This window comes from Oryzias latipes, chromosome 5, assembly GCF_053564925.1.
Source record: "Oryzias latipes strain Hd-rR chromosome 5, Olatipes_Hd-rR_3.1".
Lineage (NCBI taxonomy): Eukaryota > Metazoa > Chordata > Actinopteri > Beloniformes > Adrianichthyidae > Oryzias > Oryzias latipes.
In genome coordinates this window covers 18,997,791-19,258,295 of record NC_136241.1, presented here as the reverse complement: position 1 = coordinate 19,258,295, position 260,505 = coordinate 18,997,791, and the positions used below count along the sequence as shown (strand labels likewise).

At 40.5% G+C, this 260,505-nt stretch overlaps 8 protein-coding genes and 1 long non-coding RNA gene across 14 annotated transcripts; 5 read left to right on the top strand and 4 right to left on the bottom strand.

Moving 5' to 3' along the window:
* Positions 1 to 6,691: 6,691 nt before the first annotated feature.
* LOC101163162 (interferon-induced GTP-binding protein Mx) lies at positions 6,692 to 20,078 on the top strand. The gene is made up of 12 exons (XM_023954997.2): positions 6,692 to 6,962; positions 11,096 to 11,233; positions 11,532 to 11,686; positions 12,499 to 12,637; positions 12,729 to 12,927; positions 13,002 to 13,080; positions 13,366 to 13,488; positions 13,621 to 13,762; positions 13,860 to 14,018; positions 14,896 to 14,972; positions 15,159 to 15,374; positions 18,669 to 20,078. Exons 1-12 carry the CDS (start codon positions 6,776 to 6,778, stop codon positions 18,927 to 18,929), a joined length of 1,875 nt encoding a protein of 624 aa, XP_023810765.1. The 5' UTR covers positions 6,692 to 6,775; the 3' UTR covers positions 18,930 to 20,078.
* A 4,317-nt stretch (positions 20,079 to 24,395) lies between these two features.
* LOC101164884 (interferon-induced GTP-binding protein Mx) lies at positions 24,396 to 29,919 on the top strand. Its single transcript, XM_004068857.4, has 12 exons — positions 24,396 to 24,671; positions 25,148 to 25,285; positions 25,356 to 25,510; positions 26,426 to 26,564; positions 26,636 to 26,834; positions 26,912 to 26,990; positions 27,064 to 27,186; positions 27,277 to 27,418; positions 27,493 to 27,651; positions 27,950 to 28,026; positions 29,032 to 29,283; positions 29,386 to 29,919. Exons 1-12 carry the CDS (start codon positions 24,485 to 24,487, stop codon positions 29,608 to 29,610), a joined length of 1,875 nt encoding a protein of 624 aa, XP_004068905.2. The 5' UTR covers positions 24,396 to 24,484; the 3' UTR covers positions 29,611 to 29,919.
* A 1-nt stretch (position 29,920) lies between these two features.
* Positions 29,921 to 31,859, bottom strand: thoc7 (THO complex 7). Its single transcript, XM_004068856.5, has 8 exons — positions 31,716 to 31,859; positions 31,371 to 31,491; positions 30,817 to 30,944; positions 30,637 to 30,723; positions 30,485 to 30,542; positions 30,329 to 30,395; positions 30,156 to 30,225; positions 29,921 to 30,078 (listed from the first exon to the last, which is right to left on the bottom strand). The coding sequence occupies exons 1-8, from the start codon at positions 31,801 to 31,803 to the stop codon at positions 30,017 to 30,019; spliced, it is 681 nt and encodes a 226-aa protein (XP_004068904.2). The 5' UTR covers positions 31,804 to 31,859; the 3' UTR covers positions 29,921 to 30,016.
* Positions 31,860 to 38,903: 7,044 nt separating this feature from the next.
* Positions 38,904 to 81,433, top strand: atxn7 (ataxin 7). 2 transcript variants are annotated; one of them, XM_020703287.3, is made up of 13 exons: positions 38,904 to 39,114; positions 41,156 to 41,264; positions 53,221 to 53,433; positions 53,626 to 53,694; positions 63,754 to 63,858; positions 73,908 to 74,202; positions 74,733 to 75,052; positions 75,268 to 75,350; positions 75,496 to 75,776; positions 75,854 to 76,043; positions 76,128 to 76,249; positions 76,351 to 77,485; positions 78,675 to 81,433. In XM_020703287.3, exons 3-13 carry the CDS (start codon positions 53,229 to 53,231, stop codon positions 78,690 to 78,692), a joined length of 2,823 nt encoding a protein of 940 aa, XP_020558946.1. In that variant the 5' UTR covers positions 38,904 to 39,114; positions 41,156 to 41,264; positions 53,221 to 53,228; the 3' UTR covers positions 78,693 to 81,433. The 2 variants fall into 2 exon arrangements, with proteins under 2 accessions (XP_020558946.1, XP_078804143.1); XM_078948017.1 differs by having other exon boundaries at positions 38,922 to 39,433.
* Positions 81,434 to 81,477: 44 nt separating this feature from the next.
* On the bottom strand, positions 81,478 to 84,070 carry psmd6 (proteasome 26S subunit, non-ATPase 6). The gene is made up of 8 exons (XM_011475085.3): positions 83,785 to 84,070; positions 83,127 to 83,332; positions 82,861 to 83,006; positions 82,517 to 82,736; positions 82,330 to 82,438; positions 82,085 to 82,253; positions 81,775 to 81,852; positions 81,478 to 81,689 (listed from the first exon to the last, which is right to left on the bottom strand). Exons 1-8 carry the CDS (start codon positions 83,927 to 83,929, stop codon positions 81,593 to 81,595), a joined length of 1,170 nt encoding a protein of 389 aa, XP_011473387.1. The 5' UTR covers positions 83,930 to 84,070; the 3' UTR covers positions 81,478 to 81,592.
* Positions 84,071 to 86,642: 2,572 nt separating this feature from the next.
* On the top strand, positions 86,643 to 94,057 carry slc2a9l1 (solute carrier family 2 member 9, like 1). The gene is made up of 12 exons (XM_011475084.3): positions 86,643 to 86,812; positions 88,087 to 88,182; positions 88,275 to 88,435; positions 90,158 to 90,282; positions 90,421 to 90,550; positions 90,636 to 90,784; positions 90,862 to 91,049; positions 92,754 to 92,864; positions 92,956 to 93,057; positions 93,330 to 93,405; positions 93,503 to 93,630; positions 93,739 to 94,057. The coding sequence occupies exons 1-12, from the start codon at positions 86,648 to 86,650 to the stop codon at positions 93,922 to 93,924; spliced, it is 1,617 nt and encodes a 538-aa protein (XP_011473386.3). The 5' UTR covers positions 86,643 to 86,647; the 3' UTR covers positions 93,925 to 94,057.
* Positions 94,058 to 98,507: 4,450 nt separating this feature from the next.
* Positions 98,508 to 195,237, bottom strand: prickle2b (prickle homolog 2b). Of its 3 annotated transcripts, XM_011475082.4 has the most exons (9): positions 194,946 to 195,237; positions 194,379 to 194,464; positions 111,519 to 111,702; positions 105,522 to 105,635; positions 104,855 to 104,992; positions 102,980 to 103,183; positions 101,572 to 101,758; positions 100,060 to 100,926; positions 98,508 to 99,964 (listed from the first exon to the last, which is right to left on the bottom strand). In XM_011475082.4, exons 1-9 carry the CDS (start codon positions 194,985 to 194,987, stop codon positions 99,042 to 99,044), a joined length of 2,745 nt encoding a protein of 914 aa, XP_011473384.1. In that variant the 5' UTR covers positions 194,988 to 195,237; the 3' UTR covers positions 98,508 to 99,041. The 3 variants fall into 3 exon arrangements, with proteins under 3 accessions (XP_011473384.1, XP_078803508.1, XP_011473385.1); XM_078947382.1 differs by lacking the exons at positions 194,379 to 194,464; positions 194,946 to 195,237 and adding an exon at positions 154,129 to 154,151; XM_011475083.4 differs by lacking the exons at positions 194,379 to 194,464; positions 194,946 to 195,237 and adding an exon at positions 116,710 to 117,151.
* Positions 195,238 to 197,308: 2,071 nt separating this feature from the next.
* Positions 197,309 to 248,607, bottom strand: adamts9 (ADAM metallopeptidase with thrombospondin type 1 motif, 9). 3 transcript variants are annotated; one of them, XR_013656051.1, is made up of 41 exons: positions 248,308 to 248,607; positions 247,616 to 248,022; positions 246,424 to 246,586; positions 243,896 to 244,227; positions 243,337 to 243,420; positions 243,135 to 243,259; positions 242,868 to 242,908; positions 242,673 to 242,778; positions 241,069 to 241,215; positions 240,514 to 240,655; positions 240,067 to 240,171; positions 238,792 to 238,937; positions 238,448 to 238,629; positions 238,180 to 238,316; positions 237,526 to 237,643; positions 237,279 to 237,374; positions 236,495 to 236,661; positions 236,254 to 236,383; positions 234,812 to 234,938; positions 234,511 to 234,715; positions 234,251 to 234,415; positions 233,450 to 233,611; positions 232,242 to 232,361; positions 225,923 to 226,030; positions 225,663 to 225,830; positions 219,980 to 220,222; positions 216,673 to 216,834; positions 216,371 to 216,547; positions 211,653 to 211,823; positions 210,297 to 210,473; positions 204,580 to 204,750; positions 204,432 to 204,485; positions 204,291 to 204,361; positions 203,949 to 204,078; positions 203,547 to 203,641; positions 203,161 to 203,255; positions 202,677 to 202,810; positions 202,316 to 202,407; positions 201,018 to 201,122; positions 199,732 to 199,840; positions 197,309 to 199,642 (listed from the first exon to the last, which is right to left on the bottom strand). XR_013656051.1 is itself a non-coding variant. In XM_011475080.4 (40 exons), exons 1-39 carry the CDS (start codon positions 248,402 to 248,404, stop codon positions 199,751 to 199,753), a joined length of 5,817 nt encoding a protein of 1,938 aa, XP_011473382.1. In that variant the 5' UTR covers positions 248,405 to 248,607; the 3' UTR covers positions 197,309 to 199,642; positions 199,732 to 199,750. The 3 variants fall into 3 exon arrangements, 2 of the variants coding, with proteins under 2 accessions (XP_011473382.1, XP_078803507.1); XM_011475080.4 differs by having other exon boundaries at positions 204,291 to 204,485; XM_078947381.1 differs by lacking the exons at positions 197,309 to 199,642; positions 199,732 to 199,840; positions 201,018 to 201,122; ... (8 more) ...; positions 210,297 to 210,473; positions 211,653 to 211,823 and having other exon boundaries at positions 216,344 to 216,547.
* On the top strand, positions 210,348 to 211,777 carry LOC105354100 (uncharacterized). The gene is made up of 4 exons (XR_013656052.1): positions 210,348 to 210,488; positions 211,105 to 211,220; positions 211,314 to 211,552; positions 211,637 to 211,777. It is a non-coding gene; the product is annotated as an uncharacterized LOC105354100 (long non-coding RNA).
* Positions 248,608 to 260,505: the final 11,898 nt, after the last annotated feature.

The window sequence follows — 260,505 nt, the reverse complement described above, 5'->3', positions numbered from 1 at the left end:
ACTCATTTCACTTCTCACTTATAGTATCCCACCTGGTGATGCCACAAAATAGGTTTCAGAGGGATCTGATGTGGAATTTCAAAATAAAACCCAATTGAAATCTGTTATTTCAGCGTTATCGCCATATGTTTACAGAGCTGTAAAATGAAAACTCCTAGTTTCCACAAAGTCATTTCACTTCTCACTGATAAATAACCACCTGGTGAGGCCACAAAAAACGTTTCAGCAGGATCTGATGTGGAATTTCAAAATAAAACCCAATTGAAATCTGTTATTTCAGCATTATCGCCATTTGTTTACAGAGCTGTAAAATGAAAACTCCTAGTTTCCACAAAGTCATTTCACTTCTCACTGATAAATAACCACCTGGTGAGGCCACAAAAAACGTTTCAGCAGGATCTGATGTGGAATTTCAAAATAAAACCCAATTGAAATCTGTTATTTCAGCATTATCGCCATTTGTTTACAGAGCTGTAAAATGAAAACTTTTAGTTTCCACAGAGTCATTTCACTTCTCACTGTAAGATACCCACCTGTTGATGCCACAAAATAAGTTTCAGATAGATCTGATGTGGAATTTCAAAATAAAACCCAATAGAAATCTGTTATTACAGCATTATTGCCACATGTTGACAAAGCTGTAAATTGAAAATTCCTAGTTTCCACAGACTTATTTCACTTCTCACTTATAGTATCCCACCTGGTGAGTTCACAAAAAAGGTTTCAGCAGGATCTGATGTGGAAATTCAAAATAAAACCCAAGTGAAATCTTTATTAGAGCATTATTGCCACATGTTGACAAAGCTGTAAAATAAAAACTCCTAGTTTCCACCGACTCATTTCACTTCTCACTTGTAGTATCCCACCTGGTGATGCCACAAAATAAGTTTCAGAGGGATCTGATGTGGAATTTCAAAATAAAACCCAATTGAAATCTGTCATTACAGCATTAACGCCACATGTTGACAATGGTGTAAATTGAAAACTCCTAGTTTCCACAGACTCATTTCACTTCTCGCTGATAGAAACTCACCTGGTGATGCCACAAAAAAAGTTTCAGAGGGATCTGATGTGGAATTTCAAAATAAAACCCAATTGAAATCTGTCATTACAGCATTAACGCCACATGTTGACAATGGTGTAAATTGAAAACTCCTAGTTTCCACAGACTCATTTCACTTCTCACTTATAGCATCCCACCTGGTGAGTTCACAAAAAAGGTTTCAGCAGGATCTGATGTGGAAATTCAAAATAAAACCCAACTGAAATCTTTATTAGAGCATTATTGCCACATGTTGACAAAGCTGTAAAATAAAAACTCCTAGTTTCCACAGAGTCATTTGACTTCTCACTGTTAGTATCCCACCTAGTGAGGCCACAAAATAAGTTTCAGCAGTATCTGATGTGGAATTTCAAAATAAAACCCAATTGAAATCTGTTATTACAGCATTATCGCCACATGTTGACAAAGCTGTAAAATGAAAACTCCTAGTTTCCACAGACTCATTTCACTTCTCAATGATATATATCCACCTGGTGATGTCACAAAAAAAGTTTCAGATAGATCTGATGTGGAATTTCAAAATAAACCCAATTGAAATCTGTGATTACAGCGCTATTGTCACATGTTGACAGAGCTGTAAAATGAAAACCCCTAGTTTCCACAGACTCATTTCACTTCTCACTGATAAATAACCACCTGGTGATGTCACAAAAAAAGTTTCAGATGGATCTGATGTGGAATTTCAAAATAAAACCCAATTGAAATCTGTTATTACAGCATTTTCGCCACATGTTGACAAAGCTGTAAATTGAAAACTCCTAGTTTCCACAGACTCATTTCACTTCTCACTTATAGTATTCCACCTGGTGATGCCACAAAATAAGTTTCAGAGGGATCTGATGTGGAATTTCAAAATAAAACCCAATTGAAATCTGTTATTACAGCATTTTCGCCACATGTTGACAAAGCTGTAAATTGAAAACTCCTAGTTTCCACAAAGTCATTTCACTTCTCACTTATAGTATTCTACCTGGTGATGCCACAAAATAAGTTTCAGAGGGATCTGATGTGGAATTTCAAAATAAAACCCAATTGAAATCTGTTATTTCAGCATTATCGCCATTTGTTTACAGAGCTGTAAAATGAAAACTTTTAGTTTCCACAGAGTCATTTCACTTCTCACTTATAGTATCTTTTTTTTTTTTTTCATTAGACCAGTCCTTCTCGGGCGCGATGCGATGCCAGAGGCGCACAGTAGTATCGAATTACATAAATGCCAAAAATTGAAAGGGCGTAAAGACAACTAAGCGGGCGTATTTAGAAACTGAGTGAGTGAAACTTACAACTGTGATGGCGTAATTCTAACTAAGCGACCCCGCATTTTACAACTGAACGGCTGAAATCCTAACTGAGCAGTGATCCTGCTCGGTCAGTTCTCTTTTGCGCCCTCACCTGGATTTACGCTCAGTGTTAAGGGGCGTTTTTGTCACTTGGGGGCGGTATTCAGGGGTGTGTTTGTCACTTAGGGGCAGGAACATTTCTGGTTGATCTGATTGGCTGAAATTTGCATGCCAAGCAGCGGGGCGGGACTTTCATTTTGGGGCTTTAATAGAAAAGAAACGGCGGCTGTAACGTGGATTAAAAGCATTAAAACTGTAACAAATGCTGTGAATTTCACATGAGAAAAACTTCCCACCACACCACAAAAAACCCGCTGCACTTTCTTACCTTAGTTTTGGGTCGTTGGTTAATGTTTTAATCCACGTTACATCCGCGTTTTTTTTCTATGATTGCCTCTAACAGGGGGGGGGGCAAACAAGTTTGACACAAAGAGCCGACATCTCTAACTGTGATAGTCAAAGAGCCACAACACACACTGACCTGCCAGACAGACACACAATTACAGCCATGTTATTTCTCGTAACCCCCTCCTCTCCTCTCCTTACAACAGCACTGGATTAAACGGCGCCGTTTCAGTTTTGAGTGTTTTTTTCTGTATTTAACGTTAACACATACCAGTGAAACGTGCACGCTGGTGTGTGTTTAAAAAAGGCAGCGAGCGCAAAACTGAGTTGGTTGTGATTTATTTTTTCAGTCATCATTCAGCATTTAAAATCCATCAAAGTCTTCATCTTCTGTATCTGGAACAGCTGGACTACATTTCTATCAAACACGCCGGCTTCCCTTTCCTCATCATCAGAGTCCGTCTCTTTGCTATGCAGCTCCAAAGAACAGTGACAGCAGACACCTCAGGCCAAGTTTAAGTCCTGCAGTCCCAAAGTGTGGCGTAACTCGCCCGTTGCTGCGTCCCGGTAAGGGGGGAGGAGGATGGCTCTTTTCACGGTCATCTGCTGGAAGTAGCAGCGCTCAGCCTCGAGTCGATCTTCCAACACAGGCCTTTCCTTTTTCGCGGAAACTCAGCTGCTGCTGCATCTTCTTGTCTTGTCGGAGTTGGTTTTCCAGCGTTCTCACTTCCGAACCATGGATTCATTATTTTAAATTCTCTGGCAGCTGAGGTTCGATAAGTTAGAAAGATCTTCACAGATTCAGACTTCCTGCTTCAATAACTCTTCTGATCAACGTTCAAATGTGTCAGCAAGTATCTCAATCCTTTTGTTTTAACACAGAGAGTGAACCACAAATGCATTTCTGAAGAAAAAAGATCGTTTTTTTGCCTTTTAATCAGAATTGTTCGCTTTAAGCTGTCAATGCAGACATGCAGCAGCCGGCTGCCAAGGGACCGTCAACAAAGTGCAACCTCTGTGAAACACCACTGTGTAAAAATCAATCCGCGTAGCTGGTAGCTGCAGTTTAAACTATGCCTCATAATCGTGTCTCTTTGCATTTCCAGGGTTTCCAAAACGAAGTTGTTCTGCATTATTCACATATCTGCTCCTTTGTACTATGGGGGGGGGGGGTGTCTTCTTTCACGTCCTCTCCTCTCTCCGTACCGTCATCATGCTGTTCTCTCCTAGATCCTCTTTACCGAAGTCACACAATAACACATTAGGGCCGCTCTGTACATTTTGGAGAAAATGTAAGACTTTCACCTTATGGTTGTGAAAGTAGTGAATATAGAAAATATGATAAAAGGCAGAGAGCGACATGCAGCTCAAGAGCCGCCTGTTAACCCCCCCGCCCTGAAAAATGAAGGTCCCGCCCCTCTGCCTCGCCGATAGGCCATGCAAATTTCAGCCAATCAGATCAACCAGAAAGGTTCCTGCCCCAAAAGTGACAAAAACGCCCCCTTAACACTGAGCGTAAATCCACATGAGCGCGCAAAAAGGAATTGACCGTGCAAGATCACTTCTCAGTTAGAATTGCGCCTGCGCGGTTTTAAGGTTCACTCACTCAGTTCCTAAATACGCCCGCTTAGTTGTCTTTACGCCCTTTCAGTTAATGGCAGAAACGTAATTCCATACTTAGTTAGAATTACGCCATCACAGTTGTAAGTTTCACTCACTCAGTTTCTAAATACGCCCGCTTAGTTGTCTTTACGCCCTTTCAATTTTTGGCATTTATGTAATTCGATACCTAAGATCACTCTTAAAGTCTCAACGCCTGTATGAAGCAGAAACTCACCACGTATACCAGACTAGACAATCAGCAAAACCACCACGAGAAATACTCATCATTTATTAGCAACAGCATAACAATGTTATTAAAAAGAATCCACAAACTTATTGTACTTTAAAAATGTTGAAATTACATCAAATACACACATTTATTTGTATATTTAGTTTTAAACATATTGTTGCGGACTGAGTTGGGCTGGGTGGCTGTTGGGCCGCGTTATAAGTTCTGGAGTTCATTGAAGCAAAGATCTGATTGGCCCTCAGTTCTGTCGCTCAGCCTGTTGTTAGGTAATTTGGACCAATGGGGTTCAGCTTTGGGCCAAATAAGGGAAATGGGAGGGCAGGAGCAGGGGAATATAAAGTTGGGAGAAGCGCTCTCGTCTCACTCTCAGCGGGAGAGATTGAGGAGTTGCTGAATTAATTGTACGGAGTTTGTTGTGGTCTACAGTAACCAGAATAAAGAACCTTAAGAGAGGTTAAGTCTCCGTGCCTCAGTGTGTGAAAGGGACACTACATTATTGTATGGCTCTTTCGAAATTACATTTAAAAATATGTGGCGTTTATGGCTCTCTTGGCCAAAAAGGTTCCCGACCCCTGCTCTAGACAGTGCTCTGAACCTATTTTCTTCAATGATTTGTTATCTTCACTGGTGTCCATGGATAACATGAAACCTTTCCACCTTTATCCACCTTTGTCATGGTAGGAAGAACACGTCAATGTAAGGGTGGGGTCATTTAAGATAGCACAAGGGTATGATTATGTGCTCCATCTTTGTTAGAAATGAAAACCCTACTCACCTTATTTGTACAAGTCAAAACTTTTAACATGTGAGTTAAAGAAATACTTGAGAAAAAATAAATAAAAGTTAAAAGTCTTGTATGAAATTATTAAATTATGAAATTCTCTAAATTTGACTTTATCCTCATTTCATAACACATCCCAATCAAAAATCAGGGACAACTTGGGGAAATGCAAACTAGAACAAATACTTCACTTGTAAGCAGATAAGGGACTAACTCAAGCAAATTAGATGATTCAAAGCGCCAGAACAACAGTTTTGGGATGTTCTCTGCGTTCTCGACCAGCCTTTTTCCTTTCAGTTTTAATTCATGCTAAACGTCGGGTCTTCATGTTGTCTCACTTTTGGAAACGAAACTTAACTCAACCGAAATTTGCGAATTAGAAACCTATCCGCTGGATTCCCATCTGCACCTTGGTTTGACTGCAACGCTTTCTGGAGTTCTTCTGTGTTATTTGTTTTTCAGCGACTGAATAATTCGACTCCATAATTCCACCGGAAATGAATTTTGAAAGGCATTATTTGCAGATGATGAAGCCTTGTTGAAGACGGGACCGTATATTCGTTATGTGGAGAGAAAGGTGCAACACGCAATTTCGGAGGTGGAAAACTGGTCCTATGATAGGCTTCACATTTTCAGTGGCTCAAACAAGATGCATGGTTTTTACTGGTAAAAGGAAAACTGTTGTACACTTAAATTATAGGGAGAAGCATTGGATCAAGCGCGTAGCTTTAGGTATCTTGGAGTTATATTTAATAAGAAATTGAAATGGAGAGAATATCGATAGTATAACAGGGAGATGTAAGAAAGTCATAAATATAATGAGATGCTTAAAAGGCACTGGATGGAGAGCTAGTGTATGGTCTTTGAAACAAATATATATTACAATGATTAGGTAAGTTATTGATTATGGAATTTTTGTTTTGACTGGTTTAAACATGGCAGCCAGTCACATAAAAGACTCAGCCAATGACTGGTCCACCTTTAAACAACTGAGAAAGTAATAAATCCATTTGGGTCAACCCTTATTTATATGTCTATGGTGAGACCAAGCTTGACCAGAAATGTTTTTGGTCGGTTTCGGTTTTAGTGAACATCAATAGAAAGTAATGAAACCTATGATCAGTTTCTCTTTCCCCTTTTCGGCACATTTCCTCTACAGGAAGTGGGGAAGTTCAGGTAAAATGCTCTAGCATGATGGTGGATACAGAAACGCATGTCTTAAAAAAAAAAAAAAAACTCAATTCCTGAGAAATGAAACCTAAGAGCGTGAAAGTGGAGCCCCCCCCCCCCCCCCCCCCCCCCCCCCAATCCCATCACTGCCTCTGCAGCTCACAGTCCGCACGGTGGATTCTCTCAGACGGCAGCACTGAAGTTTAGAGACAAAAAAAGCGACCATGAACTCTCTGAACCAGCAATACGAGGAGAAGGTTCGTCCCTGCATCGACCTGATCGACTCTCTCCGCTCTCTGGGTGTGGAGAAGGACCTGGCGCTGCCGGCCATCGCCGTGATTGGGGACCAGAGCTCGGGGAAGAGCTCGGTGCTGGAGGCGCTGTCAGGGGTGGCGCTGCCCAGAGGGAGCGGTGAGTTCTGGAAAGCTTTAGAAGAAAAAGTGTTTTAAATACGCTTGTTAAAACTTTTGGTTTGTGTTTTTTCTTTAATTACGCCTGTAACCATCCAAAAAGACAAGACTTGATGCAAATCTACAGCGACAACAGTGCCCTCTGCTGTTGAAAAACCAACGGGGAAAACAGAACATCTCAGCTATGCGGGAATCAGAAATGTATGGAGTCCTATACTGTTCATAACTAAATAAATAAATATTTAATTCAATAAATAAATATGGCGTCATGCAAATACACAATCAACCAATAAATATCTCATAAATATATAAAAAGATCATGAAATTGTGAAAAACCTGCACACAGATTTTAAATTAGCCATTATATTATTCAATATATTTCATTTTGCTTTAAAAACCTGTTCATTATTTTAAAACAGCATTTTAAAATATTCATTTTATTCATGTGGAATATTATTATAATTCTACTTCTTTTTTCAGAACCTTGGATTTCAAAATCAATATTTTCCAAAGTAGCTTTGTTTTTATTTCATGTTGCTGTTTTTCACAATGGCGTATTTATTTCATGAAGAGCTTTTTCAGGAGAATGGGTCTATCTGTCAATCAAACCAGACAAGGCGGAGACACTTTTGTGATTGGCTACTTCTTTACTCAGACATGAGCAGCAGCACCCTGACTACATCGGTCGAGGATGTTTCAGCGAACGTGACGGCGCGATGCCCACTCCTCAACACTAGGGGGAGTATGCACCTCAACACATCCACAGTGTTACCAGAAATTGGGCAGTTTTGGTTCTAAATTTGCGGATAAAAGTGGCTTTGGGCGAGTGTGCATAATTCAGGTAATTTTGTGGTCGGTTCTGCAATTTTCATCTTCTCGTGAACATCTAGTAGTGGTCTAAGTTAGGCTGAGTGGTCGTTGGAGTTCCACAAAACTTCTATGAACTTGAGTTCATTAAACACACCATGCCGCGTGTGGGAGGAGCTAGCAGCCAACGCTTTAGCCTGATAGCCACTTGGAGCTGTACCTGTGTTTATCTCACTTAAAATGCATGGATGCACAGTCAATGCACATGGAGAATGTTAAGAGATCAGGTTTATTTATTTTGAATAGTTCTACATGATAACAATGTTTCCATGTTTGAGTTCATCCCAGAGAGTCTTTGCTTCAGGTCCTGCAGTCAAACTACGTCTTACGTGTAAATCAGAGCGCCCAGCGCATAGTGTGTTTGTGTGTGTGTGTGTGTGTGTGTGCGCAAGTTAAGGGTCTGTTGTTCAGTTCGCCAGAAAAGTAATAATAAAAAAGTATATCCAAAGTATAGAGACTGAATCTTTTAATAACCCGCTCTGGAAGCATCTGAACGGGGAAGTGAACCCCAAATCAAACCCCGGATCTCCGCTGCGTTTTACAACCAGAAAGAGAAACTTTCGCAGGAAAAGTTCAACCTTTTTCCCGAGAGGGGAAAAAAGCAGAGGACCTGATTCATAATCATTGTCTCAATGAAAATAGAAAAAATATCATAAGGTTCAGGAGGCCCGAGCAGGCTTGTTCCGCTATCCGCTGCTGCCTGCTCTGACTCTCTGTCGGTCCGCCAGCTCGCCTCCTATGGCATGGCTTGCCATCGAGCTGTTACCTGCAGAGCAAAGGAGTGCTGAGTGAATGACGTGACAGTCAGGAGTGTTTCACGGGGAACTTGGACACGTGGACAACCGGAGCTCCTTTGGTCCACACAAACCCTCAAACTACAAAAACAGAGTCGTCCATGTTTGCACATTTTGCTGCAGACAGATAGTTTGTATCAAATGTCAGCAAAGCCGCGTGGATATCGCCGAAATTTGTCATCTCTCTGACTGGCACACCGCTGAGCGGGTATCGAGGAATAAGAGTCGATTTCCATGGATGAGCCAATGAGCGTTTAGATCCCGCCCACTTTCACTGATTGACAGATAGACCCATTCTCCTGAAAAAGCTCTTCATGAAATAAATAAGCCATTATGAAAAACAGTAACATGAAATAAAAACAAAGCTACTTTGGAAAATATTGATTTTGAAATCCAAGGTTCTGAAAAAAGAAGTAGAATTATAATAATATTCCACATGATAAAAAATGAATATTTTAAAATGCTGTTTTAAAATAATGAAAAGGTTTTTAAAGCAACATGAAATATATTGAATAATATAATGGCTAATTTAAAATCTGTGTGCAGGTTTTTCACAATTTCATGATCTTTTTATATATTTATGAGATATTTATTGGTTGATTGTGTATTTGCATGAGGTCATATTTATTTATTTAATTAAATATTTATTTATTTAATTATGAACAGTATAGGACTCCATAGTAATGAAACCCTCTCTAATGAAAATTGTGTTTTTAATATGTTCATGTGGCATGTTTCTGATTATGCAAGCTATATTTAAAGAAAATAAAGCTTAGAACTGAGTTCTGAGTACTTCTTCATTCAAATTGTTGTGAATCAGTAGCAGACAAAAAAAATGCTGTTGGAAAAAGCTTTTTGGAGTGACGTAGAAGCTACTATCGGCAGGCCACGACCTCCCTGCTCCGCTCCATTCTGATGCATCTCCCTTGCAGATAAATGGATCCATGTACGTCTTTGCTTTCCTCATCTGAGTTGGTATTTGGCTCAAAACTGTACGTAGCTATAGCTCCAATATTGCTCACAATTTTGCACCAGTAATTTTGTCTTAGCTGGAGAAAGTGTAAACAAAGAGATAGGAAGTCAGGGTAGGCTTACTCCACGCAAATCAAAGACTATAAATGTGAACTGGACTGAGTAACTTCCCCACTCACATTCCAAACAGGAAGTACCTGCTGGTCCCAGAAAGCGAAGTCCCATACTCTTCTATTGGAAAATAAACACCTATTACTCAGTCCTTCTATCTATCAGAATGACTGTTCTTGCTCTGGGACTTTTTTTTAACATGTTCTTGCTAATCCTAATTTTTTTCTCATACTTTTTTTTATCTCAAGTTATAAACTTGCCAATCAGATGCCCAAATAAAAGCATTTGGTGCCCACTGGCCCCCACCTTGAAACATCTGAAATCTTTGATATACATATCCTCTTGAGCCCACTTTCAGTGGAAAGGGTGTGGCTTTCCAACAAGCTCAATCCTGATTAGGGAGAGTGATTGCCTTAGAAATGAACTCAGACCAATCACTGCTTTGTCTTCCGGTTCTAACATGGCGAAGTCCGTATTGCAGAAAAATGGAGACTGAATTGACTTCATTTTGTTGAAAACTGGAAGTAAAGCATTTTCTATGGGTGATGTTTCACTCACTATGTCCAGTTCTCTCTTATACAGTCAGTGGCGCCAACAGTTCAGCCCAGAGTACAGAGTACTTCTAATGAACTGCTGCCACTCTGCAGAAATGATGTCCTAGAAAAAAAAATTGATTTTTTTATTTTGGCTAAAGTACCATTGGGAATGCTTTTACAATGATCAAAATATGATCAGAGTGGGACTTTTATATAAAGGCATCAAACTTTTACTATTAAGTTTTTTAGTGCATCAAAATGAACCATTTATACCATAATTATTGAGGCATATCTGTTTAAGAAAATCAGAAAATGTCAAGTTTTTACTGGAAATTATTCACAATCAGTTCAGATTGGCTTATCAAAAAAAGGCTTGCCAGTAAATTTACTCCAATGCTACCATGAAATAGAAAAAGCTGAAAGCAAAGATGAACAACCCTGGAAGAATTTCAGGCAGTCAGCTCAACAGTGCATTAACACCTCGCCGTGGGCGGTTCAGCCCAATTAACTCACATGTTCCGCGTCCTACTTGAGAACCAGGTGTGCGCTCCATGCCCTCTTTATCCATGTCCGCGAACGCTGCACTTGTCGCCCCACCCTCCTCCTCAGCTTCCGCCTGCGAGCTCTGTTAGGGTCATTTTATACCTGAAGTTTTCTATGGAGATTCTGTTTTATTGTATCTGAACGGAGCCTTATGCCAAACTAAAGGGAAATATGGAAAATAAAGCATTCTCTACTGCATATATACTTTGCCTAATCCAACTAACCATTGTTTGACGATAACGTTAATTTTTAAGTAGTTTTTAATCAGATTCTTTTTCCTTTTTTTATTTTTTACATTATTTGGACAACAGGTATTGTGACAAGATGTCCTTTGGAACTGAAAATGAAGAAAATTACTAAAGGCCAGAAGTGGAATGGAAAGATTCATTACCGTGACTTTGCAGAAGAAATTCAAGAACCTGCAAATGTGGAGCAAAATATCTGTCAAGGTGCAGTATTCCTGGATTTTTATCAAATTCTAATCATTTGTAAAAGCGAACAATGAAGGCTAACTTACCCAGGGAACATGATAACACATAACTAGCACTGAAGGATGGTCAAAGAATAAAAAAACGATGGATGGATTTTTCTCCTGTGTAAAATAGCAAAAATTAAATGTGCTTGGTTGACTCTGACCTAAAGAGCTTTGCATACGTTTGAAGAGAATACAAAAGTATTTCAGCTTGTAAAATCTGAAAGGTAAATGCATTCATCTGTAGCCATAACATGCTTATGCTGTCTTTGCAGCTCAAGACAAAATGGCTGGAGTTGGGGTAGGGATCAGCGATGAGCTCATCAGTCTAGAAATCGCATCCCCCAACGTTCCAGACCTGACCCTTATTGACCTGCCCGGCATCACCAGAGTGGCTGTGAAGGGACAGCCAGCAAACATTGGTGAACAAGTATGTTGGTGTCGGACTTAAAGATTTCATTCAGAGTAAAATGCTTTGATTTCAATCCCTAAATTGCTACTGTAGTAAGTCAAAAAACAGCACAAGAGTAGGAGCTTAAAGTATAAAAAACCCAGAATACGATAAGTTAAATTGCAAAATGGAATACAAACTGAAGTGCAATAAGTAAACAGTAAACTGTTATTTTAAACTGTAATGTGCATTGTGTGTAATAAGAATGATTGTGCAATTTTATGAAAACTATGACCAAATGACTTTAATGGCTTGAGTCGTGAAATCTGGACTTAAGTCTTCTTTCTTGAAATGTTCTCATCCAGTCTCAGTGGTACTTGCATAGATCCTCCAGGTGAGTCACACACATTCATGCAACTGGATAGCTTCATTAAGGGAAGCAGAGAAGAGAACCAGAGAGTGGTGAAAGGTAAAGGTCTCTTCCTTTTGAACTCTTTCCATGCCCCGTCATACTGTCGCTACGTGTGGTCGGGTGGAGTTCTGAGACATATAACGTCTTAATGAAGGAGGGGTAAGAAATAGTTGCTCCATTTAGAATCTGTAAATTGTCGTCTTCAAATGATTGTCCTTTGTTCCATTTGAATGTGCAAAAAAAACTACAAATTGGTCCTTAGACTAGCCACAAACAGCGGCAGCGTGATTGGCTGATTTACGTTATATGCTCCTGAAAAGATATTCATTTGTGTAAGATGGGTGTGCTCATGTGTGAAATGATTGTTTGCCATTCTTGTATGTTATGCCAAAACAATTTCATTAAAACAATTTTTTTTGCAATTAATGCTTACGTACAGATAAAGAAACTGATCTGGAAATTTATTGGAAAACAAGAAACCATTAACTTGGTGGTGGTTCCATGCAATGTGGACATAGCAACAACAGAAGCTTTGAAAATGGCACAAGAGGTTGATCCAGAAGGAGAAAGGACTCTTGGTAAATGACAGAACCCTGAAAGAAGTGACTTTAGTTACCATCACTCAATACTTTTAGGAGAGTTCATCAGCTACTCTTTTTTTTCTCCTAGGTATTCTGACCAAACCTGATCTAGTGGACAAAGGCACAGAGGAGACTGTTGTTGACATTATCAACAACAAGGCTATCCCCCTTAAAAAGGGCTACATGATAGTGAGGTGCAGGGGTCAGAAAGAGATCACAAAGAAGGTTTCTCTCACCACAGCTCTGGAAAAAGAAAGAAACTTCTTTCAGGAGCATTCACATTTCCAGTGAGTCTATTGTTCAAACAAATACAAATCCTAGCTTGGGATGTATTGTTCATAACTATACATTTCTGTTGCAGGACTTTGTACTATGATGGCCACGCCTCTGTTCCCAAACTTGCAGAAAAGCTGACCTTGGAACTGGTTCATCACATCCAGGTGATTTTCTTTTCCTAGCTCCACCCATTAGAGTGGTTATTTTTAGAAAAATAAAAACCTTTTCAGAACTTTTAGCTTAAACTACCAACTCAAAAAATGGAAATATTGTAACCCTGTTGCTATGTTTGGAAGGCTATGTGGAGAAGTCGATGTGACAAAGTTGTGTAAGATTAAATAACTCTGTCATGGACCGCCTTTTTTAATTCTCTTAAAAATATGTTTTTATTTGTCTCTCTTTCGAGTTGACAGATTTCAGTTGGTATTAAGTCTTAATGTTTTCTGTAGAAATCACTGCCTCATCTGGAGGAGCAGATAGAGACGAAACTCAAACAGACTCAGTCAAAGTTAGACAACCTAGGTTGCGGGCCCCCATCTGAGCCCTCAGAGAAACTCGGCTTTCTCATCGATGTGAGTAAAAACAGCTGTTACTTTTTCATATCCTTTCTGTGGGTGTAAAAAAATAAAAGAAATGATGTTTCATTATATACAGGAATAAAATTGTAATCATTCACTTTTTTTTCTGAACCTCTCGTGCTGTAGAAAGTGACTTCATTCACACAGGATGCAGTATATCTTTCCAAAGGGGAGGATTTAAGATGCGGATACAAGTCCAAGATCTTCTCTGTACTCAGACAAAGATTTGCCAGTTGGAACCTTCTCATCGAAGACTCAGGAACAACATGTAACTAAGTTCCCAACCTCACATATGGTGTACTGTACAGTCCGGTCTTACCTTTTCAAATACAAACTCAAATGAATTCCTTAAAAAATCTTTGCAGTTAGCTGGAATATTGAAAAAGAAGTGGCCCAGTATGACCGCAAGTACCGAGGTAAAGAACTGCCAGGCTTCATTAACTACAAGACCTTTGAGGCCATGGTGCAGGAGCAGGTCAAACAGCTGGAGGAGCCTGCTGTGCTGAAGCTCAAGGAGGTGTCCGGTATGTCTTTTTTTAAAGCGTTTTCAGAAAGTACTGGCCATCTTGTAGGGTTGTAATGGTACACGTAGTTGTACCGAACCGTTTCGGTACAGCAATTTCGGTTCACTTTTGTACCATTTCGGTTTTTCGTTTGTTTATTTTTCCCCCCAAATGTATTAACTTTGCGCCGAGGCGGAACTAATGTTACTCGTGGTAGTCCGCCAAGACTCTCGATGGTTTCTGCACTCGCGCACCTGTACGAAGGGGGGGGGGGCAGAGCGTGGGAGCGGGTAGCGCAATAATGTGTGTGAGTGCGCTTTCAGGGTGTGTTGCTCAGTTTTTTTTTTCAGGCCAGTGTTAATTATCCAAAATTTTTTGGTTCCTGGCAGCTAATAGTTTTTCTTATTTTATAAAGCAGATCACCAACATAGGTCAATTTTATTTATTGTTATATAAAACTAATAAATGCATTTTGCAAGTAATTTTTTTCTGCCTTTTTTGTACCGAAAAATACCGAAAATAGATAGATAGATAGATAGATAGATAAAAACTTTATTAATCTTCCAAGGGAGAAATTCAGGTGTCCTGCTGCAAAACACACACAGTAAATAACAATAAAATAATATTTAACAAAAAAGCAGTTCATAACAGGCAGATTTGCTAAACAGCCGTACCTAACCGAAACGTATCGCACCCTTTGAAATTCTGAATCAAACCGAATCAAGATTTTAGCGTATCGTTACACCCCTACCATCTTGGTCCATTATCAGGTTGTTGTAACACAAGTAGGACTAGGTTTTTAGTCAAAAAAACTGAAGCTTTATAATTAATAACCATTTTCATAGACATTTCTTTTGATAACTATAATTTTAATGTTGGTTCTATTGTTGTCTTACAGAACTTGCAAAGAAAGAATTCTTTGCCTTGATTCAGAGGAGTTTAGTTGGACTACCTAATCTTATGAGGGCAGCTAAGGTATGTCATTTTGAACTCATATAATTATTGCCCCTTTTTTCTAAACATATCTACTGAAATAGACTTTAAAGAGCTGAATACAACCATTTCAGTCCAAGTTTTGTATACTGTATATGCCAGTGGCTTATACACGCAGCTAACTGTCAATAAGCAGAATATTTAACAGAATGTTTTGCTTACCTTTAGTTGAAGACTGAAGCCATCACAAATGAGAAGGAAGCGCTTGCTGAGTCCATGCTGAGGACACAGTTCAAGATGGAAATGATTGTTTATACCCAAGACTGCAGATACAGCAAGAAGCTAGGGAAGAGAAAGAAGAGTGAAGTCAACTTTCCCAACAACACCAGTGACATTGGGGCCAGCCTAAAAGAGATGGCTAAACATCTGAAATCCTATTATCAAGTGAGTACACAAACATTGAAACTTGCAAAAGTCATGTCAGCATTTAAAGATGTTTGTGACAAATCTGAATTATGGAGATAAGGAGTACTAATCAAAATACCAGATTCACAATTATGAGTTCAAAGTACATAGGCTTCCTTTTTGTATCTTTATAGTTTCTGTGAATAAGTTGGTACAAACGGCCACAGATATTTCAGTGATCTAAAGTGGGATTTAGTTTTTTTATCCAAATCTTATATTGTTTTAGTATTTGACTGTTGAGAGTTACATACATACAGACATACATTTTATTAACACAGGATCATTATTTGCAGTACAATACCATACTGATTACACCACAGCAAACGTGCAGAAAAGTAAATCAAAATCGATGCAAAACCAATAATAAAAAAATTCAAACATGCAAGCACTTATAAAAAATAATGTCCAGTATAAATTAGGGGAAGTGACTTTAACAAAGGAATGACAAACAAAATAGAAAAGAAGTAGTCCGCTCCTGCACTTGATTAGTTAGTCATGCCGTGTGAGCCCGTGAGGAGTGGACAAACAAAACACATAACCAAAAAACTTAAACAGGACAGCAGGGCACAGTATTCCGACACTAAAAACAGAAGATGCACCATATTAAAACATTTGATAAATAATTTATCCATTGTTTAAAACATACATCCGCTGTGATAAAAGTGTAAATACCTGGTGCATCGCAAAACCTCACGCCCAGTCCGTAAAACCTGTCATGACTAGCGGAACTAAACAGACCAAGACGCTGGAACCCGGAAGGAGACGCAGGTGAGTTCTGGAATGGTTTAAAAGGGTTTAATATTCGGATCTTGGTTCAGAGGTAAGTTAGTGAAGCGGCAGACTGCGAGGAGGACCCACGACGAGGATGGAGGATTTTCGTCGGCTCGTGACGTCACTGGTAGCTTTGTCCATGGCTCGTGGTGAACTCAAGGATCGGCAGAGGCTCGTGGAGAATTGGAGGATCGGCAGAGGCTCGTGGCTTGACAGGTAATGACGAGGCTGTGTTCCGGAATAGCAGCAGACTCAGGCGACCACTCGTGGTAATGGATTCCTGGAGACAAGGTAAGACCAAGATTTAGGCAAAGGCTTGAAAGGCAAAGAACCTGACGACCATGTTATGCACCATCAGGGGCAATGAACTTGCGATGAATACTGGTCCTGGAGCTCTTTAAGAAAGGCAGGAAGGTGATGAGGTGAGCGGTTGCAGCTGTGTCGCATCAGGAGCCAAGCAGAGAGGGGAGGGGGAGAAGACTGACAGAGGCACCATGAAAAACCCCTGATAAAACAGGATCTACATTTGGCGTGATCCTGTCATAAAATAAAAATAAAAACATCAAGCACAACTAATGCTGCTCCGTGAGCTAACCAGCTTTTTCACAGGAAACTAGCACCATAGCAACCATACGTCAACTTCCTTTAAGTACCCTCTGTACCATATATATATATATATATATATATATATATATATATATATATATATATATATATATATATATATATATATATATATATATATATATATATATATATATATATATATATATATGTATATATATATATATATATATATAAAAGCCTGGAGAAATGCCAGGGACTCAGAGAAGAACTGGAGAAAGCATGGAAAGTGAAGGTGACAGTGGTGCCTCTGGTAATTAGAGCACTCGGGGCAGTAACCCCCAAGCTGGAGGAGTGGCTACAACAGATCCCTGGAAAGCCCTCAGACCTCTCAGTCCAGAAAAGCACAGTGCTAGGAACAGCTGAAATACTGCGCAGGACTCTCAAGCTCCCAGGCTTCTGGTAAAGGACCCGAGCTTGGAGGAGAAACCACCCGCGGGGGGTGAGAGGGGCATTTTATATATATATATATATATATATATATATATATATATATATATATACACACACACACACACACACACACACACACACACACACACACACACACACACTTGGCTTTAAAAAAAACGTCCGTGATTCCGCTCTTCAGCTACAGACACACTCCATTCATCAGAGAGACCGGATAGCAGCCTTCGAATAGGCGAAGGGGGTCTGCGTTTCTGTGCTGTGTCTATCAACAACACGTGGTGTGAGGATGTACAGACTGTTCACCAGCACTGTTCGCCTGATGTGGAGTTTTTGATGCTGAAGTGCCATCCCCATTTCCTGCCAAGATGGTTTACAGACGTGTTTTTGGCCGCCGTCTATATTCCCCCACGAGCCAACTCTACAGCGGCACTCTGCAAGCTCCATGACATCATCGCATTAGAGACTGCATATGATGATGCTGTTTTTATTGCTACGGGCGACTTAAACAATCTTTGGACTGTATTTCTTAAATATCACCAGCATGTAGACATTCCCACTCATGACAAGAACATCTTGGATCATGTTAACACTAACATAAAGGGAGCGTACAGGGCCGCACCCTGCCCCCGCTTTGGATACTCGGACCACATCTCTTAGTTTCTGTACCCAGCCTACAGGCAAAGACTCAAACAATCTAATCCAGTCACCAAACAGGTTCAGCTCGGGACACCTGGGACTAAGAGTGCATTGCAGGACTGTTTCATGACTTACAGAAGCAGCACCAGTACCATCAGTGCCGCAGAGAGCCTGCCCGATGACCTCAATGCATTCTACACCCGCTTTGAAACGTCCACCCCCCATACAGAGGGACCAATACACTCTTGGACCATTACACCCCTCTCACCCCCACCAGTCATCTCTTCAGCCCAGGTAAACAAAGCTCTGAGGAGGATTAACACCACAAGGCGGCAGGACCGGACAACATTTCTGGGTGAGCCCTCAGAGCAAGTTCTAACGAGCTGATAGACGTTCTCACTGCCATATTCAACCTCTCTGTCAGCCAGAGAACCGTCCCCTACTACTTCAAGACCACTACCATTGTTCCCAGGGAGAGCTCTCCCACCGGCCTGAACGACTACAGACCAGTAGAAAAAATCAGCTGCTACAAGGAAAATATGATCAAGATCAACATGTAAAAATACCTGACTGTGTTAAGTCAAAGCTCCCGCCAGCTGGTTGCAGTCATTATGAAGTGAATATGCAAAAAAATTGCTGTTTAAGTCAATAACTGTACCTCCATAAGTACTGCTCTTAACACGTACAAATGAAATTTGTTTTTTGAGCATGCATCTTTGTCACATGAAAGTTCACAAGTATTTAAGGAAAAGCCATTTTACTCTTTTTTTTTAAAGCAGAATTTACAAAATTAATGTGTGACTTCTCAACTGTTCTGTCATTAAACCACAGATTGCCGGCCAGCGTCTGGCTGACCAAGTCCCTTTGGTGATCCACTACCAGATGCTGCAGGAGTTTGCCATCCAGCTGCAGAGAGAAATGCTGCAGATGCTTCAAGACAAGAAGAAAATGGAGTCCCTGCTTCAAGAGGACCATACCATAAAAGAGAACCGGGTCCACCTTCACAACTGCATTAAACGCCTGTCAAAGGCACGCATGCTACTGAGTGAATTCAGTATGAGCATGTATGACTTCACCCCAATGCAAGTTTAAAACTAGAAATCTACTAAGAAATCTTTTTTTTTCAATAGTTATATTATCTTGAGGACTCTATGTTGCTTCTCTTGAAGTTTGTTCAAAAGTCTGTTGTAACTGAAAAAAATTAAATCCAAGATGGCTGCAAGACAGTCACAAAATTTGAAATAAATCCTTTTACTTCTGAAAATCCTCAGATCTTAAAAAATATAGATGATATATTTTGTAGACTCTCAAGTGGGGTAAAGAACAGAGAAGCCTGTGGAGGAAATTCCATCAAGGCTTTGCCTTTTTAAGCTGAGAGGAGAATCACCTAAAAGTGAATATTTGGGGATGACATTCTATAATTTGTTTACATGTCAGTTCCGTGTAGATCTCATTTCACAAATTACAGGAAAGCTGAAAGTTATTTTTCCTTTCTTTAGATGTCGGTGAAGGTTCTCATTCATCCAGGTTACGTTGTCTTGCTCCACAGCATTTTGACTTCTTGCTTGAAGAGTATTTTTAAGATGATTAAAACAGTGAAAAGAAAGACAGAGGCTTTCATATTTCCATGTCATATATCAGAGGGTTCATTAGGAAAATGAAAATATTTAGAGACCACAGGGAAGAAGAGTTGGCTGTTGTGGAGCCAGATGTAGCAAGATCATTGAGGATGAAGTGAGGAAGACATTGAAGAGGAAGAAGATGGAAAGGCAGATGGGCCTCACAACGTACCTGTGGAGGTGTTTATATGAGAGGTGGCATTAGAGTGAAAAAAAATATATAAACATATCTGAGAGGTTTAAAGGTTATGTAAATAGGCATGAAAAATAATACAAATGTATGCATCTCAGTTTGAATAAATTTTGCGAATAAAAAATATCCTCTAATTTCCTGATATTTTTTAAAACAAGTCCTGCAAATATGTATGGAATTAAACTAGGATGCACAATATTTGATTTTTGCTGGTGTCTTTATGTTGGCTAATTCTAATAAACCTCTTTCTATTAACTATTTAAAACTATTTTGTCCAAGTACAAAGATAAAAAAAAAATAGACAGAGCGGTGTGGCAAAACAACTTTGAGAAGAACAGATCTCAGAAGTCAGTCAAGATAATCATGATTAATCGTGTTAACATAACTTTTTGTTGTATCGAAATTATTAAAATATCTTGTCTGGAAAAAGTACTGGTGTATTATTCTGATATAGATTTGAATGTCATGTTAACTCCTTTCGATTGTTATAACTTAATTATTTTATCTCATCTCTTTTAAAAATTAAGTTGTGTTAAGCTATGGGTTTCAATCAAATTAACTTGCAAATTTTAGTCAAAAGAACTGACATATTTATTTGACTAGAACAAAAGTGGACTATAAAAGAATTTGAAATGCTCTGAAGTAGAACTACTATATTTGAACACCAAGATTTTTTTCATCTTTCCATTTTTGACTGTAAAAACATTCACTGATGGAAGACTCATGGCGTCCGTTGTGGCTTCCTGACTGGCTGGCAAGTTTGCGGCAGAGAGTGAGCTGGATTTGACTTGAATTAAATCCTTCTTTTTCTGTGAAGAATCTGGAAAATTTTCTAAACTAAAAACTGAAGGCAAGATTAAAAGAAATTGGCAACGGGACATGAAAAAATCGAGGTTGGACGCAAAAGCAGCGGCGGGTAGGCACAGCTGTGTTGTGACTGGGAAGGAGTAGGGAGACGATGGGGAGTGTGAGAGTGAGAATAGCATGGAGATTGAAACAGGGAGTGAAAACAGGGGTAATAGTTTTGATGTAGCTGATGTTAGAAAACAGGTGATGTCAAATTACATTGATGAAGAGGGAGGGGACAAGTATAAAGTCATTCTGAGATTTTCTAAAGGAAATGGGGTGGGTTATTTGAACGTGATAAAGCTGACGACTATTCTTAAGAATCTTAATTCTTAAAAATTCTTAAGAATCCCATCTCTCAAGACTCGCTAGAATCTTGAGAGATGGGAACCTGTTGAGGAGTGAAGAGAAAAGGGTCAAGGCCTGTAAAATGTGAGAAGTGGGGGGAAACATAGGCTACGTTCACACTGCAGGGCTTAATGCTCAATTCGGATTTTTTGAAAAAATCTGAATTGTTTGCTAGACCGTTCACATTTCCAAGTAAATCCGAACTTTTGTGATCTCCAGTGTGACCGTGACACGACCCAAACGAGACCCGCATGCGCAGAAGCCAGAAGAATACTCAACGGTGAACGACGTCACTCGTTGTTTGCGGAGCAAACGTTAACAATGGATGTCAACAACAGTGTTGTCTAAAGCGGAGCTCTTTTTGTAATATTAAATTTATTTTCACGAAGGAGCAGCACAATTACAATCTTCTCATTTTAAGAAGGCAATGGAATGGATCGTCTGTACCCACTGTAGTGGAAGAGGAATGTGTATGTGTTGGGCCTGCGCGCCCCGTGTGTGTGTGTGCAAGCGCGTGCCGCGATAGAGAATAGGGGGGGGGGCAGTGTGGGCGCGCATTCATGTTGTGTGTTACGGAGGAAGGAGGGCGGTAATAAAAGAAGGTTTCCCCCAGAATAAATGCTATGGACTCTTTATTAACCCATTCTGGAGAATCTAAGGATCAGAACAGGGAGGAGGGGGAGGATCGCCTCGGGTCCCCCGCGCTTGAGCACGGTCAAAGGGGAGAAAGGAAAAAAGTTATCGCGGGAAAGGTTCAACACCATGCTCTGCCATTTAGCTGGAATTTTTTTCAAAAACCGCCCAGTTGCGATTAGAGCCCTGGAGTTTGGCTTGAAAAGAGTGATCACCCCAAATATTAATCCAATCCGTGACCTCCCTTCCCTTCCACTGACTGATCTCAGCAGCATAGTCCACCATGGTTGATGTTTACGTTCTCGTTCCCGCCTACTTCAACGCAAAATGATGACGTTTGTTGCGTGTCGATGACGTACAGTTCGGAATCAAGTCGGCTGGCCGGTCAGACGGCGGTCGCAATTGAAAAGAACGGCTACAATTCGGAATCAGGACGGCAAACCCACGGGGCCTGGGTCGCAATTGAAAAGATCGGATCTGTGTCATTCAGACTGTCATGAAAAGATCGGAATTGGGCCACTTAGGGGCAAAAAATTCGGAATTGGGTCGTTTCAGCCTGCAGTGTGAACGTAGCCATAAAGTTGTCAGTATGAGTAAGGTAGGACTGGGAGGTCAGAGGTCGAGAGGAGTGATTTGGGGCATACCAGTGGAGATGTCCATTGCAGAACTCAAAGCTAACTTAGGAGGGGCAGAAATAAGAGAAGCAAGGAGATTAAGTGTTTTTTGTGATGGTGTGAGGAGGGACTCAGAGAGTATAATGCTGTGATTTATGGGAAGGCTGCCATACAGGGTATACCTGGGATGCCTGAACCCATTTGATGTATTCACTGCCAGAGGTTTGGACACATTGCCGCTGTTTGTGAAGGCAAGCAGAGGTGTCCCAGGTGTGGAGAGGATCACAGCTATGAATTCATTAATGATCTGAAAAACCTTAGTGTTGTAACTGTGTGTGTGTGTGTGGGGGGGGTCATAGTGCAGTGTATAGAGGCTATCAAGTTCTGAGAAGAGAAGTCCATATTCAAAAAACCAGAGTACGACATAGAATTGCAGATGCAGTCAAAATGGTTGGTAAAGATTCTGAGAGACAAACAGGGGTCACATGCGAGGTATCAAATTGTATAAAGGAAAGAGACGCTGAAGGGAGAGTTTAGTTAGAGCTGAAAAAATCTGATCACATTTGTTGCTGAAGTTATTAACGCGACTTTGGAAACCAAGTCGAAAATGGAAAGAATACAACTTATTGTGAAAGAGATGGCAAACCATCTTGACATTAATGAGTTGACTTGGGAGAAGGTCTGGAACAACCTCATGTGGGATGTGGGATGTGTGGGATAGTAAATGGTTCTTATATTACAAGGCAATGCAAGGAACTTATTGGCGAATGGACAGGAATTTAAAATGTGTACAGATGACTTGGAACAAAAACCAGATATTATATGTATTCAAGAGATGTGGTTGAGATAATTTAGATTATAAAATGTCTAAATACAAAGGAATCCGGATTGATAGCGCAGAGAGGGTGGGAGGTGGTTGTGCCACCTTCATTAATAGCCATTTAAATTATAGGATAAATAAAATAGGGGCACAAGAGGAATTTATTGGCATGGAAAGCTACTGTATATTGGTCTGGGGAGACTCTATTTTGTTGATTATTATAATTCATCCAAAAAGTTGGATCTTAATCTTCTTAAATCAATTACCCTTTGGACAAGGGGCATGACTTCTTACGTGGGGATTTTAAGCACGTTATGGGGAGGGAAGGCGACAGATGCTAATGGTGAGGTACTGGAGGACTTGATGGATGAATTACACTTGGTGCTTCTCAATAATGGGAAAGAAACAAGAATAGATGTCCGAACAGGGAAAATGTCAACACTAGATCTCACTTTTGTTTCAAAAGTCTTGGCAGGATGTTGTGAGTGGGATATACAAACAAATAGCACTCACATCACATGTCGGCAAAATTATAGAGAGAATTATTACTGAGAGACATAGGAAAGAATAGGAAAGTCTGTTTCTAATAGATACTTAGTGGATAATGGAACCCTGCAAGGAAGTGTGATTGGCCCTGTGCTGTTTTCAATTGTGATTAATGATGTCCATAATTCCATCGGAAATGAATTTGGAAAGGCATTATTTGCAGATGATGAAGCCTTGTGGAAGACGGGACCGTATATTCGTTATGTGGAGAGAAAGGTGCAACACGCAATTTCGGAGGTGGAAAACTGGTCCTATGATAGAGGCTTCACATTTTCAGTGGCTCAAACAAGATGCATGGTTTTTACTGGTAAAAGGAAAACTGTTGTACACTTAAATTATAGGGAGAAGCATTGGATCAAGCGCGTAGCTTTAGGTATCTTGGAGTTATATTTAATAAGAAATTGAAATGGAGAGAATATCGATAGTATAACAGGGAGATGTAAGAAAGTCATAAATATAATGAGATGCTTAAAAGGCACTGGATGGAGAGCTAGTGTATGGTCTTTGAAACAAATATATATTACAATGATTAGGTAAGTTATTGATTATGGAATTTTTGTTTTGACTGGTTTAAACATGGCAGCCAGTCACATAAAAGACTCAGCCAGTGACTGGTCCACCTTTAAACAACTGAGAAAGTAATAAATCCATTTGGGTCAACCCTTATTTATATGTCTATGGTGAGACCAAGCTTGACCAGAAATGTTTTTGGTCGGTTTCGGTTCTAGTGAACATCAATAGAAAGTAATGAAACCTATGATCAGTTTCTCTTTCCCCCTTTCGGCACATTTCCTCTACAGGAAGTGGGGAAGTTCAGGTAAAATGCTCTAGCATGATGGTGGATACAGAAACGAATGTCTTAAAAAAAAAAAACAACTCAATTCCTGAGAAATGAAACCTAAGAGCGTGAAAGTGGAGCCCCCCCCCCCCCCCCCCCCCCAATCCCATCACTGCCTCTGCAGCTCACAGTCCGCACAGTGGATTCTCTCAGACGGCAGCACTGAAGTTTACAGACAAAAAAAGCGACCATGAACTCTCTGAACCAGCAATACGAGGAGAAGGTTCGTCCCTGCATCGACCTGATCGACTCTCTCCGCTCTCTGGGTGTGGAGAAGGACCTGGCGCTGCCGGCCATCGCCGTGATTGGGGACCAGAGCTCGGGGAAGAGCTCGGTGCTGGAGGCGCTGTCAGGGGTGGCGCTGCCCAGAGGGAGCGGTGAGAACAGAAATGATAAATGACAATGCCACTAATTATAATACTGTTTGAAACAAAACGCTGTATATCAATGTCATTTTTATGCACGTGCAGCTGTTTTGAAAAGAATAATGTCCATAAGGAAATAATAATAATAATAACGATACATTTTATTTAAGGCGCTTCTCTGGGCACTCAAGGTCGCCGAAGTTGTGATCAGTCATAAGAGGGATATTTTTACTGCGGTGAAGTTAGTTTTAATACCAAAGTCTCAGACATATTTGAACTTGTTAATAACACAGAGTTAATATTTATTGCATGACTTTATCAAGTAAAATGTAAAAATAAAAAAGAAAGGAGATCACCTGTTGTCAAAGACATCCATGAAGATATGCCTTTTAAGAGGAAAAGGAAACCACTCCCCATTGAGCCAATTCATAAAATTCTCTCTGGATCCCTTAATAAAGTCCCTTTCTCTTGTCTTGATTTCCATTCAGGCATTGTGACAAGATGTCCTCTGGAACTGAAGATGAAGAGAAAAAAAGAAGGGGAGGAATGGTATGGAAAGATAAGCTACCAGGACCGTGAGGAAGAAATAGATGACCCCACAACTGTGGAGAAAAAAATTCGAGAAGGTAAATGCTTTTTTTTTTTTAAGTTACGTGGTCCATGTGCTCTGATACTGCATGTTTTGGTTCTATGCAGCTCAGGATGACATGGCTGGAGTTGGATTGGGGATCAGTGATGAGCTCATCAGTCTGGAAATTGCTTCCCCTGACGTTCCTGACCTGACACTCATCGACCTGCCTGGCATTGCCAGGGTGGCTGTGAAGGGCCAGCCAGAGAACATCGGAGATCAGGTTGGCTGGATCACTTTTTTTTGTTAGATTCAGCTGTACAGAAAAGTGTGAGGTGTTGGAATATTTCACATAAACAGCAATTATCGCATTGTTTTCAAGCCCCTTCAACCAAAAAAATATAAACATAGTGGAAAACTACAAGCAACTTTTAGACACAGATATGTAACTCGTGCATATTCACCATGACAAAGATTTAACGAGTTGCACAATTGGTATTTCTCCAGATAGTTCTTCATTAAAGCTGTAGCAGTAGAGACATTCAGCATTGACCCCCCAAAAATTAATTTAAATGCTAAAAATAAATTACAAACAAGTTTAAACCATTTTGTATTTTCCATAGCAGCCAGCAGCTTGTTGGCTTTGTTTTTTTTTCAGTATAGCTGACAAATGTTTGATTGTCTTTTCACCTACTAAAAATGGATTTCTGGTCCTTGGCAACCACAAAGGAACCAGAGTTATGGTGTTTTTTTTTTGTTGTTACCCGAAACTTCACCAGACATCCTAAGATCAAGGTCAAGAGCACATTAACTTCTAAAACGTGAAATGATGGGCTAAAAAATGACTCAAACTTGTTACTAATCAACATTTAATTAAGGATGTAACAGGGAAAATCCTAATCTATCAACTAGCTCAAACACTGAAACTAGATTTGGTGATTATACAGAAATAGTCATAGGTTTTCTTCCCAATAGAGAATTTATAAAGATCAAGAAGCAGAAAAAAACAGAGTGAACCAATTAGTTGCAAACAATCGGAAAATTTTTCAGAGAGATCACAGTTTTGTCTCTCTGACTGCAGCTGAACCTTCATGACACAAAAACTGGAAGTGCCATCAAGTTGGCTCAATCCATAAGAAGTGGAAGTGGAGTATGATGGTTCAAGCTTCATTAACATAGACTGGTATCTCAATTTCAGATAAAGAGACTTATCCAAAAGTTCATTACAAAACAAGAAACAATCAGTTTGGTGGTGGTTCCAAGCAACGTGGACATAGCAACCACTGAGGCTTTGAAGATGGCTCAGCAGGTGGATCCGGAGGGAGAGAGGACACTGGGTAAATATTTAAGCACCTGCCTTCCTCACAGGTGACTCCTCTCTAAGGGGAATCCATTGTCTCCCTTTCAGGCATTTTAACCAAACCTGACCTGGTGGACAAAGGCACAGAAGAAACGGTGGTGGAAATAGTCCACAATGAGATCATCCAGCTAAAGAAGGGCTACATGATCGTCAAGTGCAGGGGTCAGAAGGAGATTACAGAGAAGGTGTCCCTAACTGAAGCTATAGAGCGAGAGAAGGCCTTCTTCCAAGATCACGCATATTTCCAGTAAGATAACTCTTCTCTTGGAACCTGTGCAAAACAATGTATGGACATGATTTAGAGATTTTTCCGTTCCACTGCAGTACCCTCTACAATGATGGCCATGCGACTGTTCCAAAGCTGGCTGAAAAGCTCACTCTTGAACTGGTGCATCACATTGAGGTGAATCATGACTCAGCTGAACATTTAAAAAAGGAAAAAGTCAGATTTGTGACTCCTGCTTTGCCATCTGCAGAAATCTTTGCCTCGACTGGAAGAACAGATAGAGGAAAAGCTAAAACAGACTCAGATGGAGCTGGATCGATATGGAAGTGGGCCTCCGACTGATCCAGTGGAGAGACAGGTTTTCCTTATCGACGTGAGCTCAATCTCTTTCTACAACCTCTATATGTGCAGTGTTATATGATTTACATGGATATAAAAATTCTCCTTCATCTGTGTTCTACAGAAAGTGACAGAGTTCTGTCAGGATGTTGTCAGTTTGACCAAAGGAGAGGAACTCAAGTGTGGAGAGAGGCTCAACGTCTTCTCTGCGTTGAGGAAAGATTTTGGAAAATGGAAAGCTCTCCTGGAAAACTCAGGAGAAAACTGTGAGCAGTGTGTTTTTGACCCTCATGCATAGCTTTTCTTTGTTTTTTTTATACACAAATTCTTTGGAATCCAGTTAACAGGAAAGTTGAAAGAGAGGTGGGCGACTATGAGGACAGGTACCGGGGGAGGGAACTGCCAGGCTTTATCAACTACAAGACCTTTGAGGTGATGGTCAAGGAGCAGATCAGGCAGCTGGAAGATCCAGCTATCATGAAACTGAAGGACATTGGAGGTAATTCTGACTGGAAATAAGTTACCAGAACTTATTTTTAAATGCATTTAAACCCTAAAAGATTGTCCATGAAAACTAAGCCTAAATATGTCTAATTTTAGAAAACAAGTTGTTCTTTCATTACATGGAGGTTTTCAGGTCATGTCATTACTTGCATGACCTGAGTGAAACTCAGTAATTCATTGAAAGTAAATCAAAATGTCATAAGGGGATGTAAATACAAGGAATGTGTTCCTACTGTTATACTACAAAAACAAAGTAATAAAGTTACTATTACCTTTATTTCTGTGTCCTTTAGATGCTGTGAAAAAGGTGTTTATACTACTGGCCCAAGCAAGCTTTGCTGGATTTCCTAATCTATTGAAAACAACTAAGGTAGAGTGATTTTTTTTCCGCTTTTCAGTTCTCCCTATCTCAGGGTTTTATAAGTAAAAAAAAAGATTTCCTTGTATCCTTGAGTCAGATGTCAAGACACTGTTCAATGGTCCAGTTCTTTGAACACAAAGGGGTTAATTTTACCATCTCAAAACTTTCTTGCAGAGTTTTGTTTCCAATACTGTCACAGGCACGATGTTGGATTTACAAAATAGGAAAAGACGTCCAAAGAAAGAAAAGTTCACATTTTTAAGGGGGTTTCAAAACTGGGTGTTGTTGAAGGTCCATGTGTCTGTTATGCTAGTAACTGTCGTATTGATCGGATCTCGTTTGTCCCCATGTTATGCCTCTGAAGTGATTCTGAAGTTTCTGAAGGGACTTTGACCAGAACTTTCTGTTCTGAGCTGGGCTGCATGCCAACTATATCAGCAGCTATCTCAAACGATTTATCTTATGACCTATTGTTTTTTCCAATAATCGCATTGTGCATTTTCTGGAAATGTTATGATATCTAAAAGTAAACTGAAATAATTTTGTGCTGATGATGTTAAAATATTGAACAAAAGGCTCATATCCATTTTTTCCTCCTGCTGTTTAAAAATGTCGTCTGGCTTGTTATACAGCGTCCTTTCCTTCATTGGTCGTCGTCAGCTTAACATTTCTCATTCTGTTGGTTGTACAAAGAGCACAATTGTATTTAATTTTGTTCATCGTTAATTTGGAAGACATAATAGAAATTCCATCCATCCATTTTCTTAACCCGCTATATCCCTGTCAGGGTCATAGAGCTCCTGGGGATCCAGTCTGTCGCAGGGCACACAATTACTCATACATGCACATCTAGGGACACTTTAGACTAACCAACTAAAAAAACTAGCATGTTTTGGACGGTTGGAGGAAGCCAAAGTGCCTGGAGAAAAAACCCCACACACGCACGATATGTTTATGTTAAGTTTATATTGAGTTCATTTGAAATGAAATGGTTTTTTTTTGTTTTTACAACAGGCAAAAATTGAAGCCATAAAGCAAGAAAGAGAGTCCTCTGCTGAAACCATGCTGAGAACTCAGTTTAAGATGGAGCTGCTAGTTTACTCCCAAGACAAGACCTACAGCAATAGTCTAAGTGAGAGCAAAAAAGAAGACCAGGACTCAGAGAACGTACCGCTAGCTCCTTACTCAGAAAGAAGCATCGTCTTCAGCCTCGACAACTACGCTACTCTTCAGGAGCTGATGGTGCATCTAAAATCTTATTACAAGGTACTTTTTTTTGAAGAAGTTTAATCTGAATTTTCGTTGATTTTAGCTAAATGTATGCATAGCTGCTATGGCTTCTATCTTTTATTCCACATTATCCTGCAGATTGCTGGCATGCGTCTAGCTGATCAAATCCCCCTGGTGATCCGTTATGAAATGCTGCAACAATCAGCCAGCCAGCTCCAGAGAGAGATGCTGCAGATGATTCAGGACAAGGAGAACTTGGATTTCCTGCTGAAGGAGGACTTTGACATCGGCAGTAAGAGGGCTACTTTGCAGAATCGCCTTAAGCGCCTTTTGCAGGCCCGTGCATACCTAGTAGAGTTCTAAAAACTTTGAAGGATCTGTTTTCTGCATCTCCAAATTACATGTTAGTGTAAATGTTCAGTTGTTGTGTTTGGGTAGTCCAGTAGAATCTGCTGTTTCTAACAGGAATGATTATCTTACAGCAGCAAAAGTCATTATATGGGCACACAGATGTTTTCCTTTTATATATTGTTATAATCACCTCGAGTGTGGAGCATGTTTTTATGTTCATTGTTTTATTTGGGCATATATATAGAGGGAAATTATTATCAGTCTGTGAACTTTGATTTTTTTATTTTTATTTGAAACAATAAAAGGGAAAACCAGACAGAGCGACAGAATCAAGAGAATTTTATTCAAAAATACATACGAAAAGCATTCTGTCTCACAAACCCAAACTCATTTAAGAACATTTCATTCTGTTCCACTGTTATTCACTGTTCCCTGCAGGGCTCTCTTGACTGGCATCTTCAATATCTGACTTCTCATCATCTAAAAGAAGACAAATTTTGAGTTTAACTTTTTGAAACAATTTTAAAATCAGTTGGCATTAAGAATAAAGTGCTCACTCTCAAGTGTCTGTTGTAGCTCCTGAATGGTGGTAAGAAGAACGTGGAACTGCTTCTTCCTCAACTCCAACTATGGTGGAACAGTAAATTTGATAGAAAAAAACAACAACTTTAAAATAAATCAAATCATCAGCGAAATACACAGAAGCTGCATAAATTCTGTTTGGATATACCTTTGCATCCACATTCTCTTTGATGTGGGACAGTTGTTGGAGCTCTTTGTCAAGCGCCTCTAGCTGCCTGAAAGAAAATAAATAAATAAAAATGAAGCAAAACTGTTGTACGCTGTTTACAAGCAATCGAAAATCTGAATTAACGGAGCCACTTACTTGAGTGTTTCATGCCTATCTGGATGCTGCTGGATTACCTTGGCTAATGCATCATATTCTGGAAAAAATACAAACATATTTATAATACTCCAAGGATGTTATTGAAAAAGGACAATAAATAAAATATGCAATCCATATCAAAATATCCTTGCCTTGGCGATTTTTTCGTATCCTCTTTGCCCTCTGAATATCTTTTTTGCATTCTGCAATCTTCTCATGTGCAGATGTGATGTTTTGTTCTGCAATGGGGGGAGGGTGGGGGGGGGGGGTATATAGATGAAATCTAATATTGTAAACAGAAATGCTTCCAGACGAGAGCAATAAAACCTCACCTATATTTGAATAGATCTTCTCATAGTTTTCCATTTCTCTAAGATTCATGTCATAAACCATCAACGTCTTTCCCATGGAAAACTCACACTGAGCCAGAGTGCCCAACATCCGCTGGTACTGTGTGAATCTACACGCAAACACAAGACCACAAGGAATTAAAGTGAGATTTTTTGTTGCATATTTAACAAGGAAGACACCATTCTACTCTTCGGGTATATAAAAACACATCATGGAAATGTATAGAAACAGCCTTTTGAAATGCATGGTCAGAGTTGAAACATTGTGCTGTGTGTCACACTCTGCTTGCCATAGATTGTAGAGAAGACAGTTACTCTTCTCCTTGGGTAAGTATAACTGCATGCAACTGAGACCCGTTAACCTTCTATGGAGTTTGATAAACTAGCTTGGAATTGCCTGTACACACAACGTAAGAACTAACTAATGTGACTTTTCTTTCGCAAGAAGAGTTGTTCGTAAATGCTAAATCACATTAAAATCTGGAAAGTAAATCTTCTGATGCGTCAGCTCAGACTCAGATTCATTCAGCACTGACCCTTCCTCCGGAGTCCCGGGCGAGTTGCACCATTTAGTGAAGCTTTTAAGCAGCAGGTTGATCCGGCGGTCATCTCCGGCTCCGTCGCCATCAATAAGAAGACGTTTCCGAATGACTTCATCTTTAACAGAAACGAAAGAGACAAGATAAACTATAGGCTAGATTGCAACCTGCTAATCTGAGCTAGCACTGCAGGGCAATAAATTAGCTGCACAGTTCTCCCAACTGATTGCGTAAACACTGCTACATTCTAGAAATAAGCTATTGTATACAATAACTTAACACATAAACACTTTATTTATTTTTAATAAAACTTTATATTAAACGAAGTAACCACCAAATTACCATCTGTTACGGCCCCCATGTTTGCAATGAGCAATACTATTTCCGGTAGAGCAAGATTCTTTTTCCAGGTTAAAATCAGCGGTTTCATTTTCTACTGCCCCCTATTGGTGGACATTCAATGTGGCAATTTTTTTCCCACATTTTTGTGCTTTTTAGACTCAACAGCAAAATTGAACTTTTATTATATTGCAGAATATTATTGGACTAAAAACCAATGACAGTTTAGAATACAATTGATTTTGTTTTATTTAACATTTTGCTTTTAAAAATGTCAGCTTACATTGTAGCATTACACATTGAATTTTAAATTCTAAAATGCATTTTTTAGATTGAATGCTTAAATTGCAAGCTGAATTATCAATCGAGAATGGCACATTACATATTTTGTTTTACCATTAAACCATTCATTTTTACCATGTAGCATTTAGATATTAAAATAATTGAATTATGAAAGTTTTATCATTTTCTTTCTATTAAAATATTAACTTCCTTTACTTTTGACAGCAGCATATATAGGTTCCTTTCAAACGAAATAAACCTCATGTCAAATTAAATCCTCCAACAGACTCACTTGAATAAAACATGTAAGAAAGTCAGGTCAAACATAGACTTTTCTATCAGTCAGACTTTGCTGCATATTCGTTCTTTTCTACTTTTATAGTCATATATTAACATGACAACATTGGAGCAGAATCCAAATAAAAGAAAGTTTAATAAATAAATTAAAAAAAAAAAAAAACAACCCCAAAACATTATTAGTAACTCAAATCGTTAGCGTTTTTTTTTCAAAACCAAAGAGCCACAATGGAATCATAAAGGAGCTGCATGTAACTCCGGAGCCTCAGGTTGCAGACCTCTGTTCTATAAGAACCTTTAGCTACTAAGTGGCTATTGAGGACAAAGATTTCTATCTAGCTTTAATTTCACCATTTATAATAATTCATAAATAGTAATGTTACTGGTACGGTTATAGGTACAATACCTGCTTCAACTATAGATTTAAACAGGTTTTCATTTGGCCAACATATTTTCTTGGTCACCACTTCCTCGTTTTTTTTCTGACAGATCAATTCAGGTCTGATTTCATGTTTGTTCCTACACCTTAGAAAATTACAATGAAACTTGTTTGAAACTTAATGTGCTCTATTTCTCACCAGAACACCAGCCGTGTGGGCAAATAGAGTTTTGTTATTTAACAAAGGTTCACGCGTATATTAGATTTACAGGAAAACAGTACAAACTTTCAGCAGTTTGCCAATTAGAAATCAGAGGTTAACATATTCATGCCTAGATTTAACCAAACATTTTAAGTGGGAGTGTGTTATGGTTTTGAAAATACAAGCAAAGCACCTTTTTTAACAATCTCAAAAAGGATTTGGATACAGTCATTATGTGCAGATTCAGCACTTAGAACACCCTCATGGCTAGTGTCCACAGTTTAAAATAATTAAAATTTTGATTGCTTCAACCTCTTTTAAAATCTCACCAGAAATCTTCTAAAAAGCTTACATCAAATGATTGTGAAAGTCACTTTATAACTTTTCAGTTTTATCTGAAGGCAATCCTTTGCAGATGTTGAGCTTTGCCAAGAACTTCAAAGTTGACCCACTGATGCCACCCAATCCCGAGTGTTCTCACAGAAGATAAGATGTTCTCGCCTAGAATTTCTAGATAAACCTGGAATAAATCTGTTTTTCTTGCATCTGTTGTTGGTTCAAAAGAGAAAACAAAAAGCAACCTCAAAAATATTTATAAGGTTCTAAATTAATTAATTTAGACAAATCTCTTCACAAAATTAAAATGTGTTTTTGAAGTCCACAGTAAAAATATAAAATGATAGTAGACTGTAGGAATAAAATACCTTTTGATACCAGTCGACAGAACTAACCTGATTCTGTTAATCTTCAATTCAAAAGCAATGTCTTGTTTTCATTAGTTAATGTTTAGTCATTTTTGTAATTGCTTGTGTTGGGTAAAATTATTTAGTGGCCTTTGAGTTTTCTTTCGAGTTAACTTTTTTTCCTGTGCAACATCACTGAATCAGCTGGTTGCTTCAATGTTTCTGCTTGCTTCATTCTAACGCTGCCGCTTGTTAAATGAAATAGCACTCCCCACCAGAAACCTGCAACATTTTTAATGTAAACACTGAAAGATGCAACATTTACTAAGGAGAACTGTCTCCATAGACCTTTTGGCATAAGGCCTAGCTGTTGTATCTTTTGTTCCTTGTTCCCAAGTACGCAAATATCTCTAAATCCCCACCTGGATGGAAACACATCTTTTTTCTCTCCAGTCACCTCAGAATGTAATCCAGTTTTACATCTTGTAAATAAGACAACATGATCATTCATACATCATAAAAAACATTTCATCCAATCCAGTTTAGTTGGTTTTGGCCACCTTTTAAGATCAGGTGAGAATCAATCAGATTGAGGACAGCCTTCACCAGATATCTGGATACTAACGTAGGGAGTGGCAGACAGGTACAAGCGAACAGGTAGGTGTAGTATTAATTTTTTATAAAAGTAATAGTGGAGGTTGAAGAACTGTCCCAAGCAAGCTTAGTCTACAGGGAGTTGATGCATGTTTGTCCTTCCTCCTCCTCCTCAAGCCGTAAACTCAGAGTTCATTTGGTTTCGCCAAAATATTCATGTTTATTTTATAAACAATTGGTGCTCAGAGCTGTTGTAAAACTGTTTAGTTCCCTCACCATTACCCTTTAAAATAACTTATGAACCGTAAATAACAACATGAACTCATTCAAATTAAGCTATTATATCAGCAGTCTTGTATTATTACAATGCTTATTTCTAAAGTAATAAAAAAATGTTTCTTTCAGTCTTCTTTAAGCTTTTTCTATTCATTTCTCTTTTATTTTTGTTTGTTTTTGTGTATGTAATTAGGTGCTATAGATATAAAATTAATTTTAATTTAAGATTAAATTAATGCAAAAACACAGAGACATATTACACCCCCTTACATTTCACTCCAAAAAACTTGATCCTGTAGCCCAAGCTACCATGTGTACAAGCAGTTTGTGCTGCATCGATGGCCGTTACCTCCTCACCGGATGTAATATTATTTAATTCTTTAAAACTTAAATCCCTCATGCAGTTGACGGTTCACTCCTACAAAGCAAAATAAACTTGCTTTCACCCATTAGCAGACTTTATCATAAGAATGCTAAAGCAGAAGAAGGTTTCCAGTGCAAATTTACTGCCATCTGACTCTTTATCTCCACAGGAAAGCTCACCAGTGAAACCAGGCGACTGGGTGTTCATCAAGGTCCTAAAGAGGAAGAACTGGACCAGCCCACGATGGGAAGGACCAAACCAAGTCCTCCTAACAACACCCACGGCAATAACAATAGCTGAATGCCCCAGGTGGATACATCTCAGTCAATGTAAGTTGCAGAGTGCACCAGATGGCTAAAGAAGGCTGTTGTGGTGAAGTCTGACTACAAAGGGGTTCCGCCTTTTAGTGGCGGTTCGTCACAATCGTCAGCGAAGAAACCACCCGAATTTAACATCCATTAGAACCTGGATCCTTGAAGTGACTCTGCAACCTAGCAGCATGGAAGGCCCACTGCTGGGAGACGGCAGTAGGTGGGTGCGGAGCTGCGCTGTGACTGTAGCATGTCTTCCTGTTGCCCTGACTTTCCTAGCGATAGAGAAACCAGGAGAAGGTGGTACCAACCTAGCCTGCAGATCATGAGATCTGTATGAAAAGACAACACACCTCAATGTTGCCACACACAATTATTCCTACAGTACCAATCTCTGGTGGCAACTAATGAACAGAACTGCACACGACAGCAACATCACCAGCTGTTATGTGTGTTTCATACCGTATGCTTCCCACAATACAGGCCTCCACCCAGGCAACATCACCAGGAGACAACAAGATTGCCTGTATGACCTCAGCACACATCCTGGCTACAACCGATCTAACGGAGACGCATCTTCATGAACATAACTGTCCCTAACCCTCACCCCGCACGACGGAAAAATTCTGCATCGGGGTTCCACATGAACGCCCTACAAATCACTACCAATACTGGAGTCCCATGGGAGTTCCGCATCTGGAGTGGAGGACCAAAATTCGGACAATCACTCTTTCCATGGATCGGAGTGGCAGAAGTAAGGGACCACATCGAGATCAACAGGTACGCATTGCTGAGACTCCTTAACACCACCTACAAGTTTTCCAATGCATCAGCAGCAGAGATGTCGGCCATAAGAACTATGGTTCTGCAAAACCAACTCGTGCTGGACCCCCTAACTGCATCATTGGGAGGCGTGTGCAAAATGGTTGGAGACACCTGCTGCACTTTCATCCCGGACGGAACCAGTGATGGACAGGACATTTCTACTGCACTGCACGACTTAAGGGAGCTGCAAGTTTATGTTAAGTCTGCGACTCCTGGTGCCAGTCCCACCTGTGACATCTGGTCCTGACTAAAACCAAGTCCATGGTGGCACCTCCTGCTGAAATTATTGACCCCTATGCTCATCGTTTTGTGCCTGTTTTTGTTTTTTTACAACATGTGCTCTGCCTTGTGTCTTGTCCATGATCACAAAGGCCACTACGCAGGCTTTCATCCGTTACAAGCTTGTCCAACAAGCTGAAGAGGACCCCTCCCCATGTGAATTCTCCTGCTTCAAAGGCATCGTTTGAATCTTTCACTGAAAATGTCACAAGCAGGTGGTGAAATTATGTTTTGATGCCCTGTTCTTATGATTCTATAACCATGTTTCACGTTTGTACCTTCCATTTATCTGTGTTTAATTATGACGTGTTTAAAATGATAAAAAGGGAGGGATGTTAGTTACGTAATTATCATTTGCTTACACGCTATTATCACCATGATATGTTCGTCTCAGTTCTATCTTTCAGTAAGAAAACAATGACCTGGAAAGTTCTGATTATACAAGAATATGATGTTCCTGTACTGCTTGATTGAATGACCCACTTTTATGTTATCAACCCCTGCCAGCAATAAAACCAGACTGGATACACTGGGAAGGCAGAACTCCTCTGTGACAGTTCGCGCTGTCACAGACCGATTCTCCTGCTGCAGAAGTCTAGCAAAAGTTCTCATCTCCTGTGTGGTTCTTCTCTTTATTAAGGAAAAAGTCAGAACCCTGACAGGTACAGATGCTATGACTGGTGCAAAACCTATTAAGCTTCTGTCACTTTTACAATGATTTTAAAAGTGTGATGACATGTTACATGGTGCAATCTTTTTTACCACCATTCTCCACTGAAAACGTCCCTGTATTTAAGAAGTTATATATTTTAGGTACAATTGATTGCAGTTGCATGTATACTGGAAAACATGGAGTAGTGTACAGGGTCTGAACTATGATGTGTACAGAATATTTCAGTTTTTTCTTTTTTTTAAATTGGGAAATGCTTTAAAAATGGCATTTGATGTTGGAGTGAGGTGAAGTGTGAGTGTGAAGTTATAGGCTGTAACATCAATGCAATGAGAAGTATGTATAAAAAAGGCATGAATAAAAAATACAAAACAACTAAAAAAAATGTCTCCTACATGATTGGTAAAAAAAACCATAAAACTCTTCTATGATTTTTAGAAATCCTCTTAGTGAATCTTTAACTGGATAAATTTGATGTAAATGTTTAAATGTAACTTATTAAACAATGCCTATGTATGTTTTTTTCCCCTATTGAATAACTGAAGGAACTGACAGGAAATGGCTTAACATGCGGTAAATAAACAAAGAAAATAAATAAAAAACAACCATTAGTGATTGCAGGCAGAAGGAACAAATATAGAACAACTAAACAACATGAACACAACTTTAATAATCCAAGGCTTTTTTTAGGTTTATTGTTTGTAGGATCCCCAGTAGCTGTGCTTAGCGGTCCTTCATAAGAAATTAATTTAAAAACATCAATGTCATTTTATGGTTATCCCGAATATAAATAATGTAAACATAGAAAGTCACATTTTAAATATCATAAAAATGAGTTCCTGCTTTAAATCAGTGACACAATTAAATGTGAATCTCATTGAACATTTACTCAGACAAACACCTCATTTAAAATGTGCTCCAAAATGTGGCCTCAGTTGCTTTGTAAAAACACATTTTGAATGTTTTTCCATTCAAATGAGTGTTAAAGAGTTCCAAGCTGTTATCGCTCTAAAAATGTCTTTTTTTAAAAGACTTTTCCTTTAGCTCTTGGAATCTGAAAACATCTGTTAGTTGCATTTCTGGTGGCATAACTAGATTCTGCAATTTTAATGCTTTCCAAGTGGAATTGACTAATGTTAATGATGCTCTGTCCTGAACTTTAAACCATCTGAGATCAGCATGCATCTCGTTTATGCTGGTGTCGTATGTACATCTGGGTGACAGACGGGCTGCTTTACAGTATTTTGCTTTAACTGGACTTTATCTACATCTGTTTTTCTGAATGAAAAAAACATTCAAGAAAAACAAAACAAAACAAATGTCTTTATGATATGCCTAAAAGTCTATCTACAATATGTGAATATACATTCCCCATATATTTTAATTCATATGAATTGGAATTTCTGGTAACAAATTGTGTATTTTTCTCACACACATGCACACACACGCACACACACACGCGCGCGCGCACACACACACACACACACCCCCACACCCACACACACACAAGATTTTAAGTTCTTCAATGTTGTTTGTTAGAAGAATTCCAAATCTCTCCAGATTAAGCTTGGGAGCATATTTGGGGGTTTTATGCCCGTGTGTGGTTGATAGAATGAAAAACTATTTTGAGATTTTTTTTTTTTTACTTTACTGAACAAATACAAGTATACAACAAGAGAATCAACGTAGATGTAAAATAAAAGAATAATGACAAGCAGCCAGGAAGGTTGATTATAAAAATACATGTAAAGAGTTACAGATATCAAACGTTTCGGGAAGTTTTTTGTTGGTGGAACATGATACTGACTTATGTCAAAAAATTGCATCATTAAAATATAGTGTTTTATCTTTTACATTATACTATAAAGAATTTCGCCAGAAAATGTTACAAATTATTTAAAAAAATCTTGCTCTTTTTTGAGGTTCTGAAAAAAACAATAACACATAAAAATAACAAACAAATGTACTTTTTTTTTGTTGTTAATCTTGAGATGGCGTGCGTGTGTTCCGTACGTCCTCGTGCGATGACGTCTGTGTCCCAGAATGCAGTCTGGTAAACAGTCATGGAAGCACCAGGTGAAAACCTCCTCAGAGGCTGAAGACTGAACTTAAATCTTTCCTACCGCCTTCCGTCTCTTTCATTCAGCGCCTCCGTTTGTTATACAAGACAGTGGTGTCTCGTGTCGGTTTCCACCACCCACGCTGAGAGACTCGCAGTTGTCAGTCCGTGACAGCAGTTGGTGAGTTGTGTTGGGCTGTCAGGCTTACTCGCTAACGCTAATTATGGCTGGCTTTAGCTAGCAGGCTAAAACTAACAGTTAGCCAGCAGTGCTGTGCTTTCAGTTCTGTTTCAACTAAAAACATGCTCTGAACAGGACCAGTTCTGTGACACTAGTCCTCGTATATTTTTCATCAACCGAAGTGTTGATATATTATGTGTGTAGTTTACCTGGTAAAATTAGTTAGATACCGATGGTGGTGTTGTGGGGACTGAAGGTTTCACAGTCAGAAGTGAAGCAGTTGGAGATCTAACAGCGAATTTTCATTGGCTGACATGGAGTAAGTATTGCTCTTGACAGATTCTCGTATTTTTAAACATATTACTGTTTTAGGTCACATTTTCCCATCTGATATGACTACTAGTTTTGGAAAGTCCCAATCACTTTTCATATACATATTTCAAGTTATCTTACATTTTAACAACAGGAGTTCTAATTAGCTAATAATGTTAATTATTTCTCTTTTTCTTCTTCTAGCGTTAATCCCATTTTCTGAGAATCAAAATAGTCTGTTAGTTTGATCTCTCACATACAAAGAAATACTGAAATATTGTCTATTCTTTCCCAACGCAGGGAAATGTTATGAGGTTATGCCAAAAACTGTGTTGTTGTTACTCCAGTCATCTATTCTAAAAGCCATCCTAGATATCTTTCAATTATGATTTTGCTATTTTTATCCCAAATCAAAAACCTTTTCTAGGAAATATTTTCTGCAGAGCACCAGGAGTTCATTATTGGACACATACAAATACTCTATTTTTTAAAGTCGGGTTTATTGAAACTATGGGATCTAGTGAAACTGAAGACGGCTCTTAGCATGTATAAAGCCAGATACGACTTACTTCCAATAAACTTACAGCAAATGTTCAAAGAAAGAGACGGGAGTTACAATCCAAGAAAACAGCTGAATTTCAAAAAGAAGTGCATTCAAACAACAAAAAAGAAAATGTGTTTATCAAATTGTGGTGTGGATTTATGGAATGGATTGGATGAAGGTTTAAAACAAACCAAAAGTTTACATGTATTCAAAAAACCTACAAGAAGTCACTAATAGTACTGTATAAGGCCAGAAACGATTAATTAAACAAAAAATGTAACTTTTGCAGAGTTGCCTTGCAGAATTGTACCGTGAATGTTTTGTACTTATCTGTAAATAGCAATACGCGTATTGAATACGCACATCATCATGTTTTGTAAAAAGGGGTGTGAGCAGACAAGATTTCTCTTCAACCCACTCCTTTTTTTTAAGCACACTGTATTATTTTGTGTCTTTTTTAAACCACTGTGTTGATTTTTCATTTGTGTTTGAAATAAACTGAAACTCAACAGAAAAAAACAACCTGAAATTCACCTTCCTATCATCCCTGTATTTACTCTCTCTCCCACTAACTTATACCACCTCACAAGCCCAACCTAACATTACCGGTGCGACAAAAATAGTGGTCAATATTGGAGCCATCCGGTCGGACTGTTTGCAGCCAGATGCCAGCTCAGACCAGGAAAATGAAGACGTACATGGATCTATTTGTGGATTCATCAAAATGGTGCGGAGCAGGGCATTTCTGGCCTGCTGATTTTAGATTTTATGCAACAACTACAGTCTTTTTCCAACAGCATTTCTTTATCAGCTTCTCACAATGATTTGAATAAAGAAATACTCAGAAATACAGATCTAATGTTATTTCACTTTATAAAAGTCCTCCATCATGAGAACAAGGCTGCAAGAACTTGTTAAAAACATCAAAAACACAATTTTCTTTGGAGTGAGTCTTTAATGAGCATGTTTGTTAGCTTATTCAATCAATGTGTTCAAGGATGTAGTATTCAAAATGTTGTCATCTGTTAGAAATTCTGTGAAACATCATCAGAGTTTCGTATAAAATATCCACTCTAAATTTCTTTGACTGATGCTTCATCTTGTTAATTGTGTTGATTAGCATAAAAAAGTGCTACCCGGGATTCAATAATCGTGTTTGTGTGTGCTTTCTGTTTTTGTCTTCAGGCATTGTCTCCAGTGTTGGTGTGTGTGTGGAAATCATATTTAACTGATGAGGAGTGACTGATCCAGTTAAGAAAAAAACAAAACAATTTTGGTTTCCTACTTTACCAAGGTAAGATCTCACATCTGGTGCTTAAGATCACACTCAAACACACTTCTGGTTTACCATATAAAAGTTGCTGTAGAGTGCATGGCGATATTTATGACTCTGCTCTAATGGGATCTTAACATACTTTATCATTTCACAAATATACATCCATAGCTTTCTTTGTTTTTATTGTTCATCAAGCAAAAAGAAAGGGGCACATAATGAATATTTGTGACCATAAATCATATTACACATAAGTTTAACAGATGTATTCTTAGTTATTTGTTTTTAGTCTGTTAGAGCTTACAGACTGCATCTGCCTTGTCAAATGGTTTGTTTACATTTGCAACATGCGGCATAGCTGTTGTTACCAACATAAAGGTGCATAAAGAAACTAATGCTGAAGCTCAGCATTTAGATTCTGTGAATGTTATTGTGATGTTGCCTAGCTAAAAGTAGACAAGGTTGCGTTTTAAACAAAACTGAAGGTTACTCAAAATTGAAATATATTATTAGTGTTTGTAATTTAAAAGAAAAACAGTGAGTTACCTATTAGTGCCAAAGACATTAATAGACACCCGTGTTGATATACGATATTTATGAAAACATTTACTCAGATAATTATTTTGGAAAAAATGTTCCTCTCTGTGACAAGGCTTAGGTCTAACGTGTGACAAGGAAAAGTGAAAGAGTGGTTAAATATTATTTTGAGGAGTGTTTAGCCCTGCTTTCTTATTCTGAGTATTTCTAATTTTGAAAGTAACATTTATTACCATTTATATGGTCTAAAATGATCTAGCACATCTTACTTTGTTAAGCTAGACATTTAATTTTTTTTTAATATTTAAAATGTTATGCAACAAGAACTGAAAGTGATTAAGTGGCTGGATGGCTCAGTTGGCTGAGTGTAGGACTGGTACGCAGGAAACCAGTACTTGAATCCCAGAGGACGCAATGAGCCGTGGCCTCAGCCTAGGTCTCCCCGTGCCCGGACAAAACACAGGGCTGTGTTAGACCGGCCATCCGGCATAAAAATTTCTGCCACACCAACAATTCTGACATCTATTCAGATGAATCTTCTGTGTTCATGTAGATGTTTGTAGATACGTACATGTTGGAAATAATTATCATTTATATTACTATTATTAAGAAACCAGTCACTTTAAGTTTATAATGCAACAGATCTGCATTTGTCAGGGCAAAATAATAATAATTTAATTCAATTTTATTTATAAAGCCCAATATTTACTACAATAGTCGTCTCAATGGGCTTCATGCTGGTTATTGTGTTGTAAACATGAATCATAAAGAACATAAAGTCATAGAATTCAATTGCTAAACTAAACAGACTAAACTAAACTGGGCATCCCTGCTCTTAGAGCCTCCTTCGCGGTTAATAAAGAACTTTGTTGTACTAAAGTTAGCACACTTTGACTGTGTATGCTATTTAATCAGTTATAAATGTACTTATTTTTAACCCTTGTGCTATCCTATGACCTCACCCTTGCATTGACGTGTTACCCCTACCTTGACAAAGGTGGATAAAGGTGGAAAGATTTCATGTAATCCAGGGACACCAGTGAAGATCACAAATCATTGAAGAAAAAAGGTTCAGAGCACTGTCTTGTGGGTCTAGATGATCCAACTCCCAATGTTAAAGTGCCTAGGATAGCACAAGGGTTACATGACACAATGCTTTTGTGGTGTTGGATAAGTATTACTTAGTTACTTGGTGCAAATGCAACACGTTTTGTAAAAGAAAGTCTAGCTACCACAGTTAAATTTGATATTATAATCCACAAATCCAATGTCTTGGACTTGAGAGAGTATATCTGCGTCTGTGTGAAAATGTGTAGTTTCATTAGATTGTCAAAATTTGGACTTCGTGTCATTGACACCCAACTTCAGATTAGGTAACATTTCCCTTTCATTCTTTTCGAGAGGTGGTCCATACAAAATGTGTGGGTTAATAAAGCAAATGTAGAAAGGGGTCAATAATTAAGTAGCTTCTATGTGGGAAAATTAGGTTTTGTCCTTAACTTGTATTATTTTTGCCACAAAGTTTCCCACAAAGTCTCAGAAAAGACTCAACAAACCAACAGTTTTCGGTGAAATTTTTTTTAACACCTCTTTTATACCTTCAGCTGATCTCATTAAAAAGAAAAACTAGTCCACCTGTTGCATATGGATGCAGCCGCCTTGACAGTCCTTGTATCCTCTCGGATTGTGTGTAGCCAAAACAGCTCAGAAAGGGCTTGGAGATGTGACAAAAAGACGGAAACAAAACCTCCAACCTCCCCAGATGCCACTCTGATGAGATCTGATCACATGAGCCCAACCCATTAAATCCCAAAGATCATGTTGTTGATCTACTGGTAGCAGACACTTCAGGTCAGCCTCACACATTCTCGTATTTTCCTCTTCTGCTGTGCTTATTCACATAATTCCTGTATGGTATAGACGTTTACATGTATACCACTGGTTTCATAAAGGGTAATTGGACAAACACAAAGCTTTTCAATCTAACCTGTTTTAACAGGAGTCTTATTCATTTGATCTTCTCGCTGAGCTGCAAATATCAGTTTTAAGGATTAATTTCAAAATTACTTTTAAAGTGAAATAAATTCATTGTTCAGTCTCTGTTTACCTCGCTCCTGTGCAAAGCGGTACATGTACATGGCTGCAATAAATATCCATAATGAGTTAAATAGTTCCTCGTGAGTTCCTCAAACCAGTCCCAATAAAGCAGTCATTTAAAACATCTAGACACTATTTGGTTTCCTAGAACAGATGGGTATCTCATTTTTGTTCTTTTGCTGATGCTTTAATACGTAAGGGTTAATGGCCGACGAAGTATGCGTTATCACTTTTTAACGCACGACTTGGAAGCCTGAACCTTCGCGTCAGACGGTTGCTTCGGCGAAGTGCGTTAAAAAGTGATAATGCATACTTCGAAGGCCATTAACCCGCTTATACCATGGTCACTTACAAAAGAAAAAAATAGTAACCCGTTTTTAGTCCTTAATTCTTGTTTTTTTCCCAATTTGGATCGCTTTTCTCACAACAAGCGGACTATTTTTTATGTGGCGTCGCGCCGCACCACCGCTGCAGTCAAGACTTGGCGATATAAAGCGATATATATATGCCTATCTTTCCGATGGGTTTAATAAAGCATCAGTTCAGAGAGAAAGTTCACCTCTTACCGCTTTTTTTTTTTTTTTTTTGCCACATTCTTTTTATTGAATTTTCAAAGTCATAAAAAAAATACATAAACACAATTTACAATTATAAATTTCACTTGAGTCAGCCATTACAAAAATTACAACTTTATCAACAGTTTTTAGGTAATGCTTTCTCTTATTCACAGTCTTTTTTTAACCCCCCCCCCAATAACAAGAGTGCCTCTCCTTGGATATTGACAAAATGAAGAATATAACCTTAACACACTTAAAATTAAGAGAAGAAAAAATAATAAATAAAAATAAAAAAACAGAGGTCTGTGTACCATCCAAATTAACAATCAACATTCTATTCCAGAGGATCCATATTCTTTACAAAGTGTATGAAAGGTTGCCATATATTTTCAAATTCTTCTACTTTGTCTTTCAAAATATATGTAATTCTTTCTAAAGGGACCCCTGACAGCATTTGTTGGAACCATTGGTTTATGCTTGGACTGTGAGTGTTTTTCCAGCGTTTAGCAATACACATTTTAGCATGAATCAAGCTGAGATTTATAAACGCCCTCTCATCTTTGTTGTAGTGATGTATTTTAGGAAATATACCTAATAAGAAAAGCTTTGGTTCCAGTGGGATCTGTTTTAAAGTAATTTTCTCTATTGTGACTTTCACCTCTTCCCAAAAAGTTTGTATACATTTGCATTCCCAAGTACAGTGGAAGAATGTTCCTTTCATTTCCATACATTTGGAGCAAACATCTGGTATATTTCTGTTATATATATTTAAATCCGCTGGTGTTAAATATGTACGCATTAACCATTTGTATTGTGTTAATTTTAGTCTTGAGTTAATTGACACCTTTTGAGCTGCAGCACAAGCAGCCTCCCATTCCTCATTTGTAATTTGTTTTTGGAGATCTTCTTTCCAAGCATTTACTTTGTATTGTGAACTTTCATTTGAATTTGACAAAAACAGATTATAAAACTCAGAAATGGCACCTTTTTTGGAACTGTCTCTCACCATGAACTTTTCTAAAATTGAGCTTGGTGGTTTGTTGAGGGTCTTCTGTGCTTTCCTAACAAAGTTTCTGACCTGGAGAAATTTATAAAAATGTTTTTTGCTTAACTCATATTTATTTTTTAATTCTTCAAATGACATCATGATATCAGAATCTGGAGAATATAAGTCCCGGATGGCGGAAAGACCCTTTGCTGCCCATATTTTAAAGGTGGCATCCGCTCTACCTGGGGTGAAGAATTTGTTCCCCCAAATTGGGCTGTATTGTGATAGTGGTTGAGTTTGGTTCATGTAATTTAAGACTCTGAACCATATGTGTATCATGTGTTTAAGAATTGGGTTCTTTGTCTCTTTGCGCAGCTTTTTTGAGGTGTTTGAGTTAAGAAATAATGGGAGGGGCAGCTTTAGATCATGGGATTCCATTTCAACCCAATGAGGTGTATTTTTGACTGTAAAATGAAACATTATAGATCTAATCTGTGCAGCCCAGTGGTACCATTCAATGTTTGGACTTTTTAGTCCTCCTCTGTCAAAGGGAAGATATAGTAACGTCAGACGGAGTCTTGCTTTTTTGTTGTTCCATATAAACCTGGCGAAAAGTTTCTTTAGTTTTGAAAATAAGTCTAGAGGTGGTGGCAGGGGTATGTTTTGAAAAAGATAAATCAGTTTTGGGAGTACACTCATCTTTAATATATTTATTCTTCCCATTATTGAAATTGGTAGTGTCATCCATTTCTCTATGGAGCTGTTTATCTTTTCCATTAAAGGATCATAATTTGATTCCACTACCTGTTCTAGTCTTGGTCTGATGTTAATTCCCAGATATTTGGAATTGTCAACTACATTAAATTGGATAATTTCAGAAGTTGGATTTTTTCTTTCTTCTTCATTAAGTAATAAAATAGAGGATTTTGTTTGGTTAACCCTGTATCCAGAGACATCACCATATTTTCTGATTATTTCCATTAAAGAAGGTATTGATTTTCTTAATTGAGAGAGAAACACAATCACATCATCTGCATATAAAGCTATTTTGTGTTCAACTGAACCCACCGTGATTCCATGTAACCCAGTGTGGGATCGTATTGCTACTGCTAGTGGTTCGATTGCCATTGTGAATAGCAAAGGTGACAATGGACACCCCTGCCTGCAGCCTTTTGTTATGTTTATTGACTGTGAAGTGTTCCTGTTAGTCAAGATTTTTGCCTTGGCATTTTTATATATGATCTGGACCCAAATTTTAAAGTTGGTTCCACAGCCAAATTTGTCCATAACCTTAAAAAGAAAAGGCCAATGGACCTTATCAAAGGCCTTTTCAGCATCTAGTGCCAATAAACCTGTTTCTGCTTTATTTGTGTTATAATGAATAATATTTAAAACCCTTCTCACGTTGTGAAATCCTTGCCTTCCAGATATAAAGCCATTTTGGTCTCTATCAATAATGCTTGGCAACGTATTCTGTAGTCGTGTTGCCAAGAGTTTACAGATTATCTTAAGGTCAGCGTTTAACAAACTTATTGGTCTAAAATTTTCACATTTATTTGAGGGTTTTCCTGGTTTAGGTAATAGAATTATCAACGCACTGTTCATTGATGGGGGGAGATTGTTATTTCTAAATGCTTCTTGGAGCATTTCAAATATGGGTGTTATTAGTTTATTTTTAAATTCTTTATACAAATCAACTGGGACACCATCTGGACCTGCTTTTTTTCCTGATTTGAGACTATCAATAGCATGTCCAATCTCCTCTTTGCTGTTTTCCAGATTTAAAGCCTCTCTTTTGTCATCAGATATAGGTGGAATGGTTAACTGATCTAAGAAATTGTTTATGTTTTCAGTATTTGTTTTCTCTTCTGCATTGTATAACTCACTATAGTATTCTCTAAATGCTTCATTAATTTCAGTGGGATTTACAAGAGTTGTGTCATTTGATAGAATAGATGTTATTGGTGTTTTAAACTCCAATTGTTTTATCTGCCAAGCCAGCAGTTTGCCTGCCTTATCACCTTGATCATAGAAGGATTGTTTCAGCCTTAAGAGACTTGCTGCTGCTCGACCAGCTGATTGTTTATTATATTCTGCTCTTAAAGTTGCTAACTCGTTTATCAGTTGCAAATTATTTTCTTTGTTGACCTTTTCCTGAAGCGTTTTAATCTTGTGTTCCAACTGTTGTCTCTCCCCTCTCCACTTTTTTGATTTTGAACCTGTATAGCTGGTGAGACCAGTGGTGAGACCAGCTCTGCTCTATGGGTTAGAGACGGTAGCAGTGAGACAAAGACAAGAGGCTGAGATGGAGGTAGCAGAGATGAAGATGTTGAGGTTCTCCTTAGGAGTGACCAGGTTAGACAGGATAAGGAACGAGTACATCAGAGGGACGTCTCATGTTGCCTGTGTTAGCGACAAAGTCAGAGAAGCCAGACTGAGATGGTTTGGACATGTTCAGAGGAGGGATAGTGGATATATTGGTAGAAGGATGTTGGAGATGGAGCTGCCTGGCCGGAGGGCAAGAGGACGGCCAAAGAGGAGATATATGGATGTCTTAACAGAGGACATGAAGTTGGCTAACGTTAGGGTAGAAGATGTTCATGATAGAGTGAGGTGGAAAAGGATGATTCGCTGTGGCGACCCCTGATGGGAAAAGCCGAAAGAGAAAGAAGAAGAATAGCTAATGATGTGACCTCTAAGAACCGCTTTGAAAGCTTCCCATCTTATACATGCAGACGTCTGCGCCGTGTTTAATTTGAAATACTCATCAATATGTTTTCCTATATATTTGATAAATTCTTTGTCCTGTAACCATTTATGCTGGAAATGCCACCGGGGTGGGTCTTTAATAATATTTTTATCCATATATACTAAACAACATGGAGCATGGTCTGAGATCACAATGGACTCATAAAAACAACTGTTAATTTTATGACATAATTCTAAAGAGATTATTTCCTAATCAATCCTGGAAAATGTCTTATATTTACTAGAGTAGCAGGAGTAGCCCTTATCATTAAGATTTAATTCTCTCCATATGTCTAGTAAGTTCAACTCTTTAATATAACCTTGAATAACCGTTCTGCATTTATTGTGAGATTGATCTGTTCCTGTTGATCTGTCTATTTTAGGGTCTAGAGTACAGTTAAAGTCACCTGCTATGATATATTGTCCTGTGAGTGACGCTATTGTAAGAAAAACATCCTCAAAAAAATTAGCATCATCTATGTTAGGGCCATAAACATTTACAAAACATAAATCCTCTGAAAGTAATTGACCTTGAATGATTAGATATCTTCCCCATTTATCTTTTATTATATTTTTTACTTGAAAAGGAACTGTATTACGGATTGATATCATAACTCCTCTTGCATTAGAGGAAAATGGGGCTGTAAATACACTGCCTTGCCATCTTCTTTTAATACTTTTCAAATCTTTATCAAGAAGATGAGTTTCCTGCAGAAATACCACCTGACCATCCATATCTTTTATTCTGTTCATAACTTGTTTAACTTTGTTTGGATTTTGAAGACCTCTGCAGTTCCATGAAACAAACTTAATTTTTACTTCTTGTGTCATTTTCAACTACGACATACATATTAACTTGACACTTTTTTGTAGAGAGGCACAGAAAACCCTGGATGCTTGAACATGCATCAAAACAAATCCCCTTTCCCTTTGTTTAAATAAGAAAACCCTCCCCCTCCCCCCTGAAAGTCGTCTCCCGTTATCGCCTTGGACCGTTCCACGCCTGCGAGGATCGGTCCCTCCACTCACCATCGTCTTTGTTTGAACACTGGTGCTATCTCGTGTAGTAACACTCCATGATCTACCCTGAAATGTTCTCTAAAAGATTTATTCACTGATTATTTTCCACTTATCTTCATTATCTTCAACATGGTCTTTCCCTCCCCCGTTAACTGTTGCCACAAACTTTAAAGGTATCCCCGATATTACTTGCTTATTCACTAATAATACACATATATGACATCTCCGTGGGTATATATTTACGCTGTGTCCTCCTGGATATTCTCGACAAACTTCTGTGCTTCAGCTGGACTTTTAAAGGTGTGGGTGCGATCTTTGTAGGTCACCAGCAGTTTTGCAGGATGAATCAGCCCGTGCCGAATGCCCCGGTTACGCAGCTCCCGGCGCACCGGGTCAAACTGCTTCCTCAGCTGGTGAAGCCCCGTGGCTAAATCCGGGAAAAATCGAACCTGTTTTCCTTTATATTTTATGTCTTTGCTGTTTTTTGCTGCCACCGCGACCGCTTGCTTCTCCCTGTAATCTGCGAACTTCATTATTAATGTTCTCGGTGGCGCTCCAGGTTCCCTCAATGGTCCGACCCGGTGTGCTCGCTCGATCTTCACCGTCGCTCCTCGCGCCTGCATATTTAATGCCTCCGGGATCCACTTCTCCAGGAATGTGTACGGGTCTTCTCCTTCGGCCCCCTCCGGCAGCCCGACCAGCCTCAGATTATTTTGTCTGGATCTGGTTTCCAAGTCCAGGAGTTTGTCTTCCATCCCTCTTTGTTTGGACTCCAGCGCGCTCACTTTGGCCTGTAGGCTGGCAACATCCTCTTCTGCACGTGATGTGCGCATCTCCACTTGCGAGATTCGTTCCGTGAACTCACTCATTTCTTTTTTTATATCTCCGATTGCGGTCCCGATTCCATCAAAACGAGTTGTGAACTCATCCCGCATAGCTCCAATGGCAGCCAGGATCTCATCCGCTTTGGATCTCTCCAACTCCGGGTTCCGTTCTCCTTTACCTTCAGCCATGTTGCCAGCCTCAGTTCTTTGGGAACTGCTCCGAGTTTGAAAGTCTGTCAGCTTTGGCTGGTTGTTGGTATCCGGCCTTTGTTTGTTTCCCCTCGGCATTCCTTTTATGTTCTCAAACCCCTTTACCTAAGTTTTGGGGGAGATTGGAGTATTTTCGCAGGATTTAAGTGTCGGGATAGCAGAGCAGTGACTATTGCGTCTGCTCAGGTGGTCGCCATAACAGGAAGTCTCCTTACCGCTTGTTTTGTCCAAATGATGAAGTAAAAAGTTGTTTTAAAGACGCTGGCGCAGTGATACAAAACATTTAAGCTAGGTGACCAGAACTTATTTTTTCACCGTGCAGTTATCCTGTGGTATATCACTTTTTAATGCACACCCAGCAGCCAATCAGAATCGAGTATTCACCCGGACCATGGTATAAAGCAGATTAATCTGTGGTTTTAGTGTATGGTTGTACATGACAAAAGAGACCTATTCATAATTTTATTTAAATTATTTGATTCATGTCTTTGGGTGAATGATTGTATTTGGTATTCTACAGCGAAGGAAGGAGAAACGTCTTGGGTAAAATTTTTGTGGCGGCTTGGGTGTTCCTATTAAGAGACTTGATGTGTATTCAGACTGGACTTCAAGTGAACCAGAGTTTATTTCCTCCGATAATTCGAAACAAATTTTCTTTCTGAATACATCCGACCGGACCCTGCTTCCGGACCAGAAACTACTCTCAGACAGAATAGGTATGAAGACACAGATGAGCAGTGGACAAATGTAAAGCGACGATTATCGTGTTATCAAACAGAAAAAAAGAGTCAAGCTGTTTACTTGTTAGAATGTTTATTTTAACACCACTAAAAACACATCCTACATACTTTTCTGTGTCTCATTATGCGACACGCGCCCAGCACTGCAGTAATGTCAACCTAAAAGTTATCCTGTACTTTCCTTAACAGAATTCTCTTAAAATAATGTCATAAAACCACAACGACGAGACACAGCAACTAATGGAGATGTGCTTAGATGAATGCAGACACATTAGAGCTATTTTTAAGGTGACACACATTGCCTCTGACTGTTTTCCTGACAATCTGTATGTCATAAACACCTAGCAGCGTACCTTCATACCCGAAATCTCCTGCAGTTGCTAGCATCCTTTGAATTAAAGCACACTCGACACGTCCCCTAGCCAGTAACCACCTTGCAACATGCCTCCACCGTAAAAAAAGAACAAGAAAAAAGTTTTGTTCCTGACATTCAAAAGTGGTAATTGAAATATAAAGTTTTAATAAATTAACTGTCCCGATAAGAATTGAAAAGTGCAGCACGTCTGTCTTTCTCTAGTTGTTTTGACCCGCCCTCATAGTTCCTGGCCAATGACTGACGAGATCTTTGCTCACGTGGTTTTGTTTAGCTTTGGTTCATAACAGAATGGGCCACTTAATGACGGTCTGAAGACAAACCAAACGCAAGGTTCGGGACTCGATCTGGAACAAAGGATTTTTTGCAGTCTCAATACACCCTTAAAGTCTCTGTGCAGGGGGAGGCTGAAGTTGCCCTTCTTGTTTGACAAACTGACAGATGGTTGTCTCTTTAGATTTACAAAAAGGAAAAAAAGCCGTCATTTCACGTCATTCATCATAAACAACAAACTTCTAATTTTGAAATCGTCTTGTCATCAGTCAGGTCAATATGTATGACTGATTTTATCTACGTATAGGATGCTTCTGTAGAAAGAAATCTGAAAAAGAAAAAGTCTTCACGGTGAAAGTAGAATGAAGCTTTTTTAGCAGAAGGAAATGTGTTGTTTGTATCTCTGATGTAGCTTTACTCAAATGCCACAGGGGTTTTCTTGTATTTCTGAGTATTCCTTTTTTCAAATCATTCTGAATCTGTAGCAGATGAAAAAGTGCTATTTGAAAAAGCTTGTAGCGGTGACATAGGTGCTACTGTCGGCGTGCCTCAAGCTCCCTGATTTGCAGACAAATAGATCCATGAACGTCTTTTCCTCGTCTGAGCTGTAATCTGGCTCAAACTGTACGGCTCGATAGCTCTGATATTGCTCATGATGTTTTGTTGCATTGGTAATGTTAGGTCGGGGTTGAGAGGGGCTGTGAACTAGTAGGAGATAGTATTAACAAAGGAATGATGGGAAGTCAGGTAAATTTTGGCTTAAAATGGCAAAATTACAATTAAAAGAATGTTGGGAAAACTTTAAAATAGATCAAATTAGGATTGGAGTTTGACTTTAAGAGTCCATGTGTCATTTTTATAAAGTAGAAAGTGCATTTTAGTTTTGCAGTTATTCACAAGTAAGGATGGGAAGAATTCTGCCTCTTGTATACATGGACAGATAATATTATTTTAAAAAAAAAATCCGGTGTTTTCCCAGTATTTTTAATGTACACTTAATCAACGAATCCAATGTTTATTCTTCATAAAATCTTAAGCTTTGAAAATGACGTCAAAATCAAATATTTTTTGAGGATGGTCATATTAGCAATATAATTTTGCCGTCTTTACTTGTTTGTTTTTTGAATCATTAAATCAACTCATTTCAGTTCAATTTCATAACCCAAAACCACAACAGTCGTCTCAATGGGCTTCGTTCGTACGGTAAATTATTTGACTATTTTAAAAAAAAAAAACTGGTAAATAAATTATCTTATGCTTGAAAATAATTATTACGACTTTTTTTTTTATAAAAAAGAAGGAATTTGATTATGAGGAATACAATCTTTTATCAAACGGCACCGGAAATAAACAAACGTGAACTTAGAAAAAAATGTAAACGTGTTCCACCGTAACATTTAAGTTGCTTATACTATTAAAAAAAAATCGTCCGAATAAGTAATTGATGAAAGCTCATTTAGAAGTTTATCAACGTTTTCCTTATGTCATTTTATTTTTGAACGGAATTCACGTAACGAATCAGCGCTCTTTCGTCAATAGAAATGAATGAGAAAGTCAACGCTCCCATGCCGGGCGCAGGCAGAGCTGACTCCTCTGTTGTTACATTGTAGCGGAAAGAATGTCGGAAAGGGCCGAGGATGACGTCAGGGGGGAGCAGCGCCGAGCGGCCAGGCAGCAGCTGAAGCAGCAGCAGATCCAGCGGGGAGAAGGCTCCACAGCAATGGCGACTGTTGCGGAGCGGAGATCGTTGCCTAGTCCTGAAATAATGCTGGGACAGCCTTGGAGCAACTGGGTCGACGCCGCCAAACTCCACGGACACGACGGTGAGTTCACCAGCGTCCCGAATGTGCGCGAGAAAGCGCGGTGGAGCGCGACAGTTGCCAGTTCTGTCCTTTTTTGGCCGATTGCATGCAGTTTTAGGTTGAATATGAAGAAACGCTACTGGTAGCAACAGAACGGGCAGGCGAGCAAGTGCAAGTGTTTATGTGTCTGTGTGTCGGATCGCCTCATTTCAGGTGCTGAATCGGAAGAAAGTTTCAAAGAGTTGGGGAAAAATCGAGAAGCCATGCGTTTGTGCATAGAAGGTGAGTAGGTTTTTTTTTCTCTTATCCGCTCCAGGGCCAAAGGTGTATTTTGGTTCAAGAGGTTTGTACACAATATACACACACGGACTCAAAACACTTTGCACGCGCAGTTCAGTTTGTATTTAGTTCTTTCAAACACGCGCATCAAAAACTGGACGCATAACCGGATACTGTCAGTCGATGCTTTTATTTTGAATTGAGTTTTTGTACTTGTATGAGCTTAGCAGTATGTATATAACATCTGACTGCATCCTATACTCGTAGGTAATAATGAATCATGTGTTTAACAGTTAAACGTTCATGTTCTGTCATAGTAAACAGAAAACTTATTCTTAATTTAATTTGCACCTTTTACATTATATATATATATATGTGTATATATATATATATATATATATATATATATATATATATATATATATATATATATATATATATATATATATATATGTGTGTGTATATATATATATATATATATATATATATATATATATATACACACACACATATATATATATATATATATATATATATATATATGTGTGTGTGTGTGTTTTCTTTCTCTCTCACAGCATCGCAGCAAATACTGTATATAATCTAAACAAAGTCTAACACTTGATCTATAGTCTGTTCAGAAAGATTTCAACAAAGAACATTTACTCAAGTGTTGATCCATTTTAATACTCCTTTAACTTAATACTAAATTATGAAGGTTTAAAAATTAAAAATATTTGTACTGGGAAAAATTGAAAAGGTATTAAGAGGGTTTTGTGTGGGTTTTCAGAACAGACGTTACTAGAGATGCACGTCGATAGTCGAGTCTTAAAGTTACATTGGATGTATAGCAGTCATAAATGCGACAGCACATCCGTTTCTCGTTTGTCCAATTTGCAATATTGGGTTCAGAATATGGGCTGTAGCAAGTCATTTTGATGATTCGATTTATATTGTAATTTGTGCTTGCTGATCTGATTCATAGTCAGTATGGGTTCATTTTGAACGATGGGATTTACTTACCCAAAATCAGTTCAGGACATCTTTAGCCAAAAATTCAACCAGTGAGCCTCAGGCTTTGTCTAAATTCCCTCAATACTTTCTAACTATTAAAAAAAACTTTATATTGCGCTGAACAAACTAGGGCCCTGGATTTTAAAAGCAATTTGGACATCATACTCACTCTGTTTTATTTTGATGGCAAAAATTAAGTCAAGGATTTCACAAAGTGAAAACCTATATATGAGCTTTTTATGATAACTATTTATGAATCCACTGTGATGTAATGATGAAAATATTGATGGTTTGAAAAAAGCAAAACTAATTTAAATACATTTACAATTTTTCAAACAGAATGCATTGTGGTCTATGTTCCCCAATCTAGTGAGCGTTGATTCACAGTGGTTTTTTCACAGATACTTGTGGGAGATTTGTAGGGCACTCGATTTTGTATTTGTAGATGCGGGCAGCCCTACAAAATGGCGAAGGCATTATATAGTGCACTATGTAGTGAGTAGTGAAGGAATTCGGACACAACCTCAGAGATAAATATCTGGGTACAGAAGAACAGTGCAGGTGAAGTTTTCCCGATTCCTTGTATTTCTTGCAAGATAATCAAGTGTTAATTAAATATGTGTACAAACAAGTAAACATGAATTAATGGCAAATCCATTCACATTGTAGTTTCCTAAAATTCAGCCCACTGTTGTTTTTCCACATAAAATTAATCAAACAGAACATTATTAGAAGATTCTAACACACTGTATGGTCACATATTTTTGTAAGTTTCCACACATTGGACTGTAATGATGGACTGATCATTTTTTGCTGTGATGGCACTTTACTGTAACTCAATCCAAATGGTGTTTTCCAATATTAATACAATCGATTTATTTCATTTAGAAACAATTGTATAATTGTATAGTTTGATTCCTTTAACAACTTTTCTCAGACAGATCGCTCTGGTTGGATCGAAGGGATATATATTAATTTAAGTCAATTAATCGTTACACCCCTAATTCAGCCTAAAAGTCATTGCATGGGAACATCCCTACAACAGTAAAATGCATTTTTTCCCCACTATGTTTACATGGCTTTCTAAGTGTGTTGTAAGTGGATAGATATAGCATGTCTTTGGCAAATAAATAACTGTTACTCTTGAGGAATCACAATTTTCAGATAACCATAAAACAAGTTTACAGGCAATTAAGAAACCTAGTTATTAAAACGCAGTCTGTCTGGAGCAAGTGAGTCATTTTATTTTTCTCTCCATTTTATTCTTTTAAAAAAAAACATAGTTTGCACATTTTTACAGAACTAAAGCTGGAAAAAAAACATCTCCCGAAAAAGTAAAGGCAACTCCAAGCAGTAAATAAGTTTAATTAATGAATTTTGTTGTATTTTTCTTTTACCCTATTAATGCATTTGCATCAAAACAGCTTTTAGGACAATCTGCTTTAAACTGGCTGCTTTTGAGAGTTGTAAACTTTTTATTTTCCCATATTAAATGTCAGAACCATGCCCAAAGGTATTTTAAATAACTTAACTAACACAATTTTTATGTCTTTGTCAAGTAAACATAAGCCAGGCAAGTCACATGTGACTTTTGTGTAATAGGAAACCACTCCTGCCATTAAAACAGTAATATTAAGATGGACATTCATATTTGACATCTGCTTGAAAAATAAGAAAATTGGGGTGAAAAACCTTTTTTTTCTGTTGCCATATAGAAAAAGGACAATTTTAAGCACGGCATCACTCATTTTGTATCTGACTACACAATTGTCATAAATGTGTTAGTGTGTTTACCATATGGTTGAATATCCTGAAATATTTGGAGGACATGCATTTTTAAATTTCAAACAAAACATCAATTTGATAAAGTTCTCTGTATTAAGGAGTGTCATCCTATCGCACATAGAAAAACTGTCAGGAAAGGTGACATTATTTTGTCACACAATCATGCCATACAGAGTAGCAAAGCAAAGGCTTTTTGCCTGACGGTTGTGGCTTATCCAGAGTCGCTTTGGTCAAAAACTGCAAACATATCCTCGGATCTTCTTTCTCTTTCGGCTTTTCCCATCAGGGGTCGCCACAGCGAATCATCCTTTTCCACCTCACTCTATCATGAACATCTTCTACCCTAACGTTAGCCAACTTCATGTCCTCTGTTAAGACATCCATATATCTCCTCTTTGGCCGTCCTCTTGCCCTCCTGCCAGGCAGCTCCATCTCCAACATCCTTCTACCAATATATCCACTATCCCTCCTCTGAACATGTCCAAACCATCTCAGTCTGGCTTCTCTGACTTTGTCGCTAACACAGGCAACATGAGCCGTCCCTCTGATGTACTCGTTCCTTATCCTGTCTAACCTGGTCACTCCTAAGGAGAACCTCAACATCTTCATCTCCGCTACCTCCATCTCAGCCTCTTGTCTCTGTCTCACTGCTACCGTCTCTAACCCATAGAGCAGAGCTGGTCTCACCACTGTCTTGTACACCTTTCCTTTGAGTCTTGCTGGCACTCTTCTGTCACACAACACTCCTGACACTTTCCTCCAACCGCTCCAACCTGCCTGCACTCGCCTCTTCACCTCTTTTCCACAATCCCCATCACACTGAACTGTTGACCCCAAGTACTTAAACTCCTGCACCTTCTTCACCTCAGCCCCCTGTAACCTAACGCTTCTACCTTGATCCCTCTCGTTCAGACACATGTATTCTGTCTTACTACGACTGACCTTCATACCTCTTCTTTCCAGAGCAAACCTCCACCTCTCTAGCTGTTCCTCCACCTGCTCTCTACTCTCACTGCAAATTACAATGTCATCCGCAAACATCATTGTCCAGGGAGATTCCTGTCTTACCTCGTCTGTCAGCCTGTCCATCAGCATAGCAAACAAAAAAGGACTCAAAGCTGATCCTTGGTGTAGTCCCACCTCCACCTTGAACTCCTCTGTCTGACCTACAGCACATCTCACCACCGTCATACTTCTCTCATACATGTCCTGAACTACTCTGACATACTTCTCTGCCACTCCAGACGACCTCATACAGTACCACAGCTCCTCCCTCGGCACCCTGTCATACGCCTTCTCTAAATCTACGAACACACAATGCAGCTCCTTCTGACCTTCTCTGTACTTTTCCATCAACATTCTCAAAGCAAAAATGGCATCAGTGGTGCTCTTACGGGGCATGAAACCACACTGCTGCTCACAGATCTCCACCTTCTTCCTAAGCCTGGCTTCCACTACTCTTTCCCACAGCTTCATTGTGTGGCTCATCAACTTTATTCCTCTATAGTTGCTGCAGTTCTGCGTGTCACCCTTGTTCTTAAAGATCGGAACCAGAACGCTTCTCCTCCATTCCTCAGGCATCTTCTCACTCTCTAAAATCCTATTGAACAACCTTGTTAGAAATTCCACTGCTGTCTCTCCTAAGCACTTCCATACCTCCACAGGTACGTCATCAGGACCAACGGCCTTTCCGCTCTTCATCCTTTTCAGAGCCTTCCTAACCTCATCCTTTCCAATCTCTGCTACTTCCTGCTCCACAACAACCACATCCTCCTCCCTTCTTTCCCTGTCATTTTCCTCGTTCATCAGCTCCTCAAAATACTCCTTCCATCTTTTCTGTACACTCTCCTGGGTTGTTAGCACCTTTCCATCTCTGTCCTTAATCACCCTTATCTGTTGCACGTCCTTCCCATCTCTGTCTCTCTGTCTGGCTAGCCTGTACAAGTCCTTCTCTCCTTCCTTTGTGTCTAACCTGTCATATAGCTCATCGTAAGCTTTCTGTTTGGCCTTTGCCACCTCTCTCTTCACTCTACGCTGCGCTTCCTTGTACTCCTGTCTACCTTCCTCAGTCCTTTCTACATCCCACTTCCTTTTAGCCAACCTCTTCCTCTGGACGCATTCCTGTACTTCCTCATTCCACCACCAAGTCTCTTTACCGTCTTTCCTCTTTCCAGATGACACACCTAGCACCTTCCTACCTGTTTCCCTGATAATCTCTGCTGTAGTTTCCCAGTCCTCTGGAAGCTCATCCTGACCACCCAGGACCTGCCTCAACTTCTGCCTAAATTCCTCACAAGTTTCTTCATTCTGTAGCTTCCACCACTTGGTCTTCTTTTCTGTTTTCCCTCTCTTCTTCTTCCTGACCTCCAGAGTCATCTTACACACCACCATGCGGTGCTGTCTGGCTACACTCTCTCCTACCACCACTTTGCAGTCATTAACCTCTCTCAAATGACCTCGTCTACATAGGATGTAGTCCACCTGAGTACTCCTACCTCCACTTCTGTATGTCACTCTATGTTCCTCTCTCTTCTGGAAGTAAGTGTTGACTACAGCCATTTCCATCCTCTTCGCAAAGTCCACCACCATCTGTCCCTCCAGATTCCTTTCCTTCACACCAAACCTGCCCATCACCTCCTCATCACCTCTGTTGCCCTCACCAACATGCCCATTAAAGTCTGCTCCAATAACAACTCTCTCTCCTCTGGGGATACTCTCTATGACCTCATCCAACTCACTCCAGAATCTCTCCTTCACTTCTAACTCACAGCCAACCTGTGGCGCATACCCACTGACTACATTCACCATCACCCCTTCGATTTCTAACTTTAAGCTCATCATCCTGTCTGAGACTCTTTTCACCTCTAGAACACTGTTTACAAACTCCCCCTTCAGAATCACTCCTACCCCGTTTCTCTTCCTATCAACACCATGATAGAACAGTTTGTATCCTCCTCCAATACTACGTGCCTTGCTGCCCTTCCACCTTGTCTCCTGCACACACAGTACATCTACCTTCCTTCTCTCCATCATGTCTGCCAGCTCTCTGCCTTTCCCTGTCATTGTGCCAACGTTAAGAGTCCCTATTCTCAAACCTATGTTCCTGCCTTTTCCCTTCTCTCTCTGGCCACGGACCCTTCTGCCTCCCCTCTTTCTTCCACCAACAGTAGTCAAATTTACACCGACACCCTGTAGGTTAACAGCATCGGTGGCGGTCGTTGTTAACCCGGGCCTCGACCGATCCGGTATGTCTAAAGTGTTGTGGATGATTCGCATGGTTATTTTGGCAATTTTTTACGCCGGATGCCCTTCCTGACGCAACCCTCTCTATTTATCCGGGCTTGGGACCGGCACAGAAGTTACTGGCTTGCAACCCCTGTGGCTAGATTGCAAACATATCCTCGGATGGTTGCACCATTTTAGCAGCATCTGTCCAAGAGACTTCCTGTGGAAACTTGCATCTTTGATGTTTAGGGGTTTCCACAAGTTTTAGGATATGAGCAATAAACACAGCCGAAATCATTTCTAAAAATGAGCTAAAATTGATGTTATTGAATGTTCACGGAGTTTGAACCATAAATACACTTGTAGTCTAGTTGTTTGCCATTCCGTTTTTCCTGCTACTCCTAAGAGTATTGGAAGAGTGTGGTCACAAGGAGGTGGGCCAGAATACCTGTGGACAGGTGTGGAAGTCTCACTGACCGTTACAGAATCCTTTTTAGTGGATCAATTGTTGTTTGAAAACATAGTAAAGTAGGGAGATACATCATTTTTGTCCAGACCTTTCTTGTGAGTTTTTTGGTATCATTCTGTTAGACAACAGCAGAACTGTTAAGTTATTTTACTATGGAGAGAAATTAGACTCAGTCGGATTTGTGCGTGCATAATTCTTGATTTGTGCGTAAATTAGGATTTGTGTATGCATATTCTTGCTTTGTGCGTGCGTAAATTAGGATTTGTGCATAAATTTGGATTTGTGCGTGATTTGTTACTCACATAATACGTTTTGTGTATAAGTTAAAAAAATATAAAATGAAAAAAAATACAAAATGTAATTTACGTATGCACAAATTAAGATTACAACAGCTTGAAACTACTTACACACACACATCTTTAAAAAACACGCACGAATCCCTTGTTACGCACACACGAAGCCAAAGTTACGCACGGATCTACCGTGAGACTGTTTTCACGTCTCACAAATTCGTCCGTAAGTGCTGCGTTTAAATACCAGTGGAATGCTCGGTCATTAGAATTTTCCTATCAGCCCTCCATTCTAAACATATTTCCTTCAGTGGGTGTAGCAGGGCTTAAAAAAACTTTAAAGGAAAATAAAAATTATTATCTGAGAATATGACGTTCACTTTTAAACGCTAATATATATATTAAAAGTATATTATTCTCAGAGACACCGAATTGATACAAAATGCGTAACAGGGACGACCAGTAGGGGGCACTCTTTTTTTCTTCCGGAAAAATCAAAGGCAGTCACGCAGAGAGAGTCACGGGAAGAATGGCGGCCCATCTCGGTGGTCAGCGCCCCGAAGTAAGTAGCCTCTATGTTCAACACTAACATCTACTGTCTTCATGTATTGATTGAGTCATTGTCTGGATACGTTTAGAAGGGAAGGCTGATAGGAAAATTCTAATGACCGAGCATTCCACTGGTATTTAAACGCAGCACTTACGGACGAATTTGTGAGACGTGAAAACAGTCTCACGGTAGATCCGTGCGTAACTTTGGCTTCGTGTGTGCGTAACAAGGGATTCGTGCGTGTTTTTTAAAGATGTGTGTGTGTAAGTAGTTTCAAGCTGTTGTAATCTTAATTTGTGCATACGTAAATTGCATTTTGTATTTTTTTTCATTTTATATTTTTTTAACTTATACACAAAACGTATTATGTGAGTAACAAATCACGCACAAATCCAAATTTATGCACAAATCCTAATTTACGCATAAATCAAGAATTACGCACGCACAAATCCGACTGAGTCTAATTTCTCTCCATATTTTACTGATTTTATTTGTTGTTGTTGTTTTTTAGTGAATTTGTCCATTTGACATCATTCAATAGAAATTGCGTCTCTTTGTTTGTCTAGTCTGGGTGGCACAAGTGGATGACTACACCTCTCTGTCGTGACTCACCACCAGATTTCTCCCTGCAGTGTGATCGCCGATCCACCACACACTCAGACAATTAACACAAATCCTGTAACAAAGTATTAACCGCATTTGGTCAGCCAGAAGTCAGCCAGAGCCAGCACATGGGCGGTTCATAGGCAGCTAGAGCTGCTCCCATCTCACCCAGATCATTTATCACTGCCGTGGTTGTTGAGGATGCAGAAATGAACTTGAGTCTGGTTGTTTTCCCCTGCCTCGTTCTCTTAGATTCTCCTTCTCTTAGTCTTTTCCGTCTCCGTCCCCCCCCCCCGGCCCGCATTTGTCCATTTTTCTACAGTTACTGTGTTTTGTTATGTGTATTTTCTCTTCTGTCGCTCCCTTTTGCAGTGCCCTTTTCACCTTTTCTTAGGGATGAAATGGACACAGAAGAACAGGGCAGACACTTTTTAAGTTGACCCATTATATCTTGGAGAATAGCAGAGGTATAGTAGAAGCTGATAGCAGAGGGAAAGAAATATGACTGTGTTGTTTGACGGAACAGTTTTAAACAGGTGTTGATATGAGACGCCTGTGAAAATGGCTTTTAATGAACAGTCCTGGAGAAGCTACTGAATTAGCAAATTCACTTTCTCGTGATTTGAAAATGAGAAGAGATGTAAGAAGAGTTGGATTAAAACAGCTGGCTCTTTAATGGCCTTTACTTTTTGCAGCTGGCAACCAGTGAATGCTCCCGTTCAGATTGCATATTGGCTGTCGTTTGTTTCACACAGCAACCAGCTTTCCAGCATATGTTTGATGGAATTTACATGCCTTAGTTCATTAAGTGAAGACTTCTCTCTTTATCTGCAGCAGACAGTAGATGTTGCAAAACATGCCTTTTCACTCCAGGGCTGTTGGAGACACTTTACAACGTTCCTTCAGACAATTGACACGATAGAAAGCCCACAGCCTGCCAATTTACCAACCCTTCTCGAGAGAACTCAGCAGGTAGATCTTTTTTATATGGTCTTTGCTTAATGGCCCTCATCCCTTCTAGACTTGGGCAGTGATGCTTGGAGAACCCTTGACAACAGCCCTCGTGGAGCATTTTCTGGAGAGGGGCTCCTCTTCGATCCCTTTATGCCCTCTCCTCAGCTCCTCTTCTCATGACGCCCCAGGCAATCTCTTAATTAGCATTTTTAATTAGGTGGTTTCTGATTCTTTCTACCAGACTAAATTTTGATCACATTCTAGTGTGAAGCAGCCCTTCTGATCTTTCTGGTAGAAAGTGGTTTCTACGACAGTTATTGAATGAACAGACTTGAAGCTGTAGATTCTATTCCATCTTCCTAGTCATTGTGTATTTATTCCTGGTTATGACACTTTATAGGATTATTTTTAAATGTGATCTATTCCTTGAAGAAAACGGCTATAAAGTAATATTTGATTTAGTGGTAAAATTTAATTGTCAAATTTAATTATTGACACTTTCCCAAATTTATGAATCTGTTATGGTGGGCAAATCTTTTTTTCCTTGAAACAATTTTTGAGTTTAATCTATAATTTCAAAATGTTTAGATTTGTTGTGATTTCTGGAAAATCTGATGTTTTTGTTTTCTTAGACTCTATAGGGGTGTGATCAAAGATTTTGACTGTAAAGATGTCATGTACTTTAAATGCAAGACTTGTAAAGATGGTGTCTGAGTTGGGGTTCTTTTCCCCTTCAATTAATCATTTTTAGAAGCTGACGGGACTTTATAAAAATAAAATAAAATAAAATCCAGCACCTTGGCTACAAAATTGTCTATCAAATATTTAATAAATTCAAAACCCCAAAAAACTACATGGGTCCATCAAAAAAATTGTCAGTAAACCATTTGTGCAAGTAAAATAAAAATAAAAGCTGTTACTTTTAGACTGAGAACCATGTTTTACCTCCTGGAATGCTTTTATATCTGACTGTCCCTATTGAACAAAAATAGCTTTATGTCCTAAAATTATCCAGTTTTGAAATTGCACCATGTTGTACAAAACAAAAGATGAACAAAAAAGTTTTATATTCACTATCTGGTGCATCAAGTGAATCTAGGTTTTGTTTCTTTTTCTTTTATTGATCTCCTTAAGTGATGTTGTCTTTCTGTGTTTAACTCTTTCTTTGTTTGCAGACATGCCCATATTCGGCCAGTGTCCTGCACAGGATGACTTCTTTTTGGTGATGTGCAACCACTGTGGTCATGTGGTTAAGCCACAAGCTTTCCAAGCACACTACGGTAAATTACACACTCTGTTTTTACATGTGGTTGTATGCTTTGTTGGAAATGAAACAATCGAGCCTGAAATGATTCATACTAATTGTCACTTTTTGTGCAAATGTAAATAAAGGCAGACATTTTTTTTCCACAATAGCTGTGGTTACTCAGACAAAAGTAATCTGAATAAACGCCTGATCAAACAAAAAAAGCGTCATATAAACGCGCCGTTCAGAATACTCTGCCCCGATCAGACTCATTCGGATCAAAATTTCTTTTTGATCGAGATAGTTGGGTTATGCCGATTGTTTATCTGATCGTGGTGCATATAAACAGTTTACTCCGATCGCTGGTCACTACTGCGCTGGTTTAGGTCAATAGTAGATGGTGTGGTGCTCCAGAGGAGTCTTTGGAGCGCGAACAGGATCGGCCCGCTGCTTCGTGCGAGCGAACCTTGTCTCTGAGCAGAACACCCAGACTCGTAGCTTCCTGTTTGCGGGCAGGGGAGGGTGCTTTGTTACGGTGTGCACACCAGAGGAGGCTTTTGAGCTGGAGCTGTGAGCGAGCTGACGGATTCAGGGGAACCTTGTCTCCCGGGAGAGCTGTGTCTCCGAGCAGAGCAGCGGCTTTTACGGTGTCTGAGCTAACGGAGGTGGCTCTTCAAAGCAGAAAGGACACTTGGCGCAGTCCTGAGAAACCATTTAAACAATAATGTGAAATCATGTTTACAATTACGTCCGGACAAATTAAAGGCTGATGTTATTCAGCCAAGATGCACATTGTGGCATTGACCGCATGGATTTTAACTACATCCAAAGCTAAATGTTGTTGTTTGCATGTATTAGCCTAACCCTTCTATCGGCCCCATTCCGCCAAGAAAAAAGCACTGGCCGCACGGATAAAAAAAAAATTTGTGAGTGAACAAGCACCTAATAATAATCATAGCAATAATAAAAGCATGTTTAGAAGATCATCTCACTCTATGCTGCAGGTTTTCTTGTTTGTTCTTCTGCTGCAGTTTCCGGTATTTTAGAGAGTTCTGCACATGTCAAAAATGATTTATTGAGACTGAAAGTGTGGCATATGTAAATGTTTGTTATAATCAGGTAAAGTTTCTCTGGGCCCACCTATACACTTCAATTCTAATCCGATCTTTTGCACATGTAACCGCAGCTAGTGAAGCCTCTTGTATGTGCTCTTATTACCTTTTGGTAAATCTCCAAGTTACTTCCAAACAATAAGAAACTTGATGATTGTATTAAAGTATCATTAAATCCATAGTTGCCCTATTATGAAACATTTTTGGGTTTGACTCAAGGTTTTCTTTTTTTCCTCACCAATTCTACTTTTGATACTGTTGTGTGTTATCCTGGTGTGTAAACATCAGAACGACATAAATGCATGAACATCATTTTATTTGAATGGACCGATCTTTTGCAGTATTCTTACAGTGACATTACCTTCCCTTGTTAAAATTAGGGGCAGAGAGACTCCTTCGATCTTGAAGGATTAAGCTAATTGGCACTAATGGCACTCCAGATTTGATGTTGATATTTCATTAAGAGATATGTTTTTCTTTCCTTTTTTACTTTTTTCTGCTCCTTTTCCTCACCATGACATTGTTTCCTTGAGTCCTCGCTTCAAGGACTACGGTGTGTTTTCTCATGTTCTGCACAAGACTCGCCCCCACTTGCTCTAATGTCTTTTCTCAAGGCATGTGAATTTCTTGTCAGACCATATTTCTTTTGATTATCAGCCGTTTTGACACTTCTGTGCTAATTTAAGCCAGAACAAGTTTAAAGGTGAGGATGAAACTGCGGCCACTCTTACTTTTCAGCTGTGAGACGTGTGACATTGAAGTGATGTCCTGAAACCTACCCATCGCACCATGCATCATTGTACAGGTGTCAGACTTTAAAGTAGGGTCATTTGTGGGACCTTTTTGAGACTAGGTAGACATTTGGGAAATGCTTAGAATCTGTAAGCTGGTTTGGCAATACAGTGTCTCTAATGGAGTAAATGTTACAGTTAAAAACAGAGATGAAGACTGAAGAACCTCTGGCCCTGGTTGTTTGTTTGCCACACAAGTTTTAGTCAATGAGGAAACCAAGTAAAATTGTTTTGTAGTTTCATAATCGTACAAGCTGCTTACAGATAGAGACCACATGGCGAGTATATAGATAAAATTAGTAAATAGGTAAAAAAAATTACTATAATATTGACCCAGCTGATCTGTGCAGTTTTTGGATCTACAGCTTAATTAGTCCTGCATGAGTGAGCCTTAGTAACATTTTCTTGTGTTGTTTTATCCTGAAGGAGAAAGAAGACCTGTCCCCAAAGGCTTTCGGTCCTCGTTTATAAAACTGACTGTTGCTTTTCGCGTAGAACATGTGACCCATGGTTTCATTTATAAATACAGCACGTGTGTCCTCTAATTTATCCTTAGAAGTTTTAGGTCAATAAGAAATGAACATGCAAATATTCATTGGTCAGCCTATAAGGACAGTTGATGAAGACGGCAGCAGAGAAAAAACAGAATAGAAGCCCAATTATGACTTTCTCACTTTGTATCCTCGTGTACAGTGGCAACAAAAGTTGACACCATTGACTGTATATGAAAAGTGGACTGAGTGACTCCACCCACCTCGCGTTCCTCGCAGAAAGTACCGCTGGCTCCAAGAAGCCAAAATCCCACAGACTTTTTTAGAGATATAAACTGTTATTACACAGTTATTTTATTTGTCAGACTGACCATTTTTGTTCTAATACCTTCTTCTTAACATCTTCTTTCTAATCCTACTCTTTTTTTTTTAAGATATTTTTTTCTTAAATTATTAAAGTTTTTAAGTGACCAATAAGATGCCTCAGTAAAATCGTGTGTTTTTAAACCGGTTTGCATGAGTTCTGTTCCTTGCAGTTATGTACCTTTACATTCTTGACCATCAAATATCTCCATCACTGCTGTGGAAAACCTCTCATACAGGTTTCTGCGTTGTTTTGTAAATGTGTATATCTTTTTCTGCAGATGTATTCCCTATAATTACTAAGGATTGCATTGAGGTTTGCATGCACACACTTCCACCTGCTTTACGCAGGTTTTTTAGAAATGAGGCCCTTGTATCCCACCACCTCAACCTACTGTGAGATACCCGCCTCTCTCAACTGACAAATTTAGTCTCAAATACTTTCTGTTGTCTGCAGTTTGGCTATGGACAGTTGTAACTGATCCCTGGCCTGTGTTGTTAAAACACTGCTCAGCAGATAGGAATGCTGAGGTTACCCTGATATATGAGAGCTTGCTGGTAAAAGAGGAGCTAAAGAGTTTTGACATCTCACTTCCACAGTAAAGCATAAGGAGGATGTGCTGGATGCAGAGTCCCAAAGAAAAGGAAGCTAGAGCAAATTTAGAGCTTACATATCTTATGTGCTGTCTTTTGTCTTCGCTAGAAAAAAATGTGTTTCAGATTTTCTTTTTTTTACGTCTGTGTAAGTATGAAAAAGCATTTAGTTCCCAACATTTATTCATATTCAGATGTTGTAAATGATCATCATTTTACCATACATCTTAAAAATATTTTTTTTATCAGTCTAGTCAGATTAAAAATCCTGGGGTTGTGTGAAAGGTTGCTTGTACTATGTGCTAACTTGAAGTTTTTTGTTTATACATCAAAAGTAGTGATAGAATTAAACTCGCAGAGTAAAGTGAAAAGAGTTTACAGCTAGTTCACAAGCTCCCATAACTTCTGAATGAAAACTTAGTAAAATATAATGTAGCTAACTATGAAAGGCTTGTGTCGAATGTATTTTTTAGAATTGGTGTTTATCAGCAGGTATTTGTTAAAGCATTTTTATTCAGTTAGAAGCTCACCAGAATTCACAAATGTCAAGGTCAACCACAAGATGGAGCAAAAGTGGCTTTCAGAAGATGTGTGATGGACTTCCATGATGTCAGATAATAAATACTAATAAGGGTCCGATAACGAAATGACCTTTGTGCTAGTGTATAGATTTTTATTTAAAAGTATGAGGTGCACCTCCCAGAGAGTTTTAGAAGCTCAACTTTAGAGGGTTTTGTGTATTTAGTTTTTTTTTTTTCTTTGACTGGGTTAGGGTTAGTGTTGGTGTGTGGAAATGTGTAAAATAACATCAAAAGCCAAATAGGGTAAATTTGATAACTTCTGGCAAACTATAGCTGAGAGGAACAATAATTATTTTTAAAAAACTTGCAAATATTTTTTTCTTAATGAAACAAAAATGGGAAGGGAGACCTTTTCAGTTAAATGAAATAGCACCAACATCACTATAACTTATAATGTTGGCCGTTAATCCGTCTGGAACTGGAATATTGAGGTGTACTTATGGAAACCAGTTATAGATTTGGCCCATAACAAGCCAGTACTTGTCACTTCAAGCATGCTCCTTTTGTTGCATTGTTTCATTGCTAGAGTTAGTTGTAGTGTTTGGGTGTTACAACAGAGTATTTGGAAATTGATTTACGTTGTATGGAAGCCAGCATGCCAAGACTAACCATTTACAAAACCTGTTATGCTTTGTCTTTTATTATCACTACCTTATCACTTTAGAGGGAGGTTTAATATGTATAATGCAAACAGTTGGACTTAAAGGGCCTATATCATGCTATTCTTAAGCCTTTCTTAGTACAATATCCATATGTATGATAATATATTACCTTTGGCACACTAAAGAATGATTTCTTTGCTTATCTTCCTACCCGGAAGTAAGAATTGATCTCTGATGCACCGCCTTTTGCTTCTTGTGGGTACCGCCCATTTCATGACGCAAAACCTAGAGCCAGCCTTGGCAGCATGTCTGCATCTGACCCACGAAAACGAACATCATCCAAACTTTCGCAAAGAATGTAGATGTGCTTATTGTGCACATAAAAGGTTTAAAGTTTTTGCCTTACACCGCTAGCTCTGCGGAAAAGTGGGTGTGTGTTAGCCTGGGGGCAGTGTTGGCAGTGTTAATTCTTCCTGGAAGGGGCTGTTCCTCATTTATCTACCGATGTCACAATGTGAGGACCCACTCGTTATTGTGGATTGGGAGGGGCTGGTGCTCATAGAACCAGGTTTTAGAGAAATCCTGAGAAATGCATCACCATAAATGGATCAAAATTACCCGTTTGGGGTTGTTTTTTGTGAGGAATTAACATTAAGCTAAAAAAAAAGTTGATTTGGCTTGACATAGGCGCTTTAAACTTTGTTAAATCCTTGCTTGCCACTTTAACTACTGTTAAGTCGGGGTTGTGTTGCTATCTTACTGAAAAAGTTTTATTTTATTTTTAGTAGCCTTTAAATCAGGCTTTCTCTACACAAATGCCCCTGCCTTCCATGTTTTATTTTTCCCAGCCTCATCTAATCATCTCAGCTGAAAATTGATAGTATTGGCCTATGGTAAATGGTAAATTATGTATACTTGTCTAGTGCTTTTCTACCTTCTTTGAAGGCTCAAAGCGCTTTACAGTCACAGACCTATTCACCCATTCATACACTGGTGGTGGCTAGGTGGGGTTCAGTGTCTCTTGCCCAGGGACACTTCGACACATGGGCAGGCAAGGCGGGAATCGAACTCGCAAACTTCCGATCGAGGTCGACCCCACCATGGCCGCAATGATTTGAACCAACTGTGTAAAAGTAAAGAATGGGTCAAATAAATTGAACTTGTACAAATGATTTCAAATTCCTCTGCATGTGTCAAAAAAAATAGCCATGTCACACCACTGTTCAGATCTCTGCCCTCGCTTTTTCTTACTGCCCATGTCTGATTAAAACGTTTGACACTCTCAGTGGGGTCAACGCAACAGTACCTTCCTGCCTAAACAAACCTCATCCATGTCTACAAGTCTTCCCACTCAATGCACTATGCACAAACACAGCAAGAGATTGGCAAGCTCTGTGGTCTCATAATTTTAGAACAATCTCCCAGCTTGATGCAAAGTAGTGTGCCTTTACAGCTTTGCATGTACTTAAGATGAAGAGACCCAATCTACTCTGGACGTCTTTTGTGGCTGAGACATTTCTTTTGAAGTGCCTAACTTAAAATGGGATGACTTTGTTTTTATGGCTGACTTGGTTTGTTATGCACCTCATTTGAAAGTTACGATACGTTTAGTAATTTAGTAGACCCTTCAGCCTAATGGATGTTTAAGGACTAAAGTTTAATATTATCATTGGTCAAACAACATTATCAAATCATTGTCTGCTTTCACATGACAACTGTTTACATAGAATCAGCTCAGTAACAGCGGCCTTATCTAAATGAACAAATGCTTTCCACTCCTCATTATGGATTGTTTATGCAGGCATGAACAACCAAAATGGTTATTAAGTGCTTGCTTAGAGAATCCAGAGAAAATAGATATGACACTCAGGTGTCATAGCTAGTGTCATTTTAACTGTACCACATCGTATGACGGCAGAGAGATGAGAGAAATGTTCACACAACACAGCAGGTATAAAAAATAATTAAGAAGACACTGGTTGTAAATAATATTGATAAAGCTTTAGCGACTGTTAACAAATTCAAATGTAATAAACCCTGCTATGTAAATCTTAACTCCCTTTATTAATGTGTATTTTTTTTCATCTGTTCTCAGCTATATTATTTTATCATAGAGATGAATCCATAGTTCATTGTGTTGGCTTACAACGTTTCTCAGCTTCAAGAGGCTTAAGAGGCCAATGGGAAGGTTGTAACAGGAACGGTTTAGGTCATTGAACTCTGCTTGCAGCTTTGGTTTATGGCAACCTTTTGTTTAGCAAAAGTTCAGATTGTGGAAATCCGTAAAAACCTTCTAAACAGTAATGCTCATGTTCTGTATGCATTCATTCACCTTCTGCCGTTATTCCTTTCCGGGGTCACGGGGCTGCCGGAGCCTAACCCCCAGGCACTTGTGGGACACCCTGGACAGTTTGCCAGTCTGGGCCACAATCACACACCCATTAACACTCACACCTATGGACAATTTAGATTAACCAAATAACCTATGAAGCATGTTTTTGGACGGTGAGAGGAAGCCGGAGACCCCGGAGAGAACCCACGCATGCACAGGGAAAACATGCAAACTCCACACAGAAAGGTCCCCCATTGGTGTTCTGTTTCAGGTCCCCCAGCCGGGACTTGAACTTGCTGTGAGGCAAAAGCGCTAACCACTGCGCCACCGCCCAGCCATTCTTTATGTAACTACATTTTTTTTCTATTTGATTTTTGTTTCTCTCATCTTTGGCCAAATCAGCATCTGTAGTCCCTGATAGTCCTTCGTTTATCAGGGGAGCTGCGTTCTAATATTAACCAGCGTTAGGTCACATCTCCAAAATAGATTTAGAGATGTTTTAAGGCTGTAAAACTGCTCACTCTACACTATGCTCTTTATACACTTTTCTCAGAAAGAGATCAACATTTTGACACTTTTCTCTTTTGTTTAAACCTTCAAAGTTGAAACCTTTTTAAAAGTATATAATATTATGAATGAAACCAAAGATCTGCTGGTCATCAAAGATTTATATAAATGTATCAATTCTATACAGGAGGGACAGCATGGAGGAGATTGATTGACAAGGTCAACAGCCATTCAAGACAGAGAACACCGTGCACTGTTAAAAAAAAGAAGCTTGCACTGAAAACAAAATAGCAAGGGAACACCGTAGTCTTAATTATGTCCCTTTTCTAAAAAGCTGAAATATTCCTCTATCATAGCCGTGAATTGTGAAGTACATGCACGAATGAAGATCAGTGATTTTGAAACGTGGTCAGAAAAAAGGGCAATGAAGAAAAGGAGCCGTCTTGTTGTTTTGATTGTCTTCCCGATGTTTTCATAAATTTACCCATACAGTGATCACGCAGAGGTAGAAACACTGGTCTAAATTAGATCTGGGTATCAAGTTAGATACTTTTTAGACACCAACCGAATTGCCTCAATACTTTTGCTGATTAAAGTAATTTTTCATAAAAACAACTTTTGTTTTGTGTTGATAGTATTTTGATCCTTTTGTGCTTGTTTCTTTGTATGAATAGTTAGATCCGTAAATGAAGTTAACACTTTAAGAAATTAAACCAAAGTGTATTTGTTACTTAAATTTGTTAGTAATTTAGAAGCAAAACAAAGGTAATGTTCAACTGGATTTAGGGTATCAGTGTCAATAACACCCAGCCCCGATGTCAGTGTGGAAGCTAATATCCCTCTTAGAGTTCATCTGTTTTCTATGAAGTGTTTGTATTCCTCAGCTGAGTCTGAACCCAGCAGGAGTGTCTAATCACAGAAACAGAATCTGCAAGCTTGCCTGCAGTTTTAGTCATTTATCTTTTCATTTAGACGCACCTATGCCATTATTTATTTATTTAAAAAAAAACATTTGCTCTTCTTTTGTGTTTGTTTGGTCTGTAATGGCAGTTCAGACTTTGATAAAGTTAAGTTGTTATGCTGAGTTACTGAGTTCTACAATCAAGCTCAAATGGAAAATTGAAAAAACCCTTCCGTGCCCAGATTGTTGGAATCAAGCACCAGAAAACATTAGATGAAATCAACTGTTCCCGTTAGCGTAACTATCAACTCTGGGGATTTTATGCACACTTTTATGGAAAATTGTTGTAGATGGTGTAAATGATGATGGCTGTTTGTGTGTCCTGTTGACTATGGGTTTTCCTAAGTCAGTTTTTCTGCGGACTGTGACCAACAAAACCCTCCAGTTTGACAGTTGAAACAGGGCTTCAGTTGCACCTCGACGAGAAAGAAAGATTGGAAACAATATAAGTGAGCGCAATGTCATTTGTTGTTGGTGGACATCTTCTCTGCATCAGAACTCTTAAAAGAGCGATGATGCGTCTGTCGAGGACACAGATTTCTTAAGACAGGTGTAGTTTGGACCACTGACACCAGATTTGTTCTGTTTTCTATTAGGGTGTAATTTAAATGCTCTAAAGAACAATGAAGACATCCTGACTAACGTCTGTCATCAGCAAGACACCAAATGTCTTGTCTATTCCTTTGATTTTTCACTTTTGTCTTTTAAGCCAAACCGGGTAGGAGTTTCAGAACATGTGTGGTTCATGGAACAATGAATGGAGTTGAAACGGGACTTGGCTTCAGGTAAAGATCCCAGCAGAAAAGCTAATTGGTGTGAAGAAACTCCTGGAGTGTGTGGCAAACGGATGTGTCAGGAGAGAGATGCCTAACTGGGGAAAGCAGCACGCCCAATTGGAATAAGGCTAAGAAGTCTAAAGTTTTTGTTTGTGCAAGCTTGCTGAGGGAGAGGGGAGTGGTCCGCTGAAGTATTGGGATCTACACAGTTTCTGCTGCAACAGGCCTGTCTGTACGTCACCTGCTGAGACTGAGGTTTGGCCTTCAGTCTGCTTCAAGATCATATTTTGGAGTCAGTCCAAATACCTTTAGCTGACCAGAACATTGACCTATTATTAAGAAAGTTGGTTTTTCTTTACAAAGGCTTTTGGTGGATTGTAGCTGGTTTTTCTTCCCTCTTTCGTTATTTCAAAACCTTAGTACTTTGCATCATCATGAAGAAGTTTTTAAGGCCAAATTTTAGAATCTGTGCCCTTTAGTTTTCTCTCTTGTTGTTAAATGAGTGCTACAAACAAGTTGGTGCTAAAGTCCATTTCTGCAGACAATATTCTGTTGCATCAAAAATAGTGGCTGTGCTATACTTTGCTTTGTCAATTGTGTAGTTTCACTGTCGGCTTTTACTGTAAATCTTAAGCCAATTTAGACTTTAACATATATATCATCAAGTTTTACGTACAAATGTCGTGTGCATCTCTCCAGTGTATAAATGTATTTTTCTTAATTTCTACAGTTGGACATTATCCTAATCTTTTTTTCTGTCATTCTGCTTCCTACCAGTTTGCATGGCAGCTGTTGAATGAAGCCCAGGCAGGAAGTAAAGCTCTTGACCTGCTTGTTTTTTTTTGTATTTCAGGCTGTGCTGACTTTAATCACAAATGTGCTTATTTTTCGCTCACTGCTATCAAGAAATACTTTTCTCTCTTGTTTAAGTGTTTATGTCTCATAACCAGCCTTTTTGTGTCCCAAACTACAGAAAGAAGACACAGTTCAACCAGCAAGCAGTCCACCATACCGCCCTTTCCTGTGTCAGGCAAGAGCCGAAGCAGCAGCGGTGGGCACGGACCTGTGCTGGGCTCGGGGGCCGGGGTAGGAGTGACCAGTGCAAGCATCCTAAGTCGAGCATCCACTGCCAGCTCCAGTGTGTCCCTCTCGTCATCATCGTCATCCTCCTCCAGTCTAAAACTTGTCAAATCAGCCAAAGACAAGCTGCCAGGGGTTCAGCGAAGACCACCGATTGCCCCTTTCAGGATGCTGCATCCAGACAAAATGTACGTCTTTTCCCTCCACCACCTTTAAACAGGCCAAACTTAATGAAAAAATTGTTTGGCCAAATAATCTACTTATATTTCTCCTCAAAAAGCCCTGTGCACAAAAGCAAACAAATAGAATACGAATAGAAAATGATGGTACCCTTATCTTTATTAAGTATTTTAAAATATAGCCGCACCTGAAAAAGTGCAGTGCTTTACAACATTAAAAAAACAGAGATCAAAAAGCAAAATCAATTAAACAAAAGAAGACGTTGGAACCAAAGGTCATTCATGAAATGATGAACATTCCTTTAAGTGCAATTAAATCATTTTTTTCTCAAAATAAAGAAAAAACACGCTTTTCCATGGCATTCATTTTTTGGTTTTTTAACAAAATGTAAGTAATTCTCTACAGAATCTTGCAGCAAACAGTAAAGAGAGATAGTACTTAAATTCTAAAGTACTTCCGTCATACTAGATGTGTTTTTATTTTTCTATAAAGCTCATCTCCTTCCTGCCGTCTTCATCTCTCTCACTTTGTCTTCCAGCCTCACTCCAGCTGTCCAGGTAGAGAAGATGCATCTGAAGGTGGACACGTCAGCGAGGCTGGCCCAGGCTCAAGCTGCCCCCGCTACCACCTCATCCTCTTCCACTACACCCCTATCTAGCACCACTGTGAGCTCAAATGCTACCACCATCACCACCACCTCCTCCACCACCCTTAAAGCAAGCCTTAACTGTCCCTCCACACCAAAGCTTCCACTGCTGGCCTCAAGTCAGATTCCCAACGGTAAGGGCCTCCCCTCAGACAAGAAGCGGGACAGCAGCAGCACCAGTGGCAGACGGCACTTCAGCAAGAAAGTATCCGGTAAGTAATATTTGAGGGGTAAAAAAAAAAAAAATGTCTTTGTTTTATTTCTGTTTTTAGGTCTGCTTCCTCTTGCTACTGCGAATTAGATTCAAACAGTTTAAAAAAATGAAAAAAATGAAGCTGATTTTGATCAGAAACGATGCACCTCAGGAAAGATTTTACATACATGACAGATCACATGGCTTCTTTTTCCTCGTGTTTTATGCTTATAGAACGTGAGTTCAATGCAGATATCCACTGTGGCGTTTTGGATATAACCGCACGCAAACCCTGCACAAGATCCTTAACATGCAAGGTAATTACAAGGTCTTTACAGGTGATGTACTTCAGAAAGTGTTCGATTATTTGAAATAGAATTAGTCTTAAAACAAAAATGACACTCAGTTAATTTAAAACAAACATGTATTTGTACTGATTTTCTTCACTTCCCCTTGTTTCAGACACATTCCTTAAGCCAGCGAAGGGCAGTGCCGGGCCGCAGGAAACGTTTTGACACTTTGCTGGCAGAGCACAAGAACAGAACAAGGGAGCGGGACAGAGAACGAGAACATCAACAAGCCCATACGCAGCATAACCCCCCCCTCAGGGACCCACACCCCTCCTCTCACCTCGCCTCCGGCCATGATGCCCCTCAACTGGCTCATGGTAATGGCCCAACCCCTGATGTCACGAAGCCTTCTCCACTTGGAAAGCCCAAATTTCATAGTCCTGGTCTTCCACGGTGAGAGCTGTCCCACACCCATCCATTCCTTCCTTTTGTCTTAAGTTTCTAACCTACAGCGACTGTGTCCTCATCAGACTGAACAGCAGTCACGTAGGTGTTGTTTCTGGAGATGGTGCAGGAGTCCAGGAGCCCCAGCATCAAACGCAAACTACCCCTGAAAGTTTCTCCAGACCCTCCAGCGATGAAGGAGAGAATGAGGAGCGTGAGGACAACGGCGACAAACTGGACTGTCATTATTCAGGTTATCACCCACAACCAGCAGCTGTAAGTGTCAGAGCCATCAATGGAGTCGTTTTTGAAAGCTGTGATGGTTGTTTTTCTTAACCTCATTTAATCTCTTCTCCTCAGTTCTGTACTTTTAGCAGTCGACTGTTTGGCAGAGGCTGTTACTCCTTTGACAGGCGGTGGGACAGACTGCGATGTGCCCTAACCTTGATGATGGAAAAGCACGTCAATGCTCACATGTGGAAGTAAGTGTCGATTTCAAATTCATCAAATGCCTTAGTTGATTCATAGAGACACATGGTTTGGCAGTTAAAAAGTGACGAACATTGTTGTTCATGCGTTGCAGGAAAATTCCCTTGGCCTTGGAGAACTCCTCTGTTGCACCCACCCATAGGACAAGCACAAATTCCCACAGTAACACTCCCTCTACAGGCTTTCTGAGCCCCCCTGCAACTTTGCCCCAAACACCTTATAGCCAGACTCATGAGGGCAAATCAGTGCTCTCCTATGGGACCACCTTAAATGCTTGCAGCTCCCCACAGAGCGGGGCTGAGCACCCGGCCTATGGCACCACGCAGGCCCGACAAGTGTCTTCATCGCCACAGATGCCTTCAGCCCACTTGTCTTCATCCTCTTCTTCCTTGGCTCCTTCCCTAGCTTCAGGCCGGGCGCTAAAGTCTCGTTCCTCCAGCACCACCAAGACGTCCTCAGCCTCATCCTTAAGACCCAAGGACACCTCCACAAGCTCCTCCACATCGGTTGCCCCAAACACCACCGGAGGAGCAAACAGCAACAGCAGTGTTAGTTTCGGGGCAGCAAAGAAGAGGAAAAACAGTTCTGTCCTCATGGCGTCACACGGCTCCTCTGAATCCTCCTCCTCCAACGCTAACTTCTCCTCCTCATTCCTTAAGAAGAACTGTGCAAACGTCAGCAGCTCAGGGAGCACTCATCAACACAGCTCTTTAGGTCTGTCATCGTCGATGTCCTTCTCCCACAGTGGAGTCCATAGCATGGGGCTCAACTGTGGTCCCAACGTGCGGACCAACTCTCTTAGTCTCAAGGCAGAGGCTTCTGGAGGTTCAGCAGGCGGCTCCTCTGGGCCACCGGCACGAGGTCCTCCTTCAGGCAGCCCTGCAGAGTCCATCAAGCGGATGAGTGTGGTGATGAACAGCAGTGACTCAACCCTGTCCCTGGGTCCATTTGTCCACCGCCAGTCCTCATCTTCATCCGAACACCACACCAGCTTTACCCACCACTCCTCAGACGGACGCCTGGAAGGAAAGAAGCGCAAAAGCTCTTCAGCCTCTGGCGCCATTAATAGCGCAAGGGGAGGCGGAGGGCTTGGGGCAGGAAGAGGGGGTGGGCCAGGGACAGGCAGACCCAAAGTGGCAAAGTCTCCTTCCATTAACAACATCCATGGGAAGCATGGGCGGAGCATTCCAGGGGCAGCGGGACTGCCAAACAACACCCATTTACATCAGGTTGGTTTTGAAAACTCCTGGACATCCATTCCGATCACATTTCGATCTTTTGTAAAAGCGTTTTGAGTGGTCCTTTAGTTATGATTATGCCGTTTTTAGCCAAAAAAATTAGTTTTCCATGACGTAGTTTCTGCAGAGCGGCTGGTTTAATAGAAATTCACCACTTATGCTCTGTACACACATGGCATGTAATGTGCGTTCAAGAACACGCTAAAAGTGCCTTCTTGAACTCTCATTCTAACATATGGTGTTCACACTGCACTGTCGCTACCCGATACTAGTGCATGTGCTCACAGAAGAGGATTGGTGCAAAGTTTCAAAACAGTGCAAATCTTGCTCCAATCTTTTTCTTTAAGTCTTTCACATATCGGAATAGAGCTGTTAATGTCCTAGAATTTCAGCCAGGCACAAAGCACAGTTATTATTATCTCCTCCATGATCAACGTCTAGCACTTCTGTGAATTAAAATACCAATACCAAATCCGAGTCCCTGATTGGTCACAGTTCAGGTGATTTAACTTTCAATGCACGCTCAATGGCTACACGTTCAGTATGTAGAGCCCAAAAACTGACTCAAAAACCTGTGTAGCATTAATGTGAGATTTTTAAATACTGAAGCCCGGAACGCGCATATTCGGGTGTTTACATGGACTTTCCATTGGAAGCGGTTGCTTAGACACGCTAACTGAGGATGGTGTGAACTTAGCATGAGTTGTGGCGAGACCGTTGATGCAAAGCAGCGCCCTGCTGAGAGCTTGGAGCAAGGCACTTGTGGCCCGCCCTGCGCATTTTATACGTCACAAGTGCTGCTTTTCAAAAGGCAATTTTTCGTCTGCTCCTGATTCACCACGATTTGAATCAAGAAAATACTCAGAAGCTTAAGCTTAATTTTCTTTTAAATTCCTCCATTACCAGAAAAATGCCACAAAAATATGTTAGACACTGAAAACAGGATTTCCATTGAAATGGGTTTTGAAGAAATTCCAGTTGCCATGCCTGTGTGTCTGTTCTCTTAGCTACAAAATCACATCCTTTTTCTTTTTACTGGTTTAGAATAAAGTACAATTTGATCAGTAATTCTAAACAATAAATCATGTTTTGGATGTACGTTCTCGTTTGTAGTGGAGATAATATTCACACATTTCCATTGTAGGATTTGGTTTCACGTGCTTTTTTTCTCCCCCCACAGCCCAAGGCTCGCCCCTGACAGGAGCTGCTGTGGACAAAACTGGAAAGACAGATGGGGACGATCTGGAGCAGTCCAACTGCTCTGGACCGCATGAGGCCTTTTGAAACAAAAATCCACATTACTCTCAGCTACCCACAATCCTCAGGGTGGAGATGACCTGGACTGCCCAGTAAAGCAAATGTGGTCCTTAATATTTTTCCCAAAGCCATGTATGTGTGTGCACATGCGCATTGATAGGAGGGGGGGGGGGTCTAAACGGGGACCGGAGTCTGATAATCGAGCCAAGAACATCCCCCCCAATTCCCATGCAAGGGGTTTCTTCGTATTTTGAGAGCTCTTCCCATGCAGTCAGAAGCAGAGGGAACAAACTGCAACAGCCATGGTTGTCTGGCCCCAGTGTTCAGGTTAAGGGCTGCTGCAACGCGCCGCCGCGATACAGAGCGACTAGAGACGACTAGCAGATCTCTCTATGCTGAAGAATGGGTGTAAAGGTGTGTGTGTGTGTGTGGGTGTGTGTGTGTGTGTGTGTGTGTGTGTGTGTGTGTGTGTGTGTGTGAGTGCACAAAGATTTTTCTCAGATTCTGCTTGACTACTGGACTTTCCAACGAAATGACACCCCCAACGCCTGATCTCAGAAGCCTTGTTAGGAGAGCAGGAGGAGAGAAATAATAATGTCAACACTTCTACACACAATCACCTTGTTTGGCTTCTTTTTCTCAGTGTGTGTCCTTCTGGCACCCTTGTTTTGTAACCTCTGGTCGCATTCACACCTGAGATGAGCCTACCTGGAGGATCTGGATTCTTTAGTTACACGAAATAATTATGCAAGTTTTATTTTATTTTATATATATCTATAATTTCTTACAAGCTTTTTACACTGAACTCTGAAAAGTCATGTAAACTTGAGGAAGACAGTTGTGCTTCTAAATGTGAAAGGCCTCCTAGTGCTTCCCTCGGATTAAATCTTCAGTCTGATCCAGGGGGGGGACACCGGAGTCTGTCCAATGAGAAGTATGACAGCCACATGAGACCCACCCCCAACTGTGAACAGCACTAAAAAAGAAAGGAATAAAAAAAAAAGCACTGCTGTCCACAAAACTAGCCAAAAGTTTTGCCAACTGCTCGTCTTTAAACTGGGGGTCAGTACTTTTCAGGCAGTGGTGCATAATGGGTATGAGAATCTGTGCAAGCTGTGTTGTTATAGCCACAACTTCTTATCTCCTTTTTTTTTCCCCCCCGCGTGCAGCTTTAGGGGTCAGGCAGATGTGAATTGTAACGTTTTACTTGTCCCATGTGGGGAATCAGGTATGGTACGCCTAAAACTGGAACAAAACTTGCACGTCACTTGTCTTCTGCAGGTGCTCCTCCTGCGTGTAACCACTACCCAACGTCTGGATGGTTGCCTCGCTGTCGCTTGTCAGAGTAGCCAGACACAATGCTGTATTCCAAAAACGGAGTCTTAAACGAGGCGGTTCCAGCCCATCGCGCTGGGATGTTTGTGCATTCGGGTGGTTCTGAGTGAATGTTATGGTGTGAGATTCATGGAGATGACTTCAAAGGATCCATCGGAACCTTTCGACAAAACGAGTCCTTTTTACAGAACTGATGTCAAATCCTAGAAAAGTTCATCAGAGGATTTCATTTAGAAAAGTAGCTTTTCTCCCCCTTCTTGTAGCTTCTGTATCAAAAAAGTATTGAAGTATCCTTATTTGAAATTACGTATTTTGTTACCAAATTGTACATAGTAAATTATGTATTTTTGCACATTTTTCGTACGCATCAATTTTTTGCTACAACTTTGGAAAATTGTTTAGTAAAAAAAACAAAAATGAGAACTTTAAAGAAGACAACTATTGAGTTGTTCCACTGCCAAGTCTACGTGATGCAATATCTCCATCCAGTAGCTGAAGCATCTCATGAATCAAATCCTTTAAAGAGCGCGGCCACTGTAGCATGCGTCTGTATGACGAAGGATACCTGTAGTCACCTTTCAAGGTCTCGATCACATGTGCTTTTACAAAAAAATAATTTCTGTTGCCTAAGAATCAACAAGAGACTTGGAAAAAGTCGCAAATCCCTTGAACTATTTGAAAGGTTTTCAGAAGGCTGAAGGGGATCAACACAAAGATTGCTGCTGTCATCGTCGTTGCCAAACAAGTCATTTGAATCACAGGTTTAAAAAAAAAGAAATATCAGATTAAAGAAAGTGCCTGAATTTGTTTTACTCTTTTGACTGTTGGAAGACAGTATTCTTTGGGTCGTCTTACCTTACTTGAATGTTCAGTGTTTAGGAGTTTGGTTATAAATCTGCCTGTGAATTCTAAATGTGGTGAAGCTTACAGCTGCCCCGTATAAAACACCAGTTTCCCAGAAAGAAAACTGGTTCATCCTCAGTATACATGTGGTTTACTGAGGTTTTGTATGTTTCTATTTTTTTTGTTTTGGTTAAAACAAAAATTCCGGAGACCCTAACTTTGTTTCTTGAAAAGAAAGGCATTGTAAGGATGCTTTCTTTGTTCACACCTTAGACCTGGAATGTGAGGGACAAAAAGTCTGAGGGAAAAAAATCATTTGTAAAAGTGTATAGATTTCTTTTGTAAACATCAGAATCATTTTTCAGCTGGACTCATGTATTGGCTGCTATGTAATTCATGAACACAACATAGGTTAGGAATTAATATTTAAAGAGATTGTATAGTTTATTTGTTTTGTAACAAGTTTGTGTAAATAAAATAATTTATACTGATATTTATATGAAATGATGTCTCATGGGTCATTCATCCAATCAAGAACTTTCAGGAGATTTGGCAGGAAAACATGTTTTTATTATGTACACAATATAAGAGTCACTTTGTCAGACAAACAAGTGTTGGGGGGAAAAATTCCAGAACATGGCGCTGTGATCACACTGGAGGTTATTACATGTTAATAACCCTCGACAGCTTCTGAACTCTGTTGAGCAGCAAGTCACCCTTTTTGATGGTTTCCTGATACTGCCAGTTTTTGCTGTCAGGTCTGTGGGGGGAAAAAAGATACCAGATTTAACAAAAAAAAAAAAAAGATTTTGTTACTGCATATGCAGCAATAGTGAACAAGTCACCTGTTGGTTTCCACAATCTCGTTAACTTTATCGATTTTACAGTGGAGACGGCCCGCCGCTATGAATCGGGACAGTTCCCTGTAAGGAAAAAACAGAATAAGACGGAGTTAGAATTACTTATATACACAGATTGGTTGCTTAAGATGCTCAGTGAACCTTGTGATTAGCCTGAACTGTTTCCTGTTAAACCACATTTGGTTTACTGAATGAAATGTGACCCTTAGATATTAGACAGACTTGTTTTAATGCTTAGACAATCCCTCCTGTGGATTTTTGACTGACTTTCATCCAGAAATGAATCAAAACTCACTGGTCAATGAATTCTGTGCTGACGCCAAAGGCCTCTGCCATGTATCCCAGAGTGAGTGAGCGGTAGGACTCCAGCAGCTGGCTGTATGCTTGGATCCTCATCTCTCTCACATAGTAACGGTAGTGAGGAGCAAAAAGCCAGTCCTTCTTCATCTCCTGCTCCACCATTGCTAAAGCACAAAGATACAACTGTGTCATTGAAAAATTTGACTGCAACATATTTGCAAAGATAAAACGTTCCCTTACCTAGAGACTGAAAAAAAGCGGAGTAGCGGCACTCGTAGAGTGAGAAGAGATACTGACGGACAGAAGGCAGGCTGTGCAACACTTCCAAAATCTCTGCTCCCTTTATCACCTGCAAAGAAAAGTTGATCAGAACGACTGCTTCACAAGAACAGCAAAATAGGGTACAGTAAAAAAAAATCTTGCCTACCTTCTCTCGTAGGTCAGGCCTTTCCAGAGCAATCATGCAGACATAAACAGTGTAAGTAACAAAAGTCTTGTAATCCATGAGTTCGTAGGAGGTGAAGGTGGAGACCGTGTCGAGGAAGAGCTCAGCAGCTTGCTTGAAGTCCCTGATTGCCACACAATAGAGGCCCTGGTAAACTTTCAGACGGTTTCTCCTGTCCCAGTCTCCTCCTTCCTCTATAAGGCTGCAGGGAAGAGATGGGGGGGAAAAAAAATAATAATAAAAGGGATTAGTACTGTACTTTAAAGATACCACGCAGTTACCAAAAAAAATGTGTCTGACCAAATGTGTCTGACCAAAGACTTTACCTCTTGGCTTTTTCTGAGTTTCGTGTGATGAGGTCGCTGTCCATGTAAAAGAGACCAATCCTCAGAAGGTAGAAGACGATGTCTAGTCTGTGACCCAAGGCCACTGTCTTGTCATATGTTTTCCTGAAAGCAGTCAAAGCCCCCTCCTACAGAGATATATGCAGACCACACAAGAGACGTCACTACAAAATGCTTCAACTGTAAAAAAAAAAAACGTGCAGCACTACAATGTCCTGTCACAGAGGTGAAGCAGTGTGTGAACCTGCCTTGTCGCCAATTCTAATAAGATATTCAGCCTTGGCCATCATGACATCCCGGATCTCACTTTCCCCCAGGTTCTTCTCTGCATCCTCCAGAACGTCATCCAGGCGTTTCAGCTCTTCGTCGTTGGCCTTCTTCATTTTACTCAGTAGCTCAGTGTCCAGCTGCCATTTCAGCTCCTTACACAGGGCCTCATAATATGGTGCCATATCTGAAACATGTCAAAACAACTGTTTTTACTTTGTCTGCGAAAATAATCCAAATCGAACCTTATATAATATAATAAAGTATAATAAAATAAAACATTTTTTAAACGGACAGGCTTATTTATTTATTTATTTATTAGCACTAAAAAGTAACGCTTTGTAACAGTCAAACTAAATTTTTAACAGCAATGTTATTCGAAAAGCATAATAAAATATAAACATGAAACTACTTGTTAATATCAAAAGTGAAATAACTTTATTAGTTTTACGGTCCTCTTATGTCTACTAACAAAGTTAGCTAGGAAGCTAATTAAAAATTCCAACCAAGAAAGGAATCAATTTTACAAACATCGGTTAGTCAGTCTATATTCAAAGGATAAATTGCGCTTTAAAATAGATTCAAACATTTGATGATAGCTTCTTTGTCCCCGAGCGCTCGGTTAAAACGCTAACTCACTGTTAGCTTTGATAGCGTCCATGAGCTCCGTCTTCACGTTAGCATCCTGTCGATGAGCCTCCATGGTGAGCAGAAACTTTAGCTGAGCTATCCGCAGATCTGGGTTCTTGGGCAAACCCTCCTCCTCTAGGTTTTCCAACGGCATTCTGTCTTACGATTAATGAACAACCACACAAAATGCAGACTTTAAACGCGGTAGAGTCAACTCTTCGGTTGTGAGCCGTTAGCCAAGGATGACTACGAAAAACAGTGGACTGTGGTGTTTCCGCTGACGTCATCAACAGGGTCCCAAAAAGTCTGAACCTATTTTATAGCTACTGCCATCTGCTGGACAAAGAAAAAAAACATCATGACAACTTTTTAAAAATTAATATGCAAGATGCAACAAACATACTTGAAAACAAAGACACATGGGATGAGATATGTATGACAAAACAATAAATTAAAAACATTCAAAGGCAAACAACTTTTAAATGTATCAGTTACCTTTTTGTGTACACTGTTAGGAATGGTGCGTACGTGAGATACTAATGCTTAAAAATTACAGGGAATAGGTTGTGGTGAAGAAGCATGCATCAGCACCTCTTGTCAGGACAGAGGTGCATATATATAATCTGTCTCTTAAGGTTTATGTACGTACTTACATAATCAACTTAAATGATCAACAAGACTAGCTATAGATATCAACTCAGAAATGGGAACATCAGTCAACATCAGTCACCTCCTCTACATGGATGACATCAAGCTATATGCTAAGAGCGAGCGTGACATTGACACCCTGATCCACACCACCAGGATCTACAGTACGGATTTTGGGATGTCATTCGGGCTCAAGAAATGCAGCCGGATGGTGACAAAGGGAGGCAAGGTAGTCCACACAGGAGGGGTCTCACTCCCAGAAGGAACAATAGCAGACATTGAGGACAGTTACAAGTACCTTGGAAATGGCAAATGGCAAGCAGGCAACAAGGAAAGCTGCAAGAGTTAAATACCTCCAACGAGTAAGGCAAGTCCTAAGAAGCCAGCTCAATGGCAAAAATAAGACCCGGGCAATAAACAGCTACGCACTGCCAGTTATCAGATACCCTGCAAGAATAATAAGATGGCCAAAGGAAGAGATACAGACCACGGATGTTAAAACACGAAAGATTCTCACCATGCATGGAGGGTTCTATCCCAAATCCTGCACCCTGAGACTGTATGCTAGCCGCAAGGAAGGAGGCCGAGGACTAGTGAGCGTGGAAGCCACTATCCATGATGAAACATTCATGATGCATGAATACATGAAGCTCAAGGCCCCAAATGACAGTGTGCTCAGTGAATGTCTCAGGCAATGGAGAGCAGAGGATACAGTGCTGGAGGACAGATCCTCATGGGAGGACAAACCCCTGCATGGGACGTACCACCGGACCATAACTGAAGTGGCTGAAATCAAGAAGTCCTACCAATGGCTAGAAAGGGCTGGCCTACAGGACAGCACTGAAGCACTCATCCTGGCAGCTCAGGAACAAACCCTGAGCAGCAGAGTGATAGAGGCTCTATAGATAGAGATCTACCACACCAGACAGGACCCAAGGTGTAGGCTGTGCAAAGAGGCGCCTGAAACAATCCAGCACATAACTGCAGGGTGTAAGATGCTGGCAGGGAAAGCATACATGGAGCGCCACAATCAAGTGGCTGGAATAAAATACAGGAACATGTGTGCAGAATATGAACTGGAAACCCCAAGGTCAAAATGGGAAACACCTCCGAAGGTGGTAGAGAATGAAAGGGCAAAGATCCTGTGGGACTTCCAGATCCAGACTGATAGGATGGTAATGGTGAACCAACCAGACATTGTAGTGGTGGATAAAGAACAGAGGAAAGCCGTTGTGGTGGATGTGGCAGTGCCAAGTGATGGGAATATCAGGAAGAAGGAACATGAGAAACTGGAGAAATACCAAGGGACTCAGAGAAGAACTGGAGAAAGCATGGAAAGTGAAGGTGACAGTGGTGCCTGTGGTAAATGGAGCATACGGGGCAGTAACCCCCAAGCTGGAGGAGTGGCTACAATAGATCCCTGATGCTGCAGGACCCTCAAGCTCTCAGTCCTCTGGTAGAGGACCCGAGCTTGGGTGAGAAACCACCCGCGGAAGGGTGAGAGGGGCATATATATATATTTTTTTCTTCAAATTTTATTCACATTTATAGATGACCCAACTTCCCATGTTAAAGTGCCTAGGATAGCACAAGGGTTAAACTTTGATCTGGGGTCCTTTGGTAGTGTATTCTTTGGACTTTAGTCTTGAGTGGGGGGTTACTGATGTGGACATGTCCCCAAAATATTGTTTCTACACTTCAGTACAAAGCCAGATTTCTATACTGCCTCATTTAATCATTTTTCTAACTGTGGTGTGTGTGTGTGTGTTGTGGGTGTGTGTGTGTGTGTGTGGGTGGGTGTGTGCATGTGTGTGTGTGTGTGTGTGTGTGTGCGGGTGCATGCGTGCGTGCGTGTGTGTGTGTGCGTGGAGTTGGTTGTGGTGGAGGTTGTTGGCATTGTATAGGTTTTAAATAAATATTTGATTAGTGTCTTGTCTTTTTGTTTTTAAAATTTGAATGTGTTATACAAGTGTTGTAAAGCACTTTGGGTAGCATGAGTTGAAAAATTTCTGTAGCAAAAAAGTTTGATTTGATTTAAAGAAAAGTTTGATTTCTGAAATGTATCAAATAAAATAGGAATATTAATTGCAACCTTTATGCTTAAGACAGTGTTCTTTTGATAAAAGCCAAATGTATGTTCTAATTTCAAAATTGCAATCTCTGAAAAAACCCCACTCAGGTTTAGAAATGTTTATGCTGGAATTATATATTTGTACAGTAACAAATGTCTTCTCAGAAGGGTGTAAGGGTCTGCAAGTTACTTCCTTTTCAGTCTGAAAAGTTAATAATAAGCAGCAAGAAACTCTTGACAGAGTCCATTCAGTCGGGGCAAAAGCTTGGCCCGGACCCTACATGTAATAAGGATATGGGGACTTTTTACAGGCAGCTGGTAAGCTTTTACTGATATATTCAAAGCTTAAAAAATGCGTCATTTAAAAATGTAGATAATTAATGTAAAAAACTTTGAAAGAAAAGGTATTTTTTTTAAAAACTGAAATGTTGGAATAATTTTTTTTCGTGGCTTTGTTTTACATTTTCCTCTTTATGTTTCAACAAGAGTTTTATACCTGGAAAAATGTGTGAGGATTACTTAGGCTGTTGTTACCCACAGCCCAGTTATCTTTTAGTTTGGCTGTGTTACATCAGCTCTCAGTTTCAGCTGAGTCATTGCACTTTGCCAGTTATTAAGCACTTTTTTTCTCTTACATTCTTTTGAATCCTATTTTGCACATAAAGTCCAAATCCTTTTTTGAATTAAGGTTAAAGTCCCATTAGTTGCCATGCACCTAGGTACGCGAAATTTGTTCTCCGGATTTGACCCCTTTCCTGGGGGGAACAGGGAGCTGCAGACACAGCCGTGCATGCAAATCATTTGGTGGTTAAACCCCCCAATCCAACCCCCAATGCTGAGAGTCACTGGGTCCCATTTTTATAGTCTTTGACATGAGCCAGTCTTAAATTTGACCTGCGACCTTCCAGTCTCAAGGTGGACACTCTTCCACAAGGCCACTGAACTAAGAATTACTGATAGATGTGGTTCTCCTCTTTTTTTACAATGTGACAAACACCTTTGTTCTATCCTAGGCACTTTAACATTGGGAGTTATCTAGAGTATCTATTGAGTCATCTAGACCCACTAGACAGTGCGCTGAACCTTTTTTCTTCAATGATTTGTGATCTTCACTGGTGTCCATGGATTACATGAAATCTTTCCACCTTTATCCACCTTTGTCATGGTAGGGAGAACACGTCAATGTAAGGGTGGGGTCATCTAAGATAGCACAAGGGTTATATGAAAAACGTCCCCCAGTGAACCATACCCACAGAAATTTCATGATGTACTCCAGCTCGGTGAAAAACAGTTTGTTTTATGAGTTTTTGGGCGACTCTAATGTTGTATACCTAATTGCGTATCTCATCAGAGAGTAGAGCAGATGGCACAGATTTTCATGCCAGATGCCCGTCCTGACACAGCCCTTTATTTTATACGGGCTGGGGGGGACCCAAACTCCGCCCCCCGGTGGCTACCTAGTTGGGCAGTGGCACGAAAGGCCTTTTCTAAGGAATTGGACGACTTTGATAGGATTTTTCTTTTTTTTAGGAAGTAGTCCCAGTTTTTTGTAGGTTTTGTTCTGAAGCTATGCAGTTACTCTTCTTTTCCAGATTCATGGCAATGCTTTGCTCCTTATAATCATTTTGGGTATTGGCGGCAGCTTTCATTGCGGTTACCACATAACTGGATTGAGTTCTCCCTCTCCGGTGAGACATCTCTCATCCCCTCCACATTTTTATTTAAATAAAAGGAAAAAAATCCATCAAACACTTCATTTGTCCTTAAAAACCACCTGCAGTACATCCAGCACTTCATCAACAGCAGCTGGTTCGACAGATACGGCGAGCCTCCTTCTCCAGAATCAGCCACCATGGTATGGTCTCTGGTTGTCTCCATGTTTGCTGTCGGGGGACTTTTTGGTGTCTTCAGCGTCAAATTCTTCACAGGAAAATTAGGAAGGTGGGTATATTTTTTGCAGAATCTGTGAACATTCTGTTGTAGTTTCTTGACCTCATTCTTCTAGATTTGCATCTACAGAAAGAGGTAAACACCAGATATGTGTGCATGGAAATCCAAACATATCACTCTTTATTAACCTTTATAAAGCTTGAAGACATCAATAAACCTCATTGGTGGACCCTACATTGTGTGACAGCTAGATTTAAATGGTTTATGACAATTTTTGTACCTTTATCTGGTAGCTTTGTGTATAGCAGTCGTAGAGTATCATGGATGCTTTGGTTTCCACACAACACACAGTGGTGCCACACACTGTGACACCACTGGAACCTTACATCTTTCTAAATTACTGTTGTTTCCACATGACAACATTTCGCCCTCTGGTTGGGTTCATTTCCCTCCCCTTACTTTAGTATTCCTGGTCAAAATGGACCGCTCTGTTGTAACTGCTCTGAAATAAGTGCAAAAAGCGATTTCTATCACTACATTTTTACTCAACATTCTCTTACGTTATTGGCTGTAAAGTCTTAAAGTTATAGAATTATTAAAGACATAAAAAATAAATGTGGCACTGAATCTGTATTACAAAATGATCATGGTAAAGTAAAAATGGAGGCGTGTCATCTCCAAAATAATCCCCTCAATGGATTCTGGGGAAAAAGAGCTGGAAACTGGACTTGAATTCTTTAGAATGTGATGGATGAATATCGTCTGGATCGTCATTTTTATCTTAACGTGGTCCCTTTTGACTGGGAACACCAGAGGTGGAACAAGGGTGATTAACCCTTGTGCTATCCTTGACACTTTAACATTGGGAGTAGGGTCATCTAGACCCACTACTAGACAGTGCGCTGAACCTTTTTTCTTGACTGATTTGTGATCTTCACTGGTGTCCATGGATTACATGAAATTTTTCCACCTTTATCCACCTTTGTCATGGTAGGGAGAACACGTCAATGTAAGGGTGGGGTCATCTAAGATAGCACAAGGGTTAAACTATACTTGTAAGGCTTTACTGCTTATACTGATATGATGCTGATATTATCCTGCATCCTTACATAAATATGTAAGTGTTAGACGCAGAAGCAAAAAGTAATTCAATAAATACAGTGCAAGGTAACAGAAAAAACAAACTCTTCACAAATCTACAAAAGTGAAAGAATTTGCTTATTTATTTATTTATTTAGAACCGATAAAATAAAACAAAAATAAAAAATAATTAACAGAAGCATAAGGATAATTGACAGTATATAAAGTTCAAAAAGGGCTTTGGATGAAATTTTTTTTCATTTCAGTCTAAACTTCAATTTATACAAACAGTACTTGTACAAAATTACAAGAAATAAATACAAACTGAAAACAAATAATTATGATCAACAACCATCAAGTGTGATGCAGTAAACCCAACCTTAGGAGTATCATTTTTACATTACTTAAGTAGATCTAACTTAGTAAATGTAATATATTTTCCACTCCTGAGTACCAGCCAGTGTTGTGGTAACAGCTTAAACTGTGCTTTGGTGTGGGCTAACAATAGAAAACAGTCATGTTAACCATTAAACATTTGTACATGCTCTAAAAGGGTTTCTCGTGTCTCCTGGGAGTTAAAATGTGATTGCTTTTACAGTTAGAATAGAAATATCCAATGAATCGTCAAACATTTTGCATGTGAAGCCATCAACAGAACTGAAAATGAGTTTGGACTTTGTGTTCCCTCATCAGCAAAAGGGCAATGATCGGCAACAACCTTATTTCCATCCTTGGAGCAGGAGTTATGCTGACAAGTAAATGGGCCCAATCTTTTGAGATGATTATTGTTGCGAGGACCCTGTTTGGCTTCTCAGCAGGTAGGTCGCGACATCCACACATTCAGCCTGCCTACTCTCAGTTCTGTCAGTTGTTTGTGGACAATTATGACTCATTTGCTATTTTAGGAACCCTTTTAGAGTCCCTGTTGTTGTTGATGTCTTTGTGTTGTGCTGCAGCTCTGGGGACCAGCCTCCACCTGATGTACCTCGGGGAGATTTCCCCCAGGCAGATAAGAGGCTCAGTGACTTTGACCTCAGCCACATTTCTGTCACTCGGGAAACTCTCTGGACAGTTTTTTGGTCTAACGTATGTACTTTTGTAAATCTAATAAATGCCCAAACTCACATGCAATAGCTAAAATGTCAAAAACTCCACTGTTTTGTTTCATCAGTGAGATCCTTGGAGGGCAGGACATGTGGAACATTGTCCTCTCTGTCCCTGCATGTTTGTCACTGGTTCAAGTTTTAGCGTTGCCTTTTCTTCCTGAACCCCCCAGATATTTATTCATAGAGAAAAGAGATGATAAAGCATGCAAAAAAGGTATCATCAAAGTCCATACAAAAGAGAAACTGCATTATTTGTGGTTATACTGCCTTTTTTTTCCGGTTCCCTTACAGCCCTGCAACATCTTTGGGGTCCTGGGGAATACAAACAGGAAATGGATGAGATGTTGATGGAACAGCTGGCCAGTGAAGCCGCCCCACCAAAGAGTTTCCTCCAGCTGATAAGGGACAGGACTGTCCGATGGCAGTTGATCACCATGTCCACCATCTTCTGTTGCAACCAGCTGTCAGGCATGTCGGCGGTGAGGACGACTTGAGTTTCTTTCCACTGCAACAGACCATACCATACAACTATACAGTTTGCCATCCATATATGCAACCAGCTGTCAGACATGTCTGCAGTGAGGACACAGATTTATTGTTCCGTTCTGTATCACACCATGCCACATGTACTGTACCATCCTATGCCCAAACCATGCTGTGATATGGATGTAGACAAATGGGAATGTTACATTATGAAGAATTTGCCCCACCCCACCCAAAAAAAAAAGAAACCACAAATGTTCCCTCAAATATTACATTTAGGAGCTGAGGGGTTGGTGGTTCAATCATCAGCCAATCTTATGTCCACTTTTTGTGGGCATTGACATTGCCTCCATTAGGTTAGTTTAGGTACCACTCCTCTGTCAATGTGTGAATAAGTGTGTGAGCAAAGCAGAGCAATAGCATTTGTGTGTGTCCCATTTGTCATTTATCATACAAAGTCATGCCTTTTGTCTGCCATCACCAAATTTATTACTTATTTTAAAGCTTGCTCAAAGGTTTCCATTCACATGAAACATTCTGCAACAGTACAATACTTATATTTAACTGCACAATTACACTCAGTGGCCGCTTTGTTAGATACACCTCCGCAACTGCTTTAAGCAAAGTTCTAATTAGCCAATCGCATGGCAGCAAGCAAATGCGTTTAGGCATGTAGACATGATCTAGAGTCTAGGCCATCTGCTGCAGTTCAAATCCAGCATCAGAATGGTTAAGAAAGATCATTGAAGTGGCATTCAGCGTGGCACGGCTGGTCCGAGTATTTCAGAAACGGCTGAACTACTGGTATTTTTTTACCCACAACCATCTCTAGGGTTTACAGAGAATGGGCCGTAAAGAGATACCATCAAGTGAGCAGCAGTTCTGTTTGAGGAAATGCCTTGTTGAAGCCAGAGGTCAAAAGAGAATGGCCAGACTGGTTCCAGCTGATAGAAAGACACCAGAAACTCACCACTGGTTACAACCAAAGTTTGCAGAAGAGCATTTCTGACTGCACAACACGTCCAACCTTGAGGCAGATGGGCTACAGCAGCAAGACCACTCCATGTGCCACTTCTGTCAGCTCAGAATAGGAGACCGAAGCTACAATTCACACAGGCTCAACAAAATTGGAGAATAGAAGATATGAAAAACGTTTCCTGGTTTGATGTGTCTGGATTTCTGCTGTGACATTTGGATGGTAGGGTCAGAATTTGGCGTCAACAACATAACAGCATGAATTCATTCTGCCTTTTATCAACAGTTTAGGTTGGTGGTGGTGGTGTACAGGGTATGGGAGATATTTTCTTGGCACACTTTGGGCTCCTTAGTGCCAGTTGAGCATGATTACAACACCACAGCCCACCTGAGCATTGTTTCTGACCATGTCCATCCCTTTATGATCACAGTGTACCCAGCTTCTGATGGCTACTTCCAGCAGGACAACACACCATGTCATAAAGTTGAAATCATGTTAGACTAGTTTCTTGAGCATGACATTGATCTAAACAAGGATTTAGTGATGTAAAACAAAATGTTTTAGGTAACTAGACTCAAATGGCCTCCATAGTCACTAGATCTCCAACAGAGAACTTTTGGGAACGGGAGATCGGCATCATGGATGTGCAGCTGACAAATCTGCAGCAACTGCGTGATAAACATGGATTAAGAATGACAGTATTAACATTTCCTCTCTTTTCCAGATCAGCATTTTTGCTTTTGATGTCTTCGTAAAGGCAGGAATACCAAAGGAAAATGTCCGCTACGTCACTCTTGGTCTTGGTCTGTCTGAAATTGTCACCTCGCTTGTCTCTGTGAGTAAATCCCCCTGACAATTTTTATGGGTAGCTTTCAGCAGCGTCTTCCTTTCAAATTGTATCTGTTGTGTATTTTTAATTTTTTCAGGGCCTTCTGATTGAGTACTCGGGCAGGAGGCCGTTGCTCTGGGGTGGCTATGGCTTCATGTCTCTAATCTGGGTGTTGGTCACCATCACACTCAACCTGAAGGCAGGCAGAACACAAAAGCTTTTAGAGCAGTAACTGAAAAGGCAAAAGGTTTTCTGCCTCTTGAAACAAGTGCAAATTTCTATGCACGTGCAGCTGTGAAAATGGTATTTCTACTCTTTATTGCTCCCTATCTGCTTCAGGAAGACGTTATAGCACCAATGCAAAAACAGCTTGATGCAAACATAGCAAATTATTCATCTGCTTGTAGACGAATTGCGCAAAGCTGTAAAATAACAAAATGTCAGTGAAAACATGGTTTTATTTTAACACAGGACACATACTACTGGATTTCTTACCTTTCTGCCGCTCTCATCTTCCTGTTCTTCGTCTTCTTCTGTGGAGGACCTGGTATGTGCAGTGCAGCTCCCACATGCAGCCTCAAACAGAGGGAATTCAGTAGCTTACATATGAATTATTCCTTCTCTCCATTCCTGTCCCTTTGCAGGAGCGGCCACAGGTACTCTCAACAATGAGCTCTTCACACAGTCCAACCGATTGGCAGCTTTTGCCCTTGTGGGATTTCTGCGCTGGTTCATGTTTGCAATGCAAGGCCTCATATTTCCATTTATTATTGTAGGTATCTTTAAACCCCCAAAATGCTGCATGCTTATACAGATTTCTGAGCCATGCTGTCATCAGAAATCTAGATCTGACTTTCAACTTTCCACTTTCCCCCCACAGAAAACCTTCGGTTCATACTGCTTCACACTGTTTGCCCTCACATCCCTGCTGGGTAGCCTTTACGCCTTCTTCATTTTACCTGAAACTAAAGGTAAAACGCTGCTGGAGATCTCAGCAGAGTTTAAAACCATCAGTGTCTGTGGGAAGTTCTGGTCAAAAGAGGAAACAAAAGAGACTCAGCTGTGAGGTGCCATTCAAGTGGCTGCTCAGGTTCAATAGTTTAAAAAAAATGAAATTTCTGAAAGTGTGGAAAAAAATCTGAACACAGTGGTGGTAATTTTACTCAAATATGAAATGAAGTTTGGACATTTCTTGTTAGACCTTGTAGAAAACAGTTGTGTAGCTGTGCTGTCACACTGAAAGGTCAGCAGTTCGCCTCCCTCTGTTTTCCAACAATACATCATCATCTGCAGAATGAATGCCCATAGGTCATGGGCGCAGTCTAGGCAAAGATACCCAGACTTCTCTCTCCTCACAACGGCACAGCATCCGCCGCTCCAAAATATCTGTCAATCTCAAGGTCTGATCTTCCCTCACCCATGAACAAGACCAAGGAGAGTTCAGAAAGGACTGTTGCAATGTGGTTTTGGTGGCATTTTAAGGTGGGTGCCTTGGCAACTCAAACTCCGGTCATGAAATTTGTTTTTGAGGCATGAGATCCCCAAAAATCCAAAATTTAAATCCAGTTTCACCAAATATTATAAAAACTGTTAAAGACTGCTTACCTCTCTCCTTTTTATTTGCTTCAATGATGTTTACGCACAGAAAGAGTTCATGTTGTTTTTTCTGTTGTAGTGATGGATCAGCATCACCAGAAGATGGCGCAGTTAAGCTTCATCTTGTAAAGATTAAACATGGCTAAACGGTAAATTTGCTAATATCCCAGCTTAATCAATTTTTGTCTAAACATCTAGGGTTTATAAATTGATTTAATCTGTTCTAAAGAGGAGAGAGAAGAATCAGGACGATTTGAAGCATTTTTACTGCCTTTTTGGAAAATAAAATCCTCTAAAAACTTACTGACATGCACAGTTGATTTCAGTGAAAGCGTTATACCCATTGAGCTTAAAGCTGCGTGTAGTTTTATTTTCTGTTAAACTGAAGGTAATAAACTAAGCTGAATAGTAAATGCATGATTTATTTGAACCTTAAGACTCAAGCCTGCTGGATGAGGAGCCTGAATGCAGCTTTCTCCGCAGACGCTCCTCTGACCGAGCATGAGAATTTGATTTTGGGATGACACAATGTGAGCAACCGATGCACAAACATTCCTGCTGACTGAATTCAGCATTGTGTCTGAGGATTATCTGCTTTGACTAACTAGAAGAGAATGAGGAGCAGATATCATGGGAGTTTGCAGGTCATCAGGACTTGCATGTGGCTTTGGTGTGAAAAGTATTTTTAGTGTCAGTCGTATTAAGAAAAAAAAAGTGTTTTCTGGTTTTTGCTCTGTTTTCCGCTTATAAAGCTGGAACAATTAAACCAGGCTAACATTTTTTTCAACATAAACTGTCAGAAATTGTTTTTTTTTCTTTAATAACAGTTTTTTTTTCTGTTAAGCTTTTTTACTCCCTTTTTGGTAAAGGTAGAGCGATATGACAAAGTTTTCTTGGGCAAAACACTGAGTACCCACACTGGTACTGGTGATTATAGGTTGGCACCAGTGTTCGGTAGCAGAGCCACTGTGTAAATGTGTGTGTGAATAGGATGTTGACTAGAAAGCACTTTGGGCCTTCAAGAAAGGTAGGTATTAAAAAGAGAAGTTGCCTTGATTGCTCTTAGCTGGGTAAATAAATAAAGCATAATTTTTATAATCTTTTTTAAATGGAGAAGTTAACTTGTGACCAGAATTCTATCTAAAATAGATTAAAAGCTAAATAAAAACAACGTAATGCTGTTTAGTGTTTGTGGAAAACAAACCATTTCTTACACTTATATTATTTTCCTAACCCATAGTGCAGTTTAAGCTTGTTGATGAATGAGAAGGCTTATTGGATCTGCCTGATTATGACAGGTAGAAGAACGTCTATGGGCTTGACCACAGGTATCGTTGACTATTGAGGTAATTTAGAACTGCTGGGTAAGGAGGGAGAAGAAAGGAGAGACAGATGGACAGCAAGGCGCCTGTCACAGAACATTAACACATCCACCTCAGGAGACAGAGGGCAGCAGGCTTAAATAGTGGGGGGAAATCAAGGTGAAACAGAGGGGACTCTGAGGGGAAGAAGATTCCCTGGCCCCCTGCTGACCTTTCTTGAAAAACAGATTTCAGAGAGTGGCAGTGTTGAATATATATGAGCTTTCCTCCTTTAGAAAAAAAAAAAAATTACAGAAGTTTTGCAAATACTGGAAACAAAAAAAAGACATTTAGAAAAAGGTGTCTTTGTGTTCTTACCACCTTAACTGAACACACATGATCTGGAGGGGACTTTGCTGTCAACCTCCTCACATGTCTCCTATTCAGCGTTTGAGGCAACACATTTGCGTGCCTGGCAGAGGGAGGCTGACTGTAGGCCTGCGCGATAACACACCATTTACATTCTTCATTTGTGAATAATTGAATCGTTCTATTTTAGTTTCCTTTAAGTGCAGCTGTGATTTGCAGACGCTCAGTTGGCAAGAACCGGTAATTATGGCTTTTAGAGTCTCCTAAAACAACTCCAGCAGCATGAACTCATGTGAGCCTTCACACACGCTAACTGTTAATTAAAGTAGAACCACTTCCAATTGCAAATAACAGGAACATGACAAATGCAAAGTAAAAAATAAAAATGAAAACAGAGGACAATGATGTCCAAATCTGTAAATAATAGACTTTTTTAATAAGCTAAGTGAATCTCTATTTACATTTTGCACCATTTTTGACTTGGTTGTCTGGCACAGGCTCAATTGAGGCATGTCCTGCTGTTCTGTCTGGCTAGAGAAACTAGAGTCCACTGATGCTGTGTCAAAGATGTAATTTTGGGAAATATAAAAAGAAAATTGGCCAAAAAAGTCAAGTAAAGTGTTGTGCTGCACAGTTTTTTTCGATTCTCCTCAAATTCTTTTGAGACGTTGACTTTACTAAACAACCTTCCTCATCCAACTCTCTTCTGCAGCTGTTTTGATTTGCGAGATGGAGCTTTGTTAACTACTAGGATGTTTATTTGAAATGGAAATTCATACTCGAGCATGTTTTCTTTTTTACTTCAAGCAGTCTTAAGTGTAAATGTTCTGCTGTTGTTTCTACAGCTTAGACTTTAAACCAATAGTTTGATCAATTTTGTCGCCTTTTTCACTGCAGTTAAACAAAAATGCATTAAGTTGTTCTGTATGTATAACTCATTTCAATTCATTTCTAATAGATTAGTAAAAATATTAACATTTCCCTTTTTTTTTTTTTTTGCCACTTTCAACATATCCTTTAGATTTAAAAACTTTTGCAGCATTCTACCTCAATAAAAAAGCGTTTCTCTAATTTGATATAAAATGGCCTCTTAGTGCAACAAAAATCCTTTTTTGTCTTTCAAAAAGCAGGTTTATCTTTTAATCAAACAATATGCACTAAAGGAGACAGCTGAATGAACAGTGTACATGAGGACCTTTTATCTTCCCACCATCCACCGCCAGAGAAGCACATGGCAGCAATCTGTGGCGCCCCTTGCTGTGCTGCCTCGATTAGCTTTTAATTAGACGCATGGAAACTCCCCTCCTGCCCTCACTCTGCTGAGGCACTGTTAAAGGATAAATAGGAGCTAATAATGCAAGGGGAACTCATCAACACTGACTGAAAGCAGGGAAAAGTCCAAAGTAACAAGTCAGGCCATCGGCGGTCTGGAACGCAGCTCACATGTTTGCACAGCTGGTTGTGTCGTATTACCGAGGACTAAATTTGGTCCCTTTTCATTCCACTCTGTGGAGTGTCAGTGTGACCCAAAAACTGGAAATCACACAAGTTCAACACTGAGGTGAGGCTAACACTCTAATGTGCCTTTTATGTCAACAGCAGGAGAGCCTCATCCACAGACTGGCAGTCACAGCATGTTCCACATACTACAAGTGTGTGTGTGTGTGTGTGTTTGTGGATTATGGGGGCGAGCTGCAGTAATCCCCTTACCACATGGGCATCAAAATCAATCCAATTTACTGTATGATACTCAGTGATACAACCTGCTGCACACTGTGTGTCAATGATTGGGCCTCAGACAAACAGGCACTTTTTCAAACAGCCCTAAATACGCATGGACAAAATTTTTTTGCAATAACCCTTGTGCTATCCTAGGCACTTTAACGTTGGGAGTTGGGTCATCTAAACCCACTAGACAGTGTGCTGAACATTTTTTCTTCAATGATTTGTGAACCTCACTGGTGTCCATGGATTACATGACATCTTTCCACCTTTATCCACCTTTGTCATGGTAGGGAGAACACGTCAAAGTAAGGGTGGGGTCATCTAAGATAGCACAAGGGATAAAACAATTTCACTCAAAATCTGACATGAATAGAATAATTTTTGTGGGTTGGCCACAAACTCCTTGCACCGCTCCATAATGGGGAGGGAAAGGGGGTGCTCTGTACCAATGGTCCCACCCACAACTTGGAGGCAAATTTCTAATGAACTACTGCTGCTCTGCAGAAACAATGGCCTAGAAAATGACACTGGGCTTTATTTTGGCATAATCATAATTAAAAGACCTCTGGGAACGCTTTGACAGTAGATCGAAAGATGACTGGAGTGGGACTTTAACCGTACACCATCACTCTCTGGACAAAATAAACAGCGGTCAAAATCACTACATCACCCCTTTATTCCAAATGCAGTTCCAGGTCGGTCAGATAACATACGCTTCCATTCGTGTATTTAACCTCTATCTCTACATTATAGATATTTATTACATAAACGGTTCTATCCATACAAAATATAAAAATATGTGAGGCTCATTTACAACTTTATTTACACCTTCTTCCTTAACTTAAGTAAAATCATTACTTCATTCATCTATGTACATGTTGTCAACTGATTTCAATAGAACATTACACTCTAAATCACACTGAAAATGTAAGACAGCAAAAAAACAACCAAATGTGTTGTACACTTATGTGCTGCATAAAAATAAAGAAAACAGCCTTTAAAAGAAGCCTAAAAAATGATGCCTGAAACGTAACACACTGGAGAAAAGACAACGTGAACAAACTGACAAACACAGTTTTAGTGTTTGCTGACTGCAGTTCAAAGAGGATTTAAATTTTAGGTGATCAATCAACGACACTGAAATGTTTTTCTTGATTTGTTTTAGTTTTCGATGTTGGGGTACTCCAAGAGGTTAAGAAATTATGCAGTTTTTGCTTTTCCTGCGTTTGCGACTGCTTTTCTGCCCGCTGCGGTTGGCTCCTCCCACCCCGCTGCTGCTGTACTTCTGCACCAGCTCTTGATTGCTGAGGTAGCGCAGCTGGACAGGTCTGGGAATGGGCTCGCCCAAGAAGTAACCTTCGTCCTCTGATTCAGAGGACGAGGAGCAAGTGGAGCACCAGTCGTCGTCGTAGTAATCGTCCCAAGAGTATTGGCTCAAGCCAGTGGCTCTGCTGGCCCCGGGGTTTTGCAGAGTCAAATCTGAAGTGGTTCTGGGGCACTGCCTGAAGAGCTGAGGCTGGTATCTCCCACCTCCGCCGATGCCAAACTGATCCCGGGTGGTTCTTGGCGGGGGGAAGCGATCATAATCCTCACGGACACGAAACTGGGATCTCTCCTGAGGTCTGACCCGCCGCTCGGCCACCAAGTTGAGAGCGTTTTCTGACCGAGAACGTCGGGATCTTCGCGGGCGGTGATGGTGATGGCGGCGGCGCTGTGGAGTCTCTGGAGCGTCAATTCGAACACTCGCTCCCCTTCCTGCGGCGCCACTCACCTTGAACTCGCTAATGGGCGGCAGACGTGCTGCGTTGGCGTTCACCAGGCTGATCCGGTCCTCTTCCTGGTAGGTGAAGTTAGGTGGAAGATGAGTCACAGCTTTGCCCACACCCATGCTGTCGGGGTCACAGAACTGCATCTGGTACTGGGAGGACCGTGAGGGGTTCATTTCCATGTAGGACTGACTGGCAGTGAGGCTGTGGATGGATTCAGAGCTGCGAAGCTGCTCTGAGGAGTTGAGAGTCTCCACATTGCTTTTCATTCCAGAGTCTTTGCTCAGGTCTGGCATGGAGAAATGAGAGAGGTGCTCCTCGTGTTTTCCCCCACGATCTGCTGAGGTTCCTGTTTAAAAAGAGAAAGCTTATCATGAACTCTGCAGTTTAATCATAAAAAAAACATTTAAAAAAAGAAATAAGGTCAATCACAGGTTGACCCACCTGTGGCATTTAACAGAGCCAGCGACTCAGTAGATCCTTTCGGGGTCTGCACCAGCGGAGTCAGCTGCTCGGTGAAACTAAGTGCATTAATGGGGTTCCTGCTTCTTGGTACTTGGACAGCTGTTGGAGGCCCAGCATCTCTGCCCCTCTGAAAGCCATGAAAGCTGATTGAGCGCTTGTCTGAGGTGAAGCCGTTCTGCTGCTGAGAGCAATGGGAGACCTCAGTATAGCTCTTCTGGGTCCTTAGTTTGGGAGGATAGTACTCCTCTGGAGCTCCTTGTTGAAACCACATGTCGTTTAAAGAGTGACCCTTAGTGGCAGAGATATGAGGCCGTTTGAAACCTCCATTCTCCTTGATCCTGTGATCTTGGCCATTTTGTCCAGAGCAGGAGGAGTTAAAGGCGCTCCGAACATTGCACTGACTGAGGAGCTGGAGAGGAGTGGGACTGGAGGAGGTGTCCCGGTGAGATTCGTAACCATGACCCTCACTTGCTTGCTCCTTGTTCTGCCAAGCTGGCGGTTCACGAGTCAGACTGGACAGGCTCAGGAGGTCCATTTGTAAAGACAGAGGGTCAACCTCCCCTGAAAACCTCTCGGCTTGCACCCCACCAGCGCCGCCTCCGCCCTTTGCTGTCTTGGAGCTGCGCCTGGACTCCCTGGTGGAGCGTGCACTCTGGAAGGCCGAGTCCGAGGAGTCCGAGCCGTTGGGTTCCTCCCCGAGGCTGCAGGAGCGTGAGCAGAAGATTTGACCCTGCTTGGGCAGGAAGGGTCGTCCTAGCAAAGAGCGTTTACAGCGGGCGCAGCAGAAGCAGCCCTCCGTGGCGTGCCAATGTTGCCCATCGTAGGTCATCTGGCCTTGATCAATGCCTGAAGGAGTGAAAGGCACAAGTGTTTGGTAAAATGGCAAACTGGAAACACAAACATTACCTTAGTTAATTACTTCATAATCTTATGTGAGAACAGTTGGAGATTCAATGATGTCCGATTAAAAAATGGTGCTAGGAGCAGAAAATGAAGTGCTTTTGGGAAAACTAATTATTGAGCTGCATAAGCATGCCGTCTTTTGGGAATGTTTCCCCTTGCAGGGGAGAGAAAACCAGCCATTCACTAATAGCTGCCATCTGAATCAGGAGCGTTTCTGATGGTTTCAGTTTTAAACCAGCCCTTCCTTTTAGCAACTTACTTTTGGTATCCTGTTGGATAGAACTGCAGATCATAATTGTTTGGAAATATGGGGGGAAAAAAGCACTTAAGCATGATGTCACGGAATCACACACAACGTTGTTAGAACAACACCACATCCTCCTCTCCCAGCAGGATTTCCTCTATAAATACAGGTTGGAAGATGTTTAAATGTATCATCCTGTGTGTGTTTCTGTAGCTGAAAAGCCTTGGTTTGTTTCACTTTTACTTGAAGCTGAATGACGTGTCCTCTTTGCGAGAGGATCTCCACGGGTCCATGGGCACTTTAGTCCCTACTACTCCATGACAAACTGTTGAGGAATGGCATACCAATATGCTCCCCGCAGGAGTCACAGTACTCCGCATACAGGGACTCAAAGCAGGAGCAGCAGTAGGGTCGGCCCTCCTTCATGATGTAGCGCTGGCCCCCCAGCATTGTCTCACACTCGAAACAGCAGAAGTGCTTCATGTGCCAGTGCCGGCCCTCTGCCTCGGTGCACTCGTCTGCAAAGATGATCTGAGGAAGGCGAGATAACAGAGAGGATCGTTTATCAAGGGGTTATTACTCAGCGCTGAGTGACAGCACAAAGACCGCCCGCCTCCCTCCTCCAGCTCTCTGCAGCCCTGAGCCTCTTTGTCTCCAACGCGTGAACGAGCTTCATGCGAGCGGGGACTTTTAAAAGTGTTGCTGTTAAACTGTTTTTTCATATTAACACACATTTAAATGATGGAGTATTAGGGGCACCATAAAAATTCAAAATAAATAAATAAACATACAAGATTAAAGTAATAAAATCATGAGAAAAAAGTGGTAATTTTACAGAATAAAGTTATAATATTATGTAAAAAAAAATCAAAAATTTGCAAGATTAAAGTTGTAAAATTATTTTTAAAAAGTCGTCATTTTACAGGAATAAAATTTGAAAAAACAATGAGTAAAAAAAAATTACATTTCACGATAATAAAGTTATAAATTCACAAATAAGAAGTTGAGAATTTACAAGTCATATATCTATGAGGCAAAAGTCAGTTTACTAAGTTTTTTAGTGAGTCTACATTGATTTATAATAAGTATAGGGAAATTGAAAAGAATTTGCAGGAAACTGGGGAGGATTCTTGGAGGAAGTGTCCTGGTGAGATTCGTAACCATGACCCTCACCTGGATTTCTGGGGCGCGCCATTCATACCATAACCAACTTTATTTGAAGAAAAGAATGGCTTTTTCCTAGTTAACATTACAACTTTTTTCTTTTACTTTTTTGAATTCATTTTAAATAAATTACAGCTTTTTTCTTAAAAATTCACAATATTATTCTCATAAAATTAAAATTATTTTCTCATAAATGTACGACTTTATTCTAGTAAAATCACAACTATTTCCTGAGAATTTTACGACTTTATTCTCATAAATAACAACTTTTTTCTTATAAATTTGGGACTTTATTCCTGCAAGATTTTGACTTTTTTCCTCACTACAACTTTATTCTCGTAAATGTATTCATTTATTTTATTTTTATGGTTGCGCTAGTTCTCTATCACACATTGAACCAGGAAGAGTACAGTGTTTCTGGTTTAGAGACCAGAAAACTGAAAACCCCATTAACACAACATCCCTTAAGAACCATGTGACAGCTGCCTGCAAGAGCGACTGACTAAAGGCAATATTAATAGCTCTACTGACACAGTTACATGTGTACCTAATAATAAACTGTCAGAGTGCAGGCGTGTTGAAGTCTACCTCATCACAGGCTGTGCATCGTGGCTTCAACCTCTCGGCATGATGGCGACCACAGTAGATTTTCCCATCCTGGTGAAAGTAGATGAGATCCACCAGAAGCTCCTTGCACATGCTGCACACGAAACAGGCCGGGTGCCAACACACCCCAAGACCAGCTCGAGATGCAAACACAGCAATGTCGCCGCCGTTGATGTGACCTGCGCACTAAGAAAGGAAAGAAAGAAAGTTTTATTCTCCCACATTCATCATTTAGCTCCCATTAAACAACAATTTTCCCATTTATACATGGAACATCTCTATCAACATCTTTCGAACATCTCAGATTAAAGATTCTGAATAATCCTTGTGGAACACCAGAACAGATTCCACAGTTCCAGAAACCAGAATCATAACTGTTGATATGTTTCCTGACGTGTAGTTCAGTTTGCTTTCCTGACTTACTCATTTAAAGTTCGATATATTTTTATCATTTGATCATATTTGACAAAACTAAAATAGTAGACACAATAATAAAAATGGGTCATGTGCATTCAGAGCATTCCTTTGGTTCTTGACCGAGATTGGCCCCTTTAGAGACATCAAGCTTCTTTAGAAACCTTTGTTGTCACTGGGCTCAAACACGAGTTCACAGACTTTCAAAACACTTTGAATATGATTTATTCCCTATTTTAAATGGGTTTTGATGTAGTTGGATACAGGCCCGTATTTCTTTTCTTCAAGAGCTCCTCTCCTCTTTGATATGCGGCTTTTTTTAGTTCCCGTGATGGCAGATGACAGGTTTTGGAGTTGAACGCACAGCTAAAATTTTCTCCTTGGGTAATAGCATTTCTGATTTTAGACAATTACATTTTGGAAAAAAAAAATGGAACTCAGTGGAGGACAATAGGTATGACTGCTAAAAAAACAAAAGATTTACAAAAGAGGGGTACAAGAGGGATGGAGGCAAAGTTAGAGTTCCAATCAGATTACAAAAAAAGCAATGCTGCTGTTAAGGAAGCCAAAGAGGGGCGGGGGGAATTTAATCATTACATTCCCTTAGTTCTTCCCGGCTCTCTTATGTGCTGCATGTACTATTTTTTGTGTGTGTTTCGCCTAAGTGCAGGAGTAAGACAAGCGCTGCAAGGTAGACATACACCCGAGGCTCATCACACTTAGACTCAGCCTGTTTTACACCCAGTAACAAATGGCTGGCGGATGCTGAAGCGAGCAAGTTTGTTGTTAAAAGGACACTCCATTAAACTCAGAGGTCCCGTGTGGTTTCCAAAGGAGTATGTGTAAGCAGTATATTAAATATTTGATTGGATGCTGCTGCTGTTTTTACTCTCAGCTGTATTATGTAATGCTACAGTTTAAATAAAATAAATAGTCGGATTCCTGGAGTGTGACAGCTGGCGCAAAACAGGGAAAACAAAACTGTAAGTAGACACACCAGGCAGAAAACATCTTTACTGGGACGTTTTATGTTCTTGAAGTACTGCTGTGGAAGCTTAAGAGTGATTAGACTCTTGTCTGGAATTGACAGTAGTCTGCAAACTTCTAGCCTGAAGGGTTTCTGGTAGAACAGTGAGGCCAAGAACAAATAAGAGCGGAGAATGAGTTTTTGCAATTTCTAAAAAAAAAAAGAAAAAAAAAGAAAAGAGGATTCCTTTGAATCACAAAATTAAAGGACAATGTTTGCTTAACAAAGTTTGATCACGTTCTCTTATCAAAGTTTGCATGAATTCCTCGTTATTTTTCATTCTGAGAGGCAGTAAGCTTAGCTTGCCATTAAATTTCCTTCTCATTCTCCAAAATGAGAGACACTCCACCAAAAAGTAACAAAAAAGGAAGAAGTTGTTCTTGCTTTTAAAAAGAAAAAATGTTTCTGTCTGCTACCTGCTCACAGATGGCTCCTGTCATCGTCACCGGGAAGAGGCGGACGTTGCCGCGTCCTAGGTTCTCTTGTTTCCTCTGGTTGCTAAAGAGCTTAAGTTCTCGCTTCTCCTCGTCATCCAGGCCATTACAGTATCGCACCTATACACACAAACATGTCTCATAATAAGCACAACATATATGGAAGCCATACTTCTTATGTACATGTATATCAAAAACAGCAAAAGAAATTATTTTCTTTTTGGCATTAAATATTTGTGTATCATTATTCACCAGGTGTTTTTAGTTGTTTTGATCCTATAAATCTAGAAGACTGTACCCCAATTTGACTGAATTTAAAGAAAAAAAACGACTGTCAGCCATCTTGGCTAATCTAATTGCTTCAAATACAGTATGTATCTGATTTTTTTCCAAAAATTCTAAAGTGTACTTTTATCCATCTGTCCATCTTCTATTTCTTTATCCAGTGCAGGGTGACAGAAATGTACTAAACTAGTTAGATAAACGATTCGTTCCTGTGACAAATATACTTTAGGAGCTACAAACGCTTAGCTCTCTCATTCATGCCCATCAAGAAAATAGAAACCCAACTTAGTAGTGCGTTATCTATGTTTTACCCAGAAGAGTGAAGGGGAGCAATCGTGGAAGGTGGGTTGTGGCGTAAACTCACCTCATTGTCGTGGGGTGGGAGCTGATGGAGCAGCTGTTTGATGCGATATTTCTCTCCTGCACTGTTCACATAGGGCACCTTATCCTCAGGAAGGCTGTTATAATACTGATGAACCTGAGGACGACAAGGCAAAGATCAGAGACGGAGTACCACAACATGTAACCATGTAGACATGGATCTCTGGACGGATCATCTCTGATGTCATGATGTGAAAATGAAGCCTGAACTGGAGCAGAAATTGAGATGGTATATACCGGTACCCCAACTAACTCTATGACTTAAAGAAAACAGAAAATAGACAAAACAAGGTAAAGTCTTAACCTTCTGGTGGATAAATCTATAGGAAACCCCATGCTGCTTATGGGGGAAAAAAAAAACACATTTGAAGTTAAGGGAGGGGCTGATTTTTAAATATGTACCATTTATGAATGATAAATTAAAGACCCACTCTAGGCCTGCACAACATACCGCAAATTTATCGTTATCACAATATCAAGCTCTGCAATATGCATATCGCAAAAGACGGCGAAAATCGCAATAAATTGTAAACCTTAAATGTGTTAAAACAATCTTATGGCAGCTTGAGGAATCACATAAATAACTTTATGCGTTTGACCAATCGGATGGACGCCTTGATGTTGTTGATCAATCAGATGGAGGCCTATTATGTCAGATGTTTGTCACCTATGTTGACGAGGGTCATTTGGAGTATAATTTTTAAACTTTTACAATGAAATGGGAATGATGTTTTTGGTTATTTTGTTATTAGTTTATATACCGCAAATTAAATCGTTATATTAATCTCTAATATTGCATATCGCAAGTTTTTCTCATATCGTGCAGCCCTAACCCGCTCCAATAAAAATTGTTCTTGTAGCATTTTTCTCATGATGGAGGACCTATATTAAGACACTTAAGATAAAATTGCACTCCTGAATTTTTCTTCAAATCGTGGTGAATCGGGAGCAGACAACGAAATGGCAGATATAAAAAGCTTGTAGTCATTATGTACAAACTACAATCCACTTGTAGAAAAACAGATCCATTAATGCCTTCATTTTCATTGTCTCAGCTGGCATCTGGCTCAAAACTGTACAGCTGGGAAGCTCCAATATTGCTCACCATTTGTCTTGTACTGGAAATGTTAGCATGGGGTTGTGAGAGGCTGTAAGCTAGCAGGAGCGAGTGTAAACAGATGCACGATGGGTTATGACTAGAGCCTGACTCCCTGCCAACTGTCCTGCCCACAACTGATAAAGTACTGTCGTTCTGCAGAAGCCAAGTCCTAGAAAACAACAAAAGTTTTATTTTTATTTTTTGTAACATGTGGTTCATTTTGAAACCTGCCTCTAGTGGTGTTTGGAGGTACTGCAACATTTGGTTCTGACTGGTTTGTCTAAGGTTTACTGGCATTTTCATTAACATCTCACTTTTTCTATATTCCGTCTTATTTCTTTGCCATTAAATGTTAGTGTCCAAATATTTTTAAATTATTACTATTGTTATATTTGTAAAAATTCCAGGCCATCTTTTAAATGATATTTGGTTTCCAGAGACAGACCACTGTGACCTACAGCTGAGATGCACCAAACACTTACAATCACTTTGATTTACAGCCCAGCACCTAATGGAACCTCACTTTTCCATCTCAGCACAATGACAAGGAAATCTGTCACTGACCTGTCAGACGTGCTCACACACAAACACATGCAACCCTGAGTTCCTAAACAGCAGACATGCACAAGAGTTGCATGCTGCTGCAGATTCACGCCAACCTGTTTTTTCCAAATGACTCTTTACATTCTTTGCATTTCTATAGAAGACAACAAGTGTCAACCTTCAGTTATTTATTGCTCTTTTGTTATTGCGCTGTTACAGGGGGCTGGGGTATAACAAAGGTCAGGCAGTTAAAGATGAGTTGGTAGGAGGGAGGATTTAGAACAAGCAGGAAAGGCCACGGGGTTTCAAAGAGAAATGGTGAGTTGGGGTTGCTTAATAAAGATTAAAGAAGGAGGGAAACACACATAAACACAAAAAAACACAGTGGTGACTTTCATGGAGACAACATTTACGATCGATAATTCCAGACAAGGTCGTGTCAAACTTGAAGACATGGCGATGTGCTGAATGGATTTACTGACAAGAAGCCGTCAGCTTTGTCCTTCGCAAATGCACCAAGTCTGTTAGACAAGAACAGATGAACTGGAATAATAGAGGTTTGCATCATCCAGGATAAGCCCTGAAAACCCAGCAGCAAGTTATATTTAAACTGAACTGCTTCAAAGCTGTCTCTTCGATTGTAAGCAGTTTTATATTTAACATGCTTGCGGTTGGGGTTAATTTACTGCTCTTGTTTGAGGTGTAACCTAATTCCTTATTCTTTGCTTTGGCTCCCTGACAAAGACTCCTCGTCCAGGAGCACAGCTCACAACTGTAGCGGAGGATGAGATGAAGGGCGGGACGAGATCTTACTGATAGTCCTCAAAAGACTGACTGAAGTGTAGACAGCCATGAGTCACGAGGTGCACACAGACACACACATGCACGTACTGCAGATGATAAATTACAAAACATGTTCCAAAAAGCTGCAGTTTTGAGGTCTGGCGGTGAACAAGTCCTGCCAAGACAATGTAGCTTATATCCTGTATATAATACTAAAAGGGGTGGGTAATAACAACCCGTGAATAAGTGCAACCACCTTGAGTCTGTTAACGCAGAAAAAGATTATTCCAATTTGGGAAGAGCATAAGCGTCCTTGATAGTCTTAATGTTCAACTTCCTGTAATCGATACATTTGCGGACATCCCAGTTTTTCTTTCTCACAACTACATTTGGGGATGAGAACAGAGACTCTGACTTTCTAATTACACCGGCCTGTAGAAAGTCTTGCAGGTGTTTCCGTACAGCTCATGCTGGCAGTCAGGAACAACAAGGGCAAGTGTGGATACTTCTGTCTCAGCAATGTCTTCTAAAGACTGGCAGGTAACTGAAACCCTACATCTTCACAATGAATATCCATCCACCCATCTATGTTCTACACCTACTGAATCCCTCTCATGGTCATGAGTTTGCTAAAGTCTACCCCAGCTAATATTGGGCGAAGGCAGGGTAGACTCATGATAGGTCGCCAGTCCATTGCAAAGCCTTAGATACAGTATAATTTGATATATAAAAATGGATTTACAATTTACTATTTGCCACCATACCGAAAAATAGTTTAAAGAATGATTAATTAAGATTTAACAGCTTTATTGAAGTACTCAAATAAAGAGCAAAACATTCTCATGCGCTCTTCTTGTTTTCTAAACAGCAAGTTTTGTTTGGATCGTGTTTCTTTTCAAAAAGCCTCGTCTTTCTGGCTTTGGGATTGGGAAAACCCTGGATGTGTTTCTCTAAACGAGTATTTTTTAAATACTATTAAAATTTGCAGGAAAAAATATAAAGTATTTGCTTTAATACAAGTCAACATCCAACCCAACAGGACAAATGAACAAATTCCTTTTACGTTTTTAAGCTCGTCTTTAAATGCACAATCATAAACTGACCTGACCACCAGTCACTGAGTCTTAGGTGCCCAGACTTGTGGGAATGTCATAAACTTCAAAGGAATTTGGTCATAAACCAAACAAAAATTTGACCTCAGGACGATACTGGATGAGACGGTCCCTATCCAAACAATCCATCAAAGTGGGAATATAAATGTCTACCAAACACTTTGAAGATGCTTCTAGAGATTCTTAAAAGCACAAAAAACATTTAATGGCAGGAGAGGCAAGTAGTAATCATTTGCAGATGTGTGGGTGTATGATAATAATAATATTGATAATGACAATGGTTTATGTAAAAGGGGACGGTGCCTTTTCAAAAAACACATGACCATGGTTCTCTCCATTTTTGGAATGAAACTGTTATTTTGTACCAGGTCAAACGTCCCTCCCTCTATTATTATTCAGGTTGACCTGCTGCTGTTTGAAAGGAAACTGGTTCACTTGAGGGCGATCGTTCCTTTTTAAACGAAACAAATGCTTTTGAAAGTGAAATGAAATTGCTATCCAAGTATTTGTTGCACACAGAAAAAACCCTGATGATTTACTGAAATATAAAATCCTACTGATGGGACTGGAGGACAAACTCTGCATGGGACTGAAGCTTCTGCTCCATAATGTCATCCGCTCATCCATTATCTGTACCTGCTTCCCTCTCAATGGGATCACTATGATCGCTGGACCTTCTCCCAGATTCCTGGCCCTGATGAACTGTGCCTTGGCACCATCCATGTAATTCATTTTAGAGTATGGAGACAGCAGGAGGAGTGGAGGCTTTCGACACATTGAGCTCATTAACAAGTCCAACAGACTCCACAATGGCTCCATTTGGTGATAAAGACTTTCCCTTAACTTTTTTTTTTTTTTTTACTTTTTACAGAGAGTCCATGTAAAGTTCAGCGTTATCCCTCCTAATCCCTAAGAAATCCATGAATGACGGAACACAGTGCGGGAATCTCTCATTACAGAATGTTGGCTGAAAGTGGACTGAAAGAGAGCTCAGGCTTCCAGTGGGGAAATCTAAAACCCCCCATTTAAATCCTCAGCTTTAGTTTTTGTTTACTCCCACTCCTCTGCAAAATGTTGCACAACTAGTTTCCACAGCCTAAATTGGCTTTTTATGATGGTAATAGAACCTGCCTAGAATAAACCCTGGCTATTAAGACTGTTCTACCAAATCAGTTCAGAATTTCAAATCAGACAAATTTCCATAAAGATGAGTATTTCTCTTCATATGGGGGGAGGAGATGAGAAATTGGTCCTTTACCTACACTGTAAGACCTATTACCTTACTGGTAGAGGTCCTATACCCGCAGAACCTAATTGGGCTTAGAGTTATAAGTGTGACCCTGAAGGGCGCTAAAAAAATAGCTGCTCTCAGCTCTCCGAGGTGAAACCTGTGCAAACAATGTATTGACCAGCTCATCAACAAAATGAAAACAGCATCTATAAACTCTTGTGTAGTCCAATAAACCAGGAGACCCTCCCACATGTACTCTCCTACAGCGACAATAGCATTGTTGGAGGATTTGCCCCAACACCTATGAAGCCATTTAATGCACTATCCAAGGTTGGCTCAGTGTTCTTAAGGGCCATTAAATCTACTGTAAAACAGTTAGAAACCGCTACGTTAGCCATCTTAGTGTAACACTCAAACAAACATTAGAATTAATCTATGCACAGTTCTCCCCCCATATCCGTAAATATGCAGAATCCATGAAAATGGAGTCCCCCCCCCCCCCCTCAAGCAGGTGAAGAATGTCCGTCACAGATTCTTACTCAAAATCAAATCAAAAACACTTTTGAAACATCTCTGATGCTTTGTGAAGAGCAATAGTCTGTAACGTAGCATACTTTATAACGCACATTAGGAGTGTCACTCTGTGCCATAACCCAGGAGCCTGTGCTTCTTCCTTCAGTAGTTAAGTGCAAGAGGGCATCTTCTTTTAGAAGTGGCCAGTTTCATCCATAATGATAACTATTTTCCGCGATTATCTTCCTCAGCGCATCAGGATATCTTCCAACTGCTTCTGAGTGAGCTGATGCCATTTCCCCTTGCAGGGGACTGCTCGCTATAAAATATTATTTAGCTGCCGACAAGGAAGCTGCCCCCCCCCCCCCCCCCCCCGAAACTCGGGCAGCACCTCCTTTCGGACTCAAAAGTCTCATACAAGCGTCTTGAGCTGAGTTTTTTGTGATGAACCGGAGGAGTCACGTGACTGGAAAAAAAAATCTGCGAATACGTGAAGCTGCGAATATTGAAACACGAATAAGCGGGGGAACACTGTATAAGGTGCTCCAGATTATTTTTTTAATAATAATAAAATTAAGGCTTTCAAGCATGCCTTATAGTGCGAAAAAATACAGTACACAACCACAAACCATAAAAAGACGCAACAAGTCAAGCTGCATTTTTTGAATTTTCCAGCATGAATGCAGTGGTCCAGAGTACCTGTTCTGGTTTAAGTCCTGGTGGAACCCAAGCGTACTCCTCCAGGGCGCAGCCAGAGTCGTCATCTGAGGTGGAGTTCCTCTGGAAGTCATACATCAGCTTGGTGACCATCTTCTCCATCTCTACAGGCATGGCTGTCACTGCATGCTCCTCGCGGCGACACTTACAGTGCACACAAATCTTTCTGCAAAAATGGACAAACACATACCACAGGTTCAAGCAAATGGTTTGAATGGTGAACATCAAGTAGGCAATCATCAAACTGGAGAATTTTACTTTAAAGATACATAAACTGGAATTGGTGCAAAATAGTACAATGCCCACTTTCTATTTAGGGTGGAAAGAACGAAACTGTGTAGCGTCCTAAGAAAACAAGGCTGTGCTACCGTTGCTGCTTGGGGACTCTAATTAGGCACAGAAAGCAACAAAAATAAACCGAACCGACGGGTCAAGGCTTCTTGTTGCAGTAAAATTCAGGCGCCACAAAGGGAATGCTCAACAGTCCTCTTGGGAACCAAGTATGTGGACAAAATCCCAAACAGGATATGTAAATTACCACAACACAACCACTGAAAGCAAGACTATGCAAACAACAACCCACACGGTCTGTGGAACATTTTCATCTGAAACATGAGCAGACGCTTTGCTGTGACAGCTACAAGATGGTTGCATACCTGAATGGGTGATTTCACCCTTTAAATATCAGAGCGCCACTTGGCAGAGCTGAAGCTATTTGTGCATCACTCTGCAGTTACCCTACAAACACTGGGAAGCCCAGCTCTGTATTCTGATGCTAACGGTAGAAACACAGCAAGCGTACAGATTCTTCTGTTCTTGACAGTCCTAAGCCCTTAAAATGGAAACCGGGTGGCCAAAAGGTCAAACTCCACTAACCCCTAACCTCCGCAGGCGGCTAAACCGGGGAGACAATCTTATTATCTTCTCAGATGGATGCCTGTCTGTCTGACAGTCAGCCGTACGGAGCAGCTTAAGGACACTCAGGACGATGTTTGACAGACAAGTCTTGAGCAGATTAGGATCTGTTACAGTGTGCTCACACACAAAGTACAAAACCCAGATATTTTCATGATCCCGTCTCAATCTAAATCCTGCACTCGATTTTTATGGCACAGCTGCGAAAGACTGCTTTCCTTCTTCTTTCCACAACTTTTCCTATAAGTTGTTTGTGTTAAATACCTGTTGTTGCAAAATGCTCACAGGGCATAAAAGTACAATCTGCGGAGCAAGCCAAGTCTCATCATGTTTTTTTCGTTGGAGGGACAGTTCTTGTCCAAAGGTTAAGCTCAAGTTAACAGAGCTCCTCAATTAGTTTGACAAATTGCTGATAGATTCGGCTAAAAGAGCAGAAAACTCTAAAGAGGCTCTGACGAAACTGTCCGTCTGACATTCCACAAGTAGTCATGAGCACGTAATCCTGAAGAGTCAAGCGCTAACCGAATGGGTCAAGTTGGACAAACTGTCAGTCGTCACTTCTTAGCCATCTGCCAGACAGCTAACAGACTTTAGCTCCTGCCGTGTATGGAGAAGAAAAATATTGAATTAAACTTGCCGAGTAGCTACAGCATCCTGAATACTGATCGAAAGAGCAAGCATGCAGCACAGGCTGAAGAAGTGATCAGAAAACTGTCATTCAGACACTCTGGAGCTGGTACTTTCACTGCAGTACCCTGTCATAGCCTGGGGGACTCAGCCTGCCTCGTTACAGCCCGGCTTACTTGCCCTTATTAATAAATCAGGGTTAATTTTCAGGATGGGATACACGTTTAAATCTCACACATCTACAAGGGCACTCAATCTTTGGCTGAGAGCAGGACAGGACATCAGGGGATCAGGAACCCCCCCAATATATATATATATATATATATATATATATATATATATATATATATATATATATATATATATATATATATATATATATATATATATATATATATATATATATATATATATATATATATATATATATATATATATGTACCCATCCGTCATTGTTCCCGACTGCTGCTAGCTTGTTAAAGGTTAAGACAAACTGATGTAAAGAAAAGCCTTTAACAAAAGGAAACTCCACCCTCACACACTTCAATCTCTCAGGGATTCCTAGTGGACACAAGGAATCTAGCAACTTTGGGAGAAGACCAGGTTTTCGGCTCACTCAGTCCAGATGTGCGATGAGAATTTTACTCCAGTGACTACAAACATCTTGATATCTTCTGACAGAGGACACTTTGGGAGCCTATTTTATTAACACACTTCACGGACATTCGTGGGATTTCCCCTCCGCTGAAACTTAATCTCGGGGCTTCCACATGTAAGCTGCATGATTTGAATAAGATCAGATTTAATAGCTCTGGTTTTACAGCTCAAGTACATCAGAGTCGCCCTAAAATGCTTGATGTCAAAAGAAGGAAGCAAAGAGTCATGTTTCCTCTTTTAAGTATAATCAGACCGTTTTATCTCTGAGGGGGGGCGTAAAGGGCCGATGTGTTATTGGTCGGCTAGAGCGAGTGGTCGGCCTGAAACATGGAGGTGATACTTTTTTTAGGTAGCAGTTGCTGTAACTGCAATGTCAGTGAACAATGATTCCCCATTTTCAGTTAATCATTATCGTCCTGATCTCCAACATGTTGCCCGGGTAATAGATGGCTTTAATACAAAACCTGGGTTTGATTGTCCTCACAGACCAAAGCCCACTGCTGCTTCAAATGGTCAAAGATCTTAAACCCGTTCAGCATTTAATGAGAATAACCAGGATTTCTTTTTTCAACAGACCGAAGAGCTTCAAAATTTGAAGTTTGGGTGTTATTTTGTTTTTATCTATGGGGTCTTCGTCCCCTTACAAGGGGAGATGTTCTGTACAGCGGAAAAAAAGGTATCTTTATTGTTACAGATTTGGTCTAAAATGCACAAGTATACATTCTCTGGAGCTGGTCGCACAAGTGCCTCTTCTAAGGGGCTTTCTTTCCTTAATCCAATGCAGCTCTTCCACTTCATCAATCTGGACAGTCAGATCAGAATCACATCTCCCAAAGACTGCTCCAATGTACTCCGTAATTGGCTTTGCGTTTCACAGCTGAGCAATATTAAAGCAGAGAAAACCATTGAGGCACAACGGGGAAATAAATACTGAGCACTTAAAAGGAAATCAGTAACAAACAAGACTAAGGCGTTCCTGACAAGAAGCAGGCTTCAAACAGATATCTTGAATAAAATACAATTAGCAGGAACCTGAAGCCGTGTATTGCAAAGGAAGGATTAGGCCTGCATCCACCTGTCAAAACCATTTAGACTATGGGTTTACAAAGTCCTGGTCACAACAGACAAACGATCAGGATAATACCCAATTTAACTTGAGAGAACCTCAAGAAAAACATGTAGTTTTGTTGCTTTGGAGTAATTTTCCCACAATTATTTATTATTGGACAAAGTCGAGATCTTTTGACAAAAAAGGCACCTAAAAAAAGGAGGAATTCGTCAAAGCCAAGGACTTTGATTTGAAAAGTGTATTCACCCTGACGAACAGAAATATGGACAACCCGAGCCCCCCCCCATCTTTAGATTGTATGAACATCTGATCCAACAAAGCAAGTTATCATTTTTTAAGGGATAATAAAAGAAGATTGAAGACCCGCTCCTTTTGGTCCATTTTAAAAGTGTTCGCAGTGGTCTTTTAATTATATTTATGGGATTTTTAGCCAAAAGTTGCAGGCGGGACTGCTGGCGGGGAGCAAGCCCGCCTCCACTTTCCATCATCTATCTGTTTACATACTCTCCCGCTGGCTTACAGCATCTCACAACCCCAACCTAATGTTAGCCACGGAACAAAAATGGCATGCAATATTGAAACCATCGAGTCGCACAGTTTTGAGTCAGGTGCCAGCTCAGACGAGGAAAACAAAGCCGTAAATGGATCTATTTGTCTGCAAGTGGATGCATCAGAGTGGAGCGGAGCAGAGAGCTTGAGTCTAGATTGTAGATTTTACACAAATAAGGACAAGCTTTTTCCAAGATAATTTTTTGTCTGTTCCTGTTTCAAATTGATTTGAATAAAGAAATACTCAAAAATGCAATTTTAATCTTATTTTTCCTTATATATGTCTGCTATCATGAGAAAAATGCTACAAGAACATGTTAAAAACACCAAAACATTATTTTTTAACAAACTGGGTCTTTAACAGGATACCAAAAATCTGTGGCATATTTGAAATTTTACATTTCTAAGAAACAAAGATTAGTATCACATGAACATACATGGACATTAAAACAACAAAATTCAGGGCAAATAAATGAAACTTGGTAACCAAACTAAACAAAAGACATTTTTTTCCTACCTGCCTTTGAATTCTATGCATATTTGCTGAAGATATTGAGGTGGCTGACGTGTATTTATTTATTTTTTGACATTGGGGTCGTGGAAGGGCCAGGCACCCAATACTTACCCAACCACAATCAGAAATCAGCAGTTTGGTGAGAGATCATTAGGACATTTGTGAACCAGCAAGCCATATATCGAACAGTCTGAATAGAAAGGAGGAAGGGTGTGCACTGTACGTTTTTTTACAGTGCATTTGAACATTGTATTGCCCTTTAATCTGTTACTTTTCCAGCAAGTTGTAGATTATTATAAATGTTGGAAATATTATTAGGTTGTCATATAGATTCCTGTCAGATTGGGTTAGTTTTTGAGCTCCCCCTGATTACAGCTGACACCCCCCACAGTAGCCCCTATTGTAGCCCAATCCTGTGCCTTTTCACTGCTAACATTTCTGTTAAAAGTATACAAATTAAACATCAATCTAGTATTTTGGGGTGTCATTTTTGTGCAGTTTGCAACAACATCATAACAAGACTCGAAAACACGAATTAATTAAGACAGTTTAGCCCTCTTATTTGCCTGTTTGTTTATTGTGAGGTCCAATGCATTTGACACACGGTCCACAGCACACAGGAGCCTGATCACTGTGCTGTGGGGGTGGGAGTGGGGGGCGCTTCCCAAATAAAACTGAAGGTAATCTTAAGACAAAATCAGAAAAACATTGCTGCAAACAATGAGCCTTTAAACCGTCTCCAAAATAGTTTTAAGCACACAATTGAACACTTAGTCCTAAAATTGGAATAAAGGTAAATGCCTTAAATAAAAGTGAGGAGGGGGACACACACTGCTGTTTACCTTCTTACAAACGGAGCGAAAGTACAGCTCCGACTTCTGCGCTTGAGCTGCTGCTGCTGCTTTGAAAGAACACGCTCCTCATTGCAGAATCAGCCACAAAACTCCACATCCACGCCGTTGCCACGAAAACACACCAGTCTGCATGATGATCCACACCTCTCCGCTACATCTAACCCCGTCCGTCCAAATCCCCATGCGCTCCAAAGACGCACAGGAGTTTAGGAAAAACAAAAACGTGCAGCCAACTTAGAGCGCGTCAGCATTCATTGACGGATCCAAACTGGAAAGATTTCAGCAGAAAAACCGGCAGTCCCCCAAAAAGAGAGGTAACTCCTTTCACTGCAAAGCTCCAACTAAGGCGTGCAGCAGGAGCAGATCCTGCAGCTGAATAACACGGTCTTCAGCTGCAGCGCTTTAATCGGGAGGAGATGCCAAGCAAGGGGTGAGAAAAGTGTCACTTCCGGTTACCCTTTCAAAATAAGGCGCACAACACGTTAACAGCCTGGAAAAAAACGCTCAAGTTGATTAAACTGATTTCCATATACTTTACTGGCTTTAAAACGAGAAATTTATTTAAAATTTATATTTTAAAATTAAAATATGAAAAGGCTAAATCACATAAATTAAAGGAAGAATTGAAGGTCAAACAAAGCAAATATGTCCACATCCTAAATAAATCTTTGCGCTATTGATTGTAGATGAAAAATGATTAGTGCATAAAGAAAAAAATAGTCTGACTACAAAGAGTAAGGTCATTGATTTTAACTGCACTTTTGATGAAATGTTATGTGTTTACTACCTCACCAATCGCATTAGTAGCATCAACTGATCAGTTCTGTGTAATAACCACAGCATGGCTCATAGTTAGAGGTTAGGGTGTAATTTCCTAAATATTTTGTATGTATTTATTCATTTATTTGCTCTTTCTAATGAGTTTTACTTGCTTCCACATCACTAACAGCGGAAACAAAATGTGGCAGTTGGGCGTAGTGGTGCGACACCACTGCAATTGGCAGGATGCTAAACAATGAGTATGAAATCACAATAAAATTGATTGGAACTGTATTTTTGAAGATAAAATTTTGTTGTTCACCTTTCAGCACATCCCCTCAAGGGTCACCACAGCGAATCAGCTTCGACTGATCCACATATTTGGCTTGGCAGAGAATTTTACGCTGGATGCCCTTCCTGATCCAACCCTGTATTTTATCCAGGCCGTGGACGGGCACATGGGGGACCGAGGCTTGAGTTCCCTTGTGGCTACAGGTGGGCAGTAGTGTGAAGGGTATTGCCCAAAGACCCATACTGGATTCAGCTCATTGTGCCCCCTGGGAAACAAACCCTGGTTTCCCATGTGCCAGTCCTACACACAGTCAACTGAGCCACCCAGGTGCAATTTGTTTTTTTAACTAAAATACTTAGGAAAAAGAAGAAGGGACATCTAGTTTGGAAGATGGATAGACCTCTGCCAGACTCAATGCTGGAAGATCCTTTAACCAGCGCTACTTCATCTATGACTTTGAGGTTTTTGTGGCCTCTTTTCTAGCACCAGCTTTGCATTGCTTGTCAAAAAAATGAACAATCTTTCAACACTTGTAAAAATGTACCGGTACTAATAAATGAAACATGCAATCTGGTTTCTAGAATGTCACATTAAGAAAATGCTGGTTTGTTAACTACAAGGAAAATAGTAAAGTGTTTTATTTTTGTAAGTAACTCTTTTTAAATTCATTAAAAAAAACGACATGTTTTATGTACTTAGAAACACACACATATTGTTCGCATTTAGTAATAATTCATTTTGAAGTATAAAAAAATAAACAGCTATCATGTCTTCCTTTTAATTTGAAAGCAAGTCTGTATGCTTCCTGTCAGACCCTGGCTTCTTTCTGCAGACTTCATCGAAGCTTTCTTCTCTGCTTTTCCCTGGAGCCAGTACCCTGGTGTGATGTCAGTAAGTCAGCATCTCAACATTGGTGTAATTAGCAGCCTTCCTAAGTGGTGCTCTTGCAGACTTTGCATGTGAATTGAGACATTCCCTTGAATCAAATGGCTCAGCTCAGCACAGCACAGGCAGAGAGGGAGCAGAAGAGCAGCAGGAGGCTGGCTTCGACTCAGACAGGCAGCAGTCAGTTAGTCACTGTAAACACAAGAGGGTTGTTTAACATGAGAACAAGAGCATTAGCCGAAGAGGCACAAAAGAGTTATAGACCAATGAAAATCAACTAGATAAAATAAAACAGTGAATACCTTTTACCAAGTTAATTGGTCATTCAACAAGGACAAAACAAAAAAGGGACAAAAATGGTTTGTTTGCGTTTCGTTTTGCTGTCAAAAACGTTAATCAATTTCAAGTCAATTTTGGGGAAAACAAGGGGTCATTTTTTATTTAAAACGTACTTTGACTGAAAAAGGCATTGAAACCCTTTGTTTACAATGGCAGAATTTGACATCATTAATAATAGGCAAATCCTTTTTTTGAAAATGATCATAAATGGAACCACTTAATATCCTGATGGATATTAAAACTTGCCTAATATGGCTGTTGAAGACCTGCGTATTTGATAATAACCTGGCAAAAAAAGAACCCGATAAACTGATAAAAGTTTACTTCCTGCACAGTATCTATTTTTCCAGGGACAAAAAAAGTATGTTATTTTTCTTTTTTCTTTTGACCAGCATGAACACACCACCGCCATTACCACCACAGGAAGTTCATGGATCAGATGTTTTGTTTTTATTTTCTAAAATCCTCTAAAGTGATGGCAAAACACTGTAACACAATAATATGGGTTTGCAAAGCACCAGTGTTACAGATAACAGAAGGTTTATGACACAATCTGATTAGGAAATGTTTCTTCCTACTCAAAATGCACTGTGCCTCACAATATTTATTTGTCTGTTTGACTCACTTCCACTCTTTGCCCCCACTGGAGGGCTTGTTGGCATCTACACTGCAGTGAATCACAGCAGGGTTCATTTGCAAGAAAACTGAAGCGTTCGTTTTTCCCAGGCAGAGTTTGCTTGATGATTACCAAAAGAAGATCCAAAGAAACTAACACCAGTGTGGACCAAAGACACCAGGGTCAATGTGTATGCTCATGTCCTCCTAGACTGAAAAAAAATTGGTTTAAAAGGAGGAAAAACAGGCAAATACTGGCCTATGGAAAGCATGGTGTAGAGTTCTTGAATGGTAGTTTGAGGCAAAATAATTTCTACCTGTTTAAAAAAAAACTTCCTTTAAGTTGCTTTTGCAAATCTAATGTTCTTTCCCCTTGCTTCATTGCAGTTGCTCCAGCTTGTGATGGAAGCTCCATTTTGTCCTACAAACCATCTTTCAGTTTGCATGTCTCTTCTGCACACGGCAGAGCAACTCTCTTCATGTTAAATCCATGATAATTTATAATCTCTTTACAAACATAGAAGTATCAATCAGAACCGAGCTGTACTTATGGTCTGTCCACAATATTTTAAAAGAGGCCTAAAGTGACAGCGTCCATCATGCAGAACGACCACAGAACAGTTGGTCAGGGTACCGCCTCTTCTTTCAGTAAGTCATTCCCTTTCCCAATTTAACCGCTCACAGACCTGCCATGAGCTGCTTTTAATGCCACGAGAGAGCTGATTTAATGTTTGGAGGCCAGCTTAGGATACGGGTTTTACATTTATTCCAGCATTCACAGAGAGCCAATGTTTGGTTATTTTAGACTGCTAGTTAAACAAGTTTTAATCCCTTTTCTAAGCAATCACAAACCTTTTTTTTCTTTTGTCTTTATCAAAGCACAGGATGAGTAGTCTCATAAATACAAGTTCCCTGAGGCCAGAAGTCTAGCTGGGGTGCATGTAAAGCATTTCAGGCTCAAATGGTTTTATCCTGCATAAACAATAATCCTGTCTTATTAGAACAGGAAGTGATTTATGTATCTCCTGGTATGGTTAAAAATACATTTCCACTTAAAAGAAAAAAGAAAAATGGTTTTATCTGGAATTAAATTGTGGCAGACTTCCTAACAAAGTTTCCTCATCTGTCTTTTCCAGCAACACTGATCTCTCCTCTTTTCATGTGGCAAATGTTGATGGCTATCACTCCAGAGTCAACACACAAGGCAGCTGGGACTAACTCCAACAGCTGAAAGCTCAGACATGTGAGTGAAGAAACTCACTTCCCATAAAGCTTTTCTTCCTTTCTTTCTGCTCCTGCTCCTAAAGTGAATTCCTACCTAGAATGTGGTTTTCTGTTTCTCTGTCAGCTCAAAGGTTTGTTTGGACTCCATGGTGAGGCCCAAGCTTTCAGTTTAGTTTTTTAATTTCACGAAAAGTGCAATAGTAGGTTCTTCTTTAAGAACAAACTTTACTTTCTTGTTATGGAAAAACTAGAATACAGTTTTTAGCCATATTTTATTTTCTTAAATCATTTGATGCAAAAGTCAACAATAGAACAAAATCATCTTCTAGATAACTTTCTAGCTTTACCAAAAGGTGTCATGACTTGTTGCACCATTTTGCACATACAATTGATTAAATGGCTCCAACAATGCAGCCTATATGCTGGAAACGGCACCTCACAGATTCAGAAATAGAAATTATCTATAAATGAAACCAAATTTACTAAATATCAGCAGCATTAACAAATGAGTTTTTAGCACACCTCACAATGTTTGAAGTGGGTCTCTGTTTTTTCATCTGATTCTAAAAGCGTTTCTTCTCTGACATGAGTCCAAAAATGGACAAAAAATAATTCCTACTCAAACAGTCACAAATGTTGTCTTAATTTTCTGGGTTAGGGTCTTGATTAAATTTGTGAAAAAAAATAATAACACCAGAAATCCAAAACAAGTTTTGAGATCAATGTGGCTAAACTAATAAAAATTAGTACATTTCAGACAAACTTCACCATCTGCCATATTCATCCATTGATGTGTTTCTGGTAAAATACATAATTTTCTTTTGCAGCTAATGTCTTTTGCAGTTTTAGGCTGAATTTTTGTAAAAAGTCATCACAAGTTTCTGCTACTTATATTGATAGCATTTTGTTTTTTATTTGCTGTTTTTGTTTTGCTTTAAATCTTTTTTTTAAATGTGATGGGAAATATATATTTAACTTAAATCCTAAAAACATTTCAAATAAATAAATTACATTGTCTTTAATTTGTTTAAAAAATATACAATTTTGAGGGTAAAATTAATCTAAGGCTCTGAAGTTGAAAAAGGTGATTTGTTAATCATTGTTAAATGTAATGTCATGCATGTTTTTGCTGCTATGCGGGACAGGTTTGAAGGACTTCCTGTCTGGTGAGAGTAACTATTTGGAGTCATCATTACTAAAAGAAGGAAATTTCCTCTGTTGCAGTTTGTTCTTCTAAATTCATCGCTGTTGAAACATTGAATAATAGCCAAAAAAGAAAAATATCCAAAATCTTTAACATTCCATCCATCCATCCATTCATCCATCTCCTTCTGCTCCTCCAGGTCTGGCAGCAGTCTAAGCAAAGATGCCCAGACTTCCTTCTCTGGGCCACTTCCTCCATCTCCTCTTGGGGGACCCCCGAGGTGTTCCCAGGCCAGCTGAGAGACATTGTCTCTCCAGTGTGTCCTGCGTCTTCCCAGGGGCCTCCGCCCAGTGGGATGGACATGCCCAGAACACCATCTCAAGGGAGATGTGCAGGAAGCATCTGGACCAGATGCCTGAGCTTACTCAATGGGCTCCTCTCGATGTGGGGAAACAGCGGTTCTACTCCGAGCTTTCTACAAGTGACCGAGCTTCTCACCCTATTTCTAAGGGAGCGCCCAGCCACCCTACGGAGGAAGCTCATCTCAGCCGCTTGTGTTCAGGATCTCATTCTTTCGGTCATGACCCAGAGCTCATGACCATAGGAGAGTACTGGAACGAAGGTTGACCGGTAAATTGAGAGCTTTGCCTTCTCGCTCAGCTCTCTCTTCACCACAACGGACCGGTGTCGTTCTTCCCTCACTCGTGATCAAGACCCTAAGATATTTAAACTCCTCCACCTGGGGTAGTAGCACTTCACTCACCAAGAGAGGTACAACTACCACAGCCAAGCTTACACTTTCACATTAAATTGTAGGAGCAATTCAGGCTAATATTGTAAGATCCTTAAGTCCAGAAGCATCATTAAAGTAAAGTTAGAGCTTCGTTATATTCTCTTTCAGAGTGACCTGACAAAGTTTGGGAACTACCCTGCCTACATCAAATTATTTTATTCTTAATCGACTGGGGGCTTGCTGTGGTCATTCCATCCTGGGGCCCCCTCTGTTCCTGTGTTCCCTACAGATAAGCAGCCATTCATTACCCTGTGCTGAACATTAACCAGATTAATTCCACACCAGTCGAGGGGTGAAATTGTATTTGTCCAGAAAGAGGGAAATGGCAGAGGAAACGAGGAGACGGGCCAGCTTGGCTGTAATTCTAATTAGCTAGGGGGTTCGTTAGCGCACAAACTCCTGCAGCACAAGCCTCACTGATACAGAGCTCTGTGCAAGTCATTAAGCCAAAGAGGGGAAATACGACGGAGACAGACAGAAAGGAAAGGACAGGGAAGAGGGAGGGGCAGACAGGAAGGACATGGACACTTAGTTTCTTACATTACGGCCTGGGGGAATGAGGTGACCTTGCCGAATGACTTCTTGTGGGGACAGAAAACTATTTTGCGCCCCTGCAGGTCCATTCACATAAGGGCTCTTCGGCATGGAAAGCAACAAGCTCAGACTGCTTTCTATCCATCAGACTGTCCATTCCAGCTGTAGACAGGAGCCTTTAAAGTGATGCCACTCAGCTCCCAAAGAGCTCCTCTCAAATACATGTGGATTTCCGATTGTTTTCCTGTTCAAGAACACACATTTCTATTTGGGAAAAACAAAGAAATGCTAGCTTAACATCTGTTGGAAGCAATGGAAATGGACAGAAAATGCATCTAAGCTTTGAAGAACCCAGAGTTTGATAAACACGATAGACTTTTCCATCTGAATAACAGCCTGCTCTGAAAGGGTTCCACCAAAGTCTCAGATTTTTATGGCTGTAATGCATAAAGCCACATCTCTCATCCAGAATGCATTTGTGGCTTCATGAATGAACCACTCGCCTCCCACATCCACCACCCTGCAGCCACTTCTCTGACTCAGCTCTCTCATTCATTCTCCACCGATGTTCCTGCTGCTTCTCTTCAAGATAGAAATAGGAAGAGAGGACTTTGCTGCAGACTGATGCTGACCCTTCACATCCTGTTCTCTCAGATTTCTAAAGGAAAAAAAAGAACTCACCTTGGCTGATAAAACCCTGGTGCTCACTAAGCCTCAGCAGAGATCTCAGACAAAGAAGCCGACCAGATGTTCAAACATTAACAGTGAATAATACAAAAGTCATTTACCTCCCTCCTGCTGTCAACATTTACACAAATTATAATCACAGCATAGAGTTACGAACGAACGATCGACAGAGATGAGTTTTAAAACACCTTTAATAATCAAGTGGCACTTTAAAAATTAAAATTTACATAGAAAGAGGAAAGGAGTTTAGAAAGCCAGAGAAAAACACTAATCAAACTATCAGAAATTCAGCACCAGAACATGGCAGAACATTACAAAACATTTTTAAACGCCCAAATTTGAACGAAATCATTAACTGAATTTTTGGACACAAACCCTACCCCAAAACATCATTAGACCCAGTCCCCCCCCCCCTTCCCCCCAGAACCTCCAGACAGCCAGCTCGGATTCAGCTGAGGGGAAATTCAGAACAGTGTGCATGAGAGAGAGAGAGAGAGAAGAGACTCCAATTAAAATTGGAGTCTCTTCCCCCCCTCACGAACGTGAGGGGGAGGGGTCACTCAGTCCAGTTCTCTTATACAGTCAATAGTGGAGCCCCACTTCCGTTTGAAAGGATCCAGCGTTGTGCTAATAATGTAGAGAAACTTACTGAACTTACTGAATTTTTAACAAAATTATCTCAAAACATCGTATTTTAGTCAAAAACCCAAAACGTGAACTGGAGCAGCCTCTGATGATTTTACATTCGTCACATGTAGGATCAATTCTATTGCATCGGTTTAGAAAGCTGCAGTGCGAAAGCCATTATTAAAGAAGGAAACCAATGAAGTGTTGCTTATGAGGTTAAATTTTCTCAACACATGTTAGGCATCAACAGAGAATTATGATGCTTTAAATTAAACTTAAAAAAATAAATACTCCCTCTCAATTAAAATGCATGTGTTTGAATATTTACCAGAGGAAATGGGGGCTATAGCAGACGGGGGTCACATTTTTCAACCTCATCTTAGTTCTTTCTATTCACTAAAAACACTCAAAAAATTGTTTAGAAAGCCGAGTGCATAATTGTACAACATATTTGTTATCTGTACATTCCAGCTGGATGTGCAGAAGGCAGTTGTTTCAACAAACTGAATGGTATTTCCCATTAGGAAAATAAGCATGTGTGCAGTGAAGAAAGTTCTACCCCATGAGTCATGTTGGCTAAGAGGGGATATAGCTTGAGGTTTTTCTCTATGATGTTGTATCCGCTCATTAACTACAAATTGCAACCTATTTGTGGTGGGAGGCGCAGTGCTGACATTATTCAAAACCCTTTAAAGCAAAGTGTTCAAAGCATTAACATGAAACCATGATGCAAATTGTTCTTTTTTAATTTGAAATGTTTATCTAAAGTGATAATTAAAATAAAACTTGCATTTTTATCCTGTTTGGATTTTTACAGTGCTCTTTGAGTTGGAAAAAGTTTCTGCACAAATGTCCAAATTTAACTGTTAATCCTCACCTACTAAAGTTTTTACAATTTTTCTTAGGACAGGAGCGATGGCTGAACAGCACAATCTAAAGCAAAGGTCACACCGGGAGTGAGACGCCTGTTTCTTGAACACGTGTTTAATATTTGGATGTTCACGCCAAACAAGCTGAGAAAGGACTCTTTTTCTTTATCTACTGTTTAGTAGCCTATATGTCCGCCACCTACAGTTAGAAGAGGCTTGGTGTGAAATGTCTAAGCAGTGCAAATCTTGGGAATTTTGCTCCGGGCTTTTTCTTTTACAGCTCTATACAGATATATGAAATACTTGGTGTCATAGAATTCCGACTGAGCACAAACTGTCATTAATTTCTCTTAAATGATCACATTTTAAACAGTTGGCATGTTTGTGAGTTAAAAGGGACGCCATCCATTTGTTACTACCAAACCAGAGTCCCTGATTGGTTAAAGTTCTATTGGTGTAACATTTACTGCTGGGTTCAGTGACCGAGCATTTTGTGAACGCAAGAGTTTAGAATGCGGAATCCCAAAATCGGCATATATAGTGTTTACATAGACCTTTTATTGGAAGCGGTCGCTTGAACACACGTTTCCAAGCCAGGTGTGAACCTGGCATTACACGTTCTGTCATCAATAGCACACTCCTCCCACCACGGTGTCCTCCTGGTCTGTGGACCGCAAGAATCACAAAAGGAATTTGCCAATTCCAGGATCTGAAATTCTCATAATATTTTTGACCACAGGCAAATAAAAGCTCTGATTATAAGACTGCAACCAGCAAACACAAGGACAGACTCAGCAGCAGCAGCAGCAGCAGTAGTAGTAAGCTAAAGCAGGGAGGGATGAGTCCCACCAAGCCTCATTAAAGACCTTTTATCAAACAGAGGTCAAACATTCAGGGTGAAGGCAACTCAGAGGAAAGACAGACCTTCAATCCTTCACTTCCACTACCCTTTTAAAGCAAAGTACTGTTTTGAATAGCAGGTCTGCACGCATTTCTGTCTGACACGGCAGTCACATTTGAGTCTCCATCTGTCTGCAGCTTTTTCGTCACCCACTTCATTCTCTTCTTACAGCTGCTCCCTTGAGTTTGCTATTTAAAGCACGGCCCATTAAGAAGACGCAAAAGAAAGCAGTACCCTGAGAGAAACCCGTCATGGACTGCAGCTCCTGCTCCTGTTTATTTGAACTGTGAACCTCCATACGAGGGGTGTGTAAAAGGAAAAGTGTGAGGGAGACAGAAGGAGCTGCGACAGGGGCAAAGTGGAGGGAGGGGTCCCACACAAAATCCTGTGTTTCACCTTCTGACTTTATTCACACTTCTCCCAACAGGCTTTTGGCGGTGTATTTATTTGCCCCCCAGGCTCCTGGCGCTCCTCGTGCCTTTCCAGGCCACAGTCGGGCCTCTGTGCGGCCCGTCTGAGTTGGCTCTCCTCGTGGACACAGCCTGCTTACACCCCCTTTAGAGCCACAGACATAGGAACAACAATGTCCTTCTGCTGACCCGCACATGACATCACAACCTGCTTCCCACACAGTCGCCCAGAGAGCATGCAGACAGTCCTGCTGTGGAGCAATTCAGTAAAAGAATGCATGCAACTGTGAAAGGAGATTTCCGTTTGAAGCAGGCTTCACAGTGACGTTACACAGACACAAACGGGGGGAACATGATGTCAGCATGGGCATGCTTAAAATCGACCAGGACTGCATAGCCCACATCAGAGTCAAAGGTGTCACTGCTTTAGAGGATCAGATGAAAGAAGAATGACTGAGGTGTCACATGTTTAGACACTAGAACAAAGATGAGTGAATAAAAAAATGAGGACGTACTAAATTTACTCGTACATTTATTTAAAATCAGAAATGCCTTCTTTTCAATATCGATATCTGAATTTATTCAAAACTGATCTCTTATTTTGGCAACAGTTGCCTATTGGTAAAAATTGAAAAGTTTTTTTTACCTGGAAGTTTTTCACCATTTTTTAACCCAAGAGTTAAAAGAGTTAGAATTTTCCCTATGATGTAAGAGCATATTTACACTGTCAGACCCAACGTCAGCAGGAGTTCATCAGAACTTTTCCTCTGAGGTCACCCATCTGTTTATACGCCTCTCCACTAGCTTACAGCCCTCACACCCCTAACCTAACATTAGCAGTGCAACAAAATTGGCCAGCAATATTGGAGCTGTCCAGTCATAAAGTTTTGAGCCAGATGTCAGCTCAGATGAGGAAAATGAAGACCTACATGGATCTAGTCGTCTACAGCCGGACGGATCAGAATAGAGCGGAGCAGGGAGCTTGTGGCCCACCAGTTCTAGCTTTTACGTCACTGCTACAAACTTTTTCAGATGGAACTTTTTCATTTACTTCTGATTTACAACGATATGAATAAAGCAATTTTCTTTCCTCCATCATCAGAAAAAAGCTAAAAGTACATGTTAAAAACAATTGGGTCTTTAAGTTTTGTCCACTTTAGTCTTTGGTTTGCTTCCAGTGGTGAGGGAAATCAACCAAACCACATGAAGGTGGGGAAAGGATTACCCTTCTCCATTTCTTTGTACAGAGGCCTTAGGACTGTCCTAAAGTAAAAGTCTGGCGGTGAACTTTTTATATTAGAAACTGTTTTAGAATCATTGATTATTTCCTGTAAAACAGTAAAGAAGTCAGGCTGGAATTCGTCACACATAGGAAGATTTCAATAACATTCAGAAGAAGTCTTCAGAACACCAACATGATTTGTGATGTAGAAGGAAAAGCAAATCTGGGTGTGAGCACATCAAAGTATGTCATTTGTACAACTTTAGAGATCAAAACGTCCAAAATGTCAACAAGAATCCTTGGATGCATGCAAGAACCATTGTTGCTGAACTGGTTTCCTTTGGACTTGTTTCACGAAAAATTGTTATGAAGGCTCTTCATCATGGTGAGCCTCAAAGTCAACAACCAAGAAAAAGTTGAGCAGCCCACCAATCTGGAGGAGAACATTTGAAACACTAAAGGGAGTTTTCTTCTGCCTTTTGTCTCTGGTTTCATGAAAATGTAAATCTAAACAGTTTGGGCACAAGTAAAGAAAAGGATTTTAATGTAAACAGTGAATCATGGAGGCTGCATCCTGCTCAGGAAGCCATGTTGGTTTTTATGGAAAAGGAAATTAAACAAAGATAGTTAATGGTTTAAACAGCATCCTTTTGTTTCCCGTGTTGTACTTTATGACAAAAAAGTTGCAGCTAATCTTTGAATATTGGAGCAGCTCATCAATACTAAGTGAACGCAAACGAAAATATTAGATTCCAGGACAAACACACAATGTTGCATGGGCACACAGTGGGCACTGTCGGCAATACTAGGGAAATAACATGCAAATAATCAACATTAGAGTCCTAATAAGTGGCTGGAGTCTGCAAAAATTTAGGCTATGCCAAAAGCTACAACAGCAACAATCTGTGAAAAGACAGAGTTGATATCCACTACTCCTAATCACATCTCAGCACCGCAGCTCAAGGGTGTTTGGTGCCTGTTCTGGCCTCCGTCTGGTATGTGGAACACGCCATCCAGCAGAAGGCACCCCATACAGGACAGGGAGCGCTACAAGAGCATGAGTGCGTCAGGATTTGTGCCTCTGCATTGCCAAGACTATCGCAGCCACAGGATTGGATGCTGGCGTCGGAGTGAATCACATTTGTTCTGCCTTTCCACCCCGAGGCAGCACACCAAGAGGTTTCCAAACAAGGAGAAGGCTGCGAGGGAATAAAGATCATAACAAGAGATCATAAAAGCAACATCCACGGTTGAGTGGGCCACAGAGAAACATGAAAAGGTGGTGAAGGAGGATGCCATGTGAGACAAGGTTGGAGAGTACCACAAGGAGAAAGAAAACCACAGCGGAAGGGCACCACGTGGCATCACCAGGCAGCCAATATATGTCTGTGTTTTTTAGAGAGTCAACAGACAGATTTGATTCACTTCTGCCCGAGTGACAATAATGGAACTGTTAATTCTGCTAAAAATGCATTCATTGTAGTGCAAAGACAATGACAAACCACCAAATAGAAAACCAAGTACATTTGACCCCAAAGTACAGTCTGAGTTATCAAACCCAGAACAGCTCTGTTCTGTCAGCTCTAGTCTCTGTTCTGTTGGCTGATGTTTAGTGGTGCAAGTCTCCAACACACTGACAACAGTCATGTATAAGAAATGGTTCTCAACTGGCAACTGGTTCACGCTGATTCAGTAGGATTTGCTGAGAACAGTCACAATTTTTCTTGGAATTGAGAATGAACAATGAACAGACAGATGCCTCAACACAAATCACACGTTTAAAAATCTCTTCTCACTTGGGAAGTCGACAGGAGCGAGAGCTCCATTTTTTGATGACACAGCACTAGTTTTGGGGTACAGACAGCAGAGCCTTAACAACACACAAGACTCCCGCATATGGAAAACATTTAGTGCCCATGTGCAATGCATTACATATTTTTGGAAACGAAGACATGCTCAAGGCTGTAATCTGTTGATGAGATTTCATTCTCACTGTTCATGGTTTGGTCTGTCGTGACTTGGGGCTGGTAAGCAAACTTCTTTATCCCCTTTAAGCTGATGAAGCATGATTGAACAGAGGGAAAGGCAAGAAATGACTGTCAGCTAAAATGTTACAAACCACCTCAGCAACAGTCTAGAAACCCCACCCCTACACAAAGTTTTTGTCACTTCACCGATCTTCAGCTGCTAATGAGTGTTCTAGAGCCGAACGGTAAAATGTGTCACCCTTGTGATTGGCAGGCTCAGCAAATGTTTGGTTTCCTGTGTCGCCCTGAAGCTCTGATTGTCAGGAAGAGCAGCTCATTTCAGTGAAGAAAGCGGTGCGTTTTCACTCAGACCAGTTTCAGAAATAAATGAATGCTACATTTCCACTTCAGTGTGTTCCATCCATTAGTATGGAAGCAAACTGAGCATCATATGCTCTCTAGGGCACCAATGTGGAGAGGATATCCTAAAATAAAAGGGAAGAGCCCTTTTCAAAGCTTTCCGAGTGGTCTTTTAATAATGACTATGCCATTTTTAGCCAAAATCAAAAAATGTGTTGTTTTCTAGAACATAGTTTCAGCAGAACAGCTGTAGTTGTGGGCAGGACCATTTGTGCGGGGCAACCCTGCTCTCACTTTATGTCCCCTTTGCTGAGAGTTTGAAACAGTTGGCCCGCTCATATTTTCTAAGTCACAAATACGCTCTTTTTCAAAAGCGTTTTTTTCTTTTCTTTCTTTTGTTCATTCATTCATTTTCTATTCTGTTTTGTCCCTTTCGGGGTCATGGGGCTGCTGGAGCCTATCCTGGCCACTTGTGGGCGAATGCAGGGGATGCCCTAGACAGGTTGCCAGTCTGTTGCAGGCTAGAATGTCCACAATCACACAGCCATTCACTCTCACACTCACACCTACGGTCAATTTAAAGTTGCCAATTAACCTATGAAGCATGTTTTTTGATAGTGGGAGGAAGCCAGAGATCCTGGAGAGAACCCACGCATGCACGGGGAGAACGTGCAAACTCCACACAGAAAGGTCCCCCATTGATGTTCTGTTTTTCATGTCCCCCAGCCGGGACTTGAACCGGGGGCCTTCTTGCTGTGAGGCAAGAGCGCTAACCACTGCCCCACCATGCAGCCTGCTCCTCCTTCTTTCTTTTGATTCACAACAATTTAAATAAAAAAATGCTCAGAAATGCAATTTTAAGCTTTATTTTCTTCATATGTGTCCTCCATCATAAGAAAAAACCTGCATGCTACAAGAACATGTTAAAAAGACCAAAGACAGTTTTCGCTGGAGTGGGTCTTTCAGACACAATCTAAAAAAAACTAAACTGATATATTCAGAGTGAGACTTTATTAACAACTGGTGTGTACATTTCTAAAGCTACAAAATCATAAAATGCAAAGTTTGATTGCATAAAATAAAGAAAAAGAATAAAAATACTTACAGCCATCAAAGCTGCTTTGTCACTTTGGAGGTTTGAAAAATCAATAAAGGATATGTGTATAGAAAAAGGGCAGCTATTGATAGTTTTAGTAATTTTACACTACAACTCTATCATAGCATTAGAAAAATTAAAATAACTTCTCAGAATTTAAATACTAAACGAATCTGAATTTAAAATAAAATGACAGTAAAATGCGTATGTGTGGACGTTGGCTAATTGGCTTTAAAAAGCAGCTAAAACCTATCTTTTTAAAATGGCTTTTTCTTAATTCTTTTTTATATTCTGTGTTTTACTGTGAAGTACTTTGTGATTTTTATCTCTAAAGGTGATATGCAAAATAAGTTTATTATTACTATCATTATTATTATTATTCTTTCAAGACAGAATTCTTAAAAAGTTAAATTGATATTTTTTTAGATATTCTGATTTTGAAGAACTGCTGTCAAGTTGCCGAAAAAATTTAACAAATGGTAAATAAATTAGGACTTTAACTTAACTGCATTGTATTTTATATTGATCCAACCCCCCAACATCTGGAATTTTCATTTAGTCCACTACAAGAGCAATCTAAATTAACAGTATTTTTTTAGTAACCCAAATAGGAATATAAAGTTATGATTTAATTTCTTTCGTTATTTAGATCCTTAATAGAGATCAGCAAATGTCACGTGTTGATAAAGATGTTTAGATATTTACTCTTAGGAGGTTAGTCTTTTTGATTCCGTCTGTTTTACAGGAATCAGAATGTAGCCAAAGAAAATATCACAGTAGAAAAAAACTTTTTCACTTTAGGACATGGATTAAAAAGGATGACTCTTTCCTGATGATGATGATGATGATGACTAAAAAAACCCAACCACCAATCTAAAGACACTTTAAATCCTATTAAGCGTCATGCAAACAGACAAAAGACATAAATATGTGGTTTCAATCATTTTTGACAACCAGAAGCTTCCAAAGGCCTCGCCCAGCCCTTCAGCATTTTTACACCCCTCCCTTGTCAAGGGTCAGCAGTGCCGTGACCAGCTTGGCCTTCCAGGCAGAATACCAAGCAGCTCAAAGGCAGCTAGGCTTCCAGCCAAGCAGCCACTTGTCAGGCCTGTGGGCTTTGACAGCCACATCTGGTCTGCCTGCACCCACTTAGCTTCATCATGGTCTGCTGTGCAGCCAAACCTCAGAGGTCGGGGACTCAACCATGTTCTGTGTATTTCTTACTCTGTGTACGCAAGAAAATTCCCTGCTCTCACATGCATCCCAAATACATAAGAACTGCATGTAAATCTGAAGCAGTTGTTCTGTTCTCTGAATAAACTAGGGTTTATGTTGGCTTTGCATGCATGCCAGCTGTCCTGCCGAGCCAAAGTATAAACTTAGAGGAGCTTTTCAAGGTTATATTTTACCGTAAATTGTATCTAAACATGAACGTAGCAACTAGGTCTGGAACATATAACCAGTGTGGAATGACAATGCAAACATGCAATGCCACTGATGGCCACAGGGTGTTGGCTCCAACAATCCTTGTACTAACAGGCTTATTTAAAATGATTAAACGTAAATAATAATACTGATTACAGAAAGTTTTCTGTTTAGTCACAGTAATAATGCCATCAGTACATCATCCGTGTGGCCAGTTTGGAGCTACTTTAAATAACCAATTTGTTTCTTCACAGCAGTTTGTCATTTTCTAATGCCAAATGTCTCTTCCAAAAAAGTGTACATCAAACATTCTGCAGGAGACCACAGTATTTATGCACTGAGGTCCCAAGCTGGTCCCAATATCCCCAGTCTATATTTACAAATGCCTACAGCATTCAGTGTTTTAAAACTCAAGAGAGGTCCTTGCAAGTTTCATTTGCTTCTTGTTATCTCGCTGCATGAAGCATTTTTACAACACTGTGTGGAGCAGAATATGTATGAAGGTATCAGATAACGTTAAAACATTTGTAATATTTATAAAGACATTAGAAACTTTTAAGAAAATTAAACTGCAGCCAATATTTGCTAGCTTCATTGGGGTACGTTTAAAAAACTTCTACGTGCAATATGAATATGTAGTAACAACCCAGCTGGTACGTCACTTGTAACGAGGGGAGCAAAAATCGAGCTACCAATTATCTGGCTGAGTTGGAGAGCTGTCCCCATACACCGCACAACCCCAAACAGTCTAAGGGAGGGTGTGACAGATAAGCAGATTAAACAATGTCCTTTCTGTCATTAAAGCCTATTTATTAAAGTACAACAAGCAAACAGCGAGCAACATGACAGTAACTTCCTTCAACAGCTTTCTCATTCATGGTAGAGGATTTCATATTTCCCATGAGTCTTAGTGGCCAAAGGTGGGGCTAACCCCCGGGTCGCCACAATATAAAATCACCAAATTCATAAATATAAGTTTTCTCAAATAGTTGTCTCCTTCCTTCTACAAAAGGTCATTGGTATAAATCTCACCCGGATAAGGCTAGCTTTACATTTCACAGCCTTTTAAAAGACAAGTCTCAGAAAGACTTAGTTGGTTATTTCCAGCCAAATTCCATAACAATTATAGTTATGTACCCAAAAAGAATCGGTGCAACCCCTGCCCCACTTTCTCCAGATATTTTGGAGCCACGTAGCAAAAAGAGAAAACGTAGTTGGTGAAACGTAGGTGAAAATTGGATCTGCAGAAGCAATGCAACCACTCTCCAATGAACGACAGAATAATTTCTTAGATATCATGAATGATGAAACATTAAACGAGTTTTTCTCTACGCATTCATAAATCATCTAAAAACTGTTTCAGTTTTTGATTTGTTGTCAAGTTGAAATCTAAAGTTAGTTCACAGATTGGGTTTTGTGGCTTGGAAATGTGTTCTTTGAAGAAATGTTACTCTCCGTACCATAGTTTATAGTGACTAGCCCGAGGCATTCAGCCTGCAAAGCATTGGTGAATTTCAGATAATTATAGCAGGATGATGTCAAAGGCAACAGGTCTCACTTTGTTATTTTCACATCAAAGTGTTACCATGGAGTTTGTGGGGTCTCTGCAGTAAACACTGACTTTATTTTAAAAACTTGGTTCTGAATATGATTGTCATTGTAAGAGTATTTTGTTTAGTTACACAAGCACCTTACAAGCACGGATTCTACAGCCTGTAGCGAACAAAGTAAATGAACTAAAGCAAGTTACAAAAAGATGGACTTTTATAGCAGGGCAGCAAAAATGCAGACATGTTGCAGATGTGTGGAAACTATACATAAATTAGGCTTTTGAAAACAACTTTATTAACCTCACACCCAATATTGAAATTGGTTTCAATAACCCAAACAAGATCAGACAGATGACACAAATCACACATACAGTTGAAGGTTGAAGGATTTGTTTTGACTGCTGAGCAGCCTTAATATACACAGAGTTTTCCAGTTATCTATATATACTGTAAAATTCACTGTATTAACTAAACAGTGTGTCAATAATTGATTTTTTGGTTAAAGACCAACTTAGATTAAAAAAAAATGTTTTTGGTGTTTTCCACATGTTCTTATGGCATTTTTCTCATGGTGGAGGACATACTATGTTTAAAGAAAATTAACATTTAACCTGCATGAATATTTGTTTACTTAAATCATTTTGAATCAGGAGCAAATTAAAGAAGGTCCTTTGAAAATGCTCCTTTGAAAAAGCCACAAGCTCCCTGCTCCCCCCAATCCTGATGCATCCACTTGTAGACAAATAAATCCATGTATGTCATCATTTTTCCTGTCTGGCTCAAAACAGTACAGCTGGACGGCTTCAATATTGCTCACAATTTTTGCTGTACTGTAATGTAAGGTTGGGGTTTGAGGGGCTGTAAGCTAGTGGGAGAGCGTGTAAACAAAGGGATAATGGGAAGTAGGGGCAGGCCTAATTTTGCAGCCACAGAGGAGAATAAGGTGCTGGCCACCACAGACTGGTAGAAGATCTCCACCATTTTGCTGCACACATTAAAGGACCTCAGCTTCCTTAGGAAGTAGAGTCTGCTGCAGGCCTTCTTGTACACAGCAGTACTGTTGCTCCTTCAGCTCAGTCTGTTGTCGATAGTCACTCCCCGGTATTTGTACTCCTCCACCACTGCCCAGGATCATGAGAGGCTGCAAGACTGTCTCCTTCCTTCAGAAGTCAATCACCATCTCCCTAGTCTTGTCCACATTGAGCACCAGGGGCCTCATTTATAAACGTTGCGTACGCACAAAAGAAGGCGTACGCCACTCTGTACGCAATAGTTGAGATTTATAAAAAGCAAACTTGACGGGAAAATGTGCGGTCCTCCACGCAAGCTCTGACCCAGGCGTACGCACAAAAACGGGTGAAATGAGAAATGGCGACACCGTCGGCAGATGGAAGAAACACGTGAAAGTGACAGTGTGTGCCACATCGTGCTGGCATGTGCTGTGCTACACAATGTGGCACAGCTTAAAAACGTGCCTCTACCCCCTGGCGCTGATTGCTGTGTTGGCCCCGACCCTGAACCCCATCCCCACGCATTTGAGCCATTTGCTGCTGCTGTGCGCCAGCGTTTGGAAGTGATGCGTCGCTTGTAAAGAAAAAGAGGTGTGGAAAATATTATTTATTTAAGAATTCCCTCATTTTGCAGTTTATTTCAGTCAGGGCGATCTTGATTTCGCCCAACTCCTTGGCCACCTCTCTGATTGAACTACTGACTTCCCTCTGCATTTCAAGGACTGCATCGGTGAGGACGCGTCCACTGCTGGAGGGTTGAGAGCCTCGTGCCGTGGAGACGCTGGGTCCAGACGGCTGCTCAGCTGCAGCATTGTAACCATTGGCCCCGCTGGAACACCCAGCAACTAAAATAAAATTGTTCTATATTAATAATCTGTAATTGTGTAGCCTGCATACATGTGACTTGACTGCATTCATTTTAATTATTTCTCTTACCTGTGTCACCCTGACCCTGGCGCGTCGGCGTCCCCTCCGTCTCAGTCAGGTGACTGAGGCGGAGGAGGACGCCGATAAGGGGACTTAATAGGGATTCCCCAATAATAGCGGCCAGTTTCTCATCAGGAGGGGTCAGCTCCGGTCCCCCCCCCCCCCCCCCCCCCACGTGGCGGACACACTCTGCCGATGCAGCGCTAGACGTTTTTTTGCCTCGACTTTGATGTCCGATGATTTCTTTCATTTCTTTTTTATTTCGGCCACGGTCCGAGGTTGTGAGGCTACAGCATTTACGGCGTCTGCCACCGTTTGCCGCTCACGTGCCTTTTTGGCATCAGTAATGCCCACACTGTGCCCTCCAAACAACACTTTTCTCCTCTTTTCCACCTCGCCAACGATAACTTCTACTTCACATTGAGTGAAGTTATGTTTTTTTGATTTCCCCTCTGTGTTTGCCATGATTTAGCAAGCCATGAATATTAATTTGTGGGCGTTTCACGGACTATTTATGGGCAACTATGGGCGTGTCATGAAGCCGCAAAAGCTGCGCTGCATTTAGAATCGGTTGTGATTTATAAAGGGAAAGATGCGTAGGATGTGCGTGCGCACGGTTTTATAAATCCGAATATTTCTGTGCGTACGCACGTCCTATGTTTCATCCGTACGCCACTTCTGACGCAAATCCTACGCAAAGTTTTATAAATGAGGCCCCAGGTGATTCTCTCCAGCCCACTCCACGAATCCATCCACCAGCCTCCTGTATTCTTCCTCCTGTCCACCGCTTATACACCCACCAACCACAGGATCATCAGAAAATTTCTGTAAGTGGCATGACTCTCAGTTATGCTGAAAATCTGAGGTGTACAAAGTGAACAGGAACGGAGAGAGCACAGTGCCCTGTGGTGCTCCCACACCACTGTCAGCACCACATCAGACAGGACGCCGTCCAGTCGGACAAACTGTGGCCTGTCTGTCAGGTAGTCAGGGATCCAGGAGACAGTGGATGCACCAGCACCCATCCGCCGCAGCTTATTACCCAGTAAAGAAGGATAGATGGTGTTAAAGGCACTGGAGAAATTAAAGAAGGTGATTCTCACCATGCCTCCACCACCATCCAGATGTGAATGAACTCACTACAGCAGATGGATGACGGCATCATCCACTCCTAGGTGCGGCCGGTGGGCAAACTGCAGGGGGTCTAGAGAGGAGCTCACTAACCCTTTCACATGAGCCAACACCAGCCTCTCTAGCACCTTCATCACATACGAAGAGTGTGCACCTGGAAGGAAATTCCTGGGATGAGAGGAAGATGTCTTCTTGGGTACAGGGACCAGGCAATGTCAAAATCACAATTAAAAGACTTGTGGCAACACTTTGACCACTTTTTTTAATTAAATCTTTGTGGGTGTTCCTAGGCCAGTCAAGAGATATTAACCCTCCTTCCTGTTTGACATGCCAAATGCCTCACCTGGTTTTTCTGGAGGTGGAGGAGTAGAATTATAATTTAAGTTCCTCGCTGCTTCTCTCCAAGAGACACCCATGAGAAGAACTTTATTTTTGCCACCTGGGTCCGTGGTCTTAACTGTTCATTTGTAACACACAGCTCATGGCCGTAAGGAAGGGGTTTTTATTCACTGGAATAGAATTTCACATAATGGAGCTCAACAATCAAACTGTCGGGCTCAATGTTTAAAGTAATTTTGTCAGCTGAAAGAGGAACATCTAATACAAAAAACATCTAAAATAATCCTCAAAAATGTCTGAGAAGATTCTGGAGAGTGGCTTCAAAGTGCAGCATGCAGTGGAAAAGCTTGTGGCTGTGCAGTCTCGTGTTCCTAAACTTGGTTTTTGTGCCAACACATGCATCCTATACCGCTGTGGGAAAATATGGGCATACTTTGCATTCAGGATCAGCATGGAACTGGAACCCGCCCTCCCTTCTGCTGAATAATATTGGTCAAGGCTGAAATATTTCACAATTCACTGCTATATGTCACTAAAATGCAAATCTCTGCCCAATATTTTGCACAGATTTATGTTTGTGCACGGCTGTAGTATTTTATCTGAGGTGACGTAGACAAGGGAAAGGTCATGTTTACCAATAAAGACTACGATTCATAAGCCAAAATTTCAGAGTCCAACAGGCAATATCAGATGGTGACCAATATGTACAGAGACACAACATGGACTGCTGTTACTGTGAACGCAGTTAATAAAGGTGCCATTTTTAAGTTAATTCTTCAGAAAGTTGCAGTAAAATGTGATTTGGGGACTTGCAAAGAGGCCATGTCTACTTTTTGTGTTTGGCATTAACGCTAGCTATAGGTTGTGACAACACTTGTCATGGAGAAAAGAGCCAAAGTGAGACAAGATTAACAACAGGCCCAACCTGAGAAATAGACAGTTGCATGGAGGTGGCCTCAGCTCAACATGTTTTATTATCTGAGACCACCTACATGTGGGAGGATGTCACACAAGCAACACACACAAAAAGATGTTGTGGAGGAAAAAGGCCAAACACTGACAAACGTGGCTAATTTATATCCGACGTATCAACTTGTGGCCAAACATAGAAGCCTTTCAAGAGGTTTAGAAAAATCCAGCATGTCCACTGGAATTTTTCGTTACTGCAGTTTTCTTTCAAAGATTAGAGGGACTCTTGCAGCGCAGACGCTCTGCGTACATGCTGCTGCATTTAGAGATGATGGGGGGAGCTTGGTTTTCCAGATAGCCAGAGCAGCATCTAAGTGTATTATGTAGGTTAATTAATAGCCTAAATCTGTTTCCCATTATCTCTGAATGCTTGTTGACGGGGGTCCCCAGCCACATTCAGCACTGTGTGGGGGCCTGTGGTCTGCTCTGATTACATCAGCCAGCCAAGGCCACGAAGGATCATTTTCCCCGTCCACGACGCTGTTGTAGCCACCGGCATAAAACCCACCAGAGAACAACAAGCTGCAACAAACAAACAAGACAAACCAAACAGAGAACAACAAAAAAAGGGTTCAAGGCCTGCACAGACAGAGCAGACACCATTTCCAGGAAGCTCCTCATTTGGCTGGAGCAGGATGTGCGTCGATATCAAAGAAAGCGGCAAGTTGGAGTTCATTGTCCAACTTCAAAGGAGCAACCCCCTCCCCTTGATTTTTAGATGCTGCTTTATGATGCAGTGGCAGACAAACACCACGAGGCCTCTGGTAGTGTGTGTGTTTTATAGCGATGGTGTTAGGTTGGGAGAAAGCTGCAGCAGAGGTGGATGGATGGACGCACAGACTGATGAAAGAGTGAGGGGATGTGCTTGTGGGAGGAGAGACTTTCTCCACTAACTAGCTGTGACCCAAACCAAACAGCAGGGCCTTTTTTTGACTTCTGCCTGGGAGGGTGGGGGTTGACACCTTGATGTCAGCAGGATATAAACGCATGTGTGTACGGGCCAGCCACGTCTATAAAAGAACGGTGAAACTGCAAACTAAAAGGCATCGATTGAATAAAGAGCACAACTAGAATTAGAGAGAATGTTGAGCTTCATTTTAAGGTTTTTTTTTATACAGAGGTGGGCGTGCTGAGATAAGAGACGGCCAGAAAGCAGACAGAGGACATCTTATCTGGAGTGACTTTTTGTAGGAGACTACGGAAAAATTCAGTGAAAGTTGGAACCTCAAAGTAGGGAATTTAAAGTTTAAGACATGAAGATTGAAAACACAATATCTTAATTATATTGACAGATATTAATACACATTCATGTAAAAAAAACTTAGTGGTCCAGAGGAAACCAGGGTTTGTTTCCTAGGGTTTGCAATGAGCTTAATCTAGTGTGGGTCTTTAGGCAAGACCCTTCACGCTACTGCCTAACTAGGTAGCCACAAGGAGGTCCAAGTCTGGGTCTCCCTGTGCCAGTCCCCAGCCCGGAAAAATACAGGGTTGTATCAGGAGGGGCATCAGGCGCAAAAAAATATTCTGTCAAACCACCTGAGTGATTCAGTGGAAGCTGATTTGCTGTGGCGACCCCGAAGGAAAATGCCAAAAAATTGAACAACAACATCTCCGGTTTGAGTATCTAAACTGTAAGTCAAAGGTTAATGGTCTGAAGAGGACTTCTCTTATACACTAAGACAAACAACAGTGCATTGGAGATTAAGATAGCGATTACCATATTTTTAAGACTGTAAGTCACTCTGGAGTATAATTAACAGACGCCAAAAAAAGCAGAAAAAAAAGAAAGATTAAACATCCAGTATATGTATATATATATATATATATATATATATATATATACAAGGAGCGGCTGGGTAGCAGTTGGTAAGGAGCAGGATTCCCAGGGGTGGAATAAACAATTAATTAGAGCTGTGATGATGTCAGATTTTTCATCACCCCCCTCGAAAAAAAAAAACACAAAATCCCCTGGCGGCCGCATCAGAAATAAATACAATTACAACGTAGTATTCTTCATTAACAAATGACAGTAACAATTAACTACTACCTATCTAACTAATGAACTAACTATATAGCCTATGTAGGTGTTGTAGATTGACTGCGACTATGTGACCACCATATGCTGTACTTAAAAAAAAAAACTAAAAAAAAGAAACAAAGTGCGGTGATGCGGTTATTGTCACAGCCCTACAATTAATGGCAATGGAAATTGGGCAATTACCATAACAATGGTGAGCAATTAACATCACCCAGTGAGGGTCATCGGGCAAGACCCTTAACGCAACTGCCTACCTCAAAACATGAGAGACAATGAACCACACGTCATGCCGCTAAGACGTCGCCCGGCAAAACAAGGTCTGCGTCAGGTGCCAGGGGACCAGAGCAACCTGATGGAATATGGGCTACTAGAACAAGACGGAAATGGACCAGATGTGAGAGCAAGGTTCTGTTAGAATGCTACCACTCAAGTAATCCCACCCAGGGGGGTTACATGCAGAGATTGTGGAATGAATGGATGCTCCGAAACCCACAATCAAGGCTAACTGCCAAACACTGGTAGGCCAGTGCTTGTACATCCACAAACGGCAACTCCTATCACAACTTGAGATTGAAGTGTTACAATACAATTGCAATACCATGGGAGAGCCAGAACAGCAAGTCAGAGAGGAGGCTATACCACACTCCCACCCTGAGCTTGGGTGCACAGCCTCAACAACCACAGATGTGCTGACCAAGGCAGCAACTGACCTGAAAGACAAGATCATGTCTAGAATGAACAATAGGCAACCCTGACACTAGCTACAATGGTTAAGTGATGTACCGCCTGAAAATCTTCTGGAAACTGTGAATGAAGCATTGAGGGTAATTCCAACCACAACAATCACAGAAACCAATGAACTGGTTTACACTTCAGCAGCAGTGATCCTTGAGATGCGTGGGTATAAAAGCAACCATGGGAGAAAACAATACCCACCATGGAAGCAATGGTTAGAGGTCAAAATCAAGGCAACTCCGAAGGATGTGAGTAAGCTGACAGAGGCTCAAAGAGGTACAATGAGAAAGCAAGTACCTAAGAGATACAGATGCCCATACCTGAAGCACTTGAAACTGCCAAACAAATGCTCTTAGCCTTGAGCAGCCGCCTAAAGAGGTACACAAGAGACAATGAAGCCAGACGGATAAACCTCAACCTGCGAAAGTGCATGCTCAGTGGCAGGTGAGGATCACTGAATGCTTGGAGCTGTACAACATCAACAGGACTCTAAGAGCCTTCATAGGAAACTCAATGAAGCTGTGGAAAACCACACTTGAAGCCAATGAGAAGCCACTTGCACAAGTGTCCATCAAATGTGGGATATACCATGGTGATGCTCTGTCCCCACTGCTGTTCTGCATAGGTCTGAACCCCCTCAGCCAAATCATCAACAAGACTGGCTATGAATACCGACTCAGAAATGGGGCCAACATCAGTCACCTCCTCTACATGGATAACATCAAGCTATATGCTAAGAGCCAGCGTGACATTGACTCCCTGATCCACACCTACAGGATCTACAGTACTGACATTGGGATTTCATTCGGGCTCGAGAAATGCAGCCAGATGGTGACAAAGAGAGGCAAGGTAATCCACACAGGAAGGGTCTCACTCCCAGAAGGAACAATAGCAGACATTGAGGACAGTTACAAGTACTTTAGGCAAATGGCAACCTGGAGCAGGCAACAAGGAAAGCTGCAACAGCTAGATACCTCCAACAAGTAAGGCAAGTCCTGAGAAGCCAGCTCAATGGCAAAAATAAGACCCGGGCAATAAACAGCTACGCACTGCTAGTTATCAGACACCCTGCAGGAATAATAAGATAGCCAAAGGAAGAGATACAGACCACGGATGTTAAAACACGAAAGCTCCTCACCATGCATGGAGGGTTCCATCCCAAATCCAGCACCCTGAGACTGTATGCTAGCCGCAAGGAAGGAGGCCGAGGACTAGTGAGCGTAGAAGCCACTATCCAGGATGAAACATCCAAGATCCATGAATACATCAGGCTCAACGCCCCAACTGAAAATGTGCTCAGTGCATGTCTCAGGCAATGGAGAGCAGAGGATACAGTGCTGGAGGACAGATCCTCATGGGCGGACAAACCCCTGCATGGGATGTACCACCGGACCATAACTGAAGTGGCTGATATCAAGAAGTCCTACCAATGGCTAGAAAGGGCTGGCCTACAGGACAGCACTGAAGCACTCATCCTGGCAGCTCAGGAACAAACCCTGAGCAGCAGAGTGATAGAGGCTCTATAGATAGAGATCTACCACACCAGACAGGACCCAAGGTGTAGGCTGTGCAAAGAGGTGCCTGAAACAATCCAGCACATAACTGCAGGGTGTAAGATGCTGGCAGGGAAAGCATACATGGAGCGCCACAATCAAGTGGCTGGAATAATATAGAGGAACATATGTGCAGAATATGGACTGGAAACCCCAAGGTCAAAATGGGAAAAAACCTCCGAAGGTGGTAGAGAATGAAAGGGCAAAGATCCTGTGGGACTTCCAGATCATGACTGTTAGGATGGTAATGGCGAACCAACCAGACATTGTAATGGTGGATAAAGAACAGAGGAAAGCCGTTGTGGTGGATGTGGCAGTGCCAAGTGATGGGAACATCAGGAAGAAGGACCATGAGAAACTGGAGAAATACCAGGGACTCAGAGAAGAACTGGAGAAAGTCTGGAAAGTGAAGGTGACAGTGGTGCCTGTGGTAATTGGAGCACTCGGGGCAGTAACCTCCAAGCTGGAGGAGTGGCTACAATAGATCCCTGGAAAGCCCTCAGACCTCTCAGTCCAGAAAAGTGCAGTGCTAGGAACAGCTGAGATACTGCGCAGGACTCTCAAGCTCCCAAGCATCTGGTAGAGGATCCGAGCAGAGAAACCACCCGCTGAAGGGTGAGAGGGGCTGGAGTATAATCCGACGTTTACACCAGGCTCTGAAATGTGTGTTCCATATTTAAAACTCTTGTGTTCACTTAGCGCTATGAATGTTTTTGATAACGTTTTTAGACTCTACATACAAAACGGACAACCACTGAACGTGCACTGAAAGTTAAACCAGATTAATTTTGTCCAATCAAGGACTCTGATTTGATAGTGACGAATTGGTGGCGTCCTTTACAATGCCAAGCCTTTAAAAAATTGTTAATGAAAGAGAAGTTAATGATATTGGTTCGTGCTCGACCAGAATTCTATGACATTAAGTCCTTCATATATCGGACTAGAGCCGTGAAAGAAAAAGCCTGAACCAAGATTCATGAGATATCGACAGTCTATTGTGAACACCATACGCCAGGCATATGAGTACATATGCATATGCCATGTGCACATATGCCTGGTATGTCACAGCATACGTCAAATTTTGGGGAGGAATTCATTTAACAAAATACAGGAACAAGAACAGATGTTTTATCATAAAAGGCAAATGATAATAATGGAATAGATAATAATAATACTGAATATATGCTTGGTTCACTACAATAACACATTGATGCTTATTTAACTCATGAAACATGGGAGTATAATAATTTATGAACACAACATACAGTATGAACAATTATTCAGATAACATTGACATAAAGAACATACTAACAAGTCAACTAAACTATATATCAGTTCAACTCACTAAATCCATTCAATTCTTCATCCTCTGTGACACTGATAAAAATCCACCTGGCCGTCTCTCCTTCTGCCTTGCTGTCAGTAGCTAATAGTGACACACACCTACAGTGCAGTCTAGCAGTTGTTAGAGGGAAAGTAAAGGGTACATGAGCATATTTATAAAAAAACAAACAGAGGTTACAACTGAGTAAAAGTCGCTCTTCCGACAACAAACGATGCAAAAAGAAAGGGACTTCTAATCCAAACATTATGATAGTTTTAGGACAGAATTAGAAGGATGCTAACAATGTGGCAAGTCTCTGGTTTGCTCACACACACTCACAGAAAAGCTTTGTTCTGCAGGACCAAAGCGGAAGGAGCAAATGTACTTAACAAACAGACTTTAACTTTGATTAATTTCTTTCATTCCTTCAAAATCTGTTAAGATTTTCAGATCTTTGGCATGTAGAAAAACAATGAATTAAATTCATGAATATAATGAGATACATGCAACTAGGTACAGTTATGATTTGTCTGTTTCGCCAAAACTTGTAGTCAGGAATTTAATTGCTCAATCTTTTGTTTTGGACACTCCACATTCCTTGGTATTCAATTACTGGGGATGTTTATCTCCCCCTCCCTCCTTCTTTTTCTTAAATCTAACACAAATCCACATGCAAACCATCCTTGCAACAGACACCACAAAACATCAACCGTTCTTCAGGACAACAGGCGATACTGACTGTGTTTGTTAAGCCCTCGTTTGGCAGATCATGGCAGAAAAATTTGCAGATCTCAGAAAGCATTGAGCAGCTATCTGAAGCTGCATAAACTACAGGTAAAAAAAAACAGCGGAACAGGCGGACTAAACAGTCCCGATAATGCCAGGAACAGACTAAGACCTAGCTGTAAAGAATCAGAGGACAGTGGGAGCTGCTTTGCCGGAGGATGACTTTCTTGGAATCAAACCAATCTAGATGATTTGTCCGTGTGAAGCAGAAGCCAAGGTACACAAATGCAAACCGTCTCTAATGACACAATAAGTCAGAAAACACTACAGTCCTCCTAACTGTTGAAAACTTGTTTGTGTGCGTGTGACAGAAAAACGAGTATGCAAGCTCACACAAAAACACTACAGTACACTACTGTCTGTCACTGTCACTACACTAAGGATTAAACTAGAACCATCCAAGTAAGCTTTCACTTTGCCCTCTGTGTACATTACACTGGGCAGGAATAAAGGTAAACACAGAAACATAGAAGTTATTTTTTTTAAATTAAAATTTACCGCAATGTTAATAATATGATATTTTTAAAATGGGCTATTTTCTTTCCAAATATGTCAACTGCACTGACACAAAGGAAAGATTCTCCAAAAATACTCAGAACATTTTTTGTTTATTTTATCTCCAAGTATCATAGCAGAAGATCAAGATGATGCCCCCCCCCCCCCCCCCCATAGTTACATTGTCAATTAACTTTTTAAATAGCCCCTATTAATTATAATTAATACTCAAATACATTTTTGTTCTTTGAAAGAATATGTTGAAACTGGGCGCTTGCACCAGTTGTTGGTTTTGGGGAATGCCTGTGTCCGTTATCCTGTAAGATTTTTTAGCAGAAAAGTTAAGGAATTATGTCATCAGCATATACCTCACATTCAACACCATGACAACAGCTTGGAAAGATGTTTATGTTCCTGCCAAACATCAATACAAGCCTAAAGGTTCTTCACATCAAACCTGTGCTTGAGTATTGGGGGGGGGGGGGGGGTATGGGTGCAGAGTACCAGTTTTACCCTTTTACCCTGCCATTTCCCTTGGCTATCTTTAAAGACCCACTCCCAAGACAATCATGTTTTTGTTGTTTTTAACATATTCTTGTGGCATTTTTATCTTACAGATGACATAGAAAATTAAGCTTACATTGCAATTTCAGAGTATTTCTTTGTTAAACTTGTTGTGATTCAGGAGCAGATGATAAAATGTGGTTAGAAAAAGCTTGTAGCAGTGACCTAGGGGCTACAGTCAGAGACCACAAGCTCCCTGCCCCGTTCCATTCTAATGCATCCACTTGTGGACGACCAGATCCATGTACATCTTTGTAGTTGTCCTCTGAGCTGGCACCTGGCTCAAAACTGTACGGCTGGATTGCTCCAATATTGGTCACCATTTGTGTCGCACCAGTAATGTTAGGTTGGGGGCTGTAAACTAGTAGGGGAGCATGTAAAAACAGAGGGATTGTGGTTAAATGAGGGCAGGCTTACTCCGCACCAACAGTCCCGCCCACAACTCCTAATAAACTCCTTCCGCTCTGCAGAAACTATGTCCTATAAAAACAACACAGATTTTCTAATTTTGGCCAAAAACGGCATAATCAAAAAAAAAAAAAAAACTCTGGGAAATGCTTTAACAAAAGATCAGAGACAAAGATGATGAAAAGAAATATTCACCATCACTGTCCTGCTATGCACACTGCCTCTTCTCTCTTCTCTTCAAAGAAGAAGAACTTGTCAGTAAAACTAAAGCAACATAGCCCATCCAGAGTCATTTCCCCCATAAGGGTCCCTTCCCTACTTTCAGGGAAAGGGAGCAGGAATCAATTTCACACTGCAGATTAATATTAACAGGATTTATAGAATGGGATTAGGTAGTGTCTGGATTCAGAAACTGTTCTGCACCAAAATGCATGAAAAGTGTATATTTTGACATTTTCTGGAAAAGGGCAAATATTTCGGCACAGCAGATGCTCCTGGAAGAGAAACATCAGCTGGGTTGATCATAAACTGTGGCGTTGCTCTGTCAGGATGTCGGGCATTTAAGATCTGGAACATCACAAGCTTGTGTGTGATCATAAAGTAATACACACTCTTCTATAATATACAAAACGGTGATTAATATTCTTCTGTTTGATCTTCACATACTGGCTTCAATCACAGTCATTTCCCCTTTTTTGAATGTTTGAATTATTGGATCCTCTGGTTTCTATATCCGTGCAAAAGCTTTTCATCATAAAAAAAGGTGCAGATGTAGGAAAAGGGCAACAAGGACTGCTCCCCCGCATCGCTTTCCCTGCACTCTGAGGATGCATTGTTCATGCAATGCTACAAACTGGCAGGTTATCACAGCGGTGTGCAGCGGCGGAAACCGCAGGACAGCCTGGCCTGTTTATTGCAGAGCCGGAATGTGCTTTTTGCCTTGACTTCCATGTCTCTCGCAGCATGTCTCTGGATAACCACAATTTCTTGTGCATTACAAGACTGTCATGCAGAACAATAGGCTGTTTTACAAAACCACACAATCCCATCACCACTAGCCTGTATGTAAAGACCAAATAAAGGTGAAAACAGTTTGGTTTGTGTAAGACAGAGAGGCAGGGCACAGTGGGTGGCAGGAAGACAGAGATCATCTGTCATGAGTTGCAGACTGTAAAAAAGTGGGTTTTTTTGCAAGGCAGGAGCTGGTCACAAATTTGTGTGCGTGTGTCCAGAGCTCAGTGTGTGTGCGTTCTCCTGGCATGATTGAGCAGGTCTTGCAGCCACGCCAAGGCTGCGGTTACTCTGCAGCCAGCGGCAGAGGCAGCAGAGCACAGATACTTCATTATGGCCTCTTTCATCACCTCTGGGACAGCTTGGCCCCACTCTCAGACTCTATTTCTTTCCATGTAAATGTGTCTAACTTTACTGTTCAGGTTACAGATGCAAAAGTCTCTTAGTGTCCTCTACCGTTTTCTCTTTACCTTGTTACTTCCCTTTTACCATATCAGACACTTTCCTCTAGCTTTGCTGCTTTTTTCTCATGTCTACCTTTCTCCAACCCTCACTCCATACCCCCCCCCCTTTTAATTAACTCTAGACCTCTTTGTCCCTGCATCTGACCCATCCTCCCACACTCTCATTAGCTCTTTGCAACCCCCCCTCCCCCAGACTCCACTCATTTTTCATACGTATTACTCTTCCAGTCTGTCCTGTTAACATCACTCTGCAGCTTTGTCTACTGAAATTGTCAGTTTCTAGCACAGCATCATTCCCAATTCTCACTGGTGTTACACTAGAAGCATCAGAGGACACAAAATAAAACCAGATTTGTGTTCAAGGAATCAAGTCTGTACCTTTTATAAAATATGAAATGTGATTTCTTTCCTGGAACTCAGTGGGAAGAGAGACAGCATCATGTCTAAAAGTCCCAAAGAAAGGAATTGTCCCTGCAAACGAATGAACTTTTGGACAATTTCTATGAGGTCTGACATGGAAATAAATAAAAAATAAATAAATAATATATATATATTTTCTATCTTTTGCTGTCTAAAGTAGGGCCGCCCAATCCTGGTCCTTGAGATTTAGCGCCCTGTTTGTTTTCCAGTGATTAGCTGAATCAGGTGTTTCAACGCTCTGACTGACAGAGCACACCTGATCCATGTAACAAACAGCAGGAAGTGCAGGCAGAGCTGGAAAACAGGCAGGGTGAAATATCCATAGGAACAGGGTAGGGCAGCCCACACTGCAGCAGAATCAGAAATGGTTGTTAGTGCAGTTTGTCTAAAAATATTTTAGCGTTTATGCATAGTTCCTATCATTACTTCATGAAAAGACATGTTTAAGTGTGTTGCTTTTTTGTTTATTTACATGGTTCTTTGACTAAAATAGGGCAAAAAACCCAATGGTCTAATATATATTCTAAACAAGCAAAAAAATGTGTTTGTTTTTAAACAAAAACAATCTTTTAAAAAAAGGAAGTGACTAGTTGCATATGATTAGGGCAGCAATGTGCATTTTGGCTTCACAGATTACAAAGTCCTGCATTTATGTCAACAGGAATAGCAATTGGAACAGCTTCAGTTTTACAAGATAAAGTTTCCACATGTCAAAGAGAAATATGCGTTTCTCAGGTTAGATCATACTTTTTTTTGCTCAAAATGCACAGTAAAGTGAATTTTTAAAGAGATTTAAACTTTTTTGTCTTTGAAGCTCTTTACCTCAAAGCTTTATGATGTTCAACCAAAGCTTGTATACGTGAGACTTAGGATCATTAAGATCAGATATCAGTCTCACATAAAGCAGCTTTAGCTTTTTTCCAAAGACATAAATGAGCGTATTTGGCCCTTCATGTTGCTTTTCCTAATCCCCCTTAAATGTGTCCATGTTTGTGTGCAGCTGTGTATTTGGACCACATGCGTATGGAGCCTACCTGCTGTCCCATATGGTTGGCATTCAACCTAATTAAAGCTTTTTGTTGCCCCACAAACTGGGTGTATTACCATAAGAGCCCCTCAAAGTCCTGTATTTATGTCAACTTGGCATTATAAACAAGGATGAAAGGAGAACAAAGTCTGATTCTCTGCATGTTGCTATAGAGACGGAGCAAAAGTTTCCAGGCAACGCAGTAAGTAACCAAAAACAGCATCTTACGTGCCCACATTGTGACCATAAATAGGATCTCGGTAATGTGAAAGACTGTGACTGAATCTTTTATTTCACTTGTGCTGATCAGTGTCGTTGATCAGAAGCCAGATTAAGTGAGATCTAGCACAAGCTTTCCTCCATTTAGTTTGACACGAATCAAAAATAGGCTTTTCCACTGTGAAAACTTTTTTCCACAGACAGATTAGAGGTGGTGTGTTGTTGTGTTATGGGGCTCATGTGTTCCCAAACCAAACATGATAAAAAAAAAAACAAGAGAGGGGTGAGAGAAAAATCAGATTACTTTGTCTCAAACGCTGCAGCTCAGCTGTTCATCTCTTCTTCTTATTAGTTCTTGGCGGAGATGGAAAGCCGCTCTGCATCCCATGAAACTCCAATCCGTCTTTTGGTGTGTAATGAAGTCGAAGCAGGACGGGAGGTGGTCCTCCGCTAAATGAATGCTACTTGGGTCACTTCCACAATCATGCTGAGAGATGGTGAAAGAAGATAGTTGAAGAACAACATCTGGGGTCTCTTTGAAGACCCGTTGTGGGAGACCAAAGGAAATGGAGCTAGTGTGAACACATTTATCTTTTTTAGACTTTGAGTGCTAGGGTTTAAAACATTAAAGACTCTGTGAAGAAAATTGTGTTTTTGGTGTTTCTAACATGTTCTTGTCACATTTTTCTGATCATGGAGGACACGTATAAAAAAAAATGAGCTTAAAATTGCATTTTGGAGTATTTCTTCATTCAAATCAGTGTGAATCAGGAGCAGATGAAAAGGTGCTGTGTGAAAAAGATCGTGTTTGTGACGTAGAAAATACGCTGGGTGGGCTAAAAGCTCTCTGCATCAGTCTGGATGTCTCTGATGCATCCACTTGTGGACAAATAGATCCATGTACGTCTTTGTTTTCCTCGTCTGAGCCGACATCTGCCTCAAAACTGTACACCTGGAGGCTCCTGTATTGCTCGCCATTTTTGTTGCACCTGTAATGGTAGGTTGGGGTTGTGAGGGGCTCTAAACTAGCGGGAGAGCACATAAACAAATAGCTATGAGCAAAGGGGAGGAAAAAGGGGGTTGGAATTGCTCCACACCAATGGTCCCACCCACACCTAAGAGGCACATTTCTAATAAACTATAGCTGCTCTGCAGAAACTATGTCCTAGAAAACAACACATTTTTTGCTAATAATGGCATAAGCATAATTAGACCACTGGGAACATTTTACAATAGACCAGTACACAATCAGAGTGGGACTTTAATGAGTGAAAAAAATCATTAGATATAAAAGCATAAAAAGGGAAAAAAAATCATTTTCCCTGGTCATTAGAGATGCTTAAAAAGTTAAGGTTCATCCAAAGGCCTCTGCATTCTTCATCAACATGAGTCAACACAGCCGGCAATTCAAAAACTGAAGCCTCTTGTTTTGTTTAAACATAGTGCTATTGTTCCATATGAGTCTCAGCATTGACAATGAATGATTCAGCAAGATTTCTAAGGTAATTTATTTAAGCTTGGTAACCTAATCAAGGGACCGTTTCACTGTCTCATGACACGAGTCACATTGTTTTGCCAACCTTAAAATCATTTATGTATAAAAAATAAATAAACAGATCAGAGACACATTCCTTGCATTTTTCCACCATTTTTAGGATGTCATGAGTTCTGTCCACTCCCCATTTTCTTTCTCTTCTTCCCATTTTCTTCCTTCATTCTTTTCAGTCTTCTCCTTCCTAAGTGACTATGTGTCCGTCCCAAAGCATCTCCATCCTTCACACTCTCCCACAATCACTGCAGTCACTCTTCGGTGAGGTGCAAGCGGACCTTTGCATTTGACGGACAGATCCTGAGTGGCGACATCTCCCTGCGGTCAACCTTATCAGTCGCCGAGCCTGGCAGAGCTGATTGGCAGCTTGCTTTTCCTGGCTGCACTTTTAACCTTTCAGTCTCTTGAGTGTTGTGTGAGTGAATGTTTGAGTGTGCATTTTGCAGACGCGTGCATACAGAGAACATCACCAGTGCCTACGCACACAAAGAATCACTCCTGAGTGTGAGAAAAAACATTTTCTAAATTGAAATGACCCAACTGTCACCCTCTTTCTCAATGAATAATAGGATTTTTCAGATTTGCTCTTTCAGCTCAAGCTGAGAGCTTTAAAGCTAACTCCTACTCATTCTGTACTTTAGGTCAGATGAAATAATGTTTCTAAACCAGCGTCATCATCTTTGCTTGTGTGAGTTAATAAAGCAGTATTAGAAGTGGCCACTCTCTGAAGGGCTATTTGGTGATAATGTTAAGAAAACACAGAGGCTCTCAAACCATTGAAATTTATATCACACAGCAGAAAAACCATGAACCTTCCAGTGGTGTGACAGTCTACCCCATGATCAAAACAGATGTTCAAACTGAATACTGACAGGATGTAAAAGTGAAGCCATCAGGCGATGTCCATCGCTTAGAGTTGGAAGAGGCTTTGTGCGAAATATCAAAGCGGTGTACATTCTTGTGAATCTTGCACCAGGCTTTTTCTCTTTCACAGCTCTATTCCAATATATGACAGACTTGGTTTTGTGTAATTCCAGTCTGGCAAAAACGGTAATTATTAATTTTTTCTTCATGATCAATTTTCAAACAGTTCCGTGAATTAAAGAGGACGCAATCCACACGTCACTGCCAAATCCAAGTCTCAGATTAGTCAAAGGTCAATCTTGTAAAACTTTTAATGGTCACGCGATTTGTTTATAGAGCCCAAAAATGGTTGATAAAACTCATGTAACTACATGTGACAACGAGAGTTTTGAACACGGAAGCCCAAAACCCGCATTTACAAAGATTTTATTGGTAGTGGTCACTTGAATGAGGATGTAGCTTAATGTTGATGATGACTTTCAGCTTCTGGCTGAAATGTGAAAATGCGTGAATGCGATCTAGAAAATGTAGTGTTGCATCATCAGAAAGTGACAAAAAAGAAGTGGATGAACGACAGATTTACAAGCCTTTTAGGGATTCACATGATGAAGCATAATCAGGTTTTGAATCAATGGCACAGATCAATGCATCTCTGAGTTGATACACCGCTGCCTGCCAACTCCTCCATATTGATTGGCTCGCAGCAAACAAACACAGGCGGTGGGACAAACAGCAGGGGGGAAAATGGGAGGGGTTGTGGGTGACCAAAGTCAAACAGTCGCTTAGCAAATCAATGGTAACACTTGCAGCCTGAGGAGAATGTAAAGCCCCACATTCAGAATTTGACTCATCGGTCTGATTTTCCATTCACCTCTGACCCCCTGATTCACTGCTTCCTTCTGCTGCGATGAGCTGAACAGATCCTGATCTTCTGACTCTGAGAAAATGAAATGAAACACAGAAGACAGCCAGTAGATTGAGGGACCTAAATCCCTAAAGTGGCTCATGTAAATATTCTCTACACATGAAAACGCATAAAACCTTTCAAAGCAAAATTTAAATCTGTTTCAAATTCTTTGTTAGCTGGTGGAAATAGTCTAAAATCAATTAATGAATAATTGAGCTTTTATGAAATGGCTTTTAATATGTAACCCCCTCCGACAAAGCTCCCTATAGTAATGGAGACAACAGATTGCACTCTGACTGGATTTGGCATTTGAGATAAGAGTCTGGTTTAAAAATAAAGAAGGCATTTTGCACAGCTGTAAGATGTTGGGAGGCGGGTGTTTTCAGCTCGCTAAAATCTCAACAGCTGAGATGACAGGACGCCTCCACTCTGTCCACTTTTTTCTGCACTCCCCTCTGTGGCGCGCTTGCATTTTCATTCCCCTTCCTTAATATATCACTCCAGTGTCAATGAGGGCTTTGCTGTTCTTTCTCCCTCGACATGCATCTTCTCGCTTCCATCCTCTCCACTTGTCTGACGATAAAGCCACCCACGCCTGGCAACTGCACCCCCCCAACCCCCCAGGGAAGAAAAAAAAGAGAAAAGGAATCAAGTGATGTTTTGATACGACTTTGCCATCATTCAGTTAAAAAAAATAACATCACAGAGCATCCACTGAACCCTGTGCTGCTACCTTTACTCAAATGTTAAAGAATGGATGACGAGATAAGCTCTGAGCGGCATTAGGAAATCTCACAATCACAGCTGTTTAGGAGGGGTTAGCTGTCCACAGAGCTCAAGAAATTCAATTTACTCCACCCCAGGGAAAAATTTGGCCACCCTTCCAATGACAACTCCTTATTAGCAATTCATCCCTTTGAACTCGTCATGAACAATATGAGTGAAAATGCTGCAAAAGGTTTACTCACTGCTTTCTCACCTCCCCCCACCAGACCTGGGAATGAGTTGGAAGACGGGAAGAAACGCATTAAACTAAGATGGGGGTCCAAAGGGAGCAGCAGCAGGGCAGCCGCCCGAAGCGGACACTCTCAGCGGCACCTCCTAATTGGAAAAGTCTGTGTTCATCCCTCTGATCACAGAAAGCAGACGGAAAAGAAACTGTCAGCCTTCAGTGAAGGCGATGAGGACACGAACACTCCAGCAAAGAGATGGTCAGCAGGATGAGGGCAAAGAAAAGGAATGAGGCGCTGAGAGGAAATGACAGAGCTCTTCATCAGATCACTGTGAGTGGAGATGACCAAAAAGAACAAAACATTCACTACGGAAACCATAAAGACACTAATGATTTTTTCCGGGAGCTGTCCTAACTGGGATAAATGGAAACAGGAAACAGATTTATAGGAGCAAGAAAAAATGTCAGGAAGAGTTAGAATGACCTATGAAGATAATAAGAACAGTATTGAACAAAATTGAACAAAATATGAACAGTTTCCTGCTGTAACTGTTTAATTTTCTAGATGAAATACCTTTCCAACTTAAATTTCATATAAGGAACAACAAATTTCACTTAGAACAACAGAAAGTACAACTTTATTATTGTGCTGTTTCATATGAAACCTTATGCTCAGCTTTTTCCAAAATTCACAAAAATCTGAGAAATATTCATGACTGTCACTTGACTTCTGCAAGAGGCATGAAGAATATCTGAACATATGAATTTCAGGGTCCAAGTTTAAAAGATTGATAAGTCCACACTTTGTTTTTTTTGCAGTACAATATTTTGTAAAAACCTTATAGTCTACTGTAGTAAAGGAAAATCCCAACCCAAAAGACAAATGTTGGAAAAAAACAAACACAGACTCAAGAAGAAAAAATATTGGGAAGATGCTTCATAGTCACCCTTTGCTTAACCTGTCTTCACTCTGTGCTATAAAAATGTTCAACTGTCAAGCCTTGGACCTTAAAAGGTCTGATGGAGTAGAGATGAGACAGTTTGTCCCACAGTCAAACGATACTGTAAAAATGTGATTTTTATTGTATTTCTAATGTAAATTCAAGTCTTCAGCTGAAATTATTCTTTTGAAACTTCCCATTGCAATGTTGGAATAGTATTCTCTGTTCAGCAGTTAATCAGTCTGCTGCACTTCCTATTAATCCATGGCGGTAGCGCTCAATGGAAACATCTGCCAGAACACTTTCCAAATCGACTGCTCTGTATACGTTGAACCACAAGAAATGTGAATTCAGTGAGTAGGCGATAACTTAAATCAGAAGTCTTTCCTTGTAATGGGTCTCAGTGTACTGACTTCTACACAAACTAAGCCCTTGAAAAGAAGGTGCCGCCCACCTTTCCTGCCAGCCATGTGTCAAATAAAGATAAATGAGTGACCACAGGAAAGGCTAGTCTCTCTAACCTTTGGAGGCTGAGGTTTCTGGCACTAACAGCAAGTGTAAGGCGCACCGATCAGCAGCTCCGCTATGTGGTGTTAACACTGTACCCCTACTGTTCTCTGTAGTGTGAGGTAGTCAGAGTCTCAGATGGAAATCTTGAGGGATTTCTGGAAAATGGGAGCCCTACACAGCAAAACAAAGACTTGTTATGCTGTGTCTGCTGAGACCGGCTTTTAGCTAACATTAAAACATCCATCAACGAACAGGGGAGCCGCAAACGGAGGAGGACAATGATGAGCAAGTGAGGGCTGGAGTATTCTGCATAAACTACACAAAAGCCCACATCTTTGAATAATATTTATAAAATACTAAACTTTAGACGCTAGGCCCCAAAAGCACTTGTTTTCTGCCTCTGAAAGCTAACCTGCTGCAGTACAAAGGCCACCATCATAGATACTAAAGAAAGTCACCCAGCTGTGTCAGCAACGATTATGCTTAGACAAAAACAGCAGCAGGGGAAAAGGGTGTTTCCTGCTGCATCAAAAGCCTGCTTAAATATGTCCTCACATTCCTAACATCCAACATGTCCACTTAAAAAAAACAAAAAGAGGTATATTTTGTCACTTCTGAAAACACGACACCCCTTACAAAGGTTTCAAAAAGGACCAGAGTAATCGTGAGAGACGGTCCCCTTCAAGTGGCTGCACACACTGGAAGCAGGTCATGTACTTAAACCTCGCTTTCCTTTCCTACAGGAAGAAATGAAACTATCAATCATTTTCTGTGTCCCTCAGAGAGAGACAAGTCGGGGCCAGAGGGCCAGAGGTACACACACACAAAGCACAGCTGAGGGTTGCCTTAATCACAAAAAATAAAGGCTGCTTTTTCGAAGTTAATACAAATAGGTAATAGTTAAAATGTAAATGTATGTATGGAGAACTGTTTGTAAAGTTAACAGTCAAATATTAACAGCAATATTTTTTGGTTATTTAGCCAGTTTTTGGAAAAACTGGCAGGTTTCATTTTTCAAATGCAAAGTTTTGCCTTTTAATTCATGTATTTATACATGTTACATTCACAAAATATTTAGTTGGCAAGCTAAATATTTTATTTGAAGGTCTTTTTGTTATAATTATACATTTAGTTTAAAAACTAAATGTTTTATTTTGTAAACTAAATATTACGTTTTTTCAATTTAACACTTAGTTTGCAAATTAAATATTTACATCTGACCTACATATTTATTACCCAAACTAAACATTTAAGTTTAATAACTACATATTTATATGTTAAATCAATATTTAAGTCCAAATTAAATATTTAGTATTAGGGTTATATGTTTAGTTTTTTAACATTTAGTTTGGAGCAAAATATTTTGCTTCAGAATAAATATCTAGCTAATATGCAAATGAACTTGCAGACAAGTGGAAGTGGACTACCAAAATAAAGGTGGAATTCGCACTTTCTCTGAACTGATTTGTGCCCGAGTTGTCGCCCATGTTCCTTATCGGTATTGATTTCATCTGTGTCCACCCTGCTGGCCGAAAACATTGATGAGCCGTTTTAACTGCTGGGGTTTTTTTTGTAAAAGGTGTCCCTCTCAGGTCACCACAGCACTTTAAAGAGCTGTTGATACAGCCACTTCTGCTGGAATATTAAGTCGCTCTGTACCATTCGAATAACAGAAACAGACATCCATCAGACCAGGGAACGTTTTTCAAATCTTCTATTGTCCAATTTTGGTGAGTCTGTGTGAATTGTAGCCTCAGTTTCCTGTTCTTAGCTGACAGGAGTGGCACCCGGTGTGTTCTTCTACTGCTGTAGCCCATCTGCCTCAAGGTTGGATGTGTTGTGCATTCAGAGATGCTCTTCTGCAGACCTCGGTTATATCCAGTTGTTATTTAAATTAGTGTTGCCTTTTTTTCAGCTGGAACCAGTCTGGCCATTCTCCTCTGACTGCTGGCGTCAACATCCACAGAACGCTCACTGGACTGTTTTCTTTTTTTTGGACCATTCTCTGTAAACCCTAAAGATGGTTGTGGGTAAAAATCCAAGTAATTCAGCAGTTTCTGAAATACAACAGTTTCTGCAATCTCAATGCAGTCCAATGCATTGAGATGCTGCCATGTGATTGGCTAATTAGAAATTTGCAACAAGTAGTTGGACAGGTGTGCCTAATAAAGTGGCCAGTGAGCATCTGTGCTGTTTGTAGTTCAACTGTCCCCCAAGGTTAGCAAGTGGGAGCAATACAGAGGGAAACCCGGGAGTTACTGCCCTGGGCAAGCGAAGCGAGGTGTGTTATATTGTTTTATGTTATACTTCTTGCATGTAAAATGTGTCATTGTTATTAAATATTATACTCATATTATTTAATTTTGCTGTCGTTTTTACAGTGCCGATGGAAAGCTCAGACGCTCTCTTCTGTTCTTAATTACGCTAAGGCTGCAACAGATTCTCTAAGGTTACAGGAAGGAAACAAACTAATGTTTGCTGAATAAATAAAAAATTCATTATAATCTTGACTGCCTTCCCTGATCTAACATTGTACAGTTTATTTAGAAAAACTGCAGAGCAACAGTTTTAGTTGAGCTAAGTATCTCATCCCAACTCTGGGCTCAGTGGAAACACTGCAGTGTTCTAGTTATCGCCTGTTGCCACAAAAAGGTCTGGAATCTGCCTTGTGACCCAGACGTCCAAACAGCCAAGCAGTGAACTCATCATCTCATTCTTTCTGGCTGTCAACTCTTTCTGCTGATTATCTTGGCTGGGTCTCTGCTTCTCTTATACATGAGAGGAGAGCCCACAATGTGATCATTTGTTAATACAGACTCGGGACAAAAAAAAAAAAAACAAGAGAACAAAGAAAAAGACAGTAGAGAGGGAATCACAATGTGGATGAAAAAGGAGAGACAAAAGTAAACTGAGTTGTTTGAAGAAAAACCTATCCTCTCTATTTGAGACGATAGAAGAGGGGGGGACTTGCATCTTTTCTACCCCTCCCTTTTTCTGGCTTGGCAGTTAGCCTCCTGGCAGAACCGCTGGTTTTCATATGGTTAAACCTGTGGAGACACACACACACACACACACACACAAACTAAGGTTGCCACGTAAAAGAAACTGCAAACTTTGAGGGGATTTTCGAGGCAGGGAGCATATTTTTGAAGAGTCTGAGGGTAACCGCAGGTTTAGACAGAATCATTCTCACAGCTGTTTCAGATCTGTTTGTGCCTCACGAGGGCCGAAAAGAACAGCGAGAGGAGTGGAAAAGAAGGAGAGAAAAGAGAGGAGCACAGCCGTTTTGACACTAAATCAACAGCCAGTCACAATGTAGCTGTTATCCAGTTAGCTGTGTCCTCAATTAGCTTTTCAGGGGCAATCCTGTGACTTTGAAGGCTACCTAGATTTCCTACACATAGTTAGAGCAAAAGATAGAACATTTTAAGACTTTAAGACTTCCAGTTTCTTCTTGCTGGTCTTCCTTAACTGACACTCAGTGAATCCTACAAACTACTGGAATTCACGGTCACATCTGTAATAGTTGTTTAATGTCCAGCTTACATCTAATAATAACTTGATCTCATCATCTGGCAACCCAGTGTCATAGTGCAAGGCCAGACACAAAAGAAGCATGAAGTCAGAGAGGAGGACAGGTTTTACACATTCCTCCTCATTTCAATGGACGCATAATGGCTGCAATGTTTCAATAACAATATATAAGATACGAGGTCATATGGAAGAGGAATTGCTTTGGATATAATTATTAGACGTATCCCCCTGATGTCTTTTAATAGAGCAAGGCCAGACACAAAAGGTAAAGATGGTACAATACCACACTGCAGGCCTTTCCACTTTTTATGTTTTTTTTTTTTTTTATTGTTTGCTAGGTTCAATCAATTTTTAAAAATATTAGTCAGTCCCTGTTAAACAACAGTGTTTTTCAAACACTGAAAAGTCATCTTAAAAAAGTACATTTTGGCAAATTTTGCCTTCTGTGTCGGTTTACATGTTCTTTGTGAGGTTTATTAGTACACCTTCCATGCTTTTAACGTGGTTCATTCGTGATACATTTGTGAAAATTTAAAGTAAAGACATTTTCATTTAAACACATTTTCTCACATTTCCTTGTATATTCACATATGACCAATTTTCATCCCTGCAATATGCACAAAATGTACGATGTGACTGTGTGTCATGGCCTTAAAAAGAGTTATTATATGTAATCAATTGCTTCTGTTTTTTTCCAAGCAAATCAATGAGGACATATCTAGTTAAATGCCACTTTCCAACACTGGAATGGAAAAGAGAAAAAAAGAAAGCCAAGTGGCCAAGTACAGAAGTGTCAGTGATTCAGTACATGGTCTGCAAAAAGTTTTAACAAGTCAGCTGCTCTGTGAATCACTTACCACTCAGGGCCATGATATAATCCCAAACTCGCAGCAGGAGAATTCCTCAGTGGGAGTCCGGAGGTGCACACATACGCACACACACACACACAGGCATGCTCATGAGTAATCTACCACTGGCTGTGACTGCATGCAGCCCATCTGCAGCAGGTTTTCATTGAAGCTTTACACACACATTTGAATGTAAGATGTAGAAGGAATCGCCTTGTCTTGCACACAGTGACACACACTTGACACCAATAGAACTCCCTAATTTTCAGTATGATGTAAATATTTGTCCCTTGAGCGTTAAATTCCTCATCACAACTTTCTAAACAGAATTCTCTATAGGAATATGTGTTTTGTAGAGTGTTTGTATCCCCAGCTGTGTCTCAAGATAGGTTCCTTTTGTTTGTCTTTACAGCTACAAGTTGTCATGCAAATTCTCAAAATGAGCCTTTGTACTTTAGAGTCAAAATCTGCCAGAAAAGTTCCCCTGTAACCCAAAAGCACTTAAGACACATTCTTCCTGCCAGTATCATTAAAAAGTCATCTCCACTGGCATACAAACAAATAAAATCATAAATTGAGAACTGTGCGGAGGAGTGCAAACATTCCCACCAAATGAAGGAGCTCTTTGTGGTGACCGAGGTTTCACAATTTTGAATTTTTGGAGGGTTTCCAAAAGAAGCGTGTGGCCCCCACAACAGCTGAGGCCCCCCAATCCCTTCCTTGCCATCCCATCGCACACAAAGATACACACATGCTCCCCAGAGATTGACTCTGTGCGACACAGTGGCACAATCAATCAGCATTTATTGCTTCAATAGACAGTTGCAAGAAGCGTTTCCTTGTATTTGATGATCTGTCAGCTCTTTTTGTGTCTCTCTTCTTCTTATTCCACTTTTCTGACCCTCTATCTCATTCATTTCCTACGCTAACCTTTACATCCATATCCCATTTTTCCACTCTTTCATCTCGTTTTTAGGGTATCTCGGTCACCACTGTCCTCTTTGCTGTTTAGACCCTTATGCCATTTGAAGAAAAATTCCAGGACCAAACAGATGGAACATGCAACCTCAGAAAAACAGTTCATTGATCCAAACCCCAAACACAAGCAGACAACACACGAGGATTCTTTCCTTTGGGGAAGAAGGAATGCAGGGCTGGAGAGGGGAGTCATAGCATCAAGGCTCATGCATATTTTATGCCTAGTTTGACACACTTTCTGGTTTATGCATAATGTAGACATGGTTCAGAGATTGGAGCAAAAGTTCAAGTTGAGGAAATGAAATGGATTCTGCAGAACCAGCAAATGGCTGATTACTCATCTTAAATGTGAATGCAGAGCATTAGCAAACAAACATCCGGGGGTCAGAGACACAGTATGCATCTGGAGTTTTAAGGAAAAAGTTTAGTTTAGCTCATTATTTCAAAATAAAATGGCTCAACATATATTTCAGGAAGAATAAACCATCTCCTGGGTTCTTTGTGGATCAAATCAGGTTTAGCTTTTGTAAATTAATCATGACAAATAAAAATATTGATTTGTTTGTTCCAGTTTCAATGACTCCTTTTGGAAACATGTTAATGCAAAGCATAATTTTTCTGACTTATCCCAATTAAATACTGAAAAAAAATATTTGGATTCGTTATGAAAATTTATTGTACATGATAACTGGACTGAGTGACTCTTCCACTCTCGTGTTCCAAATACTGTAGGAAGTACTCGCTGGTTTCAAGACACCTTTTTTTAACATGTTCTTTCTAATCTAATTTTTTTTCTTATGAAATTTCTTTATTGCACAGTCTTCAAGTTATAAACTGACCAATCAAATGCCTCAATATAAATACGGTGCCTTGCGAAAGTATTCGGTCCCCTTGAAATTTTCAACCTTTTGCCACATTTCAGGCTGCAACCATAAAAATAAAAAAACTGTCATTTTCTGTGAAGAATCAACAAGTGGGACACAATCATGAAGTGGAACGAAATTTATTGGATATTTCAAACTTGTTTAACAAATAAACTGAAAAATTGGGTGTGCAATTTATTCAGCCCCTTAGTTTAACACTTTGTAGTGCCATGTTTTGCTGTGATTACAGTTGTAAGTCGCTTGTGGTATGTCTCTATCAGTTTTGCACATTGAGAGACTGAAATTTTTACCCAGTCCTCCTTGCAAAACAGCTCAAGATCAGTGAGGTTGGATCCAGAGCGTTTGTGAAGAGCAGTTTTTAGTTCTTTCCACAGATTTTCTATTGGATTCAGGTCTGGACTTTGACTTGGCCATTCTAACACCTGGATATGTTTATTTGTGAACCATTCCATTGTAGATTTTGGTTTATGTTTTTGGATCATTGTCTTGTTGGAAGACAAATCTCCGTCCCAGTCTCAGGTCTTTTGCAGACTTAATCAAGTTTTCTTCTAGAACGATCTTGTATTTGGCTCTATCCATCTTCCCATCAATTCTAACCATCCTCCTTGTATCTGCTGAAGAAAAGCAGACCCAAACCATGATGCTGCCACCACCATGTTTGACAGTGGGGATGGTGTGTATAGGGTGATGAACTGTGTTGCTTTTACACCAAAAATTTTTTTTGCTTTGTAGCCAAAAAGTTTGATTTTGGTTTCATCTGACCAGAGCACCTTCTTCTACATGTTTGGTGTGTCTCTCAGGGGGCTTGTGGCAAACTTTAAACAACACTTTCTTATGGATATCTTTAAGAAATGTTTTTTTTCCACTCTTCCATAAAGGCCAGATTTGTGCAGTATATGACTGATTGTTATCCTATGGACAGAATCTCCCACCTCAGCTGTAAATCTCTGCAGTTCATCCAGAGTGATAATGGGCCTCTTGGCTGCATCTCTGATCAGTCTTCTCCTTGTTTGACCTGAAAGTTTAGACGGACGGCCGGTCTGTAGATTTGCAGTGGTCTGATACTCCTTCCAATTCAAGAATTTCACTTGCACAGTGCTCCTTGGAAAATTTAAAGCTATGGAAATCTTTTTGTATCCAAATCCGGCTTTAAACTTCTCTACAACAGTATCTCTGACCTGCCTGGTGTGTTCCTTGTTCTTCAGGATGCTCTCTGCGCTTCAAACAGACCTCTGAGACAATAACAGAGCAGGTGCATTTATACGGAGACTTGATTACATACAGGTGGATTCTGTTTATCCTCATTAGTCATTTAGGCCAACATTGGATCATTCAGAGATCCTCACTAACCATATGGTAAGAGTTTGCTGCACTGAGAGGAAAGGGGCTAAATACTTTCGCACGCCCAATATTTCAGGTTTTTACTATTTTAAACATGTTTGAAATATCCAATACATTTCATTCCACTTCATGATTGTGTACCACTTGTTGTTGATTCTTCCCAAAAATTACAGTTTTAGGTCTTTTTGTTTGAAGCCTGGAATGTGGCAAAAGGTTGAAAAGTTCAAGGGGACCAAATTCTTTTGCAAGGCGCTGTTTAGGATGCCTGCTGGTCCCCATGTCAAATATTTGAAACGTTTGATTGACAGATTCTTCCAGGCTCGTTTTCAGTGGTAGGGGTGTGGTCTCCACCAAGGTCACTCCTAATTGCCGAGAGTGATTGCCATAGAAACATTGACTCTACTTACTAACATCATCTGGCTCCAACATAGTGGAAAAAAATGGCAACTGAAATGACTTCATTTGGTTGGAGCCGGAGGGTAATGGTATTTTCTATGGGTGACGTCACACTCATTCAGTCCAGAGCTCTAATGATGTATCTAATCAATGATTATGATACATTGCACTACTTTGAACTGCCAAGATTGCATCAATTTAGTGTTTTGGTAATTCTTGGCAGACAATCCTTATCAGGTATTGGTTATATACAGCAGTTTTGGTAAGTAAATGAAAAAAATAACAAAAATAACAAAATAAACTTAGACACTGTCTAAAGTCCAAAACTGTTATTCTATTCAGTCAACTTTGTTCACCTTGTTCTCTTAAAGAAAAGGTCCAATAACTACAGGAGATGTCCCTCCCTTGTGTAACTACCCCTTCATCCAATCCCACAGATGGATAACCAAATAGAAAGTCCTATATTTTTGTGTACAGTCAAATGAAGTCATTTATCATACTGTGAATCATTTCTGTTAACTCGTGAGCATTATGCTGATCAAGGCAATCATTGTCAGGTAAACATCAACATTTCAAAAAAGGAAAATGCAAAAACCATAAAAACATCAACAACTTTGAGTAAAGTCTCTTAGGAATAAATGTACAGATTAAGATTAACTATGATTAATAAAATAATGCATTAATTAACCTTTAAACAAGAAAAATCTACATGTTCTTTTGAAATGATCCCAGTTTGTGCAAAAAAAGTTAACTGCTGAACTAGTGACAAGCTCTGTGGCATATTGAACAGTTTCAATGCAAAAATAACACTGGAGCACAATATTGAAGGACACAATGGCTGTTTTGGAATTCCTGTCCTACTCCCTATCTACTAAAAAAACGATATAGTGTGGGAATATCATCTATGAGTTGAAAAGTTTTTTTCAAATTTAAAAAAAGGAAATAAACAAATAAAATAAAAATGGAACATGAAAATGTCTGTCCAATTTCTTCCTAGTGGCTAATCCACCTGTGTTATGTGCCGTTAGCTTAATCTTGCAGCATATTGTCCTGGTCTAAAATGTAAACCATTAAATTGTATCATGCCGGTTGGCTGAACTGAAAGGAAGATAAAATATACTATAAAGATAAACAGGTGAGGATGAAACATGATGGTTAACAGAGTCATGACTGATTTACTGCTTTTCTTTAAAGCTGTCTGAAGTCATTCCAGTGTGACATGTGTTGCACGTTTGTCCCTCCATGAGTAAGCCAGGCTACTTGTCCCATCAGGAAGATTTTCAGGACGCATGGCCTGAACCTCCTTTGCATTCTGAGGAAACACTTAACAGAAGACCGTGAGTAAAAGGGGGTCAGTAACTACAACGTGACAAAGGAAATCCTTTCTCTCTGTGGATTTCACAGGGAGCTGCTAAAGTGCCCCATTCCTGCACTTTATCAGTGGACATACTTTTGGACAGGAAATGGAGTCAAAGTAAAGGATGTCTAAAGTTTAAGATCCTTCATCCATGAGGACACAAGACATAAGGTTTCTTGCAGGAACCAGTTACTCTTCTTTGTATTTCTTAAAGAATTCATGTAAATTTCCACTCCATCATCTTTTGATCTATTGAACCATTCCCATTGATCTTTTATTTCTGATTAGGCCGTTTTTAGCTAAAATGAAAAAAAAAAAAAAATCCTGTGTTGTTCTCTAGCAAAATGTCTGCAGAGTGACGGTAGTTCATTATGAATTCACCTCTGAGTTGTGGGTGGCATCGTTGGCACAGAGCAACTCTGCCCCTACTTCCAGACATCCATCCAGCTCTCCTGTTAGCTTACAGCCCCTCACCTAACATTAGCGGTGCAACAACAATGATGAGCAATATTGCAGCTATCCAGCCATACAGTTTTGTGACAGATTCCAGCTCAGGCGAAGAAAACAAAGACGTAAATGGATCTAGCCGTCTAATCTAAGGCTTGCCATATTAGTTTCTACGACACAGCTAAAAGCTTTTTCCAACTGCATTTTTTTTTTCTCTGCTTCCGATTCACAATAATTGGAATAAAGAAATACTCAGAAAAACAACTTTAGGCTTAAATTTCTTTATATATGCCCTGTATCATGAGAAAAATACCACAAGAAAAGGTTAAGGACAACAACAAAAAATTTTTTGTCGGAGTGGATCCTAAAGATCTTTGCTTTTTATGTTTTTGGCTTCTCCTCTTCCTTGTGTCTTTTGTTTTTCCTTGGAATTGGTTAATGGCTATAGGATCCGTTTCCACATTTGCTAAGAGCTTTTTCTTGTTGATTTGGCCCATTTTTAAACAAGATGCACATAGAAATAGTTGAGAAGCGTTTCTATGATTCACAAGGGATGTCCACAATCCAATTCCCGGCGAACAGATGTCATATATCAACCTCTCTGTGAAGAAGCCAAGCCAAAAGACAGAAAGGAAGCGCAGGAGGGGAGGAAAAAAAAAAAGAACAAAGGAATGATCAAGAAGGCTTTTTAAAGGGAGCAGGCTGTTCCATCTGAGACCACACGTGTCACAATGCAAGCGCACACACAAACGTAGACACACGGAGGGACTGCAACAATGGCGAGGATAGTTTCTATATCATTATGCAACTCTAGATTCTTTTTGTCTTTTCACCCGACACTTCTACGTTTCCTTTGTCTATCTCTGCCACCTTCTCCACACTTTCCCCAATAAACAGTAAACGGAATAACTTTCATTTTCCTCTGAGAGCGTTCCCCACATGCATCCGCTTTCTGGCTAAAGTGCTGAATAAAGGTTTTCAGATGGGCTCATTAAGGTTTGTTGGTGCCCTGCAGTAGTGATCAGTCATAAAGAAAAGAGGGGGCTGTCTGACAAACTGCCTAGATGGTGGTTAAATGGATGGTAATAGACAGATAAATGGCCCCAATACATCTGGTGTAGACGTGCTTCCCTGGTGACTGGAGTCTGTTTAGCATATGGAAAAAAACAAATTCACTGAAAAAAACTTTGATCATAAAATTATCAGAACAACCTTAGAAACGGAAACCAGGAAAATCATAGGAACCTCTGCCATGATGTAAGGTCTTGTCTCCTGATTTAGGCATCTGGATATTAAAACAAACAAAAAAAAAAGCTTATTCTAGCATGATGATGATGGAGACATGATGTTTACCAGGTCTAAATCTGATCATGTTTAGCTTCAGAAAATGTGCTAATCAACAACAAACCCAAAGTGCAGTTTAGGGCTGTCAGCCTGATCAAACACCAAAGAACCTACATGAAAAATGAAAAGGAAGACAAGATCAAAACGTTTTTAAAACAGATCATCATTTGGATGTTTCTTCAAAACCTTTTGGCAATTTATTCAGCGGTTGTTTAAATATGTCCATTCAGACCAAAGTGATGGACACAAAAAAAAGGATCTTTGAGTGAAATCGTATCCACCTTAGCAGCACATTTCAATGCTTATAGCAGCTGCTGGTATCTGGATGCTTTTCCTTTGGCTGTTCTTCTTTGTCAGCCTGGATTCATCATATCTGGTTCGATGCATAAACGAATTAACTTTAAGTTGAGGAAGTTAATGTATATATATATATATATATATATATACATACACACACACACACGTGTATTTAGGATGAAAATCAAGATTTTGCGTGACAGTAGAGGGACCTGGTCGCTGTCTGTCAGTTTATGACAGTGACTAATTCCTTTTTTCTGCACCTCCTTTATATTAATAGTTCCTGCTGTGTTTCCCTCCTCCTCCCCACTTTATCAGCCTCCTCTAACCTCTTCCCTGTCCATCTCCATGCTGCTGTCCTTGCTGGGTCTAAGGCGTTTTGTGTTCATGCTTCAGGGCTTCTATCCAACAATGATGATTCCCTTGTGGCGCCAAAAGGCGAGACAAGGGGGGAGGGGAAAGAAATCCCATTAAAAAAAGGATCATCTGCTGTCCGCTATAGCGACTCAGCCCAGCAGAGCTCTGACACAGAGATTACCAATAGGTGGAAAAGGCAGATGCAAGAGTTGGGAACTCTTTTCTCCTGTTTTGATTTATTACAGATACAGATTATTTCATCAAAGGAAATCAACATGTGTGTATTATACTAACATTTTTCTTTGCTTGGTTTACATTCAGGTATATAAAGAATAGATCAAAAGGCTTGACAAGACCACAGAAAACCTGAACCTCCATCTGAACAACAAGAGAAAGGAAAATTGAAATGTACAAAAGTACAAAAAGGTTCACTATAACCCAAAGCTTGATAAAATATAGTTGTATTTTAGTATCAGCTCTGTAAACTCCACTGCAATACAGGAGATAACTAGGGCTTGGTACCCCAGTAGAGGAAGCTACAGGGAGCATTTCAGAGATATCCCACAATCCACTAATTCCTCAGAAGATGTACTGGGTAGGGAAAGAAACCAATGAGTTATATCGCTAGAGGCGACATGACATGATTCCTTGTGGGAGGAGAGCACCACCATCTTGGTGAGATCAAGTCACTGCTGCAGTGCATCAACATTAACGAATTTTCTGCAAAATGCCAGTTCATTGTGCGGGTTTCAACAGCCAAAATGGCAGAAATTAGTATATGAAGGAAGGAGGCACAACATTTTACAGGTAGGTACAGTCCAGACAAAAGGTTTGGACACACCTTCCCATTCAGTTGAATGAGAAGGTGTGTCCGAACCTTTGGTCTGTACTATAATTCTATAATTATAAAATTATAATTATAGAATTATAATGTACTATAATTCTTTCCTTTTTAAAGTTACAGTCAATTATAATACCCGTGTTGACATGCATGATGCTGCAGAGCTATTATCAACATGCTGCATGATGCATGTATAATTGGCTGTCGACATAAATGTAAACTTTTTTTTTTAAACCTATATACAGTAGACTAGTACTAGGCTATTATAGTAATAAAGACTTATAAATTTCTGACTCAGTGATTGACCCTTTCTTGCAGGTTTCCAACGTATTCTGACATAAGGGAAAAGTGGGCCTTAGCTGTCAAAAGAGCTAACCCAGATGGATCCCTGTGGTTACCAACTAGCACTACAGTCTGGCTATGTTAAAAACATTGTGTTGAAACAGATATCTATCCATCTATCTATCCATCTATCCATCTATCTATCTATTTCATCGTCGTCCGTCCATCGTAATAGATGAGGACCATCTAAGATCATCTGGGTCAGGGAGCGTGGGTGCGCAGATGGCTAGTCAGTCCTATCTGCGCACGAAAGGTTCTGGGACAGTGAGGGCAGGGAATGGAGGCTGTTGTTTGGGGATTAGCCGCACGGGCCTTCCTGGCTTGGCGCTGCAGTTGAGCAGCAGTTGTCCTGTTGGCTTCGCACCATTCTGCGCCTCTTTGGACTTGGGAGCGCCAGCTGCTTTTGTTCGTGGCGTCCTTTTCAAAGCAGGCAGGGTTCAGGTTGAAGGCTTTCAAGGAGTATTTAAGAGTGTCCTTGAAGCGTTTCTTGGGACATCCCACAGAGCGTTTCCTTTGCAACAGTTCACCATACAGGAGTCTCTTTGGCAGCTGGTGGTCTGGCATGCGGACGACGTGGCCTGCCCAATGTATTTGATACTGCATCAGGATGGTATGAATGCTGGGCAGGCCGGCACGGGCAAGGACTTCGGTATCAGGGACCTTGTCTTGCCACCTGATGCCCTGGAGGCGTCTGAGGCATGAGGTGTGGAAGTGGTTCAGCTTCCTGGCGTAGCGCTGGTACACTGTCCAAGTCTCGCAGTAGCGAAGGGAGGACAATGGCATGGTACACCTTCAGCTTGGTGGCTAGGCTGATGCCTCTTCTGTTCCAAACATTGGAGTGAAGTCTGCCAAAGGTTGCTCTGGCTTTCGCAATTCTTGCGTTGATTTCGTCATCGATCACAACGTTATGGGACAGTGAGCTGCCAAGGTGAGTGAACTTATCCACTGTGTTCAGTCTCTGGCCGTTGACGTGGATATTTGGTTCTACGTAAGGTTTTCTTGGGGCTGGGTGGTACATGACTTCGGTCTTCATGGTGCCAATGGTGAGACCAAAGTTGGAGCAGGCCTCTGCGAACCTATCAACACAGTGTTGCATGTCAGCTTCTGAAGTTTCGTTAAGGGCACAGGAGCTTGGAGCCTCCTCAGGTTGAACAGATTCCCATCCGTTCAGTAACGAATAACAATTCCTGTATCGCCATTTCTGAATGCATCAGACAGCATGGCCGAGAACAAGAGGCTGAAAAGAGTTGGGGCCAAGACACATCCTTGTTTAACACCATTGGTGACGGGGAATGGCCGGGATGCTTCGCCGCTGTCCTGGACTCTGGCTTTCATGCCATCATGGAATTGGCGCACTAGGGTAATGAATTTCCTGGGGTAACCGTATTTGGCCATGATCTTCCATAGGCCTTCTCTGTTGACAGTGTCAAAGGCTTTGGTGAGGTCGACATACGTAGAGAATAGGTCGATGTTTTGTTCTTGGCACTTCTCTTGGAGTTGTCTGGCGGCAAAGACCATGTCAATTGTTCCTCGCTTTTTCTTGGATCCATGTTGGCTTTCTGGCAATAGGCCCTGGTCAAGATGCGCTGCGAGACGATTTAGGAGAAGCTTGGCGAGAATTTTTCCTGGGATGGACAGCAGGGAGATTCCTCTATGGTTGTCTCAGGCTTGACGGTTGCCTTTGCGCTTATACAGATGTATTATGGAAGCGTCTTTGAAGTCTTGTGGCACTGTCTCTGTCTGCCAAATGGTCACGAATAGCTGGAGAAGCTTGCTCGACAGTGCCACTCCACCTTCCTTGAAGACTTCAGCTGGGATGGCATCTGCGCCACGCACCTTGCCACTAGACAGTTGTTTGATTGCTGACTGAACCTCTTCAAGAGTTGGTTGCATGTGAAGCAAGTCATCCACTTCTACTAGTGGCAAGCGATCGATGGCTTCATCGTTGATGGCGGATGGTCGATTCAAGATGCTGTCGAAGTGTTAAGCCCACCGTTCTAGTATGATCGCTCTATCTATCTATCTATCTATCTATCTATCTATCTATCTATCTATCTATCTATCTATCTATCTATCTATCTATCTATCTATCTATCTATCTATCTATCTATCTATCTATTACCAGCTTTATACTATTTTCCTGTTCAATTTTGGTGAGCCTTCTTTTTCTCATGTATCATTTTTTCTGAAAATGCAAAAAACAGTCGTTTACTCCATAATTAGACTGTGAAAACTGTCTAGTGGTGATACGTATAATTGGCAGGTTTTTTTCTGTGCCGTCTACAAAAAATAGCTAATTTAAACAGAGAAAATAGAAAAAATATGACCTAAATGCATCTTGCTGACCTACTTTCACAAAATATCCATTCACAGTACATGCAATGCAAATTTACACCTGGAAAGCTTTTTTAAAACTATCTCGTTTCATATTCAGCGCTCATTAGATGAAATTAAAGTCAAGCTGCTTTTTGCACTACAAAAGGCGGAAAGCATACAAATGCAAATCAGCATGAGAGAAAAGGATGTGTGGAGAAAAGAAGGTGCATGCAGCATCAAAGTACATGAAAACATAAAGACCACTCTGATTAAAAAGGTGTTTTTGGTGTTTTTAACAGGTTCTTGTATTTTTAACTGATAATTAGGGACATTTATGAAAAAAATTAAACTTAAAATTGCATTTTAATTTCTTTATTTAAATCATTGTGACTCAGGTGCAGATGGAACAATGCCATTTGACAAAAGGCGTATTTGTAATTCAGAAAATACACTGGATGGTCCTCGGCAATGAAGAAGGAAGGGGGGTGTTTCAATTTCGTGACAATGGACCCGCCCACAACTCAGAACCACTGCTGCTCTACAGAAACTATGTCCTAGAAAAAGACTGTTTTTTTTTATTTTGGATAAAAACATTATAATCATAATTAAAAGATAATTGGGAACGCTTTTACTTTAGATCAAAAGAGGATCAGAGTGGGTCTTTAAGCAACAGGTCAGTGCCAATTCTTACCTGCTAAAAAATGCACGGATCCTCTAGAACCATTTTGTCCTCCTTTCCTACTCACACCTTTTTTTGTTTTTGGAAAACTAAATGGTGATTTGCTTGTTGTTGTTTTTTTGTTCTCACATTTTTCATTAAAAAGAAAAGAAAAAAAGTGATACAAGACAGACAAATTACAAACAACTGAGCAAGACAAAAGCTATTAATCTCCTAAATTACATAAACCAAATGTCCAAGTCCTTTTCAGACTACTTCATTTCTCGTCTCTGGGTCATACAGGGATAATTAAGTATACGTTTAACTTTTGAAAAAAGGATATTTCTGACAAATTTATAAAACAAGCATAAAAGCTGGGATTTAAAACATTTCTAAAAGGCCCTTGTACTTTTCTGAGGTCTGTTTAACCTTATAGTATGTGTCCACTCAGGCCTTATTTTACAAAGACAGCTCTGCCCCCCCCCCCCCCCCCCTATTTTAAACAACATTTGAGAAAACCCAAAGTAGCCTTTTTTTTAAGAAGACAGTAAATAGATCATAGCAATCAACATAAACTTTTCTATTAAAGCTGCTCTGAAACCTGCAGATGTGAAGCGCCTGTGGTCCCGTCAATGATCGCAGCCTGAACGAGGCAGGACAGACGAAAAGTCAAAAAGCTTTTCTGCATGGCAGCAGCATGCTATTTTAGCCAGGATTGGAAGAGTAGTATAAGTGTGAGTGTGTGTGTGTATGTATTCACCAGGTGGAGAACAAATCACACAAATCATCGCAGAATCTCATGCAATGACTTGGTCCGGGCTTGGATGCCGCTTCAGCTGAGGGATTTAAACAATGCAACGAGGAGCTGTCCATGTCTGTCATGACGGAAAATCTGCTTAAAGTTTTCAAAAATTAATAAAGTAAGTCTGCTTTTTGAAATTTGACAAACTCTGAAAAGAGAACTGGGTCATAATTTTCACAACTTTTATTTCCTGGTCATTAAAAATGACTCATAAATAAGACGTAAACAGAGGAAACACGCAAAATGTGCCAATAGCAATCAGTGAGCGGCCCACGCAGGTTCGTAAGAGGAGCTCAAATAATGCCTGAAGACTACTGCTAGTCCACTTTAACCCTTCCTCCATTATAAAGCTGCACACTATCATCCAACAGAAACAGGCTGATGCTGTTGCAATTCACAACTATTTCAGGACAAAATTGTTGTGAAGTGGGATGACTCACGTCACAAAGACTGTCAGAAATATCACTAAGTAGAGGTAAAGAACAAGCTGCAATGACGCGGGAAGCACACACACTCACAAAGGCTGCTAAGTGGGTGTTATGTACACCAACGGAAGTAATCACTTATTCTGGAAGATGGGAGGCTAACAAATCTGTTGCCCTGAATATCTGAAACATAGAATAAAATAAAATGGTAACTTTAAAACCTCAATTATGCAAGAATCAGACAACAGCAGGGTAAAAAAAATTGCATAATGATTTCAAGAATTCCAACATTTCCTGCTGTGTTCACTTCACAAGTCTGCTGCACCTTTTATTTTAAATAAGAACTTCGAATGGTTAAAAACTTTACCCAAAGCTTTCAAATATTCCAAAATAAAACTTAATGTGGCTTTTTGTAATTTTCTGTGTTGCAAGGACATCAAGGTGTGAATCTATTAGGTGTTTGCCTCAATTTTAGAGATTACAACAATATAACAAAAAGATCTGCTAGATAATGCTTGATATTTTGTGGCTATAACTGGGAATTTATGTTTTGAATCTGCAAAGCAGAGACTTTCACTATACTAATGCACACAGACTTATTGATCCGTTTAAAAGTGAGAAAAAAAAGCTTATCTAATTCAACTTCATTTATTTATATGCATAATCTACGTAAATCTATAAATCAATCTGTCTTTCTTTTTTTTCCTTGCATGCTGTCTTGGTTTGTGAAGCCTTGTCTCATTCAAATACGTCGTGATAAATGAGCCAATACTAAAATAGCAAAATAAATACCAATAATAATTCAGGGATTCAGGGATAGTTGACGGAAATGCAGACAGACTTGAAGACAAACATTCAGTACAGTGATCCCTCGTTATATGGCTGTTCACCTTTTTGCAATCTCACCTTTTTCAATGCAAATTTGCATGCTTCTATTTATTTATTTATTTACGTATACATTGCACCTTTCTGCATCTTTATAAGCTGTTGACATTGTCAATCAATCTCCTCTAGACCTGGTCTCCTGTAGAATGCTTTCAGCTAGGCAGGGTTACATAACGCTTTAAATCTCTGTTTTCCTTCTATAAAAGTCGACTTGTTTTGCTATGAAGATTTGAACTTTGAGAGTTTAAACAAGATGGAGAAGTGTGAAAATGTTCATGTCTGTCTGAAAAAAATGTGCATTAACCCTTAAAAAAATCTACAACGCTTGTCTTACCAATTATTTTCTAAGGAGGTATAATGTGTTCGGAGCTTTTCAGACTCAACACTAGCTGTTGTTTTATGCAGAGCTTTTTGTTCCACTGGAGGTTCGCTTTATTTGACGTTTCATGCAGTGTTTTGTTTTCAGTCCTATTCTGCTTCCTGCTTCAGAGAATGAATTCATTCTGAAATATGATCTTGGTAGATGCCACCATGCAAGCAGACCCTATAGTGCACTTCATGCTGTACTGAACTACACGGTGGAGTGAAATAAGTCCCACATGTATGCCGATGGTTGAATCTCAAAGCATGTTAACCTCCAAACGAGGTACATGATGACTTTTACTAATGGAACCCACCCACCCCCCACCCCCCACCAAGCTTCATCTGGTCCGTGATGGCTGACTGACAGTCATGCTCTGCTCTCACAAACAAACACCTCATTACTGGGGATGGAGACACACACGTGGAGTCTGGTCGTGTGTTGATAAGGACGGGGTTAAGCAACAGATGGCAGCCAAAGGCATTGCTGTAACTCTCAGTCACAGTCAACCTCTAGTTAAACACTGCAGAGACCCGTTTAAACGCATTAAGCAGCAAACCTAGTGCAGACCTCCATGAGACAGAACTGCAAAAAATTAAAGACAAACTTCAAGACTGCACAGGTGAAATAATAGATCAACAATGGTAACATTTAGTACCATTTAGGAAGCAAAGGGTAGTTAGCAGTTTTACTGAGGCAAGGCATATTACAAATCCAAAGTCAGTCGACACTATTTATCCCTTTCTGGGCTCCTCAAAATGACCACTAAGTCCAAAGTTTATATGTGTCGCATGACATTTGTCTAAGTTTTCATAACCTTTTGAAAAATACATTGTGAAAGCTGTTGTTACTTGTCGCACACTGCCGCAGTACAAGCTCCTCTTCCCAAGGAGGGGTCAAAAAAGGGTTCAAAAAGAGTTTGAGATCCTGGAAAAGACAAATATTGTAATGAAAACGTTTAAAAAAATGTTAAAGGTTCACCAAGACTGGTTTCAAAGATTGGAAAATAAATTATTTAGTGCAGTTTCTGGCTAAAATGGAGTTACATGACTTTTATTTACCCCAAAGCATCACAAATGTTAGAAATTACACACATATGCCAAGTCTGGGAGGAAACTCAATTACCTTCCTGACTACAAGAGAAAAAAATTTTTTTTAAACCACCAAAAACTACAACTCCCAGAGCCCCGCTACAGTATCACTGAAAAGCCCAGAATATTCTCTGTAGATGCCAAAAAGGAGGTAGGACATTAGTTACATTAGTACATTAGTGCAAAGTGGTTGGGAGATATTCAGGTTTAGAAAAGTCTTTTACAGAGGACACATTTGTATTGATGGTAGTCATGATAATATGCTGTTGAATTAAGATTCAAGCTTTGGACAGGGCTATTGAGGACACCATTCTGTATAAAGATCATTAGAGAAAAACAACTCAGGATTAAATACGATAACATCATAGTTTAGACAGATTCATCTTTTTTTTCAAAATGACACTAAAATCCATGAAGTGAGTAGTAAATGAATGTTACATGATTCCAGATGATAATAAGAAGCAGAAAAATGGATAAATGATGTGAATGTTCAGCAAAGAACTGGGACTTATGACTGACATTACAGTGATTGTAAGTAATCAGGAAACCGTAAATGGTCCGTTGAAGAAGCAGAGGCATGAAATGGAATGAGCCCCAATCAAACTGTCAGCAGCAACAAAAACATCATTGCACCAATTATGAAACAAACACTTCCAAGCAAGCAAGCGTTCAGGAGCTCCTTAAAACACAAGTGATACCTGACGTGAGCGTGTGCAGACACCAGCGGTTGTTTCTAGTTGTGCAACGCTGGCTGAGAGCGTACAAGCTTGCTCAAGCTCAGGCAGCACTGACAAATTCAGCAAGTGCTACGTGGACGCTTTGCAGCTGTCAGCTTCTTATCATCACAGTCACTTGCAGAGGGTTTGTTGAAACTTGATGTCAGGCATCATCGGGATTGCAGCGTGAATTTCCAGTTCAGTTAGAATAGACATCTTAAAGTTAATCTTTATGTGCCCCTATGTGGACTTTCTGTCTCTCGATCTTTGTCAGATTTGTTTTTCTCACAAATGGGAGGCACACATTTTAGTTCTTATCAATTCTTTTTTAATGTAGGATTCACCAGAGCCCCCAGGTGTCAATGAACCGTAATCCAATTTCACAGGCAGGAAAGCAGCGAGGCAAACCCCTTGTTTGTGTGTCCAAGCGACTCATCCATGTAGATTCATTGTGTTTGACCAATCCACTCTCCCTTCTGCTGTTCCACATCATTAATCAGGCCTGAATAAGGAAAGACTCTCTGCTAATAAGACGGGTCAGCACCTAAATTGCTCCTCTTTATCCCACTCACCCCTCAGCATACTCATTTCCTGTGATGGAGCCATTTTGTCCTTAACATTTATGTCTGTAAATCAGTTTTAGGAAACATGTCTATATGCAACACGGTCATTCCTTCTTTATGTAACTTTTGTAGCACATACAGACGCAATTCCTTAAAGACCCACAAATAGATCCGTATAGATATTTGTTTTGGGGATTTTCCAATTTACCATACCAATCAGTGCGGAATAAATTGCAGTGAGAAACACTGCAACAGTCACTTGTAGAATTCACTGAATGCTACAGGATGTTATTCATCCCATTCCTTTAAAGATAACTGTCAACAGCTGCTATACATCTCCATTCAGATATCAGTTAACTTATGAAACAAATGGTGCCACCTTAAGAGCAAACTTAAGCTCCATCATTAGGAAAAGAAAAGCTGGTTTATTCTGTGGTTGACTCTAGAGACAGTGATGGAGGAAATAACATTTATAGTTCAAATCTGCCACAGGCAGCTGCTGTCATGCTCTCTATTCATCTTACTCTGAGTAGCAGCACTTCCAGTTACAGGCTGTTGTTGTGTTCATTCAGAGTCAGGAACTCATTTGTTTCCCCCCTGATATCAAAATTCTTAGGAAAGGAAAAAAAAAAAAAATCAAAAATCAAAAGGAAAACAGGTGTATTTTTTTAAATCATTTTATCTATAACACCCCATCAGTTGAACAGACATACACACAAACTTGTAATTAACTTTGTTTGAGAAGGGCAGAGAGCTTTTGAAGATCTGCAAAAGCGCTCTTTTATAGAAAAACAAAAAATGTTGTCTATAAACTTTGATGAGGGACACATCTTTCTGAAAATGAGGACAAGCAATGACTAACACGAACAAAAAACCAATGGAATGATGCCCATCCTGAGCTGCAGTAACATGAGTTTTTGGGTGCACCTGTCTGACATAAAGGCACACGAGGCACGCTTTCTGGATCAAATATCAAGCTTTTAAATATTTACATTATTGTTCAAATTAAACCTGAAGAACCAACTCTGAGAGTCTTTAAGCTCAGGAAGGCACGCGTAGCTGTGTCCTACACACAAATACAGGTGTACAAATGAGCAACACCGGCTTCAGGCACCAGGATGAAACAAAGCGTCCAGCATTTAGCACCTGCTGTGGTGCACATATGCTGGTGCATACCTCTTACCGCGCGCGTGTCTCGCACGCACGCTCCGCATTCCACCTGTAGGGCGAATCAAATGTCCTTCAATGAAAGCTCAGGAGGGAGGCGAAGCTTTCCAAAGGCTGACAAATGTGTACGATGTCATTATCGGATATTTCCTGTTCTTCGTCAAAAGGAAATAAGAGCTTTAGGAAAACTGAATAAGTCATTAGACACACCCCAGACAGATGTGGATCAAACAGAGACTTATAAAGAGCTGCAGGGATGAAAACGGCTTTAAACCCATTAGAAGATAAACAAACAAACCAAACCAGGAGTCTCACAAGCCAACCAGATGGAAATCAAGATGTGCCACTAAAAATATACAAAAAAGGGCCTAAGAGCTCCCTGATACCACATGACAGTAGTCAGGACTTTCCATTCACTGTGGTTAATCCAGTCTGTCTGCCTTCCTTTTCATCAGCAGAGCTGCAGGGAAACAATTTCTGTTTTACTCCTGATGCGCTCGCACGGCGTTGATTATATTTCAATTACGCTCTTGCCCTGCGAGGGCATTAATGCAGCTGTGATGAGGAAGAAGAAATTTGGTTTCAACAGACAAATAAATAAGCATGCAGATAAATATAGGGCAGAAAGGGAATGGTCTCATCAGATTCAAACATGAGGTAAATTACACAGCAAGACCGCTTATAAATATGAGAGTCTTTGATCTCCACACCAAATGAGCGATTCAGACTGTGGGGAAGTGTGTGTGCCTGAATGTGTATGCGTGTGTGAGACTGTGGTAACACCACACTAAGATCACTGACAAAGAATCCACAAAATCTGAAGATTACTGGCTTTCTTGACAGTCCAGTCAGTTTTCCAGGGACAAACTACCAATTAAGAGTAAAATGAGAATGATGAAACAAGCAAACAATGCTTTGTAAAGATGTGCCTTTACAGTTGCCCCTAAGACCCTGCAGAACAAAGTTTTAGGTGGAGATGTGCACAGTCAAACCAAAAACTCTGATTTGCAGCACCAGCTAATTTATCATTCAGTTTGGACACATTTTATCCAACAATAACTGATTTAGAAATATGCACCATGAATTTCTTTAACTTTGATTGCACCCAGTAAAGTTTTAACAGTTCCAAAAACAGAACACAGTTTATAATATTTTTTTCATTGATTATGTTGGGAATACTCTGGATCAGCAACCTGTCTGCTAATATCCAGCAACCTCACACCGTTATTGAGGCCTGTGAAACACTGGTCTGATCAACAAACTGGTTGACTCTGGACCAGGGATCTGCAACCTTTTACCCTTAAAGATCAATTTGGTCCAGTTTCTTACCAACCAAAACCCAGCGAGAGCCACAAAGTCTCACTTCATCAGTTAGAAAAAAGAAACTTTATTTCTATTTTTGTGGCCAATTATTTTTAAAATGTAGCTTTTCAACATTTGCAATCATTTCATTACAACAGTGTTATGTTCTTCTAAGTCAAATGTGACAATTTCTCTCATGACTTTGGTAAGCCTTCATCCTTTTTCATTTTTTATTTTTCATCTTAAGTAATGAGTTTTCATAAACCCATTTCTGAAAACTGCTTGCATTTTACTTCAAAGCCAAAGAGCCACAATGGAGGGATAAAAGAGCTGCGTTCCATGTTATAGACTGTGCTCTGGGCAAATGAGGTGTGTTAACACTGTTAGAGAAAATCAGGGCATTTCTAAGTAATAATTTGTATGAACATATAAGACAATAAGAGTTAGTGTGATAGTGTTCCCCTGAAAATCCCAAGAAATCTTACCAGGCTTAAGGTCTTTGTTTCAGCAATATTTTCCAAGCTCTGGACTTTCCTGGACTGAGATCTCAGGTTTTTCCAAGGATTTGTTGTAGTCACTCCCCCAGTTTGAAAGTTACAGGAATGGGTGCTCCGGTCACCACAAATTTTTACTGTTATCTTCACCTTTTTTCTTTTCTTTTTCCCATTGTGCCCCACTGGCCACTATTTTTTTTCTTCCCAAAAACATTAATATCTCTTTCAAGATGTAGATTTTTACCTACTTGTTTAGCAGAGCAAATGATTAATAAATAAAATGCAGCGTCATTCAGAGTTACCTACACATACTTTCTCATACCATAACCCTACTGCCACCATGAATATCACCAAACTGTTGTTCTAATGTAGTAAATTTGCCATTGCTTTCCACAATGAAAACCACGATTCATCCTTTGCAAAATGCAAGTTATGAACATTTGCCAACATGATAGTAAGGATCCTGTATTATTGTGGAAGACAGAAAAATCCACAACATAAGCAATTTATTGTCTAAATAGCTTATCTAGACAGTGTACTAAATAGCCCCCTACTCACTTATAGAGTCCTGTATAGTAAATATGGTGATAATTCAGAAGCAGCTTATGACCACAGATTTATCTGGGAAAGATGGAAGCCTTATTTGTTTTTAATCTTATGTTATATTAAAAAAGATAAGAAAACAATCTTGCACTAATTGTTTTGACTTGAGAATATATTGTAGATGGCTCTTTTTTAACTGTAAGCTAAAATCATAATAGATCTTGCCCTTGGTGCTTTGGAAAACTGTCTTCATTCTGTCTGTCTGTGGTCTGGAGGGTCCGAAATGAGGTCTAGTCTGGGGAAACTCCCTAACAGAGGATTAAATGTGAAAAAGACAGATTTACTAGTTTAAAGCTGACCCCTGAAATGAGTACAATGGTCTTTTGATTCAACAAATCAGCTCATTCTGTTTTCCACCTCTGGACTTGGCCTTTAAGCTGTCACAAAGCTGATGTCACATTCATCATCATGTCCAAACAGGATAACGGGATTTATTTGGAGGTTAGTTAACTGACAGAAGATCAGTGTTGCAGAAACAGCACAGTGTGTAAGGACGCATTCACACATGCAGCTTTGATTCGAACCAGTTTTCCAACACGCGTTTTGGGATTCTGCACTCAAAACTCTCGCATTCACGCCTCACTACACATGTTTCTACAACTGTTTTCAGGCTCTACATACAAAACGTCCATGTTTTGAAAGTTGAACCAGGTCGAAATCCGACTAATCAGAATTCTTGAATTCACTGAAGTGCCAGCCACCTGATTTTTGATCATATAGGAGGAATTAATAACTGCGGTTTATTCCCAGCCAGAATTCTATTACAGAAAGTCTTTCATATATCGGAACAGAGGTCTGAAAGAAAAAGCCGGGCACAAGATTCAAGAGATTTGCACTGCTTTGACTTTTCACACTCTCTTCCAACTGTAGGCAACAGACATGAACTAGTAAACGGTGGAAAAAGAAAAAGAATAACAAGCCCCTCCCTGCTTGTCCATTGTGAACACCATATTAAATGCGCATTTAAAAAAAGGTGCATCACATGACCGGTGTGAATGTAGCAAGTGAAAATGATTGACTGCTTGTTCAAACCGATCCATGGGGCAATCCTAGTGTGAAAGCAGTCGTGATGGATCATCAACATTACACTAAAACCCAATACTCATCTATAAAAGCCTCAAGTGCAAGTTTTCTTCCTGGGAGCATGTACAGATTTTGTAATTTTTCAGCAGATCTTTAGAATAATTAGAGTTTGGTGCTCAGATCCCTCCAAAGTTCATGTGTACCTGTTTGTACCTGTGAGTGTATCAGCTGGTAGATTTGTTGTCAGGAACTTTTGGGGAAATACCCCAACTGCAAGAGACCAGCCTTGTAGCAGAAAGTTAAACATTTAATCAATAGACTTAAACATCACAAAACCCCAAACGTAAGGAGCAACAAAAGGATGACAAAGCCAATGAAGTGAAAACCAGATCATTCAATAAAATGAGGATAATAACTTAAATAAAGACAGCTGTTGATCATTAATGTGAACCTGGTGCATGTCTAAGTGAAGACTCACAACATGACAAAAACCAAGGACATAGGAAAGTTTGTGTCTCTCTGCATCTTTCTGAGTGTGTGTTTGCATGTGTGAGATCACTTCTACTCACACTGAGCACTAGCTGACAGTAATTTGCTGTTAAATGCGATGATACTGCGGTCTTTAAAGCTGTTCAAACTCGTTGTTTTTTTTTTTTTTTCAAACTCGTTTTAATTCATGACGATGCTTTGAGACTGTACTTCACAATTACTTTCAGGAAAATGTAAACAGGCGTGCAATATTTCAACCAGAAAAGTGCCCTTAGCTTTGCTTAAAAAGCTTTTCTGTTGAAATATTGAGAAAAGCAGCAATAAAGCAACAGGTTTATCCTTTTTTTTATACCTGCTCAAATAACTCTAAAAGAGCCATGTGAAGTCTGACCTCTAATAAGCAACAGCTGGTTTTGTTCCATCTTCATTCTCATTAAGTTTGAACTAAAGGACAATTTCTGCCAAACATGTTTAAACCAAAGAGTCATGTTTGTCACATGCCAGCCTTATTTATACCCTTTTTTCATTTATTCCTTGTTCAAGTGTTCTGTGCCTCGGTTTTTTTTTACACTGAGTATTTACAGAATTGAGCAACATGACTTTATTTTAAAATAGTTTGCATTATTATGTCAGAAAAAACACAGCAAGCAATTGTGTGGTACAATAAATAAAGTTAAGTTGAGAATCGGGCAAGTTTCATCTTATTCCTTTATTTTGATTACGGTAATTAGGAATTAAAACAGAAAAAAGGCAAGGATAAAAAAATATATAAATTGTCAAATCAACTGGTTCCTGGTTGATAATTTGGAGGTTTTAGCATGCAAGCTGATGGTAACACATGGTTGCCACTCAAAGATGAGTCATCTCCATGTTTTCATCAGCTCAGGTGAACTTCACATAACCTCATGTTCCCTCATGTCTCACATCTTCATACATCAGTTCTAAAACATCAGCGGTTCCATGTATTTGCTTTAGTACAATTTCTTCTTTTTTTTTTAAATATACTTTTTAAATAACTATTTTATATCCTTCAAGGAAATGTAATATATACCAAGAGAATATGACGGGAACAAAAAAAAATACAACCAAAACAAAATTCCTGTTTGAAATCACAGAAACTAAACAGAAAAAGTCTTGATCCACAAGTTTGAATGTGACGGCTGTGTCTGAATTCCTACCCCAACTCCAAGCTACTAAAAAACTATATATATATAGTGCAGGACAATGTAGCGCCCTGGTTTTTTTTAGAGAAATTTGGACACAATCCTCAATACTTTTTTTTTTTTAACGGGGAATATGACATAATCAATTTCACAAAGTGAAAATCATATATGTATGAACGTTTTACGATGACCATTTATGAATTGACTGAGTTCTGAAGATGAAAAATGTGATGGTTTATTACAAAAATACATTCCAATCCAATGGTTTTTCTCAGAGACTTCTTGGAAAGTTCTAGGGCATTTAAAATTTAGAATTCTAGATTCAGATAGCACTACAAAATGGCGAATGCACTAGTGAGTAGTGAAGGAATTGGGACACAACCTTTATTTTACACTCTTCACAGATTCCAACTAAAGAGTGCTTTGAACTAGAAAACATAACAATTTACATAATTTACATTTTAAACCAAGGACCCAAACGTCAAAATGAGCCTCCAACAGACACAGAGACAGAGGGAGGGGGCTGCACAGAGGTAGTGTCAACACATGGAAAGTATGCCCCCCTAGTTCTTCAAAGCAGGTTCTGGGAATTGTTAAAAATCTTGACTAGTGAACAGAGAACTAAGGGTTTAAAAAAACAACTACCGGTAATGTAAGTTGACATCTTCATGTAAAGTTCTAAAAGACTAAAAAACTTTTTAATTTTATCAAAAATCTAACAGGTAGCCAATGCAAGGCGGCGAGGCCAGGAGTGGACAAGCCAAAGACGACTTAAGGGGCTCTTGTTCAAACAATCAAAAAGGGAATTACAATAACCTCCATTTCTTGATTCATTTCCATGCTTTTTGATTTTGGACACATTCTACAGGTGAAAGACAAAGACTTTCACAATCTTCTTAAATAGTAATATTGCATCATTTAGCATAAACTGATTATATTTGTGGAATGCTCAGAAGCAACGCATATTTATGGCAGTTTATGGCTCTCTGGTAAAAACCATATGAATTTCTTTATAATAATTTTTGAAAGCATTTTTTTATCCCCAAAATACTTTTAGTCTTAAATATTTATACAGACAAAAAAAGTGTAAGGTTTCATTTAGATGGAGATGCTTGGAAAACAATTTTTAAGACCTAAAGAGAAAAACCTTTACTAAATTAATTAATAAAACACTTATGGTCTAGAAGATGCTCTTGTCAGGTTTCAGGTGATTAATCTCCTGTGAGAGTTTCTCTCAGACACAGACTCTGACCTTGAATAACCCAGAAGATTAGATGCCAAGGATCACATTTACATTCTGATGCAGAGGTAATGCATGGAAGTCCCTTCTCTATTATTAACATCTGGAAGCATTACACCACAAAAGTCCTGTTCTTTAAATCTACGGGTCACCATAAAGACTAATCTCCATTCAGTCTGAACCCTGCAATTATATGACAGACACCTAGGCAGCTTCACCCTAAGAGTCTCAATCTCTCACATCTATGGCTTCATTTAAGAGCTGCTGCTTATCCTCAAAACAAGCACGCTCTTGGAGATCTGGGATGCCCACTGTTCACATGACGACAAATTACACATGGAGGGAAATGGATGGTGTAGATGATGAAAGGAGGCATAAGAATTTCATAAAACTGAAGTTATTCATTTTCACTGCGTGAGAGATGAAAACACTCCATCAATACCAGTAATAAGCTTTGTGTTCTCCTCTCAGTGCTGTTTGATGGAGCAGCTGCTCTTTAAAAGGAGACAGTCCGGATTCTCAGGCCAATATGCTCCTCAAGCCAGCTAGTAATCATTAGGGCTGCTCAGTCAATAAACCAATCCAATCATTTAACACAGACAGATAAAGCTTTGGTCCCTCCGGTATTTGGAGTCATTAAAGTAATAGGACGATAAGGAGGAACCATCAGCATTCTCCCAGTTTAGCAGTTCTCCTCACTGGAATCATGTAGATCAAAACATTCAACTGCGGTTGTTGTATGGAAAACTGATAAACAGGTAAGGATGGTTATGCAACCCTGACCTCTACTGGACAAAGAAAACAAACAAGTTTACCCGTTTTGGATTTTAAAAATCACAGACATTTACAAAAAAGTCACAGAACCTTGAACACCGTACTACACATGTCTGATTAGTTCTTTTTCTTCTGTGCAAAAAGGAACAGGTGGCTGCGGAGAGTGAAGGGGGGAAGGGGTGGTGATGAAGCACGAGGTGAGGAGAATCAAAGGGCGCTTTGAAGCAGTGCACACAGTAAACCGTGATGCACTCGGAGATAAGGAGGTGGATTTAGAAATAGTTGCTGATGAGCAGCTGCACAGGAAAAACACAGACTGATCCTAATGATAGTAATTGCAGGTTCTGTTTTATAAAAGATGGTCTCTTCTAACATGATGCTGCAAAAGCAGAAGAACCTAAATGTAGACGGGTTTTTTTTATCAGTTAGGCAGGAATACAAACACAACATGCCTGCCTGCAAGTGGGAAATAAATTTAAAATAAAATGTACAGACACAGAAAATAATTTTAAAAATTGCAGATGTGCAAATGTTTGCACCAGTAAATGAGGACAATATAGGAAAAACTTGTGATGTGTGATATAAGTGATCAACATTTTGATGACGATATGACTTGCTAAACATAAACGAATAGCCAAACAGAGCATCATCAACATTTCACTGCAACACACAGTTTTAGGGACGAATGCCTTGCCGGCCTGAATGCCGGCATGACAAGCAAAAGAGCTCTGCGGCGGAGCTAGAAGCTATGTTCGGAGAATCGCTGCTGTATGGCGAGGCACAAAGCTTGAGCATCCTAAATCTTATATTTTTCTTATATTCACTGAGACAATAATAAATTGATCATTCTTGTTTTTCTTTTCCCTTTCTTGAACGAATGTGGGTCACAGAGACACGGAAGTTACCGCTGAAAGCTGCTTTTGCGGCAGGATGGAGAGCATATCCGTGTTTATGAATGACATATGGCGTGAATAATTATTTCGTTTGCTCGAATTAATTATTTCGAAGGAATGAAATAGTATTTCGTGGGAACAGAATTTTATATTGGAGCTAACCAGCCATACAGTTTGGAGTCAGATACCAGCTTAGACAAGGAAAACGATTGATCTAGTCATCTACAAGTGGATGTATCAGAATGAAGCAGAGCAGGGAGCTTGTGGCTTGTCACAGTAGCTTCTACGTCACTGCTACAAACTTTTTCAAACTGTAATTTTTGTCTGCTCCTAATTCACAACAACTTTAACATAGAAATACTCTGATCTGCAATTTTAAGATTAATTTTCTTTATATTTGTCCTCTATCATGAGAAAAATCCAACAAGAACACATTAAAAACACTAAAAACACAAATTTCAGACTGACTCTTTAATATACCACACAGGGAAGGCTTATTTTGAGCAGAAAAATCTTCACTCTTACTTTTAAAAGTAAAAAATGAATAGAATGACTCAAAACACTGCTTTTTTAATGGTGTAAAACAGAGATTTAACTGAACACCAGGCTGGAACTTTTACATTGAGTGCTAACTTGAATTAAACACTCCTTACATAGTGCCCCTAGTGCTTTAATATTGTTTTTTTTTGCCAAGAAACAACCTTTTTTATGTTCCAATAACTAAAGCAAAACACTTTTTAATGTAAAGCTTAGTAAGTTTGTCAGAGGATGACCTTGACTCATAGCTGAATCTCCTTTCCACCATTTTTCAAATCTGGGTTCTCTGTCTCCACCCTGGAATGACATGCAGTCATGTCTTTTCCCCACTTGGTGGGTGTAACCCAAACACAGTGGTATATGGGATGGCATTATGTTCATCTCCGCTGAATGAAAACACCCTGGTTTTCCAAGTCCTGTATAATTCTGTGTTGCTGGGATCACTGGAAGCACGTCTTTACAATCAAAGGTTGCTGTGTAAAATATCAAATCCAATCAAACTTTATTTATATAGCACTTTCCCTATAAAAACATAACAAGATGCACGACAAAACAAAATGAATAATATTAAAAAAAAGATAATTAAGATCCCTTTGGAATGGGAATTTGAGGAAAAAAATAGGCAAGTCGCGTCACGACCATACAGGCCAGAGCTGTGTAAATGTGTGTGGGTGGTCGAGAATGAAGAAAGATGGTGGATTAATAATATGTAAGACCAATGCTTGAGTCCAATGCTTCAATCAACATCAATGGACATGTCCGAATAATTATTAGTGGGTGCCTTTCCTCAAAGCGAAGACTTAAATGTATCCCCGGCTTTAAAAACAATCTCAGGTGGCTGCAGTCAGCCTGAACAAAGTGCAAGTGAACTGTAACCCAGCAGGGGAACAGACGGGATAACATGAATTAAGTTTTGAATCAAAGAGTGTGGGCTGGGATTGCAGGCCTGAGCATGGTAAATATCAACTCTCTGTGCATCTGAGCCTGTAGCCGACCTCCTTTTATCCTCACTGATAGTTCAAAGGCACTTTATCACACCAAGGAATCATTAAGGCATGGATCAGCAGCAGGACTAAAGATCTTCACTTGTGTGCAAGTCCGGGAAAATTATAGGTATTTTTAAAGGGTCAGAAGGGTGAAGAGCTGTGCAAAGAAACAAAGAATTTCTCAGGAAAGCTGTTGTTTCCAAAATATTTTTATCCTGTTTTGAAGCAAAACTTCATCCCACTCATCCAGATCTCTAATATTTTTTGAAAGACAACAACAGTGAAAAAACTGCTTCATTTCATGTTAATTTATTCATGAACATATGTCATGGCAGTTAAATTTATTTTGGGGGGGTTGATGTGAGAGTCCCAGACAGCCTTTTTGATATCCATCAATCTAAATCCAAATGCAGAAGCACCTGTTCCAGATGACCTTGATAAAGGCGGAGTTTAAACTAAAGCAACGGTCTAAGGGAGTTGAAGAAATGATACTGAGGGGAAAACAAGGCACTTATACATGTTTTACATACAGAGATGAGTTCTTTTCAGTTTAAGTCCCAGTCTGAAAGACAATCTATTCATGTTTTATCATTATTGCAGTTTTTGCAAGTCATCGTTTAAAACATAGTTTTTTCTTTTAGCTGCTAATCAAAGGAAAATAATTACATTAAATAAAACATGGACGTTATGATCAACACTATAACTAAAACTAAAGTCTGTTATATCAAGTAATATGAACAAAAAATCATTTATTTTCAATAATTTAACAAGAAATGATGATTCATTTATTTTTCTATAAAGTTGAAATCAAAGCAATTTTATCCGGTTTAATTTATTTTTGTTTTATCTTTTTCTGCTTAAATTTGTTCAAAAGCACACAAATAAATCACAGGGTGCCTGCAGGGACTGTTTGTATCTGAATTTTCTACAGTCAAATGTTTTTTAATCCAGCTAAAACTACAATTCCCAAAGCCCCACCCCTTTACATTTGGTAACACTGAAAGGCCCCGAGTGGCCCCTGTAGATCCCACAAGGAGTCAATTCAGTAATATGCTATACAGTGATTGGGAGACGTTTAGGGTTAGATGCGTGCTCTACTGTACAGAGGACAAAACTGCTAGTAGCTGGTGGCTGGTAGTTAGGGGCTTAATACAAAGACATATTAGGGTGTAACATAATATCATATAGTTAAGTAAGATTGGAATAAAAAAAAAATTCCACTATTACCCATAGACGTTTAAACAAAACCCAACGTGTGACTGTGCATCAGGTGAAAGCAGAAGGGTTTGTCAAAGGGAAGTCTCTGAAGCCCTCACGGTGCTACTTTGATGGTTTGTAGGACACTCTTGCCCCCTGCTGGTTAATGATCCCCCCTCCCCAAAGCAAGTGCTAAGCAACAAGAAGGTTGCTAACATGCAGACAGAGAGCTCAGAGCATTTCTGTGAAATCCAGCAGAACCTGCGTGACACAACTGGCATGACCTCAGCAGATAAACACACAGTCTGAATCCTGTAGTGTTCAGTAGTCCTGCAGCAGTCATAACACAAAGTTACCGGAACCAATACCAACACAGAGCGGTTCAGAAACCCAACACCTCCCAGCCTCTCCGGTTTCGCCCACCAGGACCCACCTGGTGGCTGAAATGACACCACCTGTTGTTGCATCTTAACAGCCCTCCAACACTCGCAGCAGATCTGCTGTGGAACCCAGCAAACACACTCACAGCATGCAAAGCTGAATGTAAACCAGATGAGGAGCAGTTGCTCTGCAGCTGCAGCCTCAGACAGCATTACATCCAACTAAATGGGTTGTGCCAAATAAAACAGTGTAGAATGATCCGCTCAGAAACATGCAGTTTCTTGCCAAAGGCGTTGAAACGATATGTGGATTTAAAAAGACACGCCAGGCCGCCTGTTAGAGTGGGGCACTGGCTGTCTGCAAAAATGTCCTTTAACCTTTTCACTTTGAAACTTTCAATTGAAGAAAGGAAATAAGAACGACTGCAGGAATTCATCTGCGCCCTCCTCCCTATCTGTGACCTCGGTGAGTCTCATCAGTCCGACCCTTCACTCTTAATGCTGAGACTTTGCAGGAATCCAACAGGTGACCAACATACCTCTGAAGATCTTAGTCAGTTCTACATGCAAACACTTTGTCTTGACGTCTTTGTGACCACTGTGCCATAATCTTTGCCTTGTTAAACTCAAATCTAATCCTTGGTATTTATTGAAATTTAACAGTTGTAAGTGCGGGCTGCATGGTGGTGTAGTGGTTAGCGCTCTCGCCTCACAATGGTTCAAATCCTAGCAGGGACCTTTACGTGTGAAGTTTGCATGTCCCCAACCGTGCATGTGTGGGTTTTCTCCGGCAGTCAGGTTTCCAAAAACAGTGCTACATAGGTTAATTGGCATCTGTAACTTGCCTGTAAATGCGTGCCAAGCATTCACCCAATAGTGGCTATCTTGGATCCAGAAACCCGTGACCCTAAAAAGGGGATTCAGCCGGTTCTGAAGATGGACGGATGGATGTTGTATGTGCTGCTAGGCAGTGCAGACTGAGGGGAAAACTGGAGCTGGAGCATGAGGGGTGGATGGTTAAAAAAAAAAGTAAACTATAGAGATGTGGGAGTATTACAGAACCTAAATGTTAGAGATGAGGCTCCTTTTAAGAAACCTAGTCTTAGTCACGAAAATCTTTTAAATAAGACGTTTTTTTACACCATTAGCAGAATCTTTTTCCTTATTTAAAGAAAATGTTTCAATTTTTAAGAAATTTTTACTTATTTCTATAGGAAGCAGGTGCAGTGTTGACAAAATGTATCTCTTTAAAATAAAACCTGAGCTTGAGTTCAAGAACAAACTTTACAAACAACTTTCATGATTTCTCTAACAATTGCTCCTCTTAAGTTCAGCTTTCGACAAATAGAACCAAAGCAAAGTGGGTTGGACAGTGATTTTATCTCTGAAAACTACCAAGAAAGGAGGCTTATCATCACCAAGTCGATACACAGAGCATCACGATAAATCAAGTCGACGTCTATTGTCTGCCACTGACCAGTGATAGCTTTTTTTCTCCAACCTCCTCTCCTCCTTTCTCCTGCAACAGCGTGAACCCATTCATACGCCTCGGCATCCTGACAGTTTTATTTGTGGGGAGGTCTTGTTAACACAGTGAATAGTGAGGCCACCCTGTGTTATGTAGATTAAACTAGGTTACCGAGGGGACAGACGTCAGCGAGTCATTCAAGACTAAGTTAAACCTCCACCCTCGTTCAGACACTGTTAGCATCTTTTCTACAGCTCTGCTTTGCTCTTTTTTCTGTTTCCATCCAGCTGAAGTAGCAGAAGGCTGCACAGAAGGACACGCATTTTTATAGCTTTGGTCAACATCTTAAAGAAAAATAAACTTTCTTACTCCATTTTTTCTTAATCTTGAGATGAAAAACTGGAACCTGTAAGATTTGAGTGCCCTCGTAGTCTTGAAATCATATGTAACTGTCAGGGCATACATCAGTTGAAGCCCAATCAAGAAAAGTCATGTGATCTCACTGATCAGGTATCCCTGTGTTACACTTAGCCTGCATGTTAAAAAGGCTGGTAATGAGGCTCATTAGCACACAGGGGATCAATAAAGCTAAAGGCAAACATTAATAATTCAGTAACAGTGTGTTGTAATGAGAGAATCTCTTTGTGTTGCTATTCAGCAGCTAACTTACTGAGTTACGCATGCACTCCAACAGACTAATTGGATAAAATAATCCTTTTTTTTAATTATTATTATTGTACGTTTTAGATCAGTAAAAGAAACAAACAGCTCCCTCCACCCTTCCAAGGAGCCACAGAGGCTCCAATGTCCTGGATCTTCTCTAGGACTTTTAACATTTGGACTGTTTGGTTTAGTGTTCACACAGAGAAGCTCAAGAACAAATTCTTCGGGGTTATGTTTTGGTAGCCCAGGGTGATCTTAAATACACAACGACACACTGGCTCCTCTTTACACCATGAATGGGAAATGCCTCAACACACTTGGCCAGCTTACAAGAGAAGACTGGTCTGTAGTGCAGGCTGGTTCTCAACACGTGAGGGCTCTTACATATGCAGCATATAAGAGGAGCAGATAAGGTAGACGGACAAAGTCTGCAACAAAAATTCACTTATTTTATGTAAACCTGAATATGAACATTTCAGAGCTAGAGTCTGCTTGCTTTCTATCAGAATAAACAAATATTTCTTAGAAAAAACTAACTAACTTTTGTCTTTACTCAAAAAAGCACAATGTAAACTACTGGCTGTGACAGCACAGTGACTCGTCACATGCAACCTAATATGAAACTGAAACCTGATAGAAAAACCTTCAAACTGCTAGCAGACGAAGGTGACATTATGACCTCACCATTTATTCAACATGTTTAACTTAACAGGAAGTTTATAAAACAATGTTGGTTGTTTTAAAAATGTTTCATATCATTGAATGTTGTAGGTTCCAACCCTGAAAATCTCTTTACATTAAAGAAAAAATAGAAAATTCAGATTTTTTTTAATTTAGATTTTTTTAAACCCTTTGATGAAATCCACACAAAAAATTGCATCATCATTTTTATTAGATATAGATAGTATCAGTTATGATCTGTTATTGAACTGTGATTTGGTAAGTTTTTGCTCACATTAGTTTAAGATGCAAAAATATTGACATGAGTGTCAAGAAAAAAGTAACTTATTTACCCACTGTCTCAAATTTGATCCACACTTTTTGTAACATGGTGTAACTGTATTATAAAAACATAATTATCAACAGTGTTTGCATTATTTTAATACAGCAAGTGGTTATTGAAAAAATAAATAACAATAAGTGAATTATTCTAACCATAAATTTCTTAAAATTAGGTCTCAGAAATGTGTGTGTCAAAATAATAGAACTACCTGGAAAACAGTGAGGTCTGTTTTCAAGTTGTATTATCCATAAAGTAGTCATTGCAGTGCTCTCCAGCTTTGGTCCCCTGTATGTTATAAAACAAAGAGCAGTGGTTGTCACACCATATTAGTCTACTGGAAACAAAACCAGAAACCAAAAATTATCCAAATTACAACAGTTCTTAGTTGTTGGGAACACTAATCATCCCATTAGCAAAATGTGAACTTTACTCATATTTTCTTGTTTTGTTTTTACTAGAAAGGTTGTTGTCGATGATATTGACAAAAGTACCAGGACTGGAAGCCATAGCAACCTCAAAGCCACCAGCAGGAGCAACAATGATGAGCACACAGACAAACCTTGTTGTCTAGGATCGAGAGATAACTACCATTGTAACGTAGCAAACAGGCTCCTGATGAGATATTTTAGGTTAGTATTTAACGTATTGAACTTAAACAACTGTAGTTAGCATAAAGTCAAAACTGTCACATTTTTTATGGATGTAAATGTTTTTAATGATTTCATTGACACACACATATTAAAACCGGTTTGGTTTTTGAGCAGAGGTCTGGGTTTTGAAAGCTACTGTATAAAGTTGATTTTTACACGTTGTCCATCATTCATGTTTAGTCTTTTTGAATGACAATTTTGCTATTCGGCTAAACAAATAATGCAGCAAAACTCTTTAAAAACCAACCATCCATCCTTTCCTTAACCCTCTGAAATCCTTTTGGGGTCACGGGGTCACCAGAGCCTGTCCCAGCTACTGTTAGGAGAAGGCGGGTTACACCTGGACAGGCCGCCAGCCTGTCACAGGGCCACTGTAAAGACTGTACACAACATTAAATTCTATAAACACTTGCCTCACTGTTCTAAGAGTACTTTAGATAAACCAAAACATTTTTTGACTCTTTAGTTTTGAAGAACAACAATTATTTGAGTAAAGCAATATGACAATTGTGTAAAAAGCTGTTGAGGAGTAAAGGGCGAAAATGAAATACTCTAAGAAGGTATCGGAGGAAACGCTGCAAAGCAGAATGTTTGCAAGGGAGAAGGAACCAATAAGCCACATTTCTTCTCTTTTTAAAAAATTAATAAATCCAGTTGTTTTAAAACAAACAGCAAGTTTATTTTTAAGTATCAGCCTATATCTCCATCTTTAATCCTCTCTTTCAAAAAGCCCTACTTATCTATTTAATATATGGAAATTATCAATGGGATCATTGTGTTTCCTTTATTCTAGGTATATTTTAGATTAGACATAGAGAGTGTGCAGCTGCTATTAGTTAACAACAGATAGAGACCATCTGTTATTCTGTTATGTGGCTCTGTCATCTTCTGATCGCAGCCTGCTGCATTACAAAAAAAACTTTAAGATTAGCTGATATTCTCAGAAAACAAAGCTATGCTTAAGTGAAATGCCTAATAAAACCTTTGGAGTGTTCTTTAAGGCTGACCGAGACAACAGAGTGTTTTTTTATTGCGGGACTTGGTAGACAAACATGGTTAAGGCTGCATTCCTGGGCTCACCGTTAACCCGCTAATAGTTTACCTTAGAGCAATGGCAACTGAGAGCATTTATGGGTCCAACCCCCCCCCCCCCCCCCCCCTTCTATTGAGGATACCAGAGGGAGACAAAAAAGCCCTGCTAATCCCAGGTTGCCATGTAAACCTTCAACGGGAAGCTACAGCCCAGTTAATCATTCTTTTTTTCAAGCTATTTCAAACATTTGCTTTATCTTATGAATAAACTAAGAAAAGTGACACCTCACAGAGTTCTTCAAACTATTTAAAATTAAAACTCGAAATTTCTCTCAGACTATTTTTTTGTGTTGCAGCTACGGGAATTCTGTAACAATTTGATTTAGAAGATTTAGACTGTTATTGTCTTCACATCAATAACAGTCGGTAAACATCATGATAACTCTCTGATAAACTATTAGTCAAACTTCTATGTCCTGCAGCACATGTTTGCCTCTCTGTACTGCATTCCCTTTACAGAGTTACACACATTAGTCACACTCTTTCACACTCTAAGCCAAACCACCTGTAGCTCACAGCCAGACCTCATGTCAGACTGTGCCATCTACAGTACTGACAGATCCACATCTCAGCTGTGAGCAAGCTGCACCGGGATGCAGGCATGGAGGTTTGGATGCTGCAGGACTCGACTCCAAAGAGCTGTTACTTGAAAGAACTGAAGGTCAGAACAATGCCTCCTCTCAGTACCACGCACAGATGATTCCACTCAAAGATCCTGCAAGGCGCCTGAAAGGGTTCCTGATGAATGCCCCTTCACTTGAAGAGGAAACCCAAAGAGTTGCTTTATAGCGAGCAAATACTTTGGCACCATTTGCCACCAGCTTGGACAGCTGGACAGCTGGTGAGATGCCAGAGCAGCAAATGAGTATGTGTGGAAAGTTAGTTTAATGTTAGTAATGCTGCTGTACCTCCATCTGTGCAGGGAGAAGCCTGGACACTGATCTCTGCAGGTGATGCAGCGCTGTCCTCTCTCCAACTCCTGTGCAGGGTTCAGCTTGGAATCATAAAAAGGGATGTTGGATAAAGAAAAAGATGCAAATCAGACATAGTTGCTTAAAACTTCCAAGCTTAAGCCTTAGTTCCCTAAGTTTCCATCCCCAAAACCCCTTTCCAGCAGAGACATAGCCAAGAAACGATAGATAGATAGATAGATAGATAGATAGATAGATAGATAGATAGATAGATAGATAGATAGATAGATAGATAGATAGATAGATAGATAGATAGATAGATAGATAGATAGATAGATAGATAGATAGATAGATAGATAGATATAGGCTGACATATATATATAGATATGAATAATGAATACAGATATAGGCTAACCAATATATATTAGCAACCAGCAAAATATCACACATAAAGGGAGAGACGTTGCGTGCATATTTTGGGTACAAACGCGCGTAAAAAAAGAGGAAACGACAACATGATCTATATATTACATAAAGAAATGAAGAGCTTTGACGCCTGCTTACCGATCTGTTGGACTCTATCTTCTTGGAGCCTCGTCTAAACATGACCAACTGAAGCTTGAAAACACGCAGCCGCGCACAGTTTGTGTGCGCCTACAAACGGCTCCAAGGAGGAAAAAGCTGAAGCCGCTGCGCGCTCGTTTCAAGAAAGACAAAAAAAAGTTCTCAGCGATTTTTTTTATTGGATATATTAACTTCTAATTTATATACATGTATTTCATGCAAAAGTGTCAAGTAGAGTCTCTGATCCGGTCCCAATGACTTCCTTCATTAATGATTAAAGCTGCGCCGCTCTGGCATGCAGCTCCACCCTGCATCCTGACAGCCAATAGAACGATGGCTCTTCCATAAAAAGAAAAGACTGACAATATCTCCTTTAGAATACTGCTTTTGACAGGAATGCACCACTTTTGCTCCATTCCACAGTATCTATACGCACAGAGCAATGTTCCTAATTTTCTTTTTGTCCCAAAACAAGATCAACAAAACAAAACAAAACATGACCCCCTGTTGGACTTCAGGTATCATTGAATATTTCCATCCAGGAATGATGATGGAGCTGACCCAGGAAACTTTATCACTCCACATTTCTGTAAATCCAAATGAATAATATCTACACCTTTGGCAAAAATATATATTGCTTTAAGTTTTAAAAAGAGAAATTAAATAAAAAGAGATTCTGTATTTTCCGGTGAAAATTCAGAATCTGATCTGCAGCTAATTTTCAGATAAACAAACCTCTTGTCTGTGACTTCTAGACCTAAAAGATCTCCATGGTGGATTTAGATTAAATCTGAAGTCATTGGTGTGGTGATGAGGATGACATGCAGAAGTGTAAATATGTGGACCAGTTAAGACCTCAGAGCTTAGATAGTTTAATCCTTGTGGGAAAGTCTTTGGGACAAATGAGTTTGAGACTGTAGCTGTAGGACAGAAGCAGATTTTCAAAGAGCAGACACCTCTAACCTGGAGGTTGCTGGGATCTTGCAGGTCCTAAAATGTAAAACCTTGGATATAAATGCTTATTCTGTTATTTTTTCTAAACCCTAAATTAAAGAAAATCTATGAATTCAGTAACAGGGCTGCATGGAGATTAGGACTCTCACAGCACAGCAAGAAGGTCCTGGCTCAAATCCTGGGGTTTCCATGTTCTCCTTAAGGATGCATGGATTTTCTCAGGGCACTCAGTTTCCTTCCACAGTTCAAAATCACGCTTCATAGGATGAATGGCGAACACAGATTGGCTGGAAGTGTGTGAATGAGAAGAATTCAATATTGTCTACAGTTTTTAAAGAGGGGTCCTTCAACAGATTGGCAGCCTGTTCAGGGTGTTTCCCACCTTCACCCCACAGTGGCTGTGTTTGCTCCAGCAACTGGATGGATGGATGGATGATATCCATGATTCCATCCAAAAACATTCCAGCTTTTGCTTTGACTGTTAGTTTTCTAACAATCCCTACATATGCTCCTTTTTTTTTTTTTTTTTTTTTTTTACATTTTATGGAAATTTGTCCCCTTTGATGCAACTGATAGAGACAGATTTAAGGTCCAAAAACTGTAAAAAAATTGGATGTGTAAAGGTTATAGCAGAACTACGCCAGTCTAATCCTGACAAATGTATTTTCATTAATTGAATTTATGGGGTTTGTGCATTTCTTTTTTAATCTCATCATAAAGAGCAATAATTGTTTTCTTTTATAAAATTGTCTTTCAGGGACAGAAAAGTGGTGATACTAATTATTTCTCATTTAGTCAACAGAATTTAAAGCATAAGAAATTTATGATTGGCTGTGATACATTTAATAGTTTGCTATTTAAATTTTTGATGTTAGAGATAAAATACAACTGTAGATTTCTTTTCAATTTTCCTATTCGTAACCCTTGTGCTATCCTAGGCACTTTAACGTTGGGAGTTGGGTCATCTAGACCCACCAGACAGTGCTCTGAACCTTTTTTCTTCAATGATTTGTGATCTTCACTGGTGTCCATGGATTACATGAAATCTTTCCACCTTTATCATGGTAGGGAGAACACGTCAATGTAAGGGTGGGGTCATCTAAGATAGCACAAAATACATCATATTAGATTCCATAAGAAACTGCTGACACCTGGTGGATAACCTATTACTTTACCCAGTCAGTCCAGATTAGTTCTATAAAACACACCCAGCTAGGCAGGTCAAAGGCCAGACTTCTGCATCGCTGTGAAGTGTAGATAGACAATCACACAATGGGACCCTGAAGACCGTTCTTATAGTCCAAACATTAACTGGACAATCATCTTTTCATGATTTCTCTTTACAGACAGGATTCCAGTGAAGGACGAAATACTGCAAAGCTGATTTATTTGGAGTGAAGAGACACGTGTGGCTCGTGAAAGGCAGTTTATTGCTGCAGTCATGGCCCTGACTGGTCTCAAACATGAATCAGGCTTTTTGCTGTGGCAGCACTCAACTCTGCTTATACATTTGATGCAAATACACGGGATACATAAATAAATGTGTGCGTAAGACATGCTGCCAGCTGCTTCATTTCAGAAAAAACACTGAATGGTAGTCATTCATGGGCGAGACTTCTGTACATTCACAAGGTAAAATAAATATTTGCACATACAATATATAGAATTATAGAAAGACTTTTGAAATTGTTAAATGCTTCGATAAATGTATCATGATAAACACGTGACAGGTGCAGAAAATGAGTTAAATAAATAACATGATCCCTTTATTGTGAAACCTGAGAACTCTGACGGTTAAACTACATTCTGACATTCATAATGAGAAGTGCATTTGTCAGTTGTGACCTTCAGAATGTGTGCTTGCCCCCATCGTTGTGTTGTTGCAGACTAAAATGCGGACGTGTGCGTCTCATCGCTGGAGGCACTGAAATAGCACCGAACTGCACAATTCACAACAAGAAGTATGGCTTCTAAATCAGCTATCTGCTAGAGCTGAAGGGAAACGTGACGCTTTAGGAAGGAAGACCAGGTGGAGGCTAAGAGGATGAACATAGAAGGCAAAAACAAACCAACAAACATAATGAACCCTGACATTTTTACACAGATCAATATATCGTCTAAACAGGAGACCACTTAAACTACAGTTTGGACAAACTGTTGTGAACAAAGCAGCATCTGGACAGACTAGAACAGGGGTGCTCAATCTAAGGCCCAGGGACCATTAAACTATTAAATCTAGGATTATTTATACTAATCCTTATTAATGTTTTATTTTTGCTGTAATTCTGGTGTCTCTCCATAGATGGCACACTACAAATGCATTGGCTTTTGTTTGGGTGCAGAAAGTTATTCTGCAATCATGTGATGTTGGAAGATTTGTTGTTTTTCTGACTTTTATGTCTGTTTTTTGAGTTGGACAACGATTTTTCCAGTCATTCCAACACCAGATGAACACAGCATTTCTCTAAGTTTGCGTTTTCCCTAAAGGACATCAACCCCTCAGTCCAATTGGCACTAAAATGAGATAAACAGTCTCAGTTTGGAAATAAAAACTCTAAAATGTCCAGTTTTAAAATACACATCATTATTTTCATTTAACCCTTGTGCTATCCTATGGGGTCAAGATGACCATTGACGTGTTCTCCCTACCATGACAAAGGTGGGCAAAGGTGGAGAGCATTTCATGTAATCCATGGACACCAGTGAAGATCACAAATCATTGAAGAATGATTTGTGGGGTCTGGATGACCTTACTCCCAATGTCAAAGTGTCTAGGATAGCGCAAGGGTTGAAATGAAAGCACGTTTCTGTCCAGATTTCATGTTACTGCTTTCTGAAATGACGTGGATTACCAAAACACACCACACATCTGCTCCTGGTACGGTCCTTCTGTCAAATTTTAGAAGTACTTGTTGTTCACGGGGCAAAAAGTTCGCCCACCCCTGGACTAGAACCTGCAGGGCTGCAAGCTCAGCAGATGGAGTGGTGTCTCCATAGTCTGATCTTTTCATTTCACTTCGCCAACAGAGGAGAAACTTTATTCAGCTGGAGGTTAAAGAGCTAACCTGACTGTTTTGGGGAAAACTAAAGGCTAATGGTGCTTTAAGCCACTGGAAAGATGTGCAGAGCGGTTCAAGTCTCCAACAACTTCTCTCCAATCATGAACCCTTTTTCCTTATTGCATATGAAAGTGTGAGCGACGTCCTCACAGGTCATTGTGGTGCATTTTAAAAAGCTTCTTGATCTTCTGCAAAATGGTAGAAAAAAAGGGAGAAATCTTCTAGTTCCAACAAGTTAAAAAATGTGGTATCCATAATCTATAATCATTGCATAAAGCTTTAGAAAAAAAAAAAAAAACAGTCTCTGGAGACACCTCCCTGCTACAGAAAAAGACTGCATGGTAACACCACAGGATATAAGAAAACAAAAGCCTCATTTAAAAATATAAAACGCAAAGATTTTACTGTGATAATTGCATTATAAAAGGAAGACATGTTTAGGTAAAAACTGGAGACTGGCAATTAACAAAAGAACCTTTCAATTATATTACAATACAAAAATATATATGCGATTACAATAAATTATATTTTGACCGACTATTTACATTATTTACACATTTAATTTACACTATACAGACGGAGAAACGCAGAGGATGGCTTGACTGTAGCACCAAAGAGGAGGAGGCACATGATGAGGACGACTCTGCAGTTCAGAGGAGGATGACTCGGCAAAAAAAGAGTCAACTGAAGGGGCAGCAGGAAAAGGAAGATGTTTAGGAAGTAGATCCAATCCAAAGATTTGAACAATGTTGTCAATCATTTGTCCTTCATACCTTTCTGATGGTTCCAGGTCTACTCTGTGGTTACAGGCAGAGTGCCATCAGAGGAGGGTGTACATTTACCACAGTAACCTCCACAAGTTCCTGATACTCTGCTGCCATCCTGTGGACACAGATGGAAAAAAAACATTCCAACCTGGATTTTACTTTTTGGGATAATTAAAAAGGTTTATTATAGTTTAAAACAAAGTAATAGAAAAACAATAAACAATATTTAAAGCTATGAAATTTTCTTCCATTTAATCAATTTTCAATTCTAAGGAAACATTGTTTTAATAAAAGTGAGAGAAAGGCAAAAGACGAAAAGATTTGATTTGACATAAATATTGTCAGAGCGCAAACAGAAGACACAATAAAAACAGCTTTACCTCAAAAGTTTTTACTTAAATATTCATGTGAAATTAGAGAGAAAGTAGAAAAAAGATTTTCCACTCATTTTCCTTTGTGTAAAGTCACAAAAACTATAATATATGCAAAGAGTCGCTTATCCTGCCAATATTCTGACGGTAAAGAAAATCAGCAAACAGATTGTTAACGGTGGCTTTGACATCAGTTTTCTTTAAAGAGTCTAAACAAAACCCATCGAGTGGGATGATGGCGGCACTGAATATCATTTGCAGCGCCTAAACAGAGACTCCATGTGCTCACGAGTCTCTCGTTCATCAATTGCAACACACGCATACGAACTTGTTGAAGAGAAAAGAAAATACTATCAGACTAGACAACCCCGATTTTTATCCAATGCCATTAAAGCCACAGCCTGCAGTAAGTGATTTGTCTGATCCTCACTGAAGTGTTGTCCAAACTGAGTCCTCACAATCTGTTTCAACCTCTAAGAGTGGGCTAACTGGCTGACTGTCAGACTGAGCAGTAATGGAATCGTCTCCCTTTTTTTTTGGGATGTGCCTAGACTCTCCTGCCTGATTTCCATTTCAAAAGTTCAGGGCTGGAGTGGGGGAGAAGGATGACTGAAAGAGCAGCCTTTAACAAAAGGGCCTTTTTTCAGCATTTTCACAAGAAACCACAGCGAGGAGAACAAAGTGGACCTGAAAGTGAGCCAACATGGTACTCTGAGACCCAGAGGACACGAAGAGCGATAAAGAAGTTTGACAGAGGAAGTAACAAGATGGGACATCTGACCACACTATCAGTCACAGAATCTGAGAAACAGTTTTCCTCTTTTGTCCCCATCTATCCTACGTATAAACCCAGCAGCCCTTTGTTTCAGGTTAGAGAGGTTATCTGAAGGCTTTACTGAATGAATGTGAGGAAAGACTTACCTGTGATTTGTGTATGTTGATCACTGCATAATTTCCATGAGAAATCCATGAGATCCCCTCAGATAGCTTGAGACCCGTCCCCGACAGGTTGATGCTAAAACGACCCTGAAGGAAAGAAAATTACACTGACAGGGAATTCCAAAAGATAATTAAAAAAAACCAGAAAATTTTAAATTGTTCTGTTTTCATTCAAATTTGTTTCGTAAACAAATGTCAGAAAGAAGCATCATTTGTTTTTTTTTCTCTTCTTGTTTCTGTTGTCTAATTGGACCAAAAGGGACAATTATCCAGGAAACTATTAACGTCAGTATAACTGTAACTAGAACACTAGAACAGTAACAATACTTAAACATGTGCATGTGTAAATTGGAAAGATTTCGTAGATTCCGTTTTTATCCACCTTGACACATTTTTTGGGTAAATTTCACATTTTTGGAAAAAAAAAAAAAAAAAAACTTGTGGGGAGAGTTTTTGTTTAGTGAAAACAGCTTTTTAATGAAGCCAAATGGAAGTTGAATCTTTACAAAATAATGCAAGAAATGAAAGTCATCTGAGTGTAATGCAACCATCCACAGTCTGACAGAGTGTTTCTATGTTCCAATGCTTGTCCAGGTTTTCCAAATGGAATCCTGTCACTGGCTGACATCAGCCTTCATATGACTTCTGCTACTTTTCTTTATTGTGAACCATTTCCTATCCCTAAATGGTTTTTGGTGTTTTTTAACATGTTCTTGTAGCATTTTTCTTGTGATGTAGGACATATATTAAGAACATTAACCTCAAAATTGCATTTCTCAGTATTTCAGAATATATCCTGGTGAATCAGGGGCAGACGAAAAAATGTTTGAAAAAGCTTGTCGTGTCGTAGAAGCTACTACAATCAGGAGGTCACAAGCTCCCTGCTCTGCTCCATTTCGATGCATCCCTTGTAGACGACTAGATCCATGTATCTTTTCATTTTCCTTGTCCAAGTTGGCGTCTGGCTCTAAACTGTATGGCTGGACAGCTCCAATATTGCTTGTTTTATTTGTTGTACCGCTAACAGCAGAGTTGCATTTGTAATAATCTAATGCTGCTCTACAGAAACTATGTCCTAGAGAACAGCGCAAATGGCATATTCATAATTAAAAAAACACTGGGAATGCCATCACATCAAAAGTTGATTGGAGTGGGTCTATAAGCTTCCCTTTTTTTTTGCTAAATTTCATTTAGACATACTGTAGTATTAAATCTTGTGCCTGCACTGCGGAAAAGGCAGAAAAGATGCAATTGAAACGCACTGCTGTTGTGTTTCTCACCTGCGGACACCCAGCAGCGCTGTAGCAGTCACCAGCTGTTGCAAAAGGCACATCCTTGCTTTCATGGGACGAAGCAAACTGCCAGTCTGCAGCTAAACACCCCAACAAATCAGTTAGGAAGTCAAAAATGTACTAAATACACATTTATAAACGACACAAGCTGAATCGACTACAACAAAGGTAAATCAACAATCATATTCTTCATTTAAGGTCATCCAGAGAGGCCACCATTCATTTATCTCTGAAGAATTCTAAGTTGCTTACGGTAATTTAGAAACACCTTGAGTGGTTGAGAACATTTACATGACTTAAAGGCAACAAAATGTTGGTGCTGTGTGTTTCTGAGGGTCTGCACACTCACTGATGATGCTCATCCGTCTCAGGTCAAGGCGGACCTTGGAGAAGCTGGTGAAGCCCGCGGCGGTGTAGTCTCTCCGACAGTCACAGTCTTCTCTTCTGGAGCCGTTGGCTGGGCACTGCGTGGGGTCGTTGAGCCTGAAAAAGAAAAGAAGCTAAGTTCACGTTTATAGAGTTCATAAAATGTCTTCAATTCTAAAAAAAAAATGCAGCTTAGAGCTGATGACCTCGTTGCCCCTGTACCTCAGACAGATAGACTCACTCGGTATTTTTAAATCTGCTCTTAAAACATATTTTTTCACTTTGGCTTTCAATTGAGAAGGAATTCTGACCTATTTCATGTGTTTTATGCTTGTCATGTGCTTTTATTAAATTTTGTTTTGGTCAGCACTTTGGTGAACCTCATTCTGTTTAAAGTGCTTTATAAATAAAGTTGAGTTGAGTAATAAAAACCAACTGGTCTCATAACTGTCTTGTAAGATGTTTACCTGAAGGCAAAGATCTCTGAGAAATTCTCCCCTTCGCCGGTTGCCAAGGTGATATATTCCTGCGGAGTCTCTGTCTGCATTCCTGCACAAAAGACCTGAAGAGGGGAAACAGGGTGGTAAAAACGGAGAAAAAGTGGACGAAAATGAGAGCTAAAGTAATCGTAAAAAAGTTGCAGCAGATGGGGAAATCAAAAATAATGAAAAAAAGACAAACGAAAGCACCAATTTCTCCGCTTTTCTGAAAAGAGTGTTTATAAGAACAAGCCCAGAACAGCCTGTTATGTGGACAAAACTGTTTTTCAAGTTTGACTTGTTAAAGCACCCGAATCCTTCAAGGAAAAACGTTCTTATGGCCTCACAAGCCGTTCTTTGAAGTACTGTCTTACCTTGAGAGCTTTTCCTTGAACGCTGAGAAAGTGTTCGCCATCTGGGAGGAGCCCTTTCAATCTCTGGATGTCAAGACAGCTGGAAGGCAAATGGCCTTGAGGAGAGTGGAAAAAACAGTTTTACATAAACATTAAAACTGTAGAATACTGAGAACTGAAAGTTAAAATCTGTCAGACATTTCCAACAGTGGTAAGGATGAAAATAAACTAAAAAGTAAAGCTTAGATATTAAACTTGAATGCCTTTATCAGTCAAAGTCAAATCTCTTGGCTGGTCGGATTGTTTTTTTTTTCCGAGTCATGTGTGATGCATGACTTCTAGGAGGCTTTTAATGGACTTGTTGCTAATGCTGGAAGCTTTAACCAGCTGATAAAAGACGCCGGGCATTCGGAGAGAACTCACAGCTCGGTTTTCTGCATAATTTCTGGGTCTCTGGCATTGCATCCTCAGAACATCTGTTGCTTTCCTGACCATCTGCAGATACACAATGCACCATCCTCTCCATTACTCCGTCCCCACAGCTCACGGAGCACTGAAACAAAGGAAGAGACCACAACACTGTCAGATCACTTAATGATTGCCTTTACTGATCATTTATTGCACTAATTTACGAAAAAGCTAATAATAAGCTTTTTGAAAAACTAAAGTTTTTCCTTTTAGTTAGTAAAATTGACAGAATTTTTTTTTTTAATTTACACTTATGGTGCTAACAAACCAACCGTGCATTTGCCATTTTTTTCTCACCTCTCCCCAGATTCCAACTCTCCACTCCTGTGTCGGTGGGCATGGGATCAGTTTGCAGGGCATGTAGCTCTCTGGTGGGGATCCAGGGCAGTTAGACAGAGACTGATGGCTGTATTCATAGTTGTTGTTCTCCAAATGTACCTCGCTGCAGTAGACCAGACGCTGCCGGTAACCCCGACCACAGGTGGCCGAGCACTGGACAAGAGAAGAAGTCACTGGCGTGAAACGAACCCAACAGAAAAGAGCGGCAGTGTCTTTTGTTGGACAACACCCTTTCCGATCTGCTCACCTCTGTCCATTCCCCTGTAATCCAGATTAATTCACACGCATGCGTGTTGCAGCTCTCCATGTTTGGAGGTCTGATCTCATTGACGCAGTATATTTCGTGGACCTCCTGCTGGTTAAGGTCCACACACTGCAAGCTTCGTTGCCGGCGACCTGTCCCGCACGACTTACTGCACTGTTGGGACAACAAGCGAGAGACGGTTAGTTTTCACAGACGAGGGAGGAGACAAAACAAGACGTGAATGAACAACACACACTCAGAGGGGTCCTGCGGTTTTGTCCTTCAGGCAGCAAGCAACGTGTTTTACATGCAAAAGTGAAGCAAATGTCAAAACAGCAGATGAGAAAAGGCAGAAAAGTGATGCGTTGTTGAAAACAAAGACCTGAGCTGCGTACAGCCAGCTTGAAAGTCCCACTCCCATCATCTTTTAATCTATTGTAAAAGCAGTCCCAGTGGTCTTTTCTTTATGTTTATGCAGTTTTAAGCCAGTTTTTTTTTAAAGTGTCTTTTTCTAGGACACAGTTTCTGCAGAGCAGCAGGAGTTCATCAGTGATTCACCTCTGAGTTGTGGGCAGAACTGTTGGTGCAGAGTCATTCCACCCTCGCGATCCATTTCCCATCTGGTTACACGTTCTCCCTCTAGCTTACAGCCCCTCACAACCACAACCTAACATTAGCTGTGCAACAAAAACGGTGAGAACAATTTTGAGCTATCCAGACGTACAGCTTGGAGCCAGATGCCAGCTTGGACAAGGAAAACAAAGAGTTCCATGGATCTATTTGTCTTAAAGTGGAGGCATCAGCTCAGCTTGGCAAGCAGGGGGCATAAAACAACTAGAGCACGTAATTATTGATAGAAGATTCATAACCCCCCAGGAACTTCAAGACAAACATGGAATAAATAACTTCTTGGAATATCAGCAACTTAAATCAAGTATTACTAAAAAGTATAAAATTAAAGACGACGATTTAAAGCTACCAGATGTAGTTACCACTCTGATTAATTTTTCAATGAATAGAACTCTCTCCAAAATATACAAACTTTTATGTAATTTAGATAACAATATTGCCCTTCCAACAAAAAAATGGGATGCAGATTTGAGCATCAGCACAGATGAAAGCTTCTGGTCAGAACTTTGTCTAAACACCTTTAAACTGACAAAAAGTCCAAATCTGCAGCTAATCCATCTCAAAACTCTTCACAGAATTTACTACACTGGACAGAGGATGTTCAAGATGGGTCTCAGTAACTCAGACATTTGCGAGCACTGTGATAATAATCTACCCGACAGCTACATGCACGCACTGTGGTTCTGCACGCCTGTCCAGGCTCTCTGGCAGCAGGTATGTGCCGATCTATCAGTCTGGCTTAAGGTTTCAATCACAGCTTCACCGTCACTTTGTGTGCTTGGTGACATGAGTGCCATCGATATAGAAGAAGGATTAGCTTCTATCATTTTCATAACTCTTTGTATTGCCAAAAAAACTATTTTAATAAATTGGAAAAACAAGAAAAATATAAACATAAGTCAACACAGAAATCTGCTGTTTGATCATATCAGCTTGGAAAAAATGTCAGCCCAAAGCTCAAGTAACTTTGAAAGAATTCAGTCTCTCTGGTCTCCTGTGGTTGACTCCATGACTTAGGGGGTGGGGGGCTTGGTCGTCGCTGCTCCTTGCCCTTCTGCCGTGGTTTGGGGTGGGGGTCGGGGCTTCCGGTGCCTGGCGGGGGCGGTGGGGGGCTCCGTTGGTCGGGGGGTCGGGTCCGGTGCCTGGGTGGGGCGGGCTGGGGCGCTGCGTGGTCCTCTGGGCTTGGGTGTGGGGGTGCGTGGTGGGGGGGTGGGGTGGTGGTCTGGCTTGGCTTGGGGGGGTGGTCCCTTTGCCTGTGCTGGGGGGGGTTGGCGGGGGGCCCTGCTCGGGTGGGGGGGGCCCAGCGGCGCCGGATGGGCTGCCCATCTGCACCTGGGGCTGGGATCGGCCCTTCCCTGGCTCTGGGGCGGGACGGGACAACCCTCTCGGGGCCCCCGGTCGCTCTGGGTGTCGCCCGCTTCGGCTGCGGGGTCTGGGGTGGGGTGGGGTGGGGGGCTTGTCGGCCCTGTCCTGTGGGGGGGCGTTCTGGGGGGGAGGGGGGGCCCATTATTAGTACGGGTCGGGGGGGCTAGCGGGTCGGGGTCTCCGCTGAGGCAATCAGTGGTTGCCTCGGCCGGTTGGCCTCCTCGGTCCCGTCGAGGCCTGACCAGAGCTCTTCTAGGGCCGGCGTCTGGGGGTGGGGGCCTGGGCTTGCTCCGGGGGGGGGCGACGCTTTCTGGCTCCTCTCTCTCTGTGTGGGGTGGGTGGTGCCGGGCCTGGGGTGTCGGCGCCTCCGGGGGTGGGCCCCTGGGCTTGGTGGCCCTGGCCCCTTTGCTGGGGGTGGGCTGGGGGACGGCTGTTTGACCACCGGGGGACAGTCTACCAGCTGTCCCCAACTTACCCCCTTCCTTATATAACCTCATATTAGGGTGAGGGGGTGGGGGGTCTAGCCTGCGATGCGCCTTGGGGGGGGGCTACTTGGGAGTGGCCCCCCTCCTATGGTTGCCGTATGGAGTGGGCCCCCCCTCTTTCGGTTTTATTTGCACCTTAGACATGTAGGGTCCTTGGTAGGGGGGGTGCTTGGACATCACTGCAAGCAAGCAGCTGATGTCCTCCTGGCACCCTACCCGCCAATTTTAACCGCACCTTAGACATTTAGGGCCCCTTGGTGTGGAGGGTGAGGGGACATCACTGTGAGTAATCAGGAGATGTCCCCTTAGTGCCCTACTCGCCAATTTTAACTGCACCCCCCTTAGTACACACACCCCTCCCCCTTCAATATATACATTCAAACATAAACACACACACATGCACACAAACACCCTCTCAAACACCCATACACGCACACACATTTTACAAGGAAGGTGGGACCTGGGTCCATCTGTCCCCTACCCCTTCCCTGGTGGGGGGTGTGGGCCCCTTGGCGATGGCGGCCGTGTCCCTTGGGTGCCGGCTCCCTGGGCCCGGCGGTGCTCTCTCCGCACGGTGGGGGGGTTCATATTACACCTGAGCCGGGGGTGTTCGTGTCCCTGGGGGGTGGGTCCTGGTCCTTGCCCCTGGGCGCTGGGCCCCGCCAAACTTCCAACATGGCCGAGCCTGGTCGGGCCATATTTATAACATCCCTTGTGGGCCGCCCTTTTTTCCCCGGGGTTCCCCCCTCCTGGGCGGGGGCGGCGGGCCCCTGCCTTGCTCCTACCTGGACCAACCGTGGGCCGGGTGGGTGGCTGCCTGGAGTGCGGAGCGGGTCTCCCTTGGGGGGTCCTGGCTCGTACCTGGGGTCGGGGCGGGGGGATGCCCGGAACTCCTGGGTGGTGGTGGGGTGCTCGTCTGGGGCTGTGGGCGTCCCTCTCCGGTGGGGCCCTGCGTTGGGCTCTTCCGGCGCGGCGGGGGGCTGCTTTCCTGGCTGGGCTGGGGCGGCGCTCTCTTTCCCTCTGCGCCTCCCTGCTCTCTGGCTCTGGGGGCCTCGCGGCGGTCCGGCTGGCCCTGGCCTGGGTGGCAGTCTTGGTCGCCCGGGGGGCGGTTGTTCCCTGCCTGTTCCCGTGTGGCGTTGGGGGAATTCCGGCTGCCGCTGCTGCTGCGGCGGGGGTATGGGTGTGGGGGTGGCTGGGCGCTCCTCCTCCTTCTTTTCACATTCCACCATCCATTTTAGAAGAACATAAACACTCACCTGAGCACAGGTGTTAGCTCACCTTTGCACTAATAGTTTGCATGATTGAATGAATGAAAGATTTCACACTAGTTGGTTTAAAGGCATAGGTATGCGTTCGTGAACACTATCTGTTTTGTGTGCATGTTGACATGTGGACATTTTTGCGGCTAGCAGGTGTGTTGATAATATTTGAGTGTGTGTGAACAGGCCCCGCCCTTTTTGTACTACATTTGAACCGTACCGTAACGATAAACAACCAGTAAACCTGTCTGCTCTATGCTGCTTCATGGTCTTACCCCCCTTCCCCTCCTATTATCACCCTCCTACCCCCCCCTCTCTCTAACGTCCCTCTCTCTTCTTCCCCCCTTTCCTTTTCCGTCCGGTCCAACACCAAAGATTTTCAAACATGATTGAAATTAATAAATTTTGGCCTCAATTACAAAAGGGGTTTATTCAGACATACCTTTGGTTTGTCTGAAGATGAATAACCCCTCTTGTTAAAATAAAATATGTCCAACACAAGAGGCCCTCAGCTCTCATCTGTTTGCCTAGCTGTTGGACAGGACAAGTTAAAAAAAAAAAAAAAAAAGTGGAGGCATCAGAATGGAGCACAGCAGGAAGCCTGTGGCTCGCCGATCGTAGCTTCTACATCACATCTACAAGCTTTTTCAAATTGCACTTTTTCACTTGCTCCTGATTTAAGACTGTTCAAATAAAGAAATATTCAGAAATACAATCTTGAAGTTGTATTTCTCCATATATGTGCTCCATTATCAGAAAAATCTTTCAAGAATATGTTAAAAAACACATGATTTTTAGCGGAGAGGATCTTTAATGGAAAAGATTAAACTTTTAGTCAAAACTGGTCAGTCTTTGCTTGATAATAGTTACTATTCTGTTTTTCCTCCTTCAGGCAGCCTCAAATATCATTGCTGTGTAAATAAAGAGGTTTGTCTATATCTGCGTTTGTCCATTTAACCCATTCCGACAACTTCATGGTACCTCTAGTTCAAAGCCATTACTGTAGCATTGATGTGCACGCACTAAATCACACAGTTATGGGATGCTCTTCATAACTATTCAAATAATTGGAGCAAAACTAGAGATATTTTCATTCCTACATAGAACTAAACAATAGTAGTGGGCAAAACAAATAAGCTCCTCCACTATATAGCATTTTTACAGACTGCAAGACAGCACAGTTGAATTTAATAACTCTTAATTGATCACTTTCTGTTTCTAATTCAACATGTCAAAAATAAAACAAATACTATGGCAAAAATACGGGTATCACTTGAATCCTGTCATATTAATTCAGCAACTCTTCCAAACAGAATACATCATAATAGGGGCTGTAAGCAAGTGGGAGAGAGTTAAAAAAAAATGGCATGATGGGAAATCAGGCTGGCTCACTCCCGCCTGCAACTCAGGTGGATTTCTTGGGCTAGTGCTGCTCTGCAGAAGCTTTGTCCTCTTAGAAAACGACACAAGTTTTTTTTTTAAATAAACACAGCTTGCTTATCATTAAAAGAGCACTGGGGACGCTTTTACAACAGATGAAAATGTAACTATACGCATATTGCAAATTGAAGTGCCGACTAAATAAAGGTATGAGTACGTTTTCGTTTTCCAGCAAACAGAAAAAGACCACATTCGAGAATAGAGAAATCCTATTTTTTGTTATACTTTTTTGATTCATACTGTAAAGGTGACCCAGCCTCAAACGATAAAGTTATGGGGCTCAAATTCCTGTTCGCTTTGTTTTTACGTATTTTTTATATTTAAAAATTAAGTTAATTGTCCTTGAGTCGGCATTTAAAACTGAGAAAACTTAAACTGTTAGCATAACCCTTTTCTTTTTAAATCCTCAAAATAAAATACAAAATAAAGAGAACGAAAGCTGCACTTTCACGTATTCATCCGCAGCTGAGTGAAGGAGCGGAAGAGCGGCCAGTCGCCTCATCACTCTTGTTCGCCCATGTAGGCGTGGACGTCCGCTTACCGTTTGCCACTCCCCTTCCTTCCACCGGTACCGAGAGGGACAGTCGGCGACACGGCAGCTCTGGCTGGACGGCGGTCGGGAGCGCTGAGTGCAGCCGGTCTCAAGCGGGCTCCGGTGACCTTCGTCGTGGCAGGAAACCTCTCGTTGCTGCACGCCGTCACCGCAAGAAGCTGAACACTGAAAACAGCACAGGTACTACTTTATTACTCCGCGTGTAAGCAACAACAGCGCACTGTCTGAAAGTTTTTGGTGACAGAAATTAGTAACAATATTGTTTTATAATAGTTTATTAATAATAAGATTACACAGTTTTATTATTTTTTTAATCTATTTGGTTCAATTGTCACCAACTTTAAAAACAATTAAGATTATTTTATTACAATGATTTTATTTATTGACACTATATAAACTCTCTTGCAAACCCTGTATGGGTTAAAGAAAAAAATTTATAAGGCTAAAGTTTAATGTCACATCAATTCAAAGGTATTTATCATATGTTGTATTAATCCAGAAGTAAAAATAATAGTATGCACAGAAGTTTCTTAGCATTTTTCAAAGACATTTCAGCTTATCTTGCCAAACACTGATGAACATATCATTGTTTATTACCAAAAAACAATATATTTTAATCTTGTTCCTTTACTGTATGCTATTGTGATTTTAATTTTATTGCAAAACTCTGATTTTAATGTTTTTTAGGGCAGAATAAAAAGCTTAAACTCTCTGAATACCACAGTATCTGTAACATCGCCAATGCTTCTGGTATAGGTGATTGTCATTTACTTCTTGCACACTGCCTCCTCCACAGCTGGTTTTAAGCACATCCTCTCTGACATATGGAGCACATCTGTTACTCTGCGCTCGGGGCAGCTCGAACTGAAGAAGCGGAGGGGAAAAGAGACGTGCAGAGCAGAGGAAGGGAAGGTAAAAGGGAAACAAGTACGGGGCAGACACCCATGTGCTTTTTTGTGAGTTTTTGTCTGGCACAGTCATGTGTGAGTGAATTGCCTCTAGTAGGGTTAAAGAAAAAAAGGCTGACATGTGGTTCCTATTGGAGAAGACACACTGAGAAAAGGAGGATAAAAGAGATGGAGAGTGGAGGAAGGTGAAGGTCAGAGGAAGAGGAAATATAAAAGAGACTGAATTTGACTTCAGTGCATCCAGTGGATTGCAAGTTGACAGCATACACAATTTTCACCTCTACTGAAGCAACCTCCTCAAGGGAGAAGCTAACACACATGCACGAACATAAGATGGTGAGTAATAAAAAAAGGGAAGACTGTGAGCAAAAGAATGCTGACATGTCTGGCGGTGTGCAAACAGAGAATGTTATATTACAGGGTTAAAGAATCCCACCTCTCCCCAGCTGCCTGTCTTCCACTTGGGGCATCGTCCACCTCGACAGCGCCTTTGCTTGCTGGGTTTGGGGGACAAGTGCTGGCAGTTTTCCTCCGGGACAGCACGGCCTGACCCGGTCACGCAGCTCACTTTACGGGATTTGAAACCTCTTCCACAGGAGGCTGAGCACTGGAGAGGAGGAGATGATAGAAAGCTGAGGTCACGACTTTGAGAATAACTTGTGGGGGGGGAAAAAGTAAACCGTAATTTGGGTCATGGTGCATCTTTCTATGGCTAGAAAGGCAGAAAAGACGCTACTCTAAGCACAAACAGTGTCTGCTCAGCAGGAAGCACTTTTTTTCTCATCTCCGGGTTCACTGAGTTACTGAAAGGCTAATGTAGTACACACACACACACACACACAGAACTGCATCACAGGAGGGAGGGCTGGCGGGCTGGACGGTGCTTGGATTATAAAAAGGGGGTGGATGCAGGGATGGATGCGAAGTGACAGGCCCAGAGTTGAATGAGTGCGTGGCAGACCGTGTGGCTCTGTCCTGACCGGGAAAGGACCGCCTGGACCACACTGAAACGAGCTGTGACCTCTCAACCTCATTCACAGAGAACATGTGAAGCAGCATGTGAGAGAAGCTAGAGCTAATATATTTACAGGTTTCTAAATCAAAGAGTCGATAAAATTAGGGGGGGGGGGGGGGGGGGGGCGGCTGCAAAATGTATGTTCAGGACAAAAAAAGAACAATGTGTATGTTTTTGAATATTTGCAAATTTGATTAAACTATCTTCTGATTGTGTTGCTTAGAGTGTGTTTTTTCTGGAGTCTAGAGGCATTGGTATGCTCTCAGTTTTTGTGTTAAAGTGTTCAAAGTTACAACAAACCAAAAGAGCCTTCAAACCTTCAAAACTAAAAAAAAAAAAAGTACACCTCAAGACATGATGTATGTAGTTCTGACATTTCTTACAATCAAACTTTTCTGTTATTTTAAGAAATATTTATAGCAAGAAAAACATTTAACACAACTGAAAACGCACACATTTAGCTACAAAATCAAAGCTGCTGTGTGCACTCTGTGGCCCCAGCATCCAGCAATTCTGCTGAACAGCTTCTTTTTCTCTAAACCCCGGATCACAGACATTTTCCCAGAGGTCCACATGTGATGATAGGATGGAACGGTAGGGGGGGCTTTCCAAGATCAAACGTGGCCTTTGACCCACCAATAAACCACTGCATTGTACTGCTGACACCTCCCCTCATTCAAGTCACCATCACCGACATTCACAGTGACACATCGTCATTAAATACCATTAGGCCACAATGAGGGGGCCTATGAGGAAGGGCCAAAGGCTGCTCGCAAGTTCAGCGGTGGGAATGCGTCAATGAGCACCCCAGAAATAGTTTGGGTGTTCATCATGAGTGACTGAGCATGGTCAATGAAGTATTTTGAGGCCCTCTTACACATGACGGATTCACTTTGATGGATACATTTTTAATCCAGTGACACATTGTAAAAAAAACGACAGCAGAGACCCTGATTACATACAATAACAAGATTATTGCTCAGTGATTTGTGAGTTTTCATTCAGAAAAAAGCCCCATTGAGTCAACTGGCTGGAGAAAAGACAGTTTTCAAAGCATTTTCCTGCTTCACTTTTGTTTTTTCTACAAGTACCAAGTCATGCATTAGCTGCAATATGCATAATTTATTTTTTTACTTGTGGTTTTTCCAAAAAATAACATGTTATTTATGTTTTGACATGTTATCAGGGTTGCATAAGTTGATGTGTTTCAAAGGTTTTATTTTTGTAAGATGGAAAAAATGAAAAATAAAAGACTTTGATAGTACCTCTACTTGACTTTAATCATAACCTTTTTCTGGAAAGAAACAAAAATCCAACAGATTCATAAAAAAATTAAATATTGACATAACAAAAGATAAATGCACAATAAATACAGGTACTTACATAAATATACAAACATTGGCTTGACACAGACTAATACTGCCATTATTGGATAATAAACACATTATACACTTATTTTAGGAGCCTGTATACATTTAGGCATATATGTTTTTGCACTACTACTATGCACAAGTGGAGTTCTCACACTGAAATGTGATACTAAAATTGAGACTGTCCTACTTTCACTGATTTAACCTCAATTGGATTTTACAAAGCCTCACAAAAACACATGGGAGTCATTACACGCCATAGTTCTCATTAGCAAATAATGTGTAGTGAATAATGTGGTCACTGCTGTGTTAACAGGCCCTTAAAATAAGGTGTCATGTCAATACAGACATTTATGACCAAGAGGAGTCAACTGGGTGGGCTGAAGGCAAAATTGCACCTAAGCACAGATTCTAAATTAGTTTCAACTGTCCTCCAGAGGCAATTAAACAAGGTGGGAGGTGGTGTAAAACCCCAGATTTATCCTTAGGGCAATCAACGGCACTCACTAACTCACACTTAATCTTAGCCAGACTAAATCCCTCCAGTGCACGGGAAAGAAAAACAAAACATGGGGCAATAATAATAGAGACTGAGGTAGACATATGAAGTTGGCTCAAAATGAAAACTGAATGCAAAACACTGTTAACTTAAGCTGTGATCACATGTGTAACAAGTGTGACTAAGCAAGGCATCCGATGAACAATTCAAAACACAGTTTGGTAGCAGTTCATCAAACGTGTGGAAAACTTTCAGATTGATCGGATCGGTGAATCAACTGCTCATGAAAAGAAACAAAATGACAAAAAAAAAAACAATGCGCCACGAGATAAAGGCTACACCAACTAAAACGGTGATTCAATTTTGATGTTTTTACCTCAGATCTCCCTTATTTGGCCAAAGCACCACATACGTGTAAGTAACACTGCTGAAAGGCTATAGCTGAGTTGTATTTGTTCAAGGTGAGGTATTATGGAACACGAAAGATCACATTCGATAACTCCTGGAACAAACTGTACAAAATTAAACAATTAAAAAAGACTAATTGACATATATATATGAGCACCTTGGAGGAAGAGGAATTCTAAAGAATTAATTTGGTCGCTGTGAGGGGATGTGGGCCAAAACCAAGCTGAAACACAATGACTACCATCTTTCATTAGCACAAATATAGAGACGCTTGACACTAATCTACTCAGACAAGTTGTAGGGTTGATCTTATTGTAAGGGAAACAACAGAAACGATAGCATGAAGCCTCTCAATACGGTTAGTCACATGTGCCTATAGACAAACTAAATTCTTAATACAATAGCCATTTCAAAGATGCAACAGGGACATACACTCACCGGCCACTTAATTAGGTACACCTTGTCAGTACTGGGTTGGACCCCCTTTAGAGTTCAGAACTGCCTTAATCCTTCATGGTATTGATTCAACAAGATACTGGAAACATTCCTCAGATAGTGTGGTCCATATTGACATGGTAGCATCACACAGTTGCTGCAGATCTCCTGGCTGCACATCCATGATGCCAATCTCCTGTTCCATCACATCCCAAAGGTGATCTATTGGGTTGAGATCTGGTGACTGTGGAGGCCATTTGAGTCCAGTGAACTCATTGTTATGTTTTGTTATGTTGGACATATTCTGTGATCAGAGATGCGCCTCTGCAAACCTCAGTTGTAACCAAGGTTATTTCAGTTGCTGTTGTCGTTCTATTGGCTTGAAACAGTCTGTCCATTCTCCTCTGACCTCTGGTATCAACAAGGTATTTCCATCCAAAGGATTGCCACTCACTGGATATTTTCTCTTTTTCAGACCATTCTCTGTAAACCACAGAGATGGTTAAGGGTGAAAATCCTAGTAGATCAGCAGTTTTTGAAATTCTCAGACCAGCCCATCTGGCACCAACAACCATGCTATGTTCAAAGTCACTTATATCTCCTTTCTTTCCTATTCTGATGCTCGGTTTGAACTGCAGCAGATGGTCTTGACTATGTCTATGTGCCTAAATGCATTAAGTTGCTGCCATGTGATTGGCAGATTAGACATTTGTGTTAATGAGAAGTTGGACAGGTGTACCTAATAAAGTAGCCACTGAGTGTATATGCTCTACACAGTTCAGATGTTCTCCAGTGTAAGCTGGTGCTTTTGTAGTTCATTACGTATCACCTTATGCTCAAAGATTACAAGGTCATTCTTTGGATAGTAAGAAAAAATAAAATAAACAGGCTTCCTACTGTATATTCCTGATATACAAAAACATTCATCAGCATTTGCATTAAAACAGTGATTGGCTAAATGTGCAAATACAAAGAGCTAAAACACAATGTAAGTCACGTTTAAAGTTAATGCTATATACATGGGATAAAAAAGGACAAAATATCTTAATAAATTATCTTAAAAACAGTATTTTACAGCACTAACTTTGATGGTAATACAAAATTATCTTGAAGAATAAAAAAGCTAATAAACAGTTAAAAAACAGTTAGGTAGCTTGGACCAACACAGTCGTTTATATACTCTTATGGTCACAGCTGTCACTGGATTAGATTGTTATGTACTTCTTTTTTTGGCATTTTGCTAGAGAGGGTATCTTTACTGTTTGAGTGTAACTGATATGAACTTTCTGGATGAAGGAGTTTTGTACAGTCGCTTGCCCCACTGAGTGCTGCTGTTGAAGAAACTGCAGAGGTACTACTGCGTGGTAAGGAGTAACATATTTAAAAATGAGTACACTAAAAGACAAAGTATTGTTTTATGAGCGTACCGAGCTCCATGGGTCTGTGCTCCAGTGAGGGCTAGAAGGGCAAGGCTGAGTATTGCACTGCTCTTGATCTGGTGGCTTGTCATGGATCTCGCAGCTCAGATCGTTGAAACGTTCGCCGTTTGGACGCTGACACACCACCAGCCTCGTCTTTATTCCACCCCCACATGGCTTAGTGCACTGCAGACAGAAGGACAGATATGTGTGTTTCACATGTTAAAATGTCATGCCCTATTGGCCATTTAAAGGTGCATTAAAAATATCGGAAAAACTACTGTGAGTTTTATGTAAAATAGTACTCTCACCTCTCCCCAGCTGCCGTAAGCCCACTGAGGACATGGACCCGACTCACAAGACCGCTGCTCGTTGGGTCGGCTGCTGTCCTCACAGCTGTTGGCAGGGTAACCATTCTCATCCTGGCACACCACCACCCGTCGTTGGAAGCCTCCTGCACATGTGCTGGAGCACTGTTGTTACAAAAATATACGGGAAACTCTTGAGGAAAAACGTTCCGTTCCGGGTTGGTCTGGTAAAGCTGGGGCATTTTTAAAACTCAAAAGAAATGAAAATGTTTAATTTAAAACACAACACAGCTATGACAAAAATATTTCAAATGAACCACTTTACTTTTGTTTACAAAAAATGAGTCCACTTTGTTGTGATCCATGCTACAGGTCTGATTAAAAGCTGTGTGCTAATTTATTTCTAGCCTAGAGGAGACAATATAAGTTTGAAAACAAGAATTTTAAATTCAATATTTAGAGAATCCAGAACACTTTGGCACTTTAGAACAGTCAATATTGAATAAGTCCTGGTACACAGAAAGTACTTGTATGACAAAACTTTAGCATCAACTGAGGGAATGGGATTTATACCAACAGTGGTTGGTGTCTGGAAGTATTTTCAGTCCCCTTTATAAATGTCCCAATCGTGCCAAAAAGTGATGCATTGTCGTCTGAAGGATCAAAGACTGCTTGCAGGTTTGGCCCTGTCCCTTGAACGCAGAGATTTCATCAGTTTCTCCAGATCTTTTGATGAGGTTATGCAACACAAGTAATGATAGTTGCAAAACATTTGTAATTTGATATATTGTTTTTCACACCCTTTGTACCAAACCATTAGTAGCCACAGATTTCCAAATGAGCTCACCCAATAAGGCTTGGTTCAAATAAATATGTTATTTTAGGTGAAAACAACTATTAAGTGTTTTTTAACATAAAAATTCATATTTAAACATTATGCTAAAATATGGATTAAAGGTCTACCTGTGTTTGTTATAAATCCCAAACTATTTTCTAAGTATAAACATTGTTTTTATAAATGAAACTTGACAACAACAACAAAATCAATATTTTTAATCAGATTACCGGTAGATCAGAAAGCAAATTTATTTGTAAACGGAAGTCAAACTGATTCAGTATTTTGCCAGTAACACCTTATCTGTTTCAAATAAAACATTTTGATAACTTTTTTTCTCAATATTTAAGTGTAATAAAAAAATTATTTTCTCTGGAATTTGGGTTCTAATAATGGGCGCGTTAAAGTACATTTTATGACTATTCAGAGGAGAAAAAGAGCAGGCTTAGAGACATTTTAGGTCAGATGATTGGACTATTCTGTTGCTATATTAAAGTTTGCTTCCCCCGGACAGAGGAAGGAAGAGTACCCAGAAATAGATTTATTCTCTTCCCAGAATTATTCAAATGTCAGAGTTATCTTTGGACAGAGATAACCACTTAATACTTTATTGCTCTTTCAAAAAGTCCATCAATACAAAGAATAGGATCTACAGGTCTGGGCCGCCAGTAGCAATTAGATCCTTTTATCATCTGACCTGAAGAACCTTCACCACTTTTAGACTTCTTGTATAAATATCCGAACGTCCAACTCTTATCTCAACTTCAAATGTCATTGCCTTCTCACTGTCCCTCTTTTAAACACGTTCAAACCATCTTAATCTAGCTTTTCATAAACTGTCCCTCTGATATATTTATTTCTGATTCTAGCCATCAGTCCTAATGAGAAGTTCAACATCTTCAGCTCTGCTACCTCCACCTCTGCCTCCTGTGTTTGCTAAAAAATATCAAATTTTACATTAAAACTAAACTTATGTATGTCCTGGTAATAAACAGTCTTTCAATTTTAATTCCTTTTGTGTTTTTCATTCATGAAAAGTGGGGTTACTTTCTTAGCTGTTTTGATCATATCAGACCTTAGATTTATGCATTTGTTGGGGCTTTTTTTTCTCTGATTTTCAGTTTGCTGGACCCACATATTGACTTAAAAAGCGGTGTAATTTGTTGCCCATTTTGGGAATGTTCTTAAAGGAGGCTGAGTAAATTTTAGCCATTGTGCCCATACTAATATAGACTTAATTTTTGCCATTCAGAATTAATTGGAGGATTTTGTTGCTGATATGACTCAAACCTGGAAATCTTGTTCCAGATTTGTGTTTTTATCCACAACATCCATCTGCAACTCACCTTACACTAATATGTGTGTGACTTTGAGTTCACAGTACATTACTCTAATATTTTACTTAACGTTATGGCAGCTTCCTCTAGTGGTCACCACAGCAAATCATCATGTATATAATTCCCATTCTTGAGTTTGTTTTTTGGATGTTCTTCCTGACACAATAAAGAAACTGGATTGTTCGTCCAGATACAATGCTAAAAACTGTCAAACACAAATTTAAACAATGCCTCTGTGTACTCAGCCAAAAAAAAAAAAGAGTATCACAGCTGGGACTGGGAGACTGAAGGTTTAAATTTAGCTGGGAATTGTCTCTCTAATAGTGGGACCCATTGTGTACCTGCTTACCTGCTTAAAAAATACCCCTATGGGATAGATAAAGTTGTTTGAATTGAATAACACTCAAAACTAACAGTTGTGTTGGAGGGGTTAAAGCCATAAACATATAAACACTGAACAGATCATTTCTGATGTCCCCCATACAATTGTGCACAGAATAAATGGAGCGGATAGAGCATGTCAACTGGAGTAAACTCTACTTAACTCAATAAAATAACAAAAAATTGGGTGATTGGGTAAAACAAAGTAAATTCTGAAGTGGTTGAGTCCAACTATTGGTCAACCCATACTATACCTATCAAAAGATTGTTTCCCCTAGTTCTTAGAAAATCTGAACTTTATTAAACCTAAAACAGTTAATCTTTAAAAAAAATCCTTTGTCCCCTTAACTGCCAGAAAAACAAAAAACAAAACTGAAATAGTTTTGATACCATACTTTAATTCTTTTATTTTTAGTGTCAAAGATAATTGAAATTTTCTTCTGTTTGACATCTGCCTCATGTGGACTTTATAAGGCATTAGAATATTCATTGCTTTCTGGTTTGCATCAAATCTAGGTGGGGTTTTGTTTAAATCGTTAATTAATTTCCAAGTGGGTTAGGGTAAAATGTGGGACAGCTATAGTGACTTTAACTCTTGGAATGAACATAATTAAGTTAATTAACGAAAACGGCATGCTATACTTTAGTTACAATACAACCTCATATCTAATTCAAGACTTCTGAGTTTCCTGTCTGGACTTGCCAAACAAAGGCCTTATCAAAAGAGCTTGCTAATCAAAACCATAAGAGGACTCACCGCTCCCCAAGGTCCGGTCCGCCACTGGTGGGACTGGCTGTGTGGAAGGCTGCTTCTGGCATTTGGCGAGGATGGCAAAGGTCGGGACTCACTGGAACGGGACGGGCATTGAGACATGGCGCAGTCCTGCTGGGTGGTAGGACGATCATCTGGATCGCACTCACTAGCATTCACTTCTTGCTCATTAAAGTCAACGCACAGCACTTGTCGCGTTGTCAACCCCTGTCCACAGGTCACTGAGCACTAAAAACACAAAGGTGAGAAGTACATTATTTATTATCTGATGAGGTTCTGATGGAAAAAAAAACTTTTCAAAACAGCTCTTTATTATCAGCCTAGGTTTCATGTTCGTAATAGTAGTAGTTGCTTGTTTCTGAATGAATAACACTATTGCAAACGTAGGATAAGATCTGGACATTACCGGTATGATTACAGAGAAAAATGCAGTCCGACTGCAGAGCCTGTCAATTTAGAATTACTCGGTGAATTTAGAATCTCTACATAGAGACAGAAACTATACTGCAAACCACAACTCCTACCTGGTAGCTGTGATCTCACATTTCCCAAAGAGTTATTTTCACACTATAAACAGTAGAAAGCTCCCGACCATCTTAGCACAGGCCTCTTCTAGTGCCAATCATACAGTCATTGTTTGTCTTTATGAAGCATTTCTTAGAAAGAAAAAACAATGCAAATCAAGTCTCTCTTAGCTCCTCCTTAACTTCTCTACTTTCTGTATTACATAAAACTCTCATATACACATATGCAACAGCTGCCTACTAAAAATGGATTCCCAAATTGTTCATAATTTAAAAATAAATATGACTTTGTGCAATCACATAATCAACCAATATATCTCTCGTAAAAAGATCATGAAATTGTGAAAAACCTGCACACAGATTTTAAATGAGCAATAATATTATTAGATATATATCATTTTGCTTTTAAAACAGTTTATTGTTTTAAAACAGTATTTAAAATTGTTTGGTTTTAATTATTATTAATTATTGTAATTCTATGTCCTTTTTAGGAAATCGGATTTCAAAATCTATATTTTCCAAAGTAGCTTTTTTATTTTATTTCATGTTGCTGTTTTTCCCAATGACTTATTTATTTCAGAATGAGCTTTTTCAGCAGAATGAGTCTGTCTGTCAATCAAACCAAACAAGGCGGAGACACTTTTGTGATTGGCTACTCCTTTACTCAGACATAAGCAGCAGCACCCTAACTACATCGATCAAAGTTGCTTCAGCGAACGTGCGGTTGAACCCTTCAACACGAGGTGGGAGTATGCACCTCAACACGTCATCAGTTTTGCCAGATTGGGCTTTCCGCCCCAATTAAATTTGTGGGTAAAATGGCTTCAGGCGGGTTAGCATAATTTGGGCAGTTTTAGGGTCAGTTCGGCGGGGTGTTTTTCTCATGAAAATATAGCAGCGGACGAAATTAGGCTGGGTGGCTGTTGGAGTTCTGATAATCTTCTAAGTACTGGAGCTCCATTAACGCACCAGACGCTCAATGGCCCGGGCATTTAACCTGTTGTTGGGACTTTGCCGCCCCGACCCACCTTTCCAAAATTGTGTTCTTTCAAGCTTGACACCACAGCAGCGTGTGGGAGGAGCTACCAGCTAATGTTTTAGGCTGATCTCTACATGGAGCGTCTGAGTTAATCTCACTTACAATACATGGAAGACACTGAATATGTTGAGCGATCAGGTTTATTTATTTTGAAGAGTTCTAGTTTTTGAGTTCATGAAATCATTCAGAGATTCTGAGTCTGATCTATCTTTTATTTTGAAAAATGAATGGACCTGGATGCTTAATTAGTCCAGTAGGGGAAAAAGAAACAAATCAGCTGTGCATTGTTGATGCTCCTGATACCCTTATTATATATATACCGATAAATACCATATTTAAACAACCATAAGGCACACTTGAAAGTCTTAAATTTTCTCAAAAATGCACAGAGGACCCTGTGGGGCGGTGCGCCTGAGGTGTTGTTGCGTGACTTCGTTATAGAGGATGTCGGAGAGGACAGCATGAGAACGGTAAGGAGGGAAGAGAGGACGTGAAAGAAGACACAACCCTGAATAGTACTGAAGTGCAGTGCATGATGCAGAACAACATAGTTTTGGAAACCCTGAAAATGCTGCAAAGAGACATGATTATGAAGCACAGTTTAAACTGCAAGCTATCAGCTACATGGAGGAACATTGGAATCGAGCAGCTGTGAGAGAATTCAAGATTAATGAATCAATGGTTCACAAGTGAAGGAAGCTGGAAAACAAACTCCGACAGGTCAAGAAGACGCAGCTGAGTTTCCGTGAAAACAAGGCGAGTTTGAAGACCAACTCCAGCGATGGATTAACGATCAGAGAACAGCTGGAAGAAGCGTCTCTACAGTCACCATTTGACTGAAGGCGGTAACGCTTTCAGAGGAAATGAAAATTGAACATTTTTAAGGAGGTCCGTCATGGTGCTTTCGTTTTATTAAGCACCGTCATCTTTCCATCCGGGCAACGACTATGGTGGCGAAGCAACTTCCAACGGATTAGAATGAAAAGCTGCTCGGACTGCAGGAGAATGATTGTAAACAGGGCGTCCAAAGTAAGTTTGCGATCAGCGTGGAAGCGGTGGATGACGGATGCCCAACACAGTTTGACTAAGACTGGGAGGCAGCGCCTGGCGGGTTACACCACAACTAGTGAATGAATTGTAGATTCTTGGGCTAATGTGTCTGCTTCCACTGTCCTTCAAGCTTTCACAAAAGCAGGCATCATTCACGAGGAGCCGCATGGCAACGAGACGGACAATTACGAAAGAAAACCTGGCATTTTTGACAGAAATTTTGCCCTGCTGTTTATTTTAGATACAGAAGATGAGGACTTTGACAGATATTTGGATGCTGATTGATGACTGAAAAAATAAAAAAGAAATCACAACCAACTCAGTTTTGCTCCCGCTGGCTTTTTGAAAACACACAATAGCATGCATGTTTTACCAGTATGTTTTAACGTGCCCAGGCCCTAAAACCGGGTGCGCCTTTTGTATGTGTAAAATACAGAAAAAGCCCCCATAACTTTCAGACGACTTTTTCATCTTCTACTTCATTCATTCATCTTCTGCCGTTTTATCTCTTTCGGGGTCACGGGGCTACCGGAGCCTATCCCGGCCACTTGTGGGCGAAGGCAGGGGACATCCTGGTCACCAGGTCACCAGTCTGTCGCAGGGCCACAATCACACACCCATTCACACTCACACTCACACCTATGGACAATTTAGAGTTGCCAATTGACCTATGAAGCATGTCTTTGGACGGTGGGAGGAAGCTGGATTCCCCTGGGAAAAAAACCCACGCATACACAAACGACTTTTGGGCTAGAAAACTGGGAAATTACGACAGTCCGGAGTATTTCAACGGGCACTTCAAGACGTGGACGAGCGGCGCTTTTAAAGAAAGCTCCTCCGTGGTTTGGTCAACAGGCACCCGGTGCTCAATTAATCTTAAACTATCAAAAACTGATGCTTATGTCTGAGTAAAGGAGTACGCAATCACAACATTTTACATAAAGTGTCTCCGCCTTGTTTGGTTTGATTGACAGACAGACTCATTCTGCTGAAAAAGCTCATTCTGAAATAAATAAGTCATTGGGAAAAACAGCAACATGAAATAAAAACAAAGCTACTTTGGAAAATATAGATTTTTGAAATCCAAGTTCCTAAAGAAAATACATAGAATTAAAATAATATTTAATATGACTAGATTTAAAATATTAATATTATGAACAGGTTTTTAAAAGAAAATAAAGCATATTTAATAATATAATGGCTTATTTAAGATATGTGTGCAGGTTTTTCACAATTTCATGATCTTTTTATATATTTATGAGAGATTTATTAGTTTATTGTGTAATTGTATAAAGTCATATTCATTTTTTTTAATTATTAACAATTTGGGACTTCATAACTAAAAAGCATGGCCAGGGATTACACTAACCAGACATCTATGCAGCCCTGTCACAATGTTTCACAAGACTAAACATATGATAGGATGGTTTTACACACAATCACTGAAGGGACATTGTGTGCTGCTGAGATGTTGAGAATTTTTGGTCTTATGTGACTAAAAACAGTCTTTTTTTATTGTGACAAACATGTAGGTATATTTTTTGTATAGCTTTATGAATTACATTTATTTATTTAAAGAGTCTGCAGTTAAATTATCAGAAAGCCTTTAGATTTTTGCCCTTGAGATGAACAACACTCACTAGCCAAAACGTCAGAAACTTTTCTTTCACTACTGCCCTTTGACATAAACATCTAATCAACCAACCGTTAGTGCAGCAGCTCCATTGTTGAGATGCAGGTCAAGTTGACCTGCTTCATACCCCGAACCAAGAAGGTAGTGCGAGTGACTTGGAATAAAGGCTTTAGGAATAGAAGCTCTTTTTTCACACATAACTGAAACAAACCTGAGCGACATGGTTCTTTTAGCTTTATCAAAGCAGTTGGAAAATGGCAGAATGTCCTTTCTAGGTTATGAATATGTCATCCCCCTAAGCATAAAATGTCTTGAATTCCTGCTGAGGGAAGGATAGACTGTGTCCTCAGTTTATCCGTCCAGCTTTGTGGCTGGGGTTTCTTATGGTGTATTTCCATTAGCACCAGCTCAGCATTGTTCAGTTGTCTAGCACCTTTTTGCCTGCTTTTCAAACAGCTCCAAGTTGGGGTGGATGCAGTTTACAGACATGATGGGAGGACTGGTAGCCTGAGTTGTGTTTTGTTTCCAGAAAAGAGCAGGAAACAGCGGTAAGTATTTGGGTTTTGCCCGCTTTGCTAAAATGAGCCTGTGTTACTCAAGTGTATTAAAAATAAAATGTACCAAACCTATACGTATCACAACAAATTGAGACGAGAAAAGTCAACCAGTTAATAATAATGTAAATTTTCAGGTAAAGGTAAAGGAAAACTCAATAAGACTGCTACTCCTCCACACAAAGAGGAGTCAGCAAAGGTGGTATGGACATCAAAAATGTATGAACATCATCATAACAGCATATGTTTGCCTCAGTTTGGCATAATAAGAGAGTCCCTAATTTTGTGGCCAATGAGTGATTTTCTTATGTGTTTGCATCATATTGCTGTTTGCACTGCATATTTGGGAGGACACAGGGTGCATTTGTGTGCACTGTGTATTGTGTACTTGCAATCCAAATGCATTGTATCACAAGCACTCAGATGAGAAACATCTGTAAATAAAGAGCACCCCCTCACTGTTGCCTCTTGCATCTCTCAGCTCCAGAAATGTTTGCTTTACTCCCAACTCTTCTTTCTCACATGCAAACAATATAGAAGAGAGGGGCCACGTGAAAAGGGTCAATAGGAAATTCAGATTTTTTTCTTTTTCCTTTCCCAGAATTCTGAAATTACAGTTAGAAAGTCTGAAGAAAGGTTATCATTCTGACTTAAAGTCAAAGCAGATTGGTAAGGGTCAACATTTTCAAAATAAGTTATGAAAAGTTTCGCATTTCTTTTTTCCCCCTCAATAACCTGCATTGTCTCAAGAACAAAGCAAACACAATGAAGCTCTAATAACCAAAGTCCCAAAGACATAGCTAATGGATGTATTTATGAATGAATGAATAAATAGAGGATTTAAGCTTAAATTTAGTGGATCTCTTACCAATGTCCATTCCAACACTTTCCACTGTCCACAAGCTACAACTGAGCACACCCCGCTGGCAGGGGGCTTTGGTAGGTGAGCGCATGCTGAATCATCTGCCAATCCACCCTGGTCGTCACGGCAACTCACAAAGCGCATCCATGTTCCTTTGCCACAGCTGGCACTACACTGTCGTGAAGAGAGGAAATGTTAAGAAGCCAGAAAGCACAAAGTAAACAAACCAGTATTAAATTGTCTGAAAGTGTGAGAATGGAACAAACCGGGGCCCACGAGCCAAACCGCCACTGGGTTTTGTGACCCTGGTGGGAAGGGACTTTGGTTCCTGGGGGAACAGGGTGGCTGTTGGGACACTGGGCAACTTCACAGTCCTGTGAAAGATGCAGTGATTCATGCAGTGATTAACACAATGAATACACTGTAACAACATCTGTCCCTGACTGCAAAATACCAGGAATATCAGGGATAGCTCCTCTGACAGAAACAGTTGGTAACAACCTAAACCATGTTCCTTCAGTCCTACATTTGAAAGTAGTTATGTTTCCCATCAGCCCCCCCCCCCCCCCCCCCCCCCCCCCCCCGCTATCAAAACAACATTAACTGGGTCTGCCCTGTCAGTTCAGACTATGGGTTGTGGCAGTAAGCCACTCAGCATAAAGCCCTGATCCCTGTCATAACAGGTCATAGTGGAGTGGTATTCAGCGGCTCCAATGCCCATGCTGGCGTGGTTAGAAACTCCACCCCCTTCGTCTTTCACCTTCCGCCCTTTACCCCCTCCCACCCCCCATGCCATTTGGTGCCCTCTGAACCCTGTCTCTTGGGTTGAGGACCCTAATCAGACTGCACACACTTTGGGTAAACTACACATTCCACACTCAGCTTCTCTAAGCAAACACAAGAATATTTATGCATAGATATTTGTAGTCATCTCACACCCCTGTCCACCTATCTGACCTTTTTCTAAGCCCTCTTGGGTGGTGGAGAGCAGTCGTGCAGGGGCTAGCAGTTTGGTGGCCCACTTCATGGTTGGCTGATCTGAATCACTGCGAGGTGAGGCGCCTGCTTCAGGGTCACTGGTCACCAGTCTCTGCCAGCCCAGGCACCGGAATTAAGAGCTGCTGCAACTAGAGGGGGGGCCTCATCCTGAGCCTGCATGCTCAGCCCTCTGAAATGGGTTAATGCCCCACGCTGACCAAACAAAACTCTCATTCAGCTCTAAATACAGTAAGTTTCTTTGGGGGTTTGTGCCTCTAAGTTTGCATGTGTGAGAAACATAGACTATACATAGACACATTAAAAAATTTATTTTAGGGAATCAAACTATTTCACACCATGTGATTATTATTGATTATATTTGTTCTGAAACAAATATTCCTCTAGTTAATGATACAGGTAAGACAATACTTCTAGAAAGACAATCTAGAAACACTATTAAAGATTGATTTTCAATCCTGGCAATACTCTGTAGCAACCTTAACCACAGCCTTATACTGAGTTTGTTAGTAAAAACCTTAACCAGTAGATTGATGAAGCATGTACACAAACTTTAAACTTCGCTGATTACCTTGATTTTGAAATGTTACTGTTTTACGCCATGAAAAATGTACTCAAAACTATTGCTAAACTTACATTTCACATTGTTGTTAGGTAAAGAATAAAGATATTAAATTTAAATAGTTACAAGCTACTCCGGTTCATCAATCAGGAGTTAAACATTTTTGGGTTTAACCTCATGATGGGTCAAGTAAACTTATGAACAGGAAACCGATTTTCCCAACAGAGAAAAGAGGGGGGGTCAGAAGGTCTGATCTGTAGAAACAGACCAGAGCTGGACAGTTTCTTTCTCAGTTACTGTGCTGTGAATCACAGAAAAGGCAAATTCTGAATACAATTTAGGAAATTGATAAAGTTAAAGGACATCCATTTACATAGTTATCAGTCTGTGAACATACACACTTGTAAAGTGAAGAAAACTAAATTTATTTTGGATCCAATGCAGTTCGGAAGACTTCAAAAACCCACTCCAATGAAAATTGTTTTTGGTGTTTTTACCGTATTCTTGTACCTTTTTTTCTCATGATGAAGGACAACTATAAAAGGTTTTCAGATTAAAACTGCATTTGAGAAATTTTTATTCAAATGGAAGAAAAAATTCCATTAGAAAAAGCTTTTAGTTGGGACCTGGAAATTAAAAGAGGTGGGCCAAAGTCTATCTTCCCCGCATTTTGCAAACAAAAAAAATACATTAACGTCTTCATCTTCCTCGTCTGAGCTGGTATCTGGCTCAAATTTTTTACGGCTGAATTGCTCAAACATTGCTCAGCATTTTTGTTGCACCACTGTTAGCTTGGAGTTGTGAGGGGCTGTAAGATAGCTGGGTAGAGAGTGTAAACAAAGGGATGATGGGATAACAGTCCCACCTACAACTCAGTAGCAAGTTTCTGATGACCTTCTGCTGCTCTGCAGAAACTATTGTCTTCTTTCTCTTTCGGCTTTTCCCATCAGGGGTCGCCACAGCGAATCATCCTTTTCCACCTCACTCTATCATGGACATCTTCTACCCTAACATTAGCCAACTTCATGTCCTCTGTTAAGACATCCATGTATCTCCTCTTTGGCCGTCCTCTCGCCCTCCTGCCAGGCAGCTCCATCTCCAACATCCTTCTACCAATATATCCACTATCCCTCCTCTGAACATGTCCAAACCATCTCAGTCTGGCTTCTCTGACTTTGTCGCTGACACAGGCAACATGAGCCGTCCCTCTGATGTACTCGTTCCTTATCCTGTCTAACCTGGTCACTCCTAAGGAGAACCTCAACATCTTCATCTCCGCTACCTCCATCTCAGCCTCTTGTCTCTGTCTCACTGCTACCGTCTCTAACCCATAGAGCAGAGCTGGTCTCACCACTGTCTTGTACACCTTTCCTTTGAGTCTTGCTGACACTCTTCTGTCACACAACACTCCTGACACTTTCCTCCACCCGCTCCAACCTGCCTGCACTCGCCTCTTCACCTCTTTTCCACACTCCCCATCACACTGAACTGTTGACCCCAAGTACTTAAACTCCTGCACCTTCTTCACCTCAGCCCCCTGTAACCTAACGCTTCTACCTTGATCCCTCTCGTTCAGACACATGTATTCTGTCTTACTACGACTGACCTTCATGCCTCTTCTTTCCAGAGCAAACCTCCACCTCTCTAGCTGTTCCTCCACCTGCTCTCTACTCTCACTGCAAATTACAATGTCATCCGCAAACATCATTGTCCAGGGAGATTCCTGTCTTACCTCGTCTGTCAGCCTGTCCATCAGCATAGCAAACAAAAAAGGACTCAAAGCTGATCCTTGGTGTAGTCCCACCTCCACCTTGAACTCCTCTGTCTGACCTACAGCACATCTCACCACCGTCATACTTCTCTCATACATGTCCTGAACTACTCTGACATACTTCTCTGCCACTCCAGACGACCTCATACAGTACCACAGCTCCTCCCTCGGCACCCTGTCATACGCCTTCTCTAAATCTACGAACACACAATGCAGCTCCTTCTGACCTTCTCTGTACTTTTCCATCAACATTCTCAAAGCAAAAATGGCATCAGTGGTGCTCTTACGGGGCATGAAACCATACTGCTGCTCACAAATCTCCACCTTCTTCCTAAGCCTGGCTTCCACTACTCTTTCCCACAGCTTCATTGTGTGGCTCATCAACTTTATTCCTCTATAGTTGCTGCAGTTCTGCGTGTCACCCTTGTTCTTAAAGATCGGGACCAGAACGCTTCTCCTCCATTCCTCAGGCATCTTCTCACTCTCTAAAATCCTATTGAACAACCTCGTTAGAAATTCCACTGCTGTCTCTCCTAAGCACTTCCATACCTCCACAGGTACGTCATCAGGACCAACGGCCTTTCCGCTCTTCATCCTTTTCAGAGCCTTTCTAACCTCATCCTTTCCAATCTCTGCTACTTCCTGCTCCACAACAACCACATCTTCCTCCCTTCTTTCCCTGTCATTTTCCACGTTCATCAGCTCCTCAAAATACTCCTTCCATCTTTTCTGTACACTCTCCTGAGTTGTTAGCACCTTTCCATCTCTGTCCTTAATCACCCTTATCTGTTGCACGTCCTTCCCATCTCTGTCTCTCTGTCTGGCTAGCCTGTACAAGTCCTTTTCTCCTTCCTTTGTGTCTAACCTGTCATATAGCTCATCGTAAGCTTTCTGTTTGGCCTTTGCCACCTCTCTCTTCACTCTACGCTGCGCTTCCTTGTACTCCTGTCTACCTTCCTCAGTCCTTTCTACATCCCACTTCCTTTTAGCCAACCTCTTCCTCTGGACGCATTCCTGTACTTCCTCATTCCACCACCAAGTCTCTTTACCGTCTTTCCTCTTTCCAGATGACACACCTAGCACCTTCCTACCTGTTTCCCTGATAATTTCTGCTGTAGTTTCCCAGTCATCTGGAAGCTCATCCTGACCACCCAGGACCCGTCTCAACTTCTGCCTAAATTCCTCACAAGTTTCTTCATTCTGTAGCTTCCACCACTTGGTCTTCTTTTCTGTTTTCCCTCTCTTCTTCTTCCTGACCTCCAGAGTCATCTTACACACCACCATGCAGTGCTGTCTGGCTACACTCTCTCCTACCACCACTTTGCAGTCAATAACCTCTCTCAAATGACCTCGTCTGCATAGGATGTAGTCCACCTGAGTACTCCTACCTCCACTTCTGTATGTCACTCTATGTTCCTCTCTCTTCTGGAAGTAAGTGTTGACTACAGCCATTTCCATCCTCTTCGCAAAGTCCACCACCATCTGTCCCTCCAGATTCCTTTCCTTCACACCAAACCTGCCCATCACCTCCTCATCACCTCTGTTGCCCTCACCAACATGCCCATTAAAGTCTGCTCCAATAACAACTCTCTCTCCTCTGGGGATACTCTCTATGACCTCATCCAACTCACTCCAGAATCTCTCCTTCACTTCTAACTCACAGCCAACCTGTGGCGCATACCCACTGACTACATTCACCATCACCCCTTCAATTTCTAACTTTAGGCTCATCATCCTGCCTGAGACTCTTTTCACCTCTAGAACACTGTTTACAAACTCCCCCTTCAGAATCACACCTACCCCGTTTCTCTTCCTGTCAACACCATGATAGAACAGTTTGTATCCTCCTCCAATACTACGTGCCTTGCTGCCCTTCCACCTTGTCTCCTGCACACACAGTACATCTACCTTCCTTCTCTCCATCATGTCTGCCAGCTCTCTGCCTTTCCCTGTCATTGTGCCAACGTTAAGAGTCCCTATTCTCAAACCTATGTTCCTGCCTTTTCCCTTCTCTCTCTGGCCACGGACCCTTCTGCCTCCCCTCTTTCTTCGACCAACAGTAGTCAAATTTCCACCGACACCCTGTAGGTTAACAGCATCGGTGGCGGTCGTTGTTAACCCGGGCCTCGACCGATCCGGTATGTGTAAAGTGTTGTGGATGATTCGCATGGTTATTTTGGCAATTTTTACGCCGGATGCCCTTCCTGACGCAACCCTCTCTATTTATCCGGGCTTGGGACCGGCACAGAGGCAACTGGCTTGCAACCCCTGCGGCTAGATTTCTGCAGAAACTATTGTATGTCCTAGAAAACGACACAGGTTATTTGATTTAGCCAAAAAACAGCATAGCCACAATGAAAAGACCAATTTTAAATAGATCCAAAAGTGATTGGAGTGGGACTTTAAAAATGAATTTGTGGTGTGGCTAACTTCTTAACATATTTTTAGACTACATCATGTCCAGTCCTACAAAGTATTATTGAAGGCTTCAGCCAGTGACTGTATATGAAAACTGGAGTGTGACGTCACCCATAGAAAATGGCTTCCTTCCGGCTCCAACCGAATCAATTCAATTCAATTACCAATTTTTTCGTGATACAGACGCCACAATATTGGACTCAGACCACATCAGTAAGTAATGATTGGTCCGAGTCAGTCTGAGTCATTGCTTTTATGGCAACCACACCCCTTTCACTGAAAGTGGGCTTGTTTGACGGCCAGTGGGCACCACATACTTTTATCGAGCACCTTGATTGTCCAATTTATAACTTGACTAACTTGTAATAAAGAAAAAAATATTGTGAAAAAAATTAGGAATAACAAGAACATGTTAAAAAAGAAAAGGTATCAGGGCAAGAATTGTTGTTCTGACGAATAGAATGACTGAGTAATAGCTGTTTATTCCTATGTAGAAGTCTATGGGATTTTAACTTTTTGGAGCCAGCAGGTACTTTCTGTTTGTAACACGAGTGGGGAGAGTTCACTCAGTCCAGTTCTTAAATACAGTCAATGGTTTCAGGTGTACTTCAGGTGTTGCTTTGTACTTATGGGCCATTTGCACTGAAGGCTACACTCAAGACTGCTGTTGCTCATCATTAATGATCCTCACCCAGAATCCCTCAAACATAAGGAGAAACACAGTGAGGAAGTGTGCATTTATGTGTTGATGTTAGAGAACGAGGACGTGGTCTTGACATTGCGAACAGCTGACCATCAGATGCTGGTTAAGAAAACACTGCATACAACGCCCCCTTACCTGGGTATTAGTGGGTCGGGTGGCAGCGTTACACTCAGTGTCGTCCATAACAGCAGCGTAAGACCCCACCACACATTTCACAGCTCGCATCTGGTAGCCGGGCCCACAAGAAGTAGTGCACTGAGTTCAAAGAGAAAAAAGGGGGGAGTGGTGGAGAAACATGTGAGAAACAGTGAGAAAAAGACACAGAAGGTAAGCAGAAAACAGATGGTTCTCCAGAGGAAACCCCCAAGCATAATAAATAAAATAAAAAAACATTGTAGGCCAGTAAAAGAATACTTTTTTACCTTGATATTTGTTTATTAAAAATAAATAAGCTCATATAGTTTGCAATAGTTGTTTTTCCACTGTAGATAAGTCAAAGGGTACAGCCTCACATTTGCTTCTGGCTCATTGCCTTCAGTGGAACAGGGTCAAATTTGTGCGGCGGCAAACTTCAGCTACTATTTCACCACGCTTCATTAAACTGCTTCAAACACACCTTAATATGTGCAAAGCCTCCGATGGGAAGCACTAAGATATTTCACATTTTTTAGAGTGAGGGGCTATGTGTGTGCATGCACAGACGGGGAACGCATGCAGACTGTGTGCAGAATGCAACTTTTTCATAGAAATCCGTGCACAGCATGTGGAGGAACAGGACTCCCAGGATTGTTTTTCCGCGTTTGTTAACATGCCTTGGAGAACTGGGAGGAGGGCCAAGCTATTTGACAACTTTAGCTCATCTGTGCACTCCCCACAGTTAACATGTGGGGAGAACTCGTGAGAGAAATAACAGCAATTGTTATCTGCTGTGCTGCTTTTCATCAGTACGGTTAAAAGCATCCTCTAGAACTTGCTGGAAGGAAAACATTTTTCTTTTCTTTTGACACAACAAAAACCAATCACAAGATTTATCTAATTATCTTATAAGAAAGCCTATTATCAATATGGTCTTTTGATCACTGTGTGCTTTAACTCTGAAGAACAGAGGAATAAGCTTTAACATGATGCAGTTATTTTACTGAATTCAACAAGTGTAGGATTAAGAAAATTGTATTTAGTGCTGAATTTTCTGCATACATCTGATATGAGCAAATCCAATTTGACACTTGTTCATGTAAAACATTAAAAAAATGGATCATTTAAGGGTGTATTGCATGTAAATGTACTAGATTGAAACTACTTGCATAGTACTATTAGAAAAGTTCAGGTAAGATCTAACTCACCTGTCCCCACGGTCCAACTTGCCAGGATGCACACTCTTGCTGTTGGCACATCTGCACCGACTCAGGTTTAGGTGAGCCGCAAAAGCGGTCATCCAGACGGTCCTCGCCAAACTGACACCAAGCCTGACGGTGCTTGTAGCCTTTTCCGCACGTTACAAGGCACTGAAAGATAAGTTTTTTTCACATTTTTACATCATGCAGCTATTGTTTGTTTTACTCCTCTCTGTTTTTTAGGCTGGTTTTTATGAAAGTCTTGTAGGAAAAAGAAAGATTTATAGATTTTAAAGTGAACCTGATAGTTACAGACGACAAAAAAAGCAGCGTTATTTACGAAGAAGTACTGTATTTTACAATGGAAGTGTTTGGGCAGCGCCACATGGGAGATCTAAAACATCCCTGGAATGCAGCCCACTGTTTTGCAAGAGCTTGCTCTACAGTATTTAAACCACGCAGCCGTTAAGTACGACTTTACCCTGCAATCACTGCTTTCACAACACTCATTTGTAGTGGATGGATGGAAGTAATTCTCTGAGACCAAGTGACTGAGACATGCACAGTCAGCACTGGATTTTAGACTTGATCCGGTTCAAATAGAAGTACATTTGTTAAAAGTAAAAAAAAAATAATTCCAGGACTTTTTTTACTTGTAAATAATACACAGCATCAAGTATTATTCTTTAAAGCAAACATTCTGCCCACTATATACGACAAAGCTGTACCATGTAAAACACATCAGCCTCCTTTTTAGTAATAAATAGGACAGCATGCTCAAATATGTATTTTCATAAATATGTAGCTGACCTCGGACCATTCTCCAGTCTTCCACTGTGGACAGAGGAACTCATTGCAGGGTTGGATGGTAAGTTTATCCCTTTGGCTGCATTTGCTGTCATCACCGCCAGACTCAGCTGCCTTTCGACAAATTGCACCGCGGTGGCGAGTGCCTCCACCACAGCTCTTGGAGCACTGCAGATTACAAACAGAGTTACAGGTACCCCAAATTGGTGTATAGATTTGGGGAGACGAAAGGCACTCATAGTGACATTGTGCCACAATCTTACCTCTGACCAGGGGGAGTATTCCCAACCACCTGGGTTACAGTCTCCATGGCAGCTTTCTTTGTCCTCAGGCTTGTGCTGGCCACTGCAGAAGCGCCCATCAATTTTCTGAGTCTTACCATGGCTGATTTTGGCACAGTATATTTCCAAAGTGCGATATCCGTGGCCACACTGGGCCGTGCACTCGCTTTTACGAGCCACATACCACCTGGATGAGCAGAGGGACAGGAGGTTTTGTCAGGCTGTCATGAAGCTGACTGGTTCCTTCTCACTGTTGCTTTTATTAGCTTGTTTAAATGCAAACCTGAGTTCACATTCAGTGTTGCAGGGCTCAGTGACAACAGCAGGACGACCTGTGCCATAACACCTCTGGTCCGACACCACCACCCTGTCCGACTCTCTGCTGCACAGAATTTTCCGTTTGCGCTCTCCTGTGAAGACACAAACAAGTTTAAACAAGAAAGTGATATAATGCTTAAACACCAGAGGCCGTGACAGAAACTTTAGTTACAAACTCGCTGACATGTTTATGATTATTCATGTCAGCTCCGTTTGGAGAGGCTCCAGCTTTCTGTGACCTTTAACACCATAATGCACGCAGGAATAACAGTGTTGAAATTTCACTTATTTGGTTTTTTGCCTTAAAGAGAAACGTTTGATCAGCGCATAAAAAAAATAACTTTCTAGAGGTTTTAGTTTGGTTTGGAAATATATAATTGAGTCACATTCTTTTATTTTAACAAATTTTTGTTCATAATTTCTCATTTTAAAAAACACGTACAAACAAATGTTTGCATATTTCTGGATGTAATGTTAAAACTTTTCAGAGTCAACTAAAGTGATGAATCTACTTTTAAAAATGTAAAATCCATGAAATATTTATGTTTCAATCATGATAAACCAAAACAAGCTAACATTTTTATTATGTAGTATATTTTTGCTTTTTATCCATACAGGATGTGTGGAATCCACTGAGGGGGCGTGGCCTAATGTGGTCAGTCAGTAAACTAAGACTGAAGAACATGGAGTTTTATACTGGTGGATTAGGTAACAATATTGCAATAAGTGCAATAAGTCCGAAGTTTACATCTAGTTCAATGTGAAGAAGTTGCAGTTTCAAAACAGTCTGACACCGTTTTTGCATTTGTTTTATGCTTAACTTTAGCTAGAAAACCCCTAAAATGATTCCTTTGCAAGTCTGCAGGTGAAGCTGTGGTAATATCAGCAACATACACAATAAAAACTAATGTTTTGGCATGTGTGCATCAGTAAACACTGTCAGGAAGATAATAATCCCTTTACTAGGTAATAAATGTGCACCTCAAGTTACCAGAATTTGCATCAGGGTGCTATGAAAGACACTACATGTCAGCTGTTTCTCCTGCTGTGGACTCAGCTTCTCCTTGGAATTTTCTGCAGGTTGTTCCAACAAAGCTGTGCCAAAAAGCCAACAAAGAGATTCCCACACAGAAAAAAGTGAGTTTTGGAGTGTACCTGCAATCCCCCTCCGCTCACCCACATCGTCCAAGCAAATCCAGTTGTATAACAGACATGTATAATTTGCCACAGCAAACTATACAGTTGATCTATATTAGCCTGGGCATGCTTTTAGTGCCAAGCAAGAAGTTGATCAATTGAGCTATATCTTCCTAAAGTTTCCTCATACTCTTTAACCCATCTTCAATGTATACCCACACAAATCACTGGTGAGCTAAAGCCTGCCAACCACATGTATCTCCCCCTCACCTTGGCAGAGATGGCTGCACTCCTGCCAGGGCCCATAAGCATCCCAGAAGAATTGCTGGGGCTTGTCCTCAATGGGGATGTTAAAAGAGTACCTGACATTAGGGTTATAAAGGTTCCCAACCGACAGCACCTGGGAAAAAGGATAAAATATCAGATAAAAAGTCACAAACCATGTACTTTGACAAATGGTCTCCGGGTCTGACACTTTGCAAAATTGCATATCGAAGCAGGTTTCCCTTACCTGGATAATGACCTCCTCTTCAATGCGGTCAGTGCAGTTGATCCTTTCAATAACATGGTCAGAGCCGCTGTATTCAATGACAGTGTTGCCCACTTTGATTTCCCTTTTGAACATGCTCACCACAAATTCCCCATTGAGCAGGAATTCTCCACGGCTATTTGAAACAGCTACGAAGAGACAAAAGTCGTTTAAAGAATAATTCATGTTAGATCTTAGTATTCCTCAGTTTTCTGCTGCGGCTATCAGCATTGTGAAAGCAATTACCTAGCATCGCCTGGAAGATTAAGCCCAGAAACTCAGTGCATAACATTTTTTTTTCACAGGAAGACAGATGCAGCCAGCAGAAGTAAAGCCTCAGTGTGCTAAAATAATCCTGTATTCCAGAAGAAGTCCCAACAAGAGGCATCCTGCTCTTTCAGAAACCACTGTTCTGCACCTTTTCAGTCTAATGCGATTATGGAGCTAATTTCCTGCCCATTCTTGCCATTTCCCACAATTAATCTGAGAAGTTTGAGGTCTTTAACGAGAATTTCTGGATGCACAAACAAACAATCAAAAAGCACTTGAGGTGGGAAAAATATTTAAATTACACAAACCAGGATAATGAAAGGAATTTGAGAAAATATTATCTGTCCTTAAGTGTAAAACGTTCTTAAAGGTTCAATAGACTCGACCTGCTGAGGTTTCAAACACAATAAGGATTGTAATAAAACCCTCAAAGTGGAGCATTGTGATGCAATCTGCATCGTGAACCATAAATTCTGCACCCGTGCGGTTTTCCTACCGAGGTAGTTGTCATCATCCGATTTCCCTGAGTAGCTGTGTTGACGCACATCTATGTTTGTAGCACCACTGGGTATTCGCACCACTTCATTATAGCCTGTAAATGACAAGATGACAAGTGTTTAGGTCCTTTGCCTGCCTAGTTTGTTTATATTAGCTCCTTTTTTTACTATATCATGTTCAGATGTGTTAAAATAACATGTCAACAAAGGAAAGGAGATGACAGGATTACAAAAGGAATTACTGACCGTAGCGTACAATGTTAAAGGTGTCAGCAACAGTTTTGCAGGAGGAGTTGTCCCCCCCACAAATGCCACACTTGTCCCTCCTGGCTTTGGAGTTCAGTACATGATCACAGCCTGCTTGCTGCTCCGACAAAAAGGAAGTAGAAAACAACCAAAAGTACAGAAACTGTCATATGGTTACAGTTAAAAGTTAAAACAGTTTTGTGCCTAAAATTATGAATTGGTTATGATTTTACGGTCGTCATGTTTTTGTGGTTACAAGCAGTGTTAGTAGTTTGTGTATGCATGTTTTCCTTCATCTCTGCTGCTTCATTGTTACTCGGTGCCTTCAATATCCTTTTTTTTATTCAAATAAATAAATAAAACTCTAGTTAAAATAAATAATTTAAACACATTTAAAATGGTAGTGTGAATGTGTATGTTAAAGATATATATCATTCTTAAGGTAAAATCTTTGCAAAGCATCTCATAGTATGTCATGATAACAGTAATTAAATTTTTCATTACTATCCTGATTCAAAATATAGAAACAGATCATTAAGAAAAAGTCATAAAACAAAAAACGTCATCAACCTAATATGCCAATTTTAGCTTTATTCCCCTAATAATACTATATTTTTACCCTGAGAGTCTTTATTGTGGAGTTAGGAAGCTCACCCTGCACAGGCCCTGCACGCAGATGTCGTTGGTATCGGGTCCACATGGCGTCCCATCGGTGACCCTGTCCCTGAGCTGATAGTAGGCCGTGCTGCCTGCTGCCCTGCAGAAAAGCTTACACCTGTCCTTCATCAGGACTGACAGCATAGACAAAACAAAGACAATTCTTAATACCAGCTAAAGTCAGTGCAGGTTTGCACCACGTCTGTTTTTCATTAGCAAGAAAAAAAAGAGAGCTAACAGCAAAGGACTGAAGAAAAAAACTCACTTCCGCTGTATTTGGGTACCCAGCGAACATTAGGAGGTAGACCGTTAATGTTGAAATGCCTGCCATCAAATGTAGCACACTGTTCCTCCCTGAAGTCTTTCTTTTGTTTGGAGCAGGGCTCAGAGTTACAAGATCGAAACTTCATCCGGCGACCAACACAATACATTCCTCCATTCCTGGGCCTGAAACAGAAGGCAAGAAGACCATCAATGGATGATTCTGATTTGATAAAGGCTTGTAATGAAAAGACTCCCCTTAAGGAGTTTGATCCATGTTACATTGGCAGCTAAGATTGAGACATAATCCTGGAGGCATGCGTGACAACAAAGACATGGACTACTTACACGGGTCGGTTGCATTCACGCACGGCAATCTTTATTCCGCCGCCGCACGTTCGTGAACAGGTGCCAAAAGGACTCCAAACTCCCCAAGCTCCCTCTACAGGTGTGGTGTCATGCTCTTTGGCGATACATAAGCCATGCTTGCAGTGCTGCAGAACGGACAGTCATTGAATGAAAACACTCCATGTACATTACTTACTGTAGCATCAGAAAGAGTCCCTGCTATGGAGAATAGAACTTTTTTACCCAACTGTTAAAAACGATGCTGGGGAGAAAACAAGAGTCAACAATGCAACAACACATATTCATTGTACTAGGTTTCTGTTCCTGTACAAACAGTTCCTTCTTCTTAAACGTGTGAATGGCAAAGTCTGTAGTGATGCAAGTACGTATTGCTTCTTGGCTGAGGGTTGTTTCAAAACAAAGGTAAACATGACAAAGCGCAGTTCACTAGATAACCACAAGGTGCTTGGGAGCCAATCAAATTTGTTCGAAATTACTTTAGTGTTTATGTGGTCCAAGATTACATTAACAACAAGAAAAAAACCTTAAAGTATATTAACAATTGAAAGGTCGCCTTCATAGCTTGGCAGTTAAAGTGAATTTTTTTAAAACCTAATCATTTTGGCTTACACTTGACCCCAACATGGTCACAAATGTGTTTTTTATTTAACACAAAAGACTAACAAATGATGGCTCCCTTAACATTATAACTGCTCTGATAGCTTTCAGGCTTGTTTGACTTCTTTTTGGTCCATTTTGGAAAGATCAGGACGTGGAGACATCTCTGATCAATATATTAACCAGGGAGTAAGTGGGTTACCTGACCTCACCTGTCATTCATTTCTTTACCAATCATTGGTGTGACATAGTATTAGAAATCAGTTTAAACAAAACCAAAAAGTTTAAGTCCTAAAAGAAAAGATTCAATTAGACATAAGCTGGTTTGTAGCTGGCAGTAAAGTCATGTTAAATTGGGTTGTTTTCACGTCCATGTTTATCACCAGTGACTCCTTTTACTGCTACGAACCATGGACAGAGTCCAGTTAAAGCTGGGAGAATGTAGTTGATGATGTAAGAGCATGAAACTGCATTAAACAAAAAGGAAACAAATTTGGGTTTAAACACACAGTTTACATAACCATACTGCTGATGGACACAAGGAGTTTACTTAACATTATCTAGTTAGTCATGCATAAGACAATAAGCAAATCAACTTTTGACAACCGTTTTTACACTTTCACAAAAAAAAGACGTGTTTATCTCTAAGTAACCTACATTCCCAGGTGAACAGTCAGTGCCGTCTGCCCATGGCATGTGCTGCGTCCTGCAGCCCCGCTGAGCACCTTCTGGACTGGTGCACCACAGCCTCCGACACTGAGTCTGGCAGACAAACACCAGAAAAAGCATACATTGGTGCCAAGAATGGATAAAGACTTCTTTGAAAACTCTGCAACCATGACAATAGCTCTTACTTTTATTACTTTGTGTAAAAAATTGTGCCTACACATGTTCTTTTTAAGCTAAAAGATTTAAAGGTTTTAAGTTATGATGAAACATAAACCATATCTTAAGACATAAACTATTAACTAGTTACTCAAAAAGATCTCAAAGACTAAGTTGAAATGCTTCACGTTTATTGGAGAAACTTGGCATTGTGACTCGAAAGGCTTCCTCCACACTTGAAACACAACAGTTCAATCCATCATTCTTGACTCCACTTACCATGTATGGGCACACCTGCGTTCCCGGCCCAAATATCAATTCACACTGTTTGTTGACACTGTAAATTTGTCCAGGCAGCTGCTGTGAGAGAGTATACGGCCTAGAGACGGGCTCGTCCAGCAAGCATTCACCATATCCTGTGCTATTAAGAAATAAAAATGAAATTACTTGATGAAAAAAAGAGAAAGACAAGAAAAAAAACACACAGACAGAAAGCACACTCAGTGCAATAGAAGTGCTCGATATTATGTGTACAAAAATCTTGAAAGACTTTTATTAAGTTGGATTTTCTTTAAAATGACAATCTTAAGACCTCATAGCTTCAGGAAATTTATGTGAATAGGATGGGATTTTGGGACCAAATATTCAATTTATTTTCAAATTGTTATGGGCTGTTTAAATTAATAGACTAGAAAACCATTAAGGTTTTCTTATTTCAGAATTTGGTCACTGTTAATGGAAAGCTCACAATGGCATTTATGATGATGGCAACAAAAGCCTTGAAGTTTCAAATAACATTTTACCAGAGGTCCTAAGAAAAATAGTGCAACTTACTCAAGGAACTCCGTGATGTACTTCCTGCTACATTTGGACCACATCCAAGGGTTGGTGTTGTAATTGAGAGTGGGAGCCATCACATGTTGCTGTATCTTAACTCCATCTTCCTTACACTTCTTACTGTCATCATGGGGCATGTTAAACCTTATACAGAAAATAAAAACAAATTATGACGAAAAGCCTTCGAGCAAAAGCATTTCATCTTACTATTATGTGCAACTGCTTACTGTTATCTAACCATTTCCCTAACAAGACATTGATGCTAAAAAATGAAGCATCCTTGCAAAGTTATTGTTTAAATATTTGGGACTACCACCCAACTCTATTGTTTGCCTGTGGGATCCTATGCAGGAGGCAGAACATTGCAATGCTGAATTTTAAAGAACACAGAGGGAGTTAGAATCCTTTTGAAGTTTCTGTGGTGAATACATGTGATGCCCATTAATGGCATGCAGGTACAGCACCACACCACCTGCTGCTAAGCTGTCCGGTGAGCGTAAACATCAGAAATTAAACTATTTGTTTTATCCTGACGTCATTTTTTGTTGCTAAATATGCATTCTACAATAAAGCTTTAAAGCAAAGAAGGAAAAGAAGAAACAAAAAGATGAAATAAATGAACATGTAATGCAAGCTGCACTGATGATGTTAGTTTGTCCAACAAAATTTTTCCTATAGAGCAGATTTTTCTAAACTGCTTTATATTCTTCACAGCAAATACACTAAGATTGAGCACTGACTTACATTTTTCTAGCATTCAATCCAAATGAAATTCAGAAAATGTACTTTTAACAACCTAAAAAGCTGTTTTTAATCTTAAATGTTTTATCCTCAAGCTGATCAATTCCATGTCTTTATGTACACTGAATTACTTTAAGGCCTTTCTTTTTATTCTCTGTACAATAAAGCAAAAATCTACCTGAAATTAGCTTAAAATTGATGCCTGTTTTTAGATATTTTTCAGATTAGTTTGCAAATCTCTTGATCTGATTTTGTTCTAAGCCATTTTATTCTGGCCTCTGCCTGGTTGTCTGGCAATAAAACGTTGTTGTTTGTGTATTTCTGCCTATATAGTACTGGCTGGATCCATAGGATGAAACATTTTTAAACAAATACATGTTGCAATTTAATTTAGAATTTTGTAAAGTGGTAAAAGAACCATGTAAAAGGACCATTCAGGTTAAACATTAAATCACCTTTTCTTTTGCCCACCTTTTCTATTTGACTGAGGTAATAATAACGATAATACTATGTAATAATAGTAATAATAATAATGATAATGATGAGGTAATACTATTTTTGCCTATCATGATGGCTTTTCTATTTTTATATTTTATTTATTTGGGGATATTTTTTAATATAATACAGTGTTTTCAAATGCCTCACTTGTTTCCTTTTTGACCAAAAATAGCATTTCTTTGACTGTAGACCCGCTCCTGTTGTTGTCTTCCATACATATACATGGGAATGTGCCTGTTTTCCTGAGTGTGTGGTTTGAACAAGTGTTGAAGGTGTTTAACTGGCAGAAAGCAGGCAGCAAAAAGAAAAGAGAATGAAAAGCTTGAAGGACTTAACCAAACCAAAACCATCACAACACTTACACATGGCCGAGTTCGTGGGCAATGGTGAAGGCAGTGCTCAGGCCGTTGTCCTCGCTGATGCTGCAGCTCCTGTATGGATCGCACACCGTCCCCAGCTCTGCAAGGCCTAATTTGAAAGAGAATCACTTCAGTTTTTCTGAAAATAAATCACATTTAGTTTATTTTCATAGACCAAAAATGCTTGTAATCACTTACCAAGTGTGTCACACTTATCTCTGGCTCTGCAGATGTCCTGCCTGTGGTGAAGATGAAGATAGCAGGTGAGGATCAGTGGCACAGCTTGAAAGAACACTTCCCCAACCTCTTTTGGTTTTCATCTGGATCACATCTGAGTCTGTGATCAGCCTGGCTTTTTTTCTTTCCATACTTATCTACTTCAGTGGATATTTGGATATTTCAAAGACTTAAAAGACTTTTTGAAGTGTGCCGTATGCAGGACGAAAGCAGATATTTTCCCTGCACCTGGTGATAAGGATGGCAGTGTCGTGATGGGAGTGGTGGCTATCATCCAGCATGTTCTGGCTCTGCTGCCAGATGCAGAAGTTCTTCAAAGTTGTCTGTGCATTGAATGAAATGACCGGACCCTCCTAAAAGAATAATCACAATTTCAAGAACAGATCCAGTAAATGAATATGTGTACATTTTTAATCATTAGCAGGCTCACCTGCTCATTGTTTATAATCACTAACTTAACAATCACAATGTTGATCAGGTTGCCAATGCTGGGGTCCTTGTAGATGGAAGAAACCTAAATAAAGATATTTAAATCATAATTAAAAACCCCTGAAAGGAAGATGACTGAACATTTCTGCAGACAACACTTTTAGTCCCTTTAAAAAAATGTAAACTTTCTGCACAAACAGCACATAGGTCCTCTTAGCCTTCCTCTGAGGACTGCCGGCCCCAGATCCCTCAAAGCCCGTATTTGAAGTGTCTGGGAGTATGTGGTCTTTGTGACATACCTGAGCTAATTTCTGAACATTCATCAAAGCTGTCAGACAGAATCTCCCGAAAAATGTCCGTCTCTTACCAATGGTCTCTTGAAAGAGTTGTTTACCCCTCCCCTGAGCTGCCCTTTCCCTACCCCAAACCTGCTCAAAAGCCTTGCTGACCAGCAGCGCAAACAGCAGAGTAGAGCTGGTACACTCGTCTGCGTCTATGTGTGTAGAGGCGCTCACGTTAGCGTGCGCGCTTCTGTTCCCCAACCAAAACCAAATACTTACTATAGACATCAATGTGAGAATGTAGTGCTGTAGGTTGCTGCCATGATGCTCCACCATTTTGCTGTCGGCCACCACCATTACTTCAACAAAGCGTGGGTAGGAGAGGAAGCGCTTTGATCTCCTGTGAGGTCCTGAGTCACCACTGCTATCATTTGACGGTCTAGTGCTGGCGTGCTCTGATCTGAGCAAAGCATTCCCGGCCATGCCGGCGCTCAGTGACTCCAGGTCATTGAGTATGCTGGCTCTGACCACAGGGGCTGCGCGGAGAACAGTGGAGGCTCCAGCCACCGAGCCCCTCTTCAGCCTCTGTACCTTTTGTCTGTGTTTGTCTCCTAGAATGAGGAGCCAGAGGGAAGAGAGTATGTATAAATATACACAGACAGAAGCATATTCAATCAAAACAGTATAGGCCTACGTTGGCCCTGTGTATGATGTGGCTACGGCTGAGCTCAATTGTGGTTTCTGGCCTTAAAGATATAGGTCTGTGTGGTGGGTTGGCTGTATGAAAGAAGGCAATGTTAGTTGCCTTTTTCTGTTATGTTTATTGCTGCTTAAGAACCAGATAATTTACTAAAAATGCCTTTTTTCTGCCCCAGCTTGAAAGGAGGGGGGGTAAGAAGGAGGCAGAGTTCAGACAAGGTAACAGAAAAGCCTTCACCAAAGGAAAACCAAGCTATACAGCAAAAGTAATTAAAATAAAGAAACATTTTTAAACAAGTTGGCACAATATTCCTAACAAAGAAAAATGGGTTTTCATTGTTTTATGCAGGGTTGATTAATTTGCTATAAGATATGCTGTTTTATGCTTTGATTTGTTTGTAAAAAAATGTTTGGATATAAATGTATGCTACACTTGGCATAACGTAATGTATTTTGAAATTCGTCACACTAAAAAAATGGGTTGTACAATAATTAGGTTGATATTTGGAAAAAGAAATTGGCATTTTAGAATACTAACCAGTTACTGCAGGTTTTTGCTAAGTTTGAATAGTTTTATCTCTTTTTTTAAGGTTTATTCACAATTCTGGCCAGGTTTTGAGGACTGAGATATAGAAAATGAATCATGAGCCTAAAATAGTTTGGCTGAACCTTGGCTAGCTTTCAGCACGCAGAGCACACAATATGAAGTTTTAAAAAAGAAACAGGAAACTGCAGGATATGCCTGAGAATCCACAAGTATAGCAGCAAATATAGATTTTTTTCCCCCCTTTTTTTCATAACAATTAATGTCAACTGGAACAAAAATACTTTTTGTTCACTAGAATGTTTATATAAGTTTTACAGACAATTTAATGCAAATGTTGCCAAAAAAATTATTTTAAAAAATCTTGAGCTTAGATTTGCAATCTTTTCATCAAATGAAAACCAAAGCTCACATTTTTACACAACAAAAATAAAACTTTTTATGTATCATATCAAGAGAACATTTTTATTTTGATGTTTTGATGCTTCTAAATTTGCAAGAATGGAATTTTACACAACAGGGAATCACTCTAATCCATTTAAATTAATGTTTGTTCAAAGCGATGTTTACACTTATCCTCACACATGCTTCATTTTAAAATCAAAGGAGAACACACAAACATCTCCATACACTAACAAGAGTAAACATCTGCAGAGGAATCCCAGACAGACAAAAGAGAAAACATTTCCACGTTTATTTTCTTGCTACTAAAGCTTTACGTTGGCATAACTTTGCTATTACACAGTTTACTCTACATGGTCATAGCAGTTGGTCCAACTCTTTTATCAAGAGGAAGTACAAGAGTCAACAGGAAGTTCAGTCAGTAAAAGAAGATGGGATGAGACAAGGGTGAACTTCTAAATGATTTTTCCTGTGTGAGAGTCACACGGCTTCGTCACTACTGTGTTGCACGTGCTGCACACACTCTGACATGATCTCAACTGTTTGCACCACACTTTTATTGTAATTCAGACAATGGATTGCAGCCCCATCTATGGTTAATCTTTAGACCAAGTCAGCATTTTATTATTTTACACATTAGCAAGGAACAGTATTGTGTTCTTTGATAAAAGGCGATGCAAAAAAAAAGAAAAAACGGATGTAACCAAAAGGTTAATTTTCCATTAATGAAGACCATTACTGTAGCAGCTCGATAAGCTTGGCCGCTGTTACATAATCAGCTCAAACTGATAGGAGAGACTGTATGAGCGGTTCAGTGATTACGCCAGATTACGTCCGTGGGAACTAAGGGAAAGGCTGCATGTGCTTACAGACACATGGCAAGCTATCTGCTCTGAAAGCCAACATATGCCATGAAAATGCTTCCATGCACATCCAGACACACACTGCTACACACTGGGAGGTCCGTGCTCTGAGGCTGCAGAGGGGTGACTGGAGCAGTCATATGTAGGTCAGCTGAGCGAATGCAAAAACCCCTCTAATTGAAAAAAACGTTTATGCAAGCATTTTCATAAAGACATTAAAGATCCATTTTTGTCTGACCGAATGAACATTTATATTTTAAAATGCATGGCATGCTTACTCATCCAGGAAAGAGACTAACCTGAAGTATCGCAGGCTGAGGTATTCCCAGATGTTTGTTTCTTGGACGCACGTTTCTTGTATACGATATGAGGTTTTGTGTGTTCCTCTTCATAGTGTTCCCCTTGATAGCTGTGTAAGGGCTCCACAAAAAACTCCCCATCTGGAGATCTGAAAGTGCCAAGCTGGAAAGTAGAGCACATCCACAGCAGTTATGTACTCCATCAGATTAGGCCCCTCTGACTTAAAGCATTTTTTACATTGAAACTGAAAGTTTATCAAAAATCTGTGGCTGATAATGCAATGCAATGACAAAGTGTCCTAAATGGATGTGACTGTGTGTAACCCAGAAAGAGGAGGAAAGGAAATCAAAGGAGAACAAAGATGCCTATCAGGAAAACACCAAAGTGTATGTTACACAAGGAACATTTGAGCATTACTGTGGAGGTCTGGTAAATTGCAGATAAGGTACGTGCCAAGCCACGCACACTTCATTTAAAGCACATTCATTTTGGACAGCAGCTTGAAGGCTGCCCAGGCCAAGATTAATTTTTCACATAATCCACAGTAAAGTAAGATGACTAATGAGCATTGCAGCTTTGCAGGTGATCTATCATAAGTTAAGATATTTATTAAGGCTGGTATAAAAGTATGTTGAAAAGATCTGAAGCAAAGCAGAGCTTTTCTTCAGACGTGTGAATCAGCGCGCAGGACGTTTTATGAATAAACTTCTCAGCGCTCCTCTGAGCTCTCTGCAAAACTGCTGCTCCACCGGGACTTGGTTGGATAGCTCCGTGATGACGTCAGTGCCCCTCGTCGCGCAGCTGTACTGGCGTGCGTAAATACGTCACCGTGCACCCGGTAACCGGGAGAAAAATCGGAGTGCGGGGGAGACTTTTCGTTCAGTGATGACAACTCATGATAGATATCTTTTTATGTTTTTTTTTCTTGGTAGTATATTTCAATAATATAAAAAAATCAAAACTTTACTATTTTCTTTTCTTTTTAATCACATTCTCTGTGTAATAAACAGGGAAACATTAAGATTACGCATGACAGTCACATTATGGATGCAGTTTGCGCTGAAAGTCTGGATCAAAAAAAATAAAGCAAATATTGCTGCATTAGTTTAGGCCATTGAGAAGCAAAATGTACCCATAAACACATTAAATTAAATTACGCAAGGCGAGTTTGGCCCGCGCGTAAAAACTTACCAGTCCGGAGCACAAACTGATGACTGCGGCGTGTTGTAAATGAGCATTTACGTGCCCTTTATAGAAACAGTGCCTCAACTCCGTGTCCTCCTCCTCCACCACCTCCTCTGCTCCCGTATCCACTCCAAAACCTGTAGCATTATCCCCTTTGGCAACTCCAAGTATTGTCACAGTGTATAGAGGTGCAATAAATCCCGCATCCACCGTGAGGTTGAGGTGATAGTTTTGTCCGAAAGCTGTTATCCTGTAGTGGACATTTGACGAGGCCCAGTGGTCCGTGGCATTGGCGCTCCCCTCGTCCAAGCTCCGTCTTTTCCTTTTGAAGTGCACGATGGTTGGAAACTTGTCACCAGCTTCATTTAGGCGCACCGGGGTCACAATCTCGTACGCGCCCAGCTCCTCTTTTGCTGCAGAACAGTCACAAGAATGACAAACTGTTTAGAAAAGGAAAAGAAAAGAGGAAAAAAAGAAAGCCCAGATCTGTGTCAAGTGTTAGATGTCTTCATCTTAATTCCAAATCTCCTTTACTTAAGTTAAGGGGAAAAAAAGAGTGTACTGACTGAGAGACTGCGAGTCATGTGCTTGGAAGAATTGGCAACTCATTCATTCTTTGCCTCCAGGGCAAGAAAATAACCTTTAAAAAGGGAGGGGGGTGAAAAAAGCGCAGAAGTTGACAGAAAGACATGCTTTACCTGTGCTTGAACTCAAAAACAGTCTCCCTGTAAAGGCAACTACATTCAATAAATCCGGGAAAAGTAGGAACCCCAAGCCCAAGTAGAGCACATGCATGATTGTCCACGTTCGGAGGAGAGAGGCAGCCTGTGCTCCTGTAGTAATGCTGTGTTCCTGCGGTCACTCAGGGCTTTCCGCCTCCGGTCCCGCCTGCCACATCCAATCGGATTATCCTCGACTCCTGAGTAGATGGTCTCTGGCCGGTGAGCTACGCTGCCGGGACGTGAGCGCTTCGCGGATTCCCTGACAAACATGCATTGTGCACAGAGTGGACAGGCTGCTGCAGCATTCAACTGCGAGCTCCGCTAACCCGTGAACTCTCCCCTGCAAGGGGCGGGATCATCTATGTAAGGTACTCTGCTGCAGAAACCCCACTTCCGTTACGCACCACAGTGACAAAGGTGGTGTCCTGGCAGAAAAAAGTACATAAAAAAATGAAGCGCAAAAGTGACTGCGCACGCGCAATCTCACACCCTGATTGCTCATATAATGTGATTTTGCAACTTGAAGTTGTCTTGGGGTGGTTGGAAGTACAGTAAAGTAGATCAGGGACCATGGAAGTGAGGTGGGGCCCATATAGGAAATGCCTGCCCTGGGGCCACAGAGATAAATGTGGGCATGGCTGTGTGCTTAGAAGTTTATGGGATCACAGGGTGGCAAAATTCAATGTGGCATGCCATAACGCCACATACAGTAGTGATGTGAGGTCTTAGGTGAACCCCGCCGAAGAGCCGTGTGATGATACTGAGAATAATGGCTTTAAGGGCTGAGTCCCCAAGGGAACAATGCATGGAAGTCTTTGTGATCTTGTGGTGCAGAGGATCAAAGAGTTGTCTGTGCCGTCTGCCCATATCTCATTCATGCCACCCATGCAAAAAGAAAAAGAAGAAGAAGAAATATTATTAACAAATACAATCAGAGAACATCAGCAAACATTTTCAAATTTGGCACATCTGTTATTTAGGTTAGAGTTACCTCACATTAATAATGTAAAATAAATGTAAAGTAATGTATTACAGTATGCTACTACTTTATGTTTTGCTGTAACAAAGTAGTGAAAGACATGAACAGTAAATTGTGAGGCATATTTTACTCATTACATGTCCAAGAACTTTTGTATTGCAAGAGATGTAAAGCCCAATCAATCAGCTTGTTTTCATAGACTTCAGCTACTGAACTAAATTTCAAATAAATGAATGTGCCTGAGGCTTTAGGCTTATAGCTTTTTTTTCTAAATGCCAAATATATGACGTCACGGATTTCCAGATGTAAAAAGCTTATAAATATGAATATAATAAGACTATTTATGAGTTTACTGCATTCTGATAATGAAAAATTGGATGGTTTTTCACAAGAGAAAAAAATTGCAATGCATTATGGTCTATATTTACCTATCTGGTGAGCATTGATGCACACTAGTTTCTGGGAAATTCCCAGGGCACTTGATTTTGGAATTAAACATTATGTCAAAATTCCCTCATTATTCACTACTTAGTGCACTATATAGTGCTTTCGCCATTTTGTAGAACTGTCTGAATCCAAAATCCACTTTACATAGTGGACTAAGTAGTTAGTAGTGAAGGAATTTGAAACAACCTTATAGTTGAGTATTTTTGTTCCTTATAAGTGTGTTTTTAACAGAGCTGTTAGTCTTGCCAGCTAGGTGCAATTATTTGAACCTGCTTTGCATAATTTTCCTTTCAGTATTTCTGAAGCAAGCAGGTCTCAGGTTATGTCCCTATTTTCCTTTATTTCAAAGGAAAATGGCCTATATTTTCATTTTTATAGACTAAAATTACTTAAATGGAAGGATTCTCTTTTTTAATTGTGCTTTGAGCTCGTTCAGCTTACTAAAAATAAACAATTGTACTAGTCATTTATTACACTATCACGAACGACTCAAACAGTAAATATGAAATACTGTATTTTGACTTGCATTGTCCCTTCAGAGGTTATCTTCAAACTTAAAACCTAAATCTAACCTGTAATCTATAACAGTAACAACTTGAACCACACTGTAAGCTCAAAATGATGTTCATTCACTCCTATATCAATTGTTTGCTTTAAGCAAAAAGTTTACATTTCAATGCTCTGAGTCAGTCATAATACTGTCAATTGAAAATAAACCAAGACAGACTGGAATTATTTCCCACATCAGATGTGTTAGATCTGTATTCCAGATCCACATCAAGTAATTGTCATGAAGAACCCTGACTTTGCCTCAACTGTGATCTCCTGGAGGCCCTCCCCTTCCTGAGGCCTCCTGCGAGTCACAGGTGTTCTAAATTATGTTGATTATGTTTGTGTCTATTTATACCGTGTCTGTTCTTGTTTCTGTGCTGGAGCGTCTTCGTTTCTATGCTCCTGTTTTGGTGTTGTGGTTTTTGGTATTAAAGCCTTTCGAGTGAACTATTGGATCTGGGTCGTTCTTCCTGTTTTCTCCCTTGGAATATCCGTCACATTACACTCCGACCATGACCAACCCAGTAGGAAGTTTGCAGTTTAGGGACTTAACGGGATCATTCGCCGAAGGAGTTTCAGCCGCCGGTGAAGAGCTGTCGGTCCTGGCTCAGGAGATGTGTGGTTTCATGTCCGGAATGCCGCAGCTCCACGATCGTCTCTCCAGGCTGGAGCATGTTCCTTCATCTCTGACCCGACAAACTCGACTTGGTCATCCCGAGTCATTCGATGGAACAGCTCACTTCGACTTCAATCCCAGGGAGTTTCCCTCTGAACAGAGCAAGGTGGCGTTTGCTCTGAGCTTCCTGACTGGGCGAGCTAAGTGATGGGGGTTGGCTGAGTTGGAGCGCGTAGCAGAGTTCTGCCAGTCCTTCCGAGTTTTTCCGCCCAATTCCTCACTGTATTTAAACCCTCCACACCCATCGAGCTGCAGCTTCTGAGCTCCTCTGTCTCAAGCAAAGGACGTGAAGCATCTCAGATTTTGCCATAGATTTCCAGACTTTGGCTGCCAGTACCCGCTGGTCGAACGAGGTCTTGGTGGATGTGTCTCTTCAAGGTCTCTCCAATGTTCTCAAGGACGAGCTAGCAGTGAGGGAAATTCCGGAGAGCTGATCAATCTCTCAGTGCGAATTGACCGGAGGATGAGGGAGCGCAGCCGTGAACAGCACAACAACACAGGTCTCCGCCCACCGGGGGTTTCCCCACTCCTTCTTGGCACCCCGCGACGGGATTACCCTTCTCCCCCGGAGTCCTTGTAGCTGGGGACTGGTTGTCTCTCCCCTGCTGAACGACAGCGCCGTATGGGAGCTGGACTTTGTTTATACTGTGGACAGTCTGGACACTGTGCGCAACTGCCCAGGTAAACACCAGGGTTCATCTGGCATGAGGGGACTGGTGAGCCGCAAATCATCTTTTTCTTCACCCTCACGTCCTTCAACCAAGGTTTTAGTAGCCCATGCAGGAGCACAAGAGGAGATTGAGACTCTGATTGATTCTGGTTCTGATGGTGATCTGATCTCCCAGGAAGTGGTAGACAGACTTAGAATCCCCGTGGAACCCTTGTCTCCTGTTTTAGTTATCCGTGCTATTAATGGAACCCTCCTCCACAGTGTGTCCTCCTGCACAGTTAAAATTACAATGTCAGTATTTGGTAACCACACTGAGGTTATGAGATTTTTTGTTGTTGAGTCTCTTAGTCCACAGGTTACTTTGGGTTTCCCTTGGTTTAGCAGGCATACCCCTAACAATGACTGGTCTACGGCCCGGGTATTGTCATGGAGTTCATTTTATTTACTACTACTCACTCTTCTGCTTCAGTTCGTAACACAGTTAGTATTCAGCAGTCTCCAGATCCTCCTAACCTCACCAATGTTCCTTCTGTTTATCATGATTTATGTTCTGTATTTTGGAAGGTCCGAGCTAAGTCACTTCCTCGCCCTTGTCCACTGTGCTATAGACCTCTTGCCAGGACCTCAACCACCCAAGGGTCACATTTATCCCCAGTCACCACCTGAATGGAAGGCTATGGACGATTACCTGCAGGAGAGTCTACAGGCTGGGATCCTTCTTCCTTCCTCCTCACCAAATCTTGGGAGGCCGTGGTGCAGCGGCAGGGCGGTCGCCCCCATGATCATTATATTGCAGGTTCGATTCCCACCCACGCCCATGAGTCAATGTGTCCTTGGGCAAGACACTGAACAACACCTTGCCTCTGGTGGTAGGTTGGTGTCAGTGTTTGGCAGCGGAGCCGCTACCATTGTGTGAATGTGTGTGTGACTGGGTGAATGGGTCTGTGACTGTAAAGCGCTTTGGGCCTTGTAGGTAGAAAAGCGCTATATAAGTTTACGCCATTTGCCACCTGCCGGAGCAGGTTTCTTTTTTATGGGGAAGCGAGATGGAGGACTGCGGCCCTGCATAGACTACAGGGGTCTGAACAGCATTACAGTTCGTAACACGTATCCCCTTCCTCTGCTGCAAACCGCTTTTGACCTTTTAAGCGGGGCCCAAGTCTTTTCTAAACTGGACCTCAGGAATGCATACCATCTGGTTCGTGTAAGAGAGGGGGATGAGTGGAAGACTGCTTTCAATACGCCTAGCGGGAATTTCGAGTATCTGGTAATGCCTTTTGGCCTCACCAATGCCCCAGCTGTCTTCTAATGTCTGATTAATGATGTCCTGAATGACAGGATAAACAAATTTGTTTTTGTTTATCTGGATGACATCTTGATCTTTTCTCCAGATCTTGATACTCATGTGCAGCATGTCAGAGCCATACTCCAGCGCCTACTCGAGAACCAGCTCTACTGTAAAGCCAAAAAATGCGGGTTCCACACCACGCAAACTCGGTTCCTTGGGCATGTGGTTTCTCCTGAAAACATTCAAATGGATGGCACCAAGGTCAAAGCCGTTCTAGAGTGGCCTGTTCCTTCTGGATGTAAACAACTCCAGCGCTTCCTCGGGTTTGCCAACTTTTATAAGTGCTTCATCAGAGGCTTCAGTGGCGTTGCTGCACCCCTTCATGCACTCACTTCGGCCAAGGTACATTTTGTTTGGGATGAGGGGGCTGACAAGGCGTTTACCGAGCTGGAGAGACGTTTCTCTACAGCTCCTATTCTGATTTAGCCTGATCCCTCCAAACAATTCATTGTGGAGGTGGATGCGTCTGAGTCTGGGCTGGGGGCTGTTTTGTCGCAGAGAGCGTCTGATAATAAAGTCCATCCCTGTGCATATTTCTCCTGCAAGCTCACTCCTGCAGAGAGAAACGAAGACATAGGGAACAGAGAACTGCTGGCTGTCAAATTGGCCTTGGAGGAATGGCGTCACTGGTTGGAGGGGGCTGAGCAGCCGTTCTTGGTTTGGACAGAACATAAGAACCTAAAGTACATCAGGACTGCCAAGCGTCTAAACCCTCGCTAAGCGAGGTGGGCTCTCTTCTTTGATAGGTTCAACTTCTCTTTCTCCTATTGTCCGGGGAGCAAGAACATCAAGCCCGACGCCCTCTCACGTGAGTTCCAGCTGGAGGAGGAGTCTGAAACGCCTGCTGAAGCCTCCCCTATTATTCCTCCTCACCTGGTGTTGGGAAGCACTCGCTGGTCTCTGGAGCGCAAGGTAAAGGCTTCTGTTCCTGATCCGGCCACTATACCTGCCAGCTGTCCAGATGGGTGTCTGTTTGTGCCTTCCTCCTTGCGCTCCTTGGTGTTGAAGTGGGGACATTCCTCCAGACTGGCCCGTAATCCTGGTGTAACTAGGACCCGTTTCCTCATTCCTCAGCGTTTTTGGTGGCCCTCTATGTACTCCGACATTAAGGCTTTTGTAGCTGCTTGCCCAGTGTGTGCCAGCGTTAAGACCCCCAGGACCCCACCTGCTGGTCTGCTTCACCCTCTACCTGTGCCATCTAGACTTTGTTCCCTTGTTGCTAAGGATTTCATAACTGGACTACCCAACTCGAGAGGTAAGACGTTCATACTCCACATTATTGACCGTTTCTCCAAACTGGTGCATGCTATACCTCTGCAGAAACTCCCCTCAGCCAAGGAACTATCTGTGTTAGTTTCTTTGCATCTGTTCCGTGTGCATGGACTTTGTCATGATTCGGAGGAGCGGCAGACCCAGATGCTGGAACCTAGAATGAGGACACGGGTAGGTGAGAGGTAAGTAAGGATTTTTATTCTTTCCTTCCAGGAAGATGGTGATAGCATGAATGTGATCCAGAGAGCAGCGAAGCTTGAGGCGTGGCTGGAGGTAGTAGCGCGGCTAGTGGAGCGTGGTCTTTCCAGAACAGCAGGGGGGGTTCGAACTGACTTCCACACAGGTGACACTCGAGAGCAGGAATCCTGAGACAGGAATAATAACGTTAGTTGCGAGATCAGCATAGGATGCATAAACATGAGCAAGACTGAGACCAGGTTAGTCACCATGAGGGGTAACGATCTGGTGATGAGTTGTGGAGCTGGGTCTCCTTAAGAAGGGCAGAGTTAATGAGGATGAATTGGTCACAGCTGGTGGATTAAGGAGCAGAGCAGAGGGGCGGGGCTGACAGAGGCGCCATGACAGACTTCCTCAAAATATCACCACAATTCATTGCTGCCTTCTGGAAGGAGTTTTGCAGCCTTCTGGAAGGAGTTTTGCAACCTCCTTGGAATCAAGGTTAGTCTGAGTTCTGGTTTCCATCCTCAGACTAACGGCCAGGTAGAGAGGTACAACCAAGACTTGGAGACGACACTAAGAGCTATGTGCAGCAAAAACCCCACGACTTGGTCATCTGAGCTTCCACGGGCTGGGTACTTACACAAATCACTTATCAACTCCTCAGGGTACTCACCCTTCCAGGCAGCCTATGGTTATCAGCCACCTCTGTTTCCCCGCCAGGAACAATTGGCTTCCTCTTCTAGCTCTGCTGCGTTTGTGAGATGGTGTCGTCGAACTTGGAGCAGGTACAGGCTCAAGCTGCTGTGGAACCAAGAACGACTCTCAGTTGTGGCCAATTGTGGGAGGTCCACTGCTCCGCGGTATAAGGTGGGAGACAAAGTATGGCTGTCCTCCGCAGATGTCCCCTTAAAAGGAGGGTCCAAAAAGCTGGTTCCCTGCTACATCGGTCCATATTCCATCTCCAAAATAATCAACCCTGTGGCCGTGAGATTAGAACTACCTCGCTCTCTGCGAATCCACCCCGTGTTCCACGTCAGCAAGCTAAGACCTGCTAGAGACTCTCCTCTTCAACCAACCCCAGCATCCCCACCAGCCCCCTCATATCGTGGATGGTCCTGTGTACTCCGTCAAGGCTCTCCTCGCTTCCACAAGGGTGCCAAGATGTTTACAATACCTGGTCGACTGGGAGGGTTACGGTCCGCCGGATCGCGTTTCAATCGTGACCATCCTGATAAACCTCGGCGTAGTCCGTCTGGTAGCCGGACGTAACCCTGACTTTACCTCAACTGTGATCTCCCGGAGGCCCTCCCCTTCCTGAGGCCTCCTGCGAGTCACAGGTGTTCTAAATTATGTTGATTATGTTTGTGTCTATTTACATGGTGTCTGTTCTTGTTTCTGTGCTGGAGCGTCTTCGTTTCTATGCTCCTGTTTTGGTGTTGTGGTTTTTGGCATTACAGTCTTTCAAGTGAACTATTGGATCTGGATCGTTCTTCCTGCTCCTGGGTTTTCTCCCTTGGACTATCTGTCACAGTAATACATTAAATTTATAAATGAGGGATCCAGACTGCGTGTTGTATATTCACAATCAGCCCAAAGTCAAGGCTAAATGAGGCCTGCCTTTAAGCTCACACCTTGATAAATACACTAAAGTAATAATCCCCATCTGCTGTGTGAGGTAAGATTGTTTCGGTTTTATTGCATGCAGCCATCATGTCATAATTGGTGTTTTAAATATTTAACGTTTTTTACACTCAAAAATTGACCCGCCTCCAGCATACATGTAAACACAAAGGCATCCCAGCTAAGAATCATGGGAAAATCTGAAGAAATATGTTAAGATATCAGTAAAAGATTCCACAGACAAATTGCTCTGTAAAGGTGCAGATTGACACCAGTGAGACAATGTCCTCATCCAAAAAGTCACTGGAGATTTGCACTCACATGACCCTTAAAGGGTACAGAGCAATAAAAAAGCCATTGCCTAACCCACTGTAAAACATTCTGCAGGTCAATAGAGGGACGGAGATCTTTGATTTTCTCCTTAATTTCAAATAAAGTAACATGGCATTCCATCTTTGGAGGAAACAGGGGAATTTTGCAAAACTAAAATTACCACAAGTATAGAAGCATAAGGGTCATATTTTGTGCTACAAGCTGAACTTTAGCTCTCCATAAAATATCTTTAACTATGAGAAAAGATAATGACATCTATACTTGTGCTTTGTCAGCAGATAGAGCTAAACCAAATGTGCTGTAGAAAGCCCAGATATGAATATTTTTATATATTTTGGACAGGCATGATGCATAGGTAGAGTGGTCGACATCTGATTGGAATATCGCAGGTTCATATAATGCCCATGCCTATGGGTCGAAGTGTGAGGATGAAGCCTACATTGCTCCTGGTGGTTATAGGTTGGCACCAATGTTCTGCAACGGGACTGTGACTGTACAGTGCTCAAGGCCTTCTAAAAAGGTAGTAAACTGCCTTTTTATAAGTAAGAGCTGCATAAAGAACAAAATCTATAATCAAATCAGTTGATTTCAGCAGACGCAGACTGTTGGGTCAACCTTATGTCTGACTTCTCAACAAGGTAAAAAAGGATCAAGTTTTTCATTTAAAAACAAATTATTAAAATGTTTGACCAGCTGAAGGCCTCAGTGCTTTTACTTAAATAAATATAACAGGTAAACTTCAAATTGTGAATGGTACAGTGGCACTCCACTGAAACTGACTAAAATTTGAGTTATGGCCTCTGAACTTCACTAGACGTGTCCACTGAGAGCAGAAGTTAAAGCAAAGTTTGGATGACAGGACAGTGCTTAGATGTTTATTTCTTCTTAGTTGGGAGCAGTGTGGGTTTGGGCATCTTGCCCAAAGACTCAGTGACTGATTGACCTGGGATTTGAACCCTTAACCAAATATTTACCAGACAGACTGCTTGCGTTACTGAAAATTGTGTGTTTTCATTTTAGTCCTTATCTTTGAAAACTTTCCCTCACTGCACAGTGCTTTGGACCAACAGAAAGAGTTCAAAGCTTTCAAATTAAGGAGTATGAATAATGAGGTGTGAATGAGACTATAGATGAAGTGACAACTTGTTGCAGCAGAGGAGTGATGAGGCTGCTGCTGCTTCATCAGCACACAACTGTCTGTCAGAGCAGACCCCATTCATCAAATAGTGTCCAATTATTCAGCTCACCACTCTGCCTTCATTCACTTATCAACAGACCAACAAGTGTATCTAATGATCAAACATATCAAGACATATCTGGTGAAAACACAGCTGTTTGTTCAGGTTAACACACATACACAGTACACACAAGATGGTTTAGCTGATACAAAAGAGCACTGCTCAGGAATTCTGCCCGGGAAAGTGATTTGTTAAATCCTTCAGACTCAGCTGGTAGGTCTCTGTTAAGCCTCCTCTTTTTTGTCTCTCAAAGTTGTCTTCTGAAAAGTTATAGTTTTTCTGGTACATTGTTTGCCGACTTTTCCCGAGCTACCTGAAGCAGGAATGTTGTTGTGTAGTTTTGTGCAGAACTAACATTACCCATCATTCAGTGCAGCCTCTTTCAGGAAAGATGCAAACAAGGGCAGAAGCAATGGAGGATTACCCTCCACCTTAAAAATACAACTACAAAAAACAAACTCTTGATATGCAGAAATGAAAAGTTCAAGCAAGAAGCCACTGGACTTTGGGGAACATTTTAGCGTGCTTAGTGAAGACGCTGCAGACCCAACAGAAGAGGATTTACCCTTTACCACCAGAGCTTTAGCTTCAGTGTTGGCATTTTTTCGACTACCGTAACTCTTCAACCACTGATGCAAATAACGTCATTCCAGTGGAGAAAAGTAGCTTTGTTCTAACATGCAACACTGTATAGTAGTGAAGTGCTTACATAATCAAGGTAAATCAGCTGGTTCTGTTGCGGAGAAAAGCAATTTTATACCATTGTGCAACATAGGGCTGTACGATATGAGGAAAACTCGCAATTTTTTAAATAGAGTCGACGTAATTTAAATGACACTCCAAACGGCCCTCATCTACACGGTGGGTGAACATATAAAATAAAAGGGTTCCATCTGATTGTTCAAATGCATAAAGGGATTTTTTTTTATTTATTAAATACTTCAAGCTGCCATAAGATTATTTTAGCACATTTAAGGTTACCATTTATCGCAATTTCCGGTGACTTCTGCGATATGCATATTGCCTAGTTTGATAATGCAATAACAATACATTTGCGATTTATTGTGCAGGTTTAGTTCACCACTTTTTATTTTAATGTGTTGTATATCAGTGCAAAGTCGATATGAAAAGTCGCCATTCTCTGCATCAGAACCAGCTGATTTACGTCTAAAGAGCGTGTTTTCTTAGGTGTTGCAGGCAGTGGTAGATGATTAGGACAAGGGAAAACAGGTGGGTTCTCACATCTTGGCCCCCAGTATTTATATACTTTACATAGTTCATGTCCTGCTATGTCCTCAGGAGCTCTCCATGTTCTTGCTCCTTTTTAATTTTTCTCTACATTTTATGTGCTGATAAATGCCAACAGTTGGGGCCTGAGTTTCCATTGTACTGTGAACATCAAGGCGATTACATGATTTTCGTGTGCACAGCTTAGATCAGGCCCCTCTAGGAAAGGCCTGAGGCACAGAGTCACACAGAAAGAGAGTGATGTCTCTTTGCAGAGTCTTGCTTGAGAGAAAATAAAATCAAGCCAGAAAAGATCTGCTGTTTCTATAATTATACTGTTGCAGGCTTATGGCATTTTAAATAGTCATAATGATGGCGACAACATAAATTCAAAAGTTTCACACCAGCTTTTGTAATTACAGCCGTAGACTTTCTCAAAACCAACATTGTGCACTCAACAGCTGTGGGCTTTATTTGCAGCAGTAACTGCTTATTTTCCAGCATAATTAAACTAATTAAGTATGATCTTAGGGGTCACTGAAATGTTGGACCATTCTTCTCAGTCTCATGTTGACCTTGATTATTTTTTTCTTTTTTAGTGTGTTTAAATCTCCTCGGGGATTAAACCAAACACAAACATTAGAACAACATTGTAATCCACTTTTAAAAACAACTTTTTACCAAACAATTACTCTTTTTTTTCTTTTTTTACAGCAAAAGGGTCACAGGTGAGTAGAAATAGTTTAGAAGAAATGTGCTTTGGCAATGTTTTACATGGAACAACTACATCTTTAAGTAGAACACTTGGAAAAGCACCTTCTCTTTAGCTTTGTTCACTTTTTACTTTGTCCTAAAAGAATGTGCTGTCTTTTTTTTTCTTTTGAATCCCGATTTAAAGCACTTATAGGACTTCTAAAGCTTATTTTCTTTTTTCCCCATGAAGCTCTAGGAGCAGCTCAGGTCTGAAATTCTACAAGATTTATCTAGATATTTTTCTTTTCCAAAGATAAAAAGTCGACACTTTCCTGCTTGCTGTTAAGCTTTGTGCTTTAGTGAAAACTGTATTAACTCGTTTATTCAAGCAGTGACATGTCCACACTTCTCAGAGGAGGAAAAGCCACAGTTATATGCATGCATTTGTGCGACGCTGACTTTTCATTGGACACTTCTCGCTGAGGTCATCGGCCTCACCTTTCCTGAGTTTGCACAGGCGGTGTCATTCAGAGCCTCTATCAGCAATGTAAACTTCACTTCCCCTTCCGATGGAAAAGACTGATAGTTAGCAGAAAGCTTGAATGAAGAGGCTAAGATGTCAAAGATTTAAACTCTGTTTGTTTACCATGTCTCACCCCTGGCCTCCACTCTCACAGCCTGGTGATCTTGTCTTCTTTAGACGACATTTATACAAAAACTGGATGCAGTCATTGTTTTGCATTGTGTTGTATTTAGCTAGGTAAAGATTTGATGTGTTCAGGCTATGATTTAAAAAGATGCTTTTAAGGGCTTATATAATGAAACATTTACTTTTTGCGCTTTTAAAGGTATCATAACGTTCATTCCTCACAAAAAACAACCCCAAAATCCATATTTTGATCCATTCACGCATTTCTCAGTATTCCTCTAAAAACCTGG

What these genes read in the sequence shown, in the direction of transcription:
- LOC101163162 (XM_023954997.2), top strand. Translation starts at nt 6,776, where the DNA reads ATGAACTCTCTGAACCAGCAATACGAGGAGAAGGTTCGTCCCTGCATC. An exon ending in GGCGCTGCCCAGAGGGAGCG is followed by an intron (nt 6,963 to 11,095) that starts GTGAGTTCTGGA and finishes TTTGGACAACAG; the next exon opens with GTATTGTGACAAGATGTCCT. An exon ending in AACTGGTTCATCACATCCAG is followed by an intron (nt 13,081 to 13,365) that starts GTGATTTTCTTT and finishes TGTTTTCTGTAG; the next exon opens with AAATCACTGCCTCATCTGGA.
- LOC101164884 (XM_004068857.4), top strand. Translation starts at nt 24,485, where the DNA reads ATGAACTCTCTGAACCAGCAATACGAGGAGAAGGTTCGTCCCTGCATC. An exon ending in CAAGATCACGCATATTTCCA is followed by an intron (nt 26,835 to 26,911) that starts GTAAGATAACTC and finishes GTTCCACTGCAG; the next exon opens with TACCCTCTACAATGATGGCC. An exon ending in GAAACTGAAGGACATTGGAG is followed by an intron (nt 27,652 to 27,949) that starts GTAATTCTGACT and finishes TGTGTCCTTTAG; the next exon opens with ATGCTGTGAAAAAGGTGTTT.
- thoc7 (XM_004068856.5), bottom strand. Translation starts at nt 31,803, where the DNA reads ATGAAACCGCTGATTTTAACCTGGAAAAAGAATCTTGCTCTACCGGAA. An exon ending in CCCGGGACTCCGGAGGAAGG is followed by an intron (nt 30,945 to 31,370) that starts GTCAGTGCTGAA and finishes GTTTGCGTGTAG; the next exon opens with ATTCACACAGTACCAGCGGA. An exon ending in GAAGATCTATTCAAATATAG is followed by an intron (nt 30,724 to 30,816) that starts GTGAGGTTTTAT and finishes CCCCCATTGCAG; the next exon opens with AACAAAACATCACATCTGCA.
- atxn7 (XM_020703287.3), top strand. Translation starts at nt 53,229, where the DNA reads ATGTCGGAAAGGGCCGAGGATGACGTCAGGGGGGAGCAGCGCCGAGCG. An exon ending in CATGCGTTTGTGCATAGAAG is followed by an intron (nt 53,695 to 63,753) that starts GTGAGTAGGTTT and finishes CTTTGTTTGCAG; the next exon opens with ACATGCCCATATTCGGCCAG. An exon ending in AGCTTTCCAAGCACACTACG is followed by an intron (nt 63,859 to 73,907) that starts GTAAATTACACA and finishes CCCAAACTACAG; the next exon opens with AAAGAAGACACAGTTCAACC.
- psmd6 (XM_011475085.3), bottom strand. Translation starts at nt 83,929, where the DNA reads ATGCCGTTGGAAAACCTAGAGGAGGAGGGTTTGCCCAAGAACCCAGAT. An exon ending in TTATTAGAATTGGCGACAAG is followed by an intron (nt 83,007 to 83,126) that starts GCAGGTTCACAC and finishes ATATCTCTGTAG; the next exon opens with GAGGGGGCTTTGACTGCTTT. An exon ending in GGCCTGACCTACGAGAGAAG is followed by an intron (nt 82,439 to 82,516) that starts GTAGGCAAGATT and finishes TTTTCTTTGCAG; the next exon opens with GTGATAAAGGGAGCAGAGAT.
- slc2a9l1 (XM_011475084.3), top strand. Translation starts at nt 86,648, where the DNA reads ATGTCTTCTCAGAAGGGTGTAAGGGTCTGCAAGTTACTTCCTTTTCAG. An exon ending in CTTCTTCTGTGGAGGACCTG is followed by an intron (nt 93,406 to 93,502) that starts GTATGTGCAGTG and finishes GTCCCTTTGCAG; the next exon opens with GAGCGGCCACAGGTACTCTC. An exon ending in TCATATTTCCATTTATTATT is followed by an intron (nt 93,631 to 93,738) that starts GTAGGTATCTTT and finishes TTCCCCCCACAG; the next exon opens with AAAACCTTCGGTTCATACTG.
- prickle2b (XM_011475082.4), bottom strand. Translation starts at nt 194,987, where the DNA reads ATGTTTAGACGAGGCTCCAAGAAGATAGAGTCCAACAGATCG. An exon ending in CAGGAGCCATCTGTGAGCAG is followed by an intron (nt 103,184 to 104,854) that starts GTAGCAGACAGA and finishes TTCCTTTCTTAG; the next exon opens with TGCGCAGGTCACATCAACGG. An exon ending in GATGCACAGCCTGTGATGAG is followed by an intron (nt 101,759 to 102,979) that starts GTAGACTTCAAC and finishes CGCCTTCCTCAG; the next exon opens with ATCATCTTTGCAGACGAGTG.
- adamts9 (XM_011475080.4), bottom strand. Translation starts at nt 248,404, where the DNA reads ATGCATGTGCTCTACTTGGGCTTGGGGTTCCTACTTTTCCCGGATTTA. An exon ending in AAGTTGGACCGTGGGGACAG is followed by an intron (nt 232,362 to 233,449) that starts GTGAGTTAGATC and finishes CTTTGAACTCAG; the next exon opens with TGCACTACTTCTTGTGGGCC. An exon ending in GAGTTGGAATCTGGGGAGAG is followed by an intron (nt 204,079 to 204,290) that starts GTGAGAAAAAAA and finishes CCTTTGTTTCAG; the next exon opens with TGCTCCGTGAGCTGTGGGGA.